General features: G+C 41.5%; 6 protein-coding genes and 1 pseudogene across 11 annotated transcripts; 5 read left to right on the top strand and 2 right to left on the bottom strand.

Annotated features, from left to right (window-relative positions):
- Window positions 1-6465: 6465 nt before the first annotated feature.
- On the top strand, window positions 6466-15821 carry ESRP2 (epithelial splicing regulatory protein 2). Of its 2 annotated transcripts, XM_090260436.1 has the most exons (16): window positions 6466-6785; window positions 6873-7001; window positions 8464-8577; window positions 8690-8804; window positions 9178-9276; window positions 9497-9551; window positions 9622-9729; window positions 9804-9936; window positions 10023-10065; window positions 10224-10525; window positions 10637-10849; window positions 10955-11153; window positions 11298-11484; window positions 11774-11939; window positions 12017-12122; window positions 12385-15821. In XM_090260436.1, exons 1-15 carry the CDS (start codon window positions 6588-6590, stop codon window positions 12104-12106), a joined length of 2151 nt encoding a protein of 716 aa, XP_090116562.1. In that variant the 5' UTR covers window positions 6466-6587; the 3' UTR covers window positions 12107-12122; window positions 12385-15821. The 2 variants fall into 2 exon arrangements, with proteins under 2 accessions (XP_090116562.1, XP_090116561.1); XM_090260435.1 differs by lacking the exons at window positions 6466-6785; window positions 6873-7001 and having other exon boundaries at window positions 8406-8577; window positions 13152-15821.
- On the bottom strand, window positions 12941-138366 carry NFATC3 (nuclear factor of activated T cells 3). 2 transcript variants are annotated; one of them, XM_090260434.1, is made up of 11 exons: window positions 137989-138366; window positions 90622-91759; window positions 87948-88110; window positions 66803-67002; window positions 62609-62781; window positions 59414-59554; window positions 47885-47940; window positions 46563-46689; window positions 39757-40761; window positions 25331-25434; window positions 15729-15792 (listed from the first exon to the last, which is right to left on the bottom strand). In XM_090260434.1, exons 1-10 carry the CDS (start codon window positions 138089-138091, stop codon window positions 25334-25336), a joined length of 3207 nt encoding a protein of 1068 aa, XP_090116560.1. In that variant the 5' UTR covers window positions 138092-138366; the 3' UTR covers window positions 15729-15792; window positions 25331-25333. The 2 variants fall into 2 exon arrangements, with proteins under 2 accessions (XP_090116559.1, XP_090116560.1); XM_090260433.1 differs by lacking the exon at window positions 25331-25434 and having other exon boundaries at window positions 12941-15792.
- On the top strand, window positions 54483-54968 carry LOC149994111 (small ribosomal subunit protein eS24 pseudogene; annotated as a pseudogene).
- Window positions 138367-143340: 4974 nt separating the features above from the next.
- DUS2 (dihydrouridine synthase 2) lies at window positions 143341-182449 on the bottom strand. Of its 2 annotated transcripts, XM_090259387.1 has the most exons (16): window positions 182337-182449; window positions 179034-179176; window positions 166904-166949; window positions 163646-163737; window positions 162791-162834; window positions 161277-161337; window positions 157144-157191; window positions 153848-153913; window positions 153651-153721; window positions 151675-151761; window positions 150026-150194; window positions 147914-148035; window positions 146487-146636; window positions 145306-145393; window positions 144126-144199; window positions 143341-143894 (listed from the first exon to the last, which is right to left on the bottom strand). In XM_090259387.1, the coding sequence occupies exons 2-16, from the start codon at window positions 179157-179159 to the stop codon at window positions 143660-143662; spliced, it is 1479 nt and encodes a 492-aa protein (XP_090115513.1). In that variant the 5' UTR covers window positions 179160-179176; window positions 182337-182449; the 3' UTR covers window positions 143341-143659. The 2 variants fall into 2 exon arrangements, with proteins under 2 accessions (XP_090115513.1, XP_090115514.1); XM_090259388.1 differs by lacking the exons at window positions 179034-179176; window positions 182337-182449 and adding an exon at window positions 166174-166236 and having other exon boundaries at window positions 166904-166938.
- A 19-nt stretch (window positions 182450-182468) lies between these two features.
- DDX28 (DEAD-box helicase 28) lies at window positions 182469-184280 on the top strand. Its single transcript, XM_090259386.1, has one exon. The coding sequence runs from the start codon at window positions 182487-182489 to the stop codon at window positions 184119-184121; it is 1635 nt and encodes a 544-aa protein (XP_090115512.1). The 5' UTR covers window positions 182469-182486; the 3' UTR covers window positions 184122-184280.
- Window positions 184281-190578: 6298 nt separating this feature from the next.
- LOC149994107 (dipeptidase 2-like) lies at window positions 190579-196254 on the top strand. 3 transcript variants are annotated; one of them, XM_090259333.1, is made up of 12 exons: window positions 190579-190760; window positions 191176-191242; window positions 191711-192074; window positions 192416-192542; window positions 192841-192970; window positions 193056-193197; window positions 193493-193562; window positions 193681-193857; window positions 194231-194315; window positions 194950-195025; window positions 195672-195807; window positions 195901-196254. In XM_090259333.1, the coding sequence occupies exons 3-12, from the start codon at window positions 191755-191757 to the stop codon at window positions 196162-196164; spliced, it is 1527 nt and encodes a 508-aa protein (XP_090115459.1). In that variant the 5' UTR covers window positions 190579-190760; window positions 191176-191242; window positions 191711-191754; the 3' UTR covers window positions 196165-196254. The 3 variants fall into 3 exon arrangements, with proteins under 3 accessions (XP_090115459.1, XP_090115458.1, XP_090115460.1); XM_090259332.1 differs by having other exon boundaries at window positions 191608-192074; XM_090259334.1 differs by lacking the exon at window positions 191176-191242.
- Window positions 196255-200213: 3959 nt separating this feature from the next.
- On the top strand, window positions 200214-204347 carry DPEP3 (dipeptidase 3). The gene is made up of 10 exons (XM_090259799.1): window positions 200214-200506; window positions 200827-200953; window positions 201444-201573; window positions 201666-201807; window positions 202044-202113; window positions 202225-202401; window positions 202696-202780; window positions 203292-203367; window positions 203817-203952; window positions 204047-204347. The coding sequence occupies exons 1-10, from the start codon at window positions 200241-200243 to the stop codon at window positions 204290-204292; spliced, it is 1455 nt and encodes a 484-aa protein (XP_090115925.1). The 5' UTR covers window positions 200214-200240; the 3' UTR covers window positions 204293-204347.
- Window positions 204348-212625: the final 8278 nt, after the last annotated feature.

Genomic DNA, 212625 nt, shown 5'->3' with positions numbered 1-212625 from the left:
TCCAGGCACTTCTCCAGCTTCCCATATAGGACTGGCGCCCCTCTAGCTGTTGCCCTGGCTGTTGTTCCCAGAGTGGGTGGGTTTGCCGACATTCTAGGATCGTGGGGGCCCTCTAAATAAGCAAAGTCTGCTGAGAGGCTGGCAATTTCTTCCTCCGCCCCAACCCCCACTGGTTTTCACAGTCAGAAGCAATGAGGCTTTATTTACCCCTGGCACTGGAACTGGGAGCTGTGTGGTCTGGTCTGGTACTGGGAGTGCTCCCCAGGTGTCCCTCCCTACTTTTTAAAATGTGCAGCTGCACTTTCCACCAGCCTGCGGCCGCTGCTGCTGCCGCCGCCGCTGCTGCCACCACACTCCCTCTCCGCCCCGGCTCCGTCCCTCTTACCTGTCTGGCTGAGTATTTCTTCTTTATATCTTTGTTTGTTGGACTTCCATGCAGCTCGATTTTCTGGAACTTCTGGTTGTCTCTAGTTTTGATACAGTTTTATTCCTTCTTAGTTGTGGAGGGAGACGCAGCGTGTCTATTTAGGCCTCCATCTTGGCCGGAAGTCGTTTACCTTCTTTTTCTTACATAAGTCCCTTTAACATCTCATATAATAATGATTTGGTGACGATGATCTCTTTTAGTTTTTTCTTGTCTGGAAAGCTCTTTATCTGCCTTGACATTCTAAATGACAACCTTGCTGGATAGAGCAATCTTGGCTATAGGTCCCTGCTTTTCATGACTTTGAATATTTCTTACCAGTCCCTTCTAGCCTGCAAAGTTTCTTTTGAGAAATCAGCTGACAGCCTTATGGGAACTCCCCTGTAGGTAACTAACTTTTTATTTTTGGTAACTAACTTCTTTTCTCTTTCTACTTTTATCTTTATCTTTAACCTTTGGCATTTTAATTATGATGTGTCTTGGAATGGGCTTCTTTGCATCCATCCTGTTTGGGGAGTACGTCGGGGGGAAAATTGTCCATCAGCCAGACGACCATAATTGATTCTGATGCTAAATAATGGTGGGGATATTCAGTATTCTCTATGTGAAAGGCTTCACTGAGCACTTGCCCTTCCCAAGCCAGTGGTCTTCTACTTACCTAGTGCTTTATGCAGCCTCTGGAAAATGCACTTGCTACTTAAACATTAAAATTAGTGCCCAAAGAATAGGAGTGAGCAGGAGGTTCCACTGACCCGTGTGATTGGCTTTCGGTAAAAAACAAAAACAAAAACCAACAATGTGAGTTTCCATACCCAGAGAATCTTAAATAAATGTGATTATGGAATCTTTTGGAGAGCAAAAGATCTAAAACACACACACATACATATGCATACACATGTGCACACACAAATTTCATGGAACATTTTTACTCTCTAATAATGATGTGAGATGACAGGTTCAGGCATTCAAATCTTGACTGTTGTTTAAGTTATAATAATCTTGCCCTGGCTGGTTAGATTAGTGAGCTGAGCACCAGGCTGTGAACCAAAGTGTTGCTGGTTCGATTCCCAGTCAGGACACATGCCTGAGTTGCAGGCCAGGTCCCCAGTTGGGGGGTGCATGAGAGACAACCACACATTGATGTTTCTCCCCCTCCCTTCCTTCCTCCCTTCCTTTCTCTAAAAATAAATAAATTATAATTAATAAGTGTATATAGAAAAAAATATTGAAAACTACTAAACCAAATGTGTTAAATAATGATTCCAGCCTTTAGCACCATAGAATGTGAGGCTGCTGTCTGCAGTTACATGCAGGGCAATTGCTGCTGTTGCTACCTTCCCAGACTATGAGCATGAACAAGATTCACTAACTTGTGCCCAGGGCCGGGGGACGGCCACCAGCTGGCTCTCCAGCCTGATAATCCCTCATGCTCTTTGCAAGAGGAGCCCTATTTCTGCTATGGTGAGTTAGCCCCCATTCCTGCAGAAGGGAGGGAAGATCCTTGCCCACCTTGCTGGGTGTACTTCTGAGCCCTAAAAGATGAACCGGGGGCACAGTCCTGGACACAACCCCAGAAGGGAAAAGCACCAAGACCTGTTATATAAGCATCCCTCAAACAAGACTGTACTGACCTTGAATGTTGGAATAGGGAGGGGTGGCTTCTGTATTTTGGGAGTCTGGCCAATTCCCAGGGGCCAAGAACCCACCAGATGTTTCTTGTCATGCAGAGAGCAATTATCTTCATTTAATTATTGTTAGTAATATCTATATAAGCTAGGGAGCAGGGATCAGTCCTCTGAAGCCTCACCTGTGGAGTGGTTGCACTGCCCGGGACTCATAGCATTCCCACTGAGGCTCCAGAGTACTGCCGCCCAGGGCTTCCCAGCGTGTGACTCTGTGACTTTGGATGCTGATAGCTCAGCTGGTGATGTATTGCCCCTGAAATTCCCTTCTGCCTTTCCCTGCGTCTTACTATTGATTTATACTCTTCCCCTAATAAAGCATTTTTTTCTTTATCATTATCCAGAGTGCCTGTGCTTTTGCTTTCAAATCCCTTTCAGTAGTGCTGTGCATTACACTGGGGAGGAAGCAGTTAGGCACACAGGTGGCTGCTGTGCTCTAAGCTGAGCAATCACACTGCCTAACCTGGGCAACCCCTTACAGAAGACGATGACAACAATGAAAGAGCAGGAAGAGATACCAGTTATTGAGTGCTTGCTACACGTCAGGTGCTGAGCCAAGTGAGGCCTGAACACGGAGGCCCTATCTCACTTAACCCTCACACAAATGCCATGGAGTTGCAGTGATTTATTATCCTCACTTTACAGTGGAGAAACTTGAGGCTCAGAAAGGTTAAATAACTTGCCTGAAGCCAAACAGCTGGTAATTGGTGGAGCGCAGGTTTGATTCGAGGTCCCTTTAAAGCTAAGCTCACACTCTTTACCTCAGAGGTATTTTGTGTCTCCTGGCTTTCCCCCACCCCACCACCACTACCAGGGCAGACTTCCCTGGAGGTGCAATGGCCACAGGGCTGAGGGCCCACTTTCTTCTTGCAATAAGCATGATGCATATTTAGACTGTTGGTATAAAAACAAATCTAATCCAGACCTGATTAGATTTCTATGCTACCAGAGCAGTAATAAAATAGAATTTTAATTTTTTAATGGTGAAAGGGGCCGTGAGGTGCTTGAGAGTCATGATATTCATAAAATAGCCCTGCACCCCCTAGATCCTAGGGATCATTTGGAGTCCAACTTCTCACTTCACCTAGAGGGAAACTAAGGGCTGAAGAGGGTGAGGTCATCCCACAAAGGAATGAGTAAACCTGTGCCCTTGGTCCTCCCTCCGCCCTTCTGGGCCGTTTCCATACCCAAACCAATGAGTCTGAAACCCCAAGCTGCTTCTTTCCATTCCTTCTTGAGTTTCCCACTGTAAGTAGGTGGGGCATCCACCTCAAACAGCATTTGATTGGCTTCCACATTTTGTTTTTCAACACCTCATAAGTGCCTGTCCTTGTGACTTTTAAAATATTGCAAACAGAAGAAGCCCAAGTGAGGAATACAATGACTCTAGGTGATTGTGCCCTTGAGTTGCCACTTTTTATATTAAATATTACCCTGCGAGATGTGGTGGTGTGTGTGTGCTTCTAAGTTGCACTGTTCTGGTTCAGCCTTCAGGTGCATTTCATTGTTCAAGCCTGTGAGAACTCTGTCCTGTGTCTTCAGCTCAGTAAATTTTGTTTAATTTAAAGCCATTTGGTGTAAAAAGGTGGGGCTCTGGAGCCCCTCCAGCCTTCTGCCAGCAGCATTGTGTGGACTCCCAAGCAATTTGCCAACCTTTCCTTTCTTGGCCCTTTTCTCCTTCATTCCCCTGTATTTTTTGTGCATACTGAATTGTACATTACTGTATAAAATTGTTCACATTGTTTAAATTTATAATCTTAATAAAAGTTGACTATATAAAAAACATACAACCCTGCACATGAAAGGGTTCTCAGAAGGTTAAACAATGCTTATGGAGCTGAGAGAGATTATTATGAAAAAGAATTTACAAGGCTGCGTGTTTAGTACTGAAAAATGAAAACACTTTCTTTCAAAAATCGCCAGGGGACATTCTGAAACATCTACCTCTATACTCCACCTTTTGTTTTTAAATTTGTCAGAAGCACCCTTGCTGGGGTCCTCTCCCCCTGGCTCCCCGACGCCTCCCTTGGGCCCCTCGCCCCTCCCCCCAACAGGCAGAGTTTCCCCCAAGTTGGCCCCATGACTGGGACCATTTCAATCCTCAATTCTCCCGTCCCTTTCTGCTGTTGGGGCCTAAATAAGCTCAGGTGATGTATCTAGGAACACAATGAAAAGAACCTGCAAGCAGTCCAGAGCCCCTGCCCACCCTGTGGAGGTGGGAGGTATGTAATCAACTGTGCGCGCCAGCCTTTCTGGCTGGAGAATTCCTGCAGTCCTGGGAAAGTTCCCACGTCTCTCCTGTCTCCCTATACGACCTCTCTCTGGTTTGTTATGCCAAACGTGGGAGCGACCTCTGTGCAACTTGGAGCTGACTGGTGGGGGCGGTCAGACAGGGACAAGGGAGTTCGGGAGGGCCGCCCCACGCTGCCAGTCCCTTGCCTCAGGTTCACTATCCAGTAGGTATAAGACTTGGATACTCATGAAGGCGTCTCTAATGGGAATGCTCCTGCTCTCGGGACGGCCAGAGAGGCCACACTGGAGAAGTCAGTCACCTTGTGGCGAAGGCCTCCCGGAGACACCGGCGTGGAGACCCGCGCTGAAGAACAGCAAAGGGCCCAGCAGGGTCCAGAGCCTGAACTCATGGGGGCACTAGGGTAGGTGAGACAGAGATCAAGCAGCGCCAGGACTGCCGGCAGGGGGCACCAGGGCTCCGTCCTGTAGAAGCAGCCCAGACAAGAGCTGGACAAGGAACAATGTACGCCAGGGGAGTTTTAGAAGGGCTGGGGGGTCTGAGGTGCTGCTAGAGTGAAGGGGATCCCGGAGAAAGGTCTGACTCCGCTAGGCGCACGCGCACACCAGGGTGGATGGGGGAGGAGTCTTACCTCACAGCTGCGCCCAGCCCGGAGAACAAATATTTGACATTCCCGGCTTATCTTGAAGGGGGCGAGGCTGAAAAACTACGTTTCTCCATCCCGGGCCTGATTGGCTTAACTCTTCCGGGGGTGGGGACAAGGGACAGGCCCGGGTGGGAGGTCCAGAGAGGGGCAGCCGCGCGTGGACACAAGCCTACACTCCAACGGGAACCGCTGGTCACCCGAAGCCTCTGGAAGAAGTGTCTACTTCTCACTCCCTCCAGGCCGCCGTGTGCCGGCGTGAGTCACTTCCATCCCAGGAGTCTCAGTCTTTATTCATCTTTCAAGGGGGGACGCGCTGAAGTGTGGGTTCAGTAGGCAAGGCCTCGTAGGCCACCTCCACTCCGGGCTCGTTCGCTGTCCGAATATCTGGACGCAGTACCCTTCTTTTCTGAAATCGTGAGGGGAGGCTTCCGCCTCAGTTTCGGCTCGGGCTTGGCAACCCTATGTCTTTGTTCCCGCGGATTCTTATTCAGTTTCTCAGTCACATAAATGGGAGAATTTGGGGAAGTCCGGGGAGGCCTGGAAATGTGCCGTAAAGGAGCCTCACCAAGATCGAGGAGGAGAAAGGGTGCTGGAAGCCCTCCACGTGCGACTGTCAGAATTAGGATGTTGGTTCCGGATGGAGAAGAGGTTTTGCGGCCCGCAAGCTCACATTACAAATTTGCCGCTAGTCCCCATCCTCCGTCGCGCTCACACCTCTAGGCAACAGGGATACAAAAACAGGCTGGAGACCCCACACAGGGTAGAAGTGAGGCCTCAGGTCTGGAGTACCGCATTCTGGAGTGGGGACGGTGTGTGTGTGTCCCCACTTCTTCCTTCCGCAGCAGCAGCAGCAGCACTGAGGCTTGTGCACCTCTGAACACGCTTTGGCACCACGGGCACTTCCTGGAGTCAGGCTAAGCCCTGGCCTTCCCACCTGTATGGACAAACCCTGCTCTGTGACCTCTAATGACTCCCCACGGCTCTAATGACCTCTGGTGATCCTCTCACAGGCCTCTGGGTTATACCCGGTAACTCTAACCTACTCTTTTGACCTTTGGTGACTTCTGTCACCCCAGACCGGCCGTCGCAGCCCCCACATCCTCTGACTCCTGGTGATTTTTTACAAGTCCCATGTGACCTTTAGGATTAGAGAAGGCCTCTGGTTTTGCCTTTTCTTGGAGGAGGCTTCATGGAGGGAAGGGGGTAGTGGGGGTCCCCCGAGAAATCAGCTGGCTGAGTGAGTGGGAGTCTGGGCCCTAAGTGCGCGCCCAGGCAGGGCGTGTGAGCGCGCGCGTTCGGGGGTAGTTCAGCGTCCTTCCCTCCATGGCTCCCAGGGCCGCCCTCAGTCACGTGGCCGGCGGGGCCCGACAGGTAACTCGCCCAGAGAGGGCTGGGGCTGGTAGCTGCCCCGCCTTGCCAGGCGCCGCGGGCGGGTCTCAGCCCACTGCGCCTGCCGGGCCGCAGGTGCCGCCCCCGACACACGGTGTCCCGCCCAAGCTGATCCGCGTCTGCCGACGGTCGGTGCGTGCGTGCGCCTCGTCGGTCCGCGTGAGTGTGGCCGAGCGCCCCCCCTCCTCTGCGGCCATGACTCCGCCGCCACCCCAACCACCGCCCCCGGGCCCGAACACTGCCGCAGACTCTGCCACCGATCCCCGCCCAGAGCCCGGACCCCTGGTAGTACTGTTCGGGGCCACAGCTGGTGCACTGGGCCCGGATCTGGGCTCCGACGAGACCGACTTAATCCTGCTAGTGTGGCAAGTGGTGGAGCCGTGGAGCCGCCAGGTAGTGTGGGAAGGGGGTGGTGGGGTCCGCAGGAAGCTTCATGACCGAGGGACGCAGTGGTTGATCGGTTTCCCCCGCCGCTCGCAGGTGGGGACGCTGCACAAGTCACTGATTCGCGCCGAGGCGGGCGCATTGAGCCCTCAGTGCCGCGAGGCGAGTGGCCTGAGCGCCGACAGCCTGGCGCGGGCCGAGCCGCTGGACAAGGTGCTGCAGCAGGTGAGCGCCGGGGCCGGGGTGAGTGAAGACACTGCCGGACTCCAGGGACATTTCTCGGAGAGAGAGGGGCAGGGGGCGAGGCCTGGCGCACCGCGACTACTGGGGCGGGCTGTAGGACGGGTTCCTGTTGTTTGAAACTTTCATCAACTCCCGCGTGTACGTGTGTCGTGTGTCGGCGTGTGCCGGCCATTCCTGGGAGGGTCTTACTTCTCAGCTTTTCTAGATACAGCCTAATGAGGGGGCGGGGATGGAAGCCGCGAGACCTTTCCCGAGTCCCTGGCCGGCGGGGGAGCAAGGCTAAGACGCCCCTGGGAACTCTCCCAGCCAGGTCTCCCAGAACAGAAGCCGGAAACCGAAAGGACCGAGGGCCCTGGGCTTGGTCATAGGTCACAGGCCTTCGTCCTGGCCCACCCACCAGCCTGGGAGAAGCTCGAGCGGGGGCGTAGGGCGGTGTCTGTCCCAGAGGCAGACGCCGCCAGGTGTATGCTGCTCGTCTAGGCCTGCCCCTGCTGGCTGGCCAGACATGGGCGCTGTCCAGACCCCGCCTGGAGGCTTCGGGCCTCCTGAGTGCTAAAGCCTAGAGTTGTTCTGGCCCTGGCCGAAGAGGGAGGCTATTCTCATTGCTGTTTTCTTTGTTCTTATCTTTACTACTGCGCTCACCCCGAGTCCGACTTTTGAGTATAATGTGTGTGCTTTATACGCACAAATTCTTTCATCTTCCAACAACTCGCATGGTTCCTAGCCTGTTCCAGAAGGGCTTCCAGGCTAACCCCAACTGGGGGAGTATGCCGAAGGAGAGCTGGGTTGCTTTGCTCTGGCAGTGTCAGAGTGTAAAGCTGGTGTGGGGGCGGTTCTTGGGGCTGTGCTTAGTGCTTATACCTGTTCTCCAGCAGCAATGGAAGCTGGGGGAGGGACTGGGCAGCTTCAGGAGTGCCACCCCATCTATGAGCAAACAGCTCAGTGCCAGCCAGTCAGTCGATAGGGTGTGGGTCAAAGCTCATGCTGCCCCTGGCGTCCAGGTGTGGAGCTCTGTCCTTGGAATTTCTCTGCTCCTGGGTTGGTCAGACCTAGAGGCGGGGCTGCCATTGACCACAAGCCGGATGGGCCTCAGGCAGAACTGGGCCTCTCCTCCCTGCTTGAGGGTGGTGCCTGGTCAGGGACAGGTTTAACCTGCTCCCCCCCCACCCCCCAACCTGCTTGTCCTACTCCACCAGGTGTTTGCTCTGGCCCCACTCCAGACTCCTGGAGTATGTCTGATGGGGGCTTGGGTGATATGTAACTGCCACCATTTGGCCTGAGAAGGGGGACTGGGGGGAGAAGCAGAACACAGAGCCGGGCCCAAGAGGCGTGTCCACCTACTCCTCAAACAGGGTAGGGCTGAACATCTGGCTGAACCAGCTTTGCAGCCTGTGCCCTCTTTCTTTCTGCCTGCCCAGCTGAGTCTGTGTCTTTCTCTCCCTAGTTCTCACAGCTGGTGAGCGGGGATGTAGCTCTGCTGGGCGGGGGCCCCCACATGCTCTGCACTGATGGGCAGCAGCTGCTGCGACAGGTCCTGCACCCTGAGGCCTCCAGGAAGGTATGCCATTGAGGGCACCACAGGGGGCAGGGTTCCCAGAACACCCACTGTCATGGGGGTGAGCAGGGCAGCTCAGTTTCGTCCACTCATCCCCACTCACATGTGCCCCCAGAACCTGGTGCTCCCCGACACCTTCTTCTCCTTCTACGACCTCCGCAGAGAGTTCCATGTGCAGCACCCAAGCACCTGCCTTGCCAGGGACCTCACCGTGGCCACGATGGCACAGGGTACCTGTGACCCAGTGGGGTTAGGGTGGAGGGGTGGCAGTAAGCTGTGTCTGAGTATGTGCATGTTGGTGGATTAGCTTTATGAACACACAGTTGGCTTTATTTGCTGAGTTCTTAAGTGCCTTAAGTGCACATCTCCGTGTCTGTGCTGGGGCGCATTTGGAATGTGGCATATGTCTACATATGTCTGTGCTGGGGTATCTGTAAGGGCATATGTAAGCAGGGCCAAAACAAATGTGCTTGCAGGGATTCTACATGTGTCTTTGTAGGGGACTTGGGCCTAGGTGGGACCAGTCATAGTGCTCATGCTTATTGCTCCAGGGCCTCTCATGCTGGGATTTGATTTCCTCATTGTTCTTTCTCTGTTCATAAGAGTTGGGGCTGGAGACAGATGCCACAGAGGATGACTTTGGGGTCTGGGAAGTGAAGACAATGGTAGCTATCATCCTCCACCTGCTCAAAGGGCCCAGTGGTAAGTTCCCTTCACCACCTGTCACCTGTTCTCTCAGGGCTGGATGAATGCCTGCCTAGTAATTCCTCAAAGTCCCCTTCTTCCCTTCTTTCCCTCTGAGAGACCACAGAGTGGAAGCCCCTTTGTCACCTCCTCATCCTCTCCGCTGTCCCTTTTTTATAGTATGGTGGGGAGACCCCCTCCACCAGACCCTGCTTACCCCCATGCCATCTCCTCTTAGGTCAATTGTTTTTGAACCCTGAGGTGGTCAAGCAGAAATATGAAACAGGACCTTGGTGAGTGCAGGGCAGGGATGGGGTGACAATAGCTGGACATCTCTGACCCTGGGCTCTCCCTCCACAGCAGCAAGGCCGACGTGGTGGACAGTGAGACCGTGGTTCGGGCTCGTGGGCTGCCCTGGCAATCATCAGACCAGGATGTGGCTCGCTTCTTCAAAGGGCTCAACATTGCCAGGTGGGTGCAGCGGGATGGGTGGGCCAGGAGGGCAGGCCTGCTCAGGAGGCACTAACATAGCACTGGCTCCACAGGGGTGGTGTAGCACTCTGCCTCAACGCCCAGGGACGCAGAAATGGCGAGGCCCTCATCCGCTTTGTGGACAGCGAGCAGCGGGACCTAGCGTTGCAGAGACACAAGCACCACATGGGTGTTCGCTATATTGAGGTGGGGATTTGGGCTGGGAGCGGAGCAGAGCAGAGCTGAGACCAACCAGGCCTGAGACCCATAGGCTGTCCCCACTATACCCACAGGTATATAAAGCAACAGGAGAGGAGTTTGTCAAGATTGCAGGGGGTGAGTTGTGCTGCCAGCAGTGCCTAGCTCCCCCTGGTTCTTGACCCATGTCCCACTTTACCACCCCTTGCCTTTCTGCTCTCCTGTGTGCCAGGTGTGGATGGGTAGTTGGAAGGGCATGAATGAAGCCAGTAGTGACTCCCATTCCCCCCACCAAGGCACATCACTAGAGGTGGCTCGTTTTCTGTCACGGGAAGACCAAGTGATCCTCCGGCTTCGGGGACTGCCCTTCTCAGCTGGACCAGCAGACGTGTTAGATTTCCTGGGGCCAGAGTGCCCAGTGACTGGGGATGCCGATGGGCTGCTCTTTGTGCGCCATCCTGATGGCCGGCCCACAGGCGATGCCTTTGCACTCTTTGCCTGTGAGGAGCTGGCACAGGCTGCCCTGCGCAGGCACAAGGGCATGCTGGGTAAGCGATACATTGAACTCTTCCGGAGCACTGCAGCCGAGGTACAGCAGGTGAGCACCAAGGGTTCCCCTACTCTCATGTGCTTTGCCAGGGTGCCCCTTCCATCGCCTGTGTCCCCGCCCTACTTGGCATGACCAGCCTGTTGCTGCCTTCCTCACTAGGTCCTGAACCGCTATGCGTCCAGCCCACTCCTTCCCACACTGACTGCTCCACTGCTGCCCATCCCTTTCCCACTGGCAGCTGGGACTGGGAGAGACTGTGTGCGCCTTCGAGGCCTGCCCTACACAGCCACCATCGAAGATATCCTGAGCTTTCTGGGGGAGGCAGCAGCTGACATCCGGCCCCATGGTGTGCACATGGTGCTCAACCAGCAGGTGTGGTCTGCTGCCAATAGGGGGACACACACAGGGAGGAGAGTGTGGTTGGGAGTAGGGCAGTCTTGTTAACAGGCTAGACTACTTATAAGGTGGTGTGCACAGGGTCGGCCATCTGGCGATGCCTTCATCCAGATGACGTCAGCAGAGCGGGCCTTAGCTGCTGCTCAACGGTGCCATAAAAAAGTGATGAAGGAACGCTATGTGGAAGTGGTCCCCTGCTCAACAGAGGAGATGAGCCGTGTGCTAATGGGGGGCACTTTGGGCCGCAGTGGCATGTCCCCTCCACCCTGCAAGTTGCCCTGTGAGTATCCCAGGGCTGGGAAAGGAGGAGGCATGCGGGGGCCAGGTTGTTATAACCCTTTCTATAGTGGGGACTTCTTTCTGGCTGCCCGACCCAGGGCAGTGCCAGGCTCCCTGCAAATGTGCTTTCTACTTCTGCCTCTAGGCCTCTCGCCACCAGCCTATGCCACCTTCCAGGCTACCCCAACACTCATTCCCACTGAGACAGCAGCTCTCTATCCCTCTTCGGCATTGCTCCCGGCTGCCAGGGTGCCTGCTGCCCCCACCCCTGTTGCCTACTACCCAGGGCCAGCCACTCAACTCTACATGAACTACACAGCTTACTACCCCAGGTACCCTGCTACTAAGAGAACTGCATAGACTCGCCCCCTGTCCTGGTTTGGAGGAGGATCACAATCCCCTTCCTGGGCCAGATAATCCAAGGTCTGTGAAACAAGGGAGTGACAAGTGTGGGCTGGCTGATGCCATCTATAAACTAGAATGGAGATGATGTAGGGGCTAAGATTTTAGGAAGGAGGAACTGAACTAAGCATAAGGCAGAGTCAAGGGAAGGAGGAGGCAGGTTTTGGTCTAGGCCATAGGCAGGACTGAACTACTAAAACTCTGCCTTTCCCACCCTAGCCCTCCAGTCTCCCCCACCACTGTGGGCTACCTCACTACACCCCCTGCTGCCCTGGCCTCTGCTCCTACCTCAGTGTTGTCCCAGCCAGGCGCCCTGGTCCGTATGCAGGGTGTCCCATACACAGCTGGTATGAAGGATCTGCTCAGTGTGTTTCAGGCCTACCAGGTGAGTTGCGACTGAAGGGTTTGGAGACCTAGCTGAACCTAGGAGCTCCCTGCCCTACATCTCTGTCCCTTCTACAGCTAGTCCCTGATGACTACACCAGCCTGATGCCTGTTGGTGACCCACCTCGCACTGTGCTACAGGCCCCCAAAGAGTGGGTGTGTTTGTAGGTGAGGGCATCAGAAGGTAAGTGCTGGCTGATGTCCTCAGCTAACATGTCTCTTCTGTGTCCAGAGAACCAGTGTCCTCAATATGGTGGCTTCTTTCTGAAAGCACTCAGAGGGGCTCAAGCCCCAGCTCCATCCTCCACTTATTGTTCTGCTGTTCACCCCAAAGATGATGGCTGAACCCTGCATGCAGGACTGGGGGTGGAATGGTGCTACCCTGCTCCCGACGGCCTGGCCTGGGTCTCCTGCATAACACCCACAGAGCCTTTGTTCTGTCCTAGATCTGGCCCATGCCCACAGGTGCCTTAAACGAATGACTCCTGGGAACTTCTGAGTAAAGATCCCAATCGTGGAAGAGCAGAGAAACAGAAAGCACTGGCCCCAACCCCCAGGATACTTGGACCTCAGTGGCCACATTGTGTTAGGGGTAGTCCCACCTAAGGGTGGTAGCCCCACCAGCATGGCTCAAGGAGTATCAGATGGCAAAACAATAGGTTGTTTTGATGGACTGTACTGCAGTATCCTCAGAGGACACTAGGGGGCAGGAGGCCCTCACATAAAAACTCAGGCTTGACTTTTAAGTCTGCCTACTTTTTGTGCATACCTTGCCAGGACAGTTGTCCTGAACTCAGCAGACACTGGAATGTACTCTGCACCCATTCGACGGTGCAGAACTAAAGCTTCAGAAGGAATTTGGGACTCTACCTAATCTCCATAAAATAAAGGTTCCTAACTGTGGGGACATTTTAAAAGCCGAAGTGCCCTTAGCTTTGGCCCCCAGAGTGAGGGGCTCCACACCAGCCCCAAGTGGAGGAAAACTCAGGCAGATTTCAAGAAGACTGTTGACCTGTCATCGTTTATTATTTCAGCACTGTTAACCGAGGAGCCTGAATTGCTGGCTCTTCCCTTTGTATCTGTGTAAGGAGCACTGTACTCCTATAAAAGGTTTTAAAATACAAAATGTACAAGAAAACACAATCCCGAGTGCTGTAAACATAACTGAGAACCAGTTCCTTAACTGAACATCATTCGTTTTTTAAAATACAAGGTTTCGACTTGAGCCCACCTGAGCCTTAAAGATGACCATCTGTTCTGAGTATCAAAAACAGCTTCACAGCCAGACCCAGCAGAACTCGGATGATAGTGACTAGCCCTGGGCAGCAGCGGGCTGCACCCCAGGCAGCAGCACCACACGTGATCCCAGAGCTGTTCCTTTTAAAGCTGTTTTCAGCCATCCTTCTCCATGCATCTCCAGTAAGCAGAAGGCTGCTCATCCTATTCCTCAACCCAAGATCTTGCATGCGCCAGAGGGGGAAGAGATTGGGTGCTAGTACATGCCCGCTGCTCCGTGCTGCTACTAGAACTCAATTTGCATAGTCCAATGGCTGTGTGCTTTAACACCACTATGTTGCACAAAAATGTAAGTGTCTGTCTACAAGGCCAAAAAATATTGACTCTTAAACCAAAGCTTTTACAAAGCTGATACAAAACTGCTTACATAGTATACAAAGCTCTATTTTAAAATTTAACTTTTATTTTAAATACGAAAGCATTTCTAGTGCTACAGGCATCAAGGTATTTAAAAGGCATCAAAATTTGGTGCATAGCAACTCTGGATCATAGAGGCTTTTATTCTTGAGGACAGAGCTGATCAACCCCCAATGGATCTTGCAAGGGGAACTTTTGCAAGAAATCCATGAGAGGCAGCTAGCTACACCAGGGGCAAGAGGGTGGAGGCAAGTCTGGCCAGCTCTTTGGAACTTCTTCTCGGGGGCCAGCCCCCAACAACCTCCAAAGGAAGCTGTGGGCCTCCAATCACAGCCCTGAAAAATCTCACTAGTCACACTGACACAAAACTCACTTTCAAAGAAAATATGAAAACAGTCCAAGAGGGACCCAAGTGATTTTCTTAACTAGTTTTAAAGGAGAAATCTAAAACATCATGGTTTAAAGGAAAAAAATAGATGACCATACTTACTCATCCTGGGTCAATAGCTCCTACCTGGCTGACTACAGGTGGTGAACAATGAGCTGGCTCCCTCTGCCCAGGGCTCACTTAGTAGAGAACCCTGGCATCTAGGACCCACAATCCCCTGGAGTAACAGCATCAACCTTTGACCAGCTCAGCACATTGTCTCATATGTAGGCACTCAAAAAAATGTGCTTTCTGAATAAATGAAAGTACATCATTTTATCTGAAAACACTGCAAACTTCAGGAGCTTTGAAATAGGCCCAGGCCTTTGAACAGGTAACATCCCATTAATGAGAGGGTTAAGGGTGGGGCTTAAAAAGAGCACCCGAGTTGTGCACCTCCTTTGGTAGACAGCAGGCTGGAGTTTCTCGCTGGCCCCTGCCTTGAATGCCAGCCTCACCTGCAGCAGCACCACGGCATCTTTGGTCTGGAGGGTCAAGTCTATGATGCTACCTCATCTTTGGATTTGCCTCAAAGCCTTTTTAGGAACAGGCTGGTTTTTAGGCCATGCAGATGAACAGGACAGGCCAGAATCATTTGAGGCTGTAAACAGAATGAGGGATAAGCCTTCCATGCCAGTGTGAATCTTAAAAACTCGCCATCTAGGGTCCTGCATTTTCTCTGCTCCTGTTCTGAAGCATAGCTCATTGTGCTTAGCTCCTGACACAGCCTGGCCACTAGAGATGAGTTAGAACCAGCAAAGTTGCTTAAACCATCTGAGACTGGCTTCAAAGGTTACAGAATAGCCAAATGCTGATGCTCCCACTTGGAAAAGGGCACAAAAGGGAAGAGCACTTGTTTGTAGGATGGCAGGAAATTAAAGCTACCAAACTAAAACTTCACCTTTCAAAGTCACCTTACAAATAGCTATCTTTACCTAAGGCCCTGAGGGGAAAAAAAGCAATTTCAACATGGAGTCAGAATGGAGAGACTGCAGGAAAAATACCTAGAAAGTTACAAAAAGGCTATGCTCTGGAATGTCATTTTATATTCCAACACTTCAATGATTGGAATGGTCTCTTCTTATTTAATCTAACAGTTTATTTTTATAAAGAGGTATGAGCTACATTTGGCTTTATTTCCTATGAATCTAAGAAAGGCTTTAGGACACATGCTTAGTTTTTGAGACATGGGCTTGGGAGAATTTTTTTTCTTTTATATTTGCCTCTGGAAGGTTTTATCAAAAGTTTCTATTTTAAAAATGTCATTAAAGCTAAAGGGTCCTTCAAATGACCATAAAGCGGTACAAATCACTGATCCTAGCTAAGCAACCAAGTCACCTGAAAAGGCAGCACCTCTGAAATGAAGAGCCTGCTGCATTCACACTCAAAGCACCCATCATATTAAAGTATCCTATTCAAAAATAAAATGCAAAGCTTATTTCCCTAAAGCTCAAACAGCCTATGCTGTTCCTATTCTTTTACAAAATCTACCCCAGGCCTGAGGTGGAGGAATGCTGCTTTCCCCACAAACTGTGACCCTCAATTCCTGGTGCCAGTCCTGAAGGCTGCAGAGTTGGAGACCCAAGGTCCAAGGAGAGAAACATGCTGAGAAGTACATGGTGGTGGTGGATGCAAGGTTGCAGCAAGCACTGTCAGAGCCCGTCAGATCTTCCTAAATCCAGGGAATTGGGACCAGGGAGGGGAGCCTGCCTGCTCACCCCTGTTCCTTGGGAAACAGAAATCTGGGACATGTCTCTCCCAATGATCTCGTTCACTGAAAAATAAAAAAGGGGGGTAAAGTGATTAGTGACTTGTATGACTGATCATATGATGCTCAATGCCAAGGTCTACTTCAAAGACATTTTTTCTCTTGCCATGGCTTTCTATAAAGGTAAAGGCAGTGTTTGAAACCTGCTTCTGAGCTAAATGGAAATATTCCATAAGCTTTTCCAAGACCCCTCTTTTTCTCCCTTTCAAGTTGTCTGGGTTGGGAAGGGGGATGGCTGAGAGAACAGAGAAGTGTTCTTACTCTCACTCTAAAGGCTCACACTCTAGATAGGATACTTTTGAAATATGTTCACATTAATCTTAACCTTTCCATAATTTGCACCCCTTTAGGAGAGTTTTCCCTTTCTGATCTTGCAGTAGACCTTGTATACAAAGTGAATGAAATGAATGCTTTGGTGAGAGTAAACCACTGAGATTTGGGGGTTATTCTGTTACCCTGTGCTAATGAAAGCACCCTTTAATTATGTGGAGGCATTTGTATTGTTTCTGATCCTTTCTGATTGCAGGCTCTTGCTCTTCTGTTGGTTTCCATGACTGGGAGCACAGTGCTCTGTGAAGTCCAGTGCAAAGAATTTCAATCTTAAGGAACCAACACAGAAGGGAACACCCCACTTAAGAACCTTTAATTCTCTCACCATGAGCACTCTTTGCTTTGAAGTCAAAATTTTTTGCCTTATCAAATAAAGATTCTATACTAATTCCATTCCTAGGCATATACTCAAAGAACTGCAAACATATATCCACATAAAAATTTGTATTCAAATATTCACAGTAACATTATTCGTAACAGCCCCAATGAAAACAACTCAAATGTCTACAAAGTGATGACTAGATAAAGAAAATGGGGCCTATCCATACAACAGAATAGTTCTAATACATGCTACACCATGGATGAACCCTGAAAACATGCTAAGTGAAAGAAGCCAGTCACAAAAGTCCATAAATTGTTTGATTCCATTTGTATAAAATGGCCAGAACAGGCTAATACATATAGACGGAAAAAAGACAGGTAGTTGCCAGTAGTTATGGGAGTGATAGCTAATGCACATGGAGTTTCTTTTTGGAATAATGAAATGTTCTAAATACAATTTTTAAAAAGGCTTAGACAACAAAAGAATAAAGGTACTATCAACATTATTTAAGTAGTTTATGAGGTCAGTACAAGTAAAAGAATACTAAATGTAAAAACATGTTCTAAAATTAGATAGTGGTGATGGTTGCACAACTATGTGAATATACTTAAAACCACTGAATTATATACTTTTTGTTATAAACAAAAATAGACCAAGACAAAAATTTTTTCTATACTTAAGAATTTGATGTAGTCATATAGCAAAGGGAATACTAACAATCATTTTTTTAAAAATCTTCAAGTATTAACATTTAATTATTTTAATAGTTTAGGTAGATAAGAAAAACTCAAATTCATACTCATTATGACTAAGGAAAAGGGAACTACCATTTATTCATTTCATAGATATTTACTGAGCATCTATGGGTTTGACTTTAACTGAAATAAGATGAAATTTCGATTGTAATCTTCACAACATTTTTTCTTTTTAGATTTTATTTATTTTTAGAGAGAGGAGAAGGGAGGGAGAAAGAGAGGGAGAGAAACAACCATGTGTGGTTGCCTTTTGCACGCCTCCAACTGGGGACTTGGCCCACAACTCAGGCATGTGCCTGACTGGGAATTGAACCAGTGACCTTTTGGTTCACAGACTGGCACTCAAGCCACTGAGCCACACCAGCCAGGGGAAGCTTCATAACACACTTTACAGATCAGTTAACTGAGTCTTTGACAGTTCACATAATTTGCTTAGTAAATAGTTAAGCTGGCCTCAAAACACCTGTCACTTTTTGGAGGCCAAAAGACTAGAGAAGCAGGGAAATCACTTAGACAAAGAAAATGGCAAAGGGCCTGGACAAATGTGATACTAGGAAAGGGACAGTGAGTGTAGTTTGGTGACAGTAAGAAGAGGGAGAGTGGAAAGGACTGATTCACCACCACCACCAAGGTTTTGAGTCTAGAAAAAAGGGTGCTCTCACTATTGGAAATAAGCTGAGGAAGAATTTAGAGGAGGAAGGTGGTAGGCAGGTTAGGTCTGGAATAGGAAATTAGAATAGCCAAATGGAAAAATCCTGTGGGCAAGGGATGACAGTGGATGGTCAAAGCAATAACAGATTTAGGCATCTTCATGCTAGAGACCTAGAAGAAGGGGAGAAGTTTTATAATTTCACCAAAGAGCAGAAGGCTAAAAATAATGAGTGGGAGTAGCATTGTGCCCTGATAAGAAGACAGGACCTAAGAAAGGACATACGTAAGCAGAAGAGTAGCCTAGAAATTAGGTTTGATTTGAAAACATGCTCTGTTACTAACTCCATGTGTGTCCTGGGACAAGTTACTTCACATATATAAGACTCCATTTCTTTATACAATTATGGTGTTGAAGTAATAAATTCTCTTTCCAGTGTAGAAGTCTGTCGTTTTATGTCAATATTTATTTTTACTTAAATAAAAATGTTTTAGCCCTGGCTGGTGTGCCGGCCTGCAAATCAAAAGGTCACCAGTTTGATTCCCAGTCTGGGCACATGCCTGGGTTATGGGCCAGGTCCCTGGTTGGAGGCATGTGGGAGGCAACCGATTGAAATGCACACTGAGGTTTCTCTCCCTCTCTTTCTCCCTCCCTTTTTCTCTCTCTGAAAATAAATGAATAAAATCTGTAAAATGTATTTTTTTTAGAGACGAGGAAAGGAGAAAAAGGGAGAGAAACATTGATGTGTGAGAAAAACATCAATCAGTTGCTTCTCACATGCCCCCATCCGGGGACCTGGCCTGCAACCAGGCACGTGCCCTGACCTTTTGGTTTGCAGGCCTGTGCTCAATCCACGGAGCCACACCAGCCAGGGCTCAACAACAAATTTTTAAGTGGTGGCACTGAGAAAGGCAAAGAAATGAAGGAGGAAGATTTGGTTTGACTGTGGTTAGTATTTAATGTAGAATAGTAAAGGGGTAGGGACTAGAAGCTAAAGAAATCTAATTACAAAAGGGTGATGATTAATCAAGTGTTGATGAGCTAATAATCACTGACTGAGACCAACTTTTGAAGGTCAATGGTACAGACCTATGAAGGTGTTTGTCAGAGAGAGAAAGCTTTTTAAGTAAATTTTCCAGACTAGGATTTACTGACTGTTCATGATGGTCTGCAAAGAAGGATGGAATTAATCTAAGCATATTCCTGACTGCTAGAAATAACTAGCAGTTATGGAATATAATAGTTTCTGTGTACATGAAAAATTACAAGGATGCCTTAGAAGACAACACATTTTGTCTTCTGTTTCCTCCTAAGTATGATAGAGATTTTTTTTTTTTTTTTTTGTTAAAACCTCATATAGTATATAGTGAGAATATAAAGGGAACATAAATAATTAAGGTAGCCCTTGGCATCTCTGTATCAAACCAGATAAAAAAGAAAGTGTTTTCAGTGTGGGCTCTATGGGTGGGTCTATGGGATAGTCTCATGCTAAGAGGGAGCACAAGGATGGCATATGGTATCTGCATGGCTTCTAACATTATTCATCATATTAGATTATCAGTAGGCATCACGGTCTGTCTCTCAAATAGGCTGTGAGCTCCAGAAAAGCAAGGGCCTTATTACTGAGAAAACATCAACTTCTGATAGCTGAATAAATAGATCCTAATTTGATATAATTACTTGGAAGCTATTTGGAAATAGTATACTGTAAGTTATTGAGGTGCTAGGATAGGAAGGGGGACCAGAGAATGTTATTGAGACTAACACATGACATCTGACTTTGATTTTGGCAGTGTCTATAGTTTAGATAGGTCTCACAGCAGTGGCAAAATGCCAAATAGAGCCCTGGCTGGAGTAGTTCAGTGGATTGAGCGCTGGCCTGAAAACCAAAAGGTCGCAGGTTCCATTCCCGGTCAGGGCACATGCCTGGGTTGTGCGCCAGATCCCCAGTTGGGGGGCATGTGAGAGGCAACCAATCAAAGTACATGTATGTCTTCCACACTGATGTTTCTCTCTCCATCTCCCTCTCTTTCTCTCTAAAAGGAAATAAATAAAATCTTAAAAAAAAAAGCCAAATAGAGAAATAAGTACCCAACTCATCACATTAAAGCCACCTTTTCTTATCACTTATCCCTTCCAAAGATGGTAATTTCAGACATGTTTCAAGCAGCCATACAACACACCTTTTTCAATTCTTATCTCATTGTTCAAGTTCTAAAACTACAGAGTGATTAGAAATGGTCCTTTATCATCACCAAAAACCGCATGATTATTTCCCTGTGTTTTTATGAGGAAGTTAATGCTTACGTTTTCTTGAGGATGAGGGTCTATATCAAACATTATCTATCCACTTACCAAGTACACTTTGATTTTAACAATGAACTCATCATTTTCTGAAGCAGCCAAGTGTTGGCATTTAAGCAAAAGCCTGATTGAAACTGTGTTATTTCTACCCCCACCCCTTACCCAAATTCTGCTGTTCTTTTTGCCTGGTGTGCCTGACCTCACTTGGCTGAAGGCACCTGCGAAGTTCTTAACAGTTTAGGCTTTTTTTTTCCTTTTTTTTTTTTTGAGAGTATGTTTATTAAAGCTGGGGACAGTGAAACAAGGAGGGGCCTAGGAGAGAAGAAGCAATAGGAGAGCCTAGGCGGGGCTACTTTGGTCTGTAGAAATGTTATGGGAAAGATGGGCCAAGGCGAGGCTGCTGTCCGCTCACTGGAAAGTCAGAGAAAAAGGGTCTTGGAGACAGGTTCAGGGGGTTAGCTGGGACAGGCTGCCACTGTCCATTGCCCCCCTGGTTGCAAGTCTCATGGAGACCTTTAGAGTTTAGGAGAAAGAAAATTCATTTGAAAAGGAGATTTGAGTCAGTGTGCCCCAAGGAGGTCACACCAACAGTTTAGGATTTTAAGACTACAATAAAGCCAAGATTTTCCACAAAAAAGCACTCAAGCTGACTATACTCAAGATATACTTTAACTCACATTAATATGTAACAGCTAGTAGATTTAAATTCCTGTAAGACAGAGACCTACCTTGTCTATCTTTGTTCTCCACTGAATATTTAGTGCTTGGTACATATTAAGTGCTGAATAAAATTACTTGCCAACTGAATCATTAATATAATTTGGGGACTTGAAAAAACAACAAAAATTATGCTCAAATAATCGCTACAGGTGAATAAAGAATATAAATTTTAGGACAGGGCATCAGAACTGTAACAAAGCAGCCCTTTTACTGTCCATTAGCAGTAACTTGAGTTCATGTGTATGTGAGCCTACTGCTCTCCTTCAACCCTCACTTCTTCCTTAGGCTGGGGGCTCTAGGCTTGGGTTACCACCTCCAGCTAAAATTTGAGAGTCAACTTAAGCAAGTCAAAATTACTACTGGTAAACAAATCTATGATGTAATTTATACTGTAAATCATTAGCAATCTTAATCAATTCAACACTTAAGTTATTTCTTAAAAATACTAATCCTAAAAAAAAAATAATAATCCTTGCAATTTCATTTTTCATGTCCTTTTGAATGTACGTGTATACACATGAATTTACTGACTTGTTTAAACCCTAGTCTACAAAGTATGTGAAGTGGCTTTATATGTTTATTTTTACCAATTTAAGAACATAAAGAACTATTTATGCCCCTACTGTACAATATTATCACTTTTCCCTTAAAGAGTAAAGTGAATTCAAAGCTTAGAACAAGAGTTAACAGCCTTCAACACCGTGCTAACCATGTATGTAGGTCACGGCTTTGGCCCACTTGTGGCAGCCACCATCCTCAACTCCCGCTACCCCGACACCTGCATTGCTTGTGCCAGTACAACGGAAGTAGAGCCATCAGCAATATTTGCTATAGGAAAAAAGCAATTTTTTATTCAAGAAATGTTCAAATAAGAAGTCCACTTAAGAGCTGTTTCTACACACAAGAATGAGGAATTTGAGTAACAATGTACTTCTAATTTAGAGCTATTTCCAATGCTTAAGGATTCATTACAGCTGACAAGTGTGGTATGGTATAAAATCTCACCACCAGCTGAAGAGGAGCAGGGTAACCCAAAAGGATGCACACTGTCATATACACAAAAGTCCAAAGGACCATTATAACTAGCAACTGAGTATCTTGGGCATTTTTATAAAGGATTTTTGGGGTAATTAGACTCCATTTATATATGTTATTTCATCTCAAAGCTGCAATGAACATTAAAAGTTTGGCAAATTTATCTTGTGTTCCCTTCCCATCCCCATTCATGGAGCTGTTGTATTTTATAAAATGAAGGCTATATGTAGGTGCGATAATTTCTTGAATTTCACTTGAAGAAATGAGAAATTTGGAAGTTAAGGAATATAAATAATCTTAAATGGATGAGAAATCTAGTATTTCGGTTTACTACTGTAGAGCATAGTTTTCCTAAAATTTACTTTTAGGTTATTTGATAAGTTATAAAAAGAACATCTAGATACATGAAATACTTCATTCATCTATTTACAGCATGAGCTGAAGAGTTAATTTGCATTTTTCAAAATCTGATGAATTTGCCTTCACAAGCTAAGACAGAAACAAGTTCCTGAAAATTTAGGCGGTAACTGTAACTGCTCTAATTCATTCACCTCCAGTAATTGAGTTTACCTAGTTAGTCTCATGGCCACTCAGCTACAGACTATATTTCCAGCTTTCCCTTTTTAGTTAGGTATGGCCATGTAATTTGTTTTCTCCAAGGAAATATAAGCAAAAGTGATATGTGCATCTTCCTCATCACTTGTTTAATAGCCTTTTTCTTTCCTTCTCCACCCCCTGCTTTGGGCTAAAACTCAAAGTGGTAAACTTTGCTTTGACAATACCTAAGAAATGAAAGGAATCCTGACTGCTGAATTATCATGAACTATAAAAGCAACATCCAAAGTGGTTTTGTCATTCTATTGTGGGAACTCCATTACAGTAACCTAGCTTATATAGCAGTTCCTCGCTATATCGCGGTTCACTTATCGTGGCCTCACTGTATCACGGGATTTTTTAAAATATTATATTTAATTATTTATTGCAAATTTTTCGCTATATTGCGGGATTTTTGCGATACTGTATACATATGTTGTTAAAGTTACATAGGTTTAAGAGTATAGAATAAATGTAAGGTTCCTACTTCATGGGGGGGTCTGGAACGTAATACCCGTGATAAGTGAGGGAATACTGTATTATTGACAAAAATAAAACTCACTACCAGAAAGGTAACACAGAAAGAATACTTACATATTTTAAGCAAGGACGAAGATAACCAGCTTGAATACTATGGTGCCAAACTTTTAACGAAGTTATTTTAAATTTCACCCTGAACTCTAGTCAGCTTCCCACCACAGGACAGGTTGAAATATGCACAATGATCAGAAGCTTTACTTTTAACATTAGCTTTAATACTAGTAAAAAAAAATTATGACACTTTTTCCCTGCCACAACTGACAAGGGGCTGATTAGTCTTGTTTAAGGGTTTTTTCTTAAGAAAACTTGTGTGTATGATGCCATACTGTGTCATTACAGATCTTTCCTCTAGAAAAAGTTGAACTCACAACATTCTACAAAGACAAACATTAAATCTCCAGCTGAGTAAACAGTACACAGGTACTTGGAAGTATATTCAAGTATCAGCATGTACCCTTTTGTATCAGCAAAAACTAAAATATGAAAAAAAAAAACCCCTTCAATTTGCATTAAGATGTGGGATTCAAAATTTTAGGATTAACAGAAGAGTCTGTCGATTTTCTCTGTATTTTTTTACTTTGACATTGTCTCTGTATAATCTTGTCCATTTCTATATCCTGTTGAGTCCCACATCTATTACCTCTAGAGGCCAAACCTGAGCTTCAGAGCCATAAATTCTAAATCCACATGACTCATTTCACCACTTCTGTTATGCTTGCCTTTGAAGACCTTGCTCCATCAATTTTCTTTAGTCTTCCATATCTTTTTTTTTAAGTTATTTATTTATTTATTTTTAGAGAGAGGGAAGGGAGGGAGAAAGAGAGGGAGAGAAGCATTGATGTGTGAAGCATCGATGAGTTACCTCTTGCACACCCCCATGCAACCCAGGCATGTGCTCAGACTGGGAATGAAACCCACAACCTTTCGGTTTGCAGGCCAGTGCTCAATCCACTGAGCCACAACAGCCAGGGCTACTCTTCCATCTCTTTAATCAATCTACCCACCTCCCCTCCTGGATCATTCTCATCATTGATTAAATATGGGTAAGTGTATCTCAAGCAAGAAAGCAAACAGAAACCCTAGACTTCACATCACCCTCTATATCTAATTTTTTTCTTTCATTGCTTAACATCTTAAAGGAATTATCTATACTGCCTGCTGTTTCTATGTTCTTACCTCCTGTTCACTCCTTAGTCACCCTTTAATCCCTTCACTCCACATAAACACCAAGATCATCGCTTCACACACAGGAAGAGCAATGGGGTAAACACTTGAAAAAATAAGTTTTAATCTTGGTTCAGATGTGATGTAACTAAGGCAATTAATCTTTCTTCAACTGATTTTCTGAACCACAACATGAGGAAATTAATTTAAATCCTTCTGGTCATAACTCTTCTCACTGTTTTATAGATGTAAGAATTTAGTTGCTACTTTTATTCATCTCACAATTAGAGACAAGAATGATGTAAAAATGGTATGCCCAGCTTTCTAGGAGAAGCCAAGGTTTGGTGGCCTGTTTGGTATCCTAAATATAAAAGCCCCCTTATAAAGCTAAATTCATTAAAATGACATTTAAATGGCATTTTGAGAGTTATAACTTGTACATTTATAATTTCTAACGCATACTTTCTAAAGTGGCTTTGAGAGTCTTTGAAGAAAGGAGCTGTGTGACTGTCTGTGTGTGTGTGTGTGTGTGTGTGTGTGTGTGTGTGTGTGTGTGTGTTGGGGTTGGGTGGGAGATGAAGGTCCAGCCCCCTCCCTCACAAACACTGCCTGCATTTCTACGGATTGCTTCCAAGTGGAGCCCAAGATGAACTACAAGGAGTACAAACATGGCCTACAGGGCAGACTCAAAGGTAGAAGATCCAGGTTGCCTCTGATAATGGATACGATTTCTGCTTTATTTCCATTCCATACTGCCTCACATCAAAACAAAATACTTGACGAGAAATGAGTAGGCTTACACACCTGATCAGCAACCAACTTTACTCGGCAAACAAGCCATAGAATTCATATAGATGGGCCTCTCTCTGCTTTGGTTGAACAGATCCAATAAAACATTTGCCTTTTATTCAAACCCAGACTAGAATTATAAGCATAAGTGTGAGAGCCAGAGTATGGTTAGATTTAAAAAGCAGTCTTACAGTCAGAGTGTAGCTACAAAGATAATGAGTGGGCCTACCAAGAAGGTTGCCCAGGTATACCCCCTCCTTTGTAGCACATGCAAATCTGGCCACAGCATGCAAATACCAGACTTCAGCACAAAAACAATGACACATTTCAAACAACACTCACCCTCTAGATTCTCCAGAAAGGAACTGGACATGAGAGCTCACTGTGGTTAGGCCATTTCTCTGCTGAACCTGATGGCTGGTGTTCCAAGTCAGACATAAACTGGTCTGTGTCAAAGAAGACAATATCACTACTGAATGGAACAAACCAGAGGGTAACTTAATCTACTACATGCCCGGGCTGTTCTGTATGTTTGTTTTTTTTTTAAAGATTTTATTTATTTATTTTCAGAGAGAAGGGGAGGGAGGGAGAAAGAGAGGGAGAGAAACATCGATTTGTTGCCTCTCACATGCCCCTAACTGGGGACCTGGCCCACAACCCAGGCATGTGCCCTGACTGGAATTGAACCAGCAACCTTTTGGTTTGCAGGCCAGTGCTCAATCCACTTAGCCACACTAGCCAGGGCCCCAAGCTTTTTTTTTTCTCTCTATAATCAAGAGGAATTTAATTGTCCTTTGTCTATATATCACTGCATAAAATGGCTTCCCACATTTTATAAAATAACATGAATGTTGGAATTCAGAAACTTTAGGAGGTAATTACTAATTTTCTAAAGTTAAAAGTACAATAATTTAAAAGTTATAATGATGATTTCAGTGATTTTAAAGATAGACTGAGTTTTAAATAAACTAGTTTTTATTATTAGGTTAGCTCTATTTGTAGTCCCCAAATTCCTGTCTATGGCTACATCAAAATTATCTAGGCACTTAAATAAAAATCTAAATTCCTGGGCTCTACTTCAGACCACAGAATCAAAATGTCTAAGGGTAGGAGTCCAGAAAACTACATGCACAAGAAAACTTGGGGATCACAGAGGAATATTATTTAAACTAAGTTCACATCCATTAGCAGGTTATGAAATCAATTCAGTAAGCTAAAATCAGTATTTAAAAGAACAAAATAGAACACAACCTTTTATTAAAAAAAAAAAAAAACAGACTAAGAATTGGTTTGTGAGACTTTTATGTTAGTTGTGTATGTTTTTGTTATGTACTATGTCATGCCATAAAACTTACTTCTTACCGTGGGAAGCTGTCATAAATGTTTGAAAATCATTATACTCAGGAAGAGTCACTATCGATCAGTTTTTTGATAGTGGCTGACACAACTGGATGCCCAGCTAGAATCCAAAATAAAACGAGGCAAAGCCTCCTCCTTTGGACTATAAGGAATTATTTTTGGGCTTTTCTATACAACTTCAAACAAAAGGACCTAACTATGAATTCTAGAAGAATGCTTTTATCATCTTTGAAGAGAAGATGAAAACAGTGATTAATACCTTGATCTTAGGCAGATAAAGAAGGGAAAACAAAGGAGAAGCCAATCTGTGCAAAATGCAGCCTCACTAATGGAATTAAAAAAACCAGAAATCTTTGGGGCTTAGGCAAAATTTTTCTGCTTTAAGCTTTTTTATTACTGAACTTGAGATTACTCACCTAGTCTTCAGGGGTGATTTAAAGATTCCAGTATGTGAAAAGTAACTTAAAGACTGAAGAAATATTGTCAAGTCTCCTTTCTGAGGGTGCCCAATCTTCACAACTGAATCCTCCAAAACAGACTTGAAGGTGTTATAGAACATGTGATTCCAAGTAAAATGGCACATAAATTACAAGAGAGAAGCCCAGGAACAAAGCTAAGAGGCCAAGAGATATTGTGGGCTTTTGTAAGTTGGCTGAAGCAGCAGTCATTTTAGATTGTGCTTATGGAAACTTGCAGTCTGAGACATCTTTCTAGTTCCTTGAAACACTACTGACAACTCCAAAAATTACCGAATTCATTTTTTTTCTATCACAAAAGCTTTGACCAAATATCTAAAGAAGAATTAACACTAGTCCTTCCTGACCTCCTCCAAAAGATTTTATAAAAAGGAGGGAATACTTCCCAACTCATTCTAAGACCAGCATTGCATTGATATCAAAGCCACAGACACTTCAAGAAATCTAGACTATTCCCTGTGAATACAGATGCAAAAATCCTTGACAAAATACTAGCAAACTGAATCCAGCAGCATATTAGAAGAATTATACATCATGACCAACTGAGATTTATTTCCAGAATGCAAGGATGGTTCAACATACGAAAATCAATTACAACAATGAAGGGGAAAATCCTCTCATATGTTCATTTCAATTGATCAGAAGAAGCACCTGACAAAATTCAATGCCCTTTAAAAAAATCACCCAATAAGTTAGAAAAAGAAGGAAATTTCCTCAAAATGATAAAAGGCCACATACGGAAAGTCCACAGATAACATTGTACAAAAGACTGAAAGCTTTTGCCCTAAGGTCAAGAACATGACAAGGATGTCCATTATTGCCATTTCTATTAAACACAGAACTGGAAGTTCTAGCCAGAATAATTAGGTTAAAGAAATAAAAGGCATCCAAAGCCACCGCCAACATCAGACTCAATGGTCAAAAACTAAAAGATCAGGAATAAGATGGGGATGTCTGTTTTCAACATAATACTGGAAGTCCTGGCCACAGCAATTAGACAAGAAGAAGAAATAAAAGGCATCCAAATTGGAAAGGAGGAAGTAAAATTGTCATTACTCACAGATGCTAATAAATGAATTTGGCAAAGGAGCTAGATACAAAATATTCAGAAGTCAGTTTATTATTGGTGTACAGAAATGCCACTATCGGAAAGAGAAAGTAAGAAAATAATCCCATTCATTATTGCAACAAAAATTAAAAATTAGGTACCCAGAAATAAATTTAACCAAGGAAGTAAAAGACCTATACTTGGAAAACTATAGGACACTGAAGAATGAAACTGAGTAAGATACAAATAAGTGGAAATATATACCATGTTTATGGATTGGAAGAATTAACATCATTAAAATGTTCATACTACCCAAAGCAATCTATAGATTCAATGCAATTCCTATTGAAATACCAATGGCATATTTCACATATCTAGAACAAATATTCCAAAAATTTATATGGAACCAAAAAGACCCAGAATAGCCTCAGCAATCTTGAGAAAGAACAAAGTTGGAGTGATCAAAGTACCTGATATCAAACTACTATTAGGACACTGTAATCAAAATAGCCATAAGAATAAGCATATAGTTCAATGGAACAGAACAGAGAGCACAGAAATAAACCTATGCCTATATGGTCAGATAATATTTTACTAAGAAGGGAAGAGCATACAATGGAGTGAAGACAGTCTCTTTAATAAATGGTGTTGGGAAAACTGGACAGGTACATGCCGAAGAAGAGGAAGAGGAAGAAGAGGAAGAGGAAGAAGAGGAAGATGAGGAAAAGGAAGAGGAGGAAAAGGAAGAGAAGGAAGAAGAAGAACAACAATAACAACAAGAAGAAACTAGACCACCAACTTATACCAGACACAAGAAAAACTCAAAATGGATAAAAGATGTAAATGTAAGTCACAAAACCATAAAAATCCTCGAAAGAAAACATAGGCAATAAAATCTAAGACATCTCTCGTAGCAATATTTTTGCCAACAGGGCAAGGGAAATAAAGGGAAAAAAAATAGGACTACATTAAACTAAACAGCTTCTGCACAGCAAAAGAAATCAACAAAATGAAAACGGAACCCACTGTATGGGAGCCCATATTTATTAACGATGTATCCAATAAGGGGTTAATTTCCAAAATATATAAAGAACTTAAACAACACCAAAGAAAAATCCAGTTAAAAAAGGGGCAAATGTCCTGAATAGACACGTCTCCAAAGAGGATGTAGAGATGGCCCAATAGATATATGAAAAAATTATCAACATCATTATCATCAGAGAAATGCAAATTAAAACCACAATGACATATCACTTCACATTTGCCAGAATGCCTACTTTCAATACTACAACAAATAACAAGTGCTGGTGAGGATGTGGAGAAAGGGAACCCTCATGCACTGTTGGTGGGAATGCAGACTGGTGCAGCCACTGTGGAAAACAGTATGAAGGTCCCTCAGTAAATTAAAACTGCAACTGCCTTTTGACCCAGAGATTCCACTTCTGGGAATATATCCTAAGAATCCTGAAACACCAATTTGAAAGAATATACCCTATGTTCACAGCAGCTTTATTTACAATAGCCAAGATCTGGAAACAGCTCAAGTGCCCATCAGTAGATGAGTGGATAAAAAAGCTATGGCACATTTACACAATGGAATACTACATGGCTGTAAAAAAAGAAGGAAATCTTACCTTTTGCAACAGCATAAATGGACCTGGAGATTATTATGCTAAGTGAAATAAGCCAGTCAGAGAAAGACAAGTACCATATGTTCTCACTTATATAGAGAATCTAATGAACAAAATAAACTGGCAAAATAGAAACACAGGCATGGACAGATGGAACACACTACTGACAGAAGTTGGGGAGGAGGGGACAGGATGAAAGAAGATAAAGGGATTAGCCAAAGAACATGTGTGCATGACTCATAGACACAGACAACAGTGTGGTGATGGCCACAGAGAAGGCGAAGCAGAGGCCTGGGTGGAGGTGGGCAAAGGGGGAAATGAATGGGGACATCTGTAACAGTGTCAGTTAAAAAGAAAAGAAAGAAATAAAAGGCACCCAAATTAGAAAGGAAGAGATAATATGATCTCTATTCACAAATAACATGATCTTAAACATAGAAAGCTCTAAGAAATCCACATACAAAAAATGTTAGCACTAATAAATTAAGTCAGCAGTTATAAAATCAACACACAACTCAATTGTGTTCTATATACTATCAATGAACAATCCAAAAAGTAAATTTAAAAATCAATTTCATTTACAGTACCATCAAACGAATAAAAGGAATTAACCAAGGAGGTAAAATATTTGTACACTGAAAACTATACATTGCTAAAAAATAAAAAAATAAAAAAATAAAAGCTAAATAAATGAAAAACATCCACTGTTCATGGACTGGAAGACTTTTTAATATTATGTTTTGAAAAGATTTTATATATTATTTTTATTTATTTTAAAGATTTACTTATTTATAGAGCAAGAGGGGAAGGGAGGGAGAAAGAGAGGGAGAGAAACATCAATGTGCAACAGAGATACACTGACTGGTTGCCTCTCGCACACCCCCAACTGGGGACCTGGCCCACAATCCAGGCATGTGCCCTGACTGGGAACTGAACCAGCGACCTTTGGGTTCACAGGTCGGTGCTCAATCCATTGAGACACACCAGCCAAGGCTTATTTATTTATTTTTAGAGAGAGGGGAAGGGAGGGACAAAAGGAGAGACAGAAACATTGATGTGAGACATGCAATGATCAATTGCCTCTTGCACGCCTCCAACTGGGGACCTGGCCTGCATCGCACGCATATGCCCTGACTGGGAACTGAACTGGCAGCCTTTTGGTTCACAGGCCGGCAGTCAATTCACTGAACCACACCAGCCAGGGCGGAAGACTTAATATTGTTAAGATGATATTACTACCCAAAGCAATGTATAATTCAATGCAATCCTTATCAAAATCCCAACAGTATTTTTTGCAGAAATAGAAAAACTAATCCTGAAATTCATGTGGAATCTCAAAGGATCCCGAAGGGCCAAAACAGTCTTGGAAAAGAAGAAAAAATATGGAGAGCTCACACCTCCTGATTGCAAAACTCACTACAAAGTTACAGTAATAATACCAGTGTAGTACTGGCATAAGGATACACAGACCAAAGAAACAGAATAAAGAGTGCAGAAACAGACCCTCAGAATATATGGCCAATTCATTTTCAAACTAGGGTTCTAAGACCATTCAATGAGGGAAAAGGCAGTTAGTCTTCAACAGATGGTACAGGGAAAACTGGATATCCACATGCAAAAGAATGGAAGTAGAACTCCTGCCTCACACCATATACAAAATTAACTCGAAGTGGATTAAAGACCTAAACATAAGAGCTAAAATGATAAAACTCTTAGAAGACAACATAAGGCAAATTTTCATGATGTTGGATTAAACAATGACTATTTTTTCAATATTCAATTTATTTATTTTTAGAGAGAAGGGGAGGGAGGGCGAAAGAGGGAAACATCAATGTGCAATGTGCGAAAGAAACATTGGTTGTTGTCTCTTGTATGCCCTCAACTGGGGACCTGGCCCACAACCCAAGCATGTGCCCTGACTGGGAGTGAAACCAGCAACCTTTTGGTTCACAGGCCAGCACTCAATCCACTGAGCCATGCCAGCCAGGGCTAAATGATTTCTTAGAATGACACTAAAAAAACTGGCAGCAAAAGATAAACTGAACTTTCATCAAAGTTAAAAACATCAAAGGACACTATCAAGTGAGTGAAAATACAGCCTACATAATGGCAGAAAATATTTGCTAATAATATATCTCATATGGGATTAATATCCAGAATATATTAAAAAACTCCTACAACTTAATAATAAAAACAACTCAACCAAAAAATAGGCAAAAAATTTGACTAGACATTTCTCCAGAGAAGATATACTGAATGACCAAATAAAGTAATGTAAAGATGCCCAGCATAATTAGTCATTAGGGAAATACAAATCAAAACCACAATGACATACCACTTCACATCCATTTAGGATGGCTTTTTCTTTTTAATCTTTAAAGGAAGTTCATTTATTGCACAAGGAAATTTCCAAGATTGAATACACGGAAAAAAAGCAAAATACATAATACTATACATAATATGCTAGTAAAAATAAGGGAAAAAATACACAATTGCTATAAATACATAAAATAGCTCTGAACTGGTAGCCAAGAAACTAACTGGGAACTCCAATTGCTCATACAAAGGACAACTGGGTACCTTTAGTATTTTTAACATATGAATGCTTGACTTTTTCAAAAACCCAAATAAAATTTAAAAACTCCCATTCTACATAAAGTCATCTACAGATGCTTTAAGATATATATTTTATTTACTTATTTTTAGAGAGAGGGGAAGGGAGAGAGAAAGAGAGGGAGAAACACATTGTTCATTTGCCTCTCACACACCCCCAACCAGGGATCTGGCCCACAACCCAAGCAAGCGCTGTGACTGGGAATAGAACCAGCTACATTTCAGTTCACAGGCTAGCACTCAGTCCACTGAGCCACATCAGCCAGGGCTACAGGTGCTTTTAAATACACAAGTTGATTATAAGGGACTTGATTTGTTCCACATTCTTGTAGATACAAAGTTAGAATGCTTGTAATTATCACTCTCAACCCTTCCCTGGCCTCCACCAGCATTAAAAGTTTCACACTTTTCCTCCTGTCCAGATAGATAGGCTAATGTAGGCTTAATAAATGTTAAAAAAAAAAAAGTAGGGTAACTTCAAACAAAAGAGCTATTTACATATATTTATCTAAGTTTTATCAAAAGCTAAGATCCCTGGCAAGATGTAACCTTGTAATGCAAAGCCAAAGAACAGCCACCAAACTACAAAAGCTGAACTGATGAGCCTAAAATTGTTTATTTATCATTTAAAATATTTTTGTCTCGCCCTGACCATTGTGGCTCAGCTGGCTGAACACCATCCTGCAAAGCGAAAGGTAGCCAGTTTGAGTCCCAGTCAAGGCACATGCCTGGGTTGCAGGCCAGTCACCATTTGGGGTGCATGCAAGAGGCAACCAATCAATGTTTCTCTCATACATGGATGTTTCTCTCCTTCTCCTTCTCCCTCCCTTCCCCTCTCTCTATAAATAAATAAGTAAACTCTTTAAAATATTGTTGTCCCTGTGAATGATCCATTTTCAAAGAATTCAAAACAGAATATGGATTTTAAAATGGAATACTCTTTAGTCACTGGATTTGTATCTTACACATGGCAAACAAACATCAAGACTGTTTATTGTGTCTACAGAGGTGAGATTAAATAATCAATTACAGCTATTTCAGAAACCATTAAACACATGTGAGACAATCTAAATTTCAGACTGACCTGAATTTAAATGCCAGTCCCTATGTTTGTGACCATATAATACAGAGAAAGTACTTCAACTGAGCCACATCTCTAAAAAGAAAGTTAATAATTCACCTTTCACAGACAGTAGGGAAAAATTAATGAGCTAGGCAAAGTACCTAGAATAGTGCTCAAAAAATATATATATATGAGTTTTATTATAAATAAATAACCATAGTTCATTAATTATTTTTAAATACACTTCTGAAGTGAACTTATTTGGAAGACTTTTTTTTAAACCTTTCTTTTTAAAGAAGATTTTATTTATTTATTTTTAGAGAGAGGGGACGAGAGGGAGAAAGAGAAACATCAATGTGCAAGAGATACATCAATTGGTTGCCTCTCACATGCCCCCAACTGGGGACCTGGGCCACAACCCAGGAATGTGCCCTGACCAGGAACTGAACTGGAGACCTCTAGGTTCACAGGCCAGTGCTCAATCTACTGAGCCACACCAGCCAGGGCGGGAAGACTTCTGATGTGCTAGTTGGATTTTTCCCAGCTTGTGAGTCTGAAAATTAAATTTTCTCTTATTTTTTAAGATTTTCTTATTATATACACGTATGTCCAAGAGTGGTCATGTGTAAGGTCTTGAATTCCCATCATGGTCCATTCTACATGAGACATAATCCGAAACCTGCACAGACATTACTTATGCAACCTTTCTGCCTCTGGAATTATAAACCATAAATACGTTTGAGGTTAGATGGACATGTGTGCTTCTCAGAAAGATTCATGAGTTACCCAGAGTCCCATTTAAAGGAGCAAGTTAAGCATTATCTACCTCCCTTCAGCCCAGAGCCCTGGGGCCCTAACTGATTAATTATAATACCTCATTTGTGATAAACTCTTACCATTGACTATGTAGGGCTTTCTTTTGTTTTATTTATTTAAATACAATAAACTCCAGTGAAATGAATATCCTACAGGTGAAATAGAACATTGACAATATTTACCTCTCTGCTCCACCATATCAGCCTCCTGCTTCCCCCAATCCAAGATAACCACCTGAATCTTGTGTTTAACCTGTCCTTGCTACTTGAAAGCAGGCTCTTCTTCTTGTCACCTACATACATAACTGAAGCAGCTGAGGTCACATCTAGAGCCCCTGTTTACAGTCAAATTAACAATTGCCCTACATTCAGGATCGGCATGTTACTGCAGAGCCTGCAAGTGGCAGTGTCAGTTTTCACCACAGCAGCAGGTCAGGCTATATTTAACATGTGCTCTCCTCTCTGCTGAAGAGCTGCAGCTGCAGCTGTTAGTTTGCGAACAACGGAGGACAAGTGGAAACTGAGGGACTCTAATGGAAAGTTGTAACTGGATTCAGTTAGCTCAATCACAAATTAAATGGGCCTGTATTTAAAGGTCTAAGACAGTCAAATTTAACAAAACTATAATCTTAATTAAAATGCTTACAATATAGCTGTGATGACTGCTTTTTTCCTGTACTGTTTCAATGTATTATCATACCATTTGATCCAAAATTTGGGGCATACACACTATAAAGCACAGTAATGTTTAGGAAAAATTACAGCTCCATGCATACAAACTGTAACATATGAGTAAAAACTCATTGATAATTTTATAGCAGGGGCAATACTGCATCTAGCTAGCAAAGAAAAAAGAAGATAACAAAATAGTTTTGAATAATGCCCTCAATGGTAGAAAAAGTAGACATTACAGACTTACAAGGGGACTGCTTGAAAGAGAACATGGTTTGGTAAAATCAATATTTTGCTGTTATTATTATTCCAAGGAATCCTCCTGAGGAGGGAGCCAAACTACTCTGAAACACAGAAATGCTTCTGGGACTCCTCTGAACTTGGAAGGTTGATTACGAGAGGCCAAAATCACCTCATTGAAACTGAACAAGGATAGCTGTAAAGTTTAATTTGGGTTCCAAAAACAATATATAAAAAGCCATGGAGGGAGGCAGGCAGAGAGAAAAGATGTGATTTAGCCACACTTATGACTCACTAAATCTACAGCAAGATGGAGCTAAGAAAACCCCCTGCACAAGCTAAGAAAATCTGCACAGGAAGATGACAGTCCCAATCCTCTCTGAGCTGGCAAGAGTGTATTCCCTTTCAATACTGCACTATGAAAAGGAACTAAAACAGAACACCAGGGTTCAAGCAGAGGGGAACTACCATGTTGGGAAGGGTGAGGGAAGGGTGCAGTTGCTAGAGTGTTTTTAAGACTGGGAAAGAGATCAAGATTTCACACATGAGAAAGCCTATTACAGAAGAAGGATTAGATTTGTCCTACATGAATCCAGAGGCCCACATAAAACAAAGGGAGCTGGAATTCAGAAGGCTCTTAGATGTTCCAAAGAAGCTGTGAGGAAGAGACACATAGGAATGTAATATCACTAGGGGACACCAGAGTGTGAACTTTGATGTGAAATAGGAGAATAGAGATTTCAAAACTTCATTTATACTGAGAATCTAATAGCCTTAAGATTGCCCTGACTCCTCTCACAAACCAAGACTCTACAGACAAAATGCCACGTCTTTAATCTATTCTACTTGCTCTACACCTGCAGTCTCAACCTGTAGGTGGATGAAAAACATGACTGCAGATCCTGGAAAAACTTCTAGGGTACTGAATTAGGAATCATGCCTAATTAGGTTCTATAAAACTCAAATCTTAAAAACAAAACCAAACAGACAAAAAACAACCACAACAACAAAAGAACCACCATCAAATCTTTATAAAATGAGGGAGCTGTATTAGGGTATTTCCAACTCTATTTAAAGTCTTGAATTTCTGAGCTCAGGCGCACTAGTGTCTTCCCTGTTAAATCTCACTGAATTTACAATAAAAAATCAAGGAGGTAATGTCCATACTTCTAAAACTAACAGTCAAGCAATACTTAAATGATTCCTAACAAATCCCATCCTACTTAAAAACTTCAAAAATAAAAAGGATATTTTATTTGTTTAATCTTTAATTTGATTTAAGAAAAAAGGAGGTTAAACAACATAAAACAGAAACAGGATTTTTAAAAGTTATAAGGATTAGATTAAGTTATTTAACTAGCACAATTTTTTTTTAAAAATATGTGTCCTCTGGTTGTAGAGTAGGAACTACTTTGTACTTAACACTTAATACTTAACACAATATAGAAAAGTTAAAAATAAAACTTGAGCTCAGGTTAGCTTTTAAGTGCTGTGGACTAAATGAAAAGGGAGTTCTACAGACACTAACCTCACAGGCTGATCTGATCATAAATTACTAACTGCGTAGGTCATGGTGGGTAATCATACTCTAGGCCTATAACTCCTTTGGTGAAAGGTTTTAAGCCAGTCCTATCCATTGCTCTTGTACATCTAAGGTAACACCCCTTTGAAAATAACAGCAGTCATACACCTGAAAGGGGTATCAACCCTCAAAACAGCACATAATTTAACCATCCTGTAATCCAATCTCTGCCTTGCTTTCCCCAATCTTCCATGTACTTCCCTCCCTAATTTCAAATGCATAAAAGAAGCTACAAAACTTATTTTGGGGGGGAGGCATTTGAGATCTTACTCCTTGGCATATGTTGTCAGTTTGGCTCCAATAAACTCATAAAAATTCTCTACAGGTTTGGACATTTCTTATGACAACAGTGCTTCTAATTCTTTTAGGCATGCTTAATGCGTTACTTTTAAAGCTTGCCAGAAAGGAGAAATTCAAATACTATGGAGTTCAAGACCTATGAGATATGTTGCTTTTTAATAAAATTATATTACAACTTTGCATAACTATAGGATTTTCTAAGCATCTAGAATTTTACCTTCAAAGGCAGATCCAAAAAATATAATCAGTGAGTCAGTTGACCAATCAAAAATTCATTTGAGAGTTCAAGTTAAGCATCAAAAATGCAATTTGTTAAAATTATACATCCAATAATCCAAGGTGCTCTGGGGTACATTTTAGATTCCCCTCCTCTTTAATGACCATGAGCACTACTGAGCTTCTGCCAAGTCTCCTGAGAGGTGGCAATGAGGGAATTCAACAGCCAATCCTTGTCTTCTGTGGGGCTACAATCTGGGAACTTTTCTTGATCATGTGTCCTACACAATGAATGGAGCAAAAATAAAATTGCTTTTATACTTGCTCTCAGAGACCTCATCTTTTCAGACTCTGTTTTTGCAACACATCTTCACATATTCGAAAGGTGAAATAAAATTTTCACAAAACCTTTCTAGAAGTTCCAATTTGCTGCCTTTGCCCCCCTCCCCCCAATCACTTAATCTGTGATAAATTAGAAAAAGCAAGTTTCAGCTTTGTTCTCTTTTTAGAAGAAAAAAAATGTCTTCATTTGGAAAGAAAATTGGCTAGAATACCTTTGAGACATGCTCAATATATCTCATGTCTTCTGTTTCATCACAAATGGGTGGTAGGTTATCATTCAAGGTCTCATCTACTGTTTCAGGGATTAAAATGCTAAATATAAACCTTAAAAGCACTATGAAATGTCTAAAACTGCAAAAAGAACACATAGGTAACATTTTAAAAGCCTGTGTATATTTGGAAAAGCCTTTATTTATTTAAAATCTGTTTTGCATCAAAGTAGTAGCCTCCTCTCTACCTGGTGTTCATCATTAAGTAAGCAAGCAATGACACTTAGGCCAGCTGTGCATAAAGATACCAGAGCCCTCAAGGACTCCCAATATAAGTGTGACACATCAGATGCAGTTGTGAACATGTGCTCAAGCAGTGAAATTCTGCACACACATTCACAAAGAATGTTCTGCTAATCTCTAGGAATTAAGAAAAGCGTATAGGATCCCCTTCAGCACAGAGTGCTGCTGCTGGTTGGCAGCTGTAGTGCTCCTAGAAAAAGATCAGACTGAAAAGATCTGATTCCAGTCTCAGCTCTGCTCCTTACCAGTTGTGTGACCTTCAGAAAGTTCAATTTTTTAAAAGTCACTATCTACCCTGGCTGGGTAGCTAAGTTGGTTAGAGCATCATCCCAATATGCCAAGGTTGCAGGTTCAATCCCTGGTCTGGGCATATATAAGAAGCAACAAATGAATCCATCGATGAGCGGAACATCAAATCATTGTTTCTCTCTCTCTAAAATCAGTACGTTAAAAAAATTTTTTTAAGTTGCTATCTCAGAGATAAAAGATTAGTAAAGATTAAATTAAATAAGGAACAGAAAAATGTTTTTAAATTGTAGGTGTTGCTTCAGTTTATACAAATACCTTCTTTTACACACAAATGACCTGGCATATCCCCCTTATGGCTTTGAAAGCCATCCTCTACTATGCTGTTCGCCATGCAGCCACAGACAATCAGCTTTCGCAGATACAGCTCTATGCTTCCGCCTCTTGTCTGATCCTCGTTTACTGAAAACATACTCATCCTCCAAGGTCAAAAGTCATCTCAAGGAAGACTTGCTGAATCCTTACGGAATCTGTCACATTTCTCTGCTGATCGCCTAAAGTGCTTCTCATATTTTGGTGGTAAGTGACTTGGACCCACTGTATTGACAGTTGTGCACTGATTTGAAGGTAAAGCCCTGGGAGCGGGCAGTGCCATATTTTATTTACCTTCCTTTCCCCTTATGCTTGGAATTTGAGATTTAATACCAGCTTTGCAACTAAGTAGTAAACTTAGCCTCTCTAGATGTGTCAAGGAGATGACTGAGCTAAAATTACTTTTCTATAGATTAATACAAAACCAGAGAGAGAACTAAAATTCTCTATCCACGTTTCAGAATCTTTAGAATTTCCATATTGGATAAGACTTACAGGTAGCTTTCATCACTGAATTCCTATTTAGAAAAAATTTCACTACCATTTAAATGATGATAAAGCCAAGAATAAGGCCTAAAATTATTACTTGAAAATTCTATTCTGGGAAATTTTTAATTGTTGAAATAACTAATATTCCAGAGTTTGTTTCCCAATTTATTGATTTTATAAAAAACCGAGAGGTCTATGTAACAACTTGCTGTATTTATATAAAGAGCTTCTTTTTACCTTGGGGCCAACAGCTGTACCAGTAGCAACAAACCAGTCTGATCTTGTACTATCTCCACTATCTGACTTAGCAAGCTATAAGGCCACAAAGGAGCAGGTTCTTTACTTGTGTGAGTCTCCTCAAGGACGGGAATTCTATCTTGATATCTTCCTAGTATTTCCAGCATCTAACTCTGTCCTGCAAATGGATGGCATTCTGCAATGCTTACTAAATTAATGCTCCTGAATTCTACTCTCTAGACACTGTGATCTTACTATATGTTCTGAAAGAAAAGATGCTCAGCAAACCTCATGTCTTCAGTTCCATCATAAATGGGTGGTAGATTATCACTTAAGTTTCTCACACTTTGCAACAGATATTAACGGTAAAAAAGACTACAGCATAGATTTTCATGTCTATTCTCAAAATAATATATCAACATATCTCTAGTAACAACTTATTAAAAAGCCCAACCATATGCCAATAAGCAATCTATGGTAGCTTTCTTATAAATCTTACTTAGAGAAGGAAGTTCCTGGATCTTCACTGCTTCAAGAACCTAAAGATGTACTTACCATCATCTAAAGTGATGTCCTGTAGACCAATTGTTGAAAAGTTAGGTTCCTGCTCTTCAGGTTCAGGTTTAATGTTCACAGTTGCTTTATCAGATGAAAATGAAGCTGGATCACACAAATTGTGACATATTAAGGATGAAGGTGCAGAAAGACCTCCCTGACATGTACTTTGTGCTTGAGTTGAATGCTGTCCAGAATGTATTCTGGTGGCTAGAATTGGTGATGAGGTGGTTCCTGAGTGAGGAGATTGGTAAGGCATAGGCTGTAGCTGAGGAGACGGAGGTCCAGAAAGTGGTGAACTGGCCAGGGGATGAGAAGCTTCTGGGGAAACTGTTGTAGCAGACCCTAGTTGTGAAGAACCATATGTAATGGACTGTAACTGAGGGGAAGGCTGACCTGTGACCTGGTCAGCCACTGGAGAAGGAAGAGATCTTTGTCCTGTGTTTGAACAATGGTATTCCACTGACTGCAGATGAGGCAAGGTATGCACAGAATGAGGTACATGGGCTAAGATATGTCCTGTTGAGCTTGAATTTGAAGAATGAAAAGGTAAGGATGATGGTGGTTGGCAGCCAAGATTCATTAAACTAGGAAGAGCTTCATCTTGCTGAAACATAACTGGAACAAATTCTTGATTAGAGGCAGCATTAAGAGGAAGACAAGTTGGTCCATTGTACACATTAGTTTGCATAGGCTCATAGGAAGACCCCACAGGAGGTGTTGGTGTGACTTGAAAAGGCTGGTGCATGACTGACGGAGTTATCATATGCTGTTCTTTTCTGGCACTCTCATCCCTACACTGCAACTGTGGCAGATGAGATGATGTTACCATGGATGCATATGTTTGCTGAATGGGACAAACCAAGCTTCTCTGTGCTGACAGTACACTGTCACGTGCATGTCCTGTATCTGAGGAAGGCCTCTGGGTATGGGCAGGACGAGGCACAGGCAATGATGGGACTGAAGCCAAGTCAATTTCCTCTCTGTGTTCTTGCTTCATCAAAACTAAAAAAAAAAAAAAAAAAAGATTAAAGTAAATGTTATTACATAATACAAAAAAACAATTATGAAAGACCTCCATTCTAGGCTACACAACTACAGCCACAGATTGAAAACTCAAATGCCTGCGACAATGGAGAGAATTCAAAAAAAATAAAGAAAGAAAAGGAAGAAAAGAAAGAAAAAGAAAACTCAAGTGCCTCAGAGACTTATAAAATATGTGAAGTCAACAAGCATAAGACAACAGGGAGTAGTTCTTGCTCTAAAAGTATTCAAGTTAATTTTAAAAAACAAAGCAAAAAACAAAGTCCATGCTTTTAAGCACTGCAGCACACTGTATTATCAATGAAGATTCCACTTCACCATTCCATTAAGCAAAACAGAGACTATTGAATACCAGCCATTGACCCTTATCACATCAGAAAAAGCAGATTCATGTTTTAGGATGAGTCTCCCGGAAGAAAGGACTACTCAAAGTAGAAATCAAGGCATTTTGCTTATTTTGTTTAGTAAGTATATCAAAACAGAAAAGAACCACCAGTTAATTTATTATGTGTCAGGACAACTGATTTCATTGTTTCTACTGGCAAGCACTTGAGTCCACTTTTCTAGAAATTATCTATTTTAGCTTCCTATTGAAGTGCTATAACTCATTTAAAAATAATTTTCCTGAATTCACATCTCCTTGTTCCTTCCAAGTTTGGACTACTTGTTAGCATAATTAAAAACTTCATTATCTTCACAAAATAGAAGTACAGTTGACCCTTGAAAAACACACGTGTGAACTGTGCGAGTCCACTTATACATGGATTTTTTCCAATAAATACCTGTGCTGATTTTGATCTGTGGTTGGGAGTCCACAGATGGGGAGGGTCAACTGTATTTCATTTTACATAGGAATACAATAACTATGAGACCCAAAGCAAGGTTATTTACCAAACCCTTGCCAAGTACAAGTCTCTTCACACAGGCATGGTCTCAATCTGAGTAAGTGAATTAAGACCACCCTGATAATATCTTTTATTGTAGAAGAGGTAACTGATGAAGAACTTGGTTGGGGTGCATTCTGGTTCTACACTTTAGTCTGGCTCCCCAGCAAGAACAGCATGGGCTCAGCATTCATCCACTTAAACCTCTAAACCTGGCAACTAGTGAGCCAACAACCCCAAGGAGAGAGAGAAAGGTATATCCTCAATCTTCTGGTTGCTTCTGTCACAATGCTCATATTCCAGACTCAGGCCTCCATCCAGTTTCTGATTCTTGTTCAAGTGTTCCAAGTATGATTCATTGTGTCTACTGGCTCCTGACCTCTCAAATGTCTTTCCTTTTTTAAATCCTCACCTGAGGATATGTTTACTGATTTTAGAAAGTGAGGAAGGGTGGAAGGAGAGAGAGAGAGAGAGAGAGAGAGAAACACTGATGTGAGAAACATTGATCGGTTGCCTCCCATATGCTCCCCGACCAGGGATTGAACCCACAACCTAAGCATCTGCTCCAACCAACTGAGCCACTTGGCTAGGGCTCTTAATGCCTTAATGTATTTATTTTTCTTCTGACTTTGGTAGAACTAGAACATTCTCCCTGACCAGAGATTTTTTTCCCCCCTCTTCTACTTCAACTCCTACTCGGTCCCAGGAAAGCCACAGTAAATTCTATACTCAAAGTTATACATAAGGAGGGAGAATATCCAAGAAAGTCTACTCTCATCCTTGAGAAGGTGGGGCCCTTGGTTATATAAGCAGTTGGCTGTCATGCACTAAAAAGGAGACAGAGAGATTGAAAACTACAGCATAATATACATCTTTTTTTGCATGATCTAGATCTTATTTCTATGTTCTTGACCCGTATCTTTGTACCTAGACTGAGAGTTCTGATTTGCTAAATCGAGTGTATTTCCACACTACCAAACCAAGTATCACTCCGGTCTGTAAGGGATTCGGACTCCACCCTGACCATAAGGAAGTCCTCATTGCTCATCTATGGTAACTTATTCTTGATTCGAGGGAAATATCATTTTAGAGACCTTACAATATCTAGAATGAATTGAGTTTTAGGAACAGATTAACTCTACCTTTTGAGTTATATATGCTACTTTTCAAATTTAGAATATTGATGGGTGGAGGGATTCGAAAAAAAATATTCACTGGTGTTTTTGGTTCTCAAAGTATGAGAAGCCTCATGCTCTTCTTCAAAATTGGTGGATATAGAAGAGTAGGATCCAAAGAGTCGAAACTCTGAATTTCCTCGTCTATTACAAATAGAGCACCTAAACGGCTTTCATCCTTTTTTTATATATTGGCTTTTTGCATAACAATTTATTTGAATAAAATAATTTAAGCAACTCAAAAACCACTCTCATTTTATAGAGAGGTTAATCAGTGGATACAGTCTGTGGCAGAACTGAGACCTAATATCCTGATTGTAAGGCAAGTTCTCTCTCCCAACTGAAACCACCACAATCCAAAACTCAGTCTGTCTAGTCAACTACTTAGAACACAGAATATATTTTCCCACAGGTAAAATACTGTATTATACACAAGAGTCTGGCTCTAATGCTGCTCTTAAAAGCTCCATTATTCCAAAACCAGAGCTCAGACGATACCTCCAGTACAAAAAACTTCTGCTAGGCTTCAGACAGAGGTATACTCCCCTCAACAACTTCAGGGATGCTGGGGTAAGGGTGGGGCTCCCTCATGAGAAGTTCTGGAGGTAGTGGCTGGGAAGAACTTCAGGCAGCACCACTAGGGAAGAACTTTGTGCTCTATTAACTATCTTTATTTCATAAAGTAAAGTGATTGTGGGACAAATGATGTTAAATATCATTTCTAATTTTAAAAAAATGTAAAAGAATTAGCCATTTGCAGTTAATGATTATTTCTTCACTCATATGGATACCGGTTATATATCCCTATTGCTAGAGGGTTGCCAAAAAGGTAACAAATTGACAAATCCTTTAATAAAAAACAAGAAACTTATGACTACCTAAATTTTTTTTTAATTTGTCAAATCTTTTTCCTTTGGAGTTTCTAGGCTTTTATTTTATTATTTTTTAAAGATTTTACTTACTTATGAAGAGGGAGAGGGGAAGGGGGGGAGAAAGAAAGAGAAACACTGATGTGTGAGATATATATAGATCGTTTGGCTCTTTCACGCCCCTAACTGGGAGCCTGGCCCACAACCCAGGCATGTGCCCTGACTGGGAACTGAACTGGCAACCTTTTTTTGGTTTGCAGGCTGGCATACAATCCACTGAGACACACCAGCCAGGGCTAAAATTTTTATAGGTAAAATTTTATAAAAAATTATTTGCCACAAACGAAAAAGGCTAAAATCTTTAACATAAGAATTTATACAGCCCTGGCTCGTATAGCACAACGGACTGAGTGCTGGACTGTGAAACGAAAGGTCGCTGGTTGGATTCCCAGGCAGGGCACATGCCTGGGTTGTGGGCCAGGGCCCCAGTTGGGGGTGTGCAAGAGGCAACTCTCACACATCAATGTATCTCTTCCTCTCTTTCTCCCTTCCTTCCCCTCTCTCTAAGAATAAATAAATATTTTTAAAAAAGAATTTATACAAATTAAGTCAAAATAACTCTAATATAAAGACAGGGTCATACACTAGAATACAAAGAAGCTATTAAAATTCTGTAGAACTCTATCTGCTGATGAGAAAAAAAAATGTTCATGCTACAAAATTAGTACATATGGTATGGTTCCATTTCTATTTTTAAAAAGTCTATATATGGGTCAAAATGATCTAGAAGGACAAAACAATAGTTTCAGATGGAAGAGAACTGGGTGTTTTAAAATATTTTTTCAACTTGTCTTTAAAAAAACATTCACAGTTATGTATTTGTTTTTGTAAAAGTTTTACTCAAAATTTCAAAAAAAAAGAATAAGTCAAATGCTACAGAGAAATACAGAAATCAAGCAGAACAATGACTGTCCAAACACTCCTGTGTGTCCATTTTTCCTTCTGTTAGTACACCACCTGATCTGTATTCTGTCAACCATAAGGCCAGTGATGACAGCTGTAGTCGTATCCAATATTCTCTTTGCACTCTGGAAGCTCCATTGATTTTCATTCTCATCTGGAATGCCCGCTAGGACACTACCCTCATATTGTCCTCAGTTCAACAGCTAATAATGTAAATGTATTACATTCTCCTTTCTGTTTACTGTTCAGTTGCTACCACTGTGATGGTAGTAATCAAAATCTCTAATCTGCTGACACTATTGCTCCCCCATCCATTCCGAGAAGCCCTCTCCCATCTTAATCAGGTTAGATTTTACAGTCCCCCATCTCAACAGCATTTGATAAGACTCCTGGACTGTATTCTTTAGTTGTTGTCTTTATAACAACTGTATCAAACTTCTCCACACTCTTCAAACTGCCAAATCACCATACTCCCCTCTGCTCTCAACGGGAGACTTCATATCATCCTTTACAGAAAAATAAAACTGACGCTATCATATGGAAATCTCCAAAACTCTCCAATACTACTTCTATAAACCTTCCTAATGCACATCCATCTAGTTCATTTTCTTTACCTTCCCTTTGGTTCTTTCTCCCTTCTAAGGCCTATTCTAACTTCTATAGTTTAAATCCTATCTCCTCCCAACTTTCTCAGGAGCCTGAAAATCTTTTATGCTCTCTCCTCTGTACATTCAAAACACTTCCTATTTGAATCACCTTTTTTAAAAAAAGATTTTATTTATTTATTTGCAGAGAGAAGAGAAGGGAGGGAAAAGGAGGGAGAGAAACATTGATGCGTGAAAGAAACATTGATTGGTTGCCTCTTGCATACACTCAACTGGGGACCTGGCTGGGAATTGAACTGGCAGCCCTTCGGTTCACAGGCTGACGCTCAATCCATTGAGCCACACAAACCAGGGAGAATCAACTTTTTAACCTTGGTCCTCTCTTATATATATCTCACTCTCCACAGTTAGTAATTTTAAAATATCGATCACAGACATCTTAGAGAGACCTGAGAAATGTGGGGAAAAGAATTATAACAATTAAAAAAAAATTATTATAATTTAGAAATAGAAAGCATCTGGGGGAAAAAAAAAGAACGAACACAAAATATGCAGGCAAATTTTTTACTCCACGAGTTTCTCTGTCCTCATCGTTCATCAATCCCCAAGACAAAAAACCCTCCTCTAAACAGGTCTTCAGCCACCAACAATGATGTTATTAACAGGGATATGGATTGATTTCACAAAAAAAGCCAATGAACTCCATTATAGCAAATCCTATTGCTGTTGCCATGCCAATCTTCTGGAATTCTGATCCATGACATTTGTCTGCCCACCGACACCTTGGGTCAATTTTAGCTTTTTAATGTGTTGAGCATATGTGACATAAAACATTGTGTAAATTTAAGGTATACAACATGTTAATTTGATATATTTATATAGTATAGAAAAAAGTGATTTTTGAAACACAAATTTGATCATGTCACCCCCCTGTTAAAGATCACTTCTTGCGATACTAAGGGCATACACATATTCACAAAAACCTACCCTTCCTGTAGTACTGGCGATTTTTGGTAGCTTCTGAAAAACGGACTTAAAATCTACATTCAAATTTCTAATTTCCTTATAATAAATGACTACAAAATAACAACTAATATCACATCTAATATTTATAAGTCAATGCAAGCTTTAGAGATTAGACATATGTTGGGATTTTTATTGATTATAAACAACCCTACCTTAAACATTCTAATATAGGATTCACTGGGTAACTTTTTATTCATAATGAAAAAAAGGTCTGGAGTAAACCATCACAACTTCTCGTACCTGGTGTGTAAGTAAAACGTTGAGACTGGCTTTTTTTCCTCTTGCCATTGCAAAGATAAAAGTGCACCTGCACTGCAGCTGTAACTGCTGGGTTATGATATGGAGGAACTTCAAGGACAATGTGAGCCTAAGGAGCATAGAAAGCAAGATTGTGTTACACTCAAAACTAAAAATGAAATCCACCTGCTAAACTCACCAGTATGCATGAGTCTTAGATCTACCCAGGCCTTTCCATCATAGATCATTATGCACATCAACTGATTCTGTCTGGAGATTTATCCTATGGATACGTTAAAAGGAAAACTGCTTTTTACTCACTCAGTTGGGTTTCTTGTTGTAGCAAAAATAAAGTCTTATAGAATGTGAAATAAAATACTTTGTTCAAATTAATATTATAGGTTACTATACATCTTAACTGGAAGTCTATTCTTTCATTTTTTTAAAAGATTTTATTTATTTATTTTTAGAGAGGGGGAAAAGAGGAAGAAAGAGAGGGAGAGAAACATCAATGTGTGATTGCCTCTTGTGCAACAACTGGGGACCTGGCCTGCAACTGAGGCATGTGCCCTGACTGGGAACTAAACTGGCAGCCCTTTGGTTCGCAGGCTGGCACTCAATCCATTGAGCTACACCAGCAAGGGCTCTATTCTGATTTTTAATCAAGTTTAATATTTCCCAAGTTCTATTATAGTTTAGATTTCTTATCTTAAATTTTATATCCTAAATTTTATGTTCTACATTGGCAATACACAAGATTTATATCCATATAAAAATTTTACACAAGTAGGGTGAAAACCTTTAGCTCCAAACCGAATGCAGTCCTTAACATAATTTCTCCAAAGTCTTTGAACAGCACTGCGGGAAGTGGTGTTCTCTATTCCAGAGAAGATTCTGTCTCCATTCCAACCAGGAAAGAACCACAGCTTTGTGTTGAGTCCTGAATGGCTTGATGCCAAGGAGTTGGAAATAGTGAGGACTTGTCCTCCTCCTATTTTTTGCTTACTATATATGGTCTTTACCGAATTTGTTTGATTTTTTCACTGAATTCAGAGAAATAAATTAATAACTTCACTAAGAAACTTCTAATAATCTTTCATTTCTAATTTTGCCTTTCCTGTACACAAAAAGGTGAAGACACTAATTATCTTTCCTAAACTTTAATTTTAATATCAGAAAGTATCTGTCTAAATTTATAAATATTTTAAATTACTTTTTTATTACTCAACAGATATAAGACGTCTCATCTACACCATAAGCAGCGCTGTCCAACTTTCTCATTAAATTTCTTAAATTTTTCTAAAGAAATAAGGTAAATTTCTTACCCCTTGACATTTTTCCCTGATTATTTTCCCTTCTACCTCCCACTGAGGTCGTCCATCTGTGAAAGAAACAATTTACAGTTAGGAGCAATTCAAGTCACAAAGAATATGAACAAAATCTAACGTATTTAGTTATCACAAATTTATTGGTATAAAGAATCTGTTTCTCACTGACTTCCATAAAGATCTTGGGATGCCCAGGTTAGCAGGCCTCATTGAGTTTATTCTACTAAGTAAGTGATATTTCAAAATCCCATGAGAGCATCTCCACCCAGAGGTGGCCAACTTCTAGAATGCCTTAAGTAATGGAAAATTTACTCTCTTAACCAAGTAACCCATTTCATCTTTGGACAATAACTGCTGTTGGAAAGCTCTTTGTGATAAGAGTAAGTCTGTCTCCTTACAATATCTAACACTGATTGAAGTACTACTCCTTGCAGCTACCACCCATAGCTGTTTAAAAGCAGCCATGTTGGCCTGTGTCTCCTCTCTTGCTGGCTAGCATCTCCAATTCCGCATCTATCCCTAATACAATAGCTTAGCCTTCCTGAACACTCTTCTTTGAACATTTCTCCGGTGTGACCACCTCCCTCCAAATGCACCAGGCCCAGGACTGAATAGTCCTGGGTGAGAAGTGACTCAGCACTGTAGACAATAACTAAAGCTCTTATTAACCTTATGCATAGATGCTGTCTGTGTCTCTGTTAAAATTTTCTGTGGCAGTTGCCCTGTGTGGTCAGCAAGTGTCCCTCAGTCTGCCACATTTCCTATTGCCAATCTCAAGCTCCTACACTGCACACTTATGCAGCTGGGCTCCCTCTCCCCAAACCTTATGTTAATTTCTCCCTACTAGACTTCATTTTCTTTTCTTTTTTTAAAAGATTTTATTTATTTATTTTTTGGGAGAGGGGGAGGGAGAGAGGAAAAGGAGAGAAACATTGATGTGCAAGAGATACATTAATCAGTTGCCTCTCACACAACCCCAACTGGGGACCTGGCCTACAACCCATGCATGTGCTCTGACTGGGAATTAAACCGGTGACTTCTTGGTTCACAGGCCGGCACTCAATCCACTGAGCCACACCAGCCAGGGCTAGACTTCATTTTCTTAGATCGCTTGGTTTGTAAAGATTTTTTTAGATACTGATGGTCTTCTAAAATGAACTTCTAGGCTTTCTAGATTTGTGTCACCTGAAGATCTGGCCAGCATATTTCTGTCTTTTCATCCCAAGTGAATTGTTTACCTGGGGAGAGCCCCACCTGCTACTAAAGCTCTCCAGTCATGAACAGCTGTTCTAAAGCATTCTTTTTATGTCATGAGCATTCACCCAGTGACTAATCTACAAAAGTATCTTCATAGCCAGCATGACTTCACCTGGCCTATGAAAAGATTAGGAGACTCAAATGCCTTCCAGATTGTGACTATCACTTTCCCGTCCAGAAACTAGGTAATAGCTATCCTTGTGCACAAGAGGTACTACAGAAAAATGCCTACTTAGCATTATAGCTCCAGTTCAGCAATCATTTGCTGGGTCCCCTGTGCTAGGCACTTTGGGTTACTGAAGTAATGGAGATAGGATATTCTGACTTCAGTCGGTGGATGAAAGGCAAACACAAAACAGTTCATTATAATGAAACATGGTGGTCACACTAATTAATAAAAATGTATTCTGCAGGTAGCAAGAGTACAGAAGTCCCGGTCCTTATCCTAGTTTTAGGATGAAGGTATGAAAAAAGAAAGACTTCCTGAGGAGCTCTTGAACTAAGGCTTAAATAAAAGGTGGAATTCAGATGATGTGGGGGAGGGGAGGGTAGTCTAGGCTGAAGAGATAGCATGAGCAAACGCAAGTTGCCAAGAAACCACATGATACAGGGAACCATAAGCAGCTGTGTTGCTGAAGTATAAAGTATGAGGCAGAGAGTAGTAAGAAACAAGACTAGAAAGACAGGCAACAGATTGTGGCCTAAATGCCACATTAAGGAGCCTAAAAAATGAAGAGATCACTGAAGGTGCTTTCAGAACAGGAGTTACATGTTCATGACTGCACTCTCATCCAAAGCCAGTTAACTACCACCTATGTAACATGATCCAATTAACATCAAAAGCTCTTAAGAGCAAAGCTCTGGGTTAAATATAACAAATCCCACGATGAAACTGCTTTATAGATACATATTTATTATACTCAAGACGCAAAAGAATTTTTATAATGCCAAGGGATAGCTTTGAGAGATTATCTCTTCCTCGTACTTCCTGTTTTGCTGAAAATATGACTTCTGCAGAGAGACGTTCATTGACCACCTGATATAGATAGTTCACTATTCCATCACTATCACTCTACACTCTTACTTCATAGCAATTTTATCTGGAATTACCTTGTTCACCTATCTGTTTATATGTTTATTGTCTGCGCGCCCACTAGAATGTAGGCTCTATCAAAGAAGGCAACCTGAAGGTTATATTTACTATTATATCCCTAATGTCTACAATAGTGTCTTTCATGCAGCAGTTGCTTTATATATAATTTATGAATTAATAAACTATGAAATAAAACTGATATTTTAGGATGTGCAGGTATTGGTCAGGGTTGATGGTGTTGGAAGTAAGTAAATTTTAAGGAGAAGAAGACAACTATGTCTTGATAGGTGTCTTGGCTGGTATGGCTCAGTAAATTGAGCATCAGCCTTTGAACCAAAGGGTCACCAGTTCAATTCCCAGTCAGGGCACATGTCTGGGTTGCAGGCTGGGTCCCTGGCTGGAGGCGCATGAGAGGCAACCACACATTGATGTTTCTTTCCCTCTCTTCCTCCCTCCCTAAAAATAAATAAATAAAATCTTAAAAAGAAAAAAAAAAAGGCAGCAAGTGGAAAGCAAAGAGTTACCTACAAAGGGGTGCCTATAAGACTGTCAGCTGATTTCTCAAAAAGGAACTTTGCAGGCAGCCAAGAAGGGACTGGCAAGAAGTATTCAATGTGATGAAAAGCAAGGACCTACAACCAAGATTGCTCTATCTAGCAAAGCTATCATTTAGAATGGAAGGGCTGATAAAGTGCTTCCCAGACAAGGTAAAGCTAAAGGAGTTCATCATCACCAAGCCATTATTATATGAAATGCTAAAGGGACTTACTTAAGAGAAAAAAATCAAAACTATGAACATTAAAATGACAACAATCACAACAATCAACAACTAAATCTAAAAAATAAAAACAAAATCCAACTAAGTAAACCAGAATAGGAACAGAAGCATAGGTATGGCGATCCTTTGGAGGGTTATCAGCTGGGTGGGGGAAGGGGGAGAAATGGGGCAATGGTGCAGGGATTAAGAAGCATAATTGGTTGGTACAAGTAGATAGGGGGAAGTTAAGAATAATATAGGAAAGGGTGAAGCCAAAGAATTTATATGCACGATCCATGGATATGAACTAAGGGGGAATGGGACTGCTTGAGGGAAGGGGGATACTGGGCGGAAGGGAGCAAAGGGAAAAAAAATTGGTACTGTAACAACAAAATCAATAAAATATACTTTAGAGATCAATGATGGCGGAGGAGTAAATGGAAGCTACACTAACCTCCTCCCAGGACCAGTCTGGATTTACAATTTAATTTTGGAGAAATCATCTGGAATAATCAACCGAACACTAGCTGCAGAGAAGTCTTATAACCACAGAGAGACAGAAAAGGCCGCTACATCACAACGTGACCGAATACAACAAGGATGCCAGCCTGTTAAACCAAGCACGCCGTTGTCCGGGGACAGCCAACTGACCTGGAGTCTGCAAGATCATTCCCCATGTGGGAAGGCCACCCTCCCCTCCGCACCCCAACCCTTATTAGGGATTTCTGGACCCAAGGGTAGGTAGGACGACGACCATGTCCAGCTCGAAGCAGCTAGAGGAGCTCGAGACCTTCGCCCATTGTCCTTTATAAGATTATAAAGGGTCTTAAGTCTGAGAGGGGTGGATTGTTATTTTTTATTGCTAAAATAATTAATTAATCATTTACTTATTAAAAAAAGAATAATAATATATGAAAGGGTGAAGCGGGAGAGCTTGTATGTACGACCCATGGGCATGGACTTGGGGGGGTGATTGCTGGGGGAGGGGGGGTGCTGGGTGGAGGGGAGCAAAGGAAAAAAATATTGGAACTATTGTAACAATATAATCAATAAAACTTTTTAATAAAAAAAAAAAATCTATCACCCTCCCCCAAAAAATACTTTTAAAAAAATACACAATTTTTTATAAATGAATTCCACTTTTTTTGACACCTCCCTCCCCATAATTTCCTAATAAGAGCACTAGGAATATCTTTTTTTCTCTAATACTTGGTTACTGACATAGAGGTCCTAAATCCCTTGCAATTTCCTAGATCAAATATGAGTGTTTACTGTTCAAAGGAGAGGACAAACTCTTGGTGGGCTCCTGGATGGATGGTCACTAGAAAGATGAAAGCCATAATCAGAAGGTTGGAACTTTCAGGCCCACCCCTCTTTCTCCAGAGAGGAAACAGGGGCTGGAATTAGAATAATCAATCACGCCTATGTGATGAAGCCTCCATAAAAATTCCAATACTATGGGGTTCAGAGAGCTTGTGTGTTGCTAAACACGTGTAGGTGCTGGAAGAGTGGTATGCCTGTAGGGGGTATAGAAACTCCATGCCTCTCCCCACATACCTTGCTGTATGTATCTCTTCCATCTGGATGTGCATCTGTATCCTTTATTACATTATAAACTGGTAAACTTAAGTAAGTTCCCCTGAGTTCTGTGATATGTTCTATCAATGATCAAATCCAGGAAGGGGGTCATGGGAACCTCTGATTTGTAGCCAAGTCAGACAGAAATTGTGGGTAACCTGCAGACCAACTACTTTCAACTGGAATCTGATGTTAGGGATAGCCTTATAGGACTGAGCCCCTAACCTGTGGGGTCTACACTAACACAATTAGTTTCAAAATTGAATTGAATTGACACCCAGTTGGTATTGAAAATTTGCTTGATATATGGGAAACCCATATATATAGTGTCAGAAGTGCTGAGTGTGGTAATATTAAGACAGTAAAGCAGAAACACAGGAACAATGTGTTTTTCTGTTCACCTGGAAAATATACATCACCAAAACTAACTCAAGAAGAAATAATCTTAGATGGTCCTTTAACTATGAATAGAATTTCATCAGAAATTAATAGCTCCCCACAAAAACAGCTCCCAGTCCAGAAGGTTTCAGAGGTGAGCTCTGCCACATGTTCAAAAGAAGGTGAGACTACATGACAAACATATTTTAAAATGGAAAAAGAGGGGGTACTTCCCCAACTCATTTTGATATCCAAAATACAGGGTGGGGTAAAAAAGGTTTATAGTTGTGAGTATGCAAAACAGAATTTTATTCTTGTTTCATTAATGATTGTATTATTTTCCATATGAACAACTGCAAACCCCACTCTGTTTATAAAGAATCCTTTAAGTAAATAAATAAAACTTGACTCTGGAAAAAAAAAGGGTAGACATGAAAATATATTACAGAAATAAATGGCCCATAACAACCTCAATATGATTAATAGGAAAATTTAAACTTAAAGTTCAAGATACCACTTTGCACCTACTGAATTAAGAAAACTTAAGAATTATGGCATTCTTGCCTCATCCACCAGGTGATAAGAAGTAGAATGCTTGCCCTAGCCAGTGTGGTTCAGATGGCTGGAGTGTCATCCAGTAAACTGAGGGGTCATGAGTTTGATGCCTGGTCAGGGCATGTGGCTGGGTTGAGGGTTTGGTCCCTGGTTGGGGTGCCTAAGAGAGGCAACTGATCAATGTTTCTCTCTCACACCCATGTTTTTCTCCCTTTCTTTCTCCCTCCCTTTCCCTCTCTCTAAAATCAATGAGTATGTTCTCAGGTGAGGATTAAAAAATAAACAAAAAAGATGTTACACCCTACATTAAAATCTTCATAGAATTCTTTTTTTTTCCAGTAGAATACTCATAACAGAATTGTTAGCTATTGTTTGGCAGTGCCAAAAACCAGACACAGCCCAAATACCCAGTGATACAGTGGATAACAAACCGTGGCACACTCATACAGTGAAACCTATATATAGTAAAAGATACCCAGTTACATTAAAAAATTAACACTGACCACTAGGGTGCAAAAACTTTTTCAGAAGAATATACGCAGTATTACATGAAGTCCAAAAAATGAGAAAATACATAAAACTATAAAAAAAAATTGATTCAGGGGAAAAATCCATTTGGGAAGGGACAGCAATATGACTTCAAAGGTAAATGCCTTATTTCTTTTTTTATAAATTTATTTCTTTGATTATGCTATGACAGTTGTCCAGATTTTCCCCCCTAGGCCCCTTTCCACCCAGCACCCCCCACTCCTTCAGACAATACCCCCACCATTGTTCATGTCCATGGGTCCATGGGTCCTGTGTGTAAGTTCTTTGGCTACTCCATTTCCTATCCTGTACTTTACAAACCATGGCTGTTTTGTAACTACCTATTTGTATTTCTTAATCCCCTCAACTTCTCACCCAGTCCGCTACATCCACTTTGCATCTGGCAACCATCAAAACGCTCTCTGTATCTTTTCCTCCCTTGCTGCTTGAAGATTAGCCACCATCAAAAACGACACAGTGACTATCCGGACCAGGAAGTTCATGACCAACAGACTACTTCAGCGGAAACAAATGGTCACTGATGTCCTTCACCCTGGCAAGGCAACAGTACCCAAGACAGAAATTCGGGAAAAACTAGCCAAAATGTATAAAACCACACCAGATGTCATCTTTGTGTTTGGATTCAGAACCCATTTTGGTGGTGGCAAGACAACTGGCTTTGGCATGATTTCTGATTCCTTGGATTATGCAAAGAAAAATGAACCCAAACATAGACTTGTAAGACATGGCCTATATGAGAAGAAGACCTCAAGAAAACAGAGAAAGGAAAGCAAGAACAGAATGAAGAAAGTCAGGGGGACTGCAAAGGCCAATGTTGGTGCTGGCAAAAAGAAGGAGTAAAGATTCTTCAGTGACTTTATCTGTACTGATGATGCAGATTTTTCATGAGGATTAATAAAAGACCTTTTATGTTTCTTGTTATTTGAAATTAAAAAAAAAAAAAAAAAGGCTCTCTGTATCCATTATTCTGTTTCTTCTTGTTTGCTTAAGTTTTTTTTGAGATTCAATCGTTGATATATAGTTATGGCCATTTTATTTGTTCACAGTTTTGAACTTCCATTTCTTAAATAAGTCCCTTTAACATCTCATGTAATAATAATTTGGTGATGATGAACTCCTTTAGTTTTTTTCTTGTCTGGGAAGCCCTTTTACCTGTCCTTCCATTCTAAATGATAGCTTTGCTGGGTAAAGCAATCTTGGCTGTAGGTCCCTCCTTTTCATGACCTTGAATAGTTCTTGCTAGTTCCTTCTAGCCTGCAAAGTTTCTTTTGAGAAATCAGCTGACAGTCTTATGGAAACTGCCCTGTAGGTAACTAACTTCTTTTCTCTTGCTGCTTTTAAGATTCTATCTTTTTCTTTAACCTTTGGCATTTTAATTATGATGTGTCTTGGTGTGGGCCTCTTTGCATCCATGTTGTTTGGACTTGTATGTCTATCTCCTTCACCAAATTAGGGAAATTTTTTCCATTATTTTTTTCAAACAGAGTTCCAATTTCTTGCTCTTTCTCTTCTCCCTCTGGCATCCCTATGATGCGAGTGTTGGACCTCTTGAAATTGTCCCAGAGGCTTCTCACACTTTCCTCATTTTTTAAAAAAGATTTTATTTATTTATTTTAGGAAAGAGGGGAAGGGAGGAAAAAGGGAGGGAGAGAAATATCAAAGTGTGGTTGCCTTCCACACACCCCAACTGAGAACCTGGCCCATAACCTAGGCATGTACGCTGACTGGGAATCGAACCGGTAACCCTTTGGTTCACAGGCCAGCACTCAACCCACGAGCCACACTAGCCAGGGCTACTTTCCTCTTTTTGGGGGGGTGGGGGGTGGGGGTGGGATTCTTTTTTCTTCTTGCTGTTCTGATTGGTTGTTTTTTGCTTCCTTATGTTCCAAATCATTAACTTGATTTCCAGCTTCATTCACTCTACTGTTGTTTCCCCATAAATTGTTCTTTATTTCAGTCAGTGTATCCTTCATTTCTGACTGGATTTTTTTTATGCTGCTGAGGTCCTCACTAAGTTTCTTGAGCATCCTTATAACCAGTGTTTTGAACTCTCCGTCTGATAGATTGCTTATCTCCATTTTGTTTAGCGCTTTTTCTGGAGTTTTGATCTGTTCTTCCATTTGAGCCATGTTTCTTTGTCTCCTTGTTTTGGCAGCCTCCTTGTATTTGTTTCTATGTGTTAGGGAGAGCTGCTTTGACTCTGTGTCTTGGTAGTGTGGCCTAATGTAGTAGGTGTCCTGTAGGGTCCAGTGGCTGCAGAGTCCCCTATCACCCAAGCTGGGTACTCAAGGTCCACCCTTTATGTGGGCTGAGTACACCCTTCTCTTGTAGTTGAGTTTGGTTGCTGTTGGCAGATCAATGGGAGGGATTTACCCAGGCCAGTCAGCTGTTAAAAATGGCTGTGACCACTTACCACCAACCTCTGTCCTCCATGGAGGATTAGCTGTGCATGGACAGGATGGTGGTGCTCCAATGTGGTCTGTAGCTGTCCACTGCATGTGCAGGCCAAGGTCAGCCCCCACCTATGTTTTGCACAGGGCCACCCTTCCTGAGCTATAAAACAACCTGAGATGGCTGATACTTGTACTGAACTTGGAGATTCCCAGTTGAAGCCAAGCTGTAAATCTAGGCTGGCTGCAGCTAGTGCTGGGCCTGGGACTCACTGAGGCCAGCTATAGCTTGTTTGATAGGATTTAGGAAGTTGTGAAGCTTAAACCAAGACCAGCCATTCATATGGTAAAGCAGCTTGGGTGATTGGGGCAGAATCTCTGGGGATCTCCAAGGCAGGTCAAACAGTGTTAGCCTGTTGGAATCTCAGATATGGCACCAGCCTGCTGGCTCTGTGGGGGGTGGGTTTAGAAAAGGGGCAATGGCCTCTGCTCGCCCCGATGCCAGATACTTGAGTTCCTCTCTCTATGCCACTGGTGCCTTTCAAGCTGTTACCCCGGTACTGGAGCTCAGAGGGAGTGAGTCTGAGTAAGTGAGTCCATGTGTGGGTTGTTTAAGAGGAACTGCTTGGGGCTCCAGCAGTTTCTTCCACCTACCAATCCTCACTGGTTTTTGCAGCCAGAAGTTGTAGGGACTTATCTGCCTGGCACTGGAACCCTGGGCTGGGGGTCTGGTGTGGGGCTGGGGCTCCTCACTCCTAAGACATCTCTCCTGAATTTTTATCCACCACACATGTTGACAGACCAGCACATTCTGCTTCTGTGCCCCTCCTACCAGTCTGGGTGGATGTGGTTTCTTTAATTCCATAGTTGTCAGACTTCCATTCGACTCAATTTCTGGTGGTTCTGAATGATGGTTGTTCTATACTTTAGTTGTGATTTTGATGTGATTGTGTAAAGAGGCGAGCCATGTTTCCCTATGCCACCATCTTGACTGGAAGTTAATGTCCTATTTCCTACATTATTCTTATGAGAATGGTGTTTCATTTCACATTTCTTAAATGATTAAAAATATAAGAGCAAGAATAAAAGAAAATGTTTTAAATATTCTCAAGAGGGCTGAAATAGAACACCCTTATATAGTATTCTTCCACTTTTCTAAAAATTAAGAGATAATTCATATAATTATATGTAAAATGCTTATAATTCACTTTAAAAAGTCCTCACCTAAGGATATTTTTCATTGCTTTTAGAGAGAGGAAGGGAGAGAAACACTAATGCAGAGAAGCATTGACCATTGCCTTCCATAGGTGCCCAGACCAGGACTGTATGCAGCCAAACTGGGGATTGAACCCACAACCCAGGTACATGCCCTGACCGGGAATTGAATCCACAACTTTTCAGTTATGGGACATTTCTATTATGGAATGATGTTCCAGGTGAGCCACCCCAGCCAGAGAAAAATTCACTATTTTAGAGTGTATAATTCAGAGTTTTTCATATTCATAGAGCTCTACCTAATTCCAGAAACCCTATGCCCATTAATAGTCACTCCCCAATGACAACTCCCACCAAATCTTACAACCAACTAATCTACTTTTCAGTCTCTATAAATTGCTGATTCTAGACATTCTGTACTGTCTTATCTCACTTAGCACAACATTGTGAAGGTTCATCATGTAGCATGAACCAGTATTTTCTCCATTTCATGGCTAAATAATATCCCATCATTGTATGATTATATCCATTTATCAGCTGATGAACACTTAGGTTGTTTCCATGTTTTGGCTATTATGAATAATGCTGCTATAATCACTTGTGTCCAAGTTTCTGTGTGATATATGTTTTCAATTCTCTTGAGTACATATAGAGGTCTACCCAGAAAAAGTCCAGCCATTGTTAATATAATGAGAACAGTTTGCATGACAAACTGTAACTGGGTAGCCAAGGAGAGTGGACTGGAATGTGCATGTGTGAACAATAACGACTACACTGTACTAGTCAGTGGAGGCAGTAGATACCACTGAGTGAGCATGTGTACTGTGTGGATATCGTATTTAAAATGACTGAGTGGAGCAATGAATCTGCTTCAAATTTTGCATTAAGCTTTAACATTCCTCTGAGGACAGTATTTGGATAATTCAGAAGGCAGCAGCTTTCACAACTGGTGATTGGTAGCTTCATCACCACAACGTACCCACTCATGCATCATGTCTAGTGCAGTTTCTTGGTGAAACATCACATCATCCGGGTGACCTGGCCCCCATACAGCCCAGATTTGGTGCCCTGTGACTTCTGGTTTTTCCCAAAACTAAAATTACTTTTGAAGGAAAGGGATTTCAAACTGTCAATGAGATTCAGGCAAATATGACAGGGCAGATGATAATGACTGGGAGAACTGTGTGAGGTCCCAAGGTGCCTACTTTGAAGAGGACTGAGGTATCACTGTCCTATGTACAATGTTTCCTGTAGCTTGTATTTTCTTCAATAAATATCTCTATTTTTCATATTACATGGCTGGATACCTTCTGAACAGACCTCATGTAGCTAGGAGTAAAACTACTAGGACATTTTTCTATTTTTGAGACATTTCTTTTCTTTTTTTTTAAATCCTTACCCAAGGGTATGTTTATTGATTTTAGAAGGAGAGAGAAAGAGGGAGGGAGGGAGAGAGAAACATCAACTGGTTGCTTCCCATATGCACTCTGACTGGTGGTTGAACCTGCAACCTTATGGTGTACTGGACGACACTCCAACCGAGTCACACCAGCCAGGGTAAGACATCCTTAATGAAAACTTAACATTTATATGAAAATTTAATAAATGTTTGATTTACAATAAAATCTGTATAAATGATACTTGTTGCTTTAGGAAAACTTTACTTATGTGTTTAATGTCAGTGAAATATCTGAATAATTCACCCTTTTGACCCTCAGTTTGAGGTCAACCAATTCAAATCTTGTATTACTTACCCTGTCCTTTTTCAAGAAAAATTATTTTTGATTCTGGAAGAAAATTAGATCCAGTCACAATCATTTCATGACCTCCATTTACAGAACAACTGTTGATACTGTACTTCTCAATATGAGGAAGTTCTTGAGCAGACCGCTGGGCTGTTTTATTTTTAAAAGTTGAGAAGAAACAAAATATTAGTTTATAATTTTTCATATATAAATGAAAAATTCAGGGTATAAAATGAAAATAAGGAGAAGCAAATTCTGGGGTTTTACAATTCAAGATAATGGTAAAATATCCACCAAAATAACTACATTATTTAGAAAACAAGAGTCATTAGATTTATAAAATTTCTAAATTATCTTAAGGCTACAACTGTAAAAAAAAAAACAATAAGAAAAATTAATTAATGCCTGCAAATTTATATTGACTTCAAACACATTCACTTCATCCAGCTTTTCTCTTTTTAGCTTAAATATTTAATACACTTCTTTCCTGCAACTGTTAAAATAAATAAATCGAATATAATTACAAAAGACAAACCAAAGATGTGTAATTACGTTGCCTACAATTAATAGAAGACAAGTTTCTAAAGGACAAACACGAAGTAGCCCTTTCATCAAGAAAACATCTAGATCATCACTGAGACATCAGGATTCCATTTTGGACAATTTTCTAAATAACTAAATAACTGAAGCATATATGCAGTACACGTTTCAATAGTAAATTTTAAAAATGGATTTAAATGTTCCTATAGTGCACTAACACTTAATTTCCAGGGTACATGAACATGTTTTTCTTAATGGGGTACAATCATTATTTAAATTGACAACTTTATAAACAGTGACCTTGGTATACCTTTCTATGATTATTGACTAATTCCAAGTAGCTATATTTTCTGGAGGTCCTATTTTTGGCTCTTTTCTCTTCAAAACAAAAAAAAGGTGTGGATTACACTCTCTTCTTCATATTTGGAAAACAGGTCTACTTTTAGTATTATTAAAACTGGTAGAAAACTGTGGAAAACTGGTGGCTTTGAGGGTCAGCTGTATTTTGATTGGCTAGAATAACATTTTAAAGAAATTTAAACTTGAATACCTTTAGGAAGCACACTCCCAGTTCACTATGGCTCTTGTCTTTCCTAACTACTGAGTATCACGCCACCAAAGGTATGTGAATTGGGACAGCTGCCAAGAATGTTAAAACAGATTCTTTCGTAAGGGATAGGTCTGGGCTTTAGGATCAACTACCACTTAGGAAGTACAAAGCACACCAACCTAGATCTCAGAAAATACTAATCCCTACTTAAGTTCCAAACAGCTCACAAAGGAACATGGAAACAAGCACTGCCTGGCCTAGGGAATAGACTAATTCAAATTTTAGGTATGTATGGTAGAAGTTGGCCATTATAGATACATTCAAAGTAACAGTGAAAATGTTTTCAACAGATGGCATAGTCAGCAAAAAATTATGTGTTAAAAACAGTATTTTTGAAGAATATTTAGCAATATGAGAAAATGCCCATTGTAAGTGAAAATACCAAAACAAGTCATAAAACTGTATGAGGTAAAGCCCTCACTGGTGTGGCTCAGTTGGGTGGGCATCATACTGCCAAGCAAAAGGTTACCAATTCAATTCCCGGTCAGGGTACATGCTCGGTTGCAGGTTCGGTACCCAGTCGGGGGACATACAAGAGGCAACCAATTGATGTTTCTCTCCCTCTCTTTCTCCCTTCCCCTCTCTCTAAAAATAAATAAAATCTTAAAAAAAAAAAAAAAAAAAACTATCAGGTAACCTCAACTAAAAAATACTGTATATATGTATAAATATATAGACAAAAAAGAAAAAAGAAAAGAAAACCCAAAAAACAGTTAATGGTGACTATCCTAGGCAAGTGATATTACAAAAGATTTTAATACTACTCTCTGTACCATTCTGCATTTTCTATATTCTCAACAACAATCACTTATTAATTTCATAAACTTTTAAAAGAAAAAGTATAAAATCACTTCAAAGGAACTTCATCTTGAAAACTCAAACTACTCTATAAACTTATTTAAATTATTTTGCTAAATATATGTGTTTGCATGGGCACAGATCACTCTGGCAGGATAATAAAAATGCTGGCAATAATTGCTTTTAAGAAGGAAAACTAGTTGACTTAGAAATTTGCTTTTCACTCTGTACTCTTTTATTCTTTCTGAATTTTGTACCATGTACCTGTATTATCTATTAAAAATTAATACAAAAATTACTTCTACAGTGATTTCTATTACCATGGATTTGTTCAGTGATTCCCAGTCAATAGGGAAATAATAAAAGTATTGCTCCAATTCAGCAAACAGCAAATGGAGGCACAAAAAGGAAATTAAGTAGGTGTAAAACCAAATTAAGAATGCATGTGCTTAACGGAAATAAAATGGTATAATATAACTGAAAGGGTACCAAGAAAACCTATGCTCTACACACAGCTCTGTCACCTATAAGCAAATAACCTTAGATGAGTACTTGAGATACTTGTGCCTCGGTTTCCTCCTATACAAAATTAAGACATGAAATTAAAACATTTCAAAGGGTATGCCAGAAAGATCTAAATAGCAGTCTCAATATTTCAGTCCTACCAGCTAACCTACCAGAGGTCCACAGCTCTCCAGGGCTTGAGTAGTTATCACATTCTAGGCCTTTTTTCATTTCTTGCCTTCGTAATCAGGGGAAAAAGGATTTACTTTCTCAATCTGGTGTTGTAATTAAATTTAGGTTAAAAAAAAAAAACACCACCACAAAAAAAAACAAAACCCTTGAGTACTAATTTAGCTGAGGGGTCAGCTCACAGAGACAGGCATCTTCCAACATAAAGGCTGACATTTTAATGAAATAAAGAAAGCCAAGTAACACTTAGTATCAGAATCATAACTTCATGATTTGGTCCTCAGGTGCCATCAAGCCCATTTCCCTCATTTACAGATACGATAACTGTGGTCAAGAGGATTTGTTTATAGACACACAGCCACCTAGGGTCAAATTATAATAAGAAACCATTTTCTAACTTCAAGTTCATTACTCCTCCTACTATTTCCATATAAGAAAATCACACCAGTTATCCAGATTCTGTGCCTCAGTTTACACTTTAGATCCAAACCTCACATTACAAGCAAAACAGGAAATGGCCTAGTGTAAATGAAATTTTAAAACATCATCACAAGCTCACTTACAGCATTCAACAGGTATAGAAGCAGTCTGCAGAGAAAGGACTTTTCCATTGGGCTGTGGGATGTGTACACGAAACACAAGTCGTACTCTAGTATTCTTTCTGCCAATGTCGGTTTCTCCTTTTCGAAGTTCTATATCTGAATTACGGAGTTTCAAAATACCTGCACAGTCAATACTAGGGAGAAGAAAATATAAACATTTTATTTACTTACTGATAATAAGTGGTTCTAAGCAACTCAGCTAAACAGCCATTGTTAATCTGGCAGAAAAGGACTATCATTACCCAAAATCAAAAATTAAAAATGTTTGAAAAAAGTGAAGGTTTACCAGAGGGAGAGGAAGAGGTAGACAATGGTAAAGGGGAGATAAATGGAAATTTTTAAAAAATGTTTCTGTGTGACAAAAGTGTAATAGTAAGTGTGATAGATTGTGTGTAAAGATGGTTGTCAATCATTCCTTCCCATTCCTGTACTTGCACACCACTTTTCTCAAAGTTCCTATGTCCCCTCTCCTTGAGAGCTGGCCTTACAGAATGTGACCAAGTGATGCTGTGTAAGTTATAAGCCTAGTATTTAAGAAGCCTAACTTCCTCTTGGAGCCCTGAGCCACCATGAGAAAGTTCAAATATATGGAGGAAAGGCCAAGACAATCCTGAATGTAACACTGCCACATCCATATTCACCTAGTTTTAAAAACAGGAAGGAGTTATGAGTAGGGTAAAGCAATGAATACTGACATCCTGTATTTAAAGTTATCTTCTAGGGTGGTGAGCTATATGGCTTATCGGGTGAGTGTACTGGTTTTATTTACTTATTTTCTATTTTTATTTTTAATTCTCACGCAGGATATGTTTATAAATGTGAGAGAGAGACAGAGAGACAGACATCTATCAGTTGCCTCTTACATACCCCAACTAGGGACCTGGCCTGCAACCTAGGCACATGCCCTGACTGGGATAGAACCAGTGACCCTTCAGTTTGGAGGACAATGCTCAATTCACTGAGACACACCAGCCAGGGCAGAATCTGCAACCTTTCTGGTGTATGGGATGACGCTCTAACCAACTGACCCACCTGGCTAGGCCAGGGCTAGTGTACTGGTTTTAAATAAATGGTGTTACACATCCAAGAGAGATTAGGATAGTAGACAAACAAAGGGAATACCTACCACTTTTTTCCCACTTACTGCTTTTAGAGAACAGTAGAGCCATTTAACATACACCTATAACTCACTTATACATAAATTTTGAAACAATGAATGGTCTTATCATTCACAAAATTTTATCTACCACTATGTAAAATTTCATTACATTCAATTACTGTAGCTTATCATAGTATTTATATTTAGTTCCTGGATAAAGCAAGCTCATTTAGGTTTAGCTGCCCTGTTATCCAAGATACATGGAAAAGGTTTCTTAGGTTTGATAACTTTCTAGATGCTCCTTACTGAACCCTTTCTTGGAAACATACAATGTTGCTATAAGCCTTGGTTTCCATAGAATTCTTGTTTCCCAGTCTAAGAGTTCAGAGTAGATAAAATGGCTTGAGAAGTTTCAGGTATGTGTCTGGCAGGGTGGGGTGAGGGGGCTAATTGCTTGTTACTATTAACAACTGTATTTCTGTAGCTTTTTCCTTTATGGTATGATCCAGGCAGGTAGTATATGCCAGTTCTGTTGGAAAAGGGACATGAATCATGACTGCCACCTCTGTTCCATGTGCTAATAGAAAAAGGAGGAGGCAGATATGTTCAGATTCCACTGTTCTGATTTCCCAATTTCTTGAGAATCTGTATTAAAAATTCATGTACTCTATTTTCCTTAACTTATTTATTTATAACTACTTTTAGAAAAAATAAGACTTTTTACAACATAATTACAAATAAGGCCAAGAAAAACCAATAGAAAAAACTTAAAATATAAGGAAGAGGAAATAAATGTATCCTAAATCCAGGGTTATATGAATTACTATAATTACTATAATTGACTTAATCATGAACTTCCTGGAAGTCAAAGCAAAAAATACATGTTATAAAGTTTTTATAGGTTTCTTCTTGTCTCGTAAAGCAAAATCTACCACGTCATCAGAAAATACCAACTATTTTCTTTTAAGTTGAAAGGATCCTCTATGTGTGTGTATAATAATGTCCACCCTAAAAAACAGTAGTTTTTACAGATTATGAAGAGGTATTCACATGGCTATTTCTTATACTTAGTCCTCAAGAAAAGTAAAGAACCATAATAAGCTTCTTGTGATTTTCTGTTTAACTGAATTCAAGTCTAGTGCTTTAAATATCCAGAGGAATGAATGAAAACATGGCCTGTGGGTATCTTCCAGGGACAAATTTTATGAGTTCTTAGGGGAAAAAATGGTTCAAAGTTGAGTTTTAAATGCCTTATGCAGCTAACTGTATATTTATATGCTTTTGATGCTAAATGAAAAAGCCAACTTGCATTCTCGTTCAGAGCTGGCCACCTCACCTTATTTGAAAATGGGTCAAATAGAATGTTTGGAGGAAGTGTCAACGTTTTCCTTAAAGAGTTTTGCTCAAGTGCCTGAACAAGCATTGGTTGAGACTCCAAAGTTCTTTCTAAATCATTGAACACAAAAAATTTAAGAATACAGATTATCAACTAGCTGTCTACCTTTGCCATGAAAAAACTGTTGTAGTCCCTGTGTAATGACTTACTGGGTTGGGTTCTCAAGTACTGTCCATTTGAACAAAGCAGGCAAAATAAGATATTAGTTAATTTCATATTAACAGGTCTTTTCTGGTAATAACTAGAAAACAGGATAAGTGATTTCTTGAGGCAATTTTTATTCTATTAGAATTATAATACAAATTGCTATGTCCTCGGGGGTACATTCAGTTTATTTAAAAAGTTACTTAAATAGCCCTGGCCAGCATGGCTCAGTTGGCTGGAGCATTGTCAGGGCACGTGCCTGGGTTCAATTCCTGGTCGGGACACGTATGGGAAGCAACCGATTGATATTTCTCACATTGATGTCTCTTTCTCTCTCTCAAATCAATAAGCATATTTGGGACATATATGAGAAGCAACCAATCAATACTTCTCACATCGATGTTTCCCACCCCCCCCCTCTCAAATCAATAAACGTATTTGAAAAAAAGGTAATTAAATATAAATTTAAAAGGAAAAAGCTGGAGACTGATATCTGACTGTTTTTGCAACAGCTGGGGATAGATGTCACTGCCATTTTAAGAAAGGTCTATACTGTAGTTTGAAATAACTTCTGTAACAAACTTCACTCTAAGTTTCATGTACCTGGTTGTGACAGATTAATAGCTGTGTACTGAATATCCGTTCTTCCATTTTCCTTAATAATAGGCTCCTATACTGTTAGAGGTGGAAATGTATTCAGGTAAAATAAAATTAGCATGGTCTTCCTGACATACAAGGATGATCAATGAGATATGCTGGATAGATTTCTGGGATAAGCTCTTTAAATAGGCCTGACTCAGATGGAAGTTCTCTTTTAACCTTCATCCTATTGCTTCTTCCTTATTCCTTCTGGTATTGGGACTGTGATCACTAGAGCACCAGTAGCCATTTTAAATCATGAATCAATCTTAAGAATGGAAACGACATACTAAAACTTTCAGGGATGAAAAAACAGGACCTTGGGAACCCAATGACTTCTGAAGCCACTGTGCTAGTCCTAAAATGCTTACATGTATATTTTTATCATGGGATACAAAACTAAACTTCTAACTGTTTAAGCCACTGCATTTCAGGTTTCTTTAACAGGCAGCTACACATAATCCTAACTAATAATACTTGAACAAAACTCTACTGGATACTCATTTGGAAGTTGGCCACCTAGAGATAGAATCAAAGTTTTCCTTAAAAGAAACAACAGTTATAATTGTACTGTATACTCATTGTTTACCCTATTAGACTATGAGCTACTTGAAAAAAATCCAAATATTTTTATCTCTATCACAAGCATATTGCTTTGCTAGTACTACACGGGTTCATAAACTTTTGTTGAATTGAATTTTCTTTCTGGAAATATGCTACCAACCTTAGCAAATGTACTATGATTATTTACATAATGTTATTCAGTTAATTTAAAACAACAAATATTTTATATTTTTACTATAAAAAGAAATGTATGTTTTTTCCAGAAGTTGTTTTAGGGGAAAAAAAATCCATTTTGATGTATGTTTCAAAATACCTGGCTGACATATTGTTTTCAGGAAGAAGTGGAATTTCCAGAACCTTTGTGCTGGCAATTATTATCTCTTGGCTTGCAGTAGCAACTGTCTTCCCAGTGATTCGATGCACCTGGTAAAATGCATGAGGTCGTAAATATCGATCATCTGCTGTTCCAATAAACATCTGTAGATTTATCGGCTTTTCACTATATCCCAGCAGCTAATCAGGAGGAAAAAACACAGAAAAAAAAATTCATTATCTATGCATTTTACTATAAGCTTACAACAGTAAATTTTTAGATCTGTATCATACATTATTGATAAAGTTATTTCAAATAAGATAAGTTAAAGAAGTAGTAAGTGGGCACATTCTCCTTCCCAGGAGCAGCCCATGTCTTTCTTCCTTCTCAGGTGTGCATCTCCTAAACCCTAATGGTCCCCATGAGACTGGCAACCAGGGGAGCAATGGGCAGAGGTAGCTCATCCTGGGCTAACCCACTGAACCTGTCTTCAAGGCCCCCTTTTCTCTGACTTTCCAGTGAGCCAAAGCAGGCCTGCCTAGGCTCTCTCCTATTGCTCCTTCTATCCTAAGCCCATTCTTGTTTCACCGTCCCCAGCTTTAATAAATATATTCTCAAAATAAAATAAAATAAGAAAATAGTAAATAAATAACCCTCCAAATTTTGGAGGTAGTTTAAGAATTACAAAGGGATGAGGGGGTTTTGTTATTTTATTTTGTTCATTAGAGTCTATCTATAAGTGAAATCGTACAGTATTTGTCTTTCTGTCTTCCTTCAATTAGTATGATACTCTCTAGGTCCATCCATTCTGTCATAAAGGGCAAGATTTCCTTTACTATGGCTGAGTAGTATTTCACCGTGTAAATGAACGACAGCTTTTTTATTCATTCGTCAACTGATGGTCACTTGGCTACTGACCAAATCTTGGCTACTGCAAATAATGCTGCAATGAATAGGGGTGCACTTATTTCAAATTAGTGTTTTGGATTTCTTTGGATATATTCCCAGAAGTAAATCGCTGGGTCATAAGGCAGTTCCATTTCTAATTTACTGAGGTAATTCCATACTGCTTTCCACAGTAGCTGTACCAATATGCATTCCCACCAATAGTGCACGATGGTTCCCTTTTCTCCATATCCTAGCCATTCTGACAGGTGTGAGGTGATACCTCATTGTGGTTCTAATTTGCATTTCTCTGATGACTAGTGATGCTGAGATCTTTTCATATGTCTATTGGTCATCTGTAAGTCCTCTTTGGAGAAGTGTCTATTCAGGACTAACAGGCTGTTAAAATCTCAGACATTTTCAGTACAAAGTCCAAAAAAGCCTATTCTGTGTTACTAACTTACAATTTAAACTGACTTAATAAGCTGAGCTACTTGACCTTTTTTGGCACACCTGAGGTCAGGAAGATTCTACAGGATTGATAATGGGGATGACCAGGAGGTACAGGAGGTAAAAATAGTGACCACAAAAAAAGGAGACAATTGGAAAAAAAAAGAACCTAAAGAAGTATACACATAGAACTTAGGGAGACTCCCGTGTCCAATCTGAAGGCTGAGACGCACCTATTTAAACCATCATTACGTAGATAACGATAAACTGGAACAAATATAAAGAATGACTTGAAAGCATGGAAAGTAACCAAAGTAAGCAGATATTGGAAGCAAATTGACGCATGTAAGAAAAGAACAACAAAAGGTGTGTTCCAGTTTTTAAGGCTTTGAATGAGGAAAAGCCACAGTCCATGACTTATATAGTGAAAGAAACTCCCACAGAAAACCTACAGCCTGAAGGGTTTGAAGAACTGAGGACAGAGTCTGGGACGACCACATCTTCTAGAAAGTAAAACACAAATTCCAGAAAGGAGACAACCAGAGATGGCAGCTCCAATTATAGATATTAAACTCTGACCAATCCTTTGGCTGACCTTATAAATCATTTATGAACAAGACAGATCCCAAGCAGCCTAAGGCTAAAATAACTAAAATGAGATTATGAGCTGCCATCAACAAAAGGTTAGATGTTGCAGGTTGACTCCAACCGAGTGCCTGCTTAACCAAACAAAAAAAATTCAACATTCTTTGGGAATATATGAGTATGTGTGTATGATTTGGTTTGATGTTGTTGAGTTGTAGGAGTTCTTTATACATTCTGAACATTAATCCCTTCTTGATATGTGATTTGAAAATATTATCTCCCATTCTGTAGGCTGCCTTTTCACTTTCCTGGTAGTCCTCTGATACACAAAAGTTTTAAATTTTGATGGAGTCTCATTTGCCAATGTTTTCATTTTTGCCTCTGCTTTTGGCATCATATTTAAGAAACCACTGCTAAATCCAATGTCAAGAAGATTTTCCTCAATGTTTTCTTCTAAGAGTTTTATAGTTTTAGATCTTTGATTCACTTTGAGTTAATTTTTGTATAAATATGTGAGGTAAAGGTCCAATGACATTATTTTGCATGTGGATATCCAATTTTTCCAGCACCATTTATTGAAAAGACTGTCCTTTATCCCACTGAATGGTCTTGGTACCCTATAAAAAATGAATTGACCATGCATTATATGTGAGAGTTTATTTCTGGGCTTTTATTCTATTCCATTGGTCTGTCTTTATGACACTACCATACTGTTTTAAATACTGTACAGCTTTGTAGTAAGTTACAAGGCAGATTCAGCGAGTCCTCCAATTTTTCTTTTTCAGGATTGTTTTGGCTATTCAAGGCCCCCTGCAATTCCATAGGAATATGAGGATATGTTTTTCCATGCTGCAAAAAAGGATGTCAGAATTTTGGTAGGTATTACAATGAATCTATTGGTTGCTTTGAAGGTTATTGATATTTTAACAATGTTAAGGACTTCCTGCCAAGATGGAGGCCTAGACAGACATGCTGTGTTTTCCTCCACAACTAAGAAGGACTACAACTACCTCAAACCTAGAGATAACCAGAAATTCCAGAAAATCGAGCTACATGGAAGTCCAACAAACAAAAATATAAAGAATACTCATCCAGACCGGTAAGAGAGGTGGAGCCAGGGCAGAAAGGACACGGTGTGGTGGCGGCAGCAGCAGGGGCAGCAGCAGGACAGGGGAAATCAGTCACACATTTTAAAAAGTAGGGACAGACACCTGCAGACACTCCTAGCACCAGACCAGACCGTACAGCTCACGATTCCAGCACTGGGGACAATAAAGCCTCATTGCTTTTGATGGTGCAAACCAGTGGGGGTTGGAGCAGAGGCAGAAAGTGCCAGTCTCTCAGCGAAGTCTGCTTGTTTAAAGGGCCCCCATAGACCTAGAACGTCTGCAGACTCACCCATTCTGGGAACGACAGCCACGGCAACAGCTACAGAGGAGCCAGTCCCATATGGAAGTGGGAGAAGTGCCTGTACCAGGGGCAAGTGCTGAGCACTTGTTTCCTCTCAGACCCCTCCCCCACACACTGCCACAACATGGTGAAACGGGTCATCCTGTATTGATGAATACCTAAGGCTCCACCCCTTACAACATAACAGGTGCAATAACTACATAAAACACAGAGGCAAACAAATACAGGACCCTGTCAAGATGAAGAGACAGAGAAGTATGGCACAAAAGAGGGAACAGATCAAGGTCCCAGTGGGAGAACTAAGCGATGAGAAAAAAACCAACCTAACAAACGAGGAGATAGCCAACCTAACAGATGCAGAGTTGAAAACACTGGTGATAAGAGATGCTCATAGACTTGTCAGATAGGCTTGAGTATGGCATATGCTTAAGGAAAGAAGTGAAGTGTATGCTAAATGAAACAAAGGAAAATCCACACAAAACCAATAGTGAAGAGAAGGAAACTGGGGTTCAAATAAATGATTTGGAATATAAGGAAGAAAAAAAAGTCAACCAGTACAAAATGAGAAAACAAGAATTGAAAAAAATGAGGACAGGCTTAGGAACCTCTGGGACAACTTTAAGCATGCCAACATCCAAATCATAGGGTTGCCAGAAGGAGAAGAGGAAGAGCAAGAAATTGAGAGCTTATGTGAAAAAATAATGAAGGAAAACTTCCCTACTTTGGTGAATGAAATAGACATACAAGTCCAGGGAGCACAGAGAGTCCCAAACAAGCTAGACCCAAGGAGGACCACACCAAGACACATCATAATTAAAATGCCAAAGGTTAAAGATGAAGAGAGAATCTTAAAAGCAGCAATAGAAAACCAGAGAGTTACCTAAAAAGGGGTGCCTATAAGACTATCAGCAGATTTCTCAAAAGAAACATTGCAGGCAAGAAGGGTCTGGCAAGAAGTATTCAATGTAATGAGAAGCAAGGACCTACAACCAAGATTACTCTATCCAGCAAAGCTATCATTTAGAATGGAAGGGCAGATCAAGTGCTTCCCAGACGAGGTAAAGCTACAGGAGTTCATCATCACTAAGTCCTTATTATATGAAAGGTTAAAGGGACTTATTTAAGAAAAAGAAGATCAACACTATGAACATTAAAATGACAAAAAACTCACAACTATCAACAACTGAATCTAAAAAATAAACACAAAAACAAACTAAGCAAACAACCCCACAGATGTGGGGATCATCTGCAGGGTAATCAGCTGGGAGGGGGAAAGGGAAGAATTGGGGAAATTGCGCAGGGTTTAAGAAGTATAATAGGTAGGTACAAAATAGACTGGAGGAAGTTTAGAATAATATAGTAAAAGGTGAAGCCAAAGAACTTAAATGCACGACCCATGGACATGAACTAAGGGGGATGGGATTGCTGGTGGGAAGGGGCATACTGGGCAGAGGGGAGCAAAAGGAAAAGAAATTGGGACTACTGTAACAACATAATCAATAAAATACACTTAAAAAGTTAACAATAAGTTTTCATATCCTTGAACATGGAATATCTTTCTATTTATATGTATATTTAGATTATATTTATTTTTATTTATTTCAGTTTATTTTTCAGCAATATTTTATAGTTTTCAGCATACAAGTCTTACACTCTACTTGTTAAATTTATTCCTAATTATTTAATTATTTTAAATGCTACTATAAATGAAATTGCTTTCTTAATTTCTTCAGGTTGTTCATCACTAGTATATAGAAAGCAACTGATAAGTGTGTGTTGATGTTCAAAACCCTAAAATTTTGCTGAACTCATTTAGTAGCTCTAGTTCCTTTCTTCCAGATTATGTAGAATTTTCTATGTATAAAAATACGTTATCTGTGAATAAAGATAGTTTTACCTTTTCCTTTCCAATCTGTATGTCTTTTTATTTCTTTTTATTGCCTAATAGCTCTGGCTAGGACTCCTAGCACAAAAGCTGAAATAGCAGTGGTGAAATTGGGCAATCTTGTCTTGTTCTTGAATTTAGGGATAAAGCTTTCCATCTTTTAATGTAAATAATGATGTTAGCTGTGAGCTTTTCATAAATAACCTTGATCATGTTAAGGACTTTCCCTTTCTTCTAATTTGCTGAGTGTTTGTGTGTGTTTTTGGTTTTTTTAAATGAAAGGCTATTAAATTTTAAGAGCCTTTCCTGTGCCAACTGAGATGATTGTGTCATTTTTATTCCTTCATTCCATTAATGTGATTTTCATATGTTGAATCACCTTTAGCACTTCTGGGGTAAATCTCACTTGGTCATGTTATATAATCCTTTAATAATATGCTGTTGGATTGGGTTTGGTTTGCTAGTTTTTGTTGAGAATTCTGTTTGTATTCATTAGTGATATTGTAATTTTCTCTTCTGTATCTTTACCCTTATCATTATCCTTCTGATTTAAAAAAATGTCCATATCTGTATTGAAATTCCTCCATCTCTTCACATATGAAGCCCACCTTTTCCACTAGATAATTTAGCACTTTATCATGGTTATATTAAAATTTCTTTCCCTGGGTCTGCTTCCATTGATTGTTTTTTCTTTATTGTGGGTGACTCTTTCTTTTGTGTGGGTATATTGTATTAACATATACAAGACATTTTGTATATTAGAACTCTAAAGACTGAAGTAGAAAACATTCACCTCCTGGAGAGCCATGCTACTTCTTTTGTCAGGTCATAGTCTTTATTGCTGGGCTTTATTGCAGCTTTAGGCTGATTCCTCTGTTTTGAGATAGTGGTTTCATTGCATTTGGTGGAGGTCTTAGAAGCTCCATAAGAGATCTCTCCCCACTCCTACTTTTGGCCCCCATGTCTCTAGGAGAAAGATTTTTCCCTGTGTCTCTTTTAATCCATTAAACCAGCAAGGGAACTACAGAATAATATGGGTTGCATAAAATCCATTTTTCAGTAAGCATAGTGGAGAAGGAGGAATCTAGCCCTTTAAGGCAGTACTGGTAGAGTTTCTGGTGCCCAGGCCCAAGCACCATCAGTACAAGCTGGGGTCATGAGTCACAGCGCCAGTGATGATTTCACTATACCAGTACTGGGTATGGTGGATGGACACTGTTCCAGGCATATAACTTCCAAGCCTGAGATTTTATGAGCTCCCTAATAACTTTTTTAAAAATCTCTCTTCCCAAAAGAAAAAAATTTTCTCTTCTGTTTTTGTGCTATCGTTTGTAAAATATCCTGACATGTTGATATCAAATATAGAGTGCCTACTACAGTGTCTCGCATGTAGTTAGTAATAAATAAATGTTAGCAATTAGTCTGCATTCATGATTCTAAGAATTAAATCAATAAGAGTTTCAAGTGTGTATAAGGAGTTTTATTCTATGTGGTTCCTCAGGTGAATGCTTTACTCCTTCCCTGCAGGCCCAACTCTGGCTTTATAGTGGAGTTTGTAACTGAGCAACATCATAATTTATTGATGTATCCTCCTCTACCCGGGAAATGACATGAAGACTTTTGCCTATTTACCCAGGATGCTTTTCAGTCCTATAACATTTAAAGAGAAGCAATTAAACCCTGGACCATTGCAATAGCCTTATAAAGGCTCTCTCTGGTTTCACTTTTGCTTCCCTACAGCCTATTCTCTGTTCATGAGCCAGAACAAACTCATAATATTAACCAAAATATTTCAACCCCTGCTCAGAACTCTTTAATGGCTTCTTTCCACACTCAGAACTAAATCCAAATGCCCTATGATGATTCACAAGGCCTGTGTGATCTAGGCTCTGGCTAATTTGTTGCCTTACTTTCTCCTACTTTACTGCTTCCATACTCCCTCTGGCTATCTTGGCCTTATTGCATGAACCAGCCCAGCTCATTCCTAACCTCAGGGCCTTCACACTTAATATTTTATTCCTCTGGAACATTCTTTCCTCTCATCTTCATATTACCTTACTCCTTCAGCTCTATATTCAAAGGTCAGCTCTTCAGAGAAATCCACCCTGTCTAAAATACCACATCTCTGTCCCCTTATCCTATTTTACTATTTACTATTGATCATTAACAAAAGTGTCCTTCCCTCTTTTTTTTGAGGATCGATTGTGGAAATACCCACACTGAATGTTACTGCTTCAGCCAGTGTTACACAGGATAGGTGACACATAATAAAGAACAAAGTGGTATGTATTAAACTTTAAGGAGTTAGTGAAGACCCTAAAAGGCAATTTTTATAAGTAATATGTAAGAAAGCACTTGATAAAAAGCAATTAAGGCTCTAAGAAGGAGAGAAAGACAGAATCATAGAAACCCACTAAGAGGCTGAAGTACTAGAATCATGTATACTGGAAGTTTAAACAAGGGTGGAAGAACATAAATAGAAAATAGGTATGGAAAGGGATGAATGCAATAAATCTTTCCTATGAAAACCTAAAGACGTTTTTGTAACTGACTACACATAAAATAATAAAAAGAAAGAGAAGTTAGAAGTTCTGAGTGTCAATATCCAGAAAAATGGTGGTTTCACTAGCAAATATAAAAAAAATTAAAAAGTCACTAATTTAGAACAGGCTTGGCGGGAGATAGGGTAATGTTTTCAATGTTAGTCATACTATATTCAAGTTAACAGTGAGATATCTAGGTGAAAATGTGAGGCTATATAATATGTACATTCTTTCAGCCCAGCCACAGTATTACTGCACAATAAACATAATGCTTTGCTATCTAATTAGATAAAATAATGCATAGTCTACTATGCCTTAAAAGAATGACATCTGAAATCTACTTTCATCTTCTTGTTCTGACATGATGAATATGCACTATATAAGTTTCAGTACAATCAACAGACAAGTGTTGCAGAAGATGTGGAGAAAAGGGAACCCTCGTGCACTGTTGGTAGGAATGCAGACTGGTGCAGCCACTGTGGAAAGCAGCATGGAGTTACCTCAATAATTTAAAATGCAACTGCTTTATCAGTGATTCTACTTCTAGGAATTTATCTGAAGAAACCCAAAACACTAATTGGAAAGAATATATACACCCCTATCTTCATTGCAGCATTATTTACAATAGTCAAGATTTGGAAGCAGCCCAAGTGCCCATCAGTAGATGAGTGGATTAAAAAGGTGTGATACATTTACACAATGGAATGCTACTTGGCATGAAAAGGAAATCTTACCCTTTGCAACAGCATGGACGGACCTGGAGAGCATTATACTAAGTGAAATAAGCCAGTCAGAGAAAGACAAGCACCATATGATTTCATTAATATGTAGAATCTAATTAATAAACTAACAAGTAAAATAGAAACAAGACTCACAGAGCAGGCTGAAAGCTGTCAGGAGTGGGGTGAGGGCTTGGTAGAGGGGTACAGGGATTGAGCAAAAAAGAAAAAGAGAGAAAAAATTCATTGACATGGACAACAACGTGGTGCTTGCCAGGGAAAGGAGAATGGGCGGAGGTGGAGGAGTGTATAGGGGGGATAAGTAGTGATGGGGAGAGACGTGACTTGAGGTGGTAAACACACAACGCAGAGTACAGATGACGTGTTGTGTAGTTGTGCACCTGAAACCTGTATAATTTAGTTGACCAGGGAAAAAATAGTTCCAGTACAGTAATGCTTATGGCACTTGAAAATAAAACTATTGGATTTTAACTGCATCACTGTGATTTGTAGTGCCCTGAGCAACAGTATGAACTGATGAGTGCCACATGTTCTCTATCTTAATATGTGGAACACAGAAAATTACGTTTTTCCCAAACTGTGCATAGAGTGCCTTTATCTTTCATAATAACAATAAAGAATACATTCTAAGGTAAGAAAATAAAAGTTTCATAAAGAAAATTCAAAGTAGTTTTCAATTTATAGTGATTACATAATGACAAAATTCGTGTGTATATTTCAAAAAAAAAAAAAAACCTCCCGCTCCCACCTTAATGCTTTGGCACAAAATGCCCACATACAATGTGTTAACTACTCTGCCATCATTGCACAAAAACTTCCGAATCAATATACAAATGAATGACCATGGCAACATGATGAGTGAGGTTAATGAAAAGGGGCCAAAGGTTTAAATTCCCATCATGGGAAAATCATAGTTCTTCAAAGTGCAGAACTAGCCTCTATTGCACAGAACTTCAGGACATCCCACCTTATAGTCACGTATACAGAAAAATTTATGAACTTAGAAACCAACTCCTTAGTGTATATAAATGCCAAAAATCGCTCTGACCAGGTAGCTTAGTTGGTTAAAGCATCATCCCAATATGCCAAGATTACGGATTCAATCCCAGATCAGCGCACGTACAAAAATCAATAAATACATAAATGAGTGGAACAACAATTACCAATGTTTCTTTCTCTCTCTTTAAAATCAATACATTAAAAAAAATTTTAATATAAAAAATATCAGTTTTAACACATGGATTTTTTCGTAAGTTTTAACACATGGAGTTTTCTTCAACTACCATGTAAGTTGAAGAAAATTTTAGCAATAGTTCATCACTTTAAAAAATCATGTCATTGCCCAGTAAAGCTCCCCAATCATGGAATTTAGGTAGCTTATCAACACAACTGCCTTGGTCCAAGTATCTAACTTCTTCATATGTCTTCCACAGTGATTACCAAGTTTTTCCTTTTAAAACATAACTACTTTGTTATTATTTAATTTTCTAAATTTATTTCCTCTTAATGTTACAGCGTTATATTGATCTTCTTAAAATTATGTGTCAGTTGATTACATTATCTTTGCATTTTTTAAATTTCAGGTTAATAACCCTGGCTGTTGTGGCTCAGTGGATTGAGTGCCAGCCTGTGAACCAAAAGGTCACTGGTTCTATTCCCAGTCAGGGTACATGCCTGGGTTGCAGGCCAGGTCCCCAATTCAGAGTGTGCGAGAGGCAACTGATTGTTTCTCAGGCACATCGATATTTCTCTCCCTTTCTTTTTCCCACCCTTCCCCTTTTTCTAAAAATAAATAAAACCTTTAATTTGTTTTTCAGGTTAATAAAATAGCATTACAAACAGTGTGGTGATGGGGAAGGGGATACAAGGGGGACAAATGGTAATGGAAAAAAATGTAATAAAAAATAAATTTAAAAAGAAAAGAAAAAAATTGGACAACCTGGATGAAATGGATAAATTCCTAGAAACATACAATCTTCCAAAACTAAGTCAGAAAGAATCAGAGAATCTGAATAGAGAGATGACCCCTAGTGAAATCGAAGCAGTAAGCAAAAAAACTCCCAACAAACAAAAGCCCTGGACTGGATGGCTTCACAGGTGAATTTTATCAAACATCCTGAGAAGAACTACCACCTCTCCTTCTCAAACTATTTCAAAAAATTCAAGAGGAGGAAAGACTCCCAAGCTCAGTTTAAAAGGCCAGCATTATTAATTCCAAAACCAGATAAAGACACTACAAAGAAAGAAAATTATATGCTAATATCCCTTATGAACATAGATGCTAAAATCCTCAACAAAATATCAACAAACCAAATACAGCAATACACCAGAAAGATCATACACTAAATGTGATATACCACATAAACAAAATGAAGGGTAAAAATCACATGATCATATCAGTAGATGCAGGAAAAGCATTTGGTAAAATCCAGCACCCAGTTGATAAAAACTCTCAGCAAAGTGAGAATAATAGAGGGAACATACCTAAACATAATAAAGGTCATATATGAAAAACCCACTGCTATACTCAATGGGCAAAATCTACAAGCATTCCCCCTTAAGATCAGGAACAAGACAGGAATGTCTGTTTTCACCTCCCTTATTCAACATAGTATTGGAAGTCCTAGCCATAGCAATCAGACAAGAAGAAGAAATAAAAAACATCCAAATTGGAAAGGAAGGAGTAAAACTGTCATTATTTGCAGATGACATGATATTGTACATAGAGAACCCCAAAGATTCCACCAAGAAACTATTAGAACTGAAAAATGAATGAATTCAGTGTAGTAGCAGGATACAAAATTAATATCCAGAAATCAGTTGCATTTTTATATGCCAATAATGAAATAACAGAAAGGGAAACTGAGAAAACAACCCCATTCATAATTGCTTCAAAAGGAATAAAGTACCTAAGAATAAATCTAACCAAGGATGCAAAAGACCTGTACTTGGAAAATTATAAGACACTGAAGAAAGAAACTGAAGAAAATGCAAATAAGCGGAAACACATACTGTGTTCATGGATAGAAAGAATTAACATCATTAAAATGTTCATGCTACCCAAAGCAATCTATAGATTCAAAGCAATTTCTATCAAGATTCCAATGACATACTTCACAGGACTCGAATGAATATTTCAAAAACTCATATGGAACCACAAAAGGCCCTGCATAGCAACAGTGATCCTGAGAAAGAAGAATAAAGTTAGAGGAATCACACTACCTAGTATCAAACTATACTATAAGGCCATAGTAATGGAATACAAAGAGACACGTAGACCAATGGAACAGAACAGAGCCCAGAAATAAATCCACACCTTTATGGTCAATTAATATTCAACAGAGAAAGCAAGCACATACAATGGGCTAAAGATAGTTTATTCAGTAAATGGTACTGGAAAAAGTGGACAGATACATGAAGGAAAATGAAACTAGACCACTGTCTTACACCACACACAAGAATAAATTCAAAATGGATTAAAGACTTATATGTTAGACATGAAACCATAAAAATCCTAGAAGGAAACATAGGCAGCAAAATCTCAGACACCGCTTATAGCAATATTTTATCTGATATATCTCCTCAGGCAAAGGAAACAAAAGAAAACAATAAACAAATGGGACTACATCAAACTAAAAAATTTTTGCACAGCAAAGGAAACCAACAACAAGATAAAAAGACAACCCATGGAATGGGACAACATATTTGCCAATACATTTGATAAGGGGTTAATATCCAAAATTTATAAAGAATTTTTAAAACTCAACACCAAAAAACAAACAATCCAATAAAAAAAGACACTTCTCCGAAGAGGACATACAGATGGCCAATGACATGAAAAGATGCTCAATGTCACTCATTAGAGAAATGCAAATTAGAACCACAATGAGAGATCACCTCACACCTATCAGAATGGCTGTCATCAACAAATTAACAAACAAGTGCTGGTGAGGATGTGGAGAAAGGGGAACCCTCATGCACTGTTGGTGGGAATGCAGACTGGTGCTGTCACTGTCAAAAACAGTATGGAGATACCTCAAAAAATTAAAAATGGATCTGCCTTTTGACCCAGTGATCCCACTTCTGGGACTATATCTAAAGGAACTCAAAACACTAATTCAAGAGAATATAAGCACTCCTGTGGTCATTGCAGTATTATTTACAATCGCCAAGATATGGAAGCAGCCTAAGTGTCCATCAGTAGATGAGTGGATAAAACAACTATGGGACATTTCACAATGGAATACTACTTGGCTGTAAAAAGGAAGAAAATCTTACCTTTTGCAACAGCATGGATAGACCTGGAGAACATTATGCTAAGTGAATAAGCCAGTCAGAGAAAGACAAATATTGTATCATATGATTTCACTCATATGTGGAATCTAATGAACAAACTGAACTAATAAACAAAATACAAACTCACAGAGAGCGAGCAGGATGACAGCTATTGCAGGGGTTTGGAGGCGGAGGATAGAGCAAAAAGGGAAAAGAACTTACGGACATGGACAACAGAGTGGTGACTGTAGGAGGAGGGGTTGTAAGGGGGATAAATGGTATTGGAGAAAAACACAATAACAAAGTAAAATAATTCAATAAAAATAAATCTAAAAAAGAAAAACAAACAGAATATTTGGTAAAAAGAATAAATAAAGAGCGTGGTTGGATCTAATAGGGTTGAAATCCCAAGATATGCAAATCAAAAGGGACACTGGTGTTTCTTCTGGACCACTGCCTAAAAGCAAATCCTCCAGTTTCCTATCTAAGGGAGCAAAAACCTATTGCAAGCATTCTGGGAGTTAAGAAAGAGGATCACAGGTCTCCCTATTCAGTAAGTAGACTTTCATTATACCTCCTCCTCCACCCTCACCCCAATTTCTGTACGGATCCTCAAGACATCCTTCAGTTATTCTAGAACTTCTATTTCATTCCCTCTACCACAGTGGTCCCCAACCTTTTTGGCACCTGAGACCGGTTCGGGGTAGGAGGATGGAGCTCAGATGGTAATGTGAGTGATAGGGAGCAGGATGAAACTTTCTCACTCACCCACTCACCTCCTGCTGTGCAGCCCAGTCCGTAGCCCTGGGGTTGGGGACCCCTGCTCTAAGAGTACATTTCTAATATTCTCCCAGGGTAAGACAATGATAATCACTTGGCTATACCACACAAGAGAGAAAAAGCTGGTAAGTCTACCTACTTCTTTTTTTCCCTCTCTTCTACTGAATTTACTGGAGTGACATTGCTTAATAAAAGTATATAGGTTTCAGGTGTACAGTTCTATAATACATCATCTGTAATTATATTGTGTGCTCGCCATCCCAAGTCAGGTCTCCTTCTATCACCATATATTTGCCTTTCTCCTCTACTATCTCCCCCAACCCCACTATTCCCCTGGTAATCACCAAACTGTTATCTATGAGTTTGTTTTTTGTTTTTGTTTTTTTGCTAAATCCCTTCACCTTTTTCACCAAGCCTCCAACCCCCTCCCCTCTGACAACTATCAGTGTGTTCCCTCCATCTGTGAGTCTGCTCCTATTTTATTTATTTTGTTCATTAGGTTCCACATGTAAGTGAAGTCATATGGTAGTTGTCTTTCTCTGACTGGCTCATTAACTTAGTGTAATATTCTCCAGGTCCATCCGCCCTGTCACAAAAGGTAAAATTTCCTTCTTTTTTTATGGCCAAGTAGTATGCCATTGTGTACACATACCCCTATTCATTGCAGCATTAGTTACAAGCCAAGATTTGGAAGTAGCCCAAGTGCTTACCAATGAATGGATAAAAAAGATGTGGTACATTTACACAATGGAATACTAACTGCTTCTTATATAGACTTTCAACCAATTGTTCTGTTTTCAACCCCATTTCACATCCTAGTTTTAGAGACACAAGTGTCTCAAATTCCCAAGCCTTTCCAGGGTCCTTTGATGTAAAATAATTTATGCTCCTATTGTTTTTTTTCTCTTCACCCGATGAGCTTAAGATGCAGCTGTCTAATGTCTAATAAAAATAAAAATGTGTTCCATCTACTATATTTAACTGGAAGTTGCAGGTTTCTGTAAATGTTTATATGGTCAAGAAATCTATCAGTATTTTCCATTGTAATTTCTTTATATATATTTTGGTATAAGGTAATAAATTTCAAAGCTTTAATTAAATGAAAAATATTCCATAAACAAACAATGCCAACATGATTACAATATAAAATAAAGCCTAAACAAATCAATAAAGAAGAAACGGCAAGAGTGTGGGCATATGTGTGCACATGCACACAAATTAAGTTCAGCCATTTTTCTCTTTTGGTTTGTATGGAGGTAGATGAGGTAAGTGATGAAGTGGAATGAGATTTATCCATATTTCTAAAGAGATGAAAAAGTGAAAGTATCATAGAGAGTAGTGATATACTTTGCTTTAACTAAATTAAACTAGTTCATTTAATCCTAAAATTCCTGTGTATTCACACATCATTTTACAGTTTACAGATGAAATATCTGAAGTTAAAGAAGATTAGGGAACTATCCCAAACTGATGGCTAATAAGTGATTATCCAATCCTTTCTGCTATACCTGCTTTTTCTTGCTCTTATTTAATCCTAAATTGAACAAATTATTCTATGGATCCAACTGTTTATCTAGTGGAAGAAGGAATACCAATAACTTTACCACTTGCCTTTAAGTACTGTGAAGAGGACAGTACCCATGTGTCATCTCCAGAGCCTAACTTTGCACATTACAGGCATTCAGTCATTGTTGAATGAATGAATTTTGGAATAAGAGAATATAATTTGGTGAAGTAAAATAACTCAAGGTTAGCTAACAGAATTATTTAAATAAGAATTATAGCCACTAAAGTGGGTGTTCAAAATATAGTTAAAAATAAAACAGAAAATACAAATAAAAAATTATATCGCTATCAATTAAGTTACCCAAATATAACATAATGTACCAGTAAGTACTAATACTAAAGTATCTTAGTCATATTAGATAACTCACATTAATACCAGTTTGGCAAGGACATCAGCCACCTGTCCTTTATACTTCCATAGTAAAATGAACCAGTAATTGGAGAAGGCAATCATGCATATAAAATTTCTAAGGGAATATATTTCATAAAACCTAATTTTGGACAATATCTGCTCCAGGTGTATATACTATTGCATAAGAAAAATAGGCTTCTCCTTTGCATCTTGCGGATTTTAAAGAAACATCAACTAAGTTAAGACTATCATCCCATCCCATCCCATTTTTACAGGAGCATTATGTTGCAGATAATAAACAAATTATTGCTACTATTAATACTAATCTCTAAACACATACATCTAGTATCAGTATACTTCTCTTCAGGCCACCCTCTGCTTCACAGAAGTAAGCAAGCCAAGTTGTTATGTTTCTGTATTGTTTCCATAGCAAAGGTCTGTGCCTGATTAATTTAACTAAAGCTGGAGGGTTAAAGCCTGAAGGATACTACAGGACAGACTAGAGCAGCTTCAATAGGAGCAGTTCTATTATCAGTTGTGCTAAATTACTTGGGGGAGGGGGTGGATCTGAATATATTAGAAATATGATGTCATGCTGTAGAGATACTAAAAATACAAAATTAAATCTCCATAATATAAATTGCTTCAAACTGAAAATGTGCACATTAACAGTATCCTAAAAAATAAAGAAATCCTCATCTGGAATAGGATCTTAGTGTATGATGAAATACAGTCTAAAGATGAAAAAATATAACAATCCCCATTTTAAAAATTTCAGTAACTTTTGGGACAAGACTCATTTATGCCTTAATAAAACATCACTATAATAAAATATGTGTACAGCTTTATGCAATTTTATCCCACGTGCAGATTCAAGTAACCACCATAAGAGTCAAGATAAGAATTTTTCCATTACCACAAAGGAATTCTCTTGTGCTTCCCCTTTATATTCACAACCTTCAACCTGTCCCTGTTCCCTGGCAACTGCTCATCTAGTCTCCATCTATACAGCTTTGCCATTTTGAGAATAGTTTTTTAAGAACCTGACAAATTCTCTTCTAAAGTGGCTGTACCACTTCACATTCCCAACAGCAGTTTATAAGGGATCCAGTTTCTTGGCATCCTCACTAGTAATTAGTACTATCACTATATTTTAAGTTAACCGCTTTAGTAGACATGTAGTGATATCTCACTGTGGTTTTAATTTGCATTTGTCTAATGGTTAATAATGTGGACAATTTTTTCACATGCTTATTGATCATCTTTCTCCTCCCTGGCAAAATGTCTGTTCATGCTTTTTGCCATTTTCTACCTTAATTGCTTTTTCATGTTGAGTTTGGAGTTTTTTATATATTCTAGATAATAAGATCTTTGTCAGGCATGTGGTTTTCAAATGTTTGCCCCCTGCCTATAGCTTGTTTTTTCATCCTCTTAATAGGATCTTTCATAGTTAAAAGTTTTTACTTTTTTAGAAAGTCCAATTTATCATTATTTTTCTACTAGGTATCATCATGTTTTGGTATCATATTCCATAATTCTTCTCTTAACTTGAGGTCCTGAAGATTTTCTCCTACATTTTCTTCTAAATGTTTTATGGTTTTAAGATTCATATTTAAACTCACAATCTGTCTTGAATGAATTTTTGTATAAGATGTGAGGTTTATTTTTGCTTACAAATGTCCAATTGCTCCAGAACCATTTATTTAAAAGACAATGTAAAAGCTCCTAAAGAATATATCTTGATCTATAAACTGCATATTTGTTATACAAATACAGTTGCCATTTCCTATGTTAAATTAAAAATAGAAATAATTTCAAATAATTTTTACATTTTAAAAAACAAGAATAAAATGTTTCAGATAACTCCTAAAATGCTAATGCTTTTTTGACAAATGAAATAAAAATCTATTACTGTATATTTCTGGTAATTCATTAATTAGTATGACATATTATCTTTGTCTTACAGGCTTCTAAACTAGCACTAACCTACAGAACTTTTTGCAATAATAAAAATATTACATATCTGCATTTTTTTAAAAATCCATGATCCATGCCATATCAATTCTTATATAAATTTTGAGGTTTAGGTTAAGGTTTATTTTCTGGCCTGTGGATGACCAACTACCACAGCATCATTTGTTGAAAAGATAATGTAGCCACATGTGTCTATCAAGCCTTGAAGTGTCATTAACACAAGTAAGGAAGTGAATTTTTAATTTAAGTTTAAATTTAAATGTGGCTTAGTGGATACTGAATTGGACAGTGCAGATCTAAACCCTTCTCTCAGCTCAACACTTTTCCTTCCTCAGTATTCATCTTTTTCCTGGCATTTGTTTATTAATTAGCTAGGACCTTCCTCAAAAATGCAGTGCCTGATTCAACCCCTTTGGCTAGGTTTCAGGTCCCAATCTGCTCTCAGAGAGATCTGAATTTCCTCTATTAAACCTTTATCATACTTCATTTAATTATTTCGTTTGCAAACCTCACTAAACTATCAACATCATGAGAGTAAAAAACATGTCTGATTTTTTTCCTCCATTGAACCCCCACCTACAGTAGCAGAATGCCTTGACTATTAAATGTTCGTGGTCCATATTAATGAATAAGATTATTTACTTCAATTAAAATAAAAAGTTCTCACTCTGGCTGGTGTGGCTCAGTGGATCGAGTGCCTACCTGTGAACGAAAAGGTCGCTGGTTCAAGTTCCAGTCAGGGCACATGCCTGGGTAGCAGGCCAGGTCCCCAGTTGGGAGCATGTGAGAGGCCAACTACGGAATGATGCTTCTCTCCCCCTCTTTCTCCCTCCCTTCCCCTCTCTCTAAAAATAAAATAAATGAAATAATTTTTTAAAGAAGAAAAAGTTCTTTCATAATTTCAAGAAATGCATACTTCAGAAACCGCTTAACGCTCAATGTATAAGTATACTGATAATATCTGAAAATAAAAGACAAAACAAATAGAACAGGACATGTATACAGATACATATTATAGAAACATTTTCTTGCCCAAAGGAAGAACAAATCTCAGATTGAAAGGGAGCATCAGAGATACTGAGAAAGACTGATAAGGAACCACCAAAATCCAGACATACTCTGGTTAAGTCAATAATTTCAGGTATAATAATATAATTCTTTAAGCAACAAATTAAGAAAAATGTCACTCACAAGGAGAATATAAAATAATGATGTTATCAGAAGTGTTAGTCTCCTGTTAAGCAGGGAATCAATTTTTAATTAAATACTGTAGAAACAAATCACTTAAGACTTTAAAAAGAATTCTGTTCACTTAAGAACTTGTAAATAATTTCTTTCCTGGTAAGAAAAGTCAAATATACAGGAATTGAAGTAAAGATTCTTCCTCCTTAATTAAATTGAAATAAGCTCTCATTTAAAGCAAAATATGACTCTGTCAACAAATGGCAGAATTCCTATGTTAAGTTTTTCTGACATTTCCTTTTTCCTTTTTTTAATCCCCACTGTGGATATTTTATGATTGATTTTTTTTAGAGCTAGAGGAAGGTGAGGGAGAGGGAGAGAGACACAGGCAAAGAGACAGACATTGATGTGAGAAACACAGATCAGTTGCCCCCTTACACTCACCGATGGGGGATTGAATCCACAGTCCAGGTATGTGCCCTAATCGGGAATTGAACCTGCAACCCTCTGATGCACGCAACAATGCTCCAACCAACTGAACCTCCCAGTCAAGGTGACATTTCCTTTTTTCTTTCAGTTTTATCGAGATATAATTGACACACAGCATTATTATAAGTTTAAAGTATATGGTATACAGCATAATTACTTGATTTACATATATTGCTAACTGATTACCATGATGAAGTTAGGTAACATCCATCAACTCATATAGTTAGAGAGAGAGACAGAGAGAAGTTTTTTCCTTATGATGAAAACTTTAGGATCTACTATAGCAACTTCCAAATATACCATATAGCAGTGTGAACTATAGTCATATGTCGTACAATATATATCCCCAGTATTTATTTAAATCTTAAGGAAGTTTATACATTTTTACCACCTTTATCCAATTTCCATACCTAACCTACCCCCACCTCCTGCCTCTGATAACCACAAATCTGATCTTACTTTTTTTTTTTTTGGCTACAAATCACTTTAAAACCCACCTAAAATGTAAAGCTTTGTGAAGAACTATAAAACATATTTAGGTAATAATGACAAATCATAAAGCATGGCTGTTATAGGAAATGATAGTTCATAAATTATATTTGTTCAAATTCACTTCAGATGTAATTAATTTCTCCACTATAAAATGTCATTAAGACAAGTTCTGTGAGAAAAAAAGTGTTACTGAAGATTTTTGTATATAGCTATTCTGATGTTTGAGTATACAAAGGCAACAAACATTCTCAAACATTAAAGAAACCAAAGAATATAGCATCCAAAGCACTCCTTAAACAGACAAAAATATAAAACAAAAACACTTAATCAAATAAATAAAGAATTAGTAGTAATCACTGAATCCAACTAGGTAAAGGACTAAGGTTAAACAATGAGGAGAGGTTGCAAGGGGAAATGGCTGTAGATCTGAAAGGAACAATAATATAAGCAACAAAATTTAGGAGGTGGAGCAGAAGAAAAAAGTTAGAGGGACAATTACCTCATTTTTTCAGATCAGGATGTCATTTCATACCATCTAAATATAAAATAATGATTAAATCTCTCCAGAATTTGTTTTATCTTTTTTACAAAGATCTTTTAAAATCTCTTAGAGTGAAGAATACATAAGATTTAGTAATTCTTTGTTTCAATTTTTAAATGTTTCTTACCCAGGTAAAATTAAAGTTAATATTCAATTGTTATGATTCAAAACATATTAAATATATTTCATATATTCAAATGTTATATAATTTTTACATTTCACTTTACTTTTTTATTCTTCCAATAAATAAAAAAAATTAAATTATTTTAATTAAAAAGACGTTCAGTATAATCCTATTTTTAAAAAACTTATTCATTTTTGTAGTCATTAATCCAGCCTTCCATTAAATATATACATGGAGAATTATTTGGAATGTTAATCAAATGTTAACAATTACTTGTTGCTGAGTGGTTTAGATTTTGGGTAGTTTATTGCTTTACTCTTTCTACTTTTCTGTATTATGTGAATTTTAAATGAGCATGTATTATATTTATAAACATACTTTTCTTTTTAATCAGAAAAACAATTGTTTGATCATATAATCTTGTTTCCTCAGAGTTTCCCCAGCTGGAGAGTCAGTCCAAGATAAATCTCTTTTTCTTTTTATTTTTAAGATTTTATTTACTTTTTAGAGCGAGGGGAAGGAAGGACGGAAAAGAGGGAAAGAAACACCCAAGTGCAAGAGAGACACTGATTTGTTGCTTCTCACATGCCCCAAATTTGGGGCCTGGCCCGCAACCCAAGCATGTGCCCTACTGGGAATCGAAAACCGGTGATCTTTCGGTTCACAGGCCAGCACTCAATCCACTGAGCCACACCAGCAAGAACAAGAAAATCTTTTAGCCTAGCAAAGAAAAAACGCATATGGAAATGCTGCTATATCAACAAGGACACAAAACCTCAATATAGGCTTTCTAGTTTTGAATTTTTTTCTCTGCAGGCTCCATCATTAACAGATGCATGGTATCTGCAAAAGACACCCCCAGAATCTCATACCTTCACAACAGGGTGTCCACCAGTAGATGCTTTTACTGCTCCCCGGCTACCTTCAGTTTCATAATGGGCTCGATGATGAGTTTTAGGTTGCACTTCTATTTTCAGTTCACATTGTCCAAAATGAGTAGGTAAAGGCCAGTCTAGTGGAGGTAATGAAGATGTGCTATAAACAAAACACACAAAGACGCATTTCATCATGCTGTTGTTGCCGAGCAGTGATTCAAATCACTTCTTTGCCAGCACCAACATTTCTTCCTGTGGTCTTGGAAACAAAGAATTCCAGAATAAAACTTCACTTAGTAAATTATAACACTGTGTATGGTGGGTACTTAAGAAGTTTCTTTAACCTGAAGAATAAAATAAATTTTATCAACTTTTTTGGTTTTCTGTATTTTTTAAGAAAGGATAAATTCTAACATTTGTAAAACTGTAACTGTTTCTCAACTGTGTATATAATTATAAAAACAATCAAAACAATAATATTTTGATTTCTTAAAGCAAAAATGCACATCTCTATGTATGTACATCAGAATCTCTCCAACAATCCAAAGCCCCTGTGTCTCAGGATATTGTCTCCCTCCCTGGTGTGAGGCTATAGAGGTCAGTCAATTGTACATGTTGCTCCCCCGACTTCCTCCCTGTTGCTCTTTACCCTGTCTCTCTGAAATATTGTTACAGTTAGCAATATATTGCAATTTGAGATAAAAATTTAATTTTAGTAATACTTAGCTTAAAAATATAAGGCCTGTCACTGCAGCATTTCTAGATGTCAATTTTAGAGACAAATGTCAAATGATCAGTAAGATAATTTCAAGAGTTTAAAGGGCTACAGGTTCACTTAGCTATATTAACAGTGAAAATATGAAATTCGAAAAGAAACAACTTATATAACTACAGGTCAAATATTAATGAACCCAAAGCTAGAATGATTTGTATTAAAAAGTAATATCTTCTCAGTGATTGGGGAAATGGGACTTTTAAGGTCTTTTCTACCTTCTAAAATGCTATCATTCCTACTGTAAATTTCTAAATTATTTCACTGATTCCTTCAATGTTCTCAGCCTAGCTTTACTAGCCATTGTGTAGCTCAATAGTTATTAGGGGATTTTTTTTTGTTTTTGTTTTTATAATTTGTTTGTTTATTCATTTATTTTTAGAGAGCGGGGAAAGGAGAAAGAGAGGGTCAGAAACATCACTTTGTGGTTGCCTCTCACTTGCGCCCCCAACTGGGGACCTGACGTGCAACCTAGTCATGTGCCCTGACTGGGAATCGAACCAGAGACACTTGGCTCGCAATCCACTGAGCCACAGCAGCCAGGGCTTGGTATTAGTTTTTATTAATCTGAAACAACTCAACTTCATCAACTCTCAGCTACTTTTTTGCACTTCTGCAGACTTAAGCAAACTCCTAAAAAGATTAAGATAATTTTCAGAAGTAGAGTGATGGGCTCAAAGGTATCTTCAATACTATTATATTCTCTAAAGGCCTGGAGCCATAAATAAACACCCATACCAATTAAAAAGCTTCTTTAAAAAAGTAAACAAAAAATAAAAAGTAAACAGACCCAACTCTATGTGGTGATTTAATACATGGTAAAGTTGTCTTTTCTAATCAATTTTATACTACATTGATTCTATAAATAGTATTGTGATGACTGATAAGCCATTTGGAAAATAAAGTCATTATACTGTTCTTCAGTCCTTAGCTGAACTCAAGATTCTATATAAACATTCTCTCTCTCTCTCTCTCTCTCTCTATATATATATATACACACACACACATAATTTACAAATACTATAAATATTATATATTATGTTACATATATTATAAAAATAAAATATATTTTAAAACTTTATTAGAAAAACGTGAAAATTGGATTTTTATTTATTTTTTAATTATTTTAAGAGTGAGGTAAGGCTTTTAAATATAACACAAAACCCAAAGGTCACAAAGGAAAAAACAAATTTGAATACATAAAATTTAAAACTTCCTCTACACACTAAAAAAATTTACAAACTTAAAAAGAAAAAAAAAAATTTACAAACTTATGAAAAGACCAAAATTATGATTAAAAACACTTGCCACAACGATGAAAAGGTTAATTTCATTTGTACCTTGAACTCTTAAAAATATGAAAAGCCTATTCCCAATTAGTTATATTAGTAATTTAGTTCATACTATAATTCATCTTTTACAAAAAGCTTTTGTAGATAAGAAAATTCCTTCTAGCCCTGGCCAAGTAGCTCAGTTGGTAAAGAATGTTATCCCAATACGCCAAAGTTGTGGGTTCAATCCCCAATCAGGGCACATATAAGAATCAACCAAAGAATGCATAAATAAGCAGAACAACAAATATACGTTCCTCTCTCTTTCTTCCTTCCTCTCTCTCTAATATAAGTAACTACAAAAATTCTTTCTGGAAATTATTAAATGTACTTTATTGTTATCTACAAGTCGTTATCTATACACTTTAAAAATTATAACTTTAGCCTACCTAAAGATACTTTTAGACTCAAAGGAAAATAAACGCAGACTTTATATTATTTGTCTGGATGGTACTGAAAAAGAGAGAAAGAGGAAAAATGGTCAAACCATTTCATATAAATACTGTAGTTTTACATGCTACCAATAACCCATAAGAATAAAGGAAAGGCAGCCATTTCATCAACTCACCGAAATATAGGGGTGTGGCCAGGCTTGGGTTTGCTCCAGGTAAAGTGTGAAGGAACTGAAAGAAATTGGTCACCAGATGAATCTTTCTTTAAAGGATACTGAGATCCTAGGCCATCATCTATTGAAGTCTCCCGAGATGGTGATAAACTCCCTTGCTCATCTGAACAAAGCTCTAATTTTCCTGGTGGTACAGTAGCTTGATCTTCAGAAGTCTTCCTTGTTTTTAGAGGGATATCAGTCTCTACATAGTACTGAAATGGTGGAAGAAGTGCAGGACCAAGGCCTGATCCACCCTGGACAGAAGTATTGAGCCAGGTATCTTCTGTTACACTTCCCCTGGGGGAGTGACCAGGAGAAGGAACAGGTGAGTGATGGGGTGAAAGGGACCCAGCATAACAAACCTCAGCACTAGAGTGCCGCCGTTTCCCACAGGGGGAAGTAGGCCTTGATGAGGGTCCTGAGGCTGGTCTGGGACTCAGCCAATTCTCATCAGTGACACTGGATCTAGGAGAGTGGCAAGGAGATTGCCTGGGTGACAAGGAGTGTCCAAGTCCATACTGTTGATGCCAGGACTCTTCTCCAGGGCAGCCCCCCGGAGAGCCACCAGGAGAAGTCAGAGGGGATCCAAGAGTAAATCGGGCAGCAGCTTCATTCAATTCTGAATCCACATCATCATAAATATGTGAAAGAGATTCACAAGACGATGCATCGGAGAACCAGCTCCTAGAAGAGATGCTGCTGGCAGGACTAGGACTAAGGGAAGATTCCCGGTAAGATGGCTCAAGAGGAAGATAGAGATGATCTCTAGACGGCCTTTCCAAATACTCCTTTTCTGGGTCATTTATATGTAGGTCATCTTCATGAGCATCTATTTCTTGATGACAGTTAGGAGAGATGGATGTGATTTGAATACTTGGGCACTCAAAGGGTTTGGGACCACCTAATGGGCTGTATTTAGATTCCGGAATCTCACAAGTTCCTTCATAGTTTTTGTGACCTTGGAGCTGAAACGATGGTGACAAAACAGAAGGGTGAGACGGTAATCCATGATGTGGTAAGCAAAGTGGTGAGTTTAAAGTAGATGGAGGTGGATCTACATTAAAGATGTAAATGGATGCACAATCATCTGGCTCAAAATCTATGAAGGGGAAGCAAAAAAAAAAAAATCAACGGAACAAGAAATTAGAAAATTTAGATGTATAAATTACTAGATGAGAAAGTAAATAATAATAATCTTGAGAGAAAAAAGTGGGACATAAAAAGGTACATCATTAGCTCCGTTCAAGAGTGTTGTGTTTTTTTTTTGGTCAAATGTTTCTGTAGATATACGTAATTATTATGCATATAATTCTTTCTTTTCACAGTTTCTAAAATGAGAATCAGAAAACATTACCTGAGAACAATAAATGCTTTTATAAAAGAAATATATCTATTAATTCTAAAAAAATATTCATAGAACTACAGAATGATAGACTCTAATAATACAAATTCAGCCTCATCTTGGGTCTGTATGTTAAAGCAGAGTAAAGGATAAAACCAAGTCTTTGGAAGGTTTTTAGTTTTATGTATACTCACTAAGTTTAATAATGAAAAGGATTATAGAATCAACTCAGGACACCTAGACTCTAGTCTACCTCTGCCATTTAACTGTGAGCTCTTAGTTAAACCACTTAATCTCTCCAAGGCCTTAGTTTCCTTGCAATAAAATTCAAAACTTCTTTTTGCTAAGAAAATTTTTATGATTAACAGTAACAATTTTTCCTTCCACAGTCACACCACCAAGAATTCATACTTTGGTCATAGCAGACCAGGTCATGAAAGTCCAGTGATGCCACTGGATCATTTACTTCAACTAGAAAATAATTCACCGGGACTTTAACTTATGATTGATTGTTAAAGTACAGAACGTCTAAAATGCATCCCTTGCTGGAGTAGTTAACACTAAACAACTCCTGCCAAATTACTTACTGAGAGTGTTTACAGCAGTAAGGGCATTTTGCTACTTCACTTTTAGGAAGAAGTGATTATTATCCATTTTCACAGAAGTAGAAATACTAAGCTCTAGTACTGGTTGAACATCTTCACTTTCTCCTCAGAGATCATCTTAGGGAAACCAAAGTCAAAACTGTTCATAGATACAACAGAGAGAAGCACAGATTTAGCCTCTTCTCACAAGTACTCAAAATCACATTGTTTCATACATTAGTATCCCCAGAAAGTAACCCACATCTTTAGATCCTGGGGTTGCTGTCACCAGCCAGCATGCACCCTGCAATTTAACTATTTCTATAAGTTCTAGAATCTGGAACTTTTAAGATGTTGTATGGTTAGTGAACATATTCAGTAAAGAGTCTTTACATGTATTAAAACAACAAAACAAAACAACCCTCTCCCCCAGGTTTAAACCTTGGCTCTGCCAATCCATAGCTGTGTGAACTTGAACAAGTTATTTAACCTGCTTGAACCTCACAGATTTATGAGGCTGCTTTTTCTATTAAACTCGCAGGAGCTGAGTAGAGTATCACCCGAAACACATAGGAACATTTTTTTAAAAATATTTTTTATTTTCATTTTTATAATTTATTATTTTTATAATTTACTTATTTGTTTATTTATTTATTTTTTAGAGAGAGGGGAAAGGAGAAAGAGGGAGAGAAACATCACTGTGTGGTTGACTCTCACGCCCCCAACTGGGGACCTGACGTGCAACCTAGTCATGTGCCCTGACTGGGAATCGAACCAGTGACACTTGGCTCGCAGGCCGATGCTCAATCCACTGAGCCACAGCAGCCAGGTCCACATAGGAACATTTTTAAGACAAGTAACCTAACACAATGACTAACAGCAAGAACTCAAGACATGTCAATTACCCTGTCTTTCCCTTTTTAAAATTTAAGAGGGGTATGTTATACTTTATTTTTTTAACTCTGAAATATTTCCTAATAAATTGATTTTTTTTTTTAAGTATATCACTCACACCAATTATAAGATCAAGAGAAATAGAAAGTCAGAGCTCCAAAGTAGAAAATCCATATCTGACTGGGATATAAAGCTAAAGGAAAAGCTATTTTAAAAAAAAATTTTTTTAAGGAAGAGGTCTGGAAGAAAATGGGAAGTGACTGCAAGTGGGGTCTTGGGTTTCTTTTTGGGGTGATGAAAATGTTCTAACATTGATTGTGGTAATGGTGGCACTATTCTGTGAATATACCAAAAACCACTGAATTGTACACTTTAATTTTTTAAGTATATTTTATTGATTATGCTACTACAGTTGTCCCAATATTTTTCCCCTTTGCCCTCCTCCACCTGGTACCCCCCCTTCACTCTAGCAATTCCTCACCCCACTTAGTTCATGTTCATGGGTCACGCATGTAAGTTCTTTGGCTTCTCTCTTTCCTTTACTATTCTTGACATTCCCCCCTCCCTCGTCTACTTTGTACCTACCAATTATGCTTCTTAATCCCAGCGCCTTTTCCCCCATTCTCTCCTTCCCTCTCCCTGCTGATAACCCTCCATCTGATCTTCATATCTATAATCTGTTCTTAGTTGTTAGCGTAGTGGTTTTTTTTTTTGTTTTGTTTTTTAGATTCATTTGTTGATAGTTGTATGTTGTCACTTTAATGTTCACAGTTTTGATTTTCTGTTTCTTAAATAAATGTCTTCATGCTTCCAGGACATGGCTATTGTAAACAGCACTGCTATGAATATAGGGTTGCATAGGTTCTTTTGAATTGGTATTTCAGGATTCTCTGGGTATAATCCTATCAGTGGAATCAATGGATCAACAGGCAGTACCATTTTTAGTTTTTTGAGGAAATTCCATACTGTTTTCCACAGTGGCTGCACCAGTCTGAATTCCCACCCACAGTGCAGCAGGGTTCCCTTTTCTCCACATCCTTGCCAGCGCTTGTTGTTGGTTCATTTGTGAATAATGGCCATTCTGACAGGTGTGAGGTTTCTTTATTTCACTTAGTGTAGCCTTCAATGGGATTTTAATTTGCATCTTTCTGATGGCTAGTGATGTTGAGCATCCTTTCATATGCTTATGGGCCCTCTGTATGTCCTCCTTGGACAAGTGTCTGTTCAGGTCCTCTGCCCATTTTTAAATTGGATTATCTGTCTTCCTGATGTTGAGTTGTATAAGTTCTCTATATATTTTGGAGATCAAACCCTTACCTGAGGTACATATATTTTCCCTTACAGTTGGTTTCCTTTTTATTTTGTTGATGTTTTCTTTAGCTGAGCAGAAACTTTTTAGTTTAATGTAGTCCCATTTGTTTATTCTTTATTTCCCTTGCTCTAGGAGATATATCGGTGAAAAAATTGCTGTGTGGGATATCTGAAATTTTCCTGCCTATGTTTTCCTCTAGGACTTTTATGGTGGCACGGCTTATGTTTAAGTCTTTTATCCATCTTGAGTTTATTCTTGTGCATGGCGTGAGTTGGTGGTCTAGTTTCATGTTTTCACATTTTCATGTCCAGTTCTCTCAACACCATTTGCTGAAGAGACTATTTTTACTCCATTTTATGCTCCCGCCCTCTTTGTCAAATATTAATTGACCATAGAGACCTGGAATGGAATTGTGTTCCATTGATCTATATGTCTGTTCTTATGCCAGTACCAGATTGTTTTGATTACAGTGGCCTTGTAATATTGATCTGTTCTTTCATTTGGGCCATACTTTGTCTCCTCAATTTGACACCCTCCCTATGTTTGCTCCTGTGTATTAGGGAGAGCTGCTGCACCTGTTACATTGTAAGGGGTGGGGCCTTAGGCATTCATCAGTGCGAATCAACCCATTTCAACACTTTGTGGCACTGTATATGGGGGAAGAATCAGGGAAGGAACAATGCCACTTGCTCAGCACTTGCCCCTTTTCCAGTCATTTCACCTGTTTCCCTATGCGACTGGCCTCTCTCTTGCTGTTGCCCTGGTGATGGTTCCCAGAATGGGTAGGTCTGTGTACATTCTAGGACCCTGGGAGTCCTCTAAACAAACTCTCCTGAGAGACAGGCAGTTTCTTCCAGCACCCCAGCACCCACTGGTTTTCACAGCCAGAAGCTATGAGGCTTTATTTTCCTTGTGCTGGACCTGTGAGCTGCGTGGTCTATGCTGGGGCTGGGATTGCTCCCCAGGTGTCCCTCCTGGCTTTTATCTGCCACATGTGAATGTGAGACTGCTCGTTCTGGCACCTGCAGCCGCTGCCTTGCCACTGCCTCACCTCAGCCACACTGCGTCCTCTCCACCCTGGCTCCCCGTCTCCACCCCTTCTAGCCATCTGTATGAATATTTCTTTAAATCTTTGGTTATCAGACTTCCATACGGTTCGATTATATGGCAGTTCTGGTCGGTTTTTCTGTTGTTTTGAGGTAGTTGTAATCATTATGGTTATGCAAGAAGGTGAAGCGTGTCAATCTATGCCTCCATCTTGGCCAGAACTCCCTGAATTGTATACTTTAAACGGGTGAGTTGTATGGTATATGAATTATACCCTCATAAAGCTGTTATATAAATAGAGAACATAATATTATGTATATTCGATCCCAATTAAAAATGATTTTTTTAAGTAAAAAAATTATTTCTTCCCTTACTGTAAGATAATCATTAAAGAAAACTGCAAACATGCTATTGCCTAGCAATTAACATTTTCATACATGTCTTGGTCTACATGGGTACATATTTCATATAGTTGTGATTGTAACATTGTGTTAGGTGCTTTTCTAACCCTTTATTGAAGTATAAGATACATACATAAAGTGCACATAAGTATATAGCTTGATATATTTTCACAGACACACCCTGTAATAGCACCCCTTAAAAAAAAGAAACATGAACAGCCCAGAAGCCTCCCTTTGGCTCTCTTCTAAGTCATTATCTCTTAACCAAGAACAATACTATACTGACTTCTAAGTCTAGATTTGTTTTGCCTGTATAATATACAACTTTGTCTTTCAGTATTTTTTTAGTTTTTTATTGAATTTATTGGGGTGAGAATGGTTAATAAAATTATATATGTTTCAGGTATACAATTCTACAATATATCATCTGTATATTATATTGTGTATTCACCACTGTCTTTCAATATTTTTTATATTTCACTGAGTTTTATAAAGTTTCTAAACAATTTTCAAGGCCATGTAAAATGTCAAGAATCAATTATCATATATGGAAGTAACCCAACTGCCCATCAAAAGATGAATAGATAAAAATGTTGTGTTGCATATATACTATAGAATATTACCATAAAAAAAAGAATGAAATCTTATTACTTACAATAACACAGATGGACCTAGAGAGTATTATGCTTAGTAAAGTCAGTCACAGGAAGACAAATACCACATGATTTCACTTATATATGCAATTAAATAAGAAAATAAACAAAAATGAAACAGACTCATAGAGAACAGACTGATAGTTACCAGAGGGGAGGGGAGTTGGGGGATTGGGTGAAAAAGATAAAGGAATTAAGAGGTACTAATTGGTAGTTACAAAATAGTCATGGGGATATAAAATACAGCACAGGGAATATAGTCGATAATATTGTAATAACTATGTATGAGGCCAGGTAGGTACTAGAAATATCAGGGGAAACACTCTGTAAAGCATGGATGTCTAACCAGTATACTGTACACCTAAAACTAATACAAAACAATACTAAGAGTAAACTGTAATTAAAAAATAAAACTTAAGAGTCAATTATCATAGTTATTTCCTACATTTTATTTTATAAATAATGTAGCACTGACCATCTCTATACTAATAGCTTTTTGTCTTCCTTTGAATTAGCCTCCAAGGATAAATTCCTAAGGATGGGGTTACTAAATCATAGGGCACACACATTATCTGCACCGCTACTATGTAGAGACGTTTGTTTTAAAAGACTTGTTTTAATTTGTAACATTGGATGATGAGTATAATCAGTTTTACCTCAGTTTCTCTAACCAGGACGTGATTTTTAAATTTAGCATAATTAAGGACTAAAAGGCTCTGTGTAAAATATGATGTTTCTAGACTGCAAAGAACAGAAAAACAAACTCAAAGTAGCTGAAACGAAGAAAGGGTAATTACTATCAATATAACAAGAGGTCCAAAGGCAGGCCCCCAGATAGGGGCATGCAACTGACCAAAACATCTCTAGCACATTGTCGCTTCCCTTGTCGCTAAAAATAAGTAAAATCTTTTAAAAATACATTAAAAAGAAACACCAAAATTGGTGAAGTTTTGTGCATCCATTTTAAAATTGAAGATGAAAGAAAATACACACATTTTTGGCGTATTATGCTTTTTATTTCAATAAAGATGAAAATGTAACTGAAACGCAAAAAAAATAAAAAAGATTTGTGCAGTGTATGGAGAAGGTGCTTCGACTGAGCGAACGTATCAAAAGTGATTTGTGAAGTTTCTTAGTACTACTGACATTTTGGCCAAATAATTCTTTGTTGTGGGGCTGTCTTATGCACTGGAAGATGGAAGATGTTTAGCAGCATCCCTGGCCTCTACCCACTAGAAGCCAATAACAGGAGACAGCCGACATACTCAAAATATCCAAATCAATAAAGTTACTGGTAAAAATGAAAATTGTGTCTTTTATTTTACAGAAAAAACTAAACGGGCATTTTGGCCAACCAAACATAAGGAAAAATAAAATAGGCTGAGGAGAATAGAGTGAGAAAATGAGAGAAAGTTAATTTGGATAGGGAAGTCTGGAAAGGGTTCTTTCTCCAATATTTGAAGAGATACCAAAAGGATATCTGGAACTGAGCTATGCAGAATCTAGGCAAAGAATTCTGCAGGTAGGAGAAACAGTGAGTACAAAGACCTGAAGATGAAGGATTTTTGGAGTATATGAGAAAAAGCAAGAAAGCCAGTGGGAATAGAACTGAGGGGATAGAATGATAGGGGATGGAAATGAGGTGGGGACACTGGCTAGTCAAGTAAAGCATCACAGACCAGTCGAATTACTGGTTTGTATTAGGAGATGAGAGCCCACTGGAAGGTTCTAAGCAAAGGAGTGTCATGATCTGATATACATTTAGAAGACTGTATGCAGTAATCCAGGTACAAAATAATGGGGCATAGGATCTGGGTGGTGATGGTTTGTAGAAGAGCAATAAGAAGTGAGATTTTGTTTTTTTCAGGTAGAGCTAACAACTTGCTGATGAATTAGGTGTGAGCAAGGAAGGAGTCAGGTTGACACCAAGGTTTTGGGCCTGAATTATTATTATAAGAACTGTATTTCTAGCTCTGGCCAAGTGGCTCAGCTGGTTGGAATGTCATCCCATACACCAAAAGGTTGTGGGTTCAATTTCCGGTAAGGTCACATGCCTAGGTTGTGGGTTTCATCCCCACTGAGGGTGCGTATGGGAGGCAGCCAATCCATGTTTCTCTCTCGCATCGATGTTTCTCTCTTTCACACGCGCATGCTCTCTCTCTTTCCCTCATTCTATCCCTCCCTCCCTTCCTCCCCTAAAGTCAATAAACCTATCCTCAGGTGAGGATTTTTTAAAAACCTGTACTTCTAATTACTGAAATGAAGAAGAAAATGAAAGAGATTTGGAAAATGTGAAGTCAAAAATTCTATTTTGGCCCTGGCCAGTGTGGCTCAGTTGGTTGCAGCATCCTTCCATAAACTGAAAGGCTACAGGTTCAATCCCAGTCAGGGCACATACTTAGGTTGCCCATTTGATTCCCTGTTGGATCCCTGGTTGGGGCTCATGCAAGAGGCAACCAATAAATGTCTGTCTCTCTGAAAAAAGCAATTTAAAAAATGTCCTCGTGTGAGGATATTAAAATGTGAGATGCTAATAAGCGTCCGAAGTGGAGATAATCAAGTAAACACTTGTATATCAAGTCACAGGCATGTAAATTTGGGAGTCATTAATGGATAGAGAATATTTTAAGCCATAAAACCAGAAGAGATGACTAGCAATTGAGTGTAGACAGAGAAGAAAGCAGGCAACTGAGGCATACGGGATCCTGAAGTATAGGGATCAGGAAGACAAAAAAGAATGAGTAAGAAGGGACTGTCAGTGAAACGGCAGAAGAACCAAAAGAGTGCGGTATCCCAGAAAACAAGTAAAGTGCTTATTTATTCAACAACTATTTATAACACAATTACTATTTTCTAGAAGCTTCTAGATGCCAGGTATATAAAGAACAAATAAGATATGCACTGCCCCTGCCCTCATGAAGCATAGTCTCAGGGGAGATTGATAAAGGCAAATTAAGAAGTATACGAACTACTACGTGGTAAAAAAGAAACTAAAGGAGCCTATTTTACAGAGAGGGTAGCCTTTACAGGGAGGTAGCATGCAAGCTAACACCTAAAAGATGACTAGGAACGAGCAAGCAAAGAAAGGGGATGAATGGGGAAGCATGGGTAGAGAAGGTGATAGCTCCAACACGGAGGAACAGTATAAGCAAACACTGAGTCAAATAAGACTTTGAGGAAGTGAAAGGCCCACTATGCGGGTAGAGCTATCAACTGAACGGGGAGAAGTGAAAGAAACAAAACCTAGAAAGATCATAAGGACTTTGAATTTTATTCTAAGGTTAATGGAAACCATCAAAAAGTTTTAAAAAGGGAATGAAATGATCTCTATTATATATGAGAACAACTGCTCTATATCTAGTACCTTGTAAGTCCTAATGTTTATTGGTCCTATAATAAAATATTTGTTAAAGTTGTTAGAAGTATTTCCCCTTACAGAATTTATATTAATCTATTAAGTTATATTAAAATTCTCATCAGGAATTTTTGAACCATGTATTTTCTTGACAATGTAATCAGTCTGGCTGAGTTAGGATAATAGCCAAGAACTTTTTACAATGTAGTTGTCACCAATTCAAAAGGTCGTTGAACAGAGAGAATTAAACAATCTGAGCAATCCATCATACACAGTGTAAAAGGTCATTATTTTTAACTCACAGGAATTTTTGTTGGACCCTCATTCAGACTCTAAACACAGTTTTAGAGATCCCATAATATTATTTGCTCACCCAGTCCACAGATTAAGAAATCAGAGTGCAGAGAGGATGATTGCAAAGAAAATAAAACAGGTAAACAGCTGGAGTATTTCATAATCATTTAGAGCAACCTGTCCTTTAAGAATTCTATCTAACTGTATTGTTTCTTTACAAATTAAAATTTTCCTTTAAAAATATGTAAATTACACATTTAGTCCATGTTCATTATTTCATAAGTATGATAGCAAATCTGGGATTGTCCAGAGCAAGTGGGTTTCATTACTTGGATCCCGCTCACAAAATAAGAATTTAAAATGACAGACTTTAAAAACTCACCCATGGTGGGCAACAACGGGGTATAAGGGGACTAAATAGTAATGAAAAAAAATAAAATAAAGATTAATTCTTTTTTTTAAACTCACCCATGTAGGTGCACAACAATATTATATATACATGATGCCACTAAACTGTACACTTAAAAATAGTTAAGACTGTCAATTTTATGTTGTGGATATTTTATCACAATTTAAAAAAACAACTTCTGTAAACAACTTTAATGACAGTATTAAAGCTGTACACCCAGGACAGCTTTATCCTGTCTAAGGGTTAGGTGTACAATTGACATTTATTTTTTAATTCACTACAACCCCTGAATAATGTAAATGCTAGTTTTCTTTAAAATAAAACATGTATAGAGTACTCAACCTTACATGCTATTGTCATAAAATGCATACTGCTGGTACCTTAGTACAAAGGGGAATAGCAACACCCTACTGTATTAGCAGTCACTGATTTCTTCACCAACATGCACTTGAAATTAAAAATAAAAGTCTAGAGACTTCTGGCCAAGATGGAGGCATAGACAGACACACTGCATCTCCCTCCACAACTAAAAGAAATACAACTACCTCAAAACCAGAAATAAGCAGAAATTCCAGAAAATCAAACTACATGGAAGTCCAACAAACAAAGATATAAAGAAGAAATACTCACCCAGACAGGTAGGAGGGGCAGAGCCAGGGCAAAGAGGACGTGGTGTGGTGGCAGCAGCGGTAGGACGGCGGAAAGCACAGTCACGTTTTAAAAAGTCGGGAGGGACACCTGAGGAGCGCTCCCAGCGCCAGACCAGACCACACAGCTCATGGTCCCCGCATCAGGGAAAATAAAGCCTCATTGCTTCTGACTGTAAAAACCAGTGAGTGTTGGGGTGGAAAAAGAAACTGCCAGTCTCTCAGCAGAGTTTGCTTGTTAAAAGGGCCCCCATAGTCCCAGAAAATTTGCAGACCCACCTACTCTGGGAACAACAGCCTGGGTAACAGCTAGAGAGGTGCCAGTCCCATACGGAAGTGGAAGAAGTGCCTGAAAAATGGGCAAGTGCTGAGCAAGCGGTATTGTTCCCTCAGACCCCTCTTGAGTATACAGCACCACAACGTGGTGAAATGGGTCACCCTGTTTTGATGAATACCTAAGGCTCCACCATGTACAACGTAACAACTGTGACAGCTCTACCTAAGACACAGAGGCAAACACAGGAGCCCATCAAGATGAGGAGACAGGGAAGTATGGCACAAAAGAGGGAACGGATTAAGGTTCCAGTGGGAGAACTAAGCAACAAGGAGCTAGCCAACCTAACATAAGAGTTCAAAACACTGGTGATAAAGATGCTCACAGGCTTGACAGATATGCTTAAGGGAAGAAGTGAAGGCTATTCTAAATGAAATGAAGAAAAATCCACACAAAACCAGTGGTGAAAGGAAGGAAACCAGGGTTCAAATCAATGATTTGGAACATAAGGAAGAAATAAACAGTCAACCAGTACAGAATGAAGAAACAAGAATGGAAAAAAGTGAAGAGAACCTCTGGGACAACTTTAAACATGCCAACATCCGAATCATAGGGGTGCCAGAAGGAGAAGAGGAAGAGCAAGAAATGGAAAGCTTATGTGAAAAAATAATGAAGAACTTCCCAAGTTGGGCAAAGGAAATAGACATACAAGTCCAGGAAGCACAGAGTCCCAAAGAAGCTAGGCCCAAAGAGGATCTCACCAAGACACATCATAATTAAAATACCAAAAATTAAAGATAAAGAGAGAATCTTAAAAGCAGCAAGAGAAAAGCAAAGATATACCTACAAAGGTGTCCCTATAAGACTATCAACTGATTTCTCAAAAGAAACTTTGCCAGCAAGAAGGGACTGAAAAGTAAGGACCTACAACCAAGATTATTCTGTCCAGCAAAACTATCATTTAGAATGGAAGGGCAGATCAAGTGCTTCCCAGACAAGGTGAAGCTAAAGGAGTTCATCATCACCAAGCCATTATTACATGAAATGTTAAAGGGACTTATTTAAGAAAAAGAAAATCAAAACTATGAACAGTAAAATGACAACAAACTCACAACTATCAACAACTGAATCTAAAAAATAAAAGCAAAATCCAACTAAGCAAACCAGAATAGGAACAGAAGCATAGGTATGGGGATCATTTGGAGGGTTATCAGCTGGGAGGGGAAGAGGGAGAAATGGGGAAATGGTGCAGAGATTAAGAAGCATAATTGGTTGGTACAAAATAGACAGGGGGAAGTTAAGAATAATATAGGAAAGGGTGAAGCCAAAGAACTTATATGACATGAACTAAGGGGGGTGGGATTGCTGGAGGGAATGGAGGTATTGGGCGGCGGGGAGCAAAGGGAAAAGAAATTGGGAAAACTGTAACAACAATCAATAAAATATACTTTAAAAAGATAAAATAAAATAAAAAAATAAAAATCTAGTTTTATTTTAAAACGCACTTGATCCCTGGCTGGTGTGGCTCAGTGGATTTAGCACCGGCCTGTGAACCGACGGGTCACCAGTTCATTTCCCAATCAGGGCACATGCCTGGGTTGCAGGCCAGGTCCTCGGTTGGGGGCGCACAAGAGGCAGCCACACATTGATGCTTCTCTCCCTCTCTTTCTCCCTCCCTTCACCTGTCTCTGAAAATAAGTAAAACTTTTTTTAAAAAAGAATGCTTTTGATAAAGTAGCAAAAATTATTAATTTATTAAACCTCAGCCCTTTTGAGTAAAATAATGAAAGGGGAGGAAAAAACAAAGTTGCCCTTGAAGACTATAGTTTTATTCAAACATAATTATTATACCAATGCCACTTTAATATTTGACTGATACTAAATAAAATCCACATCCTCCCCCGAAATAAACTGTAGATGAAGCAAACATATTATGAATCACAATGATGTCATTAAGCATTGTCGAGATCAGAATACAAAATGTGGGAGAATGCTGCTCCAGCTTTTGCCCAAGTGTCACCAAGGTCAAGCTCTGGAAATTATGTATGTGGTTACTAAAATCTCACTATGATAAAGAATCCGAGGGTCCAGATTCCCAATTCTAGACTTCTCAAATTCACAGCACTTCAGAAATTTGACCATCTTGAGACTTACTTGCTCTGTTTTCCTTCAGCCACCGGGGGGACCCCACGCAAGCATGCAAGTAATCTGGAAAGCACCATAAAGCAGGGGTTAGCAAAATAAGGCCAGGGACCAAACCCGGCCTATCACCTGCTGTTTCTGCACAGCTAAGTATGGTTTCAAACAGTTGAAAAAAGATCAAATTAATACTGTTCCATGACACAATATGATGTGAAATTCAGATCCTGGTGTCCACAAATAAAGCTTAAATGGGACATAGCCATGTATTTGTATATGTATGTTGTAGATGTTACTTTTACACAAGTATAGAGATGAGTAGCTGTGAGATATTGCTTTCCACTACTACCTGGTACACAAACAAATTGCAGGGACACAGTTCTAACTTGACAACATTCTGAGTGCAATGAATACTGAGATACTGCAACATTTTTAAAAAACTTATCAGTGTATCACTCAAAACAGGAAACAGAAAAGTGGACTCTCAACTGAATGTCACACTTTTCAGGCACAGCACAATGTGAGTTATTTTTTTACCAAATTAGATGGCAAAGCATGATGTTTATTGTGCAATGAATGACATGGTTATGCTATAAGAATACCTTAAACATCAGCATTAATTACCATAGTAAACATTCACAATACTCTCAACTCACATGGAAAAAAAACAGAAAAAGCAGAATACCTCATCACAATAGGATTTCTTTATAAAAAGAAAAAAAGAAAAAGGCTGCAACCACAGAAAGTTTCTCAATGGCTCACTTCTTAGTCAAGCAAATAAAGTCATTTACTGATGGTAATTTGTTAAAATTGTTTGATTGCAGCAACTGAAGAAATCTGTTCAGAGAAAATAAACTTGTATTAGCCTTTTGGCAAGAATGAGTGGTTGAGAAACTTCCTCCCAAGATGGAGGTGTAGGCTTCACCACCCTTCACAACTATAAGAAGAAATACAATCACCTCGAAAGTAGAAAGAACCAGAACTACCAGAAAATTAAACTGCATGGAAGTCCAACAAACAAAGATATAAAGAAGATATACTCATCAGGACAGGTAGAAGGGGCAGAAAAGAAGTGGAGATGACGCAGTATGGTGGCAGCAGCAAGGCAGGGGCTGTGGCAAGCCAGCAGAAAGAGCAGTCACACTTTATAAAAGTTGGGAGGGACACCTGGGTAGTGATCCGAGCCCCATATCAGACAACGCAGCTCTTGGCTCCAGTGCCAGGGAAAATAAAGCCACATTGCTTCAGACTGTGAAACTAGTGGGGGTTGGGGCAGCAGAAGAAACTGCTGGTCTCTCATTAGAGTCTAGTTTTTTAGAGTGCCCTCACAGTCCTAGAATATCTGCAACCCACCCACTCTAGAAACCACAACGATGGCAACAGCTAGAGGTGTGCCATTCCTATACGGGAAGTGGGAGAAGGGCCTGGAAAAGGGGCAAGTGCTGAGCAAACGGCCCTGTTCACTCTCAGGCCCCTCCCCCACATACAGCACCACAACGTGGTATTCGTCACCGCTAGCTGATGAATACCTAAGGCTCCTCCCCATACAACGTAACAGGTGTGAAAGCTCGAACCAAGACACAGGCAAACAGAGGAGGCAGTCAAGTTGAGGAGACAGAGAAGTATGGCCCAAAAGAGGGGACAGATCAAGGTTCCAGGGGGAGAACGAAGCAACGAGGAAATAGCCAACCTAACTGATGTAGAGTTCAAAACACTGGTGATAATGATGCTCAAAGACTTGACAGATAAGATTAAGTACGACAGACGCATAAAGGAAGAAATGAAGGCTAGGCTAAGTGAAATGAAGGAAAATCCACACGAAACCAATGGTGAAGGGAAAGAAGCTGGGTTCAAATCAACTATTTGGAAAACAAGAAAGAAAGAAAGAGTCAACCAGTACAGAATGAAGAAACATGAATTGAAAAAAATGAAGAGAGGCTTAGGAACCTCTGGGACATCTTTAAACATGCCAACATCTGAATCACAGAGGTGTCAGAAGGAGAAGAGGATGAGCAAAAACCTGAAAATTTATGTGAAAAAATAATGAAGACAAACTTCCATAATCTGGTGAAGGAAATAGACATACAAGTCCAGGGAGCACAGAGAGTCCCAAAGAAGCTAGAACTGAAGAGGACCACACCAAGACACATCATAATTAAAATGCCAATGGTTAAGGCCCTGGCTGCTGTGGCTCAGTGGATTGAGCGTCGCCCTGCGAACCTAGTGTCGCTGGTTCGATTCCCAGTCAGGACACATGACTAGGTTGCATGTCAGGTCCCCAGTTGGGGGTGCGAGTGAAAAGCAACCACACAGTGATGTTTTTCTCCCTCTCTTTCTCCTTTCCCCTCTCTCTAAAAATAAGTAAATAAAAAATAAAAAATAAATAAATAATTTTAAAAAAAGCCAATGGTTAAAGATGAAGAGAGAATCTTAAAAGCAGCAAGGGAAAAGCAGAGAGATACCTACAAAGAGGTTCCTATAAGACTATCAACTGATTTCTCAAAACACACTTTGCAGGCAAGAAGGATTTAAAGTGATGAAAATTGAGGACCTACAACCAAGTTTACTCTATCCAGCACAGCTATCATTAGGATTGGAAGGGCAGATAAAGTGCTTCCCAGACAAGGTAGAGCTAAAGGAGTACATCATCACCACACCCTTATTATATAAAATGTTAAAGGGACTTATTTAAAAAAAAGAAAATCAAAACTATGAACATTAAAATGACAACATGCTCACAACTATCAACAACAGAATCTAAAAAAATAAAAACAAAAATAAACTAAGCAAACAACCAGAATGGGAAAAGAATTATAGGTATGGGGATCATTTGGAGGATTATCAGCTGGGAGGGAGAAAAGGGAGGAATGGGGAAATGGTGTAGGGATTAAGAAACATAAGTTGGTACAAAATAGACAGGGGGAAGTTAAGAATAGTATAGGAAAGGGAGAAGCCAAAGAACATACAGGCACGACCCATGGACATGAACTAAGGAGGGTGGGACTGCTGGAAGGAAGGGGGATACTGGGTGGAGGGGAGCAAAGGGAAAAAAATTGGGACAACTGTAACAGCATCATCAATAAAATATAGTTTAAAAAAAAGAATGGGTAGTTGAAAAATTGACAACACTGGTAGCAACATCAATAGGGAAATACAAGACAAATGGTTTCAAGTGGTTTTCCTCGGTTCCTGATATGTAATCAAATATTACTGATTCTGCTCAATTATTATTTATTTGAAGAGCAAATGTAAAGTTTAAAGATTAAAGAATTAACCTCTATGAATAGTCTACATGAACAACTTTCGGCAAGAAAATTTTCAAGTAAGTGAAAAAACAATAGTTTAATACAAGCTAAGCAGACTCTGTTAGGATGTGTGTTATACCCGATATTGGATTTTAAAAAATGTTATGAGAGTACTATGATAATAAAAAATACTAGCAATTGTACAACACCAAATAAGACAATCTATAAGAAATGAATGCAGTCTTATAAACACACAAACTACCAAAACTGACTCAAGAAACAGAAAATCTCAATAGACCAATATCAAGAGATAGAATCAGTAGCTAAAAAATCTCCCAACAAAAAAAGTCCAGGACAAGATGGCTTCACTGGTAAATTCTACAAAAAAATTAGAGAAGAATTAACAGCAATCCTTCTCGAACTCTCCCAAAGAATAGAGATCACTTCTTAACAGATTCTATGAGGCCCGTATTACCTTCATACCAAAGCAAGACAAAGATTCCACAAAAAAACTACAGAACAATATCCCTTATAAATACAGACACAAAAATCCTCAACAAAATAGTAGCAAACCAAATCTAATAGCACATTAAATGCACCAAATGGAAATTATCCCAGGAATGCAAGGGTAGTTCAACATATAAAAATTACCACTTTACTAGGATGAAGGGGGGGAAAAATTACATGATCATCTGAATTGACACAGAAAAAAATATTTGAAGAATTCAATACCTTTTCATGATAAAAAGTAAAAACTCAGCAAACCAGGAACAGAAGGAAACTTCCTTAAAATAATTGATGGCATTTATGAAAAATCCACGGCTAATATCATACTTAATGGTGAAAAACTGAAAGCTTACCCCCTAAGTCAAGAATAAGAAGATGCTGCTAGCACACACCACTGCTATTCAACATTATACTGAAAGTCCTAGCCAGAGCAATTAGGCAATAAAAAGAAATAAAAAAAACATCCAAATTGTTAAAGAAGTAGTAAAACTATCTCTGTTTGCAGATACATGATTCTATCTATAGGTCTCACAGAATCCACAAAACACAAATAGAGCTGATAAATGAATTCAGGAAAGTTGCAGGGTAGAAGATCAAACACACAAAATTCGGTTGTGCTTCTACACACTAGCAATGAACATTCCAAAAAAAAAAAAAAAAATTAAGAAAACAATTCTGTTTATAATAGCCTCCAAAAGAATACAATACTTTGGAATAAATTTAAGCAAGGAAGTAAAAAACATGTACACTAAAGCTTACGAAATATTGCTGAAAGAAATTAAAGACCTAAATAAATAAGATTTCCCTTATTGGGGAAATGGACTGGAAGTCTTAATATTGTTAACACTGCAATATTCCACCAAGTAACCTACAGTGTGAACACAATCGCTACTAAAACTTTTATGGCTTTTTCTGCAGAAATGGAGAGACAGATCCTCAAACCTATATGGAATTGAAAGGAGCCCAGAACAACCAAAATAATATTGAAAACAAACAAAAAAAAAAGGACAACCCACACATAACATTCAAAACTAACTACAAAGCTACAAAAGCAACAGTAATCAAAAGTGTGGTTTTGGCAAAAGGATAGTCATATAGACTAAAGGAACAGAACTCAGAGTCCAGAAATAAACCCAAAACATCTATGGCCAATTAATTTTTGACAAGGGTGCTCAGACAATTCAATAAGGGAAAGAATAGTCTCTTCAACAAACAATGCTGGGACAAATGAATAACCACATACAAAAGAATGAAATTGAACCCCCATCTCATACCTTATATTAAAATTATCTCAAAATAGACTAATGACCTAAATCTAAGAGAGAAAACCATAAAACTCATAGAAGAAAACATAGGTGTATACCTTCATGACCTTGGATTTGGCCATGAGGATTCTTAGATTTGATACTAAAAGTACAAACAACAAAAGAAAGACTAGATAAAATGGAATTCATAAAAATTAAAAACTTTTGTGCCTCAAAAGCTACTATCAAGAAAGTGAAGAGACATCAATGTGGTGATGTTAAAGGGGCTTATCTAAGATAAAGAAAATCAAGACTTTAAGAAAAAGAAAAGCAAAACTAAAATGACAACAAACAACTATCAACAACTGAATCTAAAAAATAAAAACAAAATCCAACTAAGCAAACCAGAATAGGAACAGAATCATAGGCATGGGGATCATCTGGAGGGTTATCAGTTGGGAAGGGGAAGGGGGAGAAATGGGGATATGGTGCAGGGATTAAGAAGCATAATCAGTTGGTACAAAATAGGGGGAAGTTAAGAATAATATAGGAAAGGGTGAAGCCAAAGAACTTATATGCATGACCCATGGACATGAACTAAGGGGGGTGGGACTGCTGGAGGGAAGAGGGGTACTGGGCAGAGGGGAGCAAAGGGAAAGGAAACTGGGACAACTGTAACAACATAATAAAATATACTTAAAAAATAAATTAAAAAAAAAGTGAAGAGACAACAAAGTGGTGATTGCAGGGATGCGGAGAAGGTGGAGGGTATAGGGAAGATAAATGGTGATGGAAAAGACTTGACTTGGGGTGGTGAACACAACGTAATGTACAGATGATGTGCATAGATATGTGTACCTGAAACCTATATAATTTTTTAAACCAGTGTCACCCCAATAAATCCAATGTTTAAAAAAGTGGCCCTGAGCCCTGGCTGGTATGGCTCAGTGGATAAAATGCCAGCCTGCAAACCAAAGGGTCGCCAGTTTGATTCCCAGTCAGGGCACATGCCTGGGTTGCGGGCCAGGTCCCAGGTGGGGGGTGAGTGAGAGGCAACCACACATTGATGTTTCTCTACTTCTCTTTCTCCCTCCATTCCCCTCTCTAAAATTAAATAAATAAAACTTTTTTTTTAAAAAAGGTGGCTCTGACCAGCGTGGCTCAGTGGGTTGGGCGCTCCCACAAAGTGAAAGGTCTTCAGTTTGGTTCAATTCCTAGTCAGGGCACAACTGGGTTGTGGGTCAGGTCCCTAGTTGGAAGTATTGTGAGAAGCAACTATGTTTCCCTCACACAGCAATACTTCTCTCCCTTTCTTTCACCCTCCCTTCCCCTTTCTCTAAAAACCAATAAAATCTTTTTTAAAAAAGTGAAGATAACCCACTTCAAATATTTGCAAATCATATATATGATCATATATAATTATAAGAATATATGAAGAACTCTTAAAGCTCAACAACAAAAAGACAACTCAATTTAAAAAATGCGCAAAGGGTTCTGACTGGTGTAGCTCAGTGGGCTGAGCATGTCCTGCAAACTGAAAGGTCACCAGTGCGATTGCCAGTCACAGCACATGCCTGGGTTGCGGGTGTGCAAGAGGCAACCAATCGATGTTTCTCTCACACATAAATGTTTCTGTCCCTTTCTCTCTCCCTTCCCTCTCTCTAAAACTAAATAGGAAGGGAGGGAGAAACAGAGGTAGAGAAACCAGAGATCTTTTGGTTTGCAGGACAATGCCCAACCTACTGAGCCACACCCATCAGGGCAAAATGAATAAAATCTTTTTTAAAAATGGGCAAAGGACTTAAATAGACATTTCTCCAAAGAAGATATATGAGTTGCCAAAAAGCTCATGAAATAATGATCAATATTACTATTTCACACCCACTAGGATGGCTTTAATGTAAAACACACACACACAGAAAATAATGAGTTGGTGAGAATGTGGAGAAAGCAACTCTCATACGTTAGTGGTGGCAAAATAAAATAGTGCGTTCACTGTGGAAAATAGTTTGATAGTGCCTCAGAAAGTTAAAACATATACCCTGGCTGGTGTGGCTCAAGGGAGTGAGTGCCAGCCTACAAACCAAAGGGTCGCTGGTTCAATTCCCAGTCAGGGTACATCCCTGGGTTGCAGGCCAGATCCCCAGTTGGGGCATGAGAGAGGCAGCCATATATTGATGTTTCCCTCCCTTTCTCACCCTCTTCCCCTCTCCCTAAAAATAAATATAATCTTTGTTTTTTATTTACGTTAAACATATAATTACCATAGAACCAGCAATTCCACATCTAGGTACATATTCCAGAAAATGCAGACCTATGTTTTCATAGAAAATTGTACACAGATGTTTATAGCAACATTATCCATAATAGCCAAAAGGTAGAAACAATCCAAATGTCCATCAATAGATGGATGGAAAAGCAAATTAAGGTGTATACACACAACCGAATATTATTCCTCCATTAAAAGGAGCAAAATATTGACTGATGTTGCAAGCTGGATGAACCTGGAAACACCTAGCTAAGTGAAAGAAGCCAGACAAAAAAGGTCACATATTTTGTATGATGCCCTTTATATGATTTATCTAAATAGTCAAAATCATAGAGATAGAAAGATTAAAAGTAACCAGGGGGTGGGGGTTAAGGAGAGAAAATGAGGAGCAATTACTTAATGGTTATGGGGTGTTTTTAAGGGGTGATGAAAAAGTTTTGAAACTAGAGTGAGCTGGCGTTTGCTATACAGTGTAAATACACTAAATACCACTTAATTGAAGACTTTTACACGGTTAACTGTATGTTATGTAATTTTCCCCTCAAAAAAAAAAAAAGAAATTGAAAGAACTTCCGACAGTGGGCTGAAGACACACGTTTGCCTATTCTCAATTGAAACTCCACTAAATGATAGTAAAATGATTTTTTTTAAGGGTGTAAACTCACAGAAACAAAAAGGACAGGAGGTGAAACCATAGCAACACTTTTAAAAGCTGGAATGCAGTACTCATGGTAACTGATTTAGCACCTGAAAAAGCTAAAACTTAAGCCAGCAGTGAAAAGAAAACTGATTTACAACAACAACAACACCAAACACTCAGGAAATGCACTACATCAGGTACTTTTAGAAGTTGGGGTAATGATAAAACTGAAAACAAAATTGGCACAAATCTTGTTTAAATGAGTTACTAATCTCCTTCCCGATTTCCCATGCCTCTTCACTCTGCATTACTGGATATATGTTCCTCTAGGCACAAGACTGAAGATTTCCTGAAGAGGTAAAACAGAAAGGGCAACTGAGAGCCAGGGTAACCACACTGAAAACGGTGATGAAATAGAAGTCTCTAAAACTTGTATATTGAAACCCTGAGTACTTTTCCCTCCCTTGGCTCACAGTGTGTAAAGGGGCTTCCCCTCTGCAGGGAATAGACTAGAAGATTCTTCTTCTGGGAATCCGATTAGCCTAAGAGAAAAGACCTACAGTCAACGATATCAGAGGTTACAGTAATAAAGTAAAACTCCTACAGAGGGCTGCAATTAACAAGTGCCACTTAGGATCACAGAACTGCCATTAATATTTTGGTACCCCATTTAAAAAAATAAGCAGATAATCATAAACCATCAAACATCTGAGAAATGCTTTAACATTAAAGAAAGGCAAAAAGAAAAGCAGAGAAAAAATACTATGCAGTAAGAGGGAAACCTCAAAAATAAAAACAAAACCTATCCTCAATAACCTGAGGGGAAAAAAAATATTCTAACCTTGAAATATGAATGTGCTTATTGAAAAAGATAAAATAGCCCTGGCTGATGTGGCTCAATGGACTGGGTACCAGTCTGCAAACCAAGGGGTTGCCAGTTCAGTTCCTGGTCAGGGCACATGCCTGGATAGTGGGTGAGTCCCCAGTTGGGGGCGTACGAGTAGCTACCGATCAATGTTTCTCTCCCTCTCTTTCCCCCTCCTTTCTCCTCTAAAAATAAATAAATAAAATCCTAAAAAAAGGAAGATAAAACAAACACCCCTAGAAATTAAAAAATAACAAATTAAAGTTCAAAGAAAAATTGAAAGATCAAAGTTAAGAAGTTTTTTCCAAAGAGTTAAGCAAAGAAACAAATAGGAAGTGGGAGAGAGTATTATAAGTCCCACAGCTGAAACTTCAAGGTCCAGAAGGAGAGAACAGAAAATAAAGAGAAAGAAATAAAGGATTACTGAGAGGCCAGCACAATGGATAAGAATAGATCCATACAAACACATATCACCATGGAATTTCAGAACACAAAGGACAAAGAAAAGAATCTAAAAGATTGGGAGAACAGGTTACACACATGAAGAACAGAATTAGAATGTTATCAGACTTCTCAAGAACAAAACTGGAAGCTAGAAGAAAATGGAGAGCAATACCTTCAAAATTTTGAGAAAAATTTATATCTAACCTAGAATTATACACCAGCAATAATTAAGTGTGAGGCAGGAATAAAGACATTTTTAAATATGTAAGGTCTCAAAAATTAACCTCTCATTGCCTGCAGCTAACTGGAGAAAGTGTTCCAAAATTAGTGTAAAGTAATCAAGCAGGAGGAGGACATGTATCCAAGAAACAGGTGATCCAACGCAGCAGAAAGGCAAAGGGGCTCTTCAAAATGATAGAAAGGGGAGATCTCAGAATAGCAGATGTACAACAGCCTAGCCCAGATGAAAGATATTTAGAAGGCTCTGATAGAGAAGTCTCCAAGAAAATAAAATTACCAAAGTAACTGATATGTTTGAAAGTTTTGAGATGAGGTTCAGGCAATTTAGGAATGAATAAGCATAAGTACACAGAATAATAACAACAATAATTATTAACTCTAGGAAAAATAATAAACTGTACAAGGGAGGAAAAATAAAATACTATACTATATAACTTAGCTGTGAATAGCACAATATTAATCTAACCACAATTACGATATAACCATATTGGAGAATGAGAAACGTGCCCATGTTTAATTGGGAGTGACAGTGTACTAACCTTCACTTTCTACAATGGAAAGTCAACAGAAAATGGCTAAAACTGAAAAATCTAGAAATAGTCGAATGAGCGTTTTATCTAGAAATCTGAAGGCAAACACCAAAAGAAACTGCTAAAAGAAATGAAAGCAACAGCCCCGAGGCAGGGGAAAAAGGAAAGTGAGATAGAGGCAGTCAAGGAACTTTTTCCAGAATAAGCTTTACTTAACAATTTGACTCTTTAAACAAAGAAAGACATGTATAACTTTTATGATACTTGTAGTAACTAAAAAAATAAACTTTGCAAGAAAAATGAGAGTTAAACTATTGGCTAAATTCAAAACAATTCAGAAACTTGAAAAGGAAAATTAGCACATTAGAAAGGGAATTAGAACAAAAAATGATGAATAATTTTTAAAAAGTAAAATTAACGTTGAATATGAGATTATATTAACACAGCTAGAGTCAGAAAATACAATGCAACGAGAAGTAAAAAAGAAAGTGAACTAATTTATAAGTTCATTAAGCAAAGGAAATCCACTTTATTCAAGAACATATTGAGAGCCCTCGCTGGTGTGGCTCAGTGGATTGAGCACTGGCCTGCGAACCAAAAGGTGGCCAGTTCAATTCCCAGTCAAGGCACATGCCTAGGTTGTGGGCCAGTTCCCCAGTAGGGGGTGTGCCAGAGACAACTGATCAATGTACCTCACACATTGGTGTTTCTTTCCCTCTTTCTCCCTCCCATCCCCTCTCTCTAAAACTAAATAAATAAAATCTTAAAAAAAAAAAAAAATACTGAGAAAGCACATTGTACTAAAATAAATGTGGAATTTCACACAGATACTCAATTCTACTATATCCCACCAAAGCAGAAAGAAAATACTTCCTGAGAAGAGTTTTGAAAAGCAAAGGATTCCACTATCTTTAGGTTCTATCACTGCTGAAAAATAATAATAATAAACAGTTGAATTCTCACACACAAAAAAGAAAAAATGGGAGAATCTCTTGGCAATCATTTACAGTATTTAGCACTACACTTGACTGTAGGGATAAAGTAAATAGCATAGAAATAGCGCTGCAATCAGAGCTTTAACATCCAGATGTAGGAAAAAATAAATACGGTCAATTCACAAGAGAACACAGAATATGTACTAATATATGCCAGACAATGTAATTTCCTCCTAAGATCGCCATTATAGTGGCCTATAAGAAGAAAGCAATTAGGATAAAATTAAGTCTATCTACAATAAAGTAAGCCTTTGAGTCTATTCCATGTGACATTCTCATTAGCAGGCAAGAAATCATAACAGCAATTAAGTGGGTAAATAGTTACTCTGAAAACAGTGAACAACAGATATCAGCATTTAGAACCTGTGGTTTTCAAGTGACTTATGAATAAACAATATAAAGATATCAAATATATACTCATGTTTCCAAATATCATACTATTTGTAGTAATTATACATAATGGCAGCTACCATGCAAGACAAAATTCAGAATGACCGTGAGAAGAGCTGGAGGAAAAAAATCCCTTAAAAGAAGAGAGAAAACAACAAAGTGGTCTAAAAATTGTGAACAAACACAGAATAGGACCACACAAAACAAAAATTAGCATTGTGTTTCATATATTTAGGAGATAGTATGGAATAACACAATAAGCAGGGGGCAGGGAATCAAAGAACAAAAACAATGAAGAATATTTACTTTGGAGCCAAATCCACAACTCAGGTTCCTCAAGTTAATCTGTCTGAGTTTCAGTTACCTTATCTGTAAATTGAGGATAATATCGAGAATAATATCTATAAAACTGTTGTAAGAATTCTAGATAATCTGTGTCAACAGCTAGCACTGTATCCAGAACAGACATGAAATAATGTTAGGTCTATTATATATAGAACATTAAGAGAACAGAAACAAATCTGGGTCTCAGTAACATGCATATTGTTATTGACTATAATTTTTAAGTCAACAATAGGGTTCCATTACTTTAAGAACTAACAGCATATTATAAGATACTAATAAAAGCATAATATAAGAATTTTTAAAGTAGTCCTCTAACAAATCACATTAGTAAGTCCTTTACTAAGTGATATGAATACTAATCTTTACACTTTCAATTAGTATACATATAAGATTCATATTTTCTACAAAGAAATTCCATTTCTCCCAAATCCAGCGCTATTTTTTAGATAGTTTCTTCTCTTAATCCCTTACTACTCCACTTCTCCCCTGGGCTTCAGGCTACTAACAAGGATGACACCACGCACCCAACTTATCTTCTCTCGATCTCTTAACAGATTGTCTCCACCCCCAACTCTAATTTAAAGCTGGTTCCCTTGAGGATGCTGCTTCTCTGGCAGTTATTGTAGTGACACCCCATTTGGCAAGGGATCTTGATCCTACTTGACAAAGAGAACAGAGAGCCACTATCTCATATACCACCCTCAAAAATATATGTATTTCTACAAAAATCTAATTTATGCTTTTCATTTCTTCCTTTTTCTGGAAAAAAAAAAAAAAGTGACCTGTCGCTCATATAAAGCTAATCTCTCCATCTATACTCCATTCCCTAGTTCCATCAGGTATCTTTTCTTCCACAGCTTCAACATTTCCCTTCTCTCCAGTGGCTACTTCCTTCAATTTGCCAGTTCCTTTAAAAAGCTTCCCTGAGACCTGAGCTCTTTTTTAGGGTTTTCTCTCTCCTCCGTCCTCTAAAACACTGGTTCTCCATGGGAACAATTTTGCCTCCCATGGATGATTCGACAATGTCTGGAGGCGTTTTTGGTTGTCACATCCACAGGGTTACTACGGGCATATAGCAAGGAGGTGCCCAGGATGCTGCTATCCATCCTGCAATACATAACTCACACCCTCAAAACAAAGAATTATCAATGTGAAATGTCAATAGTGCCAAAGTTGAGAGACCTTGATCTAAAAACTAAATTTTTAAGCCCTGGCCAGTACGGCTCAGCTGGTTGGAGCGTCATCCTGTACAACAAAAAGACTGTGGGTTCGATTCCTGGTCAGGGCACATACCTATGTTGCAGTTTTGATCCCTAGTCAGGGCACTTACGGGAGGAAACCAATTGATGTTTTTCTCTCACATCTATGTTTCTCTCTCTCCCTTCCTCTTTCTCTCTAAAAAAAAAAGGCAATGGAAAAAAAGAAAAAAAGGCAATGAACAAATGTCCTCTGGGAAAGATTAAAACATAAAAAATAAATTTTTAGAAATAGTAGTACATTGTCACTGTCTCCACTTTCTCTTTCTTTCTTTCTTTTTCTCACTTTCAAAGTTATCTGGCTCAGATCTCATCTATCCACGGAAGCAGCCCTTCATATGGTTGTCACACCTGTATCCATCTCCCTGAAGAAGTACACGTTAACCCTTCCTTCTTTGCTTTATTTTTATTTATTTTCAGAGAGAGAGAGAGTAAGGGAAAAAGGATGAGAGAGAAACACTGATGCAATGCATGAGAGAAACATCCATCAACTGCCTCCCACATGCCCCCAACTGGGAACTGGGAACTGCTGGCAACCAGGCATGTGCCCTGATAGTGAATCTAACCAGAGACCTTTTGGTTCACAGGCCAGTGTTTAATCCACCGAGAACACCAGCCAGGGCTAACCCTTCCTTCATACTACTCTACTTGAAAGGCAAAAATAAAAATGTAAGCAGAAAATAAATGAAAAAGAAAACAGAGTAAAATCAATGAAACCAAAACATGATTCTTTGAGATTAAGTGATCTGCAAACTTATATTCACACAAAACCCTGTGACTCTGCAGATTTATTAATATCAGGTTGGTGCAAAAGTAATGTCCAACTTTTTTAAAAGAAAGTTTTAGATAATATTTATTAAATGTGTGCCTCTTTTAATCTTTTGATGTCACAGTGACTAATGTATACCTTATTTTTTCAGATTATCAAAGTATTGTTCATAATCGTCTGCAGTATTAGCACCCATGTTCATCCCATCTAAAGACCACATTAGAAATGTTTTACTCTGTGAGTTTCATACAGGTGCCAATGCAAGTACAGCAGCAAAGTCTATTCAGAGCACTTACGGGGACGATGCAGTGACTGAAAGAAGTGGCAGGAGGTGGTTTTCCCGTTTCCAAAGTGGGGATTTCAGTTCAAAAAACGAGCCAAAAGAGGGTCCTCCAAAAAAAACTTGATTTCAAAGTGTTGGAAGCTGTTATCACAGAAAACCCCACCATTAACTCTACAGAACATGCAGAACAATTTAACATAGCCCATACAACCGTGCTATGCCAACTGAAAAGGACTGGAAAGGTTTCAGTAGTTGGAAAATGGGTCACACATGAACTGTCTCCAGAGAATCTGCAACAGCGTGTTGCTTGTTGTGAATCATTGCTTTCACGACACCTTCAGGCACCATTTTTAGGTAGGCTTGTTACAGGTGCTGAGAAGTGGATCCTTTACCACAATGTTAAATGCTGCCGCTCATGGATCAGTCGAGGAGGTAGAAGAGTTCAACAACTAAGAGGAGGACTTCATCCACAGAAGATCATGTTGAGTGTATGGTGGGATATGGAAGGAATTGTCCATTATGAACTGTTAGACAACAATCAAACAATTACTGCTAATCTTTACTGTGAACAACTTCATCGTTTGAAAGCAGCCTTGAACCAAAAGCGACCCTCCTTAGTCAATAGAAAGGGTGTCATCTTCCATCACGATAATGCTCGTCCTCACACAGCTCAACTCACAAAAAATTTCTTGAAAGAGCTTGGTTGGGAAATATTGCTTTATCCTCCATATTCTCCTGACCTTGCTCCTTCTGATTATCACTTGTTTCGGGGACTACAGAACCAGTTTGATGGTCTTAGGTTGACATTAAAAGAAGAGGTTGACAATGAGTTGGGTTAATATTTTGCTTCAAAACCTAAAGAATTTTACAAGCGTGGCATTTATAAGCTAGTTGACAGATGAAATGAGGTTCTAGGAAGCAAAGGAGGTTATGTTATGAATAAATATTTTCATAATCATGGGCTTTTTCATTTTTAAAATAGACCTCGAATCGGACATTATTTCTGCACCAACCTTATAATTGCCAAATATTAGGAGCCAAGATGTCTTTCAACAAGTGAATGGATACACTACCTTCAGTATATCCATACAGTGGAATACTTTATAATGATAAAAAAAAACTAGAAAGTGATATATACAATGACATGGATGAATGTTATCTTAAAGTGCATTTTGCAAAATGAAAGAAATTAGACAAAAAGGGAAGAGGGAGTAGATAACTACAAAAGGAGCCCATGGGAGATTTCTAAGATTATGGAACTGTTCTGTATGCTACTGGGGTAAGGAATACATAACTCTATGCATCTGTCAAAATCCACATAACTGTATTTCACACAGAACAGACTTCCAGACAAAATGGAGGCATAGGTAAAGACGCTGCATCTCCCTCCACAATTAAGAAGGAATACAACTACCTCAAAACTGGAGACAACCAGAAGTTTCAAAAAACTGAGCTGCATAGAAGTCCAACAAACAAAAATATGAAGAGGAAATACTCATCCAGACAGGTAGGGGGGGCGGAGCCGGGTGGAGAGGACGCGGTATGGTGTTGGCAACAGCAACAGTGGCTGTGCCTGCCAGCGGAGAGTGCAACCACACATTTAAAAAAGGAGGGAGGAACACCAGGGGAGCACCACCAACACCAGACCAGACCACGCACAGCCAGGGGAAATAAAGCCTCATTGCTTCTGACTGAAAACCAGTAGGGATTGGAGTATCAGAAAAAACTGCCAGTTTCTCAGCACAGATTGTTTAGAGGGTCCTCACGGTCCTAAAACATCCGCAAACCCACCCACTCTGGGAACCACAACCAGGGCAACAACTAGACAGGTGTCAGATCCATATGGGAAGTGGGAGAAGTGTTTGGAAAAGGGGCAAGTGCTGAGCAAGCTGCATTGTTCCCTCTCGGACCCCACCCCCACATACAGCACTACAACGTGGTGAAATGGGTCACCCTGCACTGACAAATACCTAAGTCTCCACCCCTTGCAACATAACAGGTGCGACAGCTCTACCTAAGACACAGAGGCAAACACAGGAGCCACTCACGTTGAGGAGACAGAGAAGTATGGCCCAAAAGAGGGGACAGATCAAGGTTCCAGTGATAGAACTAAGTGACGAGGAGACAGCCAACCTAAGAGACAGAGAGTTCAAAACACTGGTGATAAAGATGTTCAGAGACTGGACAGATGTGCTTGAGTACGGCAAACAAATAAGGGAAGAAGTGAAGGCTAAGCTAAGTGAAACAAAGGAAAATTCACACGAAACCAATGGTTAAGGGAAGAAAACCGGGGTTCAAATCAATGATTTGGAGCATAAGGAAGAAATAAACAGTCAACCAGTGCAGAATGAAGAAACAAGAATTGACAAAAAATGAGGAGAGGCTTAGGAATCTCTGGGACAACTTTAAATGCGCCAACATCCGAATCATAAGGGTACTAGAAGAAGAGGATGAGCAAGAAATTGAAAACTTATGTAAAAAGATGATGAAGGAAAACTTCCCTAATTTGGCAAAGGAAATAGACATACAAGTCCAGGAAGCACAGAGAGTCCCAAACAAGCAAGACCCAAAGAGGACCAACCAAGACACATCGTAATGAAAATGCCAAAGGTTAAAAATAAAGAGAGAATCTTAAAAGCAGCAAGAGGAAAGAAAGGAGGTACCTACAAAAGGGTCCCTATAAGACTATCAGCTAATTTTTCAAAAGAAACTTTGCCAGCAAGAAGGGACGGGCAAGAACTATTCAAAATGATGAAAAGCAAGGACATACAACCAAGATTACTCTATGCAGAACAGCTATCACTTAGAATGGAAGGACAGATAAAGTGCTTCCCAGACAAGGTACAGCTAAAGGAGTTCATCATCACCAAGACCTTATTATATGAAATGTTAAAGGGACTTATTTAAGAAAAAGAAAATCAAAACTATGAACATTAAAATGACAACAAACTCAGAACCATTAACAACAGAACCTAAAAAAATAAAAACAAAAACAAACCAAGAAAACCACCAGAACAGGAAAAGAATCATAGGTATGGGGATCATTTGGAGGGTTATCAGTTGGGAAGGGGAAGGGGGAGAAATGGGGATATGCTACAGGGATTAAGAGGCATAACTGGTAGGTACAAAATAGACGGGGAAGTTAAGAATAGTATAGGAAAGGGTGAAGCCAAAGAACTTATATGCATGACCCATGGACATGAACTAAGGGGGGTGGGATAGCTGGGAAAGGAAGGGGGATACTAGGAGAAGGGAAGCAAAGGGAAAGTTAGGACAGCAGAGTAATCAATAAAATGCACTAAAAAAAAAAAAAGAATGAACTTTAACATATATAAATTTTTAAAAATAACCAAAAGTTTGGGGGATTCCAAGATGGAATGCACACAATGAGACAAGAATGTACTACATTGCAAGCACATAAGCTCAAAAAAGTATGCAGAATATATATATTTTTAAAAACTCTTACAACTTAACAAGAGAAAGCAACCTAATTATAAGATGGGCTATTTTTAGAACTTCAATACACATTTCTCCAAAGAAAATACACAAATACACAAATAGCCAGTAAATACAGAAAAAACACTCTCAACATCATTAGTCATTAGGGAAAAGCAAATCAAAATCACAGTGAGAGACCAAAAATGAAAAATAACAAGTATTAGCAAGAATGTGGAAAATTGGAACTTTCATATGGGGCTAATCGAAATGTAAAATGGAGGTGCTAGTGTGAAAAGGTTTGCCACCTCCTCAAAGATTTAAACATGGAATTAGCATGTAATCAAATGAAAACATATCCACACAGAACTTTGTACATAAGTGTTCATAGCAACACTTACAATAGTAAGACCTGTACATTGAAAACTACAAACTACTGTTGAGAAATTAAATAAGTGATATATAATAAAGCATTAATAAATATATAATAATAAAGTAAACAGAGACATTTTATTCATGGATTGATTGAAAGCCTCAATACTGGTATCAGTTCTTCCAAAACTAGTCTACAGATTCAATACAATCTTAATAAAAATTCTAATAGTTATTTTTGCAGAAATTGGCAAGCTGATTCTAAAATTTATGCAGAAAGTCAAAGAATTTAGAATAGCCAAAACAATTTGATAAAGAACATAGTTGAAAAAGTGATACTATCTGATTTCAAGAGTTGCTAAAAAGGTACAGTAATCATGATACTGTAGTATCAGTAAAGGACACAGAGCTCAAAATAGAAAGAGTCCAAAGTAAGGTTACCCATGTACAGTCAACTTTTTTTTGACAAAGGTGCAAAGACAATGCAGTGGAGAAAGGATAGCCTTTTCAATAAAAGGGGATGGAAGAACTGGATAGTCATATGTAAAAACAATGAACATGGGTCCATACCTTACACCATACACACACACAAAAAAAACCTCAAAACAAATCAGAAACCAAATGTAAAACCAAAAACTATAAAACCTCCAAAAGAAAGCTTAGAAGAAAATCGTTTTTTAAAAAATCCTCACCAGAGGATATGTTAATTGATTAGAAAGAAAGGGCGGAGGGGAGGGGAGGGAAAGGAAGGGAAGGGAGAGGGAAGGTGGGAAAAGGGGGGGGGGAAGGAAGGGAGAAGGAAGGGAAGGGAAGGGAAGGGAAAGGAAGGGAGAAGGGGGGGATGAAGAGAGAGAGATCAGTTGCCTCCCTTACGCACTCCAACCAGGGATGGAACCCTCAACCTTTTGGGGTATGGTACCAATGTGCCAACCAACTGAGCCACCTGGCCAGGGCTAGAAGAAAATCTTTGTCAACTTAGTTCAGGTAGATTTCTTAGCTATAACATCAAAAGCACAATCCATAAAAGAACAAATTGATTAATAAAACTTCATTGAAACTAAAAACTTCTGCAAAAGACACTGTTAATGAAAACACAAGCCATGGATTGGGAAAAAAACTCTTTGCAAAGCATATATCTGATAAAGGACTTGTGACTAAAAAAAAAAAAGTAAAGAACTCTCAAAACTCAAGAATAAGAAAATCCAATTTTAAAAAAGGCAAAGAATTCAATGGATACCACTAAAAGTGATATACAGATGATTTAAAAAGATGCTGATAGTATTAGTTGTTAGGGAAATATAAATTAAAACCATAATGAGCCTAGATCTATAACTCAGCTGATTATAGAGCACTGTCCCAGTACACCAAGGTTGCAGGTTTGATCCCTGGTCAGGGCACACATTGTACTAAAATCAACCAATGAAATAAGTGGAACAAAAATCGATGTCAATGTCTCTCTGTCTCTCTCACCTTCCCTTCCTCCCTCCTCCCCTAAAATCAATAAATTAAAAATTTTTTAATTAAAAAAATATAATCAGCTACCATTAAACACCCTTCAGAATAGCTAAAATAAGAAATAGTGATTACCACTAAATGCTGCCTAAGATGTAGAGAAACACGGCAACCTATGCACTGCTGGTGGGAATGTAAAAAGTTTGGCAGTTTCTTATAAAACCAAACTGGAGGTTTGGGGGCAAGTATTTTGGGTAATTTATAACCAGAGAAATAAAACTTATATTCACACAAAAACCTGAATACAAATGTTCACAGTAACTTTATTTATAATAGCAATAACTGGCAATAACCAAATGCCCTTCAATGAGTAAAAGGTTAAACAAATTATAAAACATCCATATCATGGAATACTACTCAGTAATTAAAAGGAACTTAATATATGCAAGAGTCTCTAGGGAATTATACTGAGTGATAAAAGCCAACCTTAAAAGGTTAAATACTATATGACTCAATTTACATAACACTTTCTTGAAATAAAATTATGGAGATGGAGAACAGATTAGTGGTTGCCAGAATTAGAGACCAGGGAGGGGAAGAGGGAGGGAAGTGGGTGTGACCATAAACAGGTTAGTGAGATGGAACTTTGTGGTAATGGAACAGTTCTGTATCTTGACTGTGGTGATGGTTACATGAAATCAACACATATGATAAAATGGCACAGAACTACAAACACACACAAATGCGTACATGTAAAATTGATGACATCTGAGTAAGTTTGGTAGATTGTACCAAGGTCATTTTTCTTGTCTTCATATTATACTTATCCTTATGCAAGATGATATTGGGGAAAACTGAGAGGAAGATACCCAGAACCCCTCTTTACATATATTTTTGTGACTTTCGGTGTATCTATCATTATTTCAAAATAAAAGTTCCAAATAGGCAAGACCTGAACAGACACTTCACCAAAAAAAGGCATACAGATAGTAAAAAAGCATGTAAAAAGATGCTTAACAGTATTAGTCATTAGGGAAATATAAAATGAAACCATAGTAAGATACTACTGCACACCTATTAGAATGCCCAAAACTAAAAGAATTAACCATACCCAATGGTGAGGATGTGAAAATGTTTATTTCAATGGCTAGCAGAAACGTGAAATGATACATCCACTTTAGAAAAATTTGGCAGTTTCTCAAAAAGTTAAACTTACACCTATCATATGATCCAAGGGTAAAGGAAATGTGTCTACACACAGACTTATGCATGAATGCTCATAGTAGCTCTTTTCGTAATAGCTGAAACCTGGAAACAATCTACAAGTCCATAAGAGGTAAGTGGATAAACAAATTGTAGCATATGCATACAATGGAAACTACTCTCCAATAAAAATGAATAATCTATTTATATGCTCAGTAACATGGATAAATCTTAAAATAACAATGCTGAAAGAAGCCAGATAAAAGAGTATATATACTTCATGACTCCATTTATGTTTTCTATAGTGACTTCAGTGGTTGTCTGGGTAAAAGGGAAAGGTGAGTGGGAGGGAATGATTACAAGGAAACTTTTGGAGATGATGAATATTTTCACTATCTTGAATGTGGTGAAAATTTCATAGATATACATGTGTCACACCCTGGCTGGTTTGGCTCAGTGGATTGAGCGTCGGTCTGCGAGCTAAGTGTCGCTGGTTCGATCTTCCAGTCAGGGCACATCAGAGAAGGAAAACTCTGACTCCAAAAAACCTCCGCTGCCTTGCGGCATACCTCTTCAGGGGAAAGGCTAAGGGAGTAAACCCCGACAGAAAATCCGGAGCCGGAGTCCCTAAGGCGGTTTGACGTTGTAGTCAACACCGGCAACTCCTGCGGCGCACCTGAAGCCAAGCTGTATTGACTCCGTCTTTCCCTTGGATCCTTCAGCTGCGAAGGTATAAAGGTATTCCCTCTATAGTACCAGGAAAAGGAGAACTAGTCTTATCTGCATAACTAATATTACTAAACAACCCTTATTTATCATACATTTCCTAGGCAACTTGCCACAATCTACAGTCCCTAGAATCCAAAACTCCCCTTTTCCTTTGTCTAGTCTCTGTTCCACACTTTTTCATTCCGGTAAAACGATACATAAGCCTCCCAGACTTTTCACAGTGCCTAACACACTTTATTAAACTGAATCATCTTACCCTTTTTCCCTCCTCCAAACCTGCTTCTCCACCTACCAACAAGTGACCCAAACTAGAAAAACAGAAATAATCCTAGCCTCCTTCCTCTCCTTACTTCAATTGATACCAGGTCCTATTGATTTCTTTCCCCTAAATCTGTCTCAACTTTATTCCCACCTTGCCATTTCTACTACTCTGCCCTTGTCATCTCTCAAATACAATATTTGTCCCCATCTCTATCCCTGCCTTACTCAATCCACTATCCACAATGTAGAAGAGTGAGCTAAGACAAATCTGACATTCCTGTCCAGCTTGGAATCCATCAATGGCTCCCTGCTATCTTCAATCTAAAATCCGAACTCCTCACTACAGCATAACAGGCTCTCCATCTCCAGCCACTGGATACTGTAGCCTGACATTCAACCTTTCCAAAGCAAAGGACTACGGACTATGCTCTCTGACTTGTGTCTTTGGGTGTGGTCATCAATGGACCTGAAATGTACTTCCTCTCCTATCTACCTAGGAAACTCATTATATTGGATTCAGCTCAACTGTAACTTCTCTAACCTCTCAATCTTTGTCATTTATGCTCTGAGGGCCTTCTCTGTACCTGTATTATTCACATGTCCACTCCAATAAAGTTGACACAATAAATTTTATTAAAAGATTCAATGGTTTAGTTTATTCACTCAGCTAATGGTCTTGGGGTCACTTCCCTTTTGAGATCTTATACAATGTTCTTGTCAGTTTCTACTTTCTCTTTCCAGTGCATATCCTTGTATTTTATCTTTTAACAAACACTGGTTCCTTTCAGACTAGCCTTAAAGACAAAGAGTAAAATAACACTTAAAAAAAACACTTAAAAATACTTTATAATCTCTATTTTGAAAAATCAGGATTGGCTTAACTAAATGACTCTGTCTTTATGCTTCTCTAATTTTTTTAAAAATTGATTATAGAAAGGAAGGGGGGAGAGAGGGAGAAACATCGACTTGTTGTTTCACTTATTTATGCATTAATTGGTTGCTTCTTGTATGTGCCCTGACTGGAAATTGAACCTGCAACCTTGATGTATCAGGATGATGCTCTAACCAACTGAACTATGGGGCCTGGGCTTGTCATTATGCTTCAGCATATCTGCTTGGCCATCTAATTCCACTTGAACTACACAAAAATCAACTAGCCATATTGCATTCCCTGCACTTATATAAGCTCCCATGCCCATTCCCAAGAACTTTTGACAACACAAGAGAAAAAGCCAATGCCAGAAAAAGTAATTGCATAGTAAAAGCAATTGCCAGAAAAAGTAACTGCATAGGAGTTATGTTTATATTTTAAAGTTCCTCAATTGCTAACATACTATGAATAGTTAGTGCAGAGGATTCTTTTGGTTGATTCTTCCCTCACCCCCACCCCCAGCATCTATTTCCTCCTTTCTCCCAACAGATTTTCTTCCATATATCCATTCCTCTCCCATGCAGCCATGTGCTTCAGGGGAAGCCAACCACATCCTCAGGCCAAGGGATGGGCCTGGCTAACTAAGAATAATTCCATCAGTCTTTACCAGTGACTAATTTAGGAAAAGGAAAGTAACCCAATTTTGGTCAGTGAAATGAGAGGTTAAGTTTGCTGTACGCTTCTGGAAAAGTCCTTCTCACTTTTAAAGAAAAGAGCCATGTGAGGCCAGTGTTTGTGTCTCTTTCCCTTCCCCAACCAAATATAACTATTTGGAAATGTTTAAACTAGAAAATGTAAAGTATTACTATTCCTTTCAGATATTGACCAGATGATAAAAGTCAATAAAAGTTTCAAAATTGTGACCAGTCAACATGTACTAGGTATTATGACAAAGGAGCCTTCTCCCCTTTGCTCTGATATGGAGAGTTCTGGAAAAGCTCAGAAACAACTGGGTGTTTGTGTGTTTAAAAAAAAAAGGTATTAGACAGAGAGAGGCCTGACAGGCAGTACTGATCTTGGGAGATAAAAATAAATGGCAGATGGCAAATTGATCAAAATATCAAGGAAAACAATGTGTGTCACTGGCTTAAGAAGGCAGAGCAGTTTTACTTGGGTTCTATTTTAATGATAATCTATATAGTACTCATACATATTTTAGAACACGTGAAAGCAAAATGTTTAAAAAACAAAAAACAAAAAACTGCCCTAACTAGTAATCCAGCATTTTTAAAATTCTGAACTTTACCCTTATTTAGGTTTAGGGCATTTTTAATAACAAAGCTAAAAATGCTTTAAATTTTCAATCTGAAGTATGTAACAGCCTGTGAAGGTCACAAATCAAACCATAATCAGCTCAAGATGGGAGGGAGTTGTCAAAAGGGTCAAATTCTCAGCAAGTAAAACCTCAAACTATAGGACTGTCTAACCTCCAGATCCACAAGGAAGCAAAGAAGAGGCCTAAAAGAGCCAAATTTGGGCCTAGCACAATTAGCTGTGCAGTGCACTCTATTGGCCTGGCTGTATCACTGCTACCATTTTTAAATCTCTTGAGTAGGGCAAGGAGTAAGAGGCATACCTCAAGCAGTCATTTTAGGCCAAAAGCAGAAAATCTAGTCACAGTAACCCATGTGTAACTTGTAAATTCTGGCTCAAATATGTTCGATTTCACGTATTCGCCATGCGTATTGATTTCACCAAAGGAAAAATTGGAATATTTCTGTACTAAACTCTTTTGGGGAACGGTGGTGAGGCAAAAGACATACTAGAAAGAGCGGAAGTCAGAAAACCAGGGTTCAAATACCAACTCTTCTACTTTCTAGATGGTCAATTCTATTTATATTTATGTTTCCTCATGTATAAAACGAAAATACCTACCTCTTCATGTTATCATGAGACTTGGAGATAATATACCAATATATAAAAATACCCTGCACATAATAGGTATTCATAAAAATTGAATTAAGTACTTACCTAACAGATCATAACGAAAAAGAAAGTTACAAAATGATCAAAATTATAGGTTGTGTAAAAAAAAAGAAACTAAGATTTTTAAGCAGAAATTAAGCAACTTACTAGAGAAGAACAAAAGACTAGGAGGTCCTGGGTTTCTACTAGGCAACTAACTGGGTAAAATGACCTTGGGCAAGTCAACTTGAACCTCAATTTTCTCTTATAAAATGAAAGAACTGACTTAGCCTGAAACTATTCTGTGCTTTATAGCAATGTCACACAACCAACAATAGTCATGAATCTAGTACCCAGATCTAGAGCTCCGCACTACCTCAAAATAACGTTTCTAAAATGCCTCACCAAAGAGAAAGACTATAAAACAACATGTGACAACAGAGGCAGTTCAGACAAATGTGTGGAGGAAAAGGTTTTACACTGGGACTGAAAAGATTAATTAAATAAATGAGCCCTGGCTGGTGTGGCTCAGTGGATTGAGCACCGGCCTGTGAACCAAAGGGTCACTGGTTCAATTCCCAGTCAGGGCACATGCCTGGGTTGCTGGCCGCATCCCAGACTGGGGGTGGTTGGGGGAATGCAAGGGGCAACCAACCACACATTGATGTTTCTCTCCCTCCCTTGCTCCCTCCCTTCCTCTCCTCCTAAAAATAAATAAATTCTTTTAAAAAATAATAATAAATGATGAACTTGATATTATTATACAGAGTGAGGGATATAAAATAGGTGGAACACAATGCAGGTTACAGATGCAAAGGAGCAGAAATTGAAGATTACCTTAAGCCGTGACTTTCAAAACTGAATGTGAGGGAATAAAATATGGAGAGAAAATTACATAAATTCAAACTGAAGATGACCAAGACTTGACTTTGGCCATAGAGCAGATAGAAAGGGGGAAATACAACTCATTTACAGGAAGCAGCTAAATTTAGCAACCAACTAACCCATCAAAAATTGACAATACGCTAATTCAATTTTTAAAAATGTTTTAGGGTGGGCTAGGTGGGGGGGAGCAATGGGGGGAAAAGTGGGACAACTGTAATAGAAAAACAATAAATAAATAAATAAATGAATGAATGAATGAATGAATAAATAAATAAATAAATAATGTTTTAAAGAACAACAGACATGGGAAATACAGCTTGAATAACAAGAACATCCCAATGAACATCCAACAGTTTTAATATAAACAGAACTATGAAACCATCTCCTAGAGCTTTATTTTTCAAACCTAAGAGAGTCACGAACAATTTTTTAATTTAATGCAAAATAAAATGTCAGAGTAATGCCATAGTGTAAAGGTAAATGCTCTTTTATCTGGAACGTCTCAGTTTTCTGTGTATAAACATGTATGGTTATGCTAGGCTGAAATGTTAAATGTACTTCCTACTCTACATCTGGCTCAAAAAGGTTTAGAAACTTTGTATTCTGAAAGTTTTCAAACACAGAGTATACAGTATAATGAGTTCCCATATACGTATCATCTAGCTTCAACAATTTCTGAATGTCTTTTTTTTTTAAGATTTTATTTATTTATTTTCAGAGAAAGGGGAAGGGAGGGAGAAAGAGAGGGAGAGAAACATTGATGTGAGAGAGAAACATCAGTTGGCTCCCTCTCACACACCCCCAACAAGGGACCTGGCCTGTAACCCTGACTGGGAATCGAACCAGGGACCTTTTGGTTCACAGGCTGGTGCTCAATGTACTGAGCCACACCAGCCAGGGCTGAATGTCATTTTTAATTGAAGAACCTTTACTAAAAGGAAGTGAAAGTTGGTAACAAAGGAAATATCAAGTTTCATTAATTTCTTATGTTGCAATAAAAAAATGAAAAGTAACATTTAAGATAAAAATTTCTGTATCTTCCCCAAAGACTTTTCTTATATAAAGAACAAGGTTAAAACTTGTATTCCTTTAGTATTCAATAAGATCTCACAAGTGACAAAACAGAAGATAATAAATTTCAGACCCTGTTTGCTCTAAAATGTTCACAAGTCAAAATAATTTATATCTTTTATTTTTGTGGGTTAATCTCACCCAATCATACAGTAAGATTAAAATCTAGTCTTAAAATAAAGAACAAGTTCTCTAGTTTCATTTCATCATAAATTTAAAAGTTCAAGTACACTGATAAATACTCAATAAATATTAGACTAATGGATACAATGTCAAAAACATTACATTAAAAACATTTTTAAAATAATTTCAAGCCCTTAAATTACTAAATCAGTACATTTTTCTGACCCCATATATGAACTACATAGAAAATATTTTAAAATACCTACTCAAAAGTACATCAAAAATCATTTACTTCCTATTTATGTACACCACTAACTCACTACACCATCCCACTGCTAATACTACCCAATCAAAAAGAGAAATGGGTTTTGTAAATCAGACAACCACAACTAATTTTTATTTCTGTTTATTTATTAAACCATTTTAAAAAATTATTGAATACATACAACAGTAGATCCTATTAACTTTACAACGATATTTTTTAAAGTAAACATTTTTCCTATCCTAATCTGCACCTTACAGAACTTAAGGAGTTTTTGAATTTTTAAAACTTTTTATTATGGTAATTTAAAAACATACACAAAAATACAGAGATTATAGTAAGCTCCCATATACCCATCATCTAGCTTCAGCAATTTTTGAATGTCATTTTTTTCCCCTGAATGTCATTTTTATTTAACAACTTTTTCTATTTTAAAGCAATACTGAAGAATATTTACATTTAACTACAACTCACAAACTGTCCATTAAAGTTTTCTGGCCAATGATTACCTTGATGGGAAAAAAGAAGGTTTTAGAAATATTTTTATATATGATACAAACCAACGTTTCTGAAAAAAAGTTATAATTTCAAAGCTCACACAATCCTACCTATTCTCTAATTAAAATACAGCAAAACTGATAAAAATGTAACACAAAATTAAGAAATATAAAAACGTATTTTAAGACACTGAAAACATATTTAAAAACATTAAAATTCTCACCTGCTTTTGTAACGTAAGACATATCAAAACCATACATTTGGTCAGAAAATGAAGACTTCAAGTTACTTCCCTAGTATACCTGAGGTTTTCAGACTTTCAAAGACATGTAGTTCCCTTAAGACACACGAATACCAGTATGTTAACTAGAACTATCCCAATGATTAAATTTCAGCTATCAATTCAAAGATAATTCATACACCATACTCCAAATCTTATAAGTCCAACTGTTCCACTCTTCTAAAGTTTACCAAAGTCAGGCAAACAGGTGAGAGTCATGCAACGTAATTATATAAATATTACCAGATATGTGGAATATATGCAGACACATGCTATGTTTGAGTCAAAATTACGGCTGTCAAAAAAGCTTGCTCCTGCTTGTGACTCTCCTAAGCCTCCCTGAACAAACTCACTCCTCTTAAATTCCACTGTTACTTGAACCTCATATGGCATGCCTGGGCAAATTTGATGACTTGGATTTTGTTTTAGAAGCCAGGCTTACTGCCAAGTCTGCTGTGTCTACTCCCCTGACCCACCAGAACAACTTTAGACAACACCTCCCTTATTTATGTTACTGCAGTGAGCAAACTACTGTTTACTATCAAATGAGGCTCAACCTACTCAGGTTTCCTATCTCTTAAGAGTAATGCTATTGACTTCACTGTATTATGGCTTCCTCAACCCCACCTCTTATTTAAAATAAAACAGCACCAAATCGAATCATCAACTACTATTCAGTACTAAAGAAGAAAGGATATATTCAACTTCAAGATAATTAACACAACTGGCTATATGCTCTTAAAAGATTTCCATTTTATGTATCGGTATTGTATTTATCACTTTCTCTCAAGAAAAACAAACTCGCACATTTTCTTACCAAAAACGTCTTTATGATCACACTTCATTGAAAAATAAACAGAGGAAAACTCAAAAGCAGAGCCTGAGATATCCCTTCAATAAAAATACATATAATTTTAGGCAAAGTTTACTTGTCACAGAAAGGCAAGTCATAACAATAAGTTGATTCTACAATTTACCCAAAATTATTATCTTAAATACCCTTAAATGCTTATTAACATACAGGCCTTACTAGACCCCCACCACCACAATTTTTTGGCCATGTATATAATACCCAAATTTTAATTTTTATATTATCTAATAAAACTACTACAGTATTACCTCTGCAAATAGTTTAGAATATATGTCAAAATAGTTCTTCTGTATTGGCAAATGGGGAAATCTAAGAAAACACAGGCATAACAATGCTCTTACAATAATGAAGTTTTACCGAAACAGTAAGACATAGAATTTTTTTCCTTGATTTTCACTATACTCACTAAAATACATTTATTCACTAATCTCCAGCATCAAATTCTGCTAATACCAAAAGGAGCATTCCTTGCCCCTATCAAAAATAGTGTCTAAGAAACACAGAATTAAATAATTCTTCTAAGGTAAGTAGTGAAATGTTTATCATTGATTCACTCACCTAATACATATTCTCACTGCATTCAAGTCTAAAGAAAAAGCTGGCCCACGGTGTAAAAGTAAGGCTCAGCAGTAAACAAATCCTCCTGCAGAGTACCTATTTCGCTGTACAAACACACCATGAAATTTCTACAGGAAACCATAAAAGCAAGTTCCTTTTTTTATACTGATTTAAATATCCAATTATACTTGGTATGGTTAGCAAATCAACCATCTTTACACCATACTGAATCAGTAACAACTTCATTCAACAAAGTAGAAAAACATAATTAAAAGCGAATGACCTTCAGTAATTATATTTACTAAGGTAGGAGAAAGGATGTAAAATTAAAAGTAATAGAATTAAAAGGATAAAATAAAAATGTCTAAGACATATTCCAACTCATCTAAGAAAGATTTAAATGACTGGATCTCCAATATGTTTTAGTTTAGTGTAAGGAAAAGGGTCTAGGAAATAGGAGGAGGTTAAAAATAACCTCACCGGTTTCATGTGTGTTTTTTTTAAGATTTTATTTATTTATTTTTAGAAAAAGGGGAAGGGAGGGAGAAAGAGAGAGAGAAACATGAATGTGTGGTTGCCTCTCACACGCCCCCAAATGAAGACCTGGCCTGCAATCCAGGCTTGTGCCCTGACTGGGAATTGAATAGGCAACCCTTTGGTTCGCAGGTTTGTGCTCAATCCACTGAGTCACTCCAGCCAGGGCAGTTCTGTGTTTTTAAAGAGCCATTTAAAGTTTTGTTAACTAACACCTCGAATGAGCACCACTGAACCAAGGACTGTGTCAAGAGCTTTAAATATAGACTGTTGTTGGTAGGTAAAACAATATAATTAATAAATAATACAAGAATAAACTGATTTGTGTACTCAACTGTAAACCTTTTGCCACACCCTGTACATTATCTCATTTAACACAAAATAAAATGTTGAATTTTAATTATCAATAAAAACTGAAAAATGAGAAAATTTCTAAGAGACGATAAATTATAAAGAACACATGAATCAGATCTCCAAGCACTAAACAAAATTAAAAAACTACAGATTGAAGACTAGACAATGATCTAGGAAAAACTCAACTTTATATACGAAAAAGTTGGGTAGTAAAATGATTATCTGACAAAATATATTTCTCCCCTTTTAAAAATTGCAGTAGATAAGATACTACACAGAGTGTAACACAAACTCCTCCCAGTGACTCTTCTCAGGACTAGAAAGCCAATATTTAGTAATGAACAAACCCTGAGAATGAAACTTTGAATTTGAAAAGTAAAGATTATATCAAATTAAATTAGAGATATATAATCAGTACACTTAACTAGGTCATTAAAAGCTGCCTTTTATAATGACAAATAATGTTAATAAACTACATTAAACACCTGTCAATTTTAAATTCTCTATTATTGAAGTGTATCTTCATTTTGAAGCTAAGTACTGAGTAAAAGAAAGTTTAAACAAAATAGTTTGATTTATTTATTTTTTTAAGATTTTATTTATTTACTTTTAGAAAGGGGAAGGGAGGGAGAAAGAGAGGGAGAGAAACAGCAATCTGTGAGAGATACATCAGTCTGTTATCTCTCCCACGCCCCAAACTGGAGACCTGGCCTGCAACCCAGGTATGTGCCCTGACCAGGAATTGAACCAGTGACATTTCCATTCACAGGCCAGTGCTCAGTCCACTGAGTCATACCAGCCAGGGTTTGATTCATTTTTAACTGTAAAAATCAAAGCTAGCACTGTCCTCATAGTATACAACAAATAAAAGCTAAAGACCCTAGGGTCTTAAATTTTCTTTAGTGGAAAAATCTCTAAACAACTCCATATGCAAAATTCTTAAAAAGTCAGTCACATACGTATCTGGCATTATCAAGTATCAAATCATCAAATCATTTAATTTGTACTTTAACAAGCTTGCTTAGGACATTTACTAAATTCAGCCCTTTGATTTATCCTCAGTCTTCATCCTCTACCCGCCTCCCCATATATTTTTCAAAAATCTTCTGCATGAAATTAGATGTGATTCAAGTACCCTCAAATCCTTACAGATGGAAAATCTGCAGCCCAAAACTACCAAGATCTGCTGTCGTATGGATCTGACCAATAAAAGCCAAAGAACTGAAACAAGTCTCAACTTCCTCTACCACAAAAAGTGAGCACTGACTCAAAACTTAAGGAGTATTTAAGTCAACCAATACTGGGTGACTACTGGGTTTAAGGCACTATGCTAGGCACTGGTAATACAACTATGAACAAGGTACTGTATAGACACTACCTCTGTCTTCATGGAACTTCTATTCTCATGAGGAAGAGAATAAAAAAAAAAACAAGTAAAAACGCTGATATAACCCAATACTGACCTGAATTCTACCAAGCAATTTTATTCTCATGGCCCACATTACTGCATATTATCATCTTAAAAGCATGTCAGTCAATCCACTCAGTTTCTTCAAACTACACACGTAATTATGCTTATTAAAATGAAAACTTGCCCTGGTCAAGAAGCTCAGTTGGTTACAGCATCAAACCAATATGCCAAGGTTGTGAGTTCAATCCCTGGTCAGGGCACATACAAGAATGAACTAATGAATGCATAAATAAGTGGAATAGCAAATCGATGTTTCCTTCTCTCTCTCCCCAAAAATCAATAAATAAAAGTATTTTAAAATAAAAATGAATTTTGTAAACTAATAATTTTGAAACCTTAGCTCTGAATATGTAACATATCCTTCTCAACAGAATTTAAAAATTATCTGCCAGGTGTTCACACTAGCACTATTCACCATCAATGGATAAATGGCTAAACAAATTGGAGAATATATACAATAGAATATTATTCAGCCATAAAAGGAATGAAGCACTTATATGTCCTACAACATGGCTGAACCACAAAAACACTATGCTAAGTGAAAAAAGACACAAAAGGTCACATATGTATGATTCCATTTATATAAAATATCCAGAACACGTAACTCCACTGAGACAGATCCTAGACTAGGGACTAGGCTTCCAGGGGCTAGGAGGGGGCCAGGGAGAATAAGGAGCAACTGCTTAATGGGTTCAGGGCTTCCTTTGGGGGCGATGAAAATATTTTAGAATTAAATAGAAGTAGTGATTGATTGCACAACACTGCAAATGCACAAAATGCCAATAAATCATTCACTTCAAAATGGTTTATGCCCTATGTATTTCACCTTTATTTTAAAAACTTAAAAAACCAGCTACTAGAATATTTTTAAATGAATTTTGTCACAAGTAAAATTGCCTAAGTTTAACTTTGGGAGTTTCAGTTATAATCAAGTTTTAAACCATAACTCCTTCTAGACCCGTATTAGTATCAAAACGGTTTTTTGGAAAAAAAAAATCATTTCTTAAAAAGCTGTTTCCACGGGTTTAAAATGTTACTCAATATTTCGGATGTACATACAATTTCTTTTTACATGATGATACTCCTTTATTACTCATACGTTTGGTTAACATCTTCATTGATCATATATTTGATATATAATGTGCTCTAATCAAGTTTGTGCCCAGTAAGTTTGCTGACATCAACTGTTTATCTTCTTCACAATGAAAATACTCATTCGCCCTGCCTTGTGTGGCCCAGGGGATTGAGCATGGTTGCTGGTTAGATTCCTGGTCAGGACACATGCCTGGGTTGCAGGACAGGTCCCCAGCTAGGGGTGTGAGAGAGGCAAACAATGAATGTTTCTCTCCCTTTCTTTCTCCCTCCTTTCCCCTCTCTCTAAAAATAGATAAACAAAATCTTCTTTTTTTTTAAATTTTTCATTACAACTAGTTCTTTTCATTTTGTTAAATCCCCATAATCTTAAGTACGATTCAATGCCACGCTCTTCACAAATGCAACTTTCCCCTTTGTACCTCTATTCAGGCTGCCTAGTAGCATAGTTATTTGGGTTATGTGCCGCCTAACCCCATTTCCCAAGCTCCTTGAGGGGCCTCAGTCCTTTTTTCATCTATCCTAACACTACAAAGTACCTAACAGTACCTTTGACATAACAGGTGCTCAAATAATGTCAGTGGAATTGAAATAAACACAGCCAACAAATAACTATTGTAAATTATTTATTATGTTGAAAATAACTAAAATGAATAAGACTAATACCGCCCAGAGAATCCTTATGCTGCCTCAGGTTCAGATATGCTTTTCAATGCAACTCTACAGAACACTCTGTTAAACATCAATATGAACATGAAATAATTCACCTAATACCGGGAAAGAATAATTATGGATTAGTTTTATCCATCTCCCTTTTGAAGTTCGCCTACATATGTAATAGGGAAAGTGAACTTACTGAAACACAGTATTTCAAACCAGGTCGCAGGAGAACTCGAAGTCCCCAGCCATCCTGTTTCTATTTCCTGATTGGTCTGACCTCCATGTATTATGGTGCCCAGCCTTCCCAATTCACGATCTCCTTTAAAACATCTTCGGAGGTGTACTTTTTCTTAAAATAAAAATTGGCTTCCAGAACATTCTAGAATTATGAACAGGGCACCCCCACTTTCTTCTGATGTCCTGAAACACTTTGCTCGAGAAAAGAAACCTAGTTTTTCATAAAGTCCCGTTATAAGTTACACTTCGAATTAAAAGTGGGCCATAAACTTGCACAAGTGGAGCCTAACAAGATAGCATTCCTCTCTGAGCAGACTTAACAGACATTTGCACGAATCTGAGAGCTCCTATACTCCCAAGAATGCGCATCTTTCAAATAAAAATTTTTAAAGACTAAGAATAGATGAAAAACCAAGTGCGCTTACACTTAACAGGGTCATTTTCTCCGCACCACGCTGGCAAAGCAGCGACAACCAGACGCCACTTGGGCAGTGGCCCCGACCCTCAGCCTCCAAACCCCGGGAGTCCCCTGGCCAAAGGCGTCCAGGAGTCGGATTTCCCACTAGGTCACTTCCAGCCAAGCCCGCGGCCACTTCCACGTCGCAGCGACCCACACGCCGCCTCAGCGATTTAAATCCGCTCTTCACTCACCACACGCACGCACAAACGGTGTTTGTTACCAGACACTGGACGACCAAAGGACCAGGGAGAGGGCGAGCTCGTGCGAGCGAAAAGAGGAGTGGACGCTCCTCGGTCCCGCCCGGCACCCACCTGCAGGCCGCGAGCCCGGGGGCGGCGGTGCCGGCGCCCCGTCCTCGCCGAAGACGAGTTTGAAGTCGAGCTCGTCGTGGGCGCCACAGTTTGCAGTAGTCATCGGCGTGGCCCAGGGTACTACGGTTCCTCCTCAGGCGCGACTACAGCAGCGACAGCTCCTCAGCGCCGCTTCATGCCGGGCCGAGCCGGCCAGAGGGTAGCAGCTCCGGAACAAACTTTCCGGGCGGGGACCGCGACGCAGAACGTTCCGTTCCGAACTCTAGAGCAGGCCGCGCGCCGAACCGCACCAGGAGCTGCCGCCGCTGCCAGTCTCTTGTGCCTAAGCGGCTACAGTCTCCGTAACCGACATTCCCCACTCCCCAACAGCCACCACCGCCGGCGCGCTCTCGCGCCGAGCCGCGCGCCCGACCCCGCCCCCTGTCGCGCGCCCGTCTGACCAGGCCGCCCATAGGCCACGGACGCCGCGAGTTAACCCGATGGCCCCGCCCACTCACCGGCCTACCGCGTGACGCAGTCTCCCAGAGAAGGAAGTCACGTGAATAAGGAGAGCTGGCGATCCCACTACCGCTTGGGAGTTGTAGTTTGGCCTCTAGTCCCTTCTCAACTTCTAAACCAGGCCCGCGCCCCTGGGTGTAAGGTCGATAGTTCTAATTGGACTGAGGAGCCCATCACCGGCCAACCGGAGAAAACCCCTACCCTTTTTGGGCGTAGCTCACGTCGAGGAAGGGGCGCCAGAGGCCTGAGCTTACGGGTCCCGTGCCGTATTAGTTTGGGTTTGGGAAAGGCATCAGGGCCTTGGAAGGTTGTGTGAACGCCACTCAAACCCTCATAACCCACCCCAAGCCTGATGGCGGAGTCTTGAGAAGGCGGGGACCAGACCGAGCCTCCACCTAGGGTGGGACAGAGCCAAAGACCTGGGCAGCGCTATGAGTCCTTAAAACCGCACTTCGCTGGCTGCGCCTTTGTCTGCCCCCGCAAGCCGGCCTGGCAGCTGTTTCCTCGAGGACAGGCCGCTCATTTGAGGTCTCGGCAAAACCTAACGGACACGGTCTGTCCCCTGCTGGAAGTTGTAAAGCCCGTCGTGACCTCGCGACACTAATGGACGCAGGACATCTGAGTCCCAATACATCTGAAACCGGGAGGAATCGGGCTACCCAAACCGAGTGGTCCTTAGTAGGGAAGTGACACTCTAAAAGAACCGTTTTCACTCTTAGCCCCACCCCAGCAAGCCTGTTTCCCTGGGGAAGCCTCCTCCTGGGGCCGGGGATAGAAGCCAGAGACTCTGAGCCAGCCTTGTTTACTTATTAACAGCTGCTCCAAGGCGCAGGTTAGACGGGAAAATGGGAGAGGTGGAGTTGACCGACTACGGTAACTCCGGGCCCCACAGGTCATAGCACCGCTACAAGTGTGCTGCGGTAAACCGAGTGAGGACGCAGAGATAAATCTCCCTTCAGGGGTGGGGGAGAGGCCAGGAAATCTATAATCACTGTGCAAAGAGATTAGGGCTGTGCCATGAGCTCAGAGAAGGTTCATAATCCTGCTAGCTACAAGCCCTCCACAGGGCTAATTACGAATGGGAGAGCAGGACAAGAGATGAGGAAGATGGTTCCAGACAGATTTCCAAGGACTTGGAGACCAAAAGTAATTGCAGTGGGAAATAAAAGGTTAGGCCAGATGAATGGACAGAGGGATGCAAGCCACACTGCAAGGAATATCGACTTGATCCTGAGGGCAGTAGGGAGCCACAGAAGGGTTTAGAAGCAGGGTACTTCCCATGTTCCGAATTCTGAATGAATCACACTGGATTGAACTGGGAGTGGTGGAGGTTAGAGGCAGGAGAGGATGACAGTGGTCAAGGAGAGGGAGCAAATGGCATTGAGTGTAACATCTTCTCAATAAGCTGTGCTGCTTTCAAATGATCTCCAACCATGAGGAGCTGAGTGTAGAACTTAGAGACCAAAAGCCACACTAACTTTGCAGCCTTCCAGCCTTCTGCCCCAGGTAGATGGCAGGCCTGCCAATTAGTACCATATGTAACGTGACCCCAGTATAGTAAAAGACCCCAGAAGGATGTCCAACTTACCTTCCTCTTCTCATAAAACCATGCAATTTCAGGATATGTGCCCATACTCCCATACACATACCTCTCAGGTTATCATCTGATTGGAGAAAATGGACCTTTGTCTAGCCTCTCTGCCCTCCAGACATGACCACCTGAACCAGGGACTCAGCCAGCCAAGCCAGGGAAAAGGCAAGAGGGCAGTCCTCAGAGTTTAGACTTCCTTTCCATGCCATACATCCCCTCCCCTCAAGCTCATTTGATACTTCTGCTCCTGCTCCCCACCTCCATGACAAGGCTGGCCATAGAGGACAAAAGGACTGCCCTGTCAGCCCCACTGTTAGGAAGGCACCACAGAAGCTGTAGATGGCTTGAAAAATCCCCCCATTCATCAAATGCTGGGTGATATAGCTGTGTTCTCAGCCACTGTACCTGGAGAAAACTTAGAAGGGGCCAAGTCTTGAGTAAGGTTGTTGTTCTGAAGGAAACTGATAATCCTACCATGGAGTGATGAGGGCTGGGGCAGGGGTGCGGCACCAACTTTAGGAAGAATGTCACCACTTTTGTAAGAATGGCAGCAATGACTGGGAGCTCTGCAGACTGACAGGACCCCGCCACCACATACACCAATACATGAACTCTCTCCACCCGTTCTCAGGGCCAGGACTTCCCTCACGGGATCTTCCTCAGGCCAGCTCCAAAGCTCTTAATGTCAGGAGGCCATCTGACTCACCTCCAGCCTTTGGAGAGCACTGTGAAACCAGGAAGTTAGGGGACCAGCGCAGTCCACAGAACCCTAGACTGCGTCAGCTGTGGGTCCTGGTATGCCCCCTCTCCCTCCTGTGTGAATGCCAGCCAAGCCTGAGATTTAGGGAAAGGCATCTATTTCAGCAGCTGCCCCAGGCCAAGCTTTGTGCCCCCATTGTTGAAGGTTCTCCTTATGGTCTCTGAGCCATAGGATGATACAGCTTAGCCCAGTCCAACCACCCTTGTTCCCCATTAGTGGAAACAGGAACCTTGGAGGAAAGCCAGAGTTTAGCAGACTTCCTTTCCATGCCATACATCCCCTCCCCTCAAGCTTGTTTGATACTTCTGTGTCTGCTCCCCACCTCCATGACAAGGCTGGCCACAGGGGACACAAGGACTGCCCTTGAGCAGCCCTCGTCTACAACTGAAGAAAGTTAGTTGCTGAAGTCAGCACAGGGCGCTTAGAAGACAGGGTCAGCACTTTGTCCTCAAATGCTAAGCTAAGGAGTTTGGACCTGATCCAGAGGGCAGTGGAGAGCCATGGAAGAATTCTGAGCAATAGTGACACCTAGAAGGAACTAGGTGCAGGACCGCAGGCATAAGAGGTTCCCCATTCACCTGCACAAAGTCCAATCTTCTTGCTGTGGTCTTTAGAAGACCTACCACCCTTTCTAGCCTTACTTATCCCTCCCTCTCATATTCGTATTAAAAGCATTTGTCCTCAAAATGTGATGTGTTAAGAGGAAGTCCTTAAGACATTTGGAATGTATGGATAAGTGTTGTGGTCATTAGCCCAGGGAGGAGTTTGGGTGTCTAAGACACCTTAGTTTAAGGTAGGCATGGAGAACAGTGGATGGAGCTTTTAGACCTGACTGGGCCCTCCAGTCAGTACCAGGTATTACACAGGTCACTCTGAGACCCCGGCGGGCATCACTGAGCTATGCTAAAGTGAAACCATTTGTGAGCCAACGCAGTCAACCAGAATCTTTGTCAGACATCCTTACTCATGGAACACGTACTAGCCGCTACATACTTGCTCACCTGTGAGTGACCCTCTCCTCAATACTTCTCCTGGGCCCTCTAAGTCCCCACACTCCACCCTCTATCTTAGGAGCTGACTTCTATCCCTGCATCTCCTTCTCTATAGTCTAGAAATAAATCTGACACCGCCAGAGAAGGGGTTTCCCCAGGAAACCACAATGGTGGGCAAAAAGGCTGGAGGACAAAGTCCAACCCTACTCGGGACGTGGATCTTAAGACTGAGTATGTAGCCCACAGGACTCCTCCTATAAGCTCTGATTGGCTCAGGATGCCACTGGGGCCAAGCTATCTGCCTGGTTTCAACTGGGATATAAGGAATGGCAAAGGGGGCATTTTGACTAAAAGTTTTTTGTAAGAAAAATCAGAAATAAATTGTACCTAAAGCGTGATGGCCGAGGACAGACTCAGCCGCAGTCGCTCTCCTGTGTGGGGTCCCTTTTCTGGGAGCACTGGTCTGGACAGTTAGTTAGGGCAGGCTCAGCATAGTGACCCCATTAACCACATAAGTGCCCTGTCACAGGGCTAACCTACTTATCCTCCAGCCACCCTCAAGCAGGCAGAAAACAGCCGATCCCACTCTTAGGGGAAGGCCCTTAGCCCCTTGTGCCTTGCCAAAGGTCAGAGAGCCATGAACTCTGGAAGGCCACAGGTAGTGCCGTATTCTTATCCATACTTAGAAGAACGAGATGGCTCCAGGATTGAGACAGAGGCCTTGCCAGCCCTACCCTTGAGTCAGGCTGGAAGGGCCAGGGGCTGCTGGCTGGTACAGGAGCCTGACCCTGGGGAGATGGAAGGAACACAGCCTTGGCCAAGAGGGGAACCCCCTCTTCCCACAGAGCTTGGAAAGGGAAAGAGAAGCAGCATGTTTACAGCTGGGGAAGCAGGAGCAGCTCTGGGTAGGGACCTTCGGTCAGAATGCCCCGCCCAATAAGCGGGGGTGGCCCCACAAGTTGAGTTGTGGTAGCTGTTTGTTTGCTTCTCACTGCCAGGAGGAAATTAAAGAGAATCTGCCACTTCCGGCTCAAACCGGATGGTGGGGGTGGGGAGGTGGGGCAGTGGTGTGGGCAGGCAATCGCAGGGGCCCCAAATTGTTGTCAGCGGTCTTCAGTGTCTTATGCCCAGAGCGGGCACTTCGTCAGTGTGCGCTCCAGACAGCTGAGCTCATACCCAGCACTCCCAACTTGCCTCAGTAGGTACAGATACCCTAATCGTTCCCGGAGATTACATGTCGTCTCTCATCAGGAAAACCAACCAATGGCCATTGCCTCAGCTTTGTCATCAGTAGAATGGGGTTCATGGGCCTACCTGGCTCAGCTCAAGTCCACTGAGCACTAAAGGTGATACCCTGCCCCTGACCTCCACCCAGACTTGTAAGGATAAGTAGGAGATAGGCTTTTTAGGAAGCTCCAGCCCTTCACAGAAAGTGGGAGTAGAATAATTATGCCAGGTTATCCATCGCTCCATATGTGAAGATGCCCAAGGCTGAAGCAGCCAGCAGTGAGTAAGGATAGAGTGTGTCTTTATTGCACTGTACCAATGTCAGGTTAGGGAGGTGCCACTGAAAAAGCCCCTGTCTTCAAAGAAAATACCAAGGTCACTGGGAACTTGGCCCTGCTACTCAGACCAACCAAGAGAAATGGGCACTCGGGGCACCCCTTGGCCCATGCTCCAGGCTCATGGGCCAGGCGAGGCCAGAACCTTTTAACACCTGTCAGGCAGGGGCAGCAAATTATCCAATAGCATCTGGTTTATGTTCTGTGCCCACTGTCATCTTAGGGCCAGGCCCACAGTGGGGGGGATGGTGACCAGGGTAGACAGCGGTCACCAGCCTTCCAGAAGGCTCTCTTTACTACTTCCCAAGGTTACAAAGGGCTTCTTGCACAGCTCCCCAGGCATTGCCGGCTCCTGAGCTCTGGGGCCCTCAGGGTCTTGGTCGGGTGCCTCCCACTTGCGCTTGTGCAAGGAGCTCTCCTCACCCAGCCGACCCTCAGGGAGGCCCTGGCTCCGTAGACAGACGATAGCTGCAGCCTGCTCCGCCAGTTTCTTGGACTTGTCCCTGGGCAAATGAGGCATGGGGCAATAAGACAGCCGGCAGGCACAATGGGGGCAGGACTAGAGGCTGGAGGGCCTGACTCTCAACACCCTTGTCACAGATTCTGACAAAACTAAGGAAAGGGTCATCACCCAGGGATGCCACTATCCAGGTACACCATCTCAACCTTCCCAGGCCAATGCTAGGATCAGGCCCTCCACCCCAAGCCTCGTGCTCACAGATGAGGAAACTCACCACAAGGTGGACTGATACTTTTGCTCAGCAACAGTGACAACAGAACAGAAGAACCGATCCAGGGGCCGTTGAACCTGGTAGAGAGAGAGGAAAGGAAACAGGGACGGCCACATGAGGGCAAGAGGAACGAGCCCCGGAGGCCCACGTGCTGGGGTCATGTCTAAGGCAGAGGAAAGGAAGTCCTTCCCATCTAAGTCATATGAAAGCTACCTGTTCCACATGTTCCTCCCCAGTAGTGCCTGGTGCATCTTCCAGGGAAGAAAGGTGGATACATAAACAGACAATGACACTGCAGCCTGTCAGAAGTTCTGTCATAGACTTAAGCAAAGGGCCATTCAGAGCCCTTAGCTGTGAGTGACTATGGAATCTCCTTATACTGACATCTGGATGAACCAGGTCCCCAAAATAAGGAGTTCACCAGATGGCAAAGGGGTGAGAGAGGACAAGGACTGGGGCAAAGAAGATCCATCTGGCAGAGAGACCAGGTGATGTGGAAGGATAGAGCTGAGTGGATAAGACCTAAAGCAAAAAAGCATGTGTGTGGGGGGGAGGGTTGTCTCATGCTCTGAGGTGATGAGGACTTGAGCAAGGGAAATAGAGGTCAGATTCACTTTAAAAATGTCACTCTGGCAGAGGAGGACACAAGGTCCAGAAGGTGCAAGCTCGGAGGTCAGAAGTCCAGAAGAGAGAGAGCCACGTAAACAAGACATGGCTATAGGGACCAAAGGAAGTGAAGCAATACTGTCTCAGTTTTCACTGAGAGGCCCCATATCTGGGGCCCAATTCTGTGCCCCATTAGCTGAGGCCTGGTCCCAAAACATGTCTGTTCTAACTTTCAGATTTGAGTGTCCTTCCTAAGTCAGTTGGCCCCTACCAGAGACGTCTCCCCTCCCTAAGCAACGATACTGGCAGGGCCTGGTCCAAGCAGCCCATTACTTAGGTCTCTAATTCAGTTTTATGAAATGGGCCAGAATTAACAACAGGCCCACTGTCAAAGGGAAGGCTCTATCAGCAACTGGCTCAACCACCAGTAAACACTGTGTGCCTCCAGACAGTAAAGCCAGGTTCCAGCCAAGCAGTCTGCAGTCCAGGGTACAAACTGTAGGTGTGCTGGGGTGATGGCACCAGCTGTGGGAACACCGTAGGGCTGATGCAGGGCAGGCCACAGCCAGGAACTCACCGTTTCATATACAGGTTGTGCCAACTTCTCCCTCCGGCACCATTCCAGCAGGCACATCTTGGGGGTGTTCTGGGGAGAGTATGCTCTCCTGGGGAAAGGAGAAGGAGTCAAGGCCCAGCCATCACCACTCCATTTCTCAGCAGGTGCCCTGGTAGGAGCTGCAGGAACTGAGACATCAAGCTGTTGCCTTAAGACTCCTGTACCTACTTCCTGAGCTCCCACTTCTGTACTTGGGGCTACTTCTAACTAAAGGGAAGATGGACTTCAGTATGCTTGGAGAATTGAGGTGGGAAGTGAAATCCCAGCACTCTGAGCTCCAGCCTGGAAAATAGCCTTTGACAGCCAAGAAGGAAGGTCTAGTTTGCCCCTCAAGACAAGATCCAGGGAGACTGGGTAGGGGTGGGGAATGTAGGTGGCCATACAAAGGGCTCAGGGATCTAGCTTAGTACCCACCCTAATTATGTCTGCTGAGTGTCAAGATGATCCGCTGCTACTTTAGACACAGTGGACTCTGGTTTCAGAGTCAGTCTGTGCCACCTTCCAACTTCCTACCAAGATGTGACTGCCCAACACCTGCTCCTACACCTTCTCCCAAGCCCTTGCCAGACAAGACTGGCTCCTGGTCTGAGCCTAGGGATCTGAGAAAGGCTTAGATCCCAGATTTCAGAGGACAAGGATGAGGGGCCCAATCAAAGCTGAGTCACAGTCTGAGGCAATAAGTGGCCTGAGGCTACTCTTTCCTAAAGAGGACACCACAGGACTGGTGAGGGGCTGTGGGTGTGGGCAGAACTTGCACAACCAGATAAGGCCTCGGGCCCTGCTGCTATTGGGGAGCCTCTTGCAGGTACCTAGTTCCTCAGGGCTCGGGGAACAGCACACTTTCAGGAACAGAAGGAGACAAGTCCTCTCACCTGAGTTGTGGGAGGGACGGGTCAGGGAGAAGGGAGAGCTCAGTCCCCCTTGGAACAACATGCACAACCCTAACAGCACTGCCTGGGCTTGCAGGAACTACCTTCTCCAAAGTGCCTTTTTTGGGTTGCTGAAAATTGAGAACAAGTATCCAAACGAAAGAGATTGGTAGTCCCCAAGTTTGTCACTAACCAAGTACAGCAGCCAGCTTGCTGGCCCAGTCAGCCCAAGGGCACTGGCCCTAGCCCAAGCTGAGGCAGCTGGAGACCTACCGGTCAAACTTGACAGCCATCTTAATGACACCAGAGGTGTCTTCGGCTGGCTCCCTCGCCTCCTCCGGGGTCCTGGCCAAGAGCTCAGCCCGCCGGGAGTCCAGTTCTCGTGTGGTATCCTCATAGAAGGTGCCAAGGCCAAAAGCCTCACTACGGAAAGACAAGTCGAGCGGGGAAATCCCCTTAGTGGAGCCAGCAATCAGGAAACTACCGCAGGAGCCCAGGGCCCCACCACTGAGAAATGACCCTCCACATATACACCGGAACACCTCCAAGACCTGGCTATCAGAAGGTACCTTCTACTCACCCTTGGAATCGGTCTGGACTAGCAGATGGACTGAATGTGGGCCCCTGAGGGTGGACACAGGAGGGCAGGCAGGGCTGGGCGGAAAAGGTTCTAAAGGTCACTGCCACCACCTGAGCCCACCCTCCCTTCCAAGGAAGAGCATACAGGCAGCTGTCCCCAGGCAGCAGTGAGTAAGCTGACCTACACTGTTCAAGTGTGGGAGACATGCAGAGCCTCATCCTCATGTGGGCCCACAGGAGGAAGAGACGGAGGCCTGACCACTGAGTGGTTCCCCACTTCCTGTCCCAGCCACAAGCAGTTAGGCTTCACCTAAACTGAGGTACCACCCAGAGCTACAGAATCATACTCGAAAATTATACTCCTGAGCTCTCAAGACACCTGGGTCCAGCTGGTTAAGCTAGGTGGCATAGGGACAGAACCAACACCACAATCCCAGGATGGGTTTGGGCAAGGCTTCTCTGTTCTAGGAAGCATCTTGGGGGCTGGAGGACACTCACAGAGATGGATGACTGGGGGTGAGGGTGGTTCAGAAAGGCTTCTTTGGAGGAGAGAAGATAAAGACAGCCAGCATGATGGGGAGAGGAGATCTAGTACGAGCACAGGTGTGCCAAATGGAAAAAAAGAGTAAATAGGGAGCTGTGGGAGCAAGCATGACATCAGGTTGTGAGGGGCCCCAAATGTTAAACACCTGAGTAGAAAAGCAAGGGGTGGCCTCTCACACTGCACAGTGATGGGGTGTGGGCGCAGGTGTAGGCCAGGGGCTCCATTCTGCAACCCCAACTCTCCTGACAGTTGGGTCTTGGTGGCGTGGCATGTGATAGATCTGTTACCAGAAAAGCCCTCTCCTCCCCAGGAATTCCCAAGCCCAGCCCTTGCATTCCTCCATCCTACCAGTGCCTTAGTTCCCAAAACTTTGCTGCTGAGATCAGTGCAGGGACGGAAAGTTCCAAAGCTCTGAAAGTATCCCCTTCTTTCAGGCAAAGCTGTAGCATGACCCCACTACTGCACATCAATCTCCAGAAGCTGTTTCCCTGGTCCCTTGGTAGAGTCAGCTTAGGGCTCAGAGTCAAAACTGGGCAATGTCTGCAAGGACAAATGGACAGCCCATTACCCGTCTCACCAAATTTCCCGGGAAGACTGGGCGGCATGGAGCAACTTTCCCTGGGGCGACTCCAGCTGTTCTCGTAGCATCTGACACAAGCAGTACTTGGTGTTGGTGTAGTGATTGTCATATTGCACAGCCTGGAAGAAGAGCCAACATGAGCCCCGCTGCTGCCCAGGGAGGCTCCAAGGCCTGAGCTTTGCTGATGCAGGGAAAGGGGATCCCAGGGGGCACCAGAGGTGTGCTTGCAGCCAAGGCAGTGGGGCCCCATAAGAAGAGCCACCTCCATCCTGGCCATCTAATCCTCCAGTTAGTAGTACAAAGCTAAAGGGTCATATCCAAAGCCCAGAGTAAGGAGCACACCCTCCTGGACATCCTGCCTGAAGTCCAGGTGTGCAGGGAGCCCCTCCTGCTTCCGCCACCATAGTTAACCATAGAGGACCTGCTGCCAAGCATCTTCTAGGGCAGGGAGGAGAACAAGACAAATTCTGGCGTAGCAGGACCAGCCTCAGGACAGGGTGAGATTCTTCTATTCCTTATCACCACATAGGTACCTTCCCTTCCCACATCTGAAATGGCCTGTCTCCTATTTCCCCTGCATGGGTACATCTACTGAGCATGTTCACATGTGTCACTTCACTGAGCTATACAAGTGTGAGGTGCAGCTATTACCATTACTTCACAAACTGGTAAGTGCAGGCTCAGGGAGACAAGACAACTGACCACCAAGGGCCGACATCTTCAGCGCCTGGGAAGGTGCCACAGCACATTCAGGACAAAGCAGGGGTATGGAGGTAAGCCTGGCCAGCAGTGAGGTCTTGATTCAGCTTATTTGGGATAGAAAACAGCTGGCTGGACCCAAAAGAGCCCTGTCTATGCTTGAAAGCCACTCCCTTTCTCTAGGACAACACTCTTGAGGATCTGCCAAGGGTCAGGTTGAGCAGGAATGATAATAGCACCTTTCACCCAGTGAGCAAGCTCAGCCCAACTGAACATGTCTTCTTTGCCACAGACTTGCCTGCTGACCAAATGAGCTAGACAGCTGACTTGGGCTGAAGCAAGCCCTCTTTGCCTCTGGCTGACCCAGGCCACTGGAGAGCCTGGTAGTCACCAACCAGCCCAACCAAAAGGATGAGACCTGTAGCATCAAGCAAGGGAGGCTCTGGGACAGAGGCTGCCCAGGTCTGGACAGGGGTCTCAGGGCCTCCTACCATTCCCACCTTCCACAGCCCTGGGAATACCCCTAAGCCATGGCAGCCACAATTGTCCAGGCATGGCCATGGCTTGAAGAAGACATAGGCAGTCTAAGGATGTAGAATGCTCCCAACCCTCCCAGGAGGGTGTGAGCCCAGGATGGAAAAGAAGGGTAGAAATCTGATCTGAGGGCTCAGGCCCAACTCATTGAAGAATTTGAGGACCATTCACTATCTCTACCTATAGACATGCACAGCAGGTCACAAAGTCCCACAGAGTTCCAGGGCTGTGCCAAATGGACAGGGCAGGTGAACTTGTCAAAAAAATTCCTTTACAGGGAAATGCCCCTGGCACTCCCAACAAGCTCTGAGTGAAAAGAAGTTATTCCCTAAAGAGAGGATTGACATTCAGCTATTCCCTAAGTTAGGGGTTAAAGCATTCTGGGAATTAGCAAGAAAGAGTTTTTTGTGATTCTGACTGATGACAAGATGAGAAGTCTCTATAGAGATAATCTGTCCTCAGCAACAACAGCTACATTGGCTCCTCCTGGCTGTGGCTGCTGTGGCACTAACACAGTGGCATGGGTGTCTTCAGTGACACAGACCCCATTGTCATTGTGCATGCATGTGTATGTGTGGCAGTTGAAAGACAGATCATGTGTTTGGGGCCCCAAAAGTATCCTGATTCCAGAGGTCCTTTCTGTGACCCCACATCTTAGAGGCTTTAGAAGAAGGTGATTAGCAGTACACCTCCACAGCCCCCTTTCTTCACACTGCAGCCTGGGAGACCCAATGCTGTGTGACCAGAATTGAAAAGACAAAGAGAGGGACAATGAGGGCTGCTGGCAGCTGGGGGCTGGGGGCTGACCCAAAGACTCTCTGCAGGAATGTGGCAGACAGGCAGAATCGCTTATTTCAAAAAAGTGCAGAGACGTACGTATCGAATGTACTTCTGCATGACCTCCTCCAGGGGCCGCAGACCCTCCTTGAGGAAGATGGACGGGTTCCACATGGCAGCTCGGGCTACCATCACTGAAGAGGCTGCAGTAGCTTGTCGAAAGTCTTCGATGTCCAAATAATCTTTGATATGGTCATGAGATCCTCCACTGAAAGGCAACGAAGATGAGGGGAGTCCCTATCCTTGTCCCAGCATTTTCAGAACAAGACAACTCCCAGGTCTGCCTCCCATTAATTGTGTGGCTATGGCTAAGTCCTTTAACTGGAAGCACTTCTGGAGAATGGAGATTTTCACACATACCCCACTGTGGGGTCAGTAGCTACAAGTGAGATAATACAGGAAAGCAGACAGAACCATGCCTGGCACTTAATAGGTATCCCTGAGATTTCACCTTCCTTCCACTTCATCCTAAATAGCGGCAAAAGCCAGCCCACATCTGAAGACATGGGTCTGTCAGTGGATACTGACATTATAGGAACCCAACCCCCATCCCAGGCTGGGGCGCCTATGTGCCCACTCAAGGCTGGGTCAAAACCCCAGAGAGGGAGCAGATACAGTGGTGATTGTGAGAGGAAGGAAGGAGGCCCAGTTTAGTTGCAATTTCCCTTCCTGCCACCATGCAGCCCCAAGGGCCCCATTGTAAACTGCTCTGTCTTCATCTGTCCGCTCCATTAGGAGCCAGCGGCAGCCTCAATCCAAACACAGCATTGAGTGGCGGGGGCAGGGGGAGGCCACACTCAGGTGGGAGCAGCAGTAAGGGGGTCCAGTGTCATGAGTAGCCATACCCTTCCAGACCACCCCTAAAACTCCTTGGCCTGCGGAAGGCTAGGCCTGGCTACCCATCCCACCCTCAGTTCTCTCGCTCCCTCCCACCAGTCAGGCATGCCTTTTGTCAGGGCTTCGGGGCTTTGGAACTCCCATGTTCCCATCCTGCCATCAGTTTCTGTGCCATCCTGAGGTCTACTGATCTGGACTCCCCACTGGCCTACACAGGCCAGCTCTCCAGGAGCAACTGGACACTGTCTGGCTACTAAGCTTTTGGGCTGGTAATTGGTAACTCACACCTGCCAGTCTAGGTTCCAAGTCCCGTAGCTACGCAGAATGCTTATCTGGGCTTTGGACTGTGACCAGCCTCATGACTCCAGAGCCATGCAAGGGCCAGACAAAAGTAGGTTTACAGTTATTCATATGGAAAATAATATAATAAGTAATTCAAGAATAAACTCTGTTTCATGGACTCACAACTGTAAACCCACTTTTGTTCTGTTTGCTCTGGCTAGGGCCTCCTCACCCTGCACACCTACGTCTAGTGTGACCTCACCTTCCCCTGGGCCTGCTTCGGCAGCCACATTCTGGTCCCCCGAACACTCCTACCCTCAACCCCTCCATCAGAATGCCCTGGGCCCCTGCCTGCCGCACACCTACATCCGCCACTCACCAGAGACCAGGGAACATGATAGGCACTTGTGTCTGCCTCACTTCCAACTTCATTTTTCATCCCACCCTTTTTTCTTTTTTCCTTAAGGTCAATTTTTAATGCTTTCTCATTCCATTTTTATATGCCAGCTTAAATCCCTTCTAAGTGAGGTGAGACATAAAGAAGTAAATGAGGAGGAAGGGAGGCTTACTTGGCTATGACAGGAATGGAGAGGGTTTCAGCAATGGCTTTGATGGTTTCACAGCTGACAGGGTGTTGAGGTCGCTCCTCCCGCTTCCTTGGAGATAAACAAAAAAGTTGGGGCTGAGGGCTGAGCGCCAAAGGCCATGTCACAGTGCACACAGGGTCACATTAACCAAACCCTATTGTTCTCCCTACTGAACCTCAGGAAGGTCATGTGGCCATCAAAGACAGCAGTCTAGGCTGCAGCGGATGGCTCGCCGTGACCTCTGATATGAGAGACAGAAGCAGCACAGGTCCATGCTGAGAAGGCAAGTTCAGCTCTTGGAGGACTATGGGTGAGGCCTGGCTGCAGGGGCTGACGTGGGTGGATGATTCCTGAGGTCACACCACCCTTCCCTGACTTCCCCTCACCTCTGCCAGAGATGAAGAACAGTGCCATGAGAACGCGTCCCCCACTGTCCCAGTCCTGCCCTCCCCACGGGGCTAGGAACAGCTGCTGCCCCTCAGACTAGCCACTCCCACACAGCTGCCTATGTTGAGGCCAAGCTGGGCAGCTGATCCTGGGGAGAGGCACCAGGCACAGGGTAAACCCAGCAGCCAGGACAAGCCACAGACTGTGGCTGTCACAGGGAGCCACAGGGGAAGCAGCACCACAACCTAGGGACCCTCCCTCCAAGGCCAACTGCGAGTTCTTGTGAATGAGACTGAGTCTTAGGAATGCTGAGGTTAGCACTGACCTGAGCTGTGCTCAGGAACAAGCAAGAGAGGTGGCTGACCAGATAGCCCTTACCCAGGTCTTATCTGGGTGTGCCCCTTCTGCCACACTCCTCAACAAAACGGTCAGGGGCCACATGGCCTCAGAAGGCCCAGTCAACCAGCCTCCACCTTCACCTCCCCACATCCCCAGCAGTCAGTTCTAGCCATCCTCAACAACTCTGATGGCCAGGAATCCCTTTTTAAACTCGCCAAAATCTGTCTTCCTAGCGTTTCCAACTACTGGTAGAAAAGAACCGTATAAAGCAGAAATTATCTTAATTTCCAAATGAGGAATGTTGTGCAGAGAAGTTAAATGATTTCTCCAAGGATACAGAGCCAACAAGCAGCAGAGCTGGGATTTGAAACCAGGTAGTCTGAGCTCAAAGCCTATTGCCTCAGGGTGTAAAATGGATGTGGCCTTCACCTCCCCTACTGGCTTCCATCCATACAGCTATGCTCTTCTCTTTTATATGTTGGACTTCTGGGTTCCTTTTTCTGAAAATGCTATAAAAGATACAACCCAGCAAAAAAAAATGCACTGTTCCTACAAGTCCCTGAACCCAAAAGGAATATCACTCAGTGAAGAGAGGTCACTGGCCAAAGTCTACTGACTGGGATTCTGTACAAAAGCACAGCCTGAACACAGGGAGCAAGTTTGACTGGGAAACCCAGGGCAGCCTTCAGCAACACCTCAGCTCTCAGCAGAGAGCACATAAGCTACAGATACAAAGACTGTTTAAAGCAGTCATTGTGTCAGCTGGCAATCCAACAGGGACAGACAGAAAAGGCAGCGCCTGTAAAAGAACAGCAATCTGCCTGGGGTCATTCGAGGCAGAAGCTATTGCTCAACGTAGTGGAAAGAAAATGAGATTCAGAGTTCTAATTCCACCACTTCCTGGCTGCATGATGCAATTTTGAGCAAATCATTCCATCTCTACCATTTACACATCCTGCACAGCCTAAGGTTAGGGGCATTTCTCCCTCCTCCTCCGTCTCCCTGTCTCTAAAGCTCAGTGCAGTGCCTACCGCCAGTAGATGCTCAGTGAGTGAAACAAAGAAAAATGCAAGCTCATAAGAGTTGGACCGCCCCCAGGATGTCAGAGAGCTAGGCAGAGGTAGGTTGCATATGTAGAAGAGAACTTAGTTGTCACCTGAGGTCTGCCGAGGGATCATTAAGATGGCAGAGGACCTCTCTGCAAGTCAGTCACTAGAAAAGCAACCACTCACCTCCCATGAACTGCGATGGCGGCAATGCCAGTGCTCTCTATCCGCTTCACAAGGCTCAGGGTATCTTCCAGCTGAGGAAGAGACCCCCACAGGGTGGTTACTGAAGCCAGAGAGGGAGCAGCTGTCAGCCCCTAAAGTGGGCCCAAATAAATATCCCCAAAGAAAACAGACCTTCAAATGTAACACACGATACTTACCGATGGTAAGAGGCGAATCTTGCAGGTTACAGGTCTGTGTGTCCCTTGAACAAGAGTGCTGAGGATCTGCAGAGAGAGCACAAGAGCACCTGCCTCTTCTGGAACAAACCACCACAAGGGCTTGTACTAACTACTTCTGCTACAGACCTGTGTGTCCTAGTGGCATAGACATGTCTGTGTTCATGTATGTATCCACACAAATGTCTGTTGCACACGTAAACATGTAAGCTCCATGAAGGAAAGAGTCCATCTTTTTTCTATGCTAGCCCCTTGCCTGGCACACAGTAGTACAGTAGTACACATATTTTTGGTAAATGAATGGATGAGTGATGGATCTGCATGCATGCCTGTGTAAAATACAGTGATCCTTTGCCAGGGCAAACACCTGAGAGCTTAATACAGATTCTTAGATCCCACCTCATATTTCTAAGTGGGTCTCTTGGAGCAGAGCTTAGGAATATGTGTTTTTAAAGGCTCTGCTCAACACACTCCCTCCTCAATATGATTCTGAGGCCTAGTCCTGGTTGAGAACACATTGCTCATATCTTCTTTCCTGCTTGAAGGCAATGCTCTCTTAGTGCTGTTCCAGGATCTGCAGGGTGAGGGAGCAGGAAGGGTTTACAGGTCTTGGGCCCTGTCCTCACGTACCCTTCTCTTAAGGGGAGTCAGATATACAGGAATGAAACTGGCACAGGAAAAGACAACATAGTCAACATATTAAAAAGTGTTTACTTTGCGCAGTAATTTTGAAGAACTTCAAAGACAGATCAAGAAAGGCATACTGGAAAAGTGTCAGGGAGGTAGCAAGACCGGACTTCTTAAGAGTCATAGATCAAGAGAGATGTAGAGGACACTGCATGTCAGTGGCACTGCTATCTTCTTCCCTCATCCAAAATTTCAGGCCTGGCAAGCTGGACAGAAGGTGATCCCAAGAGCGTCTTTCAAGAACGAGGTTGCTGTCAAGCAGAGGGGACATGCAGGCAGCTGCTGCCAGTCTTGGTTCTAGACAGGTGAGGGCAGCAGAGAGCCAGGTTGCAAGAAGCAGTGGAGGCCTTTTTGGCAGGGACAGGATGAGGCAGGCCCCCCAGAAGACATCAGACTAAGAGGCCGGGCTGTCTGGCAGGAGGACAGATAATGGTTGAGACAAGACCTGCTGACCCAGGCTCAACTGCCAGAGAGGAACAGGCCTCACGTGCTGCCCCAGGAGGCAGACTGGGCCTAAGGTCCTAGGGTCCCTCTGGCAGACCTTACAGGAGCACCAACCCTTTAAGGGGGGACTGCCAGACCCACTGGGATACACAATAAAAATTCTTACTCCAGTCTCTTCCCTCAGGCTGACAGCACTATCTCTGAAAGGTTCCTTTGCAAGTACTGACTTAGAATCCTCTGATGGTTGGTGATTTAAGTAACATCAGCTGGTTTGATCTAATTCTCTGTTCTGCAAAGCTTCCTTTTGGTGTCTTATCCAAGTAGCTCTAAGCACCTTCCTCAGTATTTCTATTTATTTCATGTGCATGTTCAGGACTAGGAAGGAAATTAGTAACCAAAAGCCCTAGCCCCTTGCAAGGTTCACACTGAGAGGAAAGGGCAACTGGAGTCTGTCTTCTGGCCAGGCTCTAGCATGAAACTCCTGGACCCAACTCTCCAAGATCCAAGTGATACCACATCTCTGTGATGTGAACGTGTGTGGGGAAAAGGACCTGCGGCAGACCCCTACCTGAGTAGATCACAGCACATCTACTCACAGGCAGGCTCGTCTTATCAGATCCACAGGGTGACTCAAGAGAAGCTCCCTTGGTTGTTGGGAAGGGGTTGGGGAGGAGGGTGGGAAAGCTTAGGCTTGGGAATGAGTGAGAACTGAGTTCAAATCCTGGCCCTGCCCATTGTTAGTCACAGCGCAAGTGCAATGTGCACAAGGGGGATGCCCTGGGCAGCAGTGGGGTCCAGGGAATCCTGGGCAACGGTGAGAGGGAGGAGTTTGACATCCATGGTTGCTCACATCCACCCCATCCTGCAGAAGGGTGTCTGACTGGAGGTTCCCGGGTCCAGGTATCTACTGACCTTGGCACTTAGAAGCTACACCTAACACTTTTAACCTGAGATACCATCTCAAGAGGGCACTGATGCTAGGGAAGAGATCACAAGACCATGGCTTCAGACTCAGCTCTGCCTGCTTCTTTGCTACATGATCTTGAGGAAATTATTTTCTCTCTCCATGCTTTAGTTTTATTAGTCTTGGTCAAATGGAGATAACAAATGCCTTCCCTGTCTACTTCAAGGGATTTGGAGAACAAATGGAATAAATGCTGGAATATACCTTGGAAATTACCCTACAAACACTAAGGATACACTATAGGTACTTACAGATACATTATACGTACCTATCTGTACATGGGAAAAATGAAAAGGCACCTAGCTCATAGACATGTGGCCTTCTGATATCCCAGGGACAGCGGGGCTGGGGAAATGCACAGGAGTGAGCTGCTGACACAGCAGCCAGCACAAGTAGTGGCCACTTTTTTTGGTGCTTTATCCCAAGTCACTGTGTGTAGCCTGTGGGAGGCACTACAAGTCTTAAGTTGCACCAGGGAAGTGGGGATGGAAAACGAAAAGGAAGTCAAAGGAGCTAAGAAGAGCAACAAGAAGATAGCTGGTAGACTGAGAGAGGAAAGTAAAAGGCATACATGGTTTTAGCAGAAAATGACATCTCCACATGCCCTGGAAGCTCACAATACTGAGTGGCAAATGCCAACCTGTCCCCAGAGCCTCATAAACCTGGCCACCAGAATCACTGTAGGAAGGGGATCAGAGGAGACTAATCTCCACTTGCCTCTGATGACCCTGCCCTGGCCTGCTCTCAGAGGCTGCTGGTGGAGTACAGCAATACCGAGGGCCCCACTTCTGTACTCACCAAGCTCCTGGGAGAGGCCAATCCTCCCGACCTGTCCCCACAGCCACTGAGCCTGCCCACAACCCACAGGTAGCTGGTCCTACACTCTCATGATCTTCTCAGAATGGAGACAGACAATACAGAGGAAGTTCTAAATGGATCTCTGCCCCTCTCCCTCCTCCCCAGATCTCAGTTGACATGTCCCTAATCCTGGGCTTTTAAGGAACTCCAAGGCTAATGTAGGCTGGCTCAGGGGTCACTGAACTTGGCTGCATGACAAAGTCACTGGGAAGCCTTTTATAAATTTTCCAGACTCCAGGCAGAGTGACTGATTCACAATCTGGGAGAGGCGAGTGGAAAGTGTTCCATGTTTGAGGACCTCTGCTTTCACTCATGCAAGACTTACCTTCTCAATCTTGTCAGGATCTGACAGCAGAGCAGCTCCCATTCCTCCCTAAGGAAAAGCACACAGAGGGGCTTCTTATAGCTGGAGGAGGGTGGCCCCTCCCCATGATATGGCCACATGATGTGGCAACATGCCAGCACCCCAGCACATGTCTCTAAGGGACCAAGGTCCACTGGCAATGAGCACTTCTCTTAAGCAAGCAGGAACGCAGCAGTATCCATACCCACAAAACCAAGGATCAGAGTCTGATGAATTCTAATAGTCATCACTCTGATCCCTTAGCAAAAGCCACAGATCTATCTAGAAGTGAGTTCTACAGAAATAATGTTTCAGGACCACCTATTCCTTACCCAGGGTCTCAGTGCCTTAATAAACTAAACCCCGCCATCTGCCAAGCCCTTAAAAAAAAAAATAACAATGAATCCCTCTTCCTTTGAAAGGAAAGCAAATGCATCTTCTTCCTATCCTACCATCACTTGCTTTGGTACTACCATTGCCAGCAAAGCCACTCAGAGGCATGCAACCTGCAGACAATGGCCCAATCCTGAGCACCCAGACCAATGTCAAACTCTAACAAAGCCCCAGCTAATGGACACCAACAACCAGTGGGGCCACATGAATCTTGACTTAAACAGAGGGTGTCTCCTGATGGTGGGATTACTGGTGATTTTCCTGCTCTTTTTTCATTCTTTTATATTATCCAAGTTCTGGACAATGCCATGACTTATTTTAACAAGGGGGCCAGGGGAGGGCATTAAAGAACCCATTAAGAGTGAGGTGAAGGGGAGAAAAACAAATCCAATAAATATATACTGTCAGTATATAGACTGTATACTAATGAATGCTCACAGTTTGTGCACCAAAGGTTTAAGTTCAGTGATTACATGTTTTAAAGGATGACAGATTAGGATCAGAGAGAACACTGACCCACCACTGACTGGGTTAATCTGAGCCTGAATGTCAGAGGAAAATAGGAAGGGCAGAAGAAGACTAGCCCTGGCCACAGATACAAACCTTAGAGGCTTTAAGGAAGCTCTGGCCACACCCCAGATCCATCTGTCCTTCAGCTCACTCACAATTCAGCCCTTGCTTGTGGAAACACAGGCTCTAAAATGCAGGCTCGCTGGCCCTTCCACAACAATGGGTTTCTCAATTGGTCCTTCTGCCCTCTCTCCCTTCCTTCCTTCCTTTCTTCGTTCATTCCTATTTAAATCATTTATTTGCTTTTTTGAATAGGTAACACATTAAAATTTTTAAAGACTCAAAAGGGTAAAAAGTAAGAACTCTTACTCCCTGAGGAATGGAAATTTTTTAATTCATACCTTTTACATGGTTCCAATTTCTGAACCACCAGAAGGGAGCAAATACTCTGTCCGGATGGTATGCACTGGTATGGCATACTGCTAAAAATCTATTCTGACCAGAAGGTGCCAGAGCTGGGCTAATTGTTAATTATTTTGAGCAGCACCCTGGCAAAGGTAATTTAACCCCTGTGCAAAACCCAATAAAAACTTAGCTTCCTTCCAAAGGGAAAGCCAGTGTTATTAGTTTCTTATGTGCCTTTCCAAATATATTCTATGAAGACAAAAGTAAATGTAAATAAATATTAATTTCCCATCCCCCCACATAAATGGTAAGACACCGTATACAATTCTGTCCTTTGCTTTCTTTCACCCCATGAACTCAGGGAGATTATTCCAATAATTTCAATTCTGCTCCTTACATAACTCACAAACACACAGAAATAATTTGAAGACAGCACAACAAGAGTCCAGAGTTTTCAATTTCCCATTGACAATTTCAAATCTCCACAGTTCCTTGAAGCAGCTGTCTATAGACCATCCGGGCTTCAAGAGTCCCAAGCGCCTTTTCCTCAGGCAGTCTTCAGCCTCCTGGCTTAAAGGAAAGGTCCCCAGGCCACATAACCCCTGAAAACAGAGTGACTGATTCTGGGCAGTGGGCCCAGGTGGACACCTGCTATATCTACACTACAAACCCCAACCACACACCCTACTCTAAGGTTCCAAGGGGTAGCCCTGCAGGAGTCCCTCTGGTGTCTCACCGGCACCAACCCCAAGCGGTGCTTGTAATCTGCTCCAAACATGCAGTCCTGTTGGCATGGAAGACCCACTGTCCTCCTGGCTGCCAGTCTTTCCTCTCTCTACCCCAACCACTCACTCCACTTCCCCACACCCAGTCCAATCATTTGCCAGCCACGTCCTGTCAAGTTTGGCTCTAGGTGGGCTTCTCCTCTCTCTATCCCTAGTCTTTCTTGTGGACTCATGGCACGAATCTGTGTCCCCACCTCTAGCCTCTTTCCACTTGAATCCACAAGACACATGGCTCCCAGATTAGTATTTCTACTCACTGAATGTATTTGGAAAGACACACAAGAAACTAGTAACACTGGTTTCCCCTGGGGAAAGAAATTAAGTTTTTGATCACATGCCTTTCTGTTCACAAAAGGCCAGAGATATCGAAGATTCAAGTCCAACTACACCAGATTTTCAGACCTGTGTTCCTCTATTTTCTTATCATCTCCCACTCTCCAACCCTCTGGTCAAATCAAGGTTCTGTGCCTCTATTTCATGTTGGCGTCTAAGCTCTGCACCGCCACTCCTTCCGCCTGCGGGGTCCCAAACCTCCTCTCCTCATCGAGGACCACGTTTCTCTGTCAAATCCCGAGTTTAAGTGCTGCCTTTCGGTTCCTTTCTGAGCTATCCTAGCACTCTGGTCTGATCTTCTAATGCAAAAATGGGGACACATGTACTGCATCCTCTATTTTATTTATTTATTTATTTATTGTCCTCACCCAAGGACATTTTTTTCATTGCTTTTAAAGAGAGATGAAGGGAGAGAGGAAGAAAGAGAAACATCAATGCAAGAGAGAAGCACTGATTGGTTGCCTCCCATATGCGCCTAGAGTGGAGAGCAAACCTGCAACCCAGATATGTGCCTTGACCGGGAACCAAACCTGTGACCCTTTAGCTACAGGACAAGGCTCCATCCACTGAGCCACAATGGCCATGGCTGCATCCTCCATTTTTAAAAAGATGTATGTCTTGGTGTTGTTCAGGAAAGGACAAAGCCCTGTACACATTATTTTTTCTTTTAATATTTATATCATTTAAAACAAATGGGCATAATGTTGTGTGTGTGTTTATGTGTATATGTATATGTATGTGTATATAAACTTCTTCCTCACCATTTGAGGGAAAATTTACATATGTCATAGCCCCTGACCCCTAAATACCTTGGTGTATATTTTCTAAGAATAGAAATATTCTTACAGCTCTCTCTCTCTCTCTCTCTCTCTTTTGCTTTCTCATTCTCATGCTCTCCCTCCATGTGGTTTGGAGGAGGGGGCTCTCCAGATTGCTCTCTCGCATGCACCCTCCATGCGGCTTGTGAAAGGGGTCTTCTCCATCCGGTTTTGAGAAGCTAGGTTCTCCATGCGGATTAAAGAAGCTGAGTTCTCCATGCAGTTTTGAGAGGGCTCTCCAGGCTGCTTTAAGAGGCTCTCGCCATGCGGTTTTGAGAAGGAGAGGAGATCCACGTGGTTTGCAGGAAGAAGGCAGTTTACAAGGAGGCTGAGAATCCACGTGGTTCTGCATTAAAAGCTGGAGGGCACCACGACACAGAAAGGACCTCCCCAATCAGAATTGAGTGATTGGCAGCTACTGGTAAAGCCAAACTGTGCCTAGGAAGTAGGGAAACACTGTTTCCGACTTTTCTAAGGCTGGCCTGGTTTGGTAGGGGGAGGCAGAACTATGTGTTTGTGGGTATTTTAAAGAACATAAGACTCAACAGCAGAAATCCACAAATAATCTAAATCTATTTAACTGTTAAATAAACAGTTCTTTTTTCTTTTCACTAAAAAAAAAAAAAAAGAAAGAAAGAAATATTCTTACAAAACCAAAGAGTTCTTAACTTTATAAATTTACATTGATAGAGTGTTTTCAGCTAATCTACCATGGTCCACATTCCAATTTTGCCCATTGATCTAATAATATCTACTTAAGCATTTTCCCCATATAGTACTAGAGTCAAGTACTGTACTTAGTTGTCATATCTCATTAGTCCTGTTTAATCTGCACCTTATATTTGTAAAGAGTATAAAGAACTCAGTTTACCTTGGTGGAATACTCTTTTGGACAGCCCATGTTGACATCAATACCAGCCACATCATTTTCTCTGGAAAAACATGAAATAGAAAAGGTAGTAGTAAATATTCAATTTGAGGAAAGAAGGTGGAGTCAAAGGCATGGGTCTGTGCTCATGAATCCCTTACCATGTCCTTGGCCCCAAAACACACCAACCTTAGTGTCAGAAGCTGAAAAACAACCTATCTCTAAAATGTACAGCTGCCTCCCCTGAGCAAAGACCATGAGGCATGGAATAATGTGCTCACATATTTACAAAGACCCAGTTGTAGAGGACTTTGCTACTTTGGAGTTATATCAGATAACTCAAATACTGAGTGACAGTCACACTGACCTCGATCCCGGAGTTCCAGGTCTGACTGGGGCAGTGAAAGCCATCTGTCCATGCACAAAAGTGACATGAGCATGAGAACCCTTACCCAGAGCACTGGTTCCTGCGGAAGTTACAGGACCGCCTTCACTGGCTGGGTCACGCGCTTGGCTTACCCCAAACAGTTCTCAGATGTAGACAGGACCCTTACATCATCTTGTGGTATATACTCAGTTAACAGGCTGTGATTCAGCAGCAACTACTCTGTGAACTCCTTCTCACCCTTACTGTAATTAATAACAACAGCTAATACTTACTACGCACTCACTATGTGCCACACAGCAAAGATATTTACATGCATTATTTCATTTATCTTTCCCTATAATGTCGGAGGTAGGTAATACTACTGGTCTTACCTTGTAGATGAGTAAACTAAGTTCTCAGCAAGGTTACTAAGGTCACACAGTTAGCAAGTAGCAAAGCCAAAGCCAAAGCCAAAGCCAGAATTACAACCCAGGTTCATCTAACTCCCTAACCACAATACTCTCCTGTCTTCATTAATTTAGGAAGCAATAAGTCTAACCTACACTTCATGAGATTTAAAACCTCAGGGCTCATGGTCATAAGAGTCCTTGGAAAGGGAGCTTCATGAATTAACACTAAAAATTAGGCACCCTTGCGCTGGCTGCTATGGCTCATTGAATTGAGTGCTGGCCTGAGAACCAAAGGGTCGCCGGTTCAATTCCCAGTCAGGGCACATGCCTGGGTTGCAGGCCAGGTCCCCAGCTGGGGGCGCACAAGAGGCAACCACCCTTAGATTGTTTCTCTCCCTCTCTCTCTCCCTCCCTTCCCCTCTCTCTAAAAATAAATAAATAAAATCTTTAAAAAAATCAACAGACACCCATACAGAGGTTATCTGGGATCTGAGCACAGTGGGTACACATGAGTCCCAGAGCAATCCTCGGATACCACAGAGAAAGAATCCAGAAAGGAAACAGAAGGAAACAGAAGGTAGTAAACTAGAAGGCAGAAGGATAGTCACCTCCAACATCACAAGGAACAGTAAGGCCTCAGAGCCAACAGGAGAGACAAAAATAGTTCCAAAGAGGGAAGAACTTACACAAGTTTGGCCAACAGGAGAGACAAAAATAGTTCCAAAGAGGGAAGAACTTACACAAGTTTGGCCACAGCAAGGGCTCGCTCTGCGTCTGAAGTCCCCTGGGAACACAAAAGGCTGCATCAACCACCACCCTGACACAGGTACACACACACAGGCAAACACATCCATGCATGCCATGCACACACACGTCAGCAAGTGGAGTCCAGCTGGTGTCTCTTAAACAAGACCAGTCCACTAGACTAGCCCTCTATCAAAGGCCAAAAGTAGATTAGAGGGCCTAGAAAATGTCATCAATGCCATGATTACTTTCAAACATATAAAAACATTGAAAATTTTTTTATAATGAACAATCATATACCCATCTTTTGGGTTCTATAATTAAGATTTGCTATATTTGCTTTATCATATGTCTACCCATTGTTGTCAATTTTTTAAAAATCTAATTCAGGCGCTATTCTGAAAAAGCACCAAGAAATGTCCAAATTGAGAGAAGAGAGCTACAGAATCATTATAATCCTAACATAAATATTAACTACTCTTGAGCAAACCTAATTTATTTACATGGGAAATATATACAGACTACAAAAAATAAAAAATAAAATAAAAATGAAGACCGTGATCTGAATAACTAACGCCAGGGACTGAAAACATATAAGTCATGCCAAACAGATAATTCCTATAATTAAGGAAATTCAATTTGAGATGGGAGACATGTAACAGACTACTATAGCTTGATTTCCATAAACTATCTCCAACTTTGTAATCATTCATAAGCAGATCTTTGAAAAATGTTAAAGAGGAGTCTTCATAAGGCACCACTGTGCACTGAAGCCCAGGCATTTAACACCGGCCCAGCTCAGGGCATAAGATAGCAAACCCGGGAGATGGGTCAGGCGTGGGGTCTCATACCATCTGGAAGACGACCCTGCTCTGTTCTCTTTTGCAGGTGCGGAAGACCACTCGGTCATCAGGGGCAACAAAGTCCACGGTGCTGAGCACTTCTGCAAGAAAACACAGGCCCACCTATTAATGAAGCAAGTTCAGCCTAGCCTAATCCCTGCAAGAAAACAAAGCAAAAGTACCAGCTTTAAGGAAAAAAGGGATGCCAGAAGTACACCGTTTTTAAAAGAAACCAGTGTACACATGGGAGACTTTTTGAGGAGCTAATGATGTTCCATTTACTGCCCTGGGTGATGGCGAGTTACACGGTTGTTTGTTTTACAGTTATTTGTGAAACTGCACACTTGTGTGTTATGCAATTTCTCTGTATGGCTGTTACATTTTGCAATTTTATTTATTAATTTATTTACTTATTAATCCTCACCTGAGGATATGGTCATTGATTTTATAGAGAGAGGATAGGAGAAAGAGAGAGAAACTGATTGGTTGCTTCCCATACACACTCTGACCAGGAATAGAACCCGCAACCTAGGTATGTGCCTAGACTGGGGACAAAGCCCACAACCTTTTGGTGTATGGGATGATGCTTCAATTAACTGAGCCACCTGGACAGGGCTACATTTTGCAATTTTAAAACATCTTTTAAAATGTGCATATAGAGCACCTTGTCTGAGCTTCAGATTTTGACCCAATTTTCCCATATGTCACTCTGAAGTTCAGCAAAGTTGCTGTTTCTTAATGACTTACCAGGTGCCAGATACCATGAGCAGAGATTTACTATATTACAGTAGATTCTTATTAACTGTTGTTGTGTATTTGCAGATTTGCCTGCTCACCAAAGTTTATTTGTAATCCCCAAATCAATACTCAAGGCACATATATCATCATTCTCGGACATGCACAGAATCACAGAAAATTTCATTCATCCAAAGTATGTTCCCAGCTAGTCAAACAAGGCAACCTTCTTGTTTCAGCTCTCATACTGTAAACAAGTGTCTTTACGATGGCATCTATAATGCTGCATTTTTGCATTTTTGTTGGTAATCTCATTGCTTTAAATGGCCCCAAGCACAGAGAAGTGCTATCTAGTGTTCCCATGCACAAGAAAGCTGTGATGTGCATTACAGAGAAAATACATGTGTCAGGCAAGCTTTGTGCAGACATGAAATTATACACAGAGCTGTTGGCTGTGAGTTCAATGTTAATGAATCAACAGATTATATATTAAATTACATGTCTTTAAACAGAAAAACACATAAAACAAGATTATGTATTAATCTGTTAAGGAAAATGCGTGACCAGAGGTTTGCAGGAACCTACACATGTACAAACAGACCTCAGAGACACTGCAGGTTCAGTTCCAGACCACCACAAAAAGTAAATGTCACACCCTGGCTGGTGTGGCTCAGTAGATTGAGCGCAGGCTTGTGAACCAAAGGGTGACCAGTTCGATTCCCAGCCAGGGCACATGCCTGGGTTGCGGGCCAGGTCCCCAGTTGGGGGCACACAAGAGGCAACCATACACTGATGTTTCTCTCCCTCTTTCTCTCTCTCCCCCTGTCTCGAAAAATAAATGAATAATCTTTAAAAAAAAGTAAATGTCGCAATTAGGGTAAGTCATGTACACTTTTTGGTTTCCCAGTGCATAAGAAAGTTATGTTCATACTATAGTCTATTAAGTATCCTATAGCATTGTGTCTAAAAACTGTAGATACCCTAATTTAAAATATTTTGTTGCTAAAAAAATGTTAAGCATCATCTGAGCCCGTCGGAAAACGGCGCCAATGGGCTTGCTCGACGCAGGGTTGCCACAAACCTTCGATCTGTAAAAAACACAGTATATGCAAAGGGCAAAAAAATGATGTATGCCTATATTTCCTCTAGGAGAATGGTTCAGTATTCACTAATTTGATGTTTGTAGCAACTTTATAGAACGTAACAATTGAAAATAATAAGAATCTCATATGATCCTCATAACAAAGCTCTACAACAGGTACTACCATATTTAGCCTTCAAAGATGACTAGCACCACAGGAAAGAGATCCAACGTGGCAGATGGGAGACTATACCTATCTTATGCATTTCCTTTGAGAAGTAAACAAGATCTTTAATGCAAGTAAAGAAGCACTTCCATAAATAGAAGCTGTTATTACCATTCTAGCACTGAACAGATTAGAAGATCAAAAAGGTGCGGTAAAGGCAGTGATATGTTGGGAGAGGTGATCAAATTAATCTCCAACAGCAGAGCCAGCTCATGACCGGCAGTAAGAAATCTGAGAGAAGAATAAAAACTCAGTGTGCTTATACTAGAGCTCTATTTATTTATAGCAGCAAAACACTAAAACCCCTGTGAAAGCACTGGTAACATCAATTCTGACATGGTCATCTGTAGTAGTGACATGGAAAAATGTCCTAGTAGAAAAGTGGCAAAACATGTGTAGCATGATACCAAGGGGGCAGGAAGGGAGATATACAAACACATTATATTTTTACGTACATGCTTTACTAAATGTGTAAAATATATATACATTATTCACCTTTGTGATCACCTCTTCAAGTATGAGATTATGGGAGATTTTCACTTCCTACGTTACGCAGACCTGTAACATTGAATTTTTCATAACACAAAGAAAATATAAATCTAAAACAATTAAAGACAAAATTGAGTCACAACTTCTAGTGAACTTACATTAAAATATGACAAATGTATATCCATTTCAAAAACCTAACAATACCACACCTAATCAAAGCTGAATCAGTATCATCAATAAAATATAAATAAAACCACAATTCAGTACAACCAGTTTCATTTGCAACATACTTACATGTACCTTATCTTATTTGACTCCAATCCTATGATTTAAGTAAAGCAGGGATCGATTTTCATTTTACAGCTTAAGAAACTGAGGCATAGGGGTGATGTGACTTGACCAAGGTCACACAGTTACCAAGAGGCACAGCCAGAACCAGCTCCAATGCCATCCCAACCCAAAGGCTTCTCGGGTCCGTCCTGTACTATGAAATCTGGCAGTTTCTATGCCAGCAAGCCTGTGGGTGGAAGGCATTCTTAGCCTGTTTCACATTTGGCTCTTTGTCAGGGTCTCTGGAGAGCAGTGACTGTTTTCCAAGGAACACGTGATCCACAAAATTATACAGTCAGGCAAGGAGAACCCTGGAAGGACCCTGTCACTACAGGCAAGGGCAGTGATAATGTTGCTTGGGCCTGACTGGGCGCAAACACAATCTTGGGACCACAGCTGCACTCACCATTGACAACTCTCTTGCACTGAAGCATCTTGAGGTCGATCAGCTCCTACGGAGGAATCAGAGGATACTTTTCAGTCCTGGGCATAGAGGCCCGGGGCACTGGGGGAGGACCTTCACTGCACATCTGATGGGGGCTTCGTGGCCTGTTGCTCTACTACTAACAGCAAATCATGGCTTTTGGGACATGCAGTGCTGTCCTCCCCACCCAGGCATGGCTAGCAGGGGCTTGAATGAGCTTCACTCAATCAGCTACTCTCCCTAAGGACCCTGGAGATATTTGGGGTCTAGAAAGGGTGAGCAGCTCAGGGGTCCAGAGAGAAGACAACAGTCCAGGATGTGGACACCTGGGCACCTTCCTCACCCACTAGTCCCAGCTCCAGGCCATCCTCTCCAAGAACCTTCCCCCACCTCATCCTAGGAAATGTCCAAGGACAAAAGCAAAACCAGAAGCACAGGGAGGAAAATTTGAGATCAACACAGGAAAGAAAAGTCGAACACTTCTACGCTATGTGGAAACACTACATGGAAACGAAAGGGGTGAGATCCTCAGCTCTGGAGATATTCAGACTCACAAAAAAAAAGAAAAAAGGGGTTTCTTCAAAATCAGGATCATAAAAAAGAAGGGAAAGCTCATGCCTCCTGCAGGATTGAGATTCTCTGCCTGTTGGTGGGAGACAACACTGTTCTTCTTTGTTCAGTGATCATTTCAACAGATGTGGAAGACAAATCAGAAGCTCATGCCAGGAGTCCTGGGGGGGAGGGGGGGCCAAAAGAAGATGTGAAGAAACTCACCCCTAGTACTCATCTCCATACTGACTCCTTATAAGCCTCCACAAGTCACAACCCAGCCAGGTGAGCACAATGGCCTTTGCTCCTTCATGGGAGCATGCAGAGCTCAAGTGGTCAATGGGTCCCTTATGGCACCAATGGGGCTCTTCCCAACATAACCATAATCCAGGTTACTATATGCTCTGGGGGTTTCTGTGGCTACTCTCTCCATGTTGCAATCAGGTCATCAAGTATCTGATGTCCACTAGGCCCAACCAAAGAATTCACCACCGCCAAGCAGTATAGATACATGGTCAGCCTCCAAGCCCCAAGGACCAGTGTGGTGTCCCAAGGGATGGACAGAGCCTGACCCAGGGCCCCTGTAGCCAGTGATCCTAGTTGCACTGGCAGGCACAAGAAGGCACGTGTGTAAGTGGGCAGTATCAGGTGGCCTATGCTTATAAAAAGCAGCTCTGCTGCCAGGCTGAGCTTTGACCGGGAAAAAGCAGTGGAAAGCAACGCAATTCCTCGCAGGAGCCCCAGCCATGCCAGCTGTGCCCTGTCCTCCCTGGAATTCCCAAAACCCCCTGTCAAGTTCACTTTTATAGCCCTTACCACTTCTTCTTTGTATGCTAGTTGCAGATGCACCTCTCATATCCTTGCCATTAAGACTATAAGCCCCCTGAGAAAGGTCCTGTGTCCACACAAAAGTGGGCTTGGAGGACACCCTGGCCGGCCAGCCAGCATGAACTCCAAGAGGAGGAGCTGACACCAAATGGCCCTTGAAATGCCTTATTTTCTTCTCTGATGCCCCACTACACCAGAGGAGCCTTGGGGGCCTGGACATGGTCTGATTGATCTTTCAGTCACTAGCATCTGTCACGTTGCAAGTGCTCACTAAACATCTGCTGAAGCCACTTCAATGCCTTACACACAGATACTCAACCGTTTGTTAAATGGAGAAATTAATTTAAACTGTCACCTATAAAAACCACAAGTGTGCCCACTCTCACCCACACATTCTCAACACTACAGTTTATCAATTTTATTCATTATAGTTTGTTCTAGGGGTACACACAGGTTTTTTTCACTGTATTTCCTTAATTTGTGAAAATAAACACTGTTTGTCCATGTGGTAGAGTTTATCATCCATGCATCTTCATAGCAAACTGTCTTCTACATCTATAAAAAATGTGCGGAGGGGAAAAAACTGCTCTTTGCCAATATTGAGTTTTTCTGTCTCAATTATCACAAATATTTTTCCTATATCAATATTGCTTCCTTGATTTTTAGCATATATAACATTTTATTTTTATAGATGAGACTACCCCAACTTTGCCACCAACAATGCCTTCTGGTTTAATATATCTCCATTACAAAAAAATATAATTTTAATTTGTTATTTTCCTTCTTTTTGAAAGTAATTTAGCTTTTTAACTTATCTGAAAATTAAGGCCATTTCTAAGTCACTTTTTCTTCATATAGCTACCTAATACTCTAAATAGTATTTAATTTTAAAGTGCCTTATCACTTATGGGCTTTCTTATCGGTCATGAGTTGCATTCTGATATCTGATATATATCCTGCTACCTTCATCTCCTCCGTTCCGCTTGGCTTGCTTTCTCTGTCTGAGCTAATCCATTACTGTTTGTCACCATGTCTCTCCATGCCACCTTTCTCCCCCCACCTCTGGCATATACAGGTACTTTTTTAGTCTCCAGTTCAGTTAATGGATCTTTTGTATATTCCTACTTTCAGAAAGACAAACATACCCAGATCAAGCAACTAAAGTTGCCCCCTTAAAAAAAAGTGACTGACAAAATGAAAGAGTCTCAGAGGGATAGAAAAAAATGTTTGAAGAAATAATGGGAAAAAAAAAAGAAAGAAATCCCCAAATTTGATTTAAAAAAAAAAATTACTCTATACATCCCAGAAGCTTAACAAATCTTAAGCAGAAAACTCCAAGAGAGCCATACCTAGACATAGCACAATCAAACTGCTAAAAGTCGAAGAAAAAGAGAATATTGAAAGCAGCAAGAAAGTCATGATCTACCATGTGCAAAGGATCCTCAATAAAATTAGCAATTGGTTTCTCATGAGAAATCATACAGGCAAGAAAACAGGGAGGTGAAAGATTTGTATAATGGGCTCTTTCTGCCATCTTCTGTGCCACCACACTGGTGCACAGGAATGGCCTAGCCGATACTCTAACGAGTATCAACAGTGCCAAAAAGAGAGGCAAATGCCTTATCAAGCCACACTCCGATGCCATCATCCATTTTCTAACTGTGATGATGGAGCATGGTTACATCTGAAATTACTGATGATCACAGAGCTGGAAAAATTGTTGTGAATCTCATGGGCAGGTTAAACAAGTGTGGAGTAATCAGCCCCAGATTTGATGTGTAACTCAAAGATCTAGAAAATGGAAGAACCACCTGCTCCTGTCCCATCAGTTTGGTTTCATTGCACTGACAACCTCAGCAGGCATCATGGACCATGAAGAAGCAAGATGAAAACACAAAGGAGGAAAAAACCTGGGATTCTTCTCCTAAGGATGTAATATTTATATGCAAATAAAATGCATCAAAGGATATTATCAATTAAGTGAAAAGACAACCCACAGAGTGGGAGAAAACATTTGCAAATCATAAAGTTGTAGTATCCAGAACTTACAGAGTTCTCACAGTGAGAATAAAAAGACAAAGAACCCAGTTAAAATCAAGCATAGAGCTTGAATAGACATTTCCCACAGGTTATATAAAAATGCCCAATGAACACAGGAAAAGGTGCTGAACACCATTAATCATTAAGGAAACTGCAAATCAAAATCATAATGAGATATCACTTCACACCCACTAGGATGACTATAATCAAAAACACAAATAATAACAAGTGTTGGCAAGGATGGGGAGAAATGAACCTTCATACACTGCTGGTGAGGATGTAAAATGATACAATTGTTGTAGAAAACAGCCTGGTGATTTCTCAAATGGTTAAACATGGAGTTACCATATGATGCAGAAATTCCACTCCTAGGTATATACGCAGGAGAAATGAAAATATATGTCCACACAAAAACTTGTACATGAATATTCACATAACATGTTTCATAAGTCAAAAGGTAGAAACAATCTAAATGCCCATCAACTGATGAATGAATAAACAAATTGTGTTATACAGAATACGAACAATGGACTATTATTCAGCCATTAAAAGGGATGAAGTACTGATACATGCTATGACATGGATGAACCTTGAAAACATGCTAAGTGAAAGAAACAAGGCACCAAAAGCCTCTTATTGTATAAGTCTATTTATAGAGACTGTCCAAAACAAGCAAACCTATAAAGATGGAAAATAGATTAATAGTTGCCAGGGACTGAGGAGGGGAAAATTGAGGAGTGATTACTAATGAATATGACGTTTCTTTTTGGCGTAATGAAAGTATTCAAGATTGATTGTGTGTCCTGGCGGGTAGCTCAGCTGATTAGAGCTTTGTCCAAATACACCCAGCTTGCAGGTTTGATCCCTAGTCAGGGCACATACAAGAATCAACCAATGAATGCATAAATAAGTGAAACAATAAATCAATGTTTTTTTCTCTCTCTCTCTCTAAAAGTCAATTAAAAAAAAAATTTAAAGATTTTATTTCTTTATTTTTTAGAGGGGGGGAGGGAGGGGGAAAGAGAGGGAGAGTAACATTAATGTGTGGTTGCCTCTTGCGCACCCCCAACTGGGGACCTGGCCTGCAACCCAGGCATGTGCCCTGACTGGGAATTGAACCGGTGACCCTTTGGTTCACAGGCCAGCATTCAACCCACTGAGCCACACAAGTCAGGGTTAAAATTTTTTTTAAATGACTGTGGTAATGGATACACAATACTGTAAATATACTAAAAGCTATTAAATTGTATACTTCAAATTGGTTAATTATATGGTATATGAACCATATTTCAATAAAAGATGTTTACAAATGTTTAGAGGAATATTTTGGGCCAACTGACAGAACTGGAATATGGAAGGTAAATTAGAAAAAAATATTGTACCAAAGTTAAATTCACTGAAGATAATGTCTGTATAGCAGCTGTATAGAAGAATGACCTTAGTCTTAGAAAATATCAATGAAGTATTTGAGAAGACATCACAGTATATGAAACTTACCCTCAAATAGTTAAGAAAAAAATATAGAGAGAAAGAGCTCAAATTATAAAACAAATCAATCAAAATATTCACAGGTTAATCTGGGTAAAGGGTATATGGATGTTCTTTGTCTATTCCTGCAACTTTTCTATAAACTTTAACTTTTTTAAGTTTTAAAAAATTATCCACTCTGGGCAAAGAGTTGAATAGAAATTCTCCAAAGGTGATACACCAATGGCCAAAAAGCATATGAAAACATGTTCAACATCACTAATCATCAGAGAAATGCAAATCAAACCCACAATAAACAAATCAAACCCATTAGATGATGACTACTATCAAAAAAAAAAAAAAGGCAGAAAATAATGAGTGTTAGCAAGGATGTGAAGAAATTGTGCACTGTTGATAGGATGTGTAAAACAGTATGAGTTCCTCAAAAACTTAAAAATAGAAATACTATATGATCCAGCAATATCACTTCTGTGTATATACCCAAAAGAATTAAAAACAGGGTCTCAAAGTGTTATTTGCACACCAATATTCACAGAAGCACTATTCACAATAGCTAAGAGGTAGAAGCAACCCAAACGTTCATCGACAGATGAATAAACAAAATGTAGTATATACATACAATAGAATATTATTCAGCCTAAAAATAGAAGGAACTCCTGTCATATACACAACATGGATGAATGTTGAGGACATTATGCTAAGTGAAATATCTGGTCACAAGAAGATAAATAGTGCATGCTTCCATTTGTATGAGGTATCTAAAGTAGAATGGTGGTTACCAGGGCTTGGGAGGAGGTGGTAATGGGGAGTTGTTTAATGGGTATAGAGTTTCCAAAGATCTGTTTTACAACAATGTGAGTGGACTTAACACTACTGAACTTAAACACTACACTTAAAAATAGTTAACATGAGCTCTGGCTGGTATGCTCAGTGGACTGAACACCAGCCTGGGAATCAAAAGGTTGCCAGTTCAATTCCCAGTCAGGGCACATGCTTGGATTGCAGGCCAGGTCCCCAGGTGGGCGTGTGTGAGAGGCAACCAACTGCACACCAATGTTTCTCTCCCTCTCTTTCTCCCTTCTCTCTCCAAAAAAAATAAATAAATAATTTTTAAAAATAATAGTTAACATGATAGCCCTGGTTCAGTGTGGCTCAGTTGGTTGGAGCATTGTCTTGTAACCAAAAGGTTGCAGATTCAATTCCCGGACAGGGCATATACCAAGGCTGTGGGCTCAATCCCCCATCCTGGCATATACAATCCCTGGACTGATGCTTCTCTCTCACATCAACGTTTCTCTCTCTCGCTTTCTCTCTCTCTAAAAACAATGAAAAAAATATCCTCACATGAGGACAAAAAAAGTTTTAAATAAAAACAGTTAACATGATAAATTTTGTTATGTGTTTTTTACAATAAAAATTAAAATTTTAAGTACCTATTTTGGTAATCTGGGCCTCTTAACACTGCGTTCTCCCTTGATCTTGCTTATTAAAAAGTATGGGTCGAATAGGTAAGTGTCACCTCACAGTCTGGGCCACTAAAGTCCCATTGTTCTTATAAAAGGAATGAAATGCAATACCTGAGGAACTCCTGGAAAACTGTCAATAGGGCAGATCTTGGTGGGGAATTGGACTACTGCTCCCTTGACTTTTGCTGAGCTGGTTCATTCTTTCTTCACCTCCAGCGGCTGAAGGCTTTACAGGGTTTTTAAGGAGGTGCCTGAATGCCTGGTATGCCCTAGGTCCTATACCCAGTCCTGTGAGCTAAGTGGGGTGGTCTGTCTATCTAACCCCACAAATGGGTCTCCTCATGAGAAACCAGATAAGGTCATCCAGGCAGCTCATACTGTACAATAATGTTGGCCTGCAGAGCAACTCGGAATCCACCAGGGGGCAGCAGGCATCGCATTGTGTCACACCAAGTACTTAGGGCCCAGCCAAGGAACCACACAGCAAACAGAGGCTGCCTGCCCGTCTCCACTTCTGCTCTGCACATGGGCTAGGTCTATGTGGAGGACCTAGTTCTCCTCCAGTGGAAGCCCCTTTGTTCAGAAGCCATACTGACTCTTCCAGAGTATGAGAACATCAAACATGCCAAATAGTTTTAATCAGTATTTCCTTTTCTCCTAACTTAGCACAGCCCTGGAGGAAAGGATTCACACTCATTAGGAAAACCAAGCTTTGACCAATCAGGAAGGCCCTAGACAAAAAGAAGGCCACATTCTGAAGCCATCACATAAATCCTGTGCCCATGACTTCTAAAGTGCTTGAAAACAACCCTAAGAAATACCAAAGAAGTAGCTGATGGAAGTTCTGGAACCTGACAGCTCACCTGTATCCTGTGGCAGCATTGCTCCCACTGCCTAACTTCCCCATCGTACAGACCAGTGTCCCCAGGGCCATAAACACACAGCGGCTGTCTAGAGCAGGCACTGTGCTACAATGCAATCACTCACTTCCACCCTGGTGTTTCATTCCACGTATCTCCAAGTGAATAGACCCCCACTTTCTAGGGCCCCAGAAAAATGCTACCTGCACAGAAGTGAAAGCCAAGGGGGCTGGATATGTTAATGAAGGTACCACTGCCTTTTCCTCAATTTAAGCAACCCCCAGAATTTCCCCCTAGAATAGGTTTGAGCCCAGGTGAGCTGGTGGTTCTAAAGGCCTGAACCCCTTACTACCACTTGGTCCACCAGAAGAAACCAGCAGGATGGTAGGGGCATAATTGAATCTAAAAATAAAGGGCTAAAACTCAAGAACCAACTCTTTACTTTTACTGAAGGCACAGATTTGGGAGAGAATGGAGTCATCAGAGTATGCAAATAATCGATGGAGACAGAATGCAAAGCATGGATAGAGAAGAGGGACACCATATACCCTGTCTTAAAGTGCTCATAGGGAGGGGACAGCTGGACAGAGATGGAACTGGGGCAACAAGGAAGAAGCAGGGGGCTTTATCCTTGAGTCAGAGTCATCCTCCAGGACCTTGTTGGTCAATATGGGTTAAGTGGACGTAGACCTAGCATGTCTCTCTCTGTTATCATCCTGGGCGGTGAGAGGGGGGCGGAGGGGAGGGGGATTGCATCACAATCAAAGAAAGTAAACAGCCGTCTAAGTTCTCTGGGATATGGTCTTTTGGGCCCCCAGTCCTCAGGCTCTGAGTCCATGATTCCTCACTGCCCATCTTCCCAGTGACCTTCCAAATCCAAGAGGCTTTTCTGGAGGGCAAGGAGGGTGCTGGCCAGGAAAGACTACACCCACCAGGGACCTGAGTGTTAGCCCAAGGGATAAGTAACCATATGAATAATGCTCAGTGAGTTACCATATTCCCCTGGCACTGGCTCCTGGGAACAGGTCTTTCCCTGACCTGGAAGGCTTATGGATGTACCCTAATAGCCCAGCTCACATTTCCTGGAACTCCTTGCCTCCACTTCAACAAATCATTAAAAGTCAGGTCTTGCCCTGGCTGGGTAGCTCAGATGGTTAGAGTGCTATCCCGATAGACCAAGCTTGCAAGTTCAATTCCCAGTCAGGGTACATACTAAAGTAAGTGAAACAAGTTGATGTTTCTCTCTCTGTCTCTGGTCTCTCTCTCTCTCTCCCCCCACCTTTCCTATCTCTAAAATCACCACATAAAATTTTTTTTTTTAAAAGAGTCAGGTCTTGGGCCTCTGTGATCCTGAACTCTGAAACCTCCCTTTCTGACTCCCACCTTTGTACAACACATACTCTCTCCTCCCATTCCACCTTGCCAGCGCCCTGGGTGCCTCTGCCCCTCCCTGCCCTGCTGCAGATACTGGCATTCCAATCACCAGCCATGGGCATACCCCTTGCTAGGCTTCTCAGCTCCCCTTCCCATAAAGCTGCAAATCAGTGTCACTGTGCACATCTGGCCGCCAGACAAACCTCCCAGTGTCCATTCCCCAGGGAAAACAGAACCAAAATGTCTTCACTTTCTTTCCTCAAGTCTATACCCCATTCCTGTCACCCTTATTTCCACCAGAAGACGAGCTTCCTACATCTCTTACATAAAACAAGTCTTGCCCTGGCTCGTGTTCCTCAATGGATTGAGTGCCAGCCTGCAAACCAAAATATTGTGGTTCGGTTCCCAGTCAGGGCACATGCCTGGGTTGTGGGCCAGGTCCCCAACTGGCGGCATTCGAGAGGCAACCAATCGATGTATCTCTCACAGATCTATGTTTCTCTTCCTGTCTCCCTCCCTTCCTCTCTCTCTAAAAATAAATTTAAAAAATATTTTAAAATAAATAAAACAAGTCTCTTAGGCAAAACCCCTCAGCTTCCCTCCCTTCCATCATCTTCTCCCTCTCCTCCTTGCTCTGTTTTAGAGGAAGGCAGGTCCCCCCCATCCAGAATCCTGCCCCCTCCATGCAGGAACCCTGTGGCCACCTGCCTGCCTGCCACAGTCCAAGCTACCACTTCCCCACCCCTGACACTCAAGTGCAGGTCCCTTTAAGGGGTGGCGACTTCCTCAGATAAGACTATGGGAACCCAGGACATCTTGTAAGAAAACATCCAATGACGACAACAAGAGTTTATTAGCTTATTGAAAATCCAGGATGCAGTCAATTCATATGAAAGATAAACGGAACTTAGAAAAAAAATCATTGTGAACTACTGACAGGAAAAATTAAAAGAATGGAAAATAGGGTTAGTAGACTACACAAGAAGCTATCAGAAACAAAAGAAACAAAATCACAGAGCATCAAAAAGTGGAATGGGCCCCCTGGCTGCTGTGGCTCAGTGGATTGAGTGTCAGCCTGCGAACCAAGTGTCGCTGGTTCGATTCCCAGTCAGGGCACATGACTAGGTTGCATGTCAGGTTCCCAGTTGGGGGTGCAAGTGAGAGGCAACCACACAGTGATGTTTCTCTCCCTTTCTTTCTCCTTTCCCCTCTCTCTAAAAATAAATAAACAAACAAACAAATAAATAAATAAAATTTTTAAAGTGGAATGGGAACAAGAACTCTGCAATTTCAAATTTACCTTAAAAGAAGAAAAGGAGAAGAAATACTGATTTGTTATATGAAAAAATTAGAGAGCAGATAAGAAAAAAAGAAGAGCAATTACAATAAAGAAACTGAAATGAAACAACTTGAAATCTCTCTTAGAACACTACAGACGGAATTGAAGATTGTAAGAAAAACAGACGTTCAATCAGGTTTCTGACAATTATGAAAAAAAGATCTGTTGCATGAAAACCACATGTTGTGGGATGAAACTGGCAGAGTAAGACTGGAAACTGCCATTCTAAGACTAGAAATAGACACAGTAAAAAATGAGAACCAGGAAATAGAAAAAAAAATATTTTGAGGACATTGCAATTGTAAACGAAAATAATGACCATCTTCAAAAGACAATAAAACTGAATGACAAAACATGAACAAAAACAGCATCTCAATATAAGGGACAGCTTAATGTTCTGACAGCTGAGACTATACTTCTAAATTCTAAACTAGAGAATGAAAAACAAAACAAAGAAAGACGGGAAACAAGTTGAATCTACTGATCTAAACTGGCTACTGCTACACATGATCATGAGCAATGTCAGACATCAAAAAGACCTACAACTCGCTTTCCAGAAAGCAAGAGATAATGATTTTGTTTACAGGATAAATTAAATTCTGATATCTCTAACCAAAAAGATAACAAAGAGATTCTTTCTCAACAACTTTCTAAAGCTAAAAATAAATTCAATCAAAGATGAAGGGGTTAGGGGGATAATAAAAGGTAAAAGAAGTCAAATATATGGTGACAAAGGAAGATACGACTTTTTGTGGTAAACACACAATGTGACCAGACTAAAGGGGTCCTTTTGCCTGCGCACACCAAAGCCCAATAAGACACAAACAGGAGTTTGTAGCAAAGAAAGGGTTTACTTTTAGGAAGCAGCCCGTGCCCAGAGACACAAGTGAGCTAATGCTAAAGACCTGGATCGCCAATGGCTTCCAGGGAATGGGTTTTATAGGGGAAAAATGAATCATGGTGACTAAGGGAGTTAGGGTCATGGTCTCTACTGAATGATCTGCGCTAGGGTAGGGGGTGGTTAATCACTGCATCTGGGTTCCTGTTGTCAGCCATGGTGCTGCTTCATCAGTTTCACAGATGGACCTGGAGCTGAAACTCAACCTAGGCCTAGGCACTGTCTCTGGTTTGACCTAAACTTTTATCTCTGGAATCAGCAGACCACAGGCTTTGTCCCTAAGATTATCTGATATCTATCAGAACCTCACTGTCCTGAGGGCTTAACAATTAAGGAAGTGGTCATAAAAGGGAGAAAGAAGGAGGGGAGTCAGGGTGATGGATGAGGCCAGTTAGAATCAAAATGAAAGAAAGGAGAAAAGTCATATTAAAGAAATAAAGTTTCTAAGGGGTTACAACAATGCAATATATAAATGATGTAGCACAGAATTGTACACTTGAAAACTATATAATTTTATTAACCAATGTCACCCCAATAAATTTAATTTAAAAATAAAATATTGCCCTTTATAGCCACAGTCCCCACTCTACCCTACCCTACCCCACCCGACCCCTAGTGGCTTTTAAAGGTGGAAATATCAGAAGCACTTGGGTATCTTCTTCTTAAACTTCTCATATCCACTAGGGGGACATACCAGGACTGGGGAGAAGCTGCCTAGATAATTCTGATTGAGAACCACTGCTCAAACTTCCTCATTACCCAGGATCAGCTATGCTGTAATTCTATTTTTCCTAGCAGATGCTTTCTAAACGTGGGTCTGAAGCCCTAATATTCTCCCAAGCAGTCAGCAAGTAGCTGGCCCATTAGCTACCACCACCAGAAAACCCTATGGCTCCCAAAACCAATCTCATCCAACTTCCCTGACCTGAATCTGGGCCTCTTCCTCCTTTTCACAACCCGAGTTCATTCATTCATGTACTGAATGTGTATTAAACCCTACAGGGGCCAGGGCAGTGACCTGACAGAATGCTTATCTATCCACCCGACACAGGTATTCCGCAATACCTCCGCCCAGGCTGCTGGCCCTCAGCCAGGCTCACAGAATTCATAAATGTCAAGTGTCTTCATCTCCTGATGCTTTCAGTGAGCACCTGTGAAGCTGGTGCCCATTCTGCCACACACACACCCCAACTCCCTCCTGACCACTTCTACCCACAGATGGGGAGACTACGCTTGCGGAAAGCTCTCCGGGAAATCAGTAGCCCCTTACCTCACAGTACACAATGTCCGCTCCATAGTCCAGTGCCAGCAGCCGCATTGGGAGAGTCCCTACCCGAACCATAGGAGCTAAGATGAGTTTGTTGTGATAGCACAGTGAGAGGCTGTTCACAATCATTCCTCCTCTGCTCCAGCCTGAAGAAAGGGAAAACAAGAGTCGGAAATTCGAAAGGAGAAAAACCTCTTCTATTATCCAGGGCAAGCTTTCCTTCTTCCTTCCAACAAATAATACCTCGTTTTCCTTTTTCCTGATCATAAAAATAACACATGCTCACTCATTCATCCAATAAATATTTATTAAGTACCCTGTCTGTGTCAGTCACTATCCTAGTTCCTGGGGATACATTAGAGAACGAGACAGACAAAAATTCCTGCTCTGGTAGAGCTTTCAATCTAGTTAGGGAATGCAGGCCAAAAAAAAGCAATAGGCATAACAAGTAAATTAGATAGTATGTTGGAAATTTGGTACAGTTGGCCCTCTGTACTGCGGTTTTTATATCCATGGATTCAACCAACTGCAGATCAAAAATAAGCAAGAAAAAATAAAATCCCAGAAAATTCCACAACACAAAACTGGAATTTGCCACATGCTAAGCACTATGCTGAACCCACATGAATGAAGTGATATGTAGGCATCTGCGGGGGTCCTGGAACCAACGCCCCCCATTCCCCACATCCAATCCATCATTAACTCCCAGCTGAAATAACCTTCAAAATGTAACTTCCATTCGTTTTGCTTCATTCCATTGCCACTACTGCACACCAAGACAGTCTCCTAATGGGTTTCCTCAAACCTACTCTTGCCTCTTCCCATCCAGTCTTCACGATATCCACTTTCCTATTTATACCCTTCAATGGCTTCCCAACGAGTTTAGGATAAATCCCAAACCCTTCTAATGGCCCATAAAGCCCTACAAGACCTGTCCCTGCCCACCTCTCCAGTCTCACCTTGAGCCCCACTCCCCTCACTCTCTGTTCTGGCCACCCTGGTCTTCTTTTAAAGTCTCCCATCCAAGCTTGCCCTGGCTAGTGTGGCTCACTTGGTTGAAGTGTCATCTTGTAAGGTGAAAGGTCAAAGGTTCGATTCCCAGTCAAGGCACATGCCTAGGTGGCAGGTTCAGTCCCAGATTGGTTCATGTACAAGAGGTAACCAACTGATGTTTCTCTCTCTCCCTTCCCCTCTCTCTAGAACCAATAAGCATGTCCTCGGGTGAGGATTTTAAAAATTGAATCAAGAAATGAATGACTGTATCATTATCATCTGAGATCCAAGGAACAATTGTTTTTAAAACCTAGGGAATAACCAGGCAACGTAAGTTACCATGGCAGCCCTGGGAAAAAATACTACCAAGTTAGTCCTCTACTTCCAGGAGCTTACAATTTTTTTCCACAATAATTAAACCCTTCTTATTTCTAAAGCACTATTCTATGAAACATGTATCTCAACAACTAGGGAAAAGAGAGGGACTTAAGTGGTAACTGATGAACTGACAAGAAAAAATTAGGGACCATGGGCAAGACATACCAAAACATACTTCTCTGCTCCAATCCATTAGGGAGACCATGGGCAGAGACAGAATCCAATCCATATGAGATTCTGTATTGTAAGGGCTCAAGCACAATGAGAAAGCAGCCACTAACCAGCTACGGTGCCCTAAATATTCAAACAGAACCCAAATGTAAATTCATACTTATGTATTATTCTTTTCTAATAATTCTTTCAATGTATCTATTCTGGCTTGGTATAAATGAATGAAACCTATTGGATCAGACATTCAAAGAGCTGTTTAGTTAGCTAAGGGACTAGGAACCCTGAGTTCTCAGAATTATAAAAGTAGTATAGGAAATCACAGTATCCTGAAGCCTCCTTTATATCAAATACCCTCTATCATATCACCAATCAGTGATCATCCAGCATGTGTACGAACTTTTCAATGATGGAAAACTCAGCACGCTCAAGACAGATCTGGGGATTCTAGTTGCTACAGTAGTTCTTTATATCGAATTCAGAATCTGCCTCTCTGTCATCCACTGGTCCCAATTTTGCCCTCTGGAAGAGGCCACCCCACCGCATACCTCCTCTCTTTTCCATTTGGCACATTTCCCAAATACGTGAGGGCAGTTTTGCTTTCCCTAAAAATTCTCTTCTGCAGCTTTACCTTCTTGAATCACTACTTCCTATGTTTATGATTTTCAGGAGCCGCCAAGATTCTTGATCCCGAGGGCATTCCAAGAATGACATGAGTGTGCCTGCTACAGATTCTGGGAATGGGTCAGAGCTAGTACAAGAGTTTGACAAATGAGCCTCCTTGAAGGAAGAGTACATGTGGTAACCTCAGCCTCTCTTCACTCCTCATCCTGTAGGCAAGGTTTCTCAACAGCAAATTTGACATTTTGAGCCAGATAATTTCTTTTTGTAAGGAACTATCCTGTGCATTGCACGATGTGTAGATGCCAGAAGCATCTCCCCAGATATGACAATTAAAAATGTCTCCAGACAGTGTCAAATGAGGGATATGGGGTGACGGAGGTAAAATTAATGACTGTTCATGTCACTACTCTCTGCTGCTTGAACAGGTAACTCTCCAGAAAAGTCTACTCAGGTATCAAAATGGTATTTGAATTGTTTTTGTTTGTTTCTTTTTAAAATTTAATCTTTATTGTATTTTTTCCATTACCATTTAGTCGCCTTATAGCCCCTCCCCCCAGTTATTTGAAATTTTAAAAGTACTTATCTTTTGAATGATATTCGATGAAACTAAAACACTTTCTCCAGATGTTAAGAACCTCCCAAATGATTAATCCACATTTACCTTATCTCTCACCTCAGGGACTGGGGACTACAGAAAAGATGACACCCATTTTCCAGCTCTATGCAAGAATTATGACGAGTGTTAAGTTTGTTTGCAACCCAAACATCTGAATTCAAGTAAAATATTCTGCCTGCAGGGCTCAGACAAGCCACATACCTGATCATTCCGTGGGGTAACAGGACCCTCCTCAATACTATTCAAGTAATTTACTAACTGACTGGAAACCCAGTGGAGGAGAGCGGACGGTTTACAGGGGCAGATCAGCACTGGACAAGCCATCTATCACCAGGGTGGTGTGGGCGACAAAAGAGAATTGCAGGGATCGTGGACACTCAGTCGCCAGAAGCCCTCCGCCCTCCTGGTTCATAAGGCCAGGGCCCTGTGCGGCTTAACATTGGACCCCAGCCCTGCCTCTATTGAGCGCCCCTCCCCAAGACTGGCCCGGGTCTGGACGTCGCGAAACCCTGCTCGGACTTACACACCTCGCTTGCTGCTGAGCTCTACTGACTCCCCCTTCTTCCTCAAGATTCGCCAATTCCGCGTGCCTTACTGAGCCAGGCCAGCCACCGTCTGCGAGGCCTTGGCGCGCGAGTGACGTCAGTGCCGTGCGCCTCTCCAGCAACAAGGAAAACATGGCTTTAGCATGGTCGCCGCGTCTTTCGTTGCTTGCGGCTCGGTTGTTTCTGGCGCCTCGACGGGACCTAACGGTTAGCGGTCCCGACGAGCCTCTAGCAGTGGTGCGCATCCCACGGGCTCTACAGCGGCGGCAGGAACAGCGGCAGGGCGGGCGGCGAAACGTCCCGCGGCCCGTGCTCGTGCGACCTGGCCCGCTGCTGATCTCAGCGCGGCGGCCGGAGTTCAACCAGCCGGCGCGCCTCACGCTGGCTCGCTGGGAGAGCGCGCCACTCGCTTCGCGTGGCTGGAAGAATCGGCGCTCCCGCTGGGACCATTTCTCCATCGAGCGCTCACAACGCGAGATACCAGCATTGCGGAACTTATCCAAGGGCAGCTTCGCCGATCTGGGTCTGGAGCCACGCGTACTGCGCGCACTACAAGAGGTTGCCCCCGAAGTCGTTCGGCCCACCACAGTGCAGTCGAGTACCATCCCCCCATTACTTCGCGGCCGCCACATCCTTTGCGCAGCGGAAACAGGCAGTGGCAAGACTCTCAGCTACCTACTCCCTCTGTTTCAACAGCTCTTGGGCCGGCCAAGCCCAGACCCCCGCAGTATCCCTGCTCCTCGAGGCCTCATCCTTGTGCCTTCGCGAGAATTAGCCCAGCAGGTGCGGGCCGTAGCGCAGCCCTTAGGCAACTCCCTGGGACTCCCGGTGCAGGAGTTAGGGGGAGGCCGTGGTGTGAGTAGGATCATGCTGCAACTGTTCAAACAGCCTCCAGCCGATGTACTAGTGGCCACTCCGGGGGCTCTGTGGAAGGCTCTGAAACGTAAACTGATCAGCATGGAGCAGCTCTCCTTCTTGGTATTGGATGAGGCAGACACACTGTTGGATGAAAGTTTCCTGGAACTTGTGGACTACATCTTAGAGAAGAGCCACATAGCAGAAGGCCCAGATGACTTAAAAGACCCCTTCAGTACTAAAGCTCAGTTGGTACTAGTAGGGGCCACATTTCCCAAAGGTGTAGGCCAGCTGCTGAGTAAAGTCGCCAGCTCAGAGTCTCTAACCACCATCACCAGCTCCAAGCTCCATTGTATCATGCCTCATGTCAAACAGACATTTATGAGGCTGAAGGGAGCAGAGAAGGTAGCTGAGTTGGTGCAGATCCTCAAGCAGCATGACAAAGCAGATAGGAATTGCTCCTCGGGAACTGTTCTGGTGTTCTGTAATAGCGCTAGCACTGTGAATTGGCTAGGATATATTCTGGATGACCACAAAATCCAACACCTAAGGCTGCAGGGACAAATGCCAGCCTCAATGAGGGCAGGTATCTTCCAGAGCTTCCAGAAGGGCTACCAAGATGTACTTCTCTGCACAGACATAGCCTCTCGGGGGCTGGATAGTACCCACGTGGAGCTAGTTGTCAATTATGATTTCCCTCTCACCCTGCAAGACTACATTCACAGAGCTGGAAGGGTGGGCCGTGTAGGGAGTGAGTTGCCAGGCACTGTCATCAGCTTTGTTACTCATCCCTGGGATGTGAGCCTGGTTCAGAAGATTGAGCTGGCAGCTCGCAGGAAGAGGAGCCTTCCAGGACTACAGTCCTCAGTGAGGGAGCCTTTTTCCCCAGCTGACATGAATGTGGTGCCATAACAGTCATCTTGCCCTATGTACTGGGTGGGTGAGTACCCTTCTCAGTAGGATGCTCCAGGCTGCCCAGTAACCTCCCTGAAGGTCTGGAGAGCGGCTAGGCATGACTCTTTGTAGTCTTTCACACGTCGTGAAAAATAAAGTAGATTTTGGTTTTGTATTGTGTCATGATCTCCAACAAAAAATCATGTTTTTATGGGTTCTCCTAGTAATATTTACCATTGGGGCAGCATTCATTGGATTGAGAAAATTCATATTCCAAAATACCACACTGAGGAAAAAGACTTTTTAAGTTTTAGTTTGTAACATTTAGATTTTATTTTCTGTCCCCAAAACATTCTTTAAGCACCCCCACCCCAGAAGGGAAAGGTGATGTGACTAGCAGTAGAGAGAAGTTTTCTTCACCAATACTGCTCATGGAAAATTTGTGCACTCAATGAAATCAGTCTGGGAAGTCCTGGCAAAGAAGAAAAGGCACGCTGACATAGAAGTATTGCTTGATGTAAATTTCCAATCTCTGCCTTTTTCCTCTTCTCTTGGAGATGGTGTCAGAGGAGAGAGGATTACAGTGTTTACCAAACTGGCCAATTAAACATCTAGCATCCTCTTGCTGTCTCCTAGGTTCCAGGCTCTGCAACATTATATAAGCTTTGCCTGAAGTAATGAATACTTGAGAGTCGAATATAATACTCCACAACACGACTTAAACATAGTGAAAAGGAACAGGTTGTAGAGAACAGAAATGAGCTCAGGACAACCTTTGCCAAAACAATATTGTATTAAATGTACAGTGAAGCTCTTAATTTAATTTTATTTTTTTATGTGAAGAAACATCGGCTCAATGGGGATTAAAAGAACTTCCTCAGAATCACAGTAAATGAAAAAGAAAAAGTTATTTTAAAGAATTGCAAGGAAGAGCAGCCCATGGCAGGGTGGGGGTGGTGGTGTCATTCTTATCTACATGATAAAGTTAAAAATTAGGAGTCAGGGAATTTTGAACATGATAGGTAATTTATGATATCAAGGAAATATTGTTGACTTTTTGAGGTGCCATAATGGCAGTGAAGTGATTTTTTTCTGTATTTTTATTTTATTTAGGTATAATGGTTATATATGCTTCAGGTATATAACATAATGATTTGGTATTTGTATATATTATGAAGTGATCACCACAGTAAGTCTAGTTAATGTCTGTCACCATACAGTTACCACATTTTTTTCCTGTGATGAGAATTTTAAGATTTACTCTCAACAACTTTCAGCTATATAATACATATTAATATAGTCATCTTGTACAGTACATCCTTCTGACTTACTTATTTTATAAATGGAAGTTTTTCCGTTTTTTGTTTTTCAGATTTTATTTACTTTTAGAGAGAAGGGAAGAGAGGGAAAAACATGGATCAGTTGCCTCTTGAACACACCGTAACCAGGGACCAAACCCAAAACCCAGGCCTGTTCCCTGATCAGGAATCAAACTGGTGACATTTCACTTTGCAGCAGGACACGCAACCAACTAAGCCACACTAGTCAGGGCAGAAGTTTGTACCTTTTAATCCCCTCCCCCATTTTGCCCATTTTCACCCCTCTGGCAACCACCAATCTGTTTTCTGTATTTATGAGATCATTTTTGTTTTTTTCTTTTTAGAGCCCATATATAAGTGATATTGTGATATTTTTCTTTGTCTGATTTACATCACTTAGCATAATGCCCTCAAGATTCATCCGTGTTGTCACAAAAGGCAACATTTGCTTCTTTTTATGGCTGAATGATATTCCATTGTGTATATAAATACCACATTTTCTTTATCCATTAACTCATTGATAGGCAGATGGGTTGTTTCCATATCTTGGCTATTGGAGATGATGCTGCAGTTAACAAGGAGGTGCGTATATGATTTCAAGTTAGTGTTTTATTTTCTTCAGATATATACCCAGAAGGGGAATTGCTGAATCATATGGTTCTTCTATTTCAATTTTTGAGGAACCTCCATACTGGAGGTTCAGAGTGGCTGCACCAATTTTCCTCCCACAGTGCACAGGAGTTCCCTTTTCTTCACATCCTTGCCAACACTTGTTATTTCATGTTTTTTTAATAATAGGTGTGAGGTGATAGCTAACATTCTAACATGTGAGGTGATATCTCATTGTAGTTTTGATTCGCATTTCATGATGATTACTGATGCTGAGAACCATTTCATTTACCTGTTGACCATCTGTACATCTTCTTTGGAAAAACGTCTGTTCAGATCCTCTACCTTGATCAAACTTTTAAAACAAGCCCTTATCTTTTAGAGGTGCAAACTTAAATATGGATAAAATAAATGTCTTGATTTCCTTTAAAATATTCTGTAGAAGGATATGTATATGGTATAAATGAAACAAGATTGGCCAATCAGTTGATAATTGTTGAAGCTGGAGTTCAGTATACTCTTATCTCTGCTTTTTCTACATATTTGAAAATGTACCTAAGAAGTTAAAAGAAACAAAAATCAGAATTTCCCAGGTGTAGCCTGATGTTCAGCCAGATTTGGATTCAGTAAGGACTAAGATGGTCAGCTTCATAGGGTAAACTAGCTTGTGGGAACCATGGAAGCTAGGCAAAGGAGGGCTGGCTTCCTGCATTAAAAACCAGAAGCAGGACTTCCGGCCAAGATGGAGGCCTAGACTAACACGCTCCATCTCCCATCACAACTAAGAAGGACTACAACTACCGCAAAACCAGAAATAACCAGAAGTTCCAGGAAATAAAGCTACATGGAAGTCCAACATATGAAGTTATAAACAAGTGGTCCTCGTCCAGACAGGTAGGAGGGGCGAAGCCAGGGTGGAGAGGTCAAGCTGTGCTGGCAGCGGCAGCAGTGGTGACCGGCGGTGGGATGGCAGTAAGCACAGACACCTGTATTTAAGGGGAGGTGAGAAGCACCTGGGGAGCACCCCTAGCTGCAGACCAAAGCCATCAGCTCATGATTCCAACGCCGGGGAAGGCAGACCCCCATTGCCTCCGACTGTGAGGCCCAGCGGGCATGGGGACGGAGGAGTAGGCTCCCGGTCTCTCAGCGGAGACAGAATGGCAGGAATCCATCCTGGACCCCCGCCCCTGCAGAAAACATCACAGCTTGGTGAGAAGGGTGGCCCGGTAGTGACCAGTGCCCGGGGTTCCACCCCCTATAGCGTAGGAGGTGTGACAGCCCCGCCCAGGAAGCAAAAACTGTCAGGATGGCAGGGATAATTATCAATAGAGATCCCAATCATGCAGCTGACCAGAAAGCAAATACATGAATTAACGGGCGAACAGATAGATAAGCTTTCTGAGGCTCAGTTCAGAGCTATAGTTATAAGACAGCTTACAGAAATAACAGAGGGACTTAATCAAGACGGGGAAGGAATGAAGACTAGTCCTGCTGAAATGAACGAAAACACAAAACAAGTGGTGAGGGGAGGAAAACCAGGGATCAAATCAACAAATTGGAACATAGGGAAGGAACAAACAGTCAACCAGTCAGAAAGAGGAAACGAAAAGTGAGGAAAATGAGAAGCTCAGAAACCTCTGGGACAGCTATAAGAGAGCGAACATCCGAATTATAGTGTTGCAGAAGATGAAGAAGAACTAGAAATTGAAAAATTATGTGAAAAAATAATAAAGCAGAACTTCTCTAACTTGGAGAAGGAAATAGACTTACAGGTCCAGGAAGCACAGAGAGTTCCAAATAAACTGGACCCAGGGAGAACCACACTAAGACACATTATAATCAAAATGTCAAAAATTAAAGATACAAAGAGATTCTTAAAAGCAGCGAGAAGAAAAGAATTATGTACAAAGGGGTCCCAATTAGACTATCAGCTGATTTCTCAAAGGAGTCTCTGCAGGCAAGAAGGGACTGGCAAGAAATATTCAAAGTAATAAAAATCAAAAACCTACAGCCACGATTTCTCTATCCAGTGAAGCTGTTATTCAGAATAGAAAGGCAGAGAAAGTGCTTCCAGGACAAAGTAAAACTGAAGGAGTTCATTAGATCCAAACTATTATATGAGATATTAAAGGGACTCGTTTAGAAGAAGGAGGATCAAAACTATGAACATTAAAATGAAAATGTTATCACAACCAACAGCAGAAGCTAGGGAATTGAAACAAAGGCAAACTAAGTAGGCAACTAGAGTGGAAAAAGAATTATAGGTATGGGGAACATATGGAGGGGTCAGCGGGGAGGAGGAAGGGGGGAAAGGGAGGGAGATGCTGTCGGAATTAAGAAACATAGTAGGAGGGAGTGGAGTAGACAGGAAGATGTTGAGAAGAACTATATGCACAACCAATGGGCATGGACTAAGTGGGGGGACAACTGGAGGGAGGGGGGTCACTGGGTGGAGGGGAGCAGAGGGAACAGGAATTGGGACAACTGTAACAGCATAATCAATAAAACATTAAAAAAACAGAAGCAAGGAGGGCTCTTGGGCAGGCTGTGTTGTACACAGCATGTCGTTACAGAAGACAGGTCTGACAGGTCTCAGAGATGAGCAGGCTAGGTTGAGCAAAGAGATAGCAAGTTTGAACTTGAGGCTAAATGAGGAATCACACATGCCATGAAATATTTGTTTGGACAGGGGTGGCTACTAGCAACTGGTGCCTTCTGTGTGCTTATGACAGCACATATGATAGGTAACTGAAGGCTTGTCCAGCCCACTTACTGCACACCCCACAAAGGACCAGCACCAGTGGATGATCAGTAAAGGATATATGGACAAATGGATGTAAGGGATTCAAGGCTTCTTCTGGTAAGAGAGGCAGAAGCTGGAAGTCGAGAAGTCCAAGGAATCCGTCTGATGTGCCCAAAAGGACATCATTGCCTTCTCAGCAGCCAGTCTCCCGACACCTGTCCTCCCCCTCAGCCAGATTCAAAGAGAGTTCTGTCCCAGGGCCAATCGATTACTCTCCCTTCTAATGCTGGCTTCTCTAGATGGCTTCCTTATGTCCCATGAAACCTCATTGAAGACACAAGCAGTCCCATTCAACCCTGGTGAGCCTGGCAGCGATGAACAGGAATGATGGGGTATGTGCAGAAGCAGACAGGGCAGACCTTACCAAATGGTTTGCAGTCATCCTTCAAAGTTCTGTCCCCTCGAGGCTTGAAGCACCTGCAGAATAGGACAATAGAAGGCTAAATACATTCCTTCTCCTCGAACTCTCATTTCCACTGTCCTCATTAGCTGCCTCCAAATTTAGGAATTCCCCTGTCCAGCATTAGAGATTTGGATTCAGGGCGGTCCCCAAGCAGAGGAGTTCAGAAGTCAGAAGAGGCATCTATCAGCTCGGGCAACTGCTTTGTACCTAGAGTGGTCACACAGAGAGAATAGAATTAGGGGGAACAAAGCTTGGAAAATCTGGGGATAAGGAAAGTTTGGTTTCAGATTCCAGCATCACCGGCCGGCTCTTGGTTGAGAAAGTTAAGTTCATCTAACTGAGCCTCAATTTTCTCTCCTAGAATAGGAGGCTGGTCATAATCCTACCTTGTGGGCTATTGTGAGGAAAGCACAACAAACCTGTAGCACAGTTCCAAGCACAGAGTAATGTTGGCTGCTCTGATGTGTTACATGCCTTGTTCTGTGAAAGAAAGGAAGGCAGCCTCTGGAGCTCCAAGTTTACTCTATCTTCAGCAGATACCGGTTGAGTGCCCTCTGTGTGCAGGTGTGGTGCCATGTAGTCATGGCCTCACTGAGTTTGCTTGACAACTTCAGCAGGGGCAACCATGACCAACTGCTGTCAGGAGGAGGATGAGGAGGAAGAAGATGTCTCAGCAAACCCCGAACCTGTGCCATCCAGATGTCCCTGTTTTTAGAGAGAGTAAGTCACCAAAGAGGGTTTGGATTTGGCAGAGTTCTCTGTGATACGCTTCCCCTCTCTAGGCAACTGAATGTAGAATCCTAGAGACTCCCTAGAGGGCCTTCCTGGGTCAAGCTCCTGTACCTCAGGGCCCTCTAACCAGCCCCCACCCCCACCCCCAGTTGATGGCACTACCTCAAGGACATGAGATGGCATGCAAACCAACCTCAGAACAAGAGTCCCAAACCCTGTGGGCTTCCCACCTAAGTCACCAGTCAGACATGTCAGACACCACTTGAAACTTTGCTCTGGGGACCTTGTGTGCTGGATTCTCTTCCCGGCCTGAAATCAGACAGAGCTTGGCTGCAAGAGGACCCACGTCATCATTCATCTCCATCAAAAAGCAGCCCTGGGAGTGTTGGATGAAGATGCTGGCGCAAGTGCTAAAGAGAAAGTGGGGATTAGGGAGAAGACTGAGTGGAAGTTAGATGCCTTTGTGGTTACTGCACTTCTAGCAAGATCAACAATGGCTGCCTTTTGAGGAAGGAAAATGTGCAAACTGTGATAAAGCACATCCCCCATATATGTGCTTGTGTGTGGGTGTGTGGGTGGGGGTTCTTGTAAGAGATAGCTAGAATGAGGACCTGAGGCTGGGAATCAGGTGGGGCCTGCTGAGCAAGGAGAGGAACTTAGTCCTCTACGTTTCTGAGAGAGCTAGAGCCAGAGAAGCCACAGGATAAGGTGGATGTAGCCACAAAAAGCAGCAGGTCTTTCCTTAGGACCCTTATTTCTGACCTCAACAAGGCGGGAGCTTCCACACTGAGGTAGGAGAGATCCTGGCCAGCAGGTCAGCCACCAACTCTGGGAAAAATGTTGCTGGGATTGGGGGCCCTGCTGCCCTGGAAATGACTCATTTCCTTCCACTTAAATAGCCTACTTTATGCATTTCTGCTCTGTTAAGGAAATATTCCTTGACTTTCTCCAGATGGTTGCCCAGGTCACATCCCCGAAGTCCCTCCATTCAAACCCTGGGGAGGTGTAGGTATACCAAGGAAAGAGCTCTTTACTGAGGCTGACTGGGGAAGGAGGGAGAGATGGGCTTGTTATATATCCCAGTTCCTGGCTGGAGTCCCCAGGGGTGGACAGGCAGGCTGGGGAGTGAGGTAAGGGAAAGAGAAGGTCAGGGGCAGGGCGCTCTTCCTGAATCCAGAGTCCATAAAGTTAACCCCTCATTTCCAGAGGCCATCTCCTCCCCTATACTCAACCCAAGTGACCCAGCACAGAAAAACCAGAAGCCCAGAACACTGTAAGCACTGAGACACCTGCATGTGGCCCTAGGGGGGAGTCCAGGATACACGGCAGGCAGATGGGGTATGCTGTCGTTGGGAGAGGTCACAGGGCCAAAGACCACTCTCCGGCGGAATCACCGCAGGCCCTCTCTCTTGAGAGCAAGGCTCCTGTCAGAGGGAAAGAAACAAAGGTCGGGCCCATGGGAGCTGTGGGTGTGGGGAGCGGGGCAGGATGGGGAGCCTGCGCTGGGAGGCTAGAGGGCGCGCGCGAGAAGCCTGCCCAGCCCATGGGGGCGCTCTCCGGGCTGGAAGCAGGAGGACGGTGTCGCCCCCTGGCGGGAGCGCTGCACAGCGTCGCAGCTCGCTGCTCTCCCGCCGCAAGTTCCTGTGACTTCATTCCCCTCTCGCGAGGCACGCTGCTGAGTCGCTTGAGCCGACGGTTGGGACCCTGTTGTCGCCCTCTGCCCCTCTCCTACCTCTCTCAGGCTCTCGAGACAAGCCCTTGACCGCCTGCCTAGACCTGCGCACCATGCGACCCGCGGGCCTCAAGTGTCCCCGCATGCTCGGCCAACGGCCTCTGCTGCGTCTGCTGTTGCTGCTGTCACTGCTGCCGCAGCCGGTAACCCATGCTCAGACCGCACCGGACGCCTCCAGCGCCCCCACAGCGCTGGGCACCCCCAGCGTCCGTCCGACGCCCAGCACCCCCAGCACCCCGACTAGGCCGGGAACCCCTAGCGACTCCACTGCGCCAGGCAGCCATAGTGCCCCGACCTCGCTGGGACCTCCTAGCTCCCCAAATCTACGGGAGCTTGCTCGGACCTTGATGCGAAACTTCCCGCTGGTGGATGGGTGCGTAAGTGTAGTGGAGGTTGGGGGTGGGGGCTGGACTCACCCCCGGGCTGGGGAGGGGGTCCCGAGCATGCAGAGCTAGTGAGGAGGCTCCCTCACGCCGCTCCCAGATATCCTTTCCCATTATTCATGGAAGCCGTTTCCCTCCCTCTGTCACCGTCTCTCTGGTGGGAATGCCTTAGCCCACGCCTCAGAGAGTTCTAGTATACTAGTCTGTGTGACAGTGTCCGGTGGGGAACGCCTGAGCTGACCCAGGCCTGGCAACTGTCTTGGCTTATCCTGAGGCCTAAAGGAATCTACCCATTTGCCCCTGACCTGACCCTGCCTTGACCTCCTTCCAGCCACAACGACATGCCCGTGGTGCTGAGGAAGTTTTACCACAACCAGCTACAGGATGTTAACCTGCACAATTTCAGCCATGGCCAGACCAACTTGGACAGGCTTAGAGATGGTCTCGTGGGTGCACAGGTATACCACAGGGACACACAAGGTGCCACTGTCTGCTTGGGAATGTGGGGCCCTAGAGACCATGATGTTAGTTACATGGGAACTCAGTTACCATAGTGACCCAAAAAGTGCCATGACATGGATACTGTGGGCTGCAGGGGCCATGGAGAACCAGCTTGATGGATATCCATGTACCATGAAACAAGCAGTTCATTACATGTGACCTCTGGGTCCACTGGCTGCTGTGTGGGCTGTGGAGGCTATGAAAGGAGGAGCTCCAAAGCAGCCCATACCCAAGCCAATCCCTGGCTTTCCCCAGTTCTGGTCAGCCTACGTCCCGTGCCAGACCCAGGAACGGGATGCCCTGCGCCTCACCCTGGAGCAAATTGACCTCATCCACCGTATGTGTACCTCCTATTCTGAACTGGAACTTGTGACCTCAGTTAAAGGTAGGCAGGCTGATGGGGTGGTGCTAGGGACTTGACTGAGCTACCCCATCCCCTGAAAGTGATCACCTGACCTACCTGTCCCCAGCTCTGAACAGCACCCAGAAGTTGGCCTGCCTCATTGGTGTGGAGGGCGGCCACTCACTGGACAGTAGCCTCTCCGTCTTGCGTACCTTCTATATGCTGGGTGTGCGCTACTTGACGCTCACCCACACCTGCAACACACCCTGGTGAGCACAGTGTGGATGGTATGGGCACACTAGGGCAGGGACCTGCCCAAGATCCCACTGGGATCCAGATCACACTTTACCCCTGGGATTTGGCACTGACCCTGGAGTGGGGAGGGGAGCTGGGGAAACAGCAAGACTGGATCCCCAGCAGAGTCCTCCTACTGCCAGGTACAGCCCAGCTTGGGTTCCTGCTCTTGCTCTAGGGGGGTGTAGAGATAGAGGGTTCAGTAGGGCCTCTAGACTCTTGTGACCAAATCATGGCCACCAATCTGACTGCTTCCTGGCCATCTTCCAGGGCAGAGAGCTCAGCTAAGGGCATCCACCCCTTCTACAACAATGTCAGTGGGCTGACAAGTTTTGGTGAGGTGAGTACCCTGGTTCCATACCCTGCCCAACATGCATGTACACATCCCACCTGTTTCCTACAAATAACTGTACATACAAGTGCACCCCTGATACCTTCTCCTCAATCTGTCCCTGCAGAAGGTGGTGGTGGAAATGAACCGCCTGGGCATGATGGTAGACTTGTCCCATGTCTCAGACGCCGTGGCACAACGGGCCCTGGAAGTGTCACAGGCACCTGTGATCTTCTCCCACTCGGCTGCCAGGGGTGTGTGCGAGAATGCACGGAACGTTCCTGATGATATCCTGCAGCTTCTGGTGAGAGACTGCCTGGCCCTTGAACCTAAAGCAAGAGGTTCGAAGCAGGAGTCCTTGAACCTGAGCCACAGCTTTCTCAGCGTCCCCAAACCCCAGGCTGAACATCTGCTCCGCAAACTCAGTCCATAGCCCTGAACTCTTGAACCCAATATAGGATTCTCGGTGGTATATACTCCTTTAAGTCTTCAAACCCAGGGCCAAGACACCACACAAACCAGGGCTGAGACTCCTCCATTCACATAAACCTCTGACCTCAAAGCCAGGGCTGAACACCTTCCTTACAGGGGCCCAGCGGGTGAACAGGCAGGTGCCTGTGCTGGGGGGAGGGGGGCGTCTAGGCGCAAGCTGAGAGTCCATTTGTTCACCCATGCAGAAGAAGAATGGTGGCATCGTGATGGTGTCCTTATCTGTGGGGGTGCTGCAGTGCAACCTGTTAGCCAACGTGTCTACTGTGGCAGGTAAGTGCACCCTGAGCTCTCTGAGTAGCTCTGATTTGGACCTGAAGCTTTGCGGGGGAGGACCTCAGAACAACCAACACATTTGATCCACCAATTGGCAGTAGGCCGAAAGCCCAAAATGGACAGTACACAGCACCTTGGTACCACATAGAACTGGAGCCATAGAGTGGATAGTGCATGACCAATGGGTACAAGGGAGGCAGTCAGGCATAACACCCGGGTGCCTCTGTAGTGGCTCCCAAAGTGCCCTGTTCCTGCCTCTGGCCAAGGGACTGGGAAGCCCTTTGGCTCTCTGTGATCTTTGTCAGTTATACTCTTTGTCCCTCTCTCATCTTTCACACACGTGGAATGGAGCACTCACGGGTTCTCAAGGAGACAAGGGAGGATTAATCCTGATGTGAAATGGCCCAATCTGGTGGCTCTGGAATCTACTCCAAATCTGAGGTTGGTCTAGAGCCAGCTGGGATCACATCAGGTCAAAACTCAGGAGTCTCAAGTTATAACACTGGCTGCCAGGCCATGAAGCAATTGGCCTGCATGACCTACAGGCTGCAAGAAGGGGAATCTGTAGAGTCCGTTCCCTACCCCGACCCCTGCCCTGGAAGCCCCACATTGTTGATTCTCCATCCCCCAGATCACTTCGACCACATCAGGACAGTCATTGGATCCAAGTTCATGGGTATTGGCGGAGATTATGATGGGACTAGCAGGTGAGTGCTTCCCTGTGGCTTGTCAGGGTCTGGGTGGGCCTTCACAATCTCCATGCCCACCACAGCATGGTCCTAATGGCCTTTAGGCCTTCACCACAGCCTAGGTCTGCTGGCCCACCTGGCATCTCCCCTCCCAGGGTCTTTCCTGAGCCCTTCTGTCTGTCTGTGGCCCACTGGCCACATTCTAGGTCATCATATTTGGCTGAGCCACCAGACAGAGCTCATCTGCCCAGCATGTGCACCCATCCCCAGTGCCAGCAGACACTTTGCCACAGAACAGACTTTTAGCAACGTCTGGAATGGGCTGGCCATCTTTCCTGCTCACAGTTGGGTCTGTGCCTGCAGGGGTTCAACCTAGTTCATAAAAAGCTTTATTTCTTTTTATACAGAGACAAAAGATTTACATTCAGTGAAAGGCATAGATCTTAATAATACAATTCAAATGAATTTTGATGAATATTCAAGGAAGTTTTGTTTCTGAAAGATGAAGAGCAGGGGTGAATTATTTACTCTCTCCCAGTCTCCATTTACCGTATCTGACCAGGGCTGGGATTCGGTGGACCCTGGACACATAGGGCTATAGTTCTGAGTCAGGACCAGGGACCAATTCTGGGGTCCAACAGCTGGTTGCCTGGCGGCCATACAGTTTCCCTCAGGGGCTGGAAGACGTGTCCACATACCCAGTACTAATAGAGGAGTTGCTGAGTCGGGGCTGGAGTGAGGAAGAGCTCCAGGGTGTCCTTCGAGGAAATCTGTTGCGGGTCTTCAGACAAGTGGAACAGGTACGCTGGGCTGGGCAAAATAGTAACTCGGGAGTCCAGGCGGGTGTGTCAGGGGAAGCTTGGGTGGTACTGACCACCCACTGCTGCCTCCAGGTGCGGGAGGAAAAGAAGGGACAAAGGCCCTTAGAGGACGAGATACCAGCTGAGCAGCTGGACAGCTCTTGCCGCTCCATGCTCCCGCAGCTGCATCAGAGACAGTACATGACTCCAGACCAGAAACTAACTGAGACTCCTATGCGTTGGACACCCAAGTTGTCAGCCGAGAAGTCATTCTCAAATTCACCCCCACACATTGTCCCAAGCCTCACAATTATTGCTGCCCTCCCAGTCATTCTGTGGCTCTGGTTACCCAGTTAGTCCTTTCAGATGTCACTTTGGCAGCTGTGACACCCCACAAAGTTCCTTCTTCGTGCAGGCATAAATATTTCCTGAAAATAAATGTTTTAGACTGGAACCAGGAATGAGTGTTCTCTCTGTGGTGGGAATGATGGTGCAGGCTCCCAGTGCTGATGGTTGTTGGGGGACTCTTCAGTTCCACCACCAGGAAAACCTGTTGGTAGTGGCCTGAAGAAACCCAAGTTTGGGCTCAGCTTGGGTTCAGCGTTGGAAGGAGACAGTGGGTGGGTCTGGATGCATGAGGGTGGACCCTGCTCCGGGTTCCCTCTGAGTAACTCACCTCAGTCCCCATCCTGACCCACTGACCATCACCATTCAGGGAATTCCAGTTCACATGCCCAAATAGAGAATCTTCCTGGACTACAAATGACCTTTGTTCCTATTTGGACAGAGCCCAGAATGTCAGGCCACATATGGGCCATGGGCCTCCAATGGCTGGAGTGCCCTGGATGTGGGCCCACTTCTCCCTGGCCCCCTAGGGACTTCCTCTCTGAGATGTACAGACTACTTAAAGACAACAACCCCATCTTACCCCCAGACAATTAATAGTAATAGCAACTGCACTAATAATAGCCAAAATTAAGAGTTAATATATTAAGAGTTAATAATAACAACTAATAATAACATGATAATAGATAATGGCTAATACAAATAATAATTAATACTAATAGTCTATGCATATCCCATGACTGAGCAGTTTCACCCCAGGTATATATCCAAGAGGAATGCATGTATACATTCCTCCAAAGGCACATGAAATAACAGGTATAGCAGCACTATTTTTAATAACCCCAAACTATGCATTTCAAAGTCAAAGTTTAAGGAGCCAAAGACAAAAGATTATCTTAAAAGCAGTCATATTTTAAAAATCAGCCCTGGCTGGTGTGGCTCAATGGATTGAGTGCCAGCCTGCAAACAAAAGGGTCGCTGGTTCGATTCTCAGTCAGGACACATTGTCTGGGTTACGGGCCAGGTCCGCGGTTGTGGGTGTGCAAGAGGCAACCACACATTGATATTTCTCTCCCTCTCTTTCTCCCTCCCTTCCCCTCTCTCTAAAAATAAATAAAATATTTTTTAAATTACATTAACTTGAGGAACAACAATACTGACAACTGAATTTTCAATAGAAATAATGGAACTGTATACACAGTGAAATATCTTTAACCTGATGAATGGAAGTAGCTATACCAGTCATGGTGGCATCCTGTAAAAGAAGTTATAGTAAACTGCAGTTATTTAAAAATTATTTCATCAAGAGAAATTGTCAAACATGCACTCTTGCAACAGAAAATGAAGTAAGCCAAGAAGTAGATTTTGAAAATATTTTTCATTAGTTTGCTTCCATTAAAGCCAGGATAATAAAATAATTCTGGCTTGGATATATGTAAAATTATGGAAATGTGAATGAAATAATGTTGTGAGTTTTAGTACACCTACTCACCAACTCTTTAATATTTTTCAACTATTTTAATGTTCTGAAAAGGTTAACCGTTAAAAATATATATTAGTATTTATATCAAAGCACACATTTTCCTCTTTCCCCAGGCTCCAAGTTGGCTAGGTTCTGCACTGGTACTCAAAAAGTTATAATAATGCTTTCTATTCATTTCACCTGTTCTCTCCTTTCTTGACTCCTTTTGAATCAATTAAATAGCACTCTGAAATCCCATTTAAGATCCTTCCAACCTAAGCTGATCCAGTTCAGGGTCCATGTAGGAAGAAATGGGAAGATATAGGAGTTACTAGAAGATAGAAGCTTAGCGGGGGGTTCTGTGTCGCTAGAGCTCAGACTTCTGAGATGAGGCTGAGGCCAGTGAGTACTCAACTGGTGCAGGTGTTCTAAATGGCCGTGGCAAGGCTGCTCTGTGACAGCCACAAGTTGTGACTGCAGCCAGCTGCCACTGTTGGAGCAGTACTGACAAGAACAAAAAAAGCATTTCTCTTTTCTCCTCCTGAGTTTAAGTTTCCCACGAGCCCCAGCATCACAAAGCAGAGAATAGAAGGCTGGACGTGGAGTTGAGAAACAATTGCTTAGTAACCAGGATTGCTGCAGGCCTGATTCACTCTTCCGTGTTTCACCTCAGAAGTGTCCATTATGATTCTCCTTACCTTGGACCCTGGATGCTCATCTGTCCTCTTAGCCCCACAACGCCCCTAGTGGAAGAAACAGCCCAAATGCCGGACATACCTCTGGGTTGCCACACTCCCTGGATCCTTGACAAGCAATTTTTCAATCTTGCTAATTCCCTGATGTCATCAAGATCCTTTTTATATTTTGCCCATCTTTTCTAGTTGTTGCCAAAAGGAGTGTAACTTTGATACACTCGGTCAACTCAAACCAGACACTTGGAATTGTTTATGTATGGTTAACATTTTAAAATTTTACTGTAAACTATATATTGATAACATTTTTAAATTGTACTGTAAACACTAAGCCCTCACCTTTCATCTAGACTAATATAGGAAATGGTGCTTTTCTTTTGCATTTTTAATAAATGATCAGCAAAGTTATCATCATGTTGTTTAATGTCACTTAAATGAAGACCTCCATGCCAAGTCAGCTAAGGTGTATAAGAGGCCAGAATAAACATATATTTCCCTCACTCTTTCTCTCTCTCTGTCCACCCTCTTTCTGAAAGAGTCGAAGCTGGAGGTAGCTGGATCTGACTTGGTCCTTAACCCCAAGGCATGAGGAGGGGGCAGCAATGGACAAGGGCAGTAGTCACCAGAGGCCAAGGTCCTTCTGGCCTCCAGGAGAGCCCAGCTGGGAGAACAGAGAACAGGCACAGAGGTAAAAGGGAGGACAACTCATTTCAGTATGTGTTGTTGGCCCCTCAGCCTGGTAGGATCTGGTGTTGGCCCAAGAGGCTCAAGCTCAGATTCCACCCAAATGCAGTTCTGAGATCAGTTCCCCCTAAATTAGGGCTTTTTGTGCAAAAAACAATGAATTATACCATTCAGGACTATGGCCAGCCTGGAAGTCACCTTGATTTCTGCCCCAGGTGAAGTCCTGTGTCAAACCCACACCACACCACCACCACCACCCTGGCCACGCCCCTCACCCAAAAGCTCTAACCTGACTTTGTGCCCCTCCATGACTTCTAGGGTCCTCCAGTTCCTCCACCACAGCATAGTCATCCTGCCCAAACCAAACCAAACCTTTGCCTGGGCCACTGGCCAGCCTGGGATGCCCTCTCCACTCTCCACTCCCCTGACCTGATCCAGGCCCCATCCTTTCAAGGCTCAGCCACTGCTCTAGTGCCTCCAGTAATGTCTTACCACCCTGGCCAGCCCTCACCAGTACTACCAACAGATTCCCTCAGCCAGGATAACTATATTACAGAAAGAGATAATACATAAATTGACCAGGGAGTTGGTAACCCCCTTACCAAGATGGCTGCCATTAGCTAATGTTTAGTATGTATATTCCTCTAGAGTCTCTCTCTCTTTTTTTTTTTTTTTTGGTACATATATTATGTACGAAAGCAACTCTCAACACTAGATGCTAAAACAAAATGATCTCACATAAATATTGTTTTTAAGTTTCATTTTTATTACATACATAGGGAATCTTTTTTCTGTCAGTCAAAACAGATCTAATTCACTCTTCTGAGTCGGGGCTTAGAATTTCACAGAATAGTTGACCTGTTGGAGGGGTGAGGCGCATCCCTGCAACTAAAACCCTGCATAAACCTGCAACGTGTCTGACTGCGGTGAGATTAGGGACATTCCTGGGCCCCTCCCAGTTCCCGCGCTGGCCCACTCCTTTAGTCTGTCGGTCCAGGCGAAGAGCGGAGCGGAGGGAACCCCGGCAGAGGGAGCCGGAGGCGGCGCGCGTGGCCCATTGAGGTGCTCTCCCAGTTGGGGGCAGGAAAGGCACCCTGCCCCCTGGCGGCCGCGCAGCGCGACGGCGTTGCGGATCCCCAGTGTCTTCCCTGTGTCTTAACGCTCCGCACGAGGCCGCGCCGCTGAGACACCTAAATCGACGGTTGGGACCCCATAGTCGCCCTCTGCCTGCCTGCCAGGACCTGTGCAGCATGCGGCCCGCAGTCCCCAAGTGTCCCCGCGTGCTTGGCCAGCGGCCTCTGCTGCATCTGCTCTTCTTGCTGTTGTTGCTGCCGCATCCAATAACCCACGCCCAGACCACGCTGAGTGCGCCCAGCAGCCCGACAGCGCTGGGAACCACCAGGGAGAGGACCACGCTCAACGTCCCTAGTGCTCCAACCCTGCCAGGAACCCCTAGAGCCCCGAGACTGCAGGAGCGCGCACAGGCCTTGATGCGGGACTTCCCGCTAGTGGATGGGTGCGTAGATGCGGAGCTGGGGCCAATGGGGGCTGAACTCACCCCTAGGCAGGGGAGGGGGTGCTCAGCATGCAGAGCTAGTGAGGAGGCTCCCTCACACGGCCCCTAGATACACTCCACCATCATTCATGGGCCTCCTTCTCCCCATTGTCCCGTTTCTGGTGGAACCCCCCTACTCCCAAACAGAGCTTCCAGAGGTGTTCTATTGTCTCTGTGAGGTGGGAAGGTGGAGTGGGACAGGACAGGCCCAAGCATGTTACCGTGTCCTGCCTGACCTGGAGCCCACGTCCCCACTGTAATCTTGCTTTGACTTCCCCCAGACACAACCATCTGCCCCCGCTCCTGAGAGAGCTTTTTCAGAACAGGCTACAAGATGTTGACCTGCGCAACTTCAGTTATGGCCAGACCAGCCTGGACAAGCTTAGGGATGGCCTCGTGGGTGCCCAGGTAACACAGGGACACACAGGGTGCCACAGCATGGCTTCTGGGGAGTATGGAGGCCACAGAAACCTGGGTAGGCAGACAGACCTCTGGGTAACTAGGTATCATAGGACATACAATGTGTCATCATATGGCTGCTGGGGAATTTGGAGGCATTGGAAGCCAAGACAAGATGGCCACATGGATTCCTAGGTTCTGTGGAGGCACAAAGAAAGTGATCAGAAAATCCCTGGTTATTGTGAGAGGTGCTGGAACCACAAAGGACATGGTGGATTGGCCTTGGGGCATTCACATAGCACAAGGACAAATAGCAGGCAATGATGATGTCACGAGTCCACAGTTTGGCTGCTGGCAGCAAGCTGAATAGTCATCAAGGTGCCATGGCGTCATGCAGTGCCTCACTTGGGCCACTGACCCAAATGAGTACTTCGGGGGCTGAGAAGGGGTGCCAGGTCAAGGCCTGATCTCATTCTGGATCCCTGGGTCCTACCCCTAGTTCTGGTCAGCCTATGCCCCTTGCCAGACCCAGGACCAGGATGCTGTGCGCGTCACGCTGGAGCAGATTGACCTCATTCATCGCATGTGTGCTTCCTACACTGAACTGGAGCTTGTGACCTCAGCCAAAGGTGGACTGTCAAGTGGGGGGGGGATAGTCAGGGGCTTACTCTGGTGCTTCTGGCTCTGGTCCCTGACCACTTGATTATCCACCCTCTCCTAGGTCTGAACAGCACTCAAAAGCTGGCCTGCCTCATTGGCGTGGAAGGCGGTCACTCACTGGACAGCAGCCTCTCTGTACTGCGTAGTTTTTATCTGCTGGGAGTGCGCTACATGACACTCACCTTCACCTGTAGCACACCTTGGTGAGCACAGTGGAATGATAGATGGCATGGCAGGGAAACTGATGAGAGGTGAGAACAGAGGGGTCCAGAGAGGGAGGCTGGACTGCCACAGGTCCCTCATACTCCCAGATAGCAGCTCGCCTAGGTCCTTAACCTGTTCTGGAGGTGGGATGGATGAGCAGAGGGACTACAGAGTCCCCAGGCTCTAAAGGCTAAGATGTGGCCCACTAGATTGCCTTCCTCTGGCTGTTCTGCAGGGCAGAGAGTTCCACCAAGTTTAAAGACCACTTCTACACCAATGTCAGTGGATTGACAAGCTTTGGTGAGGTGAGGACTCCTGTTCCCTACCCTAACCCACCTATTCCTTACAAATAAATGCACATATGTGCATCCCTGACACACACACACCCAAATTTTTTTAAAAAACTGTCCCTGCAGAAGGTGGTAGGAGAAATGAACCGACTGGGCATGATAGTGGACTTGTCACATGCATCGGACACCTTGGTGCAACAAGTGCTGAAGGTATCAAGGGCTCCTGTGATCTTCTCCCACTCAGCTGCCAGGGCTGTGTGTGACAATTTGCTGAATGTTCCCGATGACATCCTGCACCTTCTGGTGAGTGGCTACCTTAACCCTCAAACCCAGGGCTAAGCATGTTTCATACAAAGATTCTTGACCCTGAACAAAGCTACCAGCCCAGTCCTCACTTTTGGACCCAAAGCTGGTTAGTCCTCCCAGTCTCTGAAACTCAAGTCCAATCAGTTCCACCCAGGAGCCTACAAACTCAGAGGAGGTGAAGTGTCTTCCAACGCCTAAAGCCAGGACTGAGCACTGTTCTGCCAGGGCACAAGGCGGCAGGCCATTAAGCCAGAAGGGCCAAGCTAAGTATCCATTTGTTTATCCTTGTAGAAGAAGAATGGTGGCATTGTGATGGTGACGCTGTCCATGGGGATTTTACAGTGCAACCTGTTTGCTAATGTGTCCACTGTGGCAGGTGAGCCCCACCTCAACTCCTTGTACAGTTCTAGCTTGGCCTGTGGCCATCGGGGCCCTCAGGACAGCTCCAGTAGTCTAGCACACCTGTTGGTCCATAAGCAGACTTGCCAACAACCCAGGGGAGTAGACAGAGCTCTTCACTGCCTTCCAGAACTGGACCCACAGTCAATAGTGATGGGGTTGGGCAGGCAACTGCCTCTGCCCCTGAGTCTCATTTTTACTCCCACACCTCTGGACAGGACAGGCAGAGCCCTAACCAGGCTCCCAAGGAACCCAGAGGCAGGGTGGCTCCTGGGCAGGAAAAGGTCCAAAAGAGTAGCTCTGAGGTTCACTCTAGGTCCAGTATCCATACTATAGCCACTTCTGTCCAGGAGCTCTGTGGAGTCAGCTGCCATGGCCTGGAGTACTGTGAGCAGAGAATTGGCCAGGGCTGAGCTTCCCCAGACCAGGGCTGGTCCCAGGGTCAAACTTCAGCCCAGTGCTGCCCACCACTAACCTCCACTCTCTAGATCACTTTGACCACATCAGGGCAGTCATTGGATCTGAGTTCATTGGGATTGGCGGAAATTATGACGGATCTGGCCGGTGAGTGTTTCCCTGGGGTGTTTCTTGGGCTGCACTATAGCAGGGAGTTATAGTTCCTCATCCTGTGGTCCTCCCATCCTTCAAGGCTCAATTGAGGCTCTTGTCTTTCAGCTAACCTAACATTTCCCCACTCCCAGGGCCTGTTTCCTGGGCTCTCCCTGTCCCTTCTGTGGCCCACTAGACCCACTGCCACTCAAGGTCCTTACCCTAGTTAAGTACTCCCCTCCCTCAGGCAGAGCTCATCTGTCCTGCACAAGCTCCACACCAGCCCAGAAGATCTGTTGTGGGTAGATGCTACAGAAGCTCTTCAAGGAGCTTCCAAAGTTCTATTCAGTAGCCTGAAGAACATGACCTTCAATTTCTCATAAGTGACTGGGGCTGTTGGGACAGTGGCCCTAGGCCAGGATCAGGGCCCAGGTCCCACAGCTGGATGGCTGGTGGCTAAACAGGTTCCCTCAGGAGCTGGAGAATGTATCCACGTACCCGGTTCTGATAGAAGAGTTACTGAGGCATGGCTGGAGTGAGGAAGAGCTTCATGGTGTCCTTCGTGGAAATCTGCTACGGGTCTTCAGACAAGTGGAACAGGTATTATGCTGGGCTGGGCAAAAGGATGGTTCAGTGGTTTGAGCAGGTGAGGGGTGCGCTGGGGGAGCCACTGACCGATGACTCCCATCCCCAGGTGAGAGATGAAAGCATTGGCCAGAGCCCTACAGAAGATGAGTTTCCAGACAGGCAGGTGGGCAGGTCCTGCCACTCCCATCTCCTGTCTCAGTCTCAACATAAATACCAGGCCACACACCTGGAGGTGACCAAGAAGCCAACCAATCATATTCTTCAGAGACCCTCACATTCAGAAGCCTCCCCACATGTTGTTCTAGGCTTCATGGCTACTGCCACCTTCTCAATCCTCATCCTGTGGGTCTGATGACCTGATCAGTTCCCCAGAGGTCACCTTAGCAAAGTCTCACAAAGCCCCTCTCCTAGTCATCTAGGCACAAGCATATGCTAAGAATAAACATTTTGAGCATGAAACCAGGGGTGAGTGTCCTTCCTCTTTGACATGAGAGGGCATGAGGGGTGGGATCCAGGAGGCTCTTGGGTGGTGAAGGGTCTTGTGGGCTAGCTCTAGCTGCTCAAGGTGAGTGCTTCCCAGTGCCCTCCAGCTTGGTCTCACCTCAGGAAGACAGAGGAATCTTACCATATTCTATGCTAAAAGCACACAGAACACAAAGGAATCAAATTCAAAGTTCATCCATCGTGGAGTATAACATTAGGTATGTTCCCAATCTCTCTTTGAAAAGTTTAAATTTGTTTTTTCAAGAAGCTGATGCTATTTATAGAATAAATAGTAACTTATTTGGAAATACTGAGAGAAAGTGTGTTAAGATTTTAGATTTTTCAGATAAGGTCCTCTGATTTTTTGTTTTGTTTTGTTGTTGTTTTTAAACTGATTTTTTAGTGGAAGGGGATAATCAAATCTTAAAATGAATAAAAAACCTTAAAAAAGGAAACTAGTGCCAACTGCTTGGCTTATTACAAACCATCCATCTTTGGCCACTTTCTTCTGATCCACAAGGGAGGGCCACAGTCAAATCTAAGTCCCTTCCATGAGAACTTGAAATCCAGAGAAAGAGGGACTACAATACCACTACATGTTATAAATTGTGTCCATATATGTGTGGGTCATTTTCAAATTCTGTTCCATTTATTTGGATTATTTGTTTATCGTAGTATCAAGAAGACAATGTCTTAATTATAGCAACTTTTAAATGACCCTTGATATCAAGTAGAGTGAGTTTTCCCACTTTAAGAGTATTATACTCATCAGTATTTGATCAGATAAGTAGATCCATTATGAATAATATCAACTGAGAAATTTATTATAGGAATTAGACTTTATACATATGTAGGAAGCAATGGAAAAATCTATGCAAAACTGTTACCTATGTATCTAGGGTTGGGTCTTAAATCTGTATAGGTAAACCTTATCAGAAGTTAGGAAGGGGAAATGGATGTGAGGTAAGGAGAACAAGAATGAACTTATAAAAGCTAACTAGGACAACTGGATATCCATTTGGGGAAAAGAAAAAAGTATATTGGGGACTTCCGGCCAAGATGAAGGCATAGGTAGACAAGCTGCATCTCCCTCACAGCTAAGAAGGAATACAGCTACCTCGAAACTGGAGACAACCAGAAGTTTCAGAAAATTGAACTGCATGCAAGTCCAGCAAACAAAGATATAAAGAAGAAATACTCATCCAGACAGGTACGACAGCTCTACCTAAGACACAGAGGCAAACACAGGAGCCTGTCAAGTTGAGGAGACAGAGATGTATGGCCCAAAAGATGGAGCAGATCAAGGTTCCAGTGGGAGAACTAAGTGATGAGGAGACAGCCAACCTAACATATGCAGAGTTCAAAACACTGGTGGTAGAGATGCTCACAGTCTTGACAGATATGGCTGAGTACGGCAAACATAGAAGGGAAGAAGTAAAGGCTAAGCTAAATGAAATGAAGGGAAATCCACATGAAATCAATGGTGAAGGGAAGGAAGCCAGGGTTCAAATCAATGATTTGGAATATAAGAAAGAAATAAACAGTCAACCAGTACAGAATGAAGAAATAAGAATTGAAAAAAATGATAGGCTTAGGAGTCTCTGAGACAACTTTAAACATGCCAACATCCTAATCATAAGGGGGCCAGAAGAGGAAAAGCAAGAAATTGAAAGCTTATGTGAAAAAATAATCAAAGAAAACTTCCCAAATTTGGTGAGGAAAATAGACATACAAGTCCAGGAAGCACAGAGAGTCCCAAAACAAGCTAGACCCAAGGAGGACCACACCAAGACACATCATCATTAAAATGCCAAAGGTTCAAGATAAAGAGAGAATCTTAAAAGTATCAAGAGGAAAGAAGAGAGTTACCTACACAGGGGTTCCTATAAGAATATCAGCTGATTTCTCAAAAGAAACTTTGCAGGCAAGAAGTATTCAAAGTGAAAAAATGCAAGGACCTACAACCAAGGTTACTCTATGTAGCACAGCTATCATTTAGAATGGAAGGGCAGATAAAGTACTTCCCAGACAAGGTAAAGCTAAAGGAGTACATCATCACCAAGCCCTTAATATATAAAATGTTAAAGGAGCTTATTTAAGAAAAAAAGAATCAAAACTATGAACATTAAAATGACAACAAACTCACAGCTATCAACAACAGAACCTAAAAAAGCAAAAACAGAAACAAACTAAGCAAACAATCGGAATAGGAATAGAATCATAGGTATGGGGGTCATTTGGAGGGTTATCGCCTGGGAGGGGGGAGGGGGAGAAATGGGGAAGTGGTGCAGGGATTAAGAAGCATAATTGGTAGCTACAAAATAGACAGAGGGAAGTTAAGAATAATACAGGAAAGGGTGAAGCCAAAGAACTTATGTGAACGACCCATGGACATGAACTAAGGGAGGTGGGATTGCTGGAAGGAAGGGGGTTACTGGGCAGAGGGGAGCAAAGGGAAAAGAAATTGGGACAACTGTAACAGCATAATCAATAAAATATATATATTTTAAAGTATATTGGCCCTGACAGGTGTGGCTCAGTTGGTTCAGTGCTGTCGCACAAAGCAAAAGTTCCTGTCAGGACCTGTGGCTGGGTTGTGGGTTCATTCCCTGGTCGGGGCGCCTACGAGAGGCAACCGCATCAATGTTTCTCTCCCTCTATTTCTCCTTCCCTTCCCCTCTCTCTAAAAATAAATAAATAAAATCTTTGCAAAAAAAGAATATTGACCTTTAGCTTATACCATGCAGAAAGCAACATACAAAATTAAATTGAATATCTCATTGATATAACTGCAAAAGGCAAAAGAATAAAACTCCTAGAAGGTAGTGTAGGAATATGTATTTGTGATCTCAACATAGGGACGCTGGACATAAAAAGCATTAACAACAAAGGACAAGACTGATAAATTTCATTATCAATAACATGCTTATCATAATTTACCACTAAAAAGAGTGAGAAAGCAAGCCACAGAGTGGGAGAAATTTTTAACACATACACTTGACAAAGGGCTTGTATTCGGAGACAGACAACCTAATATAAAAGTGGACAAGAAAAAAAAATTTTTAATAAAAGTGCACATTTGAATAGAAACTTTGCAAGAAAGGATATGCAAATAGCCAGTAAGAACATGAAAAGATAGTCAATATTATTAGTCACTAAGGAAATGCAAAATAAAACTCATAATGAAGATAATTAAAATTTAACAGATGAACAATAGCAAGTGGTAGCAAGGATGTGGATTGACAGGCATTCTCACACTCTGCTGATGGCAGTATAAACTGAGAAAAACTACTTTGGAAAACAGCTTGACGTTATTTACTAAAGTTGAAGACACTGAAAAATTGCAAATTTTTTTCCTAAAGACTCAGCAGAAATGCCTGCATGAAAAGACAATAACACCTATGTTCAGAAAAGCATTATTTTTAATAATTTCAAACTGAAAATAACCCAACAGAGAAATTAACTGTGCTATATTAAATCCATGGACTAATACACAGCCATGGAAAAGAACAAACTACAATTACACACAACTTGCAACAATCTTAAAATAATGTTGAGTGAAAGAAGCCAGGCATAAAATAATCCATATCATATTATTCCATTTATAAAAGTATTTTTTTAAAAGTTAAACTGATCTCTGCTGTTAAAGTCATTTTAGGGTTATCCTTGGGGGAGGTAATGACTGGAAAGGGGGCTTGAAGATGTGCTTTTGGTTGCTGGTAAAGTTCTGTATCTTGATCTGGGTCCTGGATACATGGGTGTGTTCATTTTATGAACGTCAGCATGTGCTATACACCTATGATATGCAAACTTTTCTGTATGGATATTTTCTTTGATAAAAAAATAAATTTTTTTAAATAACAGAAAAGTTAAACTTAATGTTTAGGGATATATGCTCAGGTTGTGCCTTTATATAGGAAAACAAGATAGTGGTTATCATGAACATCAGATTGTTTACGATGACAAGTGGAGGAGGCATGAAGGAGCTTTGGGGGCCTGGCAATGTCCGCACCTTGACTTGGGTGGTGATCATTTAGATGTTTACTTTGTGATAATACTTTGAGCTGTTAAACAGTGTGAACAGCTCCCATACCCCACTCTGCTGTCCTCACGCTTCTCACTCTCCCAGCAATCATCTGAAACACTTTTAACTGTTAGTATTTACTGGCATTTTCCTCCGTATTTCTAAATAATATGGTATATAACTGACAGCCTTTTAGCCATAAATTGTATGTATTATTCATTGAATTGGAAATTTGAAAATTGAGGATTTTTAGCTCTTACTCCCTTCTTTTCCTCCTATCAACCTCTAAATACTAGAATTATTTAGTTAATTATATAATGGGTTTTTTTAAAGCTTTATTGAGATACAATTCATATATCATACAATTCACTCATTTAAAGTGTACACTTCAATGTTTATTGTATCTTACATTATTTTAAAATTGTTGCCAAAATATGTAAGATAAGTTTGCCATTTTAACCACTTTTAAGAGTACAAGTCAGTGGCATTAATTTCATTTACAAATGTTGTGCAAATATCACCACAATTTTTTCATTACACCAATCAAAAACTTTGTATTCATTAAGCATAACTCTCCATTTCCCCTGGCTCAACCCCTGGTAACATCTATTCTACTTTCAGTCTCTATGAATTTGTCTATTTCAGCCAACTTATATAAGGGAAATATACATTTGTCCTTTTGCATCTAGCTTATTCATTTAATATAATGTCTCAAGGTTCATCCATGTTGTAGCATATATCAGACTTCATTTCTTTTTATGGATGAATAATAGTCCCTGGTACATATAGAGCACAGTTTGCTATCCATTCATCTGTTGACAGGAAAGAAACATGGGTTGTCTCCATCTTTCGGCTATGCAATGAACATTGGCCTACAGATACCTGTTTGAGTCCGTATTTTGAATTCTTTTGGGTATATGCTTAGTATGGAATTGCTGGGTCATATGGTAATTCTAGGTTTAGCTTTTTGCAAAACCACCAAACTGTTTTCGATAGCAGCTGTACCATTTGACATCCCTACCCCAGCAATGTACAAGGGTTTCAATTTCTCCACATCCTCCCCAGCACTTACCTTTCATTTTTTTAATAATAGCTAACCTAAAAGGCATGAAATGATATCTTAACCACCAATCTCACATTGTGGTTTTGATTGTGTTTGTCTTATAACTAATGATGTTGAGCATCTTTTTTCCTGTGTTTATTGGCTATTTATCTGTATACACATAAGCTCCAAGTCAGTGAGTGTATTTTCTCAGCTCCCTGAAGCCATTTTTGGACTGGCTTGGAAGGTCATCCTATTCACCCTAGAAAGCCTCATGATGTAATAAAGTTTCTATCCTCTTGGAGTGCATTTAGCCTTATTAGTCCTGATGTCTGAATCAAATTTAGGGGAGGATGGGTCTATACCCCTTCGACAGGGTGATCTCAATGCTTTGTCAGGACAACTGTTATTTCATCTAAAGCTAATTCGGCTTGGCTACTAAGGCAATGCCTTTCTGAGGAATCTAATTAATGTCCCATACATCAAAAGGTCTCTCGCTCTAGCTGGCAAGAACACAAACTATGTGAGCTCCAGGAATTATTCAGCTGATCTTACCAGTGGTTCCTTCTCTGGTCTTGTATAAACTCCCTCTTATGTGTGTACAGATCAATCTTTTGGATGACTCAAGAGGACTCTCTATAGGTCTCCAGGCTTCTTTTTGTGTAGCTTCTTCCTCGGTGGTATTCTGTCTGCCCTGAAAATTCTAGCTCCTCTGGCCTTCCTAAATGTAGGCTTTTTTTTTCCCTCCTCAATTCATCAAGACCATTAGGTTATGAGCTGAGATTCCCCACCCCTCTTCCCACTCCTACACTACAGCGTGGAATTTATCTCTAGGGAATAAGCTAGTACAATCACAGGGCTTACATCACTTATTTCTCTTTCATCTGGCATCACAGTCCTTTATCACCTATTGTCTAATGTCTGAAAACCATTGTTTTATACAGTTCTATTTAATTTACACAGAAAGGTAAATTTGGCCCCTATCATGCCATCATGGTTGGAAGCAGAAGTTCTATTGAGGTATTCTTCACAACCAATAACCAGTTTTTGTAAGTGTCCCAAGTACACCTGACAAAAATATGTAATTTTCCAAGTACTGGGTATAGAACTATATACACATCCATTAGGTCAAGCTCACTAATTGTTTTGTTAAAATCTTTTCTATCATTGCTGTTTTGTTTTTTTTTTCTTGACTTATTTGTAACCATGACAGTTGTGTTAAAATCTTCTACTGTAATGGTGCAGTTATCAGTTTCTCCCTATAGTTCTAGAAATTTCTTTTTATTGAAATGAAATTAACATACCATAAAATTAACCATTTTAAATGAATAATTTAGTAGCATTTAGTACCCTGACAATGTTGTGTAACCATTGTCTATCTAGTTTCAAAACATTTTAATCACCCTAAAAGGAAACCCTATACCCATTAAGCAATTACTCCCCAACTTTGTTCTCCCTAATCATAAATCTGCTTTCTATCTCTATGGTTTTACCTATTCTGGGTATTTCCTACAAACAGAATCATACAGTGTTACTTTTTGTGTCCGGTTTCTTGCACTTAGTGTAATGTTTTCAAGGTTCATTCATGTACTTTTTCTCCATTTTTATTTTACTCTCTCTCTGGGACTCCTATTGTGCTGATGTTAGAATTTCTATTCTCCATATTTTTTTTCTATTTTCTCTTTCTTTGTTTTTTTCTTTCTTCTTTTGGGAGACTTCCTTAATTTGGTTTTTCCAACTTTCTAATTCATTCTCAATTATAACTTTCTGCTATTAGATTACTTACTGTGTTTTTTGTTTCAAATATTATTGCAATAATTTTTATAACTGGTTCTATATTTCTTTGATACTTCTCCCATCCAGAGATGGGTTCTATGCCTTTCCACCCTTTCTTGAATCTGGGCTTTGTAACTGCTTGACCAGTAAAATATGCAGAAGTGATATTGTGTCTGTTTCCAGGCCTAGGCCTAGAGAAACTGTCAGTATCTACTCCTTGCTTCTTGGGATGCTTACCCATGGACTGCTGACACTATACCATGAGGAAGCCACGCAACCCATAGACAGCTCTGCATGCAGAGAACCCAGTGCTCTGATCCACAGCTTCACTGAGCTCTTCACCTACAGCCAATAGTAATTTGCTGGTCATGTGAGTGAGTCGTGTTGGAAATAAATCCTCTGGCCTCAACTGATGCTGTGTGAAGTAGAGATAAGCTTTACTCAACTTGAAGGTTTGTGAGCAAATTAATGTTTTTGTTCGTTGTTGTTTTAAGCTATTGTGTTTTGGGGTAATTTGTTATGTAGCAATAAATCACTGGAACAGTTTTATTTTTTATATCTTATACTTCTCCTTTTTAATATTTTATTGCTTCATATCGCTAATATTCTCCCTTATCTTTTGTTAGGCTAATTTTGAATCGTTGATCAATGTGTTCTAATAATTTTCCTGATAGATGTTTCCTTTTGAAATGTCTCTGCTTCTCAAATGTATTTTTCTTTTTGCCTCTGAGTACCCTGATGGCACTGTCAACTTGGTCAGTCAATGAATGGTATGGGAGACTTCTGGCCAAGATGGAGGCCTAGACAGATACACTGCGTCTCCCCTCCACAATTAAGAAGGAATACAACTACCTCAAACTAGAGACAACCAGAAGTTCCAGAAAATCGAGTTTCATGAAAGTCCAACAAACAAAAATATAAAGAAAAAATGCTCATGAGGACAGGTAGAAGGGGCAGAGCCAGCGCGGAGAGGATGTGGTATGGTGGTGGCAGCAGCAGCATCAGGTCGGCAGAAAGTGCAGTCACACGTTTTAAAAAGTAGGGAGGGACACCTAGGGAGCACTCAAAGCACCAGACCAGACTGCACAGCTCATGGTTCCAGCACCAGGGACAATAAAGCCTCATTGCTTCTGACTGTGCAAACCAGTGGGGGTTGGGGCGGAGGCAGAAACTGCTGGTTTCTCAGCAGAATCCGCTTGTTTAAAGGGCCCCCATGTTCCTAGAATGTCTGCAGACCCACCCACTCTGGGAACAACAGCCAGGGCAACAGCTAGAGAGGTGCCAGTCCCATACAGAAGTGGAAGAAGTGCCTGGAAAAGGGGTGAGTGCTGAGCAAGCAGCATTGTTCCCTTTCAGACCC

This window comes from Furipterus horrens, unplaced genomic scaffold (genome assembly GCF_987537825.1).
Source record: "Furipterus horrens unplaced genomic scaffold, mFurHor1.1.pri manual_scaffold_13, whole genome shotgun sequence".
NCBI classification, from domain to species: domain Eukaryota; kingdom Metazoa; phylum Chordata; class Mammalia; order Chiroptera; family Furipteridae; genus Furipterus; species Furipterus horrens.
Note: the sequence above shows the minus strand (reverse complement) of the source record. Positions and strands in the feature narration are given on the sequence as shown.

What these genes read in the sequence shown, in the direction of transcription:
- NFATC3 (XM_090260433.1), bottom strand. Translation starts at nt 138,091, where the DNA reads ATGACTACTGCAAACTGTGGCGCCCACGACGAGCTCGACTTCAAACTC. An exon ending in GTGGACACCCTGTTGTGAAG is followed by an intron (nt 67,003 to 87,947) that starts GTATGAGATTCT and finishes CCTCCTGATTAG; the next exon opens with CTGCTGGGATATAGTGAAAA. An exon ending in TTCTATACCTGTTGAATGCT is followed by an intron (nt 59,555 to 62,608) that starts GTAAGTGAGCTT and finishes AAAATAAAACAG; the next exon opens with CCCAGCGGTCTGCTCAAGAA.
- ESRP2 (XM_090260436.1), top strand. Translation starts at nt 6,588, where the DNA reads ATGACTCCGCCGCCACCCCAACCACCGCCCCCGGGCCCGAACACTGCC. An exon ending in TCCACCCTGCAAGTTGCCCT is followed by an intron (nt 11,154 to 11,297) that starts GTGAGTATCCCA and finishes TTCTGCCTCTAG; the next exon opens with GCCTCTCGCCACCAGCCTAT. An exon ending in GTGTGTTTCAGGCCTACCAG is followed by an intron (nt 11,940 to 12,016) that starts GTGAGTTGCGAC and finishes TCCCTTCTACAG; the next exon opens with CTAGTCCCTGATGACTACAC.
- DUS2 (XM_090259387.1), bottom strand. Translation starts at nt 179,159, where the DNA reads ATGATTGTGAACAGCCTCTCACTGTGCTATCACAACAAACTCATCTTA. An exon ending in CTTGCTGTGGCCAAACTTGT is followed by an intron (nt 161,338 to 162,790) that starts GTAAGTTCTTCC and finishes ATGTTTTTCCAG; the next exon opens with AGAAAATGATGTGGCTGGTA. An exon ending in CAAAAGAGTATTCCACCAAG is followed by an intron (nt 157,192 to 161,276) that starts GTAAACTGAGTT and finishes GCTTTTCCTTAG; the next exon opens with GGAGGAATGGGAGCTGCTCT.
- LOC149994107 (XM_090259334.1), top strand. Translation starts at nt 191,755, where the DNA reads ATGCGACCCGCGGGCCTCAAGTGTCCCCGCATGCTCGGCCAACGGCCT. An exon ending in ATGGTCTCGTGGGTGCACAG is followed by an intron (nt 192,543 to 192,840) that starts GTATACCACAGG and finishes GGCTTTCCCCAG; the next exon opens with TTCTGGTCAGCCTACGTCCC. An exon ending in CACACCTGCAACACACCCTG is followed by an intron (nt 193,198 to 193,492) that starts GTGAGCACAGTG and finishes GCCATCTTCCAG; the next exon opens with GGCAGAGAGCTCAGCTAAGG.
- DPEP3 (XM_090259799.1), top strand. Translation starts at nt 200,241, where the DNA reads ATGCGGCCCGCAGTCCCCAAGTGTCCCCGCGTGCTTGGCCAGCGGCCT. An exon ending in GACTTCCCGCTAGTGGATGG is followed by an intron (nt 200,507 to 200,826) that starts GTGCGTAGATGC and finishes GACTTCCCCCAG; the next exon opens with ACACAACCATCTGCCCCCGC. An exon ending in ATGACATCCTGCACCTTCTG is followed by an intron (nt 202,402 to 202,695) that starts GTGAGTGGCTAC and finishes TTATCCTTGTAG; the next exon opens with AAGAAGAATGGTGGCATTGT.
- DDX28 (XM_090259386.1), top strand. Translation starts at nt 182,487, where the DNA reads ATGGCTTTAGCATGGTCGCCGCGTCTTTCGTTGCTTGCGGCTCGGTTG.